Below are 288,358 nucleotides of genomic sequence, written 5' to 3'. Positions count from 1 at the left end.
TAACATTACCTTTGTTACTGTCTACTTTTTTTAACTCACCATTATTTATTTTTCTTAAAGTTTATATATACATATATACATATATACATATTTTAAAGATTTTATTAATTTATTTGACAGAGAGAGAACACAAGCAGGGGGAGTGGGAGAGGGAAAAGCACGCTTCCCACGGAGCAGGGAGCCCGATGTGGGGCTCGATCCCAGGACCCTGGGATCATGATCTGAGCCGAAGGCAGACGTTTAACGACTGAGCCACCCAGGCACCCCTATATATACATATATAAATATATATATATTTAGTAGTCTCTACACCCAACGTGGGGCTCAAACTCACAACCCAGAAATCAAGGGTCATGTGTTCCACTGACTAAGCCAGCCAGAGAACCCAGACACCCTGGTTACTGTGTACTTTTTTGCTGCAACCAATGACAAGTTGAGTATATATTTATTTAATAAATATGTTGATATTTCCTTTACACTTGCAACATGTATCTAAATTTTATACATTTAGATGTACTATACTTGTGGGTTTAAAATTTCTCATTTTGGGTGGCTGGGTGATAGACATTGGGGAGGGCTTGTGTTGTGGCGAGGCTATGTATTGTGTAAGACTGATGAATCACAGACCTGTACCCCTGAAACAAATAATACATTATATGTTAATAATAAAAAATAAATAAATAAATAAAATTTCTCATTTTACCCCCAGGTAACAGCAGCTGATCAAATTGATGATCCATAGCAGTTATGAAAAGCAAAATCTGGGAATATTTTAGAAGACATGAGCAATGGTTTTTACCTTAATGAGGCAAGAAGACACTTAAGAATATTACTAATACGGCCTTTAATGTGTAATGTGAAATGTTGGTGAGTTTTGAGGATAGATTGTCTGTAGATGTTATCCTAATTATTGATTGATTAGCATTAACATTAAGCAAGTTAAAATATATAACTTACCTTCTTTCCCACACTGCTTATGTTTGGCCAGGAAAATGTAATATTTCTAGTGCCCTGAGCATCATAGAACAATCACCAAAAATTCAACTTATCATATTTGTTGGCTTTCACTAAGTTATGCTATGATAACAAACCACCCCAATGCTACAGCATCACTTTGTTGTAACAAATCTCAGTGTCTTGCTACAACTAATCTCTCCTTCATAATACATGTCTATCTTATATGGCTCTGCACCACATATTCTTAATTCCAGGACCTAGGCTAAAAGTGAGTCTCTGTTGAGACATGCCAGACTCTAGATAGAGGGAAAAGAGATGTGATGGCTCTGAATGCTTCTGTGTGACACACAATCCTTTGGCTGAAGCAAGTCTTATGGCCAAGTGTGCTATAGAAGGGGAAGGAAAAATCTTCCTGTAGGATGAGCCCTACAGGAAAGGAGATGAATACATTGACTGAGAGTTCAGTCTACCTCAGGTAGTATCTTAGTATCATCATCACTATCTCCACTACCATGCATGGTCTATGTCATGTGAGATTTTACCTGCATACTCATCCAGAAATCTGTGGAACTGCTTCATTAATGAAGACAACTCCCCACAAGAATGGATAATTTAAAAGTAGCATGTGGAGGGGCGCCTGGGTGGCTCAGTCGTTAAGTGTCTGCCTTCGGCTCAGGTCATGATCCCAGGGTCCTGGGATCGAGTCCCACATCGGGTTCCCTCCTCGGCAGGAAGCCTGCTCTCCCTCTCCCACTCCTGCTGCTTGTGTTCCTGTTCTCGCTATCTCTGTCTCTGTCAAATAAATAAATAAAATCTTTAAAAAAAAAAGTAGCATGTGGATACCCCAACATGTAAAAACATTAACTCATTTTCTTAGCATTTGCCTTTTCATGCAGGTGTACGAATCTCGGGTAAGCAGCCATTAAGGAGGACGATCCATATCCAAATCCACAACTAACATCAGCAACTGGTCTTTACAGAAGGAGAAATAGTACATTTGAACTAGCAGAGCTCCTACTGCTTATGTATTACCTGGCTATGGGTTCAAGAATAAATGAGCTGAATGAGTCAAAATGACTGCCAAATAGCCTAGAGGATGTTCCTGGTCAAATTGACACGAATCTCTCCCAATGGAGAGATATTTATGATGCTAAGGTGTGGATAAACACCTACACCACCTGTCCAAAGTGAGACTATCAGCTTTAGAGAGAATGAACTTGAGGTCACCTTGTTGTTTGAGATTAGTTGGTCACTAGCTGCTATGTAGAACTGATGGGTACCCTTGCTTGACTTTGTTTTGCAAGACACCGAGGCTGCTAGGGATAATGGATGCCCTGTATTTGTCTAATTCCCAGGTTGACACCATGTCTTGGCTTTTCCGATTGGAAGCTATATTGTTTAAAAGGCAGAAAGAAGCACCTTTGAGAAATATTCAGAGATCCTAAGGTGTTGGTGTTTGTTATAAATAGAGCAGAATGTACCTGGTCTTTTATCCAGTTGTACTTTCCTTTTTTAAGTAAACCTCAGAAAGAAAGAAAGAAGAAAAGTTGGTATAAAACCAGTTGTGGTCTAAGATAGGGGTCAAAAAATTTATCAGTGGAAGACCTGATAGTAAATATTTATGGCTTTGGGAGACATCCAGGCTCAGTCCCAGGAATTCAGCTCTGCCACTGGAGTATGAAAACAGTCAGAAAATGCATAAGTGAGAGGATGTGGTTATGTTAAACAAACAAATGAACCAAAAAACCCCCACTTTATTCACAAAAAGAGGCAGCAGGCCAGACTTGACCTGCAGGTTGTAGTTTACCCACTGTTGGTATAAGATAATGTATGGAGGGCCAGCAATAAGATAACTTTTGGAAAACAAAGTTTTAGGCAGTCTCGAACTCTAAAATAGGGAGTAAATGCATGAAAGGAACTCTGAGTCAAGTGAGGATGGTAAGTATGGCTCAGTGCTATAGCCCCATCAAGAACACAGTCCAGGGAATACTCCTAGAAGGGAGAATACCTTTTCCCCACTTCTGTTTTCCATAATGAGAGATTTTCCCCTAACACTAAGGAGGTGGAGCTATTATTTGATTAGCAAACTTAAGAAGATAACTTCGCATGCTTGGCTTGGCTCTGCCCTATCTCTTCTTGAGAGAAAGTTGCTTACAAGGACGAAACATTCTCTGCTGTGTTCTCATGCCTAGACGGTACACCCTCCCCCCCCCATAGGGAGGCTCAATCCTATCCAGGATTACATGGTACTAGGTAAGAAAGTCTGCCTAATCTGAGATTTAATATTGCCAAGCTAACTTGTTGAACACATCTCAAGCCTTGTTTGCTAGTGTGGCCTGCATTATTAAAAAAGATAACAGTTCGGTCTTCTTTGTTTTTCTTCAAACTATTTACAAGCTGAGTAGGGGAGAGTGGCATTCACTGGGCACCACCACTCAGAGGCCTCAACATATAAAACAAAAAATTTTTATTTAATACTCTCATTTGAGAGACAAATGAAATACTGTAAGTCAGGTTGGGGACTACCAAGATAGAGAGATGAACCAGAGGTGGACTGAGTCTTATTGAACCTGTAACCCAACCCTGATCCATCTCAATTCCTAAATGGATTGAGGTGACTAGCTCCTCACCCTCCATACATAGGGAAAATAAAGTCCTCTGTGGTAGAAGAGTATATCACTTTTATATACAATGTCTGACATATAATTAAAAAATAATTATATATAAATATATAAATAAAAAATAATTAAAAATAAATTTTCAAAGAGACAAGACTATCTAATTAATAACCGATAAAAATATAAATAAACAATTGAAGCAGATCAAGAAATAGTCCAGGTATTGTAATTAGCAGACAAGGGCTTTATGAATACTGTGTAAAAGTAAATGGATGAAAAGATGGATAAAATGGGTGAAAAATGGATAAAAATGACTTTCAGTGTAGGATTCATTTTAGATTGAAATCCACAAAAAGAAACATGGACATTTTAGGACTGAAAAATATGACTGAAATTAATAACTTATGAGAAGAATTTAACAGAAGACTGGACATAGCAGAAGACAGAAATAATAAAATAAAAGTAAGATCCGTAGAAAAAAATCCAAACTGAAGCTCAGGTGGAAAAAAACAACAGACCTTGACATAAGAGACTTGTGGGACACAGCAAAAAGTCTCCCAAATATACAACTGGAGTCTCAGATGGAAAGGAGAGAGAGAACAGGGCAGAAGCCATAGTTGAAGAGATAATGCTTGAACATGAAAACATTAATCTACAGGTTCAAGAAGCTTAGAAAACTGCAAGCAGAATAAATACAAAGAACTTCATATTCAGTTGCATTATAACCAGACTACTGAAAACCAAAGACAAAAAGAAAATACCAGTTAGAGTAGAAAAACAAAACAAAACAAAAAAACCATATCTTTAAGAACCTACAATTAGACTGACAGCTGATTTTTCAATGAAAATATGGAATCCATAAAAAAATAATGGAGCCATATCTTCAGAGTGCTAAAAGAAGAAAAAAACCTGACAGCAGACTTCTATACCTAGTGAAAATATCCCTTAGAAATGAAAACAGCATAAAATCATTTTCAAACAAAAATGGGGACTTTGTCACCATCAATTCTGTATTGAATGAAATGTCATAGGAATTTCTTGAAATGGAAGGAAAATTATCACTGAAAGGAGACTAGAACTGCCAGAAGCCCTGAAGGTCACTGAAATGGCTAAATAAAAGAAAATATAGGGGTGCCCAGGTGGCTCAGAGGGTTAAGCATCTGCCTTTGGCTCAGGTCATGATCTCCGAGTCCTGGGATTGAGCCCTACATTGGGCTCCCTGCTCAGAGGGAGTCTGCTTCTCCCTCTTCCTCTGCCTCTCCCCCTGCTCACGCTCTCTCTCTCTCTGTATCTCTCTGTCTCAAGTAAGTAAATAAAATCTTAAAAAAAACAAAAACAAAATATAAAGTGTTGTTGACTGTATAAACCAGTAATAATCCTGTCTTAGGTGTCCTCTGCCATACACAGGAGGACAGTACATGTCCACAATAGCAACAAAGAGCAGGAAAGTAGCACAAGAGTGAAGGTGTCATGAGGTTCTTGCACTGTTCAGAAATGGGAAAAGTACAAATTCAGACTCAACTGTAATAAGTCAAGTCAAGGATGAATGATGTGATCCTCCCTAAAAATTACATAAGAATATCTAACTTAAGGGGCGCCTGGGTGGCTCAGTCAGTTAAGTGGCTGCCTTCGGCTCAGGTCATGATCCTGGAGTCCCGGGATCGAGTCCCGTATTGGGCTCCCTGCTCAGCAGGGAGTCTGCTTCTCCCTCTGACCCTCCCCCTCTCATGCTCTCTCTCTCTCTATCTCATTCTCTCTCTCAAATAAATAAAAATAAAATCTTAAAAAAAAAAAGAATATCTAACTTAAAAGATAATAGAGGAGAAAAATGGAATGTATGATGGAGATGATGAGTGGTTATTTCTGTGGGGAGAGGGGCAAAGTCAGGCTGATGGTATGCTAGGAATATTTTATATTTTGGTCTGAGTGATAGTTATGAAGGATATATTTAAATTATAAATGTATGTATGTTATATATAATATACATCCTTTATTCTACTATACAATATATAATTTAATATATACAATTATATAAATTTTACAATTCATTATAAACATGAACATATATATGAGATAGCCTATTATATTTATATTACATGTAAATATTATAATATGATATGATATTTAAGTATCAATGGAATAAATTCATTGAACTGCACTCTTATGGCTTGTGTATTTTATTATGCCCAAATTAAATCCTAATAAAAATTTTAAAATATGTCAGGAAAATAAGAGAAATCTTGTATCCATGAAACAAGAATAGAATGCTTAAAATGGAACAGATTGGAGAATAAAAATGCGTCTTTGAAAACTATAAGTATGATAGATATAAATATATATAATAGCAAAAAAAAAAAAACAGTAAAAGAGCTGAAAGATTAAGTCTAAGATATCTCCATGAAAGTAGAACAAAAAGAATAGGTCCCACAGGAGAAAAAGGTAACAAAATTAGAAGCTCAATGTGGAAGCTGAATATCTGGCTAACAGGAGTCCCAGAAAGACGAGAGAAAATGGGAAAAAAAGGAAATTACTGAATAAATAGTTCAATGAATTTTCCCAGAACCAAAGAACATGAGTCTCCAAATGAAAACTTCTACTGAGTGTCCCACACAATGAATGGAAAAAGACCAACATCAAAGAACACCATGGTGCAATGTCAGGACATCAGATAGAAGAAAATATCCCAAGAATTTTTAGAAAGAAAAAGAAGGTCACATACAAAAAGTCAGGAATTGGAATGGAATTCAACTCCTCAACAAAACACAGATAGCTATAAGATAAGGAGGCAAAAGAAAACACACGATCCAAGAATCGGGATCCAACACAGGGAGATGCCCTGGGTATTCCCAGGGTGGTGATGATGGAAAGTCCCAATTAATAATCGTGCAGTAGGCCTGGGGGCATGCAGTATACTCCAACTCAGGTGGTCAGAGAACTCCACACCAGGTGTCCTCGCAAAGAAAATGCTACTAATAGAGATTACCTGGGGGAAAATGGCACTGAGTGGGATTTTACAGAGCTGTTATTTTTAGGTGAGAAAACGCTTAATAGCTCCTAAAAATCAAAGCAAATGAAGAAATAAAGCAATCAAGTCCAATATAAAAAGTAATTTTTACAATACAGGCACTGTAATCATTATATACTCTTTTGCTCATCATATATGGTCCTACATGATTTAGTTATAATAGTGAAAATGTTGAATAAGGTACCTAACACAAAAAAGCTAACATTGTCACCTACTATACCAGAGAGTTATTAGATCTAAAATTGTAGGACTCGAAAACTAGCAGTATCTGCATTTATTTTTAAAATGGGAGGTGAACACCAGAATTAGCAGCTAAATAACATTGAGAGCAGGTATCCTGGGAAACAGGAAGTGGGTAGAAAGAGAAGACCACATTTTTTGTAATGAGACTTTTTACACTAACCTTTTCTCTTTTTTTATTTTGAAAATTTTCAAATCTCTATAAAAGTTAAAGAATAGTGCAAGGAATACCCAGATACTCTTAACCTGGATACCACATTAGCTTTATCTCTCCCTTATTTTTTTCTGAACCACTTGAAGTGAGTTGAAAACATCACAATGCTTTCTTCGTAAATACTCCAGCTGGTGTCTCCTGAGAACAAGGACATTCTCTTCCACACTCAGAATATCATCATCATATGCAAGGAAATGAACACCAATCCCCTGTGATCCCCTATGTGGATTGATATACAATCCACAGTCAAATATCCTCAATAGTCCCCCAAATGCTCTTTATATATTTTTTTTCATCAGGATTTAATCAAATTTCGCAGTTTGCATTTGGTTGTTTTATCTCTTTGAAATTTAAATTATAGAATAGTCCCCATCCCCTCAGGTCTTTCTTGTTTTTCTTGACACTGACTTTTTTGAATACAGGATGGGACTCTAGTTGTCTTGTAGAATGGCTCACATGCTAGATGCTTCCTCATGACTGGATTCAGCTTCCTATGGAACTATTCCCATGCACCTGCATTACTGTGGTAAACAAATTCAAATGGAAAAAAAAGGCGATGGTATTTGTTCACATTTATTGAGAAGACGACTCTTTCTCAGGTCACCTTCGGCGGGAGTTTGCTGCCTTCCCTGTGTTAATTGGGTCAGCAGGTGCTTACTAAGTGTTCCCTAACACAAGTCACTCCAGGAAGCAGGTTAAACACCTTTTTCAGAGAGGCATACATTTTCACAGCTTTTCATTTTAAATTTGTTCCCAGTGGGGATTTTTTTCCCCTCATCTCCCCAAGAAATTCCGTGACTGAAAATTCATGTGTCAGTTATCTCAATCGCAAACGGAAGTTGTGTCTGCCCAAATCCCTCAGTAGCTGAATAGATTTGATTCTCCAGTGTGATAAAGCAAGACCCAAAGACAGTGCTGCAGAGACGTGGGTTCCGTGCCCGGATCTGCCATCGACACCTAGGGTGACCTTGAGGAAACCCTTGGCTTCTCTAGGCTCCAGAGTTCTTATCTATAAAAAGAAGGGGGCAGAATGTGTTGATAATGAAAGGTACCTTTCAAAGCATGATTCTGAAGTGAGCAGAGAGTTCAAGGACTGGTAGCCTTGGTGATGGGTCAGTGGATGGCCCTTTTTACACTCCTGCTACTCAACTCGGCCACCCTCTGCACCCAACAAGTTGTCCATGACGGGGAGACGAAAAGGTGGGGGATGGCACAGAGAAGAGCAAATCAAGGGCAATGGTGCAAATTACCAGTGCTAAGGGGGACAGCAGAAAACCCCACTTCCAGGGGAATCTATGTGATGATAAACCGAGAGGCAGAAAAATATTCTGAGAAAAAAGTCTAATGTTAAAAGTAAAAGAAACCTCAAAATATTCTTGTGACAGAGACGTACTCAACAGATACTTAATAAATTTAATGGCAAAGGACTTCAGGACACGCCACCCCAATACGTGCCGCTTTGGTACAATGATTACTTTGAGCTGAAGGCACTAGAAAAAGCAGATGCAGGGCGAGGTTCTCTCTGATCTCCCTCATCTGCCTGAAGACAGCTCCTCCAAAAGGACCTCGGCCATCTTCAATCCCCTCCCGGGAGTGTCTTCAGCAGGGAAGATGGACCCTCATCACAAAAGATGAGACTAGAAGTCGGTTCCACACCCAGACACACTCTGTCCCAAACTGTCAGACCCACCCCCGCATCGAGTCTTCTGAGGGCCTCTTCTGCTTTCCTACAACTATTTGCTCTCCCCCAAGTTGGCTACACCCTTCCCCTTCCCCTATGAAGACATATATAAGCCTTCAAATCTCACCCACTCTGCGGGATTCTCTTTGTTCCCTATGATGCCCCTGAGTGCGTAATATTAAAGATGACTACATTTGCCTACCTTCTCTGCCATTAATGTGCCTGTTGTCTGTTTATTTCATCCACCCAGCTACAGAGCCTAGGAGGGTAGAAGAAAGTTCTTCCTCCCCTCCAAGAGAACCTCCAGGTTCCTGACTCTTGGTGATACCAGGTTACCTTTATGGCTGGTGTTACTTCCTTCAAATTGCTGCAAACGCTTTGTAAATTCTCTCTCAAAACCTGACAGAAGGAAGGCAGGAGAGTGGAGAGCACCCTGGAACAGGCATCAGGTGGCCTGTGTGTTACCACTCCCTCTGCAGTTACTGGATCCTCAACTTGGGCAAATCTCATAGCCCCTCTAGGCTGCCATTTCTCATCTGTGAGAAGGATGGGGCTGGGGGTGGGGGGAGGACAGTGAGTCATCTCTCAAGTTCCTTACTGCTCAAAAACCTCAATGAGCCAGTTCCTGAAATGTTGGTGGAAGCAAGAGATCATATCTTTTGCATCATTGGTACTATGGTCATATTGAATAGCTGGTTGGATACCTACTGAATTGGCGTTTCCCCATCTTCCTTTCTTTAAATGATCTGCTCTTGAATTGCTTATCCTCTTTTAAGTGGGTATTAGGGAAATATCTGATGTTTTCTTCCTTGGCTTACAGCCATGGCCTCTTGTCCCAGAGTTTTCTGAGCCTATGAATAATTACCTGGTATAACTTATAGATACCCTGAAGGTAATGACATAGATTACTCATGATTCAGTTTTGCTTATACTTCCCCGTGCAAAGTTCTCCCTGTCTAAAACACTCTGGAATGAGAACATTACCAACAATACTACTTACTTTAAATGTATACAAAAATTTCTACTGGAGTGTCTTTCATGTTCCTTTTACCAATGATCAGTGCAGTCTTTAGCAAGGAGTGAGGAAAAGTAAGTATCTTCAGTAATGTTGGAAAGACTCCTTAAAACAGACATCTCATTTACTCCTAGACCCTAAAATTTTTCCTAGATCCTCAGAGCCATGAAAGCCTGGAGAAAATAGAAGAGAAAGGAACTCAGACGTATAGCACTTTTTTAGGCAGAGGGTAAAATGCTGAGTCAACTACGTGGTTTCTGGTTCTAGGTCAGACCTACTAGAGGGTGAGGACTGAGGAGAGAGAGATGTATCAAGGCAATGCCCCTAGATTTAAAAAGTCTTAAGAGATACATAATCAATCACAATTGAATGGACCTTTTTTTGGATCCTGATTCAAACAACGTGTTTAAAAAACTATATGATAAGGGGAATGGAGCACCGACTAGATTTTGGTGAAATTTAAAAATTATTTTTAAGATGTTATAATGATACTGAGGTTCACGTTCTTTTTGAAAACTATGTATCTTTTAAAATAATTCCAGCTGGGTGGCTCAGTCGTTAAGCGTCTGCCTTCGGCTCAGGTCATGATCCCAGGGTGCTGGGATCGAGCCCCACATCGGGCTCCCTGCTCCACTGGAAGCCTGCTTCTCCCTCTCCCACTCCCCCTGCTTGTGTTCCCTCTCTCTCTGTGTCTCTCTCTGCCAAATAAATAAATAAAATCTTAAAAAAAAAAAAAAGAAAATGAATAAGTTACATTTAAAAAATTAAAAAAAGTAATTCCAACTGAAGTGATAACTGAAATGATGAGGTCTGGCATTTGCTTCAAAATAATTTGAGTTGGGGGCCTGGGTGGGGTTATAGGTGGAAAAAGATAGGCCAAAAGCTAGTGAGCATTGAAGCTGAGGAATGAGTCTAGGGAGGTCATGCTCTGATTCTTCATTATCTGTTTGAAATTTTCCATAACAATTTTTAAATAACTACCAGGAAAACAGATCTTTTCACAACTGAACAATAAGAGAAGAAAGAGAAGTCGGATTTTGCATGTTCCATTTTACACTAGGCAGCCCCTTGGGTTTTTTGGGTAGAAATAAACTCTTGCATTTTAAGGTAAATGTAAGGAATGGAAATGGGAGAAGGAAGAAGAGAGAGTCCTGATGCTTTATTTTCCCCAATAATGCTAATATCGCTACACATTTTAATAATGTTTTATAGTCTCGAAGTACTTTATATCTCATTTGATCTTGGAAAAAAGCCTGTATGTATATTTGTTGTCATATGTGACATCTGATAAAATATCATCATTGTGTTTCCATGTTTGTTTGGTTTTTTTTAATGATTTACTTCAAACCTCTGAAAATATTCTTACTCTTTTATTAGTCTCTTAGTTGATACTTAAGGATTTATTTCCTGTTTGAGTTTTGCATGGAAGACTCAGCCTGAATGTCTATTTACAATATTAGAATTCTTAAATGCTCCCCTATCGTGATTTGGAGCATTTTTATTTTTCCTCTTAGTTCCTATTTGGGGGAATGTACAGGGGAAATGCCATTCTTATTTCCTTTGAGTCCATCCAGCCGTTTTATTTTGTGTTCCCTTATTTCCCATGCTTCCAGCAGGAGTGTGAAGCCATCAGAAGTGTTCTGTTCTTTTTAATACTTTATCAGCTTTTCCTTTATTAGCCACATTATCCTTTATCTCTTTCCTGTGAAAGCTTTTAAAATACAAATTGATGAAGCCATGTCTTTTGTTATTTAAATATTATACACATCAACATTTACAAGTGTTTTACAAGAAGATTTAAACACAATATCCGACCCTAATTATGATAAACTCACACATTTTAAAAAATACAACTTTCCTTTTTCCTTTTTTTGTGTACCTGGGGTTCCAGGATTCTACCCTCTTAGTGCATGAAACTACCAGAGGCTCTGGTATTAAAAATTCCAAACTGGTCACAGACCTTGACAAGGTCAAGAGCAGTAAACGCCTTATCTTTATAAGGGCAACACATTCTTAAGTTAATACGAAAGACCTAGCCGGCATTGGTCTTTATGCAATCACAGGACCACCATTTAAGGGTGCAATGAATTTATATGCCATACAAAGATTAGCCTTTAAGGGTCTCTAAGCTGAGCACTGGTAAAGAAGGGATCCTTTGGGTGAAGGCTTCCCTGGGCTCCGACAGGAGTCACTCTATGACTCTGCAAGTATTAAATATAGCTACATGAATCACACTACAAAATTCCAGTCCTGAAATCTGGTGTCAGGCATAACAATTTGTTCTCTCCCCTTGCTCATGAATAACAAAGAATCAATTGAAGAAATTTTGGTCTGTATAAAAAATACTCTGATGCTTTTTTCCTCCCTCTAGGAGACACATTCTGTATTTGACATGACATATGCTTCTCAAGTGTTATTTTGTGTTTATTAATCTTTGAACTATATTGTCAGTCCCTGTAACTAGAAAGACATTTCCCCAGAACCCTCCTGACTCATGCTAAGGGTACACAACAGCTGATAAACTCTAGTGACCTCTGAAGAGACAGATGGGCAGTGTGGCTTTCAACACCCACATGGCTTTCTGGACCATGGATGACAGCACAACCCAGGTTAAAATGCTTGGCAAAAATGCTCAGACCTTTTTCGTATGTATCAGGTCAATACTACGGGTTGAATTACCTATTCTATTGCTCTATCAAATCTCTTTATTTTACTTTTCTTTCTCATTTGCTTATGCTTGTATGTATTTCTCTTTTAATTTACAAAATAATCAATGCTCATTGCAAGAGTAACAAGAGCTAACATTTACTGATTGCTTCTAAGGAGCCAGGCACTCTACTAAAAGCCTAAAACTCTTCTTCATTTAATCTTCAAAACTCTATGGGATAGGTAATATTATCACTATTTTACAGATTAAAAAAGTATGGACATACAGGACTCAGAAAGTTTATCACCCATTCATCCTCCTTGAAAAAATTTCCTTCCAGGGAAAAAAACAAGGAATCCAAGAAGGGGAATAAAATCCAAAGTTTGTAAAAATGGTGAGAAAAATAAACAAATAAAATTTATACTTAAATCTTAAGGCTAAGACATTTAAGAAAGAGTTTTTAAAAGACGAAACAGAGTAATGTGAAAAGAACTCTAGTAATAAACTGGAACTAAAATTTCAGATTATTGCTACAAAACATGAGTTGCTTAAGATCTTATCATGTTCCCCCCAAAAAGTTACACTGACTCATTCTAAATGTTTGTATAAAGCATGTTTAAAAGCTTTTATTAAAATTAAGGGCCATCTCCAAAAATTGTCAAGGTCATCAAAAACAAGGAGAGACTGAGAATCAGTCACAGCCAAGAGGATTCTAAGGACAATTGAGGAACAGATAAAGGACATTTGAGAAAAGCTGAAGAAATATGAATAAAGTATAAACTTCATTTAACAAATGTATCAATATTGGATCATTAGTTTTGATAGATGTGCCATATTGAGTATACAGGAACTCTCTGTACTGCCTTTGCCATTTTTCTGTAAATCCAAAATTATTCTAAAATGAAAATTTTATTTAAAAAAAATAAAACCAACCTCATAAAATTATTGTAAGGATTAAATGAGATAATCAAAATAAAAAGACCTGCACAGAGACTAGAATATAGTAAGTATTCAGTAAATACAAATTTTTAATAATGATTTAAAAATTAAGGGCTTTCAATAAAAGAAAAGGAATAGTATGTATACTTTTCCAAACTATGGGAGGAGGAGATTTAAGAAAAAGAAAATTCAATCTATCCAATAAAAAACAGAAAAGTTATAGGGCAAAGAAAGCAATGTAAATAAAAAACATAAAATAAGACATAAGGAATCAGTGACTATATTAAATGTGAATGAGTTAAACTCATTATTAAAAAGTAAGTTTCCACATTCATTAGGATGGCTACTATAAAAAAAAACCAAAAACAAAAGCAGAAAATAACAAGTATTGGCAAATAAAGTGTTCTGCGCCCAGTTCCAATGTGGGGCAGGGTGGGGAGGGGTTCCAAAACAACCACCAACCAATTAACTCAATTCTAATAGTACCTACCTGGAGATAGCATCAGATCCCACAGGTAAAGGGTTCAGTCCCACAAGACTAGCATCCCCTCCTTCAGAAGCCAATCACAAGACCAGGTTGTTACCTGTGCTTCTGAGCTATTGGCCATAGATGAGAGGTTCCAATGACCCTCTCCTTGGGTTCTATTAATTAGCTTGAGTGGCTCACAGGACTCAGAGAAACATTTTACTTACTAGATCACCGGCTTATTATTAAAGGTTATAACTCAGGAACAGCCAGATAGAAGAGATGTATAGGGCAAAGTACCAGGAAAAGGCTCAGAGCTTTCATGCTCTCTCTAAGCATACCATTCTCCCCAAATTTCCAAGTGTTCACCAGCCAGAAGCTCTCCAAACTCAGTCCATTTTGATATTTAACGGAGACTTCATTATTAGGCATGATCAATTAAATCATTGGCCATTGGTGATCAATCAGTTCAACCTCTAGGCCCTCTCCCCTTCCTGAAGGGAGCTAGGGAGGGAGTGGAACTGAAAGTTCCAACCTTCCAATCACATGGTTGGCTGTACTGGCAACCAGCCCCCATTCTTAGGTGGAACCCAAAAGCCACCTCCTTAACATAACAAAAGACCCCTTTACAGAGCAGAAAAGGAAATTCCTTAGGAAATCACTTAGGAAATTCCTGAAAAGGGGTCAAAGACCAAATATAAATCACAATATCACAGTGAAGATACAGAAAATTGAAACACTTGGGCACTGTCATCAGGAATATAAAATGATGCTACAACTATGGAAAACTGTATGGCAGTACCTTAAAAAACTAAAAACAGAATTACCATATGAACCAGCAATTCTACTTCTGGGTATATACCCCAAAGAATTGAAAGCAGCCTCAAAGAGAGATATTTGCACACCCATGTTCACAGCAGCATATTCACAATAGCCAAAAGATGGAAACAATCCAAGTGTTCATTGATAGATGAATAGATAAACAAAATACAGTATATACATACAATGTAATACAATGGTTTATACATACAGAATTAAAAAGAAAGTACATTCTGACACATGTCATGACAAGGGAGAACCTTGAGGATATTATGCTAATTATTATTCAGTTTTTAATTATTAATTATTCAGTGCTAAAATAAATGAGCTATTGAGCGCGAAGAGACATGGAGGATCCCCAAATGCATATTACTAAGTGAAAAGAAATCCAATCTGAAAACGCTATTTATGCTATGATCCAAATATATGACACTCTGGAAAAGGCAAAACCATGGAGGTTTTGTTATGGTTATGGTTATGGTAGGTTATGATGGCCTTGCTGGGTTGAAGGAAACAGGAATTATAATTCAGGAAAGCTGAAGCAAGGGAAGAGCACTGGATAGTGTGCCAGCAAACAAGACAGAAATGAAGTCACCATTTAGGACCACCACTGGAAGCTACAGAGTAAAATTCTTCCATATTCTATTGGTCAAATCCATCCTAGACCCACTGGATTCAAAGGGAAGGATAGATCTCACCTCTTGATGGGAATACTAGCCAGGTCACATTATAGAATATCCTGTGAGAAGGAAGATATTTTTGGAGCTATCTTTGGAAAATACAGTATGTGACATAAATTAGAAATCAATAACAATAGAGAAGATTTGAACAATGCAATTAAAATGATGTAATTAACTTATGTAGATCATTGTATATATATATGACTGTTAAGTACAAAATACCCATCTTCTGAAGTAGTCATGATATCTTTACCAAAAGTGGTAATATGCTGAGCCATAAGGCAAATCTCAAGAAATTTCAGAAGATAATAATTATATAGAGAATGTGTTCTGGCCCTCATGAAATGTATCTTTTTTTTTTTTAAGATTTTTTTAAGTAATCTCTATACCCAACATGGGCTCAAACTCACAACTCTGAGATCAAGAGTTGTATTCTCTACTGACTGAGCCAGCCACCTGCTCCCCTTGTGAAATTTATCTAGAAATTAGTAAAAGATAACCAGAACATCCCTATATGTTGGAAAGTAAGCAACACACTTCTAAATAATTAATAAGCCAAAACAACAAATCACAAAGGATTAGAAAATATTGTAATTTTAAAAATCTGAATCATTTAAATCATGAGCTTAAAAACAGTGTATATCAAAACTTGTGAACCTTCTGCATTGCGCCATGATGTAGTAAGTGGTACCAGTCTAGTCTTCCCACTCTACCATAAAGGGCCAGAAAACTTTAAAATATATATAAACCAAATGCTGTGAGATATCACACAACAGACCGTACTGGACTGTGAGCTCTTAAAAAAAAAAGAAAGAAAGAAAACAAGCTTGTTATGAACCATGGTGCCAAGAGGGGGTTAAAATAGGTTATGATGAGCTTGCTGGGTTGAAGGAAACAGGGATTGTAATTCAGGAAGGCTGAAGCAATTGGGAAGGGCACTGGAGAGGAAGGAGCTATATAGAGAAAGAACTCTTGAGATTTGTGTGAGGGCCTTGTCCAGTCTTTTTTTTTTTTTTTTTTTAAGATTTTATTTATTTATTTGACAGAGAGAGACACAGTGAGAGAGGGAACACAAGCAGGGGGAGTGGGAGAGGGAGAAGCAGGCTTCCCGTGGAGCAGGGAGCCCAATGCGGGGCTCGATCCCAGGACCTGGGATCATGACCTGAGCCGAAGGCAGGCGCTTAACGGCTGAGCCACCCAGGCGCCCCCCTTGTCCAGTCTTTGTTGAGCACCAGACTGGATCCCCCCACTACACAAAGAGTGGCCTTAGAATTGTAATCTGAACCATGCCCAGAGCCCACACAGAGCTGGAGGACACTTCCATCTGGCCATCCAGATTAGAAATATCAGCAACATTCACTGCAGGCTCAAGAGTAGCATTGGGGCTGAACTAGTCCTGGGAGAAACCTAATCTACACAGGTCAAGCAAAGCTTAAAAACAGGCCTTGGATAGTATCAAACTGATAGCTTCAAGTAAACTGCCTGCTGAAACAGTCTTTAAAGGTAAGTCAATCCAGCCGCTCTGTAATACACACAATATCCACCGTTCAATTTAAAATAAGATATGCAAGAAAAATGTGACCTAAGACTGGGAACAAAATCAGTCATTGGAGACTCAGCAATGACAGATATGAGGGAACTAATAGACATTAAAACAGATAATATAACTAAGTTTAAGAATTTAAATGAAAAGAGTATATAATAAGTGAGAAATTTTAAAAAAGAAACTCCTAGAGGTGGAAATGCAACATACAAAATTAAATGTTCACTATCTTGGATTAAAGCAGAATTAGACACTGTAGAAGAAAATAGCAGGAAACTTGAGGACACAGAAACAGAATCCATCCAGCATAAAGTGTATAGAGAAAAAGATTGGGGAAACAGTGAAGTTTTAGGATCTGCAGGGAATATAAAATATAAACCAGTTTAACACACATTTAATTGGAGACCCTGAGAGAGAGGAAAGTAGTAGGCTAAAAATACATTTGAAAAAAATAATGGCTGAAAATTTTTCCAATTTGAAAACTATTAACACATAGATTCAAAAAACTCACTGACCTCCAAACAGAATTCACACACGCGCGCACACACACACACACACACATTGAGCCAAATACATCAAAACCGAATTGCTAAACACAAATGATAGAGGGAATATCTGAAATGCAGTCAGAGGGAGAAAAGACAAAGGACAGAAGGTAATATTATAGTGGACTTCTTGTCAGAAACTAGAAAAACCAGAAGGCACCTGGAAGACAGCTTTAAAGAGTTTGTTTGTTTGTTTGTTTGTTTATTGGGGGGGAGGGAGAGCATGGGACAGGGGACAGAAGGGGGAGGGGCAGAGGGGGGAGGGAGAGGAAGAGGGAAAGAATCCCAAGCAGACTCCTTGCCGAGTGCAGAGCCTGATGCAGGGCTCAATCTCACAACCCTGAAATCCTGACCTGAGATGAAACCAAGAGTCAGAGGCTTAACTGACTGAGCCATCCAGGTGCCCGGGAAGACACCTTTAAAGTGTTTTTTTGTTGTTGTTGTTGTTTGTTTGTTTGTTTTTTTAAAGATTTTATTTATTTGACAGAGAGAGATATAGCGAGAGAGGGAACACAAGCAGCGGGAGTGGGAGAGGGAGAAGCAGGCTTCCCGCGGAGCAGGGAGCCCGATGTGGGGCTCGATCCCAGGACCCTGGGATCATGACCCGAGCAGAAGGCAGACGCTTAACGACTGAGCCATCCAGGCGCCCCCACCTTTAAAGTGTTTTTAAAAAACTGTCAATGTAGAATTCTACATCTGGCAAACATATAACATCAAAAATGAAGGTGAAAGAAAACTTTTTCAGGCAAATAAAAGCTGACCAAACTTGTCACCTACACACCCACACGAAAATTTTTTTTTTTAAGATTTTTTTTATTTATTTATTTGAGAGAGAGAGTGAGAGAGAGAGAGCACTAGAGGGGGAAGCGGGAGAGGGAGAAGCAGACTCCCTGCCAAGCAGGGAGCCCGATGCGGGACTTGATCCAGGGACTCCAGGATCATGACCTGAGCCGAAGGCAGTCGCTTAAGAATTTAAATGAAAAGAGTATATAATAATAATAATGAAAATTGGAATTTACACAAAGGAATAAAAAGCACTGGAAATGGTAAATATGTGGGTATGAATTAAATATGATTTTCCTCTACATTTAAATTTTCATTAAAAGGTACCTGACTGCCCAACTTTTTCATTACCACCCTCCTAAGTTACCTTCTCAGGCACTTTGATCTAATCACCCCATGACAGGGGAGCAACATCACTCCTGATGTATGGTTTAGCACAAAACTAATAACATATTGTGGAGTTAATAATATATGCAGAAGCAAAATGCAGGACACTAAGAGCACAGAGGATAGGAGGGGGAAATGGAAGCTTCTTTCTATAAGATTCTTTCATTATAGGTGAAGTGGCATAGTATCAGTTGAAGGTGGAGGTACTTTGAAGATGTGATGTTGATTGAACAGCTGACTTTCAGTAAAGGAGATTATCCTCCATAATCTGGCCGGGCCTCTCCAATCAGTTACAAGGCCGTAAAAACATATTGGACAGAGGCTTTCTCAAGTAAGAAGAAATTTCACCTGTGGACTGAAGTTGCCAGCCTGCCCTACAGACTTCAGAGTTGTCCAGCCAGAACACACAATGACACACGCCAATTCCTGGATATCCACCGATCTCTGTCTTTCCCTCTCTCTGTCTCTCTCTCTCTAGACACACACACACACACACACACACACACAACTGGTTCTGTTTTCTGCTAGGGCCCTCACTGATGCATTTGGTGAGGGCAAAACGGAGGTCTCACTGTGATGACACATTTTATTAATAAAGTGAGTTTAATGGTATGTTTTCCATTGTGAAGGTAGAAAAAAATAATCCGTCTTGAGTGGAGGAGGTGGATACATTTTTGGTTTTTCTGCCTTCCTCCTAGGGGTAATCAAGAGACAACGAACCTTCTGTTAACTCAAACCCCTTGGAAGTGGGTGGATAAGTTCAAGATGAAAATAGTGACCTTCAGGGGCCACTGGCTGGCTCAGTCGGTGGAGCACGTGACTCTTGATCTCAAGGTCATGAGTTCAAGCCCCACATGGGTGTAGAGATTACTTAAAAATAAATAAAGTTTAAAAAAAAAGAAAAGAGGGATGCCTAGATGGCTCAGTCGGTTAAGCATCTGCCTTCAGGCTCAGGTCATGATCCTCGGGTCCTGGGATCGAGTCCCACATTGGGCTCCTTGGGGAGCCCAATTTTTCGGTAGGGGGTCTGCTTCTCCCTCTGCCTTCCGCTTCCCCTGTTCATGCATTCGCACGCTCTCTCTCTCTCTGACAAAGAAATAAATAAAATCTTTGAAAAGGACAAAAGTAAGCTTCAGTAATCCACTAAAAAGAATGTATACATTATCCAGAAATACATAAAAAGGGTAATATATCATTACCGGGTTTTATCACAGAAATATTTTATCATAGTACATTCATCAGGCATAAGAGTAAAAATAGCTCTGAATTATATTTGGTGGTACTTTAAAATTTTTCATCTACAGTTTTTCATTTACTCTTCATTCAGCTTTGAAATTAAATATAAGCAACAGATAAGAAATATCTTACACTATTATAATTATAAGGAATCCTATGTGATCATGGAATGTTTAGACAAGTATTTCCCAAACTGTTTTGCTTTATAGACCAGTAAAATATACTGACCAAACATTGTTTGTATTGTTTGGAATTTGGTTATTAATTTTTACTTTGCCAGGATGACTTTTTTTTTTTAAGTAGGCTCCACGCCCAGCATGGAGCCTAATGTGGGGCTTGTACTCACAATCCTGAGACCAAAACCTGAGCTGAGATCAGGAATCAGATGCTTAATCAACTGAGCCACCTGGGCACCCCAGGTACATTTTAAAAGTGATAACAATCACTTGTATCTCAGGATTTCATTAAAAAAAAGATATCTTTTAAATTTTAATTCCAGTATAGTTAACATACAGAGTTATATTAGTTTCAGGTGTACGATACAGTGATTCAATGATTTTATACATTATGCAGTGCTCATCAGACAAGTGCACTCCTTAACCCCCATCACCTATTTCACCCCTCCCCCTACCCACCTCCCCTCTGGTAACCAGCAGTTTGTTCTCTGTAGTTAAGAGTCTGTTTCTTCATTTGTCTCTTCTCTTTTTTTTTCCTTTGCTCATTTTTGTTGTTTGTTTCTTAAATTCCACTTATGAGTGAAATCATGTGGTCTTTGCGTATCTCTGATTACTTCACTTAACATTATACTCACTAGCTACATCTATGTCAGTGCAAATGGCAAGATTTCATTCTCTTTTATAGCTGAGTAATATTCCATTATATATCTATATACCACATTTTCCATATCCATTCATCTACTGATGGATATTTGGGCTGCTTCCACAATTTGACCATTGTAAATAATGCTGCAATGAACACAGGGATGCATGAATCCCTTTGAATTAGTGTTTTTGTCTTTTGGGGGTTATTTACCCAGAAGTGCAATTGCTGGATTGTAGGGTAGCTCTATTTTCAGCTTTTTGAGGAAATTCCATAGTGTTTTCCACAGTAGCTACAGCAGTTTGTATTCCCACCAAGGTGCACAAGTTCCTTTTTCTCCATATCCTTGCCAACACTTGTTGTTTCTTGTGTTTTTTATTTTAGTAATTCTGACAGGTATAAGGTGATATCTCATTGTAGTTTTGATTTGCATTTCCCTGATGATGAGTGATGTTGAGCATCTTTTCAAGTGTCTGTTGGCTATTTGTATGTCTTCTTTAGAGAAATGTCTGTTCACGTCTTCTGCCCATTTCTTGACTGGATTTTTGTGGGTTTTTTGGTGTTGAGTTGTATAAGTTCCTTATATATTTTGGATACTAACCCTTTATCAGATATGTCATTTGCAGATATCTTCTCCCATTCAGTAAGTTGCCTTTTAGTTCTGTTGATTGTTTCCTTCTCTGTGCTGAAGCTTATTATTTTAATGAAATCTCAATAGCTTATTCTTGCTTTTATTTCCTTTGTCTCGAGAGACACATTTAGAAAAATGTTGCTATGGCCAGTGTCAGAACATTTCTGCCTGTGCTGTCCTCTAGGATTTTTATGGTTTCAGGTCTCACCTTTAGGTCTTTAATCCATTTTGTGTTTATTTTTATGTATGATTAAAAAAAAAGACATTTTTAAAAAGATTTTATTTATTTATTTCTTTGACAGAGAGAGAGAGAGACAGTGAGAGTGGGAATACAAGCAGAGGGACTGGGAGAGGGAGAAGCAGGCTCCCCACTGAGCAGGGAGCCCAATGCAGGGCTCTACCCCAGGACCCTGGGATCATGACCTGAGCTGAAGGTAGATGCTTAACGACTGAGCCATCCAGGTGTCCCTAAAAAAAGACATTTTTAACTTCAAAACTTTTCACAATAAAAGACTATCCTTTTAATTGTCCTTTATGATAATTTCACTTTGGCGCACTGATTTTTCTCATTTTTTTACTAATGGGTGAAAACTTTGGCACAAATTGATAGTGGTTCACACTGCAGTGTTTGTTTCCTTTGCGTTTGACACTCTCTTCCTACCAATAAGCTGTTTAATTAGCCAGAGGTGGTGCAAGTGCCCACTGAAATGTATTTGTTCCCCCCACAAAGTACCCTCCACCTTTGTAGATAGCCTTCTTGGTCTCCTCCTGCCTTTGTCCATGTTTCTTGAGCCTCACCTTTTCCTAGAGACCCACCTCACATCTTTTATTCTATCTTTCATGATCTTCTTTTCAAGAGATGCATTTCAGAGAGTCTCCACTCACTCACAAGCTGTGACTACTTGTATTCACCTGTCTGTCTCCAACCTTACAGCAGCAATTTGCCCTGTGTTGTCCCCTTTATTATGGATCCAAAAAGAGTTGTTGATTTTTTAGTCTGTTCAGCTTTTTACTTATTAGGATGGAGTGGTGACTTCCAAACTTCTTATATGCAGAACTGGAAACTTTTCTCTTACATTTCTAATATTAGTAATGTGTGTCTTCTCTCTTTTTTTCTTGGTTGGCTTGGCTAGAGGTTGATCATTTTATTAATCTTTTCAAAGAATCAGCTTTTGGTACTGTTGATTCTATTGTTTACTTGTTTTCAATTGCATTGAATTCTGGTCTATTTTTATTATTTCTTTTCTGCTTCCTTTAGGGTGGAAGCTTAGATTACAGATTTTAGATTTTTTATTTCTAATATATAGAGTTCATACTATAAATGTCCTTGCATCCCCCAAATTTTGATAAGTTGCATTTCCATTTTTATTTTGTTTAAAATATTTTAAAATTTCTCTTGGTACTTCCTCTTTAACCCATGTGTTATTTAGAAATGTGTTGTTGTTGTTTTTTATTGATTTCTAGTTTAATTCCATTGTGGCTTGAGAGGACCTTTTGTATGATTTCTATTCTTTTAAATTGGCTGAGGTCTGTTTTATGGCCCAATACATGGTCTATTTTAGTGAATGTTCCATGTGAGTTTGAGAAGAATGTGTATCCTGCTATTGTTAGATGAAGCAGTCTATAGTGGGCTTAGAAACAACCCCAAACACGTGTGGTCAGTTGTAACAAGAGTGCAAAGTCAATTTAATGAGGAAAGAATAGTCTTTTCAACAAATGGTGCAGGGACTCTAGACAGCCACATAGAAAAGAATGACGTTAGAGCCCTGACTCACACCATACATAAAAATTAACTCAAAATGGATCAAAGACCTGACTGTACAAGCTAAATTATAAACATCTAGAAGAAAACAGGAGTAAATCTTCATGACCTTAGATTTGGCAATGAATTCTTAGATATAATACCAAAAACACAAACAACAAAAGGAGAAATTGCACTTCATCAAAATAAAAAGCATTTGTACTTCCAAGAACATTATTAAGAAATTCAAAAGACAATTCAGAATGGGAAAAAATACTTGCAAATCATATATCCAATAGGAGACTTATACATAGAATATGTAAAGAACTCTTAAAACTTAATAATAAGATAAATAACCCAATTTTTTTAAATGGGAAAAGGACTTGAATAGACATTTCTCTAAAGATGTGCAAATGACTGATAAGCACAGGAAAAGAGGCATGACATCACTATTCATTAGGCAAATGCAAATCAAAGCCACAATGAGATACCATTTCACATCATTAGGATGTTTATAATAAAAAAAGGCAGGTAATAACAAGTGTTAGCAAGGATGTAAAGAAATTAGAACCCTCATAATTTACCCATGGGGGAATGTAAAATGCGGCAGGTGGTTTGGAAAACAGTCTGGCAATAATTCAAAAACTTCAACATAGAGTTATCATGTGACCTAGCAACAAAGAGTTACCATATGACCTACCAATTCCCTTCCTAGGTATATGCCCAGCAGAAATGAAAACTATATGTCCACACTGAAACTTGCACATGAATGTTCACAAAAGCACTATTCGTAATAGCTGAAAGGTGAAAACAATCTAAATGTCCATCAAGTGATGGATGAAAAAAGAGGTGATATATCCATACAGTGGAATATTATTCAGCCATAAAAAGGAATAAAATACTGATACAAGCTACAACATGGATGAATCTTGAAAACATGATAAATGAGAAAAACCACATATTGTATGATTCAATTTATATGAAATGTTCAGAATAGGCCAATCCATAGAGACAGAAAACAGATTTGTGACTGCCAGAAGTTGGAAGGAGAGGAGATTGGGAACTTGCTAATGGGTACCAAGTTTTTCTTTGGGGATGATGAAAATGTTCTGGAATTAGATCGTTGCAATAGTTGCACAACTTTGTGAACGTACTCTGAACTTCATTTTATTTATTTTATTTTATTTTATTTTTACTTTAAAAGGATGAATTTTATGGTATATGAGTTATAAAAATAAATTTTTTTAAGATTTTATTTATTTATTTATTTGAGAGAGAGAGAGAGAGAGAAACAGCATGAGAGGGGAGAGGGTCAGAGGGAGAAGCAGGCTCCCCGCCGAGCCGGGAGCCCGACGTGGGACTCGATCCCAGGACTCCGGGACCATGACCCGAGCCGAAGGCAGTCGCTTAACCAACTGAGCCACCCAGGTGCCCTAAAAATAAAATTTTTAACTAAGAAAATATACCTCTGGTAATTCTGTGTGCCTTATGGTGATCCTCACATGTATGGGACAGGAGTATGGAAAAGCAGGTGGTTTCTCTGAACTGTTTATTTGAGTCATATTGTACTTCAACAATCATATTCTGACAAGTGTCTCTCAGAATGTTTTAGGTGGGTGGGAGGAAGGGATTAAAAAGAGCACAAGGGAATTTTTAGGAGTGATGCATAGTTCATTATCTTGATTGTGGTAATGGTTTCGATGGATATATACTTAGGTTAAAACAAATAAAATTTTATACTTTAAATATTTAGAGTTTATTGTCCAACCAGTTATGCCTCAATAATGCTGTGAGGGGAAAAAAAAGAAAGAAGAAATTGTCCACCACAGAGGAGACACTAAACAACCAAGTCCAACAAAATTACTCAGCTTGTTGATATTACAGAGCCTTTGTCACCGGTCATTCCAACAGGTGTGATGAGTGTCTTAGTTAGTTTCAACTGCTATAACAAATTACCATAGGCTGAGTAGCTTAAATAACAAAAATTTACTTCTCACAGTTCTGGAAGCTAGAAGTCCAGGATCAAGGCACTTGTGTATCCAGTGTCTGCTGAAGGCCATCTTCTTGTCAGAACTTCACAGGGTAGAGAGAAAGAGAGAGAGAAAGCCCTCCCGTGTCTTGTCTTTTGAGGGCACTAATCCCATTATAAGGGCTCCAACCTTATCACCTAATTACCTGCCAAAGGCCCCACCTCCAAATATCATTATACTGGGGACTAGTCTTCAACGTATGAATGTTGAGGATACATTCAATCCATAGCAATGGAATCTGAATAAGAGTGCCCCTTGCACATACGGAGTCTATGTGAGTCCAATCCAGCTATTTCGACTTCTAAAGGTCCAACTGCTAGCAACAGAGGCCAATTCCTCCATAAGAGCAGCCAATCTTCTAGGGCAAGTTGTCTGCACTGGGTCCTGTCCACCTGCATGATTCCTTCTCACAGCACAGATTTTATCCTGAATATGATGGGTTCACACTTGCTGCTGACAAGCCCCAGCCTGCACCACTATCTGGGAATACAATGGATCCAATCAGGAACCTACTTTACAGCAAAGGAGGTACAGGGTGGACCCAGGAACGTGGAGTCCAATGATAGAATCACGAACCACACCGTCCAGAAGCAGTTGGCCTGAAAGAAATTGGAATGGTCCTATTGAAGGCACAGCTGATGACCAGATCAGAGGCAACCTTCTGTGAGATGGGTTGAAAATGCAGCAGAGTGGCAACTCTCATGCACGGTTATCTAGAAGGAGTGTCAGTCGCTTTACAGAGCAACTTATAGGAATATATGGTAAAGCTTATGATCCAGCCATTCCACTAATGTGTGTATATCCCAGGAAAATTTTAGATAGGTACAGAATGAGACATGTACAAAAATATTTTTGCAACATTATTTTTAATAATAATATATTGTCAGGAACTTTAAGACCCATTAATAGGAGAATGAGAAGGGACTACTCAGACTGGAATACCATAGTGGTTAAGCTGAATGGACTAGAGCATTATACCAGTATGGGTAAATCTTAAAAACATAAAATTAGGAAGAAAGTAAGTTGTAGGATACTATGATAACGTTTGTTCTAAACTCATGAACATGAAAACCAACGTTATATATTGCAATGTATTTTTATATGCAGTATTGTTATATATGGATCCATACATTGTAGTAATTATACAAAAACATGTATGGGGACAACAATCACCAAATGCAGAATAGTCCTTGCCTCTGGGAAGGAGGCGGATATACTAGACTAGGGAGGGGTACCCGGAAGCCTTTAAATCTAGCTACAATATTTTAATTTAAAAAATAATCTAAAGCAGATATGGCAAAACGTTAGAATTTTTCAAAGCATGCGGTGGCTACGTGGGTGTTTGTTATCACTAAAATTTCTATGTCATTATTTGTTAATAAAGCAATTTTTTCCAAATTGCACATCATTTTGTTTAAGTGGTTTATGAAGTCAGCTGTGTGGTTTATAACAAAACCTTAAACAAAAGACAGAGTGTAATAGAAAAATGTCAGAATATTTAGGTAAAAAGTTAAATATTGTCTTGTATAACTTTCACTTCAGGGTTTACTGCATAGATTTATAAAATGTATTTCTTTTTGAGGGTCCTAGACCAAAATATTCAAAAGCCATTTATTTAATATCTGAAGTTATTGTCCAAACATACTAAATAGGTGACACAAAATTTTTATGTCTGACCTTAAGCAATTTTACTGTGTTAGTCTTAAACAATTAAATTATGTATAACAATATTAAACTTTGTCTGAAGCCAGTAACATCTACAGAAATACAACCCATAGAAGAAATTTTGGTTGAAAAGCCTTCCTATTTTTCTTTAAAATATTTAAATTTCTTTATTAAATATTTAAATAAAAATTTAAATATTTAATATACTTAAATATTTTACATATCTAAATTTCTTTAAAACATTATTTTAAGGTCTGAAATTCACAATTTAACTAAAATTTAGCTTGGCTTGAGGATGAGAAATGATGGGAGGCCTGATCTAGGTTTTACTTCTTATTTATATTACCTTGTCTATAAAAAAAATATTTCACTGTGGAAAAATGATGCCAGCTATTGATTGGTTTATTGATTCAGCTATATTATTTGCCTTATTTTTTTGTGGTGTGAATATTTCATATTAACAAAAAGATTTTTAAATGCCATCCTTGTAATTCTAAAGCTTTAGTTTCATTTAATTCATGAACACCTGAAGATGTAATGAAGGGGGTCGTTAAGTTCTTGAAAGGAGAAATGGTTTTGTTTTTTTAGTCTTGATGCATTTTGATGAAAAAAATGTCCTTACAATGACTTCTTGTTTCCATGAGGTAGAGAGTGGGTCTTTAGTCTTTGCAACCAACAAAGCCACAACTTAGACCACAGAATGCATTGTTTTGAGTACACATGTGTTATCAGAGCAAAAGCCTACCACGGAAAGACCCATCAGGAGTGTAGTGTTGCAAAAGTCCAATCAAAGTAAGCACCACCCTCGATCTGGGAAGCTGTGGATGGAAAAAAGGAGCAAGTGGGACTGATGGAGCAAAGAGACACCACCAATGATAAAGGAAGGGACATTCCGAGGCTAAAAGGGAAGCTGGGGACTTCTGGTCTCAGAAGTGGGCCCCCAAATGTGTCCACAGTGTGAGAGTAATCATAAAATCAAGACAGCAATGGGTCATGCAAGGAGCGGTTGGTCCCCTTGGGTCCTCTGACAGAGAATATACTTTGGTTCCCTTGAAAATGGGTTGGCATGGGGGTGAAATGGACAACACACTTAAAAGGAAAAACTAAATATTTCTCCTCGGATCCACACCCCCCGAAAAGACACTCTTAACCATAATGAATATATAAAGAATCATCAGCCTCTCTTGAATACTCAACAAGCATTCTCCCTCCTCCTCCCTCCTACTCACTCCTCGAAATAAGAAGGTATGCACAGACACAGTGAGCTTTATGGAGACGGTGGAGAATTCTCAACATGCTTTATTTTCTGACACATGTTTTCAACCTATTTGGAAAATGTTTTACTTTGAGCGATGTTTCTTACTCTTAAATTCACCAAATAATTTTTAATAAAATAAAAACTACTAAGTATATCGTGCTCGTTTTGGCAGCACATAGACTAAAATTGGAACGATCCAGAGAAGATTAGCATGGTCTCTGTGCAAGGAGGACATGCAAAACTCCTAAGTATATAGTTAAATGTAGTTTGTTTAAATTTAAAAGAAATCTATAGATCTTAGACTATTTTATTTTGGATGGTATCATCAGAGATGAGTTGAACACAAGATGCTATTTTCATTCAAGGGAATGGGGTCATAAGCACATGGCATGTTTTTATTCACATACTAGCTACTGCTGCATGAGACCCCCCTCCTGCTATGGGGGACTGACTTCAGAGTCTTACTTTTAGATCGCTAATTTAAGAAGCTTCTTCTTACTTTTGAATGTTGATAGTTTCATGTTATTTCAGAGGTATTCCCCTGAAAAAATTTCCATCCTTATTTTTAGAGTTTCTTATTATGGAAAAATTTAAATATATGCAAAAGTAGACAGACTAGTATGATGAACCCAAGTCACCCATATGCAACAATTATCAGCTCAAGGTGAGCCTTGTTTTATCTATGCCCTCACCTACTTCCTGCCCTCCAGTATTGTTTAGAAGCAAATCCTGATGTCATATAATTTCAGGCATAAATATTTCAGTGGAACTCTAAAAGACAAGGATTCTGATTCTTTTGTTTTATTTATTCAATTTATTTATTTAGTAATCTCTATTCCCAATGTGAGGCTCTAACTCATGACTCCAAGATCAAGAGTTGCATGCTCTTCTGACTGAGCCAGCCAGGCACGCTGACAAGGATTCTTTTTCACTTTTTATTTTATTTTATTTTTTAAAGATTTTATTTTTAAGTAATCTCTACCCCCAATGTGGGCTGTGAGCCCACAACCCTGAGATCAAGAGTTGTATGCTCCAACTAAGCCAGCCAGGCACTCCAATGATTCTTTTTTAAAGAAAACAAATCCATAGTTCCATTTTGCACCTAATAATGAATAATAATTTTATAAATTCAAACATAGTCAACAGATTATAGTCAGTGATTCACACCAAATCAGTTTTTGAGGAAAGCTCTCATTTTATACCATAAGGAGGACAAAATGGTCTGCCTTCCTGTCTATAGAAGGAAGGGATTCGAGTTAAAACAAGGATAGAGATAGGCAAAGGGAAATGTGATCGTACCTGGATGATACCTGGATTAGTGAGGGCTCTGACTGCAGGTCAGAGCTGGAATAAACCGTAAAAGGACCCTTATTTCAGTGATACTGGAGCATCTGATGGAACCGAAGTGCAGGAGGTCAGCAGGGGCTCAGAAGTGATCTGAACTGGGAAATGGGATGGAGTCACCCCAGGGGGACCCTCTCTATCATACACCTCTCCTCTCTCTCACCTATATTTCATTCCTCATGTGTGGGGAAAAAGCTATGCTCAAGCCCCTGAATTTTCTCTACTTCTCTGTATAAGAAACCAGCCAACACTGGGATGGGAATATCTTAGTTATAATTGCAAGTTTCCAGAAAAAGGGGCTCTGATTGGGCCAGTTTGGGTTAAGTGTCCAGTCAGCAGTGACTGAGGGGGTGGGTCACATGTCACAAATATGGCTGTCAAAGTTTACCCATGTGGTCTGGTGAGGAGTCAGAATCTTCCAGAGAAAGCTAAGGGCCATTGCTCACGGGCTTTGTTGTTGCCAAGGAAGACTGAGAGCAGAAACATCTCTGGAACTAAGTAGTCAATGGTGGATCACTGTGTGTAGGGTCTCACAGGCAGGGGGGCATTCCTCTCTCCCCACGCAACAGTGGACAGGTGTCCTCACTAGGGAAGGGGTTCCGTTCTGGGCTGGGTTATCAAATTCAGCCAACTCTGTGCTTCTCTCCCTGAAGGTTTTAGAACACAGACTCCCCAGCAAGTTTTTTCTCCAGTAATCCCAAAGTGAGAACCACCCTACAGGCCAGTGAGCAAGCTAGGGTTAGTCTGCCTCCAGCTGGGTCTTGTTCCATGGCTAGGGGGTCGCAAGAGAAAACCTTTTAAAACTAGGGCCCCTGTCCACCACGGGATCTGAAAGCAAGGCTAAGAGGCAGGTAAAGACGAAGGCACAGTATGAGATGTAGAGATGAGACAAAGTTAGAGATCTAGAAAGAATCAAAGACTAAATTCAGCCGAGGTGCTTAAGGCAAGGCCTGACTAGGTATGTTCATCTTCATCTTCTTCGCTGGGCCCTCCTTATTCCTTACTCCTTATTCTTTCTCTTTTTCCTTCCTTCCTTGCTTCCTCCCTCCCTCCTTTCATTCCTTTTTTATACTACTTTCTTGCTCGCTTTCCTTCCCTCTCTCTCCTTCTTTAGTCAGTGTTTCTCCATCTGTGTTTTGAGGACTATTAGCACAAATCACTTCAAAGCCTCCTTCAAGATTCAGACTCTAGCTCTTGTTCCTCGACGTTCAATTTGGCAGCCTTGGGGCCTGGCCTGGGAATCTGCCTTTTTCACAAGTCAGGAGATTTTGATACACACCCAAGTTTGAGGACCACTTGCTCTGAGCAGAAACATTAGGCAAGTTGACCCCAGAATATTCCATTCATTCCTGTGCCTTTAAACAAGATGAATTTTCCTAATATAATTTCCCTACATTTCTGTGGTGATGGAGATGTGTGTAGGCAGCATACCACAGTTGTTAGTGGAGACATTTAAGTCTACACCCTGAATACCTCTCCTCCTGCCCTAGGAGCTGCCCTAACAGCTGCCTGGTTCAAGAAAAGCTCACGAAGCTCTCCTGGGCTCCCAGTCATGCCACCATCGCCCCAGATTAGGGAAGTGGTTTGTTTGCTTCCCTCGATTCAATAATGTATTCACAGTCTTGACCATGGCATTGGTACTGTGAGTTGGCTAACAAAATAATAATTATGTTTACATAGAAACTGTAAATTCTAATTTTTAAATGTCACCAAGCCTGGTTTGATATAACGGTATCTAGATTCGTACGTCAAAGCGCCCTGATTGGGAGAGAGTCTCCCGTGTGGAAAGTATAATAGCTACCATGGGATTACAGTTGAGGCAACCTGGGGGTATAAAGTCATCTTGGGCTGGTCCTGAAAAACCATTTTTTATTTTATTTTTTAAAATTTTTTAAGATTTTATTTATTTTTTTTTTTGAGAGAGAGAGAGAGCAAGAGCAGAGGGAAGAGTCAGAGGGAGAAGCAGACTTCCTGCTGAGCAGGGAGCCCGATGTGGGACTTGATCCCAGGACCCTGGGATCATGACCTGAGCCGAAGGCAGACACTTAACCGACTGAGCCACCCAGGCGTCCCCCATTTCTTATTTTAAAAAACAGCTTTATTCTTAGCCTTTTGGCTAAGATCTAGCATCTGTTCTTATCAGTTCAATATCTGATATGTCCTTTATCCAAGGACAATATATTAAATGGATTTGGGGAGCAGGGAGATGGAATAGAGCTTGCTCCATCCACTCCATGCATTGAGCTGGTATTGCAGTGCCTCCAGGAACAGGGCAACCCCTCAGGGGCTTCAAACTTGCAATGGTGCTGGGGTGCCTGGCTGGCCCAGTTGGTAGAGCATGTGACTCTCCATCTCAAAGTCATGAGTTCGAGCCCCATGTTGGGCATGGAGCCTTCTTAATAAATAATAATAGGGTGGCTGGTTAAGTGTCTGCTCTTGGTTTTGGCTCAGGTAGTGATCTCAGGGTCATGAAATCAAGCACCTCGTCAGGCTCTGCACTCAGTGTGGAGTCTGCTTGAGATTCTCTCTCTCTCTCCCTCTGTCCCTCCTGCTCGTGCTCTCTCTTTTTCTCTCTAAGATAAATAAATAAATCTTTTAAAATGATAATAATTAAAACAATAAATTAAAAACAGCTTTATTGAGATGTAACTTACATACCATAGGGGTGCCTGGCTGGCTCAGTCGGTAGTGCATGAGACTCTTGATCTCGGGGTCGTGGTCATGAGTTGGAGTCCCATGTTGGGCACAGAGTTTGCTTGAAAAAATTCACATACCATAAACTCACCCACTGGGAGAATATAGTAGATGCATTTTAGCGAATCTCTGTATTTACATATATATTATGAATGAATCCAATTTTCCAACACTTCCACCCATCCAAAAGGCTCCCTTCGCCTGTTGGCAGTCACTCCCTGATCCCACCTGCAGCCCCAGGCAACCACTGATCTACCACTGATCTATAGAAATTTTCTATAAATAGACTCATACACTATATAGTGTTGTGTCTGATTACTTTCACTTAGCGAAATGCTTCTGAGGTCCATCCCAGGCTGTTGTGTAGATCAGTAGTTCATTCCTTTTCATTACCAAGTAGTATTCCATTGGGTGGATTATTTTAAGGCCTTAATTTAAAATGTTTTCACATGGTTATAATTGGAACTTCTGTATGACTAGAAACTCCAAACCTAGACAATTTTTTGCTGTCTCTGTGCCATCAGGGGAGAGGAAACCTGCAGATCATTTCAATTCTGGTAGCTGGCAGAGAACACAAGAGGATAGTTTTCGGAATGTTGCTTCAACACTCAACTCGTGTTCTCAGATTTCAACTGATGATACCTATTTTTCAGTGAAAAAACATTGCACGTCTTTTATAGGATGTAATTGTTGAATGCAGGTTTTTTCTGAAACTTGCTAATGTCATTGATCAGGTAAGATTTATAATATGCTTGTGAGCTTAATCACAATTTTGTATGTATTTTACCGTATAGGAAGATCCATGTAAAACTACATGATCTATTGCAAGCATACCAGTCTGTGGCACACCTGTTTTATAATTACCTTAATTCTTGGATTCACAGGAATGGACTGCAGCTCCTAAACGTGATAAAAATGTGATATTCTGTGAATGTGCTCCATGCATCTATTTTGGAGTGCATAGCCTCTGGTTCAAATATCTTTCTGTGTGTATTACTTTGGAAATACTTTCTCAGCTTTGGAGGCATTCTCCAAACACTTTCTGACATAGCCCACATTCCGGGGTATTTGCAGAAGAGCTGCCACTCTCCCCCCACGATCCATTTCCGGCTGCACAGCTGAGTGGCCCAAAGAGGAAAGAGTATCTAGTGGTTTGGAGAATTTAGTTCAGTGGGCCCTGAAGGTCTTTATTTTTAACAGTATGATTAAACAATATTTCTGACAGCACAGGAAATTAGACACATGTTTATGAAGTGCTTTCTTTTCTTTGAAAAGGGCACAATGCCAGGGTATAAAGCAATGATTTATATACTTCCTTTATTAAAAAGAAATTTTAGCAGCAACTATGGGCTAGGTGCGGTTGGAGATGGGAAGCTGAGTAATTCTCATCTTCAAGCATGTACCATCTTAGGAGGAAATACGACCTTGGTGTTATTCTTCAAGTGATCCGTGTTTGCTGATGAACTTTGGAAACCTACATGTTCTTTCTTTGGTTGGGTTTGGCAGAAAAATAGTTTCTGAATTATTCTGGAGGCAGAAATCTTTTGCTCCCTCCAAATACAAGTTTCTTTCCATTCCGAAGAGCATGAGTTAAGTGGATCCAATTGTTTAGTGAAGGTGCATCTGCAGCTTATGAGATCTTTCATCTTAACCTTGATGGTAGGAAACTTCTGTACCGTCATGGAGGGGACACAGCATGTTCCGAAGGAGCTCTGATCCAGGAGCCAGAACAACCTGGATGCTGATTCTGGCTTTGCTGTTAATTAGGAGGGTGATCTTTGGCATCAGTGTTGATTTCCCCAGGGTCTCGGTTGTTTCATTTAGAAAAGGAGGACACTTGTGGCGATAAGTTTTTAGGTTCTTTTCAGCAAGAAAATTCCATGAGGCCTTTTTCACTGAGGAAACAAATCCCTGGCAAGCCCTTGTCTAATAATTACTGTTAGGTAACCCTCCTAAGGGTTTATGACTTTTCTAGTCTTCAGGTGGTACACATTTTTTTTCTTTCCTTGGGTTTATGATGGAGCAAAGGTAACAAACATGTCATTGATATGTATTGAGGTTTTAAACATTAATTTTTGCCTGAGTAGTAATGAGAAAATTAACTTTTGTGTTTCTTTTTTTGGGGGGTTATTGACCCGACCCCCTTTAAAGATTGATTTATTTGAGGGGGAGGAATGGGAGGGGCAGAGGGAGGGAGACTCTTAAACAGACTCCGCACTGAGCGCAGAGCCCCACGAGGGGCTCAATCCCATGGTCCTGAGATCACGACTTGAGCTGAAACCAAGTCAGACGCTTAACTGACTGTGCCACCCAGGTGCCCCTAACTTTTGTGTTTTGTGTATATATATATTATATATATATATATACACACACACACACATACCCTTTCTACCGTGAGAATGAGAAATCAAGTCATTAACATAGGCAAATTAGAAGTGAGACTTTGGAGTTTTAGTGTTATTTCTCCTGTCCTCCTCCAACCTCCAAGACTGATAAACCATGAAGATGGTGACAGAGGTCATATGACATCCACATTGGGTTCTTAAATAAAAGAAGGATAAAATCCCTGTCTTTTTTATGTAAAAAGTAGTATTTGTTCATCTTTTAGGTTTTAATGATTATTTCTCAGATATCTGCAAAAGCTGTGATAAAGTCTTTATGAAGAACAAAGGATGTTCTTCATAACAAAGGACAACAGAACACCAAAAACATAAAAATTGAAGATTCGGTGTTTATCCTGCCTTCTGAATACACGATGTGAAGCAACTGGGCATAGGGAACCCTGGTATGTTTTGATAAAATTCAAATATCAGGTCTTAGAAAGATCTATAAGTCTTTATTTTCATGAAACAAATAATCTGTTCTTCAATTTTAAAAAGGCGTATCAAGAAAATTGACCTCAAAGTTCAGATACAAAGTTTAGGTGTTAAGTCAAATCTCCAATTTCATTAGTCATGGAAAGTATGATGATCATATAATCAGAAAACAGTTCCTTCCTGTCCTCAGCTGAAAATGGAAAATAAAGTGCCTGTGTGTGATACAGGCTTAGAACAAAAGGCCAGGGTTGGGGGGAGGCAGGATCTAGCCCAGACACAGAGAGGCAATGACCAGGAAGGATCTGATAGCACATGGGTGATTTAGATTAAAGATGAATCTAGTAACCAGTGGGCATAGAGTTTTACAAAGCTATATGTAAGCAATATAAAAGTAAGTTTAAAAAAAAAAAAGAGTAAGTTTCAAGCAAATGCTGAAATTAGGTTCTGCTGCAAATGACAGAAAACCCAAAGTAACAGTGGCTTAAACATGATTCAAATATTTTCTCTAAACAGTTGTGTGAAGGGTGCCCCAACCAACAGGAGCCCAGGTTCCTTCTACCTGGTTCCTCACATCCTCACCATGAAGCTTCACCTTATGAGCCAAGACAGCTCTTCAAGCCCCATCTAGGCAGCAAAACGAAAGAAGGGGGAAGAGAACAAGCTCCTCTATTTAATGATACTTCCCAGAAGTATGCTTACATCCTGTTGCCTAGAATTAAGTCACATAGTCACAACTAGATGCATGGGAGTTTGGGATTCTGGTGGAGGTTGGGTTTCTTGATTCTGGATACTTTGTGCTCAGTTAGAAATTGGGGTTCTATTGTTGCAGAAGAGTGCATCTCTGTGCCAGAGACTTTAACCTTACCAGATAGCAGTCTGGCCCTTGCCTTCCATTTCCGATAGGTTGTCAAGCTCCACGGGAGTGTGTAGACTGGGGACTGCCTTGTGACCAAGTCCATGTGATTTAAGGTCGTTTAGGATGGGGTCTTTGGATCATGAGGTAGTAGTTGAAGTTCAAGTGGGGCTTGGGACTGAGATCAGATATATGGGAAACCAGCACAAATACATGATGGAACCCCAACAGAACTCTGGTCCCAGAGCTTGGATGGGTTTCCCTGGATGGCAGCACTCTGTGTATGTTGCCAACTCATTGATGCCAAGGGAGTACGCTGCCCATGACTCCATAGGGAGAGGACAATGGAAGCTCCACTTTGGGTACTTTCCCGGACTCTGCCCTCTGTACTTCTTCCCTTGGCTCATTTTAATCTGTATCCTTTCGTTCTAATTAACTGTAACTATGGGTACAACAGCTTTTAGTGAGTTCTGTGAGACTCTCCGGTGAATGACTGAAACTGAGGATGATTTGGGGAATCCCACAAACTTGTCATTGGTCTCAGAAGTGAGAGTGGTTTGATGCTACTTTCTTAGCACCCCAACCATTCCCTGATAATGGCGCAATGGGGCAAAAGGGCAGGGCTGCTTCTGGCCAGAGGCTCTACACAAGCCAGGCCTTACCTGCCTGGCCTGAAAATAAAGGTTCTAATATCTGAATAAACTTTAATTCAGTCAGGACATGCCAGCACACTGCAATGAAAGATATCTTCTATCGAAGAAGGGGAGACTGTTGGAAGAGAAAAGCAAGCCACCACAAAAGCAAACTTGTCCTTTCAGCCGTCCAAATACCCACACACCTGTCTTCCAACATGTAGTACTGACTCATACCTTTTGCACGAGCAACACCCCCAAAGTTCCATTCAGGCACATCCTTCAGCTCAAAAGGTGGCATCTTGGATGGTGTCCAGAGCTCTTCATCAGTGCAGAGGGGCTCCTTGTGGTCTGGAAACTCATGCACCTAAAGAAAAGTTCTGCTTCAAAATGAGCAATATACAATGGTTCAGTAGGAAAAATAGTTACAGCAAAAACCGCCATTTGGTAAGGGGAGTCATGGAGAACACCCAGCAGTCCTTGGCCCACAGCAGTGATCAAATCCTATGGGAACTGGAATGGCAAGACCCCCCTTCTCTGGTAATAGAGTAAGTTATTTGGTCAGCCCATTTGAATACCTCTGGCTCTGGAACAATTCTTGCCCAATATCTTCCTGTCCCTGCCCTGTAGGAAGACTTCCTTGTCCCTTGTCTTTAAAAGCCCCATCAGAAGTGAGCACTGGAGGGTATTTGCTGCCTGGGAGCTGAACAGATATAGGGTCCCAGGAGTTGCTTTAGGGATTGGTCAGTCACCTGCAATTTGGGGCTAGTTTGCAGTTTCTTTATCAATATGATGAATATCCTCACAAACCTCTGGGTTTCTGATATGCTTGTTTCTGGTCTGTTCCACTTTAGGATGGCCAGATGTAGCAAATCCTAAGAAAACACAGGATTCCCAGTGAAGCCTGAATTTCAGATAACCAGTGAATGATACTTCGAAAGTAAAATATTTGAGACACCCTTACCCTAAAAAATTATTTGCTCTGCTCTCCTACCCACTTCTCTTCAATCTAATGACCACTGCCCTCAGACCATACGAAAGGGTGGGCTTGGTTAAGAAGATAACACTCATACACTGATGTTTGCCTCTGGACTGGCTCTCACCATCTATAGACAGAAAAACTGAGGTAGGAAGCTCTTTGTGAAACCATGAGGCCTCAGTAAAACTGCCTACCCAGGCTGCCTTTGCTTGGAGTGTAGGAGCTTGGGTTTTTTAATTCAGCAAGACTCCAGATTATCAGATTATGAGTCAAATTACATTGTAGACTCCAGACAGAGAGAGCTTCCTTAGCAGAACAAATTTTTCATTCTGTTTCCAGGCTGCCTGGCTTTTTCCCCCAAGCTCACCTCTCTTTTGGACTTTTTAGGAAGTGGCAGGAAGCAGCTGAATGTGCCCCAGATTCTGAAATTTTCCAGCCATTTTTTTCCTAATGCTCTGCCTTGGTCAGCAGGCAGTATGCTTTCTAAAGCAGCAATGGGAACATGCCACCCAATGTCTCATGGCCGTGTACTAAAGGTCATCATTTTTCCTACCTGCCTACTGAGTCTTTGGCATTCAGCTGCTTGATCAGTGTACCATCTTAGGTTTTGTTAGGACTGGAGTTGGCTGCGGGCGTCAGAAGTCACAAAATAATAGTCAGGTATATTAGTTTCTCATGTTACTGTAACAAATTGCCACAAACTTAGTGCCTTAAAACAATGCACATTTATTCTCTTATAGTTTAAGAGGTCCAACATTGGAAATGAGACTTCTGGAACTAAAGTCAAGGATCTGCAAAGCTGGTTGCTTCTGGAGGCTCCAGGGGAGAATCTGTTTCCTTGGCTTTTCTAGTTCCTCCAGGCCACTCATGCTCCTGGTTTATTATGTCCCTTCTTTCTATTTTCAAGGGAATCCTTCCAACCTTTGCTGCTAATGTCTCCTGTCTCTGACATTCCTACCTCCCTCTTACAAGCACCCTTTTATTGACCTGGGGCCAGGCCAGATCATCTCCTCTCTCAATGTTCTCAAATCATCTGCAAAATCCCTTTTGTAAGGTAACATATTCACAGTTTCCAGGGATTAGGATGTGAACATCCCTTTTGGGGGGAGGTAGGGAAGAAGTATTATTCTGTCTACTATAACAAAGAAGAAGTTTATTTTTCTCTCAAATAAATGGAGGTAGTCAGGGTCAGTATGGGGGAGGCAATGATCACGAAGAGCTCAGGCTCCTTCTACCTTATCCTGCTTCCATCCTCAGCAAGCAGCCTCCACCCCATGGTTCAAGAGGACTCCTCAAACTGTAGCCAGCACATCCAAATTCTAACAGGCAGGACAAGCAAGGGGAAAAAGAAGGACTTGCACCCTCTTTTCAAAGATACTTCCTGAGAGTTACACTCTTGCCTTCCATGAACATCCCTTTGTCCAGGACTTGGTCATAAGGCCACACCTAGTGATAAATGTGACTGAGAAATGTAGACATTATTCTGGACAGACCCATGCCCATCTAAAAAATAACGGGGTTTTGGGGCACCTGGTGGCTCAGTCAGTTAAGCATCTGACTCTTGGTTTCAGCTCAGGTCATGATCTCAGGGTCATGAGATTGAGCCCTCTGTCAAGCTCTGTGCTCAGCGGGGAGTCTCCTTGAGATTCTCTCTCTCCCTCTTCTTCTGCCCCTCCCCCTACCTCTCTCTAAAATAAAGAAACAAAATATTTTTTAAAATTGGGGTTTCTACTGTTACAAGGGAAAAAGAAGATATCTTTTGGGGGATATCTAGTAGTCCCTCCAGTGTTCCTGATTAAATTTCTAAGATTGTACGTACATTTTGGGTGGAAAATGAATTTAATTCACATGCAAGTGTGCTAAATTCCAGAAGGCAGATAGTTCTTACCTAACTGCTACTAGTCTCATGCAGATCTTTGGAGTAATGTAGCAAGTTCTCTGTAGAGCAATGAGACCAATGTTCCCAAAGAACAAAAGAAAGAAAGAAAGAAAGAAAGAAAGAAAGAAAGAGAGAGAGAGAGAGAGAGAGAGAGAGAGAAAGGAAGGAAGGGAGGGAGGGAGGGAGGGACGGAGGGAGGGAGGGAGGGAGGGAGGGAGGAAGGGAAAGAAAGAAAAAAAAAAAGGAAAGGGAGAGAAACATTCATATAAACACCTTCCAGGGAAGAAGACCATGAAATGGAAGTTCGATGATTCCAGAAATAAACAAAGAAGTTTTTCCTCCAGAAGTTAAGAGTGTACTGAATGATCTACCGATTACCAGTGAGTGGGTAATTTGAGTTCTTACTGAATGCGTGTGTGGTGGCTGGAGGAGGTGCATCTCAGAGTAGAAGCAAGGCACCAGGGCATGGAGAAGCAGAAATTGGGGATGCTTCCCTGCTCTGACCATAAGTTTCATGAAGGCCACACGGGCACACCTGTTGGGAATGGGATTTGGGTGAGACCCCATTAGGGATCCTGCCCCCTCATCTACAGGTAGAAGCCCTCTTGCTCTCCTAACTCACACCCCTTCAATAATCAAATCACATTGGGACTAGGCCCTGAGATGTCCTCTCTTGGCCCACTTCTTTCTTCCTACATTACTGCCATGATTATTGTCCAGTCACTATTATCTTTTGCTAAGATTTCTACAAATATTTCCTAACTGAGATGTTTAGTGAGATGCTACTCTCCAATACAATTGCAGCCAGAAGGATCTTTCTTGAATGCAAAACTGATCATCTCATGTTATAGGTTGAATTGTGTCTCTGCAAAAAAGTTATGGTAGAGTCCTAACTCCCAGGACCTCAGAATGTGATCTTAGTTGGAGATAGGGTCTTTACAGAGGTGATCAAAGTAAGACAAGGTCTTTAGAGGCCCTACAATAGTGATTCTTCGTGCTGCTGGAATTACTTACTCAACCCTCTCTTCCTTTCTAGGCTGTACGCTACATGGAGGGAAAACATTTTCTGTTGTTCCCCAGTAAGTCCTCAGGATTTAGCATGATATATACTTGGCACCCAGTAAATAGATGTGGGACAACTGATCAAATGAATGAATGATGTATTTTCCATGTAAATTTTGTATTTCTATTTCCATTTTTACCCCAACTTTTATTTTAAAACTTTCAAACATAGAGTTAAGTTGAAAAAATTATAGAGTGAACAGACATCCATCAAACACCTAGATTCTAGAATTAACGCTTGGCTATGTTTGTTTTATCACATGCCTATCCATCCACCAATCTCTCTTATTTGATTATGAGTTTCAAATAATAGATGCCCCCAAGGTCCCTGGCAAACATGCCTGTTCAGTTTAGTAGATATCCCTAAGAGAGAAGACTACAAATACTACTGAAACCTATATCCTTAGTCCTTTGTGCTAATGCCATGATCATGTGGATTTATAACTAGAATTTAAAGGTGGAGTTCTGTAGAATTATCCAGTGTTTCCTTTATTCTAGATCCTTACCTATTTCCAGATTAGGTGTATATTTAAGATTAATATAGAAACTGCCTAGGTAAAGCAAGAAGAGCTCTGTGATGACAGAGAGGCTAAACCAATGGGTCCATAACTGAAAAGGACAGAGGACATCTCATCTGGAGGGTGCAGCCATTGTCCTGCTCAGCCAGGGTCAGAGAGGGTGAATCAAGTTGTGGAACTTCCTTCGGGGGCTGTGGTAGCACCTGATACCTCCTTACCACCCAGCCCACCTGGGATTCCAGGAAAACCCAGTAGTACACTCCTGCAGCTGATAACCGAGACATCATGGGGAGTGCACCACCATCATGTCTAAACCGTAATGAGCCCAATCCCTGACATGCTCCTAGGCATTCATGAGCAATGGCAGGAAACCAAGGCAATTTCCGTGATTTCCTCCCAGACATCATCTTGTTCTACTCTTTTCAGAGCTATTGGCTTTACTCCATAGTACACATTCTGGGGGGTTTGTTTTGCATGAGTTCTGGCTACTTTTAATTTAAAACCTTTTTTTTTTTTTAAGTGGATTTACACTTTAGAGTTTTGGGTGACTCCTGTACACAAACTCTCAAGGCACGATGGCCCCTCGGGCTTTGTGGCAGGAAGTTTACAGGTGGCGCATGCACAGTGTCTCCGTGGGAAATGATACGCCTCCTAACGGCAGATAAATAGAAAGGAAACAACACAACCCAGGAAAAGACCCGCGTGGCACCACATCTTCACTCTACTCAAGCTGAATTATCAGAAGGCTGTGAAAATGAAATGAATGTAAAAGATAAAATATGCGGTTTTAACAAGTGTCCCTTCCCACACTGCCTTTTTAATGCCTAAAGTGCTTATCATGAAGTAGTCATCGATTTGCCTATTGGAGAGAGATTTAAAATGTCTCCCCTATGAATGGTAAGGATCTCCCGTAAGGAAGAACATCCAGAAATGAGTAAATTAATCTTGTATATAATTTAAAACAACTCCGTCTTTGACTTCAGTTAGGAAAGCCAATATGTCCGTGGTTTTGAATTGGTTCCTGACTCTTGCAGTTGGAAGAATCTTGACTCCGCCTTTATGAATAAATTCCTCTTCCCTCTTTTAAAATTTAATGACAAATATATAAATATATACATATATATTTAACATTAATAGTAAAAACTTTAAAGATTTTGTTTATTTTTTTTTAAGTAATCTCTACGCCCAGCGTGGGGCTGGAACTCCCAACCCTGAGATCAAGAGTCTCTTGCTCCACTAACTGAGCCAGCCAGGTGCCCCTTAACTTTAATAGTAAATACTTTAAATTTGATGGTAAATAATTTTGAAATCATGCATATTTGTGAGAAGAGCAAAGAAAAACAAAAGGTACCTATGTCCTAAATACCCCAGTACAGGCACTGTTGATAGTCCAGGGGCATTTGTTTCTCTGCTAGGTTTTCTGTGCTTTTTGTTTAAGTTAGAGACTTACGTTGCATGTGTTTTGTTTACTTGTTTGTTTGCCTGTTTTTCACAGCAGTAATCGTATAGATAAAATTCTGATTCCTTATAAACTTTGATTTTAACACAATCATTTTCTAATGTTAGAATATGATCTTCATAACTATGTGATTTAGTTTTGAAATCAACTTATGGAAGTATAATTTATACTATAATAAAATAAAACACATCTGGGATGCCTGAGTGGCTCAGTCAATTAAGCGTCTGACTCTTGGTTTCAGCTCAGGTCATGATCTCAGGGTTGTGAGTCGAGCTCCACATTTGGACTCCGAGCTCAGCTCAGAGTCTGCTTAAGACTCTCTCCCTTTGCCCCTCCACCCTGTTCTCTCTCTGACTCTCTCTCTCAAATAAATACATAAAATCTTTTAAAAAAATAAATAAGAAAAATAAAACACATCCACTGTGTATATATATATATATACATAAATATACATAAAACATATATATACGTATATATAAATAAAACACATCCACTGTGTTTGTGTGTGTGTATGTATATATATATATAGTTTTAAAACTATATATAGTTTTATGAATTTTAACACGCGGATAACCTGTGTAAGTACCTCCCTAATCAAGACATGGATTTTTCTATCACCTTAAATGTACCCTCCTGACCCTTTGCAGCCAGCACACCACAGCGCGCCCCCCCCCCAGCCATCTCTCAGACATCCACTCATCTGTTGTGCATTACAATTCATTAGTTTTGCCTACTTAGAACCTAAACTAAGTATACACTTTTTTATGGCCACCTTCTTTTGCTCACTGTATCTTTGGGACCCATCCATGCGGTTGTGTGTATCAGTAGCTTGTTCCTTTGTATTGATAAGTAGTGCTTTATTGTACGGACATACTACAATTTGTTTATCCATTCACCACTTGGTGAACATTTGGGTTGTTTCCAGTTTTTCTCGATTATAAATAATGCTTCTATGAACATGCAAGTAGAAGTCTTTGTGTGGACATATGTTTTCATTTTCTTGGGTCAACATTGGGAGTGAACATGCTGAGCCATTTATTAATTAGACTGTCTTATTATGGGTTTTAAGAGGTTTTTTAAATATATTCTTATAACTGTACTTAGTCAGATATGTGTACTGCTAATATCTTCTCCCAATGTGTTGCTTGCCTTTTCGTTTTTTTAGTGGTGTATTTTGAATAGTAGAAGTATGATTTACCGGGCACCTGGGTGGCTCAGTTGGTTAAGCGACTGCCTTCGGCTCAGGTCATGATCCTGGAGTCCCAGGCCGAGTCCCGCATCGGGCTCCCTGCTCAGCTGGGGGTCTGCTTCTCCCTCTGACCCTCTTCCCTCTTGTGCTGTCTCTCATTCTCTCTCTCAAATAAATAAATAAAATCTTTAAAAAAAAAAAAAAGAAGTATGATTTACCATTTTTTTTTTTTTTCACAATTCAGGATTTTTATGTTTAGTCTAAGACTTTTTTTGTCTACCTCAATGTCAGGAAGATTGTTTTCTATGTGTTCTTTCAGAAATTTTACCCTTTTAACATTTAGGTCTATGATCTATTCCAAGTTAATTTTTGTATATGGTGTGAGGTAAGGGTTGAGGTTAATTTTTTTTCAAATCAATTTTTCATCATTTTGCAAATATCTAGTTGTTCCGAAACCATATGTTGAAAAGGTTTCCCTTTCCCCATGAAAATTACCTTGGAATCTTTGTTGAAATTCATATGATTTTGTTGACTACATATGTATGAGTTTATTTCTGGGCTCTCTACTCTATCCCATTGATGTGTTTGTCTATCTTTAAGCCTTGACCATTGTTTCATTTTTATTTTTAATTTTTTTTTGACCATTGTTTTATACTAGGTCTTAAAGTCAGGCAGTATAAATCCTCCAACTTTGTTCTTCTTTTTCAAAATTATATTTGCTATTTTGGTCCTTTGCGTTATCATATAAATTTTTTAATTAGTTTGTCCATTTTTAACAAAAAGCTGCTGGATCGTTGAATGAGATTGCATTGGGTGAAAGAATGGACATCTTAATAATATTGAGTCTTGTACTCCATCAATTTACAACTTATTTTATCTCTTTCAGCATAGCCATGTTTTTAGTGGCAGATAATATCTCACTGAATTGGAGTTATAGTTTACCAAACCATGCCCATTTTGTCAATTAGGTTGTTTCTACTTTTTTATTATTAATAATTTGCTGTGAATATCATGGTGCTTAAAGATTTTTTTTTCAAATTTAAGGTTATTTTCTTGAGATAGATTTACAGCAGTTAAATTACTGGGTCATAGAACAGAAACATTTTACAGGCTTTGGTATACATTACCAATTTTTTTTCTCCTCTGTTCTCTACAGATTTATGGTATCTTTTACCAAATATTAAAATCTCATATACTAACAAATTGGAATCTGTTCTGAGCTACTCTGTCCAATTGATCTTATGCCAAAATGATGCTGTTTTAACTTTTTTAGCTTTACTATGTTTTATGACTAGTAGAGCTCTTTTCCCTACAATTAACTTTTTAGAAAGATATATCAATTCCTTATTTTTTTAAGAAAATTTTTCATTAAATTTCCTCATTAAAAATTACATTGAGAGGAATTAGTTAAGCCTAAAAATTAATTTTTAAGACTGGACATTTTTAAAAAATTAGATTTCCTCTTCAGAAATACTGTACATCTCTCCATTTTTCACATTTTATATTTCTTAATTCAGCCTTATAGTTTTATTCATGTAACTCAAACATATATTGTATTTTATATTTTTATTGCTATTGAACATATAATCCTTATTTTCATTTTATTTTCTAACTGGTTACTGCTCTTACATAAAAATGCCTATTGATTTTTGTATATGTAGCTGTTTTAAAATCTACAGGCACAACACATAAATGGTCAAAATAGTAACAGTCTTAATTTCTTTGTAGATTAACCCAATTTAGCTCTCCAGCAACCATTTCTGCTGAGGGTGGGGGAAAAAAAATCAATGTTACTATTTCGTTGGAACTCAGTTGATAGTGTATTACATTCTCTTTTCACATCCCCATTCTCCTTCTTGCCTTCTCCCTGAAATATTCTATCTAGGATGGGGAGAGGTGTATGGTTCAAAAATGCCACACGTCTTGGCCAGTATCCCAGCTGGAACAGTTTGCAGTCCCATCCCGGCACAGGCAACACCATGCCAGGGGGTTTGTTAGAATAAGTCATTCTGACTCAACCTGCAACTCACTCTTGCAGGGTCTTCTAATCCTCTGCTCTTTCACTCAGGCTCTCTGCCCTTTTCTGTCCTTTTCTATAGCCTGGCCCATTCCCGTCCTCAACTGGGATGGTGACTCCAGATGACAGGCAGCCAGACCCTACCCCAAGATGTACTTCGCTCTGTTCTCTTTTTGTGCCTTTTCCTCTAGATCAGACACATGTCATGTCTTTGGCAAAGTGCTCTTTATCACACATTTTGTGATCCAGGGCATAAATTTGATGGAGGGAAAGTTGGAGGGGCGGTGTCTACTAGGAATTACAGGGCATAAAAAAAATACCTCGGCTAATATTTCAACAATATTGTCTCCTTCTGTTATGGAATTCAAACATACAGAAGAGCACAGAGAATAGTATGATAAAGCTCCATGTCCCCATCACATTCAGCTTCAATAATTATCAACATCTTTCACCTATGGCCCTGCCCAACCACACCTCCTCTCTTCTTTTTTCTTCCCTTCCTCCTGGAGTTAATTTAAAACAAATTCCACATATCATGTCATTTCACTGTGGCCAAATATTTAAATTCTTTTCTAATAATTTTTCAGAGGATTCTTTCTTTGGTATATCCCACAGGCTTTGGTATGAAGCATTCACACTTTCTTATTTTTAGTTGGTTACTGTATTTTTATTTGCTCCTTGACCTAATGTATTTGGGGGAGTTTGTCTAAATTTCTAAATAGCTAAAATTTGGGTGGTTAAAGGATCTGGACTGTACTTAGTTAATTGAATATGAGATTATCTTTGTGGCATAGTATGCAATCAATGCTTATAAATGCATACAGACACTTGAAAAGGTGAATATTTGTGATTCCATTGTATTTAATTGTACCTCTTAATTACTTTGTTAAAACCCTCTATGCCTTTATTGTTTATGCACTCAATCTCTGACAGATTGTGTTGTGTTAAAATCTTCTACTAACTGTCCATTTATCTAAATATTTTTGTTGTATATATAGTTGTTATATATTACAGGTTGAATTGTGTCCCCACCAAATTCATATAGTGAAGTCCTAACCCCCAGTGACTGTAAATGGAAAGAGGGTCTTTACAGAGGTAATCAAGTCAAAACGAGGTAATTGGTGTGAGCCCTACTCCAATAAGACTGTGTCCTTATAAAAAGGGAGCACTTGGAGAGAGATGCCCAGGCAGGGAGAACGTGATGTGAAGATGAAGACACATAAAAGGAAGGCAAAGTGAAGAGTTGCAGAGGAAGACAGCCATCTGCAAGCCATGGAAAGAAGGTGGGAGCAGAACCTTCCCTCGCAGCCCTTGAAAGGAACCGACCCTGCTGACACCTTGTTTTCAGACCTCAGTTTCCAGAACCAAGCAAGAGAGAACAGTGTTCGTTGTTCTCAGCTGCTTATTTGCAGTACTTTGTGATGGCAGCCCCAGTAAGCTAATATGCCATACAACTCTCCTATGGCTCTTACAATGGGTCTTCACTATCAGTTTCTGTAAAATTGCCTTTGCCTCTAAGTTGTACCCCTGCTTGATTTTTACATTTGATTGGCAGTCCTTTGTCCGGTCTTTTCATTAAGACGCTGTGTCCCCTTGCACTAAGCCCAGACATTTGTCATGTGCACATATGAAGCATGGTGTTTGATGATTGCACATGTGAGCTCTGGTCAAAATGGGTGGCTGCCATTTAGTTGCTACATGGCACTGGGAGAGTCCATTAATCCTTCTGTGCCTCAGTTTTTCCCTTTTGTAAGGTGAGGGAGCTGTAATTGTCCTTATAAGGATAGAACAAATTAAAATATTTAAAGAGCTTACAACAGTGCCTGGCCCACAGCAAGTACTTAACATATATGTGAGTCATTATGAATCCTGTCAACTTTATAGTGAAGGTACTGAGATCATTTTACAGAGGCTCAGAGGAGTTAAGTCAGGAAGCTGGTGTGACAGGATTGTTGAAGGTTGGGTTGCCGGCGGGGTGGGGTGGGGGGCAGGCCCTGAGATGGAGATTAATGTGCAGGAAATATATTAGGGGGTACGCTCCAGATGAACAGGTGTGGGGGTGGAGGTGAGGCAAGCAGGATTGGGTTGGGCAGAGGAAGAAGTGTAATTGTGATGCAATCACAGCAAAGGCTCCCCAGCCAATGGGAGCAGAGTGCCATGCTGTGAAGACTCTCAGGCAGCCTGTGGACAGTCCCCCGTGGTGAGAAACTGAGGGCTTCAGCCCATAGCCACGTAAGGGTGCCATCTTGGAAGTGGACCCCAGCCCAATCCAGCCTTCAGATGACTGTGGCCTTGTCTAACATCTTGGCTGTGACCACCTGAGACTTTGAGCCAAAACTACCCGGGGAAGCTGCTCCTGAGTTCCTGACTCACAGACACTATGAGATAAAAAATGTGTGTTGTGTTAAACTACTAATTGTTGAAGGTAATGTTTTACACAGCAATAGATAACTAATATAGGGAGCTGACTTGTCCTTCAGAGTTGTTCCAAACTGGGCTGAGGGGAAGAGGTCTTTATATTCTAAATTGACTGGTCATTAGATGTGGGCTGTCCCCCAAACCTTCCCCCACCCCCACCCCCAGCCCCAAAGGACCATGACTTTGGGCAAAGCAGTTTTCTTCACCTAAGGGCAAGTTGTGAAGAGTGACTGAGCTGACAGCTCTTGAGAGCAAAACTCTCAGCAGCTCAGGAACATGTCCCTCAGTCCTGAAAGGTCTTGGGCAGAGCATCACAGCCTCCACTGAAAGATGTTTAGTGGGATCTCTCCTACTGTCCTGAAATGGGAATTAGGCTCACAGCTGAAATAAGCATAGTGCCCTACCTTTTAGTGAAAGATGCCTACAACTGGAGCCACTTCCCCAGGGATTAATAAAAAGCTGCAGATCAAGCCCTGCTTCCATCAAATACTTCCCCAATCCTCTCCGTTTCATTCTACATAGGGAGGGAGAGGAAAGAATGAAAGAAGGCGGTTGGCCTTGTGAGAGTGCAGTGTTTCTTGTGGGAAGTGATGTAGAGGGGGAGGCTGCAAGGTAATCTCTCCTTGGTATGGGTTGGGCCTACTGGAAGGCAAGGTCTTCCAGTCACTCCTTGCAAATCTGTCTGGTCAGCATTCTTGCGGAGTTATTCCTGTCTGCATTTCAGGAGGGAGCAAGAAGATTGAAGAGAGACAGCAGGGTGGAGAGGAGAGGCCTTGGGGCAGCTTCCAGTCCAGCCCTTTTGTGTGGTAAGGATGTGTATTTCTCATGAGTCACGTGGACCCCGTGGAAGATAGACTGTCTTGAGCTGCCTGCTGAACCCTCACCAAGAGACTGAGTGCACTAGTGGGTGCTGGCAGGGGGGTGATGGAAAAGATCAAGCTGGAGCTCAATCTCCCATGGAAATGTATGGAAGGGAAAAGGCCCACAAGGCCTTCTCATATGTGTCCCCTGAAAGTTTCAAGCAAGGGCCAGTTATCCATACAAGCAGGAACCAATTAAGAGAGAACTTTGGGTGGAGGCCAGTTAAGCGATGCTTGCCTCAACACAGATGCCAGGCCTGAAGAGGATGTTGAAGTGTCCAAGAGCCAGAACCATGACTCGCACCTTCCCACCCCCACTAAGGATCTGGCCTCCCACTGAAGTCATGAGAGTGGCACTTTGACATGGTCTGATTTTTACTAACTGAAATTGACCAGAAAGTTAGGGGTATGGTCTAAGGTGTGGTTAAGGGATGGGAAAGATTAAAAAGAGCAGTGATGGGAGAAAACTGGACTGTTTCGTGTTTGGAAGCCATCACACAGAGAGGGCTCAAAAACTGATTACACTGGTAATTGCTGGAACAAAACCTCTCTGCCCTGCACTAGCATTCCATAAAGACTGTGTACAACCTACAAAGATGAGTAAAACATGGCATACCTGACCTCAAGGAACAAGAAATATTCTGTTGTAAACTAAGTATAAAGCAGGTTTGCTGAGCAAACAAGTCTAGAATGTGGAGCCTTATGTTTCTTTTCCTGCTTCCGTGCATTGTCTACAGAGATTGATATTTTACCAATTGGAAATGATGGGTGAGTCTGGTGGAGAGGGATTCATTTCCTGAATCGCAAGTAGACTAGACTGTGATTAAATCTCTAATGAATTGTTTTAGAATCGCTGAGTTTGGGTTGCAGGAAGACATCCAAGAGAGACTGAAGCCCTGAGGGCAGAGGGGAAGGAGCTGAACCCGGAGACCTGAATGTTGGGAAATCCCACCTTGTATCACCCTTCAAAAGCAATCGTAGCTACAGCATCATCGCTGTCGTCCTGTAAAATGCTTAAATCCTCAAGAGGGGGCCACCGGTGATACTGACTCATGAAATTGTTTTACAGAAAATTTCCAAAGTAATCCTAAAAGTGATGCACTCTAAAAAAACAGACATCAGAACTCAGGAATTTAAAAACAAAAAGCACTTCTTCACCGCACTGCGTTACCAGAATAACGGAATGTTACCTTTCTGCTTATTGGAAAAGTCCTGGTTTAAAACACCTACAGGGAATTTTATTTCAGTCAAAGCAGGGTGTTGCCTAGCGCTTTACTGCTGCAGCCCTGCCTGGAGGCAACTCTCCGCCCAAACCAAGCTAATGTCTCGTGTCTGGTTCAGTCGGCTCTGGCCGGGAATAAAAAGGAGACTTGGCAGGTCCGCCCCGGCTCGGAGGTTCTCCGGCCCACGGGCCGCCGGGACCCAGGGCCTGCGGGCCGCGCATTCCCGCGTCCTGCGCACCGACATGAATATTCAGCGCCGCGTTCCAGGGCGCGCGCTGGGGAAGTACCCACAAGCCCCCGCGGCCCCGGGGCTGCGGGGACCCAGCGCCTTGGCGCGGAGCGGGGCGAGGTCCCCCGGCGCTCCCCGAGACCTTGGCCCCCGGCCCGGCGGCAGAGGCGGAGGCGGGCCCGGCGGGCCGCCCGCCAATCGGCGCCTTGCGGGCCAGGGGCGCGAGTCCGCGGGAAGGGGAGGGGGCGCCGCAGAGCCGAGGACGCTGGTCCTCAGAGCCCCCGGGAGAGGCTGGGGGAGGACCAGAGATGACGAGAGGAAGGAGGCTGGGGCGGGAACACAGTCACAAGCTATGACGGCCTTAATGCCAACTCCACAGCGCAGCCCCTCTGCGCCGCACAGCCTGACGGGAGCCTCACCTTCCCGGCGCAGGAAGGGCCCGCGCCGCGGCGTCGACACCGCCCGCCATCGCGGGGCACGCCGGGAGAGAGCCGTTTTTCCCCTCTCCAGTAAACGAGGGAGAGGAGGGTATTTCCGGTGTTAAGACAGTCTTTGCGGAAAGGGTGGGGCCGGCCTGGTTCCGCCCCTCCCGCGCGGCGGGGGCGGGGCGAAGAGTGACAGCGTCTCGCCTGCGCTAAGGCCCGCCCCTGCACCGGAAAAAGGAAGGCGGGGGAGTCGATCTGGAACGGGGAGCGAGATCTCCTGAAACAACTGCAGGCGGCGAGGGGAAAGGGGCGGGGCCCGGCTCGGAGGGGCGGGGCGACTCGCCTTCCCCTCGGGTCGCGCGCGGCAGGAAGTCGCGCCCTCAGCCGAGGATCGAAATGGGGACCTCCCTGGACATTAAGATTAAGAGAGCGAACAAGGTTTATCACGCCGGGGTAAGTAGGGTGGGCGGGTCTGCAGGCTCGGTCGTCTGCAGGGCCCCGCGCCCTTCTGGGTGTCCCTGGGCCGGGCAGAGCGCTCCGCCAGGTGCGGCCCCGCCGGGTGTGCCCCCCGCGCGGTTCGCAGGCCTTCGGAGGACCCCGGGCGGAGTCCCCGCCACGTCCTCGGGCGTCCGGGCCGAGGGGCCGGCGCCTGAGCTGCAGCGTTAACCGCTGGCCCTTTGAACATCCGCTCGGCCTTGGTCCAGAGCTTGAGCTGTCCGTTGAGGGCGGAGGAGCTTGGTGTCCACATGCCCCGTTCCCTCACTCCCGACGTGACTGCAGAGGTCTTAATGAATGAAAGGCGGAATTCGCCTCGGAAAAAAATAAAAATACGCGCTTCAGGGTCCGGTCAGCTCTAACACCATGCAAAAGTTACTCGTTTTTTTATTCTTTGGATGATGTACGGAGGGCATGGCATATTAAAATGCAAGTACAAAAAAATAAAAATCTTGATGACGGCATTAAGTTTTGTGCTACTCTCCAGTCATTTAACCTCCTCTGGCCTCAGTTTCCTTATTTGCAGAACGCGGATGCAAGGTTCCTGTAGCTCAACCCCACTCTACCTCAGAGTCAGTCACCCTGGGAATTTTAAAGTATGATTGCCCGGGTCCCACTCCCAAAGATACCACTGTTTGTAGTGTGCAGCCCTCGCTGAAATCACAGCTAACTCACGCTGTGGAATAAAAATGAGAGTAGTGGTTGGTCCCATAAATGCAGCGCAGTCTCAAAAGGGATTGAATACCAGGCAGGCAAAGATCAGGAACAGATGCTAAACCCTTTTGAGTGCAACACTAGTGGGGAAACCTGATGTTTACACAGACTCAAGTGGTCACCTCCCAAATTATTAATTTTAGAGGGAAAAAGCTACCTTCCTAATGGAGGAATCAGATCATCACCAGTCTGGCCACGATCAACAGTGAGCATCACCTCACTATCACCACTAAGGATGCTGCTGACCGTATGTTCTGGCGTGATCAGAGAGGGTCTGGCCTGATGCGCTGAAAAGGGAACAACTCTTTTATGTAGTATTCCTACCAAAAAGGTTCAACCTAGATCAGTTCATAGGGAAACAATCAGCATTTCCAAATTGAGGAACACTCTGAAATAATTGGCCTGCATTCTTAAAAAATGTGAATGTCATGAAGAAAAGGGAATTTTTCTAGATTAAAAGAAACTAGAGGGATATGACAACCAAATACAGCACATAATTTTTGATAAATAAGTTTGGGTATGGGCTATATATTAAATAATAGCTTTGTGTTAAATTTCCCTAGTGTGATATTTGGATTTTGGCTCTGCTATGTAGGAGAATACTCCACATACTGAAGTATTCAGGAGTAAAGTATGACAATAACTGAATTTTGAATAGTCCAACCACAGATTGTGTGTGCGTGCATGTGAGGAGAAGAGAGAGAGCAAATAGGGTGAAGTGTTAATTGACAGCTCTAATTGAAAGCTATATGAGTCTACTTTATATTCTTTATATTCTTTTTTAATAACAGTTTTATTGAGATGTAATTCAGATACCATAGAATATACCCATTTAAGGTGTAGAATTCAGTGGTTTTAATATATTCACAGTTGCTCAAATAATCACCACCATCTAATTTTGGAACATTTTGGTCCATCCAAAAGGAAACCTTGTACCAATTAGCAGATATTCCTCGTCCTCCTTACCTTTCAGCCTGTGGCAATCACAGATCTGCTTTCTTTCTCCATGGATTTGCCTATCCTGGAAATTTCATATATGTGGCCTTTTGTGACTGGCTTCTTTTGTTTAGCATAATGTTTTTCAGCATAATGTTCATACCTATAGCGTGTATCAGTTCCTGGTTCCTTTTTATGGCTGAGTAATATTCCATTGTATGGATAGGCCATCTTTTACTTAACCATTCATCTATTGATGGACATTTATTTGGGTTTTCACTTTTTGGCTTTTTTGAATAATGCTACTATGAACATTCTAGTACAAGTTTTTGTGTGAACATATGTTTTCATTTCTCTTGGATATAGGCAGAGGAGTGGAATTGCTGGATGAGATGATACTTTTGTGTTTAACTTTTTTTTTTTTAAGAGAGCCAGCACATGCATGAGCTGGAGGGCAAAGGGAAAGAGAGAATCTTAGGCAGGCTCCATGCCCAGTACGGAGCCCAACGAGGGGCTCTGTCTCATGACCCTGAGATCATGACCTGAGCCAAAATCAACAGTCAGACATTTAACTGAGCCACCCAGGCCCCCTGCTATGTTTAACTTTTTGAAGACCCATCAAACTGTTTTTCAAAGCACCTGCTCTGTTGTACATTCCACCAGCAGTGTGTGAGGGCTCCAGTTTCCTTTCTGCTTTGTATTCTCTGTTTCTTCTTTGTTAAGAGATTAACTTTTCTGTAGTTTGGAAATTCAGAATAAACTGGGGGAGGCAGTGATAGGAGACGATATACATTTTGCTTTAATAATTATTATTTCATCAAAAACTCAACATATTCCATTCAGAGATGTTCCAGCTGAGATGTTTTCTGTGGTTTTAAATAATGGTACAAGTAATGAAAAGTACATTAAGAAAAGGTGCAAGAACTGAAATGGTAAAGTTGACCCAGCCAGAAGTCCTCGTGGTCGGGAGAGCTGAAGGTGCCATTAATGGGAACAGAATCTGCAGTGGCTGGCTTATGGCAGTGTTTCTTAATCTTGTGTCGGGGGACCTTATATGGCATTTATGAAAGAAAAATCAAGGTAATTTCTCCTAAACAGATGGTTGCTATATATCATTTAGAAGCCAAAAAAGAAAATAGACTGAAGTCTAATCAATGAACAAAAGTATGTATTTGGACCTATGTGCCTATGGCTCAGGTATTAGACTCCGTCATCTGTGGTTCGGGATAGGTGGAATAGGTGGCCAGCGCTGTTGTGGCTGCTTCCTAAGCTCCAGGTGGCAGGACCCTTGCTGGCCAGTTGCTTGATGGTCTCAGTGCCTGTGGACGGTGCGTGTAGCAAGCATAGTTTGTGCCATGATTGTGCAAGGGGTGCCTCTCTCATTCTCCCCACTCTTACTGGCTGCAGGTGGAACTAATACAAGTTTTCGATGTTCTCTGTACATCTTAACAGCTGTGGTAAAATTTCCGTTACTAAGGATTAGACTTCTCAGCGGGCACCTGTAATTGTCATAGTTTGTTTGACGTGGCTGCCACCCACGTTAGCCTGATCTTTAGATCATAAGTGAGTGTCGTTCACGCGATGCACGTTTGCCTGTGTAGCCACATAAAGCAGTCTTCTCGCGATGCCGGGGTAGTTCAGTTGGTTAAGTGTCTGACTCTTGATTTCGGCTCAGGTCATGATCTCAGGGTCCTGGGACTGAGTCCCGCATCGGGCTCCCTGCTCAGCGGGGAGCCTGCTTCTCCCTCTTCCTGCCAATCCCCTTGCTTGTGCTCTCTCTTTCTGAAAAATAGATAAATAAAATCTTAAAAAAAAAAAAAAAAAAGGAGTCTTCTCTTGCACTCAGAGGTGCTTGGGAAGCACTGGCATAGAGTTGCTTTAGCCAGGCTGTGTCACTCCATTTTACTAATGAGGAAACTGAGGCCTAAGCGGGGTGTGGAATTTGCCCAAGGCTTCCGAACTCAGACAGCCTGGATTCCAGCTCAGGCCAGTCAGCTTTGTGCTTCCAACAATCTGTGATACCGCCTCCTTAAGAGTGGCCATTTTTGTGCAAATGGAAGAATTTATAATGTAGAAATAGTTATCAATTTCCTAGGAGTGCTTTAAATAGCACTGTAATATTTCCATTTAAAAAACTATGACTTTGGGACGCCTGGGTGGCTCAGTTGGTTAAGCATCTGACTTTGGCTCAGGTCATGATCCCGGGGGGTCCTGGGATTGAGTCCCGCATCGGGGCTCCCTGCTCAGTGGGGAGTCTGCTGCTCCCCCTGCTTGTGTGCTCTCTCTCTCTGACAAATAAATAAATATTTTTTAAAAATTAAAAAATAAAAAACTATGACTTCTATTCAGAAAAGGTACTGATTCTATTACTATGCTTTTCAGTGTTTTAGTTGTCATGAAAGCATTTGAAAATGGCTTTCATTCTGTGGATACCAGAGAACCTAAGTTATACTTGGGTTTAAAATTGGCATTTGGGTTTTTTCCTAGGGAAAAAAAATGCTTATTGACGAAATGATGGACTTTTAAAGAATCACTGTTGAATCATTTTAAAAATATATAAATGTAATACATGCCATGTGAACGACTTAACATTTTACAAAAGGCTAGAAAGTGAAGAGTAAGTTCTTCCTCCTCTTTCCCCCTTTTCTGTCCCTGGAGGTGTCCGCTGACACTTTGGGTACTATTCCAGGCATTTCCTGTGACGAATGGTGTACGTGCACGCGCGCGCACACACACACACGCACAGCCTGTTCTTTCTGCTTAACAGTGTATCTTTATCTTGGACATCTGTCAATCTCATCCTTTTGTAGGTTTTTATTAAATCCAACCAAATTTACTCAGCCAGTTTCTGATGATCTCATGAGGCTTGCAGGTCGTAGAGAGAGACAGGTAAATACATAAACAAAAGGTGATCAAGTGCTCAAATAGGAGCATCTGTGGGATCTAATGAGCACAAAGCAGGGCATCAACATTTTGTAGGGGGAAGATAGGGTCCTCTGGAGCCTCACTGAAGTTGTGATGCTTGCACCTAGTTTTGAAATGTAAGCGCCAGGCCGGAATCTCCCTCCCACCAGAGACCACAGACGCTCCTGTTCGTTCCCAGCAGGAGGAGCAGACCCAGCGGCAGAGTGAACAGTCCGGGCCCAGCAAAAGCTTTTGTTTCCTTTGTTTCCCAGGCTTTTCCAGGCACTTCTAGAATCTCATTTGGCAGCAGTTTTTAAAAGGGATTTCACTTTATCATCTTTCCAGATATTTATTCTTTTCCTTGAATTTATTCGGCTCTTTTCCTGTAGTTGTGTTTTACCTTCCTAAGTTGGCTGTTCAGCTTCTTAAATTGTAGCCTCCTCTTTTTTTTTTTTTAAGATTTTATTTATTTGACAGAGAGAGACACAGTGGGAGAGGGAACACAAGCAGGGGGAGTGGGAGAGGGAGAAACAGGGTTCCCGGCGAGCAGGGAGCCGATGCCGAGCTCGATCCCAGGACTTTGGGATCATGACCTGAGCGGAAGGCAGATACTTAACGACTTGAGCCACCCAGGCGCCCCTGTAGCCTCTTAAAAATGCAGACATTTCCCTCTAAGGACTGCTTTAGCTGCATCCCTACGGTCTTTTGTTTCTAGTGGGTTGGCTGGAGTTTCTGTAAAGCAGACACCCTGTAACCCCACCCAGCTCCTGCCAGAGAGGGGCAAGGCCAGGAGCGCCAGGGAGATGGGAAGAAGTAGAGCCGCTCTGCCCATGTGCTGTCCGAGGTCGCTGCTCCAGAGGACCCTGCTGAGGCCGCCTGGTGCAGCAACCTCACACACTGTGGACATGGGAAGACCCCAAAATAACGCTCTACCTCCCTGTCTCACGAGATGTGACTTGTGGCAATTTTATAATTGTTCTAAAATGTCTTCCAGGGCGCCTGGGTGGCTCAGTTGGTTAAGCGACTGCCTTCGGCTCAGGTCATGATCCTGGAGTCCCGGGATCGAGTCCCGCATCGGGCTCCCTGCTCAGCGGGGAGCCTGCTTCTCCCTCTGACCCTCCCCCCTCTCATGCTCTCTCTCTATCTCATTCTCTCTCTCAAATAAATAAATAAAATCTTTAAAAAAAATGTCTTCCAATTTCCACTATGGTTTTTTGTTTGACACCTGAATTGTTTAGAAGTGTGTGTTTTCATTTCCGTTATAAAAACAACTCTCGGGCGCCTGGGTGGCTCAAGTTAAGCCACTGACTCTTGATTTCAGCTCAGGTCATGATCTCAGGGTCATGGGATTGAGCCCCACATCAGGCTCCCTGCTGAGCAGGGAGTCTGCTTGTCCCTCTCCCTCTGCCCCTCCCCCAGCTTGTCACTCACTCTCTTGTGTGCGCGCTCTCTCTCTCTCAAATAAATAAATCTTAAAAACAACTCTCATAGACTTACAATAATGCTTACATTTAAATTAAAATTTTAGAAAATTCCTTATGAGAAGATTACCTTGAACTGGAATGTGAGGTCACGGTGGAGCAGGGAAATATCGGGTCCAGTGGTCAGGAAAAGACTTAATATCACGGAAAGTTTTCAGTAATTTAGTGGTAACCTGTAATACGTTAGCAACACATTTTATATATTCTTCTGTCATTGCACTGATTAAACTTGTAATTAATATGTTCTTTGAGTCTGCCTAACTAAAATACTGTTTTGTTTATATTTATATACCTAGGCCTATCAGTGCCTGCCCACTCAGTAGGCACTCAAAAACTTTATTAAATGATAGTTGAAGCCTTAAAACATTTAAACAAAATTCATAAAGCTAATAGTTTTATAAATGCATTGATCAGAAAGGGAAAGCTAGGTCTTACAGGTATACTATAGATTTTCCTTTGTAATTACAAATAATATTTTAGGCATAAATTCCAGACAGGTGTTGGTAAGATTCTTATTTTGGCATAGCCCCAGAGCTACACACGAACCCCCCATTACTTGTATTTGCTCTAGGACAATCATTTTTAAGAGAATGATTCAGATAAATAGGGGAATGGGGACTTCCAGATTCCTGTCAGTGTGATTCTCTTCAAATTCAGATATAGAAAATAATAGAAAACTGTCCAAAATGTGTTTCCTGGCGTTTTCACAATTTACACAGTTCAGAGTGACTAGACCTTCCTCAGAGCTTGAAGCATCCTTGCCATTCCTCTGAGAGTCCTTCTCACTGAGTCCAGAAACTTGACTTGTGTTTCCAAAACCCCATGTATGATACAAGATCATCGGGAATATGTGATTTAAAAAAAAAAAAATTCCCTAATTCTGTATTTCTAGTGAATGTTCTGATATCCCATGAGAGCACTTAACTAATATTGTTTTATTTTTTATTTTTTTATTTTTAAGATTTTATTTATTTATTTGAGACAGAGAGCATGAGAGGGAGGAGGGTCAGAGGGAGAAGCAGACTCCCCGCCGAGCAGGGAGCCCGATGCGGGACTCGATCCCGGGACTCCAGGATCATGACCTGAGCCGAAGGCAGTCGCTTAACCAACTGAGCCACCCAGGTGCCCCACTAATATTGTTTTATAATAACATACTAGTATGGCCCTTTCCAACTCACTCACAGACTGCTTTAGTCCCCACTAACACTGAAGAATCCCCCCCTCATTTTATGGTTCAGAAACTAAGGATCAGAGAACTCAGTGACATGCCAAGGGCACTGAGAAGAATAAATCTTCGAAATCACACTTCTGTATGTCTTTTCCAGGTCTTAATTTTTGTCATCTGGAGGATGGTGCTGATACCTAGTCAAAGGTTTTGTTGTGAGATTAAATGAGATAATGTTTTAAGACATTTTATTGTAGGTTCTGACCCTTAGCAGGGGCTCAGATGGTGAGTGTTGGTATCGGTGTGCTTTTCGGTAATGTCTGTTCACTCAGAATTGCTGTGTCTGCCACGATGTGGATCTGGAGGTAGTACACTGTCCAAGTAAGTGCGTATCAGATGCTTCTCAGATTGTCGGATGTCTGTCCATGGTGGACTTGGAGGAAGGAGAGCCAGTGCCCTGGGAACCCTGATAGCGGGTTTGGTCACTGGGAGCCGAGTGTGGTTCGGGTAAGCCTGTATGCTTCTTGCATGGTGCAGGAGAGGTGTTCCTGATCAAAAAGTTTGACTCAACTGCATCATAAAGTATGTTACGTTTTCAGTGGAGCAGAGGAGCTTATTAGTTGAAAGAACCCTGCAGTAAATCTTTTTGTAATGTAAATATGATTCATTTGTTTTTACAGATTCAGAATGTTTTACATTCTAAAATCCTGGCACGTGTACTCATGAAAGTGACACTGTTAAATATTGTGGTTGTGAAAACCATAAATAAGAGCTTTGCTATCCAGTGTAACCAGGTTATGGTGATAAGGAATCTGCACAATGGGCTGGTTACTGTTCCCACAAGAACCTCTAGATTTCCGTTTTGGCTTATTTGGCTTGCATGTAATTTCCTGTTGAAAAATTAAATAGGAGAGCCGCCTGGGTGGCTCAGTCAGTTAAGCATCTGCCTTTAGCTCAGGTCATGATCCCAGGGTCCTGGAATTGAGCCCCACGTGGGGCTCCCTACTCAGTGGGGAGTCTGTTTCCTCCCTCTCCCGCTGCCCCTCCCCCCACTCGTGTTTCCCCCCCCTTAAATAAAATCTTTTTTAAAAATTAAAGAGGAAAAATCCTGTATGTAACAGTTCATTATTATGAAGAAAAGTTGCAAAACCATAATGGTATGGAAAAAAAGCATAACTATTGTGCTTTGTACTATTGGATTCTTGATACATGAATGGTCAGTCCTGGTGAATGCTGTTACAAGTGCTTAGGGTACAAAAATGAGCCAGGAGGGATCCCAAGATAATTTGGGGGAGCTATGAACCTTTTAGGAATCGCTGTCATCTCAACTTTGAGTGGGCCTCTTTCTTGAATAATTGAATGCTCCTGAAAAGGCCTGTCTCCAAAATCATAACCTCACCCTGATGCAATGCAAGAGAGGCATTTTCAGAATTATCCAAGCCTGCTTGAAAACTGGGTGCAGTAAAATGAATCATGTAGTTCTCCGTTTGGTGTTTTTAACAGCGCGTTTTGTGCTGGCCTGAGCATTAGTGAAGCTTGTCTGACCGCTGTGGGCGTGCGGGCTGCTAGACTCTGCAGCAGGGGGACCCTTGACTCCCAGCAGGCTGCTCTGACTCCAGCAGGGTGGTTGGGCTTCCTCTACCTTCCTCTTGATGCTAGTCCCCAGTGTGGACCTCCTGACCCTGAGTTCCCAGTGTGGACCTCCCGACCTTGCAGCATCCTGATCTGCCGGGAGCCAGCCACGCCCTCCCCGCGGGCTCAGCCTGCATCTTTGCCCTGGCCTGCTTCCAGGGGCTGATTGGCCCCCAGCGCTGACCTCCTAGCAGTGCTGTTCGCAGTCCGGAGAGCCAGTGGCACAGGCAGGTTTCGAGGAGATGGCGCCTCTCTTCTCCCCTTGTTCCCCCTCTTGACTCCTTCTCTACTGCTGCCCCAACCTGAGTTGGCAGAGCCCCACTGGTCTGTTCTACGGACTTGAGGTTGTGCTAACCCTCCTCCCGATGGTCCCTGCTCTGCCTCCCTTGGCTCGCTCGCTCCTGGTTCTCCTGCTCTGGTGAACCGGGCGCCACTCACTCCCTCGGCTTTGGGCCGAGCTGACCTGACCCCCTGGCTGTCCCTTCCCCGTGGCCTTGGCCCCCTCCTGCCTCCACTGCTCTTCCTGCACCTCTGCTCACCCTGCTTGTTCTCTGCCCTCTTAGCACAGGCCTGTTTTGGAAAAGTTGTGATTTGAAGTCACTTTTCCATTCGCTTTCCACTTTCGTTTCGGCTACACTTTGGGAGTTTTTAACCCCCTAACTCTGAATATCTCTTCCTCTCACTCAGTGTTCTTTTTAATCAAGTAGTTGTGATACATAAATGGAATTCTTTTAGTAAACAGATCTATGACCTCACCTCCACCCCTGCTTTGTTTTCTTGGCTTCAACTTTTGTTCAGAAAACAGTTACTTGTTAGCCATTGGGCAGGTGGGCTGATCTGTTTCCCCTCCCTGTGAGCAGATGAAGACATGGGAGTTCCAGAATAGCATTAGTAACAAATCAGCAACTGAGAAGTGCCAACAAGATAAGCACAGTGTTCTGAAGCCCAGAAATAAAGCATCTGCATGGAGAGGTTAAGGAGCCGTCAGTTAATACAGCGGCTTGCTTCAGAGCCACCAGGATTCCCACGTGTGGTTGGAGATCCAGGGTGTTGGGCTCTGTGGTGTGTTGGGCGCTGCTGCTCTCCGCCCGTGGGGTTCTGGGGCCTTTCAGATGCTTTCCATACAAACACAAACAGGTAAAGGGCCAACTTTTGTAAAAATACTTTTGTGAAGTGAAGAATGCCTATCAAGTTCAGTTATTGTCTTCTACCTGAACACAAGACTTTCTGGACACATTGATATGGTGAGCAACTCTTAAAAAGACTGTCTTGGTCTTTTATTGTCTACTGAAGAGAAAGTCTACGTTCTCACTGACAGGTAGAAGAACATTCAGGCTCAGAGCAATGTGCCTTTCTCCAGGTGATGGAAAATATATATTACCTCTCATCTCAAAAACTAGAGTGAGTGTTTCCTTATAAACAGCTCAAGAAGATGAACAACATTGTTTAGGATGAAGGTTTAAAAAAAAAAAATTAAAGCGATGAAACTTTTTTTTTTTTTAAGATTTTATTTATTTGTGTGAGAGAGAATGAGAGACAGAGAGCATGAGAGGGAGGAGGGTCAGAGGGAGAAGCAAGCTCCCCGCCGAGCAGGGAGCCCGATGCGGGACTCGATCCCAGGACTCCAGGATCATGACCTGAGCCGAAGGCAGTCGCTTAACCAACTGAGCCACCCAGGCGCCCCGCGATGAAACTTTTTATTAAATGAAATCTTATATAGAATTCTGATATATCAATATAATATCTATTAAAATAGTCTATCTTATAACCATATAAAATCAGAGCTTTTCCATTTGAAGCGATTCCCACCCTGCCTTCCCCGACTCATCCTCAAATCCCAAAGTGGCTGCTGAGGTGTCTGCACAGGCCTGGGGCCCAGTGGCTCAGTTTGAAAAGTATTGGTTGTACGATGTAGTGACCGGCCAGAGCCGACAAGGTTGAAGTTCTTCATACCATCCCATTTTATTTTGTCTTATGCCAAAACTTAAAAGTTCTATTAACTTTCAGATACAATGCAGTGCAGGCAACCAGGCTGACAACATTTTGCTTTTATTCACTGGAGGATTTAAATAGAAAAACATAGCCCCCTACTCCACACAGAACCCACATTATCGGTTCATCTTCTGCCCGATTCCTCCTTGACAACCTGCTCACCTGGGGTTCTTGCGCCAGGAGTCCCAGCAGAAGCTGGTGGGTCTGACCACCCTCACTTTTGTTCTCCTTGTCCTGGGAAGGGCAGTGTGAGATTGTCAGTAGCCTTTGATTCTTACTAGGAACCTGTACCTGATAATGCTTGTCTGACTCCAGATGCTGATGCTCAGAAAGAGCGTGCCTCTGAGAAGCCAAGGGCTTACACCAGCTGTCCTCCTGGCTATTGGATAGGATCCCCTGGTGTGTGACGTTAGCACGTGTGCTTTCTGATGATGGCTGGGTTCCATTCATCCTCACCACCCTGTCCTCTGTGCTGACATTCTTCTCTATGCTTATGGTTTTCTGTCACACACCTGGCATAATGGTAGCCAAATATGGGTCTGCCCTTTGTTTTATCAGAAAAGATCATTTAAGGGGCCTGGGTGGCTCAGTTAAGCGTCTGCCTTAGGCTCAGGTCATGATCCCAGGGTCCTGGGATCGAGTCCCTCGTCGGGCTCCCTGCTCAGCGGGGAGTCTGCTTTTCCCTCTCCCTCTGCCCCTCCCCCCTGCTTATGCTCTCTCTCTCTCTCTCTCTCTCTCTCTCTCAAATAAATAAATAAAATCTTAAAAGAAAAGAAAAGGTCATTTAAGACCATTACTCTAAAACCCAAATCACCATCTTTGGGAAAGGAACAGAAGTCCCATCAAAGAAAAGTAAGGGATAAAAGGGCAGAAATTCCTCTCTTCAATAATAATCAGGGAAAAAACCCCACCTTTTTTTAATTTAAAAAAGCTCTAGTAGTGTTAATTTGATCATACTTTTCAGATTCGTTCTGTAAATTTTAAAAATGTGCATGTTTTCACTTGTTAAGAAAATTCAAGTAATGGGAAGGAGTATCAAATGAGAAGTAACATTCCCCGTCCCCCTCCTTCACTGCTCCATAAACACACCCGAGAATTGGCACTTGACATTCCCAGCCTCCCACAGCGTGGTCCTGGGGTCGCCATGGGCAGGGTGCCCGCCATGGGCATGGCACCCGAGCGCCACTGAGCCACGGGGAGCAGAGGCTGCCGCCGCCGTCCTGGGGAGCACGGTCGGCCCTGCACTCTCTCGGCCCACTCCTGCCTGTCAGCAGCCCTGTGGGCTGTGCTCCACCCACCTCTGGCCCTCTCCTGGGTCCAGGCTCTGCCTTGGACTTGATCTACTGTTCTCTTTCATACGTGAGTTCACTCTGCCCCGGGTGCAGTTTGGTGGCTGTTGGAGCTGTTCATTATGTAAGTGGGCAGGCTATAACTCCCTGTATTCCACGGCCATTACTTTGGCATATAATTAGGGCAGCTCCCAGCCTCCTGTAATCAGAGCTCGCCAAAACTCTTGGTTTATAGTCCCCAGTCTTTACGTTCACTTACGCCAGTAGTTCAAACAAATGTCAGTGCTCCAAACTTTCCATGAGTTTTACGGTTATTGAAATCGAAAATCCAGTAATCTCCTTTAACTCACAGTTTTGCTAACATGTAGTATCCAGCCCCCGAAACCACACAGCGAATGGGACAGGATTCTAATGGAACACTCCTGCACGAAAGACTCCATATTTACTTTTAAAAGTTTTACTTTTTGTGACTAGGACTGGCAGTCTTATTTTGCCCCTTTGAAACTTTTACTCAGGGGCTCAGATTTCTTTTCCAGACTCTCAAGAAAGTTTCAGAACTGGAAATTTCAGAGATATCCACATTGGACAATTCCCGTGAGTTTTGTCAGCCCATTTTACTTAGTATTTACACCTGTACTTACACTGTAGCATACCTAGGAGAAACCTGCTGTCTCGTCTCCCACCAGAGTAGAACAGCATCAGAATGCAGTACTGAAATGTGAGCCCCTGGGGCGCCTGGGGGGCTCAGGCGGTTAAGCATCCGACTCTTGGTTTCAGCTCAGGTCATGATCTCAGGGTTGTGAGATTGAGCCCCCCGTTGGGCTCCATGCTCAGCGCAGAGCCTGCTTGGGATTCTCTCTCTCTCCATCCGCCCCTGTCCCCCCTCGCACTCTCTCTCTCCTCCTCCCCCAAAAATAAAAATAATAAATGAATGAATGAATAGAATGTAAGCCCCTGAGAGCAGGGGCTTTGTCTCTTTTGTCCCCTGCCCTGTCCATAGTACCTGGAACAGTGTTGATATTATTTCTGCTGTTTTGGCAGTATGTGTACGTAAGCCAAACAAAGTTAGTATCTCAGTATTTTGTTACAGTCCTGTTGCTAGTGACCTGATTGATTTTCATAGATTTTTACTTAAATATTAACCACTTTCAGACTGCGACCCCATTGTCAAGAAAGTAGGATGACTGTATTTCCTTCTATACTTGATTATCTCTGTGGCTTTCTTAACTGAGGCCATCACATACAATACATTACTCTCCAGTGTAGAGTTCTTTTGAGACCATAACCACCACCACAATCCAGATGTGGAACAGTTCCGGCCCTCCCCGAAATTCCCTGTGTCCTCTATAGTCCGCTTTTCTTCCCCCACTCCTCGCCCTCCCCCCAGCCACTGGCAAGTTCCAGTCCACTTTCAGTCCCTCTGGTTGCCCATTTCCAGAATATCTTGTAAGTGGCATAAGTGTGATTACATGATAGGTAGCCTTTTGAATCTGGCCTTATCAGGTAGCATAATGCCTTTGAGACTCATTCAAATTGTTGTGCACATCAGTGGTTTGTTCCGTTCCATTGCTGAGTTGTCTTCCCTGGTGTGGATGTACCGCTGTGTTCAGCCATGCGCCCGTTGAAGGACATTCGGGTGATTTGGAATAAAGCTACTAGAAACATTTGCGTACAGATTTTTGTGTGGACATAATCTTTCATTTCACTTGAGTAAAATCTAGGAATAGAATTGTTGAGTAGCATTGTGGGTTTTAATGACAGATTAGAGATGATGCAGTCTCTTCAAAATTTTTATTTCTAGAACTTCAGTGTTTACCACATAATATTGGTCATTACTGACTGTGTGGAGAAATATTTGGTAATCATTTGCTCTCTTTTTCAAACAAGACGGATAACAGTTGTAATACAGAATTGTGGATATGGGAGTACCTAACAAGTTGAAATCTCTCTAATGTTTCTGATTTCTGTTTTCCAACCAAAATGGGTCTCTGAGTGCTACTAAGAAAGACTAGTGTTTTAACAATTGTCTTAGCAATTAATCGTCTGACTTGTTTTGCCTACCCAGCTCACTGATTTACCCTGTGATTTTGTTGTGCATTTGTTTCTCTGTGGGTCAATGAAGGGGCAGCCCACTATTGGTGTACAAGATCTCCAGACCAGATGTAGTGGGAGGATGCCAGGTGGTTCTGGGTACTGCCGCAGCGTTAGGAAGGAGGGATGTGTTTGGGTACTCGAGGACTCTTGAGAACGATGAAGCTCCTCGTGGTGCTGGGACCAACAGAAAGGAAAGATATTGGAGAGAGAAGGGCTGAGGCATTAGGTAAGATAAGAGGCTTTTGCTTCTCTGGCAGTTGTGTTCAAGTTCAAAGCCAGAGATAATCCCCAGAAATTTGACTTTCTAGCACACAGTCTTTAGATCTTTTCCCAAGGCGAGCAGTATGCCCTTGGGTTATCAGAATTTAAAGAGCTTAGATCTTTGTACATTTAGGTCCAGAGGCCACCCATTCTGGGGCTGATCTTACTTTAAAAATTGATTTATTATTAATTATGTTAATAGTTAATCAGTTCACGTGGTTTAAAATTCATGAGTTTCGAGATGGACGCATCTTCCCCTCACCATCCATCAAGGTCCTCTCAATGGGATAACCAAAAGCTATCAATTTCTTGTGATTCCTGCCAAAGATATTTTATACATATATAAGTAAATATGTACAAATGGCAACAATGTTTTTTCACAGTGGTGCAATATACAGCCTTAAAAAAAAAAAGAACATGTATATACTAATGCGAATGATTGTCAGGATATTGCTTAAGGGAAAAACCACCATTTTCCTATTGTTGGAATTTAGGTTATTACAGTCTTGTTATTACAAACAGCACTGCCCTGAATAACCATGTTCGTAAGTCATTTCACCTGTACCAGTATATCTGAGGAAAATTCCTAAAACGGAATTGCTGGGCCCAGGTGTTTGTAAAATGTCTTGGTGTTGCCAGATGTTCTTTATGAGGTCATGGTATTTCAGACTCCCGCCAGAAACATGTGAGAGTACCCATTGCCACTTACCCTAACACAATGCCCTCAAATATTGTGGTCTTGGTAATCTGTTAGGTATGATGGTTTTAATTGTTATTTCTCATATTATTACTGAGATTGGGCATATTTTCATATTTGCCTGTTACACCGAGTTGCATTATTTCCCTAGTTTATCATTTATGTAAGTGATACCAGTCCTAATCACTTTTAGGAAACAAACTTTATTTTGGGTTGTATTTGTAGTAGTATTTATTCAGAGTTTTGAGTCACTTGGATATGATAAAAGTCATCCCGAATGGTTTCTTCTAACATTTTGATTGTTTGCATAAAAACATTGAAGTCTTTGATGCATTGTGAACTTTCCATGTATGAAGGTTTGCAATATGGCTCCCACTTAATGTTTTTTTTCCAGTTCTCTGGCCAGTTTTCTAGTATCATTTAGTGACTATTCCATCTTTTCCTATGGATTTAAAATGCTACTTTTATCATCTGTTAAATTCCCCTACTATCTGGGTCTATTTCTGGTCTCCTCCATTTTGTTCTATTGACCTCTCGGCCTGTACGTGCCCTGTACCACACGTTGTAAATTATCGTGGCGATGTAACATCTCATAGAGCTGGTCTCCTTTCTCTTCTCTTCAACATTCATTGACAATTGTATAAGAATTTTCAAATCCGCTTATCTGGTCTATATCACCATACCACATAGCCCCAGAAAGAATTATTTTCCTTAGTTTTCTGTTGTCTAAACTTATAGACTTAACTTTGGCCAAGTAGACACATCGAAGGTGTTAAAACTTCGTATTCATGGGCCCCTGGGTGGCTCAGTTGGTTAAGCGGCTGCCTTCAGCTCAGGTCATGATCTCAGGGTCCTGGGATTCAAGCCCCACTGGGCTCCCTGCTCAGTGGGAAGCCTGCTTCTCCCCCCCCCCCACCCCCCCGTGCTTTCTCTCCCTCTCTCTCTCTCTCTCTCTCAAATAAATAAATAAAATCTAAAACAAAAAGCACAAAAAGACTTTGTTTTAAAAAACATGGTATGGCTTTCCATTTGTTTTATGCCCCTCAGCTGTGTTTTAAATTTTGTCTTATCAGTGTTTTTGGTCATTTCCTGTTAACTTATGATGTTTTGACTTTTAGTTGCTTTTGAAAATAAAGACTTTTCTTCCAGCCTATTTTCTCATTGGTTGTTTTTTGTACATGATGCCTTATAAATTTCTGCACATTAATTTTGAACCCAACTGTCTTCTGAAATTCTCTTCATGTTGATAGTTTTCAGTGAATTGTTGTGGGTTCTTTCAGGCATACAGTCATATTATCTGCAGATAATGACCATTTTACTTTCTCCTTTTCAATGTTCATACTGTTTCTCTGGTTACATTAACTAGTACTTGCAGTCCATTAATAGTGGTGACAGTGTTCATCCTTATTTTATTCTTGATTTAAATGCAGCATATCTCATTTCCCATCAAGTTTGATGCTGGATTTTGGGAAAGATCGATCTATTTTGTCGTGTTGAGGAAGTATCCTTCTTACTTTACTAAGAATTTTACCAAGAATGGATATTACATTTTAGCAACTGACTTTTCAGCATCTCTAGAGACGACTGTGATTTTTCTTTGGAGAGCTATTAGTATAGTAAGTTGTATTAGTAGTTTTTCTCAATAATTGAGCTATCCATTCATTCGGGACTAAATCCCATGGGATTATGGTGTGATATTCCTTTAAGTTGTTCCTGGATTGTATTTGTTAATATTTTATATAGGACCTTTGGATTGATAGTTATAAGTGAGAAAAATCTAGCTTTCTGTGGGAATGAGTATGTGTATAGATTTTGTCTTTTGGTGTCATTATTTTATTTGCTTTATTTTTTTAAAAGAAGCTCCTTCTTTTTCTATGTTTTGGAGTAGTTTCATATTGGAATTTTCTGTTCTTTCTACATTTGGGGATGATCTCAGAAACTCTCTGGGCCTGGTGCTTTGAGCGGGGGCTTATTTATAAATTCCTCCACTTTTTCTGCAGTGACCAATTTGCTTAGGTTTCAGTTCTCCTTTATAGTTAGTTTGGGTTAATTTTCCTAGAAGAATAACTCACTTTTTTTTTTTTTAAGATTTTATGTATTTATTTTGACAGAGAGAGAGACAGCGAGAGAGGGAACCCAAGCAGGGGGAGTGGGAACGGGAGAAGCAGGCTTCCCGCGGAGCAGGGAGCCCGACGTGGGGCTCGATCCCAGGACCCTGGGATCATGACCTGAGCCGAAGGCAGACGCTTAATGACTGAGCCACCCAGGCGCCCCAGAATAACTCACTTTATCAACTTTTCAGATTGACTCACATGCAATCGAACAACGCATTCTCTTACTATTCTTTTAATTACCTCTGTATCTCTGGTATTTCTTATTTCTTATTTTGGAAATTTGTGTTTGCTTTCCTCTTTTTTTTTTTCTTGATGAGTTGAATAGTTTGCTTTGCTATTAAAAAAAAAAAAAAAGAACCGTTGAACTTATTTACGGGCCAGTTTGGTCAATTTTTGTGCATGAACTATGGACACGAAAAAGAGCGTAGCTCCCCCAGGGCGTGGGGTTCCATGTGTTCCCATTAGTCATACCTTACTGACGCGTCCCGTAGGTCCTTTATACCTTTTCTTCTTCTTGTCCTTTTATCTGTCATGAGCTAAGGGGGCAAATTAACATCTCCCACACCGGATGTGTTTTCCTCAATTTCTGCTGGTGTCCGCTGTAGTTTCTGCTTGGGAGTGTCAATGCCATGTTATTCGATCGCAGGGAGTCGTGCCGTGGGTCTTTGCCGCGAGCCACACTGCTGGGAATTGCACAGTGCCCTTCTTTGTCTCGTCCAGTCCTTCCCGCCCTGAACTCAGCCTTGTTTGATGTGCAGATTATAGCCTGTGATTGATTTCTTCGCTCTTGCTTCAGAGTCCTTTGCTTAGCCTTTCTTCTTCTTGTAGGTGCTTCTCTGTCATACAACAGAAAATTGGGTTTTGCTTTGAGATAGAATCTGAATGTCTGTTTTTAATAGACATTAATTTAGCCCATTTATTAATCTGGCATGTGTTTGGCATGAGTTCTGTCGCTGCTGCTTTAGTGTCACTTGAGGAGATGGTTTTTTAAGTAGCTTTTAAAACGTCCTCTCTCCAGCCTTCTTTTCTTTGCTTTATGTTGTTTATATGATTTTCTAATACTTTGGAGTTTTATTTGTTATAATTGTTACCCTTACAACTTTTTATTGTGCCCTACATCTGCTATGTTTTAGACGTTATTTATTAATCCCCTCTTGTGAGCAATGATGAAATTATTGTATTTCCCCTTCTTTCCTTCCTCCTTTCTTCTCTTCTACCAACTGGTCTTAGTTATTTACAAATATCACCTTTACTGGTATTTATGTTTGTGAGGTTTATTTGTACTCTGTGATTCGATTTGTTTAGGGCAGCACTGTCTAGTAGAACTCTCTGCGGTGATGTATGTGTCCTGTTTATCTGCCCTGTCCACTGTGACAGCCACTGGCCATAAAGTGGTTTTTAAGCACTTGAATATGTGGCTAGTACGACTGAGGAGCTGAACTTAAACTTTATTTAATATTAAGCAATATAAATTTGAGTTTAAATAGCCACATATGGCTAGTGGCTGCCATGCTGGGGAGCATGGGTTGTCTTTTTTTTTTTTAAGTTTATTTATTTATTTAAGTTATCCCTACACCCAGCATGAGGCTCGAATTCATGACCCCAGAATCGAGAATCACACGCTCCTCCGACTGAGCCAGCCAGGTGCCCTGGAGAGCATGGTTTTCATGGAGTGTTTGTAAGCCCCAGCTATGAGAGTCAGGGCAAGCATGGACATTATGCTACCTCCCACGTTCTTGCTCCATTCCTCTCCCGGCTAGTGTTACTTAAGTCACCTCTACCCTGTTGGGCCTTGTATTTTGCATTCTGTTCTCCTACCATCATCATCACGTATCTCCTTGTCTTATTATTAGAGTTAAAGGGATTCAGTCTTCACAAGTGGTTTTTTTTTTTTTTTGACTAGCCAGTGTTTTTTTTTTTTGACTAGCCAGTTTGTTTGTTTTTTTGACTAGCCAGTTTTTTTTGTTTTTTTTTTTTTTTGACTAGCTAGTTTTTCTAGCCATCCCATGGATGCTTGTAGTTCACTATGTAGTAAATTCCTCAAGGAGGATTTTCACGCAGTGCTCCTTGGGGTTTGTTTCTGCACATTTAAAGCTCCTTTATAGTGGAGTGACTGTTTAGGTGGGTATAAAATTCTATGATCATGCTGTGTTTATTGAGCATTGTAATGACCATGGCTGTACCTTCATTTTGAATTGCATCTTGCTATGGAGAAGTCTGGTTTTTCTCCCCTCTTATGAGTGACTTGATCTTTTTGCCTGACTCCTGAAGGATTCTTTCTTTTTGAGATAGAATAATTTTACTAAAATCTGTCCTTTTCTTGTCCCATTCCTGATTCATTTGCCCTTTCAGTATTTTTTTTGTAAGATTTTATTTATTTGAGAGAGAGAGAGAGAACGAGTTGGGGGGAGGGGCAGAGGGAGAGGGAGTAACAGACTCCCTGCTGAACAGGGACCCCCCAGTGTGGGGCTCAATTCTAGGACCTGGAGATCATGACCTGAGCTGAAGGCAGACGCTTAACCAACTGAGCCACCCAGGGGCCTGACCCTTTGAGTATTTTAAAATTATATCAGTGAATATGTGTTCTGTTCCATTCTTTCAGTTTCCTAATTTGGGAACTTCATTATGCACACGTTGGATGTTCCTCACTGTCCCTCGTATTTGTCACTTTTTTGGTGATTCTTTTTAATACTTTATTAAATTTTCATTTAATTTGTTTGCATTTTCTCACTTCTGCCTGCGTGTACTTTTTGCCTCTTTCAGTTTCACCTCCTTTCCTGTGATGTTTTTATTTTTTTCCTTCCACTTCTTTCCTGAGTTTTTCTTCTATTTTTATCTCTTTCTGTGACCTCTTCATTTCATCATCCCTGAGCTCTTACAGCTCTGTTTTCTGTCCATCTTTTATATAAGCAATTTAAAACATTCATGGTGAAATGCATGTTCACAGTTTTCATCTGCTTTATGGTACTGTTTTTTCTGGTGAATGGTCATTTATGAATATTGAGTATTGAGTAATGAATATTCAGTAAGCATTCATCAAGGTCCTCTTCTCACCATCACTCGAACCTGTGGAGTTTATATTTCAGGAGTACAGATAATATATAAGAGATCATTACTTACATATATTTTAGAAGGTGACAAGTGCTCTAGAGCAGAGTTGAGGAATGGGGTAAGTGAGTGTGGGAAGCGGGCAGTTTTAAAGAGGATGATCAGGGAAGCCTTCGCTAAAATGGTGTCGTTTGCACAATGACTTGATGGAGATGAGGGAGTGAATGTTAAAGAAAAAAATGATCCTTGTTAAAGACATCAGGCAGGCTTTTTCAAGGGGAACTGTTGTGGTGGGTGTGGAGACCTCTGCAGTGGGGACTTGCAGTAGGAGAGAGAGCAGACTCAACTCTGAGTACAGCGCAGGCAAGGAGCTGGGGGACCAGGGGGCGTCAGTGGGTGGAAAATTACAGAGAGGAGACATCAGGGACAAAGTCTAAGAGTGGATTCTGGCTAACCAACCTAACAAGATTCTTGCTGAAGGCAGGCCAGGGTGACCGACCTCATATGGGGCACTGGGGGAGGATGAGAAACCTGAGCAAGGATGATCAGATATGGGGGCTGGCTAAAACAATTAGCAGAATTCTTGCTACAGTTGGACCATGCAGAGACAAACATGGAAGTCCAGACATCAAGGCCTGGTTGAAAAACAGCTCTAGGAAGGCTGAGTAGCGTTTGGTCAAGGAGAGAATTTTTGTCATAAGCCACGTGGGTACCTGCAGGAGGAGCATCCAGGGGGAGGGAAGAACACGTGCAAATGCCCTGGGGCGGGAATTTGCAGACACCTAAAGGACTAGCAAGGGGGCCAGGGAGGGAGGAGTGAAATGAAGTGACTGAGGGGGTGGGTTAAGAGATGAGGCCAGACTGGTCAGGGGAGGGGCAGACCCCCCCTTTGTAGGCCATCGAAATGACTTTGGCCTTTCCCCTGAGTGACATGGGGAGCTGCCATAAAGTCCCTTGAAGTAGAAGAGTGACATGATCTGTCTTGTAAGGCTCCATCATCTGCTGCTTGGATTTCTCTCCCGTCCCTCCCTCACTCATGTTTACATTGATTATGTCTCCTTTTTGTAGGCCTTGAACTTATCCCTCGACCAGGCTGGCTGAGGTTTGATGTGTGGGTGTCTTTGTCCTTCACTGCTCTTCCGCTGTGGCCGAAGCAGCGGGGTGGGGGACGGGGGTTCGCAGTGGGAGGGCCTGCATGCCTCCCCCTGCTGCAGAGGCTCCTGCTTCCCACTGCCTGCAGGGACCTCTTGCTGGGGCTGCCTCCTCGGCCCCTTGGGTCCCGAGCAGCTCCGGCCAAGCCTGCAGCCGGGGCCGCTGCCCCTCATGTGTGCCCTCACCCGCCAGAAGCCGAGTCCCACGGCCACGGGGCCTTGTTTCGGCTTTCTCCCGCGGGCCCCTGCTGGCTCCTCGCCTTTTTAGCAGGCCTTCCACCTTGTCTTGGTCCTCACCTGTCTCCTTGCTTCACCGAAAATAGAGGCTGTGGGATTATTTCTTGTTCTTCCGGGCGGCTTCCAGGAGGCTGGCATGGGGATGCCGACTTGACACCATCTTCAAACCCGGGGTCCAGATTATGGGCGTGGTATTTCATTCTGGGGAACCCAAAAGAATAAAGTTGTGTTGTTTGCTAGTGGCCTTTTCCACTTAGAGAAGAACGAGGTCTCTGAACAGAGTTGGGTGTCATTTCTGCCCAGAAGGCCAGTGTGGCTGAAACCAGGGTGCGACCAGTACCTTCTCAGTGCTTGTACCAGCCTGAGCTTTGGTTTGCAGCTCAAGACAGCTGTTCTAGGCCCTTCTCCAGACCTGGCTCCTCCGGGCCAGAGAGTCAAGCTGGTCCGGTCAGGAGTCCCCATCAGCGGAGCCGTGCGGCCGAAGCAGGGTCTGTCACCTCGAGTCTTCTCCACGCGTGCAGGTGGGGGGCCTGCATCGCTCACGTCTGTATTTCTGGGCCTTTCTCAGGCCCGGGGCCCCCTTGATGCCGTGACGACAGCCATGGCCCTTCTAAAAATTAGCACCTGCGCGTGTGATATTTGTGCATCGTTTCTGGGGTTTGCTCCCATCCTTGAGTCTATGAGTGACCCCTGCTAATGATGTTGGGTGACGTATCAGCACCATCCGGAGCCATAGTCTTCCTTTCTCCCTGTTGAGAGTTCTAGACAAAAGTCGGGGGCACGTTCTTGGTGATGTCTTGAGTTTTCCCTTAGTTTTAGTTATTCAAGCTCATTCTGTGCCCCTTTGCCAGAATTAATCAAGCATTGTCTGGGGTGCCTACACTAATAAGGTGTCATATGTCAGTTATCTTTCCATGAAAAACAAACAAAAGAATCGGTTCCTATTACTATGGGCCTTACCTCTTCGTTGAACTGTCTTCTGTTTCTAAAATTCTGTTTCTTAAAAATAATAAAAAAAAAATTTCTGTACCTTGGCTTCTTGGGCTACACTTGGACAAATTCTATACCCCTTTTTTGTTGGTGGGGATTGAACAGACCTGCCAAACTTACCTACAAATATTTCATTAATTTTGTATTTCTACTATATTTTCTTTCTTTTTTTTTTTTTAAGATTTTATTTATTTATTTGAAAAAGTAAGAGAAAGAGAGCAAGGACAAGTGGGGGGTGGAGGGGGCGGGTGGACAGAGGGAGAAGCAGCCTCCCCACTGAGCAGGGAGCCCGATGCAGGACTCAGTCCCAGGACCCCGAGATCATGACCTGAGCCGAAGGCAGACGCTTCACTGACTGAGTTCCCCAGGCGCCCCTCTACTTATTCTTTCTTAATTAAATCAAAGAATGACGGAAGAGTCCCTTGGGTCATGAAATATTTACTGTGCTTCCTTCCAAGGTACTTTACTTCCTTTTTCTCCTTATGCCATAGGGACCAGGGAAGGAAGGGTTGTATTGATGTCACGACTATAATATGCCGATCAGTGGTCAGCCCAGATCCGTTCCCATGAGATTAACTGACAGTGTGATTAGATAGGATCAGAGTGTCCCAAGTGCCGCCATGTCGTGTAAGTGATAAAGTTCATGAAATTGTTTTGGCTCATTTTATTACTTGACACTAGTCAAATCATAAAAATATACCAGTGAATTTAAATTTTTAAAAATTAGAGTTCTATTTAATTTGGGTTGTACAAGAAGTAATAGAATTAATTTTAATTAAATTTAAAAGTTAAATTATTTCAGAGGACTTTTAGTTTAAATTAAACCATGAGAGACTATGGACTGTGAGAAACAGACTGAGGGTTCTAGAGGGGAGAGGGATGAGGGGATGGGTTAGCCTGGTGATGGGTATTAAAGAGGGTACGTCTTCAATGGAGCACTGGGTGTTACATGCAAACAATGAATCATAGAACACTACATCAAAAATAAATAAATAGGAAAAAAATTATTTGCTTATGCACTTTTTATGGGGGAGCAGGAAACAAAAACTCCCCGCTCCCCAAATTCTTCAGACTGTGAGAACTTGGTACAAGTTTTTTCACTGGGTGACTAGAGGAAATAAAAAGATTTAAACACTAATAGGACAGATGGTTTTTAATGCTTTGATCTGCAGGCCCCTTCTTTCTTTTTTTTTTTTTTTGGTTTTGTTGTCAGTAATTTGCTGCCATCATATTACCATTGGACAGCAGTCGTGCTACGTTTCTGAAGGTCATTTCACAAACATGTTGTTTGAATTTATTGTGGATTCTCTTTCCACTCTGGTGGACGCCGTGTCGTCTCCTGAACTTCCTTTTCCACCCCAAACCCCCGTAGCAAATTGAGACCGCCGAGTTCTTTGGTGCCAGGAAGAGACTGCCATCCAGGAGAGAGGATAATGTCCATATTCTGTTACTCCATAATTATCTTCAGATAGATGAATAGATGATCTGTTGTGAAATCTTTCCTAAATGATTTCATGATCCAGGGAAATCTAGGCTCGAATGTCTACAGAGAGAGCCGGGCCATGGAGAGACTGGGGAAGACTTAGCGAAAGTGGTGGGGTGCCCTCACGTGTTCTGTGGACAAGCTCCAGACCCCTCCTCAGTGAGGCTTCCTGGGCCGAGGGAGCACCGGGCCAGTGGTTGTGTTACATTATGCATATGAAAACGTGTAGTCGTTTTAGCATAACTGAGAAAGAACCCAAAGAAAAGGGTTTTATTTTATTGTATTCTTTCTGAAGAGGTCATTATACATACTTGTGTATAATGTGGCCTTGAACCTGCTATTTACCCTTTTTGGAATCAGACATTTGTTGGGATTCTCCCAGCCGGGAGTGCGGACATGTCTGGAAGGCCCTGATGGCCTGAGATCCGCTGCCCCCCCCCCCCCCCCGCCCCAGTGCTCCCCAGAGGTCCAGCCCCGCCCCGCAGCATCCACCCCTTTGGGACGCTGTGCTTGCTCCATCCCAGCATCCAGGTCTCTGGTCTGCACTAAGCGCTCAGTGAATATCTACATCTTTGAACAAATTGCTTGTTAAGGAGACCTGCTTTTGCTAATAAACAAGGTGAATGCAAAGACGTGTTAATTTGACTGGTGGCTGTCTCTGCTCCCCTAGGAAGTGCTCTCGGGCGTGGTGGTCATATCTGGTAAGGATTCGATCCAGCACCAGGGAGTGTCTTTGACAGTGGAAGGAAGTGTGAACCTCCAGCTCAGTGCCAAGAGTGTGGGTGTGTTCGAGGCATTCTATAATTCTGTTAAGGTAAGAACGCTGACGTTGCACATTTTTAGTTCGTTATCCCGATGTGTGTGGTGGTTTTTACTTGTTTTCTGGCTTTATTGTTGTTACCTGTTGATATGTTGCAAGGTATAGCAGTGGTCCTACTTTTTTTAATACTTGCTAATCAAACCGCAAAAATATTCAGATATTTTGACTCTGGATATATCCTGCTATTGCAAGTCTGCCAGTTTTTATTCCTGTAAGATAGGATTAGGAGAACTGTAAGTAGACTAAATTCAGCCTTTAAGGACACCAGAGGTCTTCTGAGAAGTGCCTCTGGCTTCTGGCACTGACCTTCCTAAAACAAAACTGTTATTAGGACTGTGTATGTGGCAGCTCTTGGAGTTGGTACTCAGGTGAGACGCAGGTAGAGCAGTGGCCATTCTTTTTTTTATTATTATTTTTTAAAGATTTTATTTATTTTTTAGAGAGCGAGCGAGCGAGAAACAGCATGAGAGGGGGGAGGGTCAGAGGGAGAAGCAGACCCCCTGCCGAGCAGGGACCCCGATGCGGGACTCGATCCCAGGACCCTGGGATCATGACCTGAGCCGAAGGCAGACGCTTAACCATCTGAGCCACCCAGGAGCCCGAGCAGTGGCCATTCTTTTCCTTTTTGTCATTTTGGGTAGAAGTGTGTGTTCCAGAATATAAACTCTTTTTCTATACTTAGAGTTTCCTTTTCCAGAGGGACATATTAACTGAGTTTTGAGGGGGAAGGAGGTCAGAGGGAAGAAGGGGTCTCATTAACCGCATTCAGATTCAGGGCCTGCCCGTGCTCTTCCGCAATCTCCGTGTTCTCTTCCAGAAGCACTCAGAGGCTCACTTCACAAGTGGTAGATTTTCTGAGTGTTGCTAAACCAAGGCTTCGAATACATGAACTAGTTAAGGGGTGATAGCTGCCTTTGGGCAGGGTCCCGGTGTAACGCGGAGGCGCCCGGGGCTGAGGACAGACCCGCTCCTCCCCACGCGGCAGGCGGTGGGGAGGCTCCCAGGAGGCTGGGGTCTGAGGCGGGCACAGGCTGGTGAGGAGCCCCCGGGTTCAGGTGGCGGCCCTTCTGGCCCAGCGCCTTGACTGTGCACGTCTGCTGCTTCATTCTGAAGGTAGGAGTGCCTGGCAGGAGGGTTGTTAGGACAGCGAACAGAGCTTTTTGGGGAAAGGAGAGGAAATACACCAAACATCCAAGCATCCAGTCCTGTGAACGAACCATAATTGTGCCAGCGACTCGAGCCAGCTGGCTGCTCATCTGCCGACCCAGCACTGTGCTGGCCAGGACACGGGCAGGGTAGCCTCTGAGGGCTCGGGGCTCGTGCCTTTCAGGAGATCGTTAATAGACATGCTAATTGGAAAATGCATCCAGAAGTGCGTGCTGATGGATAGAGTTGCTTTTTCTTTACAGCCTATCCAGATTATCAACAGTACCATTGAAATGGTGAAGCCAGGGAAATTTCCCAGTGGCAAAACAGAAATTCCTTTTGAGTTTCCTTTGCATGTGAAGGGCAACAAAGTTCTGTACGAGACTTATCACGGCGTGTTCGTCAACATTCAGGTGAGAGTTTCCTAATCCCGTGCAGTTCATTTCCTGGCTTTTCCTTTGCAAAACGGCTCCGTCTTTCTTTCACTGACGGCTAATAGGGGACCCAAGAATTTAATACTGTAATTATGCCAGGACCGCCCATGTATATTCTAGTTTGATTTCTCATTTTGCTTTGCGGAACACATTTTAGGGGTGGCCGTTATTTTTGATAGGAACCCCAGAGGACCCCTGTTATGCCTTCTTTTAAAAAATCCCGTTGTTTCTTTTGGGCCCTGTTCCAGCCACACTGACACCGTGAGCGGTGCTGTTAGTGTTTGGTGCACATCTGTGCCCTCGCTCCTCTCTGGCACTCGCACTGATTGTCTGTTTTATACGCATAAATATCTCTTTGTTAGATATCCAAAGGCTACTACTCTAACATAGGCTAGTATTCTTTATTGAACAAACCCTGTAAATGAGGGGAAGTGAATTTATGACTTCCTGTCTACCTCCGCTGGCTCAGGACGCCTTTAGCCACTATTGTCTCCGGCACAGTTTGGAGTCATGACTCAGAGGCAGCGGGCGGGAGAGAGCCTTTCCTTTATTCAGTGGAAAGAAAGGTACTTTTGTGATACCAGCTTTGCAGGGCTCCCCTTGCCGCGTGAGACAAAACCATTTTGTCTTGCGTACGTGCAACAGGGCGGAAGGTTAGGAAGTTTCCTGATTTATTAACTTGTAGCTGATAATTTGGTCTCGGCAAGAGACCCTTCCCCTGCCTAAAACGCACCACTTTATTTATTTATTTTTAATGATTTTATTTTTATTTATTTGACAGAGAGAGACGCAGTGAGAGAGGGAACACAAGCAGGGGGAGTGGGAGAGGGAGAAGCAGGCTTCCGCGGAGCAGGGAGCCCGATGCGGGCCTCGATCCCAGGATCCTGGGATCTTGACCCAAGACGAAGGCAGACGCTCAACAGACTGAGCCACCCAGGCACCCCTAAAATGTACCACTTTAAAAATACAGATCCTCAAAACACTTGTGAGAGTTTCAACTCAAAGTTTGACTGCGTGCGAGTTCTACGAAGTGCCGGAAACATGGGGTGAGCAGAAGCATGGACCATGTGACATGCTGCACTGCAGTCATTGTCTTTCCATCCAGAAAAACTGCATCTAGTCCTTCATTATTGGTGCACCAGTTTCAGGCAACGCGTGCACTAGAGGCTTTGGACAGCACGCAGGAGGTGACAGGAATGACCAGCTTCCTAGGTCGGGAGTACTTTGACCGCAGAAGGCAGTACATGCAAAATGCCTTCTTAGCAAGCCTGACAGTATCTCAAATGTCTCATTCAAACGTCATATTTATTCTCTCCCCAGCATCCACATCGCCTTGCTTTCCCGACACAGTAGCTCTTTAATACTGTTTATTTAATAACATAAGTGTTCGTTCATGAGAAACCGAAGAGACTAACATTCAGGTTTCACTGGTCATACTTCTTGTGCCTTCCTCCTATGTTTATCGTTCTTGTTAAGAGATTAATTTGTTTCAGGGGCGCCTGGGTGGCTCGGTCGTTGGGCGTCTGCCTTCGGCTCAGGTCATAATCCCAGGGTCCTGAGATCGAGCCCCGCATCGGGCTCCCTGCTCCGCGGGAAGCCTGCTTCTCCCTCTCCCACTCCCCCTGCTTGTGTTCCCTCTCTCGCTGTGTCTCTCTCTGTCAAATAAATAAATAAAATCTTTAAAAAAAAAAAAAGATTAATTTGTTTCAAATCAAATTGGAGGGGCGCCTGGCTGGCTCAGTCGGTCGAGCACGCAACTCTTGATCTCGGGGTTGTGAGTTCGAGCCCCACGTTGGGTGTAGAGATTACTTTAAAAAATAAAGTCTTTAAAAAAAATCAAATTGGAAATCTCACTCTTTTCCAAATAATGCCAAGAAGGGCATGCAGATTTACAGTTGACCCTTGAACAACATGGGTTTGAACTGTGTGGATCCCCTTTACCTGGATCTCTTAGAGTGCAAATGTATGTTCTCTTCCTTATGGTTTTCTTTTCTCTAGCTTACTTTATTGGAAGAATACAGTATACGATACATATAACATACAAAATATCTAATGTTACTGGCCAGGCTTCTGGTCAACAATAAGCTCTCAGTAGTTATGTTTTTGGGAAGTCACAAGTTACACATGGATTTTTGACTGTGCGGGGATCGGCGCCCCTCACCCCGCATTGTTCAAGAGTCAATTGTACATAAAAAACTGTATTTGTGTCCTGCATGGCTGTGTGTAAATTGGAAACTCTTTAAAATGCAATTGGAGGGTTAGCAGGTGGTGAATTCTTCAGTACGGTTTATGATCACCCAGACCCAACCTTTATTTTGGTCAACAGATTTTACCCCTTGAGGGTTAACTTCGGAATGCTACAACTTGAATTCTCTACCTCCCCAAATATCTACAGATTTCTAAAAATTAAGAGATTTCTTCTCATCCTAACCTCCAATTTAGAAGAGCTTATCACCTAGATTGAACATTTATTAGAATTTTGCCCTTTTTGTTTCATCTTTGTTGATCTTTCCTGAGTCGTTTCGAAGTTCCAGAATCATGACACTTGTTGGGCTACTTCACTGTCCATCTACAGAAAATAGGGACGCTCTCCTACAGAAACACAGCTGGTGTTTTCACACCTATCAAAATTAGCAAAAATTCTCGAATACCATCTCATTCCCAATTCATATTCAAATTTGTTGTTGCTCCTTTTGAGAAAACATACTTCTTTTTAAAAGATTTTATTTTTAAGTAATCTCTACACCCAGCGTGGGGCTCGAACTCACAACCCTGAGACCAAGAGTCACCTGCTCCACCCACTGAGCCAGCCAGGTGCCCCTTGAAAATATACTTCTCCAGAGAAACTAGGATGGTGGGTTGTTGTTTTTTTTATCTGTTTTTCATTCATTGATTCATTCATTCAGTTTCTAGAGCGGTCTTTTGCTAGCCTCGTTGTTTTATAGCAGAGCAAATGGTGACGGTCTAGGGTCCCACAGGGCGTGGTCCTCCATCGCACCCTCGCTTGCCGTGCTTACCCTGAAGATTCACGGGTGCATTACGTGGGACAGAAAGTGTTGTTAAACCTGGTAACATCCTCTTTCTCAAATTATGTGGGCGCCAAGGCATTTTACATTGGTAATTTGAATTGTGTTGTAGTAGCATAATGAAAACATAGTAAAAACCATGAGACAGAATAAAGGGTTTAAGGTGTAGCGAGTGGTACGTTTCCAGCTTGCAGGGTCTGGATTTCCCTGTCTCTCCTTAGACAGAGGCTTGGTGCTGTTTGGTCCTGTTCTTCCCAGGCATGTTGTGTTTGTTTCTCACCTTTGTGATTAGATCATGCGTACCAGAAGCTATCTGCTTTCCCCCAGTTGCCCTCTGTGCAGATACCTTTTCTTTTAAAAGTGATGTAAATCGTAGGCAAATTTTATTATGTTGGTTCTACTCTTGTGGCCACAGGAGCAAGGTTTTATACTGTACCCCAACATTACAGCAGTACCAACATGTCTGCGAAATTGTAATTCAGAATTAATTTATCCAGATGCTAGTCGTTCTGTCTCAGAGTTAAGCGTATCCTTTCTAGGAGTCTGCTTCACGTCTGTTGACATGCATCCTCCTTCTTTCTGTTGGCCTTGTGTTTACTGACGGTCATAAGATCCAGTCCTGCACCTCCTCCTGGCACCCTGCTCGGTCTGACCTTCCTGACCCCGTCTGACCTCTCCTAGCACCTGGAACCTCCTTAGCAGTTGGGCAAGATCACAATAAAGTAAAAAGATCTAGGGCTTTGCAGCAGGCAGATCTGGGCTTGAGTCACAGCATTGCATAAGAATTCAGAGCCTGGGTTTTGGCAACCGGCAGGTGTAAATTCAAGTCCCACCTCTATGACCCCGAGCAGGCTTCATGACCTCTCCTCCTAGAAGATTAATGAGGTCTTGGTGTGAAGAGCTTCGTTAGCGCAGTGCCTGGCACATAGAATGCTCCCAGTACGTATTTGCCGAATGGCTGAATAAATGAGTTATTGGTGACCGTCCTTGTAATTCACTCAGATGGTACATGTGAAAGAATTAACGTCATTCGCAGAACAGAACGTCAGTGTGTTCCTCTCCTCTCCACCTTTCTCCCCACCCTCACTTAGCAGCTGCCCCAGATTACTGATTATTGCTTTCGTACTCAAAAACATCTCGTGACCAGAAGTTGATGCCTGTTCTCACTCCTTTGCAAGTTGTAGAAATCCAGCTCAAACTGACTTAACTTAAAAACAGGTATCACAGATCGCCGAGCTGGCAGCTCCAGGGGAGCCGGGTGTGGGTCCAGCTCGGCCTTCTGTGCAGACCTCGTTCTCGGGCAGGCTCTTCCCTGGCCGGGGCCAAGCTAAGCTGCCACCTGGCAGGCTCACCATCTCCTGGTTGGCACCCCCGGCAGAGAGAATCCTTCCCAACAGTCCCAGGAGCAGCCCGGCCTGGGAGGGCTGGGGGGAGGTCAGCCCCGCTAAACCCCTGAGACTAAAAATGAGGAAGGGGATGTTCCCACTGGGACAAGGATCCAAGAGACCGGGCAAGCCTGAACAAAATGTTGCCCATGCTAGACAGCGTGTGGGCTGTACAGGAGAAAGACGAAACACATACAGGCTCACACACGTACATAGATGTACTGCAGGTGCACACACGTGTGTGCCCGCCTATACGGACCTGACGGCACCAGGCCTCGCTGAGCTCGTTGGGTTGGGGAGACCAGACTGAAATCTCAGAAGACAGTGTATATGTATATATGGATATATATATATATATATATATATATGAAAAGGTCCTTGCAAACAAGGGATGTTTCTTTTAAAAAAGTGTTTTAATCTCCCAGTGGCACCTTAAATGTCTAGTAACTTCTTATATAATATATATAGGTTGTTCATAATAATGTAGTTTCTTGAGTCAACCATGCATATAGTCCCAGGTACATGAATCTTTTTTTTTTTTTTTAAGATTTTATTTATTTATTTGACAGAGAGAGACAGCGAGAGAGGGAACACAAGCAGGGGGAGTGGGAGAGGGAGAAGCAGGCTTCCCGCTGAGCAGGGAGCCCGATGCGGGGCTCGATCCCAGGACCCTGGCATCATGCCCTGAGCTGAAGGCAGATGCTTAATGACTGAGCCACCCAGGCGCCCCCATACACGAATCATTTTTAACAGTATTTTGAAGTTTTATCTGGATGATTAAAACAACAGCTAACTTTATTCAATATGGGTTATGTGACTTTTTTATAAAAAGATTAGCATTAAGACCATGATCACACTGTAGAATTTTGTTACCAATCAGTGTGTCCCCCCACAGACAGGGGTGTGAAGGAGCAGCCCTGGGTCAGATGCGTAGCTCAGGGGCCAGCTCTGCAGAGGGGCTGGCTCTTCCTGTGGGGGGGGGGGGTACACTGGCAGTGGCTCGTTCAGAAAACTAGCGCGGGGATGGCAGAGAGACCGAACACAGCTAGGTTAAAAGCTAATGTGATGCTATTTGCCTTACCTTGCTGCGTGGAATGCTAGACGCTATCCTGAGGCTCCTGGTCCTTCCTGTGTGCTCTTAAATCCTTACTAGAAAAGAGCCGCTGCTTTACCAAGAGCGGCTTGCTCTCGGCCAGACGCTGTGCTGAGTGCCCAGCACACACCGTTTCCCTTGGCTCGTGCTGCGAGCGGATCTGAACATCCCCATTTTACAGAGCAGGAGGCCGAAGCCCGGACGAGTCGTCTCATCTGTCAGGCTCACACATTAAGACAGATCGCTGGAGCTGAGCTAGCTTTCGCTTCTGAGTGCATGTGTTTTCTGTTCTGCCCGCCCCCCTGCTCTCTCCCTGTGCTACCGCTAAGACCCTTGCCTCTGTTCGAGTGGGTCCAACTGTGGGATGGCTGTGGGACTAGGCTGAGGAATCACCTTAAAGTGTTCTTGGTTTTGGTCTTTTTATAGAAATGCCTTCATTTTGAGCATTGGCTCCCCCTATTATGTATATTAATTTCCAATAACACTGTAATTGGACCGAGTTTCCCTCAAGTACGTTGACTTACTTGTCTCTTTGAATATAATTCCATGATGCAAGCAAATCACGCTAACGTGCCATCTTCTCTGACTCCTCCCTGCAGTATACCCTGCGCTGTGACATGAGGCGGTCTCTGTTGGCCAAGGACTTGACAAAGACCTGCGAGTTCATCGTTCACTCTGCTGTAAGCTGTATTGGGGGGCTCTGTGTTTAATCATAGGAATCTCCTGTAGGGTCTGGTATTTTACCCTATTTCTAAGCTAGTACGTTAACCTGGTGCTGTCATTCCTGCTGGGGAAAGAGACTCCCGGGTGGGAGATGAGGGACCTGTTGCTCCCGGCTGGGTCAGAGCACCGGCATTGGTGTGTGCCTCATCCTGCTGGGCCCAGAATCCCACGGGGCGATGCCGTGGCCCAGACACCGCTGCACCTGAGGGGCTCGGGCCTCAGCCAAGGAGCCCCAGGCTGGGAGCCCACCTCTGCTAGAGCAGTCAGTGAGCAAGTCCTCTTCAGAGAGACACATCCTTGCTCAAGGTCGCGGTGGCAGACACAACCCAGAGCAATGGCCTGGCCCAGACAAGGAAGGGTTAGGCCTTACAGTCTTGGTCTGCCCAGCAAGGACACGCAGGGACACCCAGGGCCAGGGTGGGTTGCCTCTCCCAACACCTTCTGCTCATATTTTGCAGTGACAGAATGTTCTTAAAAATTTCCTTTCACATGTCAGCTTAAGGAACTGGGTCCCCCTCCCCATGGCTGTAGGCAACTCTGTGTGAATTCAAGGCAAGTTCCCTGCAGCCCATCTGCTCTACTCCTTGGTCATCATGCAGAACTAAGCAGTGATGGGCAGTGCCTGCTCTAGGTGTGACACATGGTGACAGATGTCCACTGCACTGGAGTCCCCTGTTTTATCTCCCCGGGCTCTCCAGGTCTGGTATCGGAGCAGCTGCTGGGGCTTGTCCTCCCCTCCCTGGGCTGTGTGCGCACACCTCTGGTTCGGGGCTGGTCCTGCCCCCCTTTCTCGGGGCCGATGGCAGCCTACCTCCCTCCTTGAAGAGCCACCTAGCCTCAGAATGTGGTCCATCTGCCTTTGATTTAATTCTGAGCAGTTTGGGGACAGAAGAGAGCCAGACTGGGGTTCCTGGAGGCGCCCAGGTGAACGGAGCCTGGACGTATGTATGGATCCCATGGGGCTGCAGGCCATGTCAAGGTGCCACCCAGACTGGACAGACACAAGGGCCACTAGCTTTCCTTCGCTCGTGTACCCGGTGCGGCCTACAGCTTCGTTGGCATTGACTCAGCGTCCTGGGGGCCCCACACGGGTCCCACAGTCTTTGCCACAGGCCTTATTAGTAAGTGGGAGCTTCTCCAGAGCTCCGTGGTGAGGCAGTTGGTGTTTGTGGAACATTTGCAATTGCGTTTCTTTTACACTGTTGTGAAATGTCCACAGGTGTCTTTGAGTAATGGCTCAATAAAACGGAAGACTTAGGTCGCCTGTGTATAAGATTGGCAAAATCACTGATGTCCTTTATTTGCATCACTTTTGACTTTTTGGGACTTCCAACATTTATAGTTTTCCTCTTACTAGTAATTACTGCGTTTGTTTCTTTTAGTGATGAACATATAAAATATTAAAATATTAAATATAAAAATATTAAAAATAGTTATCTATTTTTTTGGAAGTGATGTGATTTAGACATTTTCCTTTTTTCTATCAAGGGTCTTCAAACTGAAGCAAAAAAAAAAATTTTTTTTTCATGTGGATTATTCCCTAGAAGAGACATACACCTTTCTATGTCTTCAGCAAAAAGAGCCTCCAACTTTGTGAAGGAGAATGAGCCCAAGTTCAGCTCCCTGCCCACAGCTGGGCTCCAGGCCAGGATGCCCCTCAGCCCCCGACCCAGGGCGCACAGCGCACTCATGACTGCAGAGCCCCTCCCCCCCACCCCCCCGGGGCAGCTCGGAGTGCGCAGCAGGGACAGAAGTCTCGGGGCCTCCTCCCTGCTCCCGGCAGCTTACCAACACATAGCCTCCAAGAAGTCTGTTCTTCTTTGTGAATGATTTCATGAGAAGGCCAAACCATGTGTGAGCTCTAGTTGACAAGTTAAATATTCCTTTAAATGCTGTAAGGAAGAATATGTTCCCTGAAGAGTGTGTTCTCGAACCTGTTAAGAAGAATACGCTTTTGGTAAATGAGTAAACTTGGCGGATCAGCCAGCGCCCTTCCTCCACCGCGGCCCCCTGGCCTGTGGATCCCGGCGCCTGAGTGCACCACGCCAGGCAGGCCCTGGAGACGCTCGGCTGCCCGGGGGGCTTCTGTGGTTTTGTGATGGGGGATGACCATCATTCGTAACTAGGGTAACATTTATAGTTGAGATGAGCGAGTCTTCCCGGTGGATAGCTGAGTGGCTGACCGCATGGTCGGAGCCTGGCGCCCTGTGTTTGAATCTCGGCTCTGCCACTGGAGAAAGCCACGTGAGCTCGCGGTGCCTCGCTGCCCGTGTCTGTGAAGTGGGACCCGTGGCAGGAACAGCAGCCCATAGCGTCATCGTGCTGGTTCAGTGTCAGCTCTTGTTCTAAGAGAGGGGTTTAAGATAAATACCTTCCAAGAATGCTACCATCAGTTCTTAGGTCTAACTTTTAATTTCTGGACCCAAAGGGGCCCCAAGAGTTAAGCAGGGGGTCCCCTCATTTTACAGATGAGGAAACTGAGTCGCAAGGGGTGTTTTAAATTTGACAAAGAACACAACATAGGTTTTTGGCAGAACGGTGCTTTTAGACCCCACACGACCTGCCTCTGAGTACCACGTCTTTCCCGGTTCGCTGTGCTGCCCTTCGTTTCTCTAGAAGGGCAGAGCGGGGTGTGGCCTGTGGAACTCTGGGCTTCAAGCAGCTGACTTGGGTTTTGCCTCCTGTTTCAGCCTCAGAAGGGGAAGTTGACCCCGAGTCCCGTGGACTTCACCATTACACCTGAAACCCTGCAGAACGTCAAAGAGGTACGGCGCTCCTCACCCCTGCTCCCTGCAGACACGCTGTTGCCCAGTTCTTTATTTGGACATCAGGTCGTCGGCAAGACGAAATTTCAGATTATTGTCTCTACCCAGAATAGTCTGGATTTTCAGGGGTTTTTTTGGTTTTGTTTTTTTTTAAAGATTTTATTTATTTATTTTAGACAGAGAGAATGAGAGGCAGAGAGCATGAGAGGGAGGAGGGTCAGAGGGAGAAGCAGACTCCCCGCCGAGCAGGGAGCCCGATGCGGGACTCGATCCCGGGACTCCAGGATCATGACCTGAGCCGAAGGCAGTCGCTTAACCAACTGAGCCACCCAGGCGCCCCTTCAGTTTTGATTTCTTTTTAAACTCAGTAAGTACTGAGAAGAAGAATGCTTCTGAAAAGCTGCTCAGGGAGGCTGTCTGCTTACTGTGCTTTCCCCTCCCTTCTCCCTGGTCTATACCGCGTGGGGCTCAGAGCCCCTCTTCCTGAGCCCCGGCCACCCCCGCCGCCTGTCCTGGGAGCCGCACCCCTTTACTTGGTAGTTGGCCGCCTGCTGTCTTGTCATCGAGGCCGAGGCCCATGGCAGTTCCCCCCTGCTCTCCAGACCCTGTTGATCAGCACATCGGGGAGAAGCAGGGGTGCGGCCTGGGGGGGCCTCTCCGAAAGTCCATTTACTGGAGGGGACGAGTCCCCCGCGGGCCGGTCAGCTTGTTCTCTCACGGGGATTTGAACGTGACGGGTAGCACGCAGGGAGCACGGGCGGTCGCAGGTGTTGCAGCCCTGTGGCCGGGACCTCGCTGCCCTGCTTCCTCCCCAGCCTCGGCTGTTAGTGCCCCGTTAGTGCTCTTAAGTGGGTTTGTGTTTCTTCCTTCCACGAATCTCAATAACACAAAACTCGGTGACAGAACTGGAGTGAGGAAGAGGAGCGGATCAAGTGTGTCTTGTAAAGAGCTCCCGGCTGGACCTTGTTCAGTTTGTTTTGTTCCTTGTATCGTGTCTCTGTGTTACTTTATTGTTTTTCTTTTTCTTTCTTCTTGTCCTTACTCTAATTGATTAAGGTCGTAAGGGTTTTTTTCTGTTATCCTATTGTTGCTTGCTCCTTTTTCCTCTCACATCCTTTTTCTGTTTCCTAATAGTCACCCCCAAATGTTCAGACATAAAGACACTCATGAGTTTAAGTAACAACACCGAGAACAAGAACCTTCTGCCAGAAGGTTTGTAACATTTTTGCATTTTCCTTCCTCCATACCCCTCTCGTTTGTTGAAATGGTCTGAAGTCTAAGTTCCAGTTTATCTGTTTTATTTTTCCCAGTATCAAGGCTTAGAAACTATTTCTAATAGTTGCCCAACGTATCACAGTCATGATTTGGCCGTCACTGAATTACTGGAAGTTTCACCATGGTCATTGCTCACCTCTGCTTCCTCTCACCTTCTTTTCTTTCTTCAGTTTATTTTTTGTGCTGCTGGAGTACATCCTAGAGTCATTCTTTCTGAACAGGTGAGGAGTGAGCTTACATCCTTGAGTGTCTAACAGACCCCTGACTTTGCTCTCGCACTGAACCCTAGTTTGTCTAGGTAGATGGAAGCTTCTGGCTTCAATTTTATTTGCCCTTAGAACTTGGGAGAGGAGCTCCCTGGTTTTCTGGTACCTCGTGATACTGATGATCTGGTCCCCAAATTTGTGTGAGCTCATCTGTTTCTCCTCCCTCTCCCTTCCCCCCAGTCCAGAAAATTCCAGCATCCCCCTATCCTTAGCGTTCTGGAATGTCAAAGCCCTTGGGTGTTTAATTAGTCAGTGCGCCTGCTGTCTTTCCTTCAGCTCAGTGAACTTCTCTCAGGGTTTCTTAGATGTGTCACCGGAGAATCTTGGCGCGGTCTTTCAGCTCACTCGTTTGCTCTTTGGTTGGTATGCTGCCCAACTGTCGACATGTTCACTTTGGCAATAGCATGATTCATCTCCAAGCACAGTTTCTTCTTCAAGATAGCCCTTCTTTTACTGCAGATGCACAGCCCTTCATCTCTGTTTCCTAGGGATGGTTATTCTGTTTGTGGAGTGTGTACCTCTTTCTTGCTCTGATTTCCTCAACTGTTCATTGATTCTTGGTTGTCAGCTTATATTTATAGATGAGGATCAAATAGGTATGGCCTTGTTAACTAGACTCTCTGTCCTTAGCCCAAATGATAGTCTGTCCTTCTGGTTGTAAACGTACACTCTGACAGAGGAGCTTTGCTGCTGGGGAAGAGGCTTTTGACCCCGAGTGCTTTCTTTCAGGGTGTGCGGGTAGCTCGTCTTCTGGGGTGAGGGCCTCGTTGTCCTGCATTGTGGCTGTAAATGGCTGTAAACACTTGCCCTGCCTCACCCAGCCTGCTTTGGAGTGTTCTGGGGGGTGGGGGAAGTCCCCTTGAGGGAAGTGTGGTGACAGCTGGGGCACCTGCTGACCCCAGAGGCCACTCACAGCCCCCCGACTGCCACTTCCCCGGGTGGGCGCTGCCTCTGATCTCAGAGCTGCCCCGGGCCCTGCTGGGGATGCTCATGTGTCCCCGACCTCAGGACGTGGTCCCCTGAGCTCCTGGGAGCCTCCCTGTGAACCTTCATGCACAGAAGCACTTCGCTGGGGTTGTCTCCGTGCGACGTCCTGCATAGGCTTTCTCCGTGTAGTTTACTCTTATTTGTATATGTTAACATCACACTCCTGGGAGGAAAGGGTAAAATGAAGGCTCAGTCAAGATCTTAGGCCGGATGTGGAGAGCTTTTCTTTTTCATCAGTTGCCTAAAAGAATTTTAATGTAGATTGCTACTGCTTTTTATTTTTCTAAACAAATAGCTTCTTTAGTTTTAGTTGTTGTTAAAACTTTGTCTTGAATCAAGGCTTTTCTCGAGCTCTCTGCCTCTGGGCCACGAGGTACCGAGCTCCCTGCTGTCCAGTTCCAGCGCCCACGACGGGTGAACACCAGCCACGGGGACCACTGGCCCTCAAGGTGTGGCCGGTCGGAGCCGAGCTGGGCCATAGATGTGAGGTGCTGACTGGATTTCAGAGAGGAAGAGAATATAAATGTAATTTTTTAATATTGATTACATGTGGAAGTGATATTTAGGATATATTGGTTGATTTTAGCTGTTTCCTTTTACTTTTTAAAATATAGCTACTAGAAAATTTTAAATTACTTCCGTGGCTCACATTGTGGCTGCATTTTGTTTCTGAGACAGTGGTGTTCTAAACTCCAACTTAGCTTTAGCACCTGGGACCAGCGGGGCGACGTGTTCTAGGACAGTTGCTCCCCACAAGAACATCATCGTCTACCCATGAATGGGTTCCTAGGTCTACAGAGGAAAAGTCCAGAAGGTCTTAGTCAAGCGTTGATGGAAATTGTTCTCTTTAAATGAACTTGAGGGGCGCCTGGGTGGCTCAGTCGTTAAGCGTCTACCTTCGGCCCAGGTCATGATCCCAGGGTCCTGGGATCGAGCCCTGCATCGGGCTCCTTGCTCTGCGGAAAGCCGGCTTCTCCCTCTCCCATTCCCCCTGCTTGTGTTCCCTCTCTCATTGTGTCTCTCTCTATCAAATAAATAAATAAAATCTTTTAAAAAATTTAAAAATAAATAAATAAATGTCCTTGAAATAAAAGAAGTGCCTTTGCTTTTCAAAATTGCATAATTGGGAGCATTTTTCAATTGATTCTCTTTTTAAAATGTTTTGGGGCTAGTGTGCGACCGATTCCCTGTAAACACTCCTGGCAACTTCCTCAGGAGTTTTCATGTAGTATCGCTTGGTAAGAAGGAGCGTTCTGGGTCAGATCGAGGCAACCAGGAGGGCCCTGTGGGAGCTAGCTGTTCCAGCCAGCCAGAGTCGGCACCGGGGATCCGCAGACAGTTGTTGAATAATTCAGTCTGTTCGTGAACTTGACAGGAGATATAAGTACCATTGTCCCTCTTTCCCATTTTGGAAAACAGGGTCCCAGCGGGTTTTAAGAATTGCCCAACTTTGTTTTCAGTTTTTATTTGTACCAAGTGACTGAGTCCGGAGTGATTTCCCTCAGCACTTTTCCATTCCCGATGTCTTGTTTTTGTTTTGTTCTAGCGAGCCTTGCTCCCCAAATTTCTCATCAGAGGGCATCTCAACTCCACCAACTGTGTCATCACACAGCCGCTGACAGGGGAGCTGGTGGTTGAGAGCTCGGAGGCCGCCATCAAGAGCATAGAGCTGCAGCTGGTCCGCGTGGAGACCTGTGGTAAGGGCCCGCTGCGGCCGGCGGTTCACGCGCCGCGGTGGAAGCAAAAGTAAGAGCGCGCCCCTCAATTCCAGGAAACGTCTGCCTGGGAAAGTGAGATGTGGACGGGAGGGAACTCCAGGTCCTGTAGAACCAGTGGCAGAAGTGGTCACCGAGGGCCTGTCGACCAGGCTGTTCGGACGTTCCCTGTTCTCTGAGCACACGATGCTTTCTGCCTTGTGCAGGGTGTGCAGAAGGCTATGCCCGAGACGCCACAGAGATCCAGAATATTCAGATCGCTGATGGAGATGTGTGTCGGAGCCTCTCCATCCCCATCTACATGGTGTTCCCCCGGCTGTTCACCTGCCCTACGCTGGAAACCACCAACTTCAAAGTGGGTAAGCGCACCAGCTCCCACGCCCATGGGCCCGCTGGATTCTCCCACGATGGTGGGGCCCACGGAAGGGCCCCCGAGCGCCCCCGAGGCAGACAAACTGGTCTGCTCTCGGCTGGCTCAGCGCAGAGCACTGGGTCCTCCGGTTGCTCAACAGAAGCTCCCTGAGAAGCTGCCATACCCATCCTGAGGCAGCGCCATCCCATCGGTGCGGGCTAGGGCAGGGACAGTGACGCCGCCAGGAGCAAGCCCGCAGGGAGCGTGCAGAGGTCAGGGAGGCTCCTCGGACAGGCCGGCATCCGAGCAGAGACTCAGGTGACAATCCCGTGTGAGCGCCGATCATCGCGAAGGCTTCCGTTCCACCGGCTCAGGATGACGTGGTCATTTTCCATGATTGGTATTTGTGGAGCCCCTAGAGTGCTTTTATTGGCACATAACGGGGTCAGGACATGCGCTTCAGGCGCAAAGGGGCATAGACTCACTGTTGCCAAATACTGACAAGGACAGCGACGTCTGCCGGAAGGCCGCACAGGGGCAGATCTGGCCCAAGCTAAGTTGCCGTGACTGTTCTCAAAAAAGATGTGCATGATTATTATGGAACAGGTAGTCTACGCCCACAGTACAGAGAGAGAGGCGCCGGGGTCTAGAGCGCAGGGTGATGCCCTCGGCTGCCCAGGCGCCCCCAGACCAGCCTGCCTCGCCCTCCCGAAGGCGCTCGCACGGCGACCAGCACGGTGTTCTCAAGGCGGTATTTTACTTCAGAGTCCTTTGATTTCAAGTTAGAAGGGGGAGCTTATCTGTCGATTTCTCCCTTAGCTTTTCTACATAAACTTCAAGAGGACTAACCTTTTTTTTTTCTGCTACGCTCTACCTTAAGCACCTAGATTTCTGCCTGCTGTTTCTGTCAGATTTAGAAAGTGTCCACATAACGGTGCATGCAGCGCCTGTGATTCTTCCATAGAAATCACGCTCTCAGTCCGTCAGCCGGGATGTCAGTAATGCTCCTCATGCCTGATCCTGAGTTCCGTCTGGTTTGAGGCTCGCCACAGGGAGTGTCCGTGGCGGGGGGGGAGGGGGGGTTTGGGGGGCACGATCGTGGAGCGCCGCGGCCTCCCGTGGGCCCAGAGCTGCCGTCCGCGTGGCCAGCCGAGGTTAGGCTCTGAGTCTCAGGCGGGGAGGTGGGAGCGAGCCCCAGGTCCCGAGTTACGAGCAGAATCCGCACGTGCCGCCGTCACCTCTGCCGGTGCTGAGCACACCTTTGGTGCGCAGTCTTGCCCGAGCCCAGCCTCCAGCCTGAACCCACCCAGAGTTGAGGGTGCCCCGGGGAGTGGTTGCTCTGCCATAAGGAAAGCCAGCACCGGCTCCCTAACGTGGGCCTTGCACGCCTGCTGGGCGTCCAGCCACACCACGCTCCCTCCAGGGCAGGACAGCGAGGTGCGCGGGGGAATGGTGGCAGAGAATGGGGACCAGAATCCCAGAGGGCCATTCTAGTGCCGTGACGATTAGCAAAGCGAGCGAAGTAGTGGGCTGGTGCTGCGGGCGCACGGCCTCTGCCATGGCCAATGCTTGGCGGAGGCAGCCAGCCACACGCGGGGACATTGTCCTCAGGACTCCGGCCACCGGGGCCTGCTGTGCGGTGACCCCGAAGCCCCCTCCGCAGGGCTGAGCTGCTTCGGTGCTAGGCCTTCTCCCTTTGGCACGAAGCTCCCTGCTCGCGCACCCCTTCCTCTTGTCAACGAGAGACGATTGTGTAAACAGGGGTCTCAGTAGATGAATCACTACCCAAACAACAGCAATTAAACTGCACGCTGTTTCTGGACAGTTTCTCATTTGGGGCGGGAGACGTGTACCCGGACGGCTAGGCCCGTCGGGGGTTGGCTCTTCCGTTAAGAACTGTCTCAAGTGGAAAAATAAAGCAAACGAGTATGAAAGAACAGAAAGGATTTTAGAAGATTCTAGTAAAGACGGAGGACAAGGGAGGTGTGGTTGGGAAGCAGACCCCTTACTGTCCCAAGGCCGGGAGACACGTTTCCTTAGAGAAGGCGCGCCAGAGGCGGTCAGAGGCCAGTGTCGCTGTCCTCGCCGGTTCTCCCGGAAGCTTGGGGTGATGTATGTGGGACGCGGACATGGACACCCCACGGCACCCAGCGCCCCCCCCCCCTTTCGGAGTCTGTTCCGCCTGTGGTGCCGTTGGCGTGGGGTGGCTGCCGCTGGGGCAGGTGAGCATGACGCCCGTTCTTTCTCTTCTCAGAATTTGAGGTTAACATCGTTGTGCTGCTTCACGCGGACCACCTCCTCACGGAGAACTTTCCGCTGAAGCTCTGCAGGATGTAGCCGGGGAGCAGGGAGCGTGGACAGCGAGAGAGGCCGAGCGGACGTGCCGCAGGGTAGCCGGCGCTCGCGGGAGCTCAAGCCAGCAGCATAGGCTTATTTTCGAGACGATTCTGTATCAGAAATGAATCTGACTGCTCAGATCACATCACTGTTGTTCCTCATTTCCTCGAGGCTTCTTCCAGTGGGCACCTCTGATCAGACCTTGTCTCTAAACTTCATCAGGACTTCGTAACTGTCGTTGGCAAGATCATTTCGCAGAAAGCAAAATTTCCTCGGACTCCTGGCTTAACTGGCCTTTTACGGAGCAGTGAAATGTAGCAGCAGTGGAGCTTGGCTGGGGGGGGACGTCCTGGGGACGAAGGAAACCCGCCCCACCTGGCCAGCGCGGGTGGCTAAGCCTCTGGCGGCAAAGCAGCTTCTCGGGACGGTGACAAGCCGACCGGTTGCTTATGATGTTTGTAGACACCATCCAAGGAGGGCTGCACAACGGCGTCCGCTGGAACCGTCTAGCATTTTTTCCACTCTGTAGTTCTTTTATCCCAGTTTTCCCGATGACTTCAGAACGTTGAGCGTTCCTGGCTGTCGCAGGAGGAAACAGCGTCTGTCTGCACCTGCTGTTGTTGGGTGGGTTCTGAAGGGCAGGAGACAGGTGCCCGGGGCCGGAGCTGAAGACCCTGGGCAGACGCCCTGGACCTGGTGAACTTGGCCTGCCCCCCCGGCGTGAAGCCACTGTGGAGAGCCTGTAGCAACGTATTTCTGCCGTCTGATCCTGTTGGTCCACAATGAATGAGGCCTCAGAAATAAGCTGTGTGCTTTGCACGCCACCCGGCCTTCCCCGACAGTCCCTCCACCCGGGCCGGCCTGAGCAAGGCGGCCCGGCCGATGCCCCCTGTGCCCGGCTGTGCTGCCATCGTCCTGGGACCGCGTCTGACGACGTGTGAGCCTGAGGACAAACAGACCTGACTCAGGCGCTGCTTTATCCCAGGGCTTCACCAGTGAAACCGATAACAGCTTATTCAAGGAGTCATTTCTGATTTGGCTCCCAGAGAATACATTTCTGGTTTATAAATCTCTTTTTATGCTTATATGACATTAACAATTATCTGTCTTTGATAACATGTTCAGAGGATCGGAAAACAAAGAGGCCATACTTTCTGGGACATTTCAAAGGTAGAAATCATTTTTAATGAAAAGAAAAAAAGCTAAATGAGAATTTTGAGCAAAGGTTTGGGATGAATATTGCTATATCACTTCTTTAGTAAACTGCTTGTATGGATATAAATAGGACAAGTGTTCTTCTTAGGGAACAGCTGTTAACTGAAGACCAGCCCGCGCCCTGGCTGCTTTCATTTTCATCTCATTCGATCCTGAGTGGCCCAGACAGGGGCCTCAGGCTGGCCATGTCCTTCCCCTGCTTGGGCAGCACCTCCCTTCGGGGGTTAAGGAGAACAGAGATGTTTGGCTTTCTGGCCGGGGCGGGGGGGGGGGGGCGTCCACTGTTGGAGGCTCGGGGTTGTCAGATTCTCCCATTAGAGCAGGGGGACGGGAGGGGAGGAGAAGGAAGGAGTCTGAACCGCGAATCTGTATCTTGTTTGGGAAATAAATGCCCTGTAGGCAGCCATGCATCCTGGCTGTCCGAGTTCCCGCAGCAATGGGGCCTGGCTCCCATTCTTGGCCACGTTGCAAGTTCCAGAGTAAAGGCAAGAGGTACATCAGAAATCAGATGTAGAAAAGCCGAAGCATTTGTGCCAGAATTCGCCCAGTTGGTGTCCCAAGCCTGCCCGCTCCGGTATCTGCTGGGAAATGGAGCCCCGGCGTCCCTTCTGCCTCCATCAGCGGCATCTCTAAGTCCCAAGACCGAGTTTGAATTGTTCTCTTAAAACTTCGGGGGATAGGATTACCTCCGCTCACTGGCAGGGATTTGGGCTGCGGCAGATTGCTACAGTCTGGGATCCCACGATCCCCTTCAGATTCCCCCTTCTTCTGAAATAAGGCTGTGCTTCCATGAACCCACGGCCCCCTGGCTAGGGACCGACTTCCGACTCCTTGGCTGCTGGGTGTGGTCCTGTGACAAGGACAGGAGCCCCTTTGCGCGGCTGGACCAGGAACAGGCCTGTGTCCCAGCCCAGCCCATGCTGGAGCTCGATGCTGTTGGGGATGGCAGAGAAGCGGGACACCCCATCCACCCCCCGCAAATGTGTAAGCAGAACAGCTCACCTCCCCGCCCTGGGTTGTCACAGGAGAGAGAAAGGAGGGGACTTGTCTTCAGGCTGCCGGATTGCTAGGGGTCTTGGCAGCCCAGCCCCCACCCCAGGGCTCATGGCCAGAAGGCCCAGAGTTCCCATACCAGGGCCTAGTGCCTCGCAGAGCCCGAGGTACACATGCGTGTAGAACAAAGAACTACTCCTCCCGTCTTCATGACCATCCTCTGAGCCGAGAAAGGACTTGGAGAGACTCAGGGGTCCAGAACCTTGCTGGAGCCAGCTGGTCAAGTGCCAGGGCGGGCGTAGGCCCAGTACTCCCTGCAGCCGCCACTGGCCCCCATCCAGTGGCCACAGGACCCAACTGGACCCAGCCCTACCCAGAAGAACTTCCCTGACCTGAGTGGAAGGAAAATGGGCAGGTTTTCACTGGTACTAGTCAGGCAACTAAAAAAAACTAAGTTCTTGGTTTTCCTAGAGACAAGTATCCATACTGAGAGTAAGTCCTGGAAGACAACTGTGGTGCATCCCTTCTCCATCCTTCGTTTTGGGAGAAGAGCTGCAGTGGGTTCTCAGGGTGTCTTTCGGGGGAGGGGGGCATGCGCTGCCTGCTCCGGGGAGCTCAGCTCCAGTGGTTCCAAGGTGCTGGCGTGTTCGGAGATACCAGCTACAGCTTTGGGTCCAGTGAGAGTAAGAGCTCCACGAGCATTCGTGCTTGTTTGGGATCGGGCCCTCTTCTAAGTGCGCGTATCATGTGACTGTGTGGGACTCCTAGGAGGAGGGAATGGCTACCCGCATTACTGCCGAAGGGATTGTCACTGATGGAAGGCACCTGTCTGCGTTTCCACACACCTTCCCGAGTCCAGGGGAGCTCGTTCAATGTGGTCCAGTTTTCCCAGCACCAAAGCCCAGGCCACTCTTGCCCCACTTCATTTGGGCTTCACTTTGCCTGGTCGGCGACATGCTTTTCTGCTTGTTTCCTCCTGTTTCCCCATCACACGTTGGCCATGCCACCATAGCTGTTGAGGGCAGCCAAGGGCTCTGCTACCGCTGTTCACAGTGATTGCCTCAGCTTTGATGAGGTGAATCAAAGGAAGATGAAATCATGAGACAGGAAATCGTTTGCAGCTGGATGCAGCTTAGGAATAAGGTGAGTGTTTAAAGGCCCAGGAGTCCAAGGTAAATCACATTCTAATCCTGATTTCCTTTATGGAAAGTGAAAATATCAGGGAATGTTCTAGACCAACTCAGACCACTATAATGTCCTTTAGTAATGACCTCACAATGGCCTTCTGAGGGGGTTTTGTTATCCCCACTTCATAGCTAAGCAAGCTGAGGTACAGAGAAGCTGTGCCCAAGCCACATCACTCTGCTGATTCCCTGGGCGATATCCCCCCAAACAGCCCCAACCTCCCCTCCCAAGAGAGAATTAGAGTAGATAGCCATTGCCCAAGGTGCACATGATCTTGTTCACGGAGCCGCCGTTCATTCTTCGTGAACCACTGCTGTCAGAGGTACTCTTCATAATTCCCACTGATTGTCCACAAGGTCAGAACATTTTATGTGAAGAAATCTCTCCATGGTAAGGCTCATCCAAGCTAACGGATGTTGGGGCTCAGGATGGAGAGGTGAAAAATCACAAAGAACAACTGCTTGGGGAAATACTCTGTGAAGGGAAGGCCAGTTTTGAGTATAAATTCTGTAACCCCAAGTGGTCAAAACTAGACACGTGAGTAGAAAAAAAGTTACTCATGTGGGTCTAAGAAGTGGAGGTGAGAATGAGCCTCCTGGGTCAGTGTCTTCTCCCCTGTGACCACCAAAGGCTATTCATATTCAAGACTTTCGGAGTGGCTGAAATATTGAGAGAATGACTTTACGAAGAAACCTAAGGGCACCCAGTTTGTAGACGCAAAGTTGATCCAACTACTATTTACATAAAATGCAGTCAAATGATGGAGTAAAGGCAAACAGGAATGAAAACTCAGTGAGGAGCCCTGATACCCTCCAGTACTTTCCTGTGAATGTTGCTGGTAAAATGGGAACACCTTGCAGCCCTGTCCGGGTGGACAGGATCCTAAGTGTTGTGAGGTTTTTCATAGCCAAACCCAGCCAGTCCGTCTGAAACCTTGCATGTAACATACAAGCAATACTCTGGGGGTTGTAAGTACTTAGGAGACTACAAGGACATAATTTGCACCTGGGTCTGTAAAACTCTTGTCAGATTTGGAGGAGCACCTGCTTGACCAAGACCAAGGGAGCAGAAGACACCAAAATGTTTGGTTTGCCTATGATCAGCATCCACTGTCACTTCCTCCAGTGACGGCTCTGTTCAGTTCCCTCGACAACGTCTCGCAGGGGCGGGAAGCTGGAGTTCCCTGAGGCAGGGTTTGTTCAGTGAGGGCCCCACGAGGTGGGATGTAGTCACCTCCTTTCTTGGGGGTTGCCATCTGGGGGACAAGGACTGGAGCTTCTAAACCGTCACCTCTGGGTCTTAAGTGATGGAATGGGACCAGCTTCCTGTTTCAGATGAGCAGCCACTGATTAGGCCACCCGAAGGAGGCTGGGCCAACAGCCTAGACCTATCTGCTTCCTGATGTACTGAAAAAAGGATGCGCTCAGACTTAGTTGTGGAAAGGTGGTAGAAAAAAACAAATCAAGTATTCATTTTGGTTTTAAAATAGTTTTCAGTATCGGGGCGCCTGGGTGGCTCAGTTGGTTAAGTGACTGCCTTCAGCTCAGGTCATGATCCTGGAGTCACTGGATTGAGTCCCGCATCGGGCTCCCTGCTAGGCAGGGAGTCTGCTTCTCCTTCTGACCCTCCCCCCTCTCATGTGCTCTCTCTTATTCTCTCTCTCTCAAATAAATAAATAAAATCTTTAAAAAAAAAAGTTTTCAATATCAATCTGTATTAAAACCCAAATTTAAAACCCAGTACACAAAAACAGATAACATTTAAGAGATGAGCATTTACTTCCTAAAGTATTTACCACTGTCTTCCTTTATATCTTACAGAAAATGCATATATTTTTTAATCCATGGAAAATTTGCAAAAATCAGTTATACATTCTTCCAAAAAAGAAAATCTCAATAAAATTTTAACAAGTAGAAACTGCCGAAGCCACATAGTCTACCATATTGCAATAAAAATTAATACCAAAGGGAAAATCAAATTCAGTATAACCACTTGTAAATTTTTAAAAAGATTTTATTTATTCATGAGAGAGAGAGAGGCAGACGCAGAGGGAGAAGCAGCCTCCCCGCAGATCAGGGAGCCTGATGTGGGACTCGATCCCAGGACTCCAGGATCATGACCTGAGCCAAAGGCAGACGCTTAACCAACTGAGCCACCCAGGTGCCCCACCACTTGTAAATTTTATAACATTCTTCGAAAAGGAAACCAAAACTTCATTTGCAGACCTTTTAAAATGTAATGAAAATGAATATATACTATATGGCAAAGAGCTTTGCACTGTGGCCAGTGTTGCAATCAGAGGATAATTCATAGCCTTACGTGTTTTTATTATATTGGAGAGAATGAAAACTAATGAGTTAGGCACCCAAATGTCTAGAAAAGCAAGAACAAAAAAAAGAATGACAACTTAAAATCAGTAATTAACTGATATGGAAGCAAAACTATTGGAAAATTTATAAATAAGTCCATGAGTTTGTACTTTGAAAAGACTGATTCAATTGACACATCTTTAATAGAACAAACTAAACACAAAGAGAGAAAAAGAAATATGTAACACTAGGAACAACTTCACATAAAAAGCCTGATAAGTTATATTACAGTATGTACCTCCCCTGCTAATAAATTTGTGAACTTCAATAAAATGCAAAGTGAGTCCAGAAAATATAGGCTACCTGAATAAAATAATAGCCTTGGGAAGAAACTGAAAAAAACTGGCAAAGAAATGGCACTACAAAGTTGCTGGGCTGAGATGGTTGTATAGCGGGTTTCTTTCTTTCTTTTCTTTTCTTTTTTTTTTTTAAGATTTTATTTATTTACTTGACAGACAGCGAGAGAGGGGACACAAGCAGGGGGAGTGGGAGAGGGCGAAGCAGGCTCCCCGCTGAGCAGGGAGCCCAACACGGAGCTCCATCCCAGGACCCTGGGATCATGACCTGAGCCGAAGGCAGACGCTTAACAACGGAGCCACCCAGGCGCCCTGTATAGCGGGTTTCTATCACAGCTTCAAAGACTTAACTAAAGTTGAAAACCTCCCAGTGTATCTTATGAAGCCAGGGTAGCCCTAGTATCAAAATCTGACCTATCAGGTGGAATTTGGTTCAGCTGTGAGTGAGGGAGACCCACGGTTGGAGGGACTGAAACAAGACTCACGTAAATGTCCACAGGTAGGTAGCCCAGAGCTGACACATCAGCACAGAGCCATGATGTCCTCAGTGATCCGGACTACTTTTGGCTCATGGTGCCACCTTGTCTTCACGGTGGAAGACAGTAACAGCTAGTTCAGCCATTACATCTGTATTCCAGAAAGCAGGATGGAGGAAGGGGGGAGGGTGAGAAAAGGCAAAGGCCAGGTGCCACCTCTATTAAGGATGGTTTCTAGAACTGCCATATGACACTTCTGCCTATATCTTATAATCAAAAACTTGTATGGCCACAAATAGCTGCACAGAAACAAGAAACACATTATTCTGTGTGGTCATGTGCCTAACTGAAAAATATCAGAAGTTTTACAGGAAGGGAAAACTGAACATTGACAAAGCAGGAAAAAACCCACAAATCTATATCACTTATCAATACAAGTTGATTTCTAAGTGTATTAAAAAACCAATATATCATGACCAGAAAGGGGGGGGGCAGTTTGGGGGATTGTGTTTCAGGTATGAAAAGGAAGTTCAGCACTAGGAAGTCTATTAACTAACATCACATTAGTGGGTTGAAGGAAACCATCTTGATGGATGCCACAGGGTATATATTTTAACTTTTTATTTTGGAAATTTCCAACATATACAAAAGGAGAGAATCAGATTATGTCATATCCAAAAGATATGTATTATTTTTGTTAATAAAATTGACCCATTCACACTACAATTTCACGGTTTTTAGTATACTCACAGAATTGTGGAACCATCCCCATAATCTAAATTTAGAACATTTCTTCACCCTAAATAGAAACCTTGAACCTATCAGCAGTCAGTCACTTGCTGTCTCAGCCCTGAGAAACCAGTAATTTACTTTCTGTCTCCATACGTTTGCCTATTCTGGACATTTCATATAAATAGAGTCATAGGGTACCTGGGTGGCTCAGTTGTTACGCGTCTGCCTTCGGCTCAGGTCATGGTCCCAGGGTCCTGGGATCGAGCCCCGCATCGGGCTCCCTGCTCCGCGGGAAGCCTGCTTCTCCCTCTCCCACTCTCCCTTCTTGTGTTCCCTCTCTCACTGTGTCTCTCATATAAATAAATAAAATCTTTAAAAATAAATAAATAAGTAGAGTCATATTATGTGGCCTTTTGTGACTGACTTCTTTGACTTCACATAACGTAGTTGAGGTTCATCCGCGTTGCAACGTGGATCAGCAGCTCATTACTTTTTATTGCCAAATAACATTCCATTGCATAGCTATACCAAATTGTGTTTGTTCGTCGGTTGACAGGCATTTGAACTGTTTTTCCACTTTCTGGCAATTAAGAAAAATGCTGCTATGAACACTGATATACATACAAGCCTTTGTGTGTACATATGTTTTTACTCTTCTTCGATGATCTAGGGATAGAAGTTCAGGGTTATATGACTCTGTTTAATCTTTTGAGGAGCTGCCAGTCTCTTTTCCAAAGCAGCTGCACCATCTTAACTTTCCCCCCAGTAATCCATCAGGGTTCCGATTTCTCCGAATCCTCACAAACTTACTATGGTCCATCTGCTTTATTGCAGTCATCCCAGTGGTGTGAAGTGGTATCTCCTTATCATGCTGGTTTTCATTTCTCTAAAGACAAATGATACTGAGCATCTTTTCATGTGCTTATTGGCCATTTTGTACGTCATCTTTGGAGAAATGTCTATTCAGATCTTTTGCCCATTTTTAATTGGATTATTTTTCTTGCTATTATTGAGTCATGAGAGTTCTTTGTACATTCTGTTTACAAATCCCTTTTCAGATACATGGTTTGCAAGCATTTTCCCCATTCTGTGGGTTGTCTTTTCACCATCTTAATACATAATTTGCAGCATAAAAGTTTTAAAATTTGATGTAGTCCTGTTTGTTTTTTCTTCTCTAGCTTAAGCTTTTGGTGTCATATCTAAGGACTTACTGCCTGATCCAAAGGCCATGAAGATTTACTCCAATGGCTTTTTTTCCCAAGACACTTATAGTTTTAGCTGTTAGATTTATGTCTCTGAACAATTTTCAGTTAATTTTTTGTATGGTGTGAAGTAGAGATCTAACCTCATTCTTCTACATCTGGATATCCGTTGTCCCAGAACCATTTGTCAAAAACACTATTTTCCCCCATTGAATTGTCTTGGTACCCTGGTAAAAAAATCAATTGACCATAAATGTATGGGTTTCTGGATCCTGGATTCTTTTCCATTAATCTGTATGTCTATTCTTATGTCAGTACCATGCCGTTTTGGGTTACTATAGCTTTGTAGTAAGTCTTGAAATTGTGAAGTGTTAGTCCTGTAACTTTTATTTTCATTTTTAAAATTATTTGGGGTCTTTTGCATTTCCAAATGAATTTGAGGATCAGCTTGTCAATTTCTGCAAAAAAGTTACCTAGGATTTTGATAAGAATTACATTGACTCTGTAGATCAATTTTGGGAGTATTATCATTGTAGTAATATTAAGTTTTCCAATCCATGAACATGAGATGTCTTTCCACTGATTTAGACCCCATTTAACTTCTTTCAAAAATGTTTTATACTTTCCTTTGTACAAGTCTTCCTTTTCTTTTGTTAAATTTATTTCTAAGTATTTTATTATTTTTAAAGATTTATTTATTTTAGAGAGAGTGTGAGTGTGGGGAGGGGCAAAGGGAGAGGGCGAAAGAGGGAAGCAGACTCCCTGCTGAGTGGGAAGCCTGACATGGGACTTGATCTCGCCACCCTGAGATCATGATCTGAGCTGAAATCAAGAGTCAGACACTCAACCAAATGAGCTACCCAGGTTCTTCAATACTTCATTATTTTTGATGCTATTGTAAATGGAATTTTCTTAATATCAGGTTGTTTATTACTAGTGTATAGAATACAATTGATTTCTATATATTGTTTTGTACCCAGCAATCTTGCTGACATTTACTAAAAGGTTAATTAGTAAAATAGGCTAATTAAATACTAATAGGGGTTTTTTTGTAGATTCCTTAGGATTTTCTATATACAAGATCATGACATCTGCAAATAGAGTTAGTTTTACTTTTTCCTTTCTAATTTTGTCTTTTATTTCTTTTTTCTTACCTAATTGCCTTGGCTAGATCCTCTAGTACAATGTTGAATACATATAATGAGAGCAGACATCCTTGTCTTGTTTCTGATCTTGGGAGAAATTTTGCAGTCTTTCACCATTAAGTATGATGTTAAATGTGGGGTTTTCATAGATGCTCTCATGGGGTTGAGGAAGTTCCCTTATAAACCTAGTTTGTTGAGTATTTTTATTATGCAAGGGTGTTGTATTTTTTCAGATGCCTTTTATGCATCTATTGAAATGATCGTGTGGGTTTTGCTCTCTATTCTATTGATACAATATATTACATTAATTGATTTTCAGATATTAAGTCAGCCTTGCGACAAGTCTCTCTTGTCAGTGGGGTACAATCCTTTTCATATGTTGCTGGATTTGGTTTGAGAGTATTCTGTTGAGGATTTTTGTGTCCATATTCATATATTCAAAAAACCAATTGTTCAAGGCATCTATTTTGATTTTTTAAAACGTATTAAGCTGGGGGCACCTGGGTGGCTCAGTTGGTTAAGCGACTGCCTTCGGCTCAGGTCATGATCCTGGAGTCCCGGGATCGAGTCCCACATCGGGCTCCCTGCTCAGCAGGGGGTCTGCTTCTCCCTCTGCCCTCTTCCCTCTTGTGCTCTCTGTCTCTCATTGTCTCTCTCTCAAATAAATAAATAAAATCTTTTAAAAAAATAAATAAAATTAAAAAAACGTATTAAGCTGGAGAGGCGCCTGGGTCACTCAGTTGTTAAGTGTCTGCCTTTGGCTCAGGTCATGATCCCAGGGTCCTGGGATTGAGCACTGCATCGGGCTCCCTGCTCCACAGGAAGCCTGCTTCTCCCTCTCCCACTCCCCCACTTGTGTTCCCTCTCTCGCTGTCTCTCTCTCTGTCCAATAAATAAATTTTTAAAATCTTAAAAAAAATAAAATAAAAACTTATTAAACTGGGGAAATACAGAGTTCTAAAAATGTGATAAAATGGATTTATAAAGATGAATCGGAAATACTCTGCATAACAAAGTTTTAGGGATATCTTGTTAATTTTTAGAGCAAGAGGGTATCTGCTTTCCAAGTAATTATTCAAATTTTCTGTTGAAGTTTTGGCCAATGCAGTAAGATAAAAAAAAGAGGGGCTCACTAGATAGACTAGGAAGCCTCTTAGTGATGGTTATATGTGCTTATAACAAAACAAACCCTTTGAATCTGGATTGAACTGATTGGACCAGGTACTTGAACTAGGATAGCGTAGGAGGGCAGTTGCAGGTGACATAGTGATAAGTCAGTCCAAGAGCCCTTCCGTAGGTTCATGCTTAGGGAAAGGGATATAGACTACATTTGCACAACACAGGAGACCAAGGGGACTAAGGGAGTGGGCACAGAAGATAGAAATCCCTAGATTTCCTTAGATCCAAATAGCTTTTGCCTTCCTGTCTGAATGTATCCTTACAAATTACTTTGTTTTCCACTTGAGCTAATCTGAGTGAGTTTCTGTTCCTTGTACTAGGTATGAACATTGCAAAGGAAGACATAAAGTTATCATTATTAGCAGATATTTTTTTTTAAAGATTTTATTTATTTTTTTGACAGAGACACAGAGAGAGAGGGAACACAAGCAGGGGGAGTGGGAGAGGGAGAAGCAGGCTCTCCGCTGAGCGGGGAGCCCGATGCAGGGCTCAATCCCAGGACCCTGGGATTATGACCTGAGCCGAAGGCAGACGCTTAACGACTGAGCCACCCAGGCGCCCCTATTAGCAGATATTATTAAAAAACCTAGAAATCCCAGAAAATCAACTGAATTAAAAAAGATTATAATTGTAAAGGCAATTCACCAAGATAGCCCATTACAAATATACATATACACAATATACAATAGTATTACATATATACAAAAATAGCTTTCCAAAAAACAGAGGTAAACACTGATAAAATTTTATCAATGTTTCCATTCACAATAGCAACAAACTATAAAATACAAAGAATAATTTTAACAAAACATTAATAAGGCACATGTAAGACCTTTTTAAAGAAATCTATATAACATTTAGGAATACTTCTTAAAATTATAGCATATAGAAAGACTCAACTGTAAAGATATCAGTTACCAAATTAATTTTAAAATCTTAATATTTAACCTTATTCTAATACAATCTTTTTTTTAATATTTTATTTATTTATTTGTCAGAGAGAGAGAGAGCACAAGCAGGGGGAGCGGCAGAGGGAGAAGCAGGCTCCCCACTGAGCAAGGAGCCCGATGAGGGACTTGATCCCAGGACCCCGGGACCATGACCCGAGCCTAAGGCAGACACTTAACCGACTGAGCCACCCAGGCCTTCCATTATTCTAATATAAATCTTAATGTAGTATTTTCTTTGGATCTTAAGTTCATATGGAAGAATAAGTATGTTAGAATATTCAATAACTTTAAAAATGAAGGAAAAAATAAAAGGTAATACTAAACCAGATTTAAATAGTATTAAAAAATACAAAAATTGTATCAGCATGGTAGTTGTTTCAAAAGAGACAGGTTGGGGCGCCTGGGTGGCTCAGATGGTGAAGCGTCTGCCTTCGGCTCAGGTCATGATCTCAGGGTCCTGGGATCGAGCCCCGCATCGGGCTCCCGGCTCAGCGGGGAGCCTGCTTCTCCCTCTGACCCTCTGTCTCTCCCCTTCTCATGCTCTCCATCCCTTTGTCTCAAATGAATAAATAAAATCTTTATAAATAAATAAATAAATAAATGTAAAAAGAGAGACAGGTCAATTTAACAAATACAAAAGCCATAATTGGACTCAGGTGTATAAATAATTTAGTAGATGGGATAAACAAGGGACACTAAGTAAAAATGTCACTTCAAATCAATTGCAGAAGAATTGAAAATATTATCTTGTGTTAAAAATTATATTGCCAATAATCACCTCAAAAGGAAGTAAATTCCAAAGGTATAAAAATATAAAATAATGACCTAATACTACCAAAAGATACAGTAAGTGAAAAATCCACACATGAAACTACTATCACACTGTATGTTAACTCACTGGAATTTAAATAAAAACTTTAAAAAAAGAAGATATAGATAAAATATAACTTTTATATGGTGGAACTTTTACAATATGACAGCAAGGACAAAAGTCATCAGGAAAAATATTGATGGTAAAAACCTTCCGTACAAAAAAAAAAAAACACCTTCCGTACATAAAAATTTTCTGTAAGTTAAAAGAGAAAAGACAGATTAGGAAAAATATGACATAATGATTTGAAAGGTATTAATATCATTAACATATAGGAATACTCTTACAGATCAGTAAGAAAAATATGAACACCCCAAAAGAAAATACGTCAAGATATGAATAGACAATTCACCAAAGAAGAGCTCGTAGCCAATAAACTCATGAAAAGAAAGGGTCAGCCTTGTTAATTTCTTCATTTATGCAACATATCTATTAAGCAATACTATTTATCAGCCATTGTTTTAAGATACCTAGTGAAAGGGGTAAAAAGCATGGTGTCTATGAAAGTTAAATGTTCATAAGTTCTCTGTTTTAAGAGAAATGTGGGAACAAAATTATATAAGACCTTTGATTCAGAAATGTATGAAATCAGATATGTGAGAATCTTTTCATTTAAAGAAAAATGGTAATGCCAATCACATGGCCTAATAATCCTTTGCTTGTTCACGCTCTATGTTACAACTTTCTGTTCTGTCCTCACAATAGAAACTAAGGATACAAAATATTTATGACTCAGGGAGATAAACAAAGAACTTGTTGTCCATGAATCAGGTTGAAACAAGCAAGGAACACTAAATAAGCCTAAAACCTGGCTTGGCTCCATCATAACTAAATTTTCTGTGATGTGCCTTTTGGCTAAGCAGTATTACAAAATAATAAATAATCTTTAAACACCTGCCATGTATTCTTTAACCTCTTGGCTTAAATCAATTGCTTGATATAAGAAAACATGTTTTTTTCAAATTTTAAATTTTTAAAAATGTAAATAAGGTAGTATTCATTTATGAATTATATGTTTGTTATTTTCTTTTTTTTTTTTTAGATTTTATTTATTAGAGACAGAAAGAGCATGAGCGGGGGGAGAGGCAGAGGGAGAGGGAGAAGCAGGCTTCCCACTGAGCAGGGAGCCCGATGCAGGACTCGATCCCAGGTCCCCGGGATCATGACCTGAGCTGAAGGCAGACGCTTAACCTACTGAGCCACCCAGGTGCCCAGCAGACAAGGAATTTAAAACAGTTATTTAAAATATGCTGAAGGGGGCGCCTGGGTGGCTTCAGTTGGTTAAACGACTGCCTTCGGCTCAGGTCATGATCCTGGAGTCCCGGGATCGAGTCCCGCATCGGGCTCCCTGCTCGGCAGGGAGTCTGCTTCTCCCTCTGACCCTCCCCCCTCTCATGCTCTCTCTCTCTCATTCTCTCTCTTTCAAATAAATAAATAAATAAAATAAAATCTTTAAAATATGCTGAAGGAATTATGAGAAAACAAAACATGATGAGGAAAGAAATTGAAGACATAAAAAAGATTCAAATGGAGGTGCCTGGGTGGCTCAGTTGGTGAAGCGTCCACCTTCAGCTCAGGTCATGATCCTGGGGTCCTGGGATTGAGGCCCACGTCGGGCTCCCTGCTCAGTGGGGAGCCTGCTTCTCCCTCTCCCTCTGCATCTCCCCCTGCGCTTGCTCTCTCTCTCTCTCTCTGTCAAATAAATAAATAAAATCTTTAAAAAAAAAAATCAGGGCGCCTGGGTGGCTCAGTTGGTTAAGCAACTGCCTTCGGCTCAGGTCATGATCCTGGAATCCCTGGATCGAGTCCCGCATCGGGCTCCCTGCTCGGCAGGGAGTCTGCTTCTCCCTCTGACCCTCCTCCCTCTCATGCTCTCTCTCTCTATCTCATTCTCTCTCTTTCAAATAAATAAATAGAATCTTTAAAAAAAAAGAAAATCAAATGGGAAACACCTACCTGTTTACTAGAAAGGATGCTGCCTGATTTGTGGATCATTGAATAAAGTCAATTACATCTTCAGAAAAAAAGAAAAAGGAAGAAACAAAGAAGAGAGGGAAAGGAAATGAAGAAGGCCCCTCATGACCTGTGGGATAATGTCAAGTGGTCTATCCTACTTATCACTGAAGTCCTGGAAAAAATGTTGACTGGGAGCAGAAAAATATCTGCATGAATAATGACTGAAAAATTCCCAAGTGTGATGAAAATTGAAATAGTTAAATAGATTTTGTTACATCAATATTGATATAATGCGAGGCACCTGGGTGGCTCAGTTGGTTAGGCGTCTGCCTTCAGCTCGGGTCATGATCCCAGCGTCCTGGGATCGAGCCCCACATCGGGCTCCCTGCTCTGAGGAGAGCCTGCTTCTCCCTCTGCCTCTACCTCTCTCTGTCTCTCATGAATAAATAAATAAGATCTTTTAAAAATATATTGATATAATGCTAGAGAGTTGTTAAATTGGATAAAGTAGATTTGTATGTACTTATATATGGAAAAGTCATATATATTATAAAGTGAGAAAAGCAAGGTATACAGTAGTAGGTATAGAATCATCCCATTTGTGTAACTTTGAAAAGGGCACACATTATCTTCTATGAAATGGATATGGAAGTATCCACAATAAACTTCTGGAAGTGGATTCCCTGGGACAAGGGATCAGGGTAGAGGGACAAAAGAACAGCTTCTTATTTATTTTTAGTTGTCTTACTTTCTGTAGTATTTGAATGTTTCTCATATCCAGGTAATTTTTTATTTTTAAAACAAACTCAATTAAAAAATTTAAAATATATGATGTATTCTCATGCACTGCTGGTGGGACTGTAAATTGGTATATATGTACATACGTATACACACAAATACATATGTGACACAGATTAAAAAAAACAAAAAGAATCTACAAAAAAAGTTTAAGATTTTATTTATTTGACAGAAAAAGAGATAGCAAGAGAGAGCACAAGAAGGGTGGGGGGGAGGGAGAAGCTGGTTTCCCGCTGAGCAGGAGCTTGATCCTTCTGAGCCAAAGGCAAACTGTTACCGGACTGAGCTAGCCAGGCACCCCCCCAAATTTTTTTAAGGTAAAGAAAGTACACTGTGATAATTTCCTCATTACAGAGGAAATTAAATCTTTGCCAACATACACAGTTCTTCCTGGGATGTATATAAACCGGAAACACGAGGAAATGGAGTAGGGGCGCCTGGGTGGCTCAGTCGGGTAAGCTTCCAACTCTTGGGTTTGGCTCAGGTCATGATCTCAGGGTAATGGAATTGAGCCCTGTATTGGGCTCCGTGCTCAGCATGGAGTCTGCTTGTCCCTCTCCCTCTGCTCCTCCCCACACTCTGTCTCTAACAATAATTAGTTTAAAAAAAAAAAAAATGGAGTAAAGGCTCCGAGAGTACTTAAAAAACAAAGAGCTAGAAAAATGAGTGAGACCCAAGAAGAGATTATTCACCCCCGAGAGCCCTTGGGGGGACTCAAGGATAGCCCTCCAGTGCCTAGGCCCAGGCCATTACCCCTAAATCGGCAGCCGCTGGTCCAGCCCACACCAGGCAGGAGAGCCTGTGTCCACACGAAGCCTCCCAGGCTAGCAGGGAGGATGGGTAAGGAGGGCTGTCTCTTCTGCTTTGCTTGAAAGTTTCAGAGGGTAGGAGAGGAGACTCCCTCGTGTCTGACTTGTCTAGAATAAGAATCGCTGACACTTACTGAGTGCTTACCATGTTGGTGCCTCATATTAGCTCTTAGTTCTCACAAGCCTGTGAAGAGAGTACTCTTACGCCCCCTTCTTATAGATGAGGAAACAGGCATGGAGAAATCAGTGTAATTTGCCCAAGGTTACCCACCGGGGCGGGGCGGGGGGGTGTTGGAGCTCATAGTCTCAGCCACTGCTCCCCAGTTAGGGGCTTGACTACAGGGCCGGAGGTAACCGGGCCCCCTTCCAAGGGGCAGCTCTTCCCAGGCCTGCTTGGCATATGATTAACTCCGTTGCCCAATTGGCCAACACCTGCAATACCTTACCCCCAGGTGCCCTGGTCTTCCACCTTGACTGCATGTTGGAAGTACCCAGGTGGGGCTCTTAAAAGCCCAGAGGCCACCATCTGACTACTTATTCCAGTTACTGAGAAGAAAGGCCAAATTGTGGCCCCCGTGAGCAGCCAGCAGGAGGGCTGCGGCCTGGGCCAGAGCCTCACTCACTGAGGACCGGGCTTTCTGAGAGCTCTATGACCTCACCCTTTTCGAGGGGAACAGCTTCTCCTACCCTACCCCAGGCCCACCTCACCCTGCAGAATTTGAACGGCTTCTTGGAGTTTCCCGGGGCCTGAAATGGAGCAGGTATGCAACACATGTTTGTTGAATAAGGAGAATGAAAAACAGGGCCTGGAGAAAAGCTGATGAGATCACCAACCTGTGGTTAGTACCGCTGAATTGGCCTTTGTTTTGAAAAACGGAAGAGGTTAAGACCTAAATTAGCTCAACCCATATTTAGTTAGTAATTGCATGTAAATCCCCAGGCCTGCCCCTGAAGCAAATAGAAAGATAAATCTTTCATCTGTAAAATATGGACAGTAACTCCTACTGGGAAGGATTCAAACACTTGGCACAGCGCCTGGCCCATAAAAAGAGCCGGGTAAATGTGGCCATTATTATTCCCTTGACATGTGCAATGAGGAGGCAGGTACGAAGAGAGCGACTTCATCAGCATCATGCGTTGCTCACTGGCTGTGGGGCAGGCACCATGCGGGGGACTCCCTGGCCGAGCAGCCAGCCCCTGTCTTCACGGCCCGGGACCTCACTCCGGGGTAAGACAGACTAGAAACCAGAGGTTGGGGCCTGAGAATTTCCGAATTTGTGTTTGTAATCCTAAAAATAAAATATTTTGTCCTACCAGTTACTACATTTATAGTCACAAGCAGTGTACTTTTATTTTTACTGCCACTGAGAAAAATGTAAAAGCCTCAAATATACTTTCCTACGCGGTGCCTAGCAAGAGACTAAGTGGGTCTGCTGTATAATTCCCTGGATCTTCAGAGGAACCCGCTAACTGCTCCACCCAATCCTAAGAGCTCTAGAGGGAAGCTGTCAAAGGAGGAAACTCATGAGATGTTGGAAGTAATGGATGTAATTAGATTAAGACCAGGCAATGGATTTCAAGACGAGAGGATGAAAGGAGGTCCTGATATTTTAAAGTAAATATTTAGGTATGAAAAACTGGCATTTAAAAAGTCATTTTACAGGGCGCCTGGGTGGCTCAGTTGGTTAAGCGACTGCCTTCGGCTCAGGTCATGATCCTGGAGTCCCGGGATCGAGTCCCGCATCGGGCTCCCTGCTCGGCGGGGAGCCTGCTTCTCCCTCTGACCCTCCCCCCTCTCATGTGCTTGCTCTCTCTCATTCTCTATCTCTCAAATAAATAAATAAAATCTTTTAAAAAAATAAAATAAAAAATAAAGTCATTTTACATATTAGGAGAGAATTTTCTGGGAAGAGCTTTACCTTTTAAAATAATCTGAAGGCATCATCAAGTTTTCTATAATCAGAGAACTTTGGTGTGTCTTTCATATAAAAAAGTGAATAAAGCAAATTATCTGTTCCTTTTATCCATCCCTGCAATTGATACCACTTTTAGTTTCTATTCTGCTTCTAGATGGAGGGAGATTTAAAATTTAAATCTGGGCCCCTTCTCTGCTACAGGGACTCAAAATACAAATAACCAATAGTAGGAATGAAGAAGAACCTAGATGTTCTTTAGATACTCAAAGGACAATAAAGAAATATTAAAAAAAAAACAAACCTTATGCCAACAAATTCAATCTAGATGAACTGGAAAAATACCTTGAAAGACACAAATTACTACAATTGACAAAAAGAATTGGAAAATTGGAATGGTCCTATATATATTAAATACATTCTCTATAAAAAAAAAAAACTTCCACAGACAAAATTCCAAATTATCCAATATCTAACAGAGAAATAGTACCCATATTACACAAACTCTTTCAGAAGACAGAACACTCTGCAATTCATTTTATGAGGTCAACCCTGACACCACATCCTGACGAAGACATTCCAGCTGGAGATTAGCAGACTGTTAATACCTCATGAACATAGAGGTAAAAATCTTCAGGGTATTATCCAATATAATGCAGCAATATAGAAATAGGTACAACATGAATCAATAGGGTTTATCAGATGTGATTCACCACATTAACAGAATAGAAAAGAAAAATCATGTGATCACTAATAAAAATGGACAAAATTCAACATCTATTAATGATTTTTTAAACTCTCAACAAACTAGGAATATGAAGGAAACTTCCTTAACTGGATAAAGGGCATCTATGGAAAATCCATAGCTAACATCATACTTAATGATGAAAAACTAGATTCTTTCCCCTTAAAACTGGGAACAAATGAGAATGTCTTATACTGGAGGTCCTAGCCAATGCAGTTAAGTCAAAAAAACCAAAAGGTATAAGATTGGAAGGGAAAGAGTAAAATTGCCTCTATTTGCAGACACAGTTGTCTACACAGAAGGTCTAAGGAATAAAAAAATACTATGAGAATTAATAAGAACATTCATCAAGGTTGCAGGATACAAGGTCAATATACAGAAATTATTTTTCTGTGTGCCAGCAAAAAACACTTGGAAAATGAAGTTTAAAAATAGCATTTCCAGTGGTATCAAAATATGCAGCATACTTAGGAATATATCTTATTAAAGATACAAAAGACCAGGGCGCCTGGGTGGCTCAGTTGGTTAAGCGACTGCCTTCGGCTCAGGTCATGATCCTGGAGTCCCGGGATCGAGTCCCGCATCGGGCTCCCTGCTCGGCAGGGAGCCTGCTTCTCCCTCTCCCGCTCCCCCCTCTTGTGCTCTCTCTCTCTCTCACTCTCTCTCTCAAATAAATAAATAAAACCTTAAAAAAAAAAAAGATACAAAAGACCAGCATGAAAACTATAAAACATTGATGAGAGAAATTTTAAATGATCTAAATAAATGGAGAGATAGATCATGTTTACAAGTTGGAATAATCAACGTTGTTAAGGTGTTCATTCTCCTAAAATTGATCTGTAGATTCAATGCAATCCCAAAACACCCAGTAGGCTTTATATATAAAATGATAACCTACTTCTAAATTGTATTTGGAAATGCAAAAGACCTAGAATAGCCGCAGTTATTTTGAAAAAAGAAAATTCTGATGCTGGATTATATTAATTTGCTCAGGCTGTCATGACAAAATACCACAGACTGGCTGGCTTAAACAACAGAGATTTATTTTCTCAGATTTCTGGAAGCTGGAAGTCCCAGATCCCCGATTACGGAGTCAGCGGGTTTGGTTTCTCCTGAGGCCTCTCTCCTTGGCTTGCTAACAGCCGCCTTCTCACTATGTCCTCACGTCTTTACTCTGTGTGTGCATCCCTGCTGGTCTCTTCCTTTTCTCATAAGGACACAGCAATTTTGGGCGGGGGGGGGGAGGTAGTTAGGGCTCCACCCTTATGACCTCCTTTAACCTTAGTTATCTCCTTAAAGGCTCTATTTCCAAATAAAGTCACATTAGGAGTTAAGGCTTCAACATGTGAATTTTGGGGAGACACAATTCAGTCTACAACATGGATCTCACCCCTAAAGAGTCTTAGTTGTGCTAGGGGTCCTGGTTATAGGATGTTTAAATGCTTCCAGGGATTCTAATGAGTAGCCATGGCTGAGAACCACTAAGTGAGGACTAAGGTCTCAACCCATGGAGGGGCTGAAGTCACAGAGGCTCTCCTGCACCTTGTGAACTCTGACTGATGGATGACATCAATTAGACACCCAGAAGGAGACTCTGTGATTAAGTGTCTGCTAGGAAAGAGTTCTATTTCAGACACGTTTCCCACCTTGTGTGGTCCTGGGATCAGCCATGTAACAAATTCAGCCCAATGTCAGGCCCAGAGTGATGCTCATTAAATAGAAGTCATTGGCCGGGCACTGAATTTCACATTAGCTCCACTCGAAGATCCAGACTCTTCCCACTATACCTTAGTGACTTCCAGGCTGTGAGGAAGCCTAGCAGTAAACGAGAGGGGAGAGCAATACTATTCTCATATTATGTAGTCAGGAGCCCCAGTGTTTGGATGTTAGTGGGTTTTATTCATTTTACAGCTACTGTGTTTGTATGCTATTTTGGGGGGTGTGCTAACCCAGTGCCATTTAGTGACAATCTAGCCACCTTTTGCTACTTCCACTGCATGAACAGATGAAGATTTGTCAGTGAGAACCAGCGAGAACCATGGAGCACCCTACAGCCAATCTAACATATAGGAAAGCCTTAGAAACAAACACAGTCCATTTCTCCTCTAGTTGCTTCCTCAGGATTAAGGGGACTATTTTTAGGATTGGTGTGGTGACAACTGGCAAGAGGCATGGAAGGGGTTTCCAGCATTTGCATCTATTTCATCTGAGCTTCAGACTCAGCTCTTGTGCTGTCCCCTTTATCTTTGATATCAGGGCAGTGACTTGCAAGGTCTTGCCTCCTGCCCCCTCATTGCAGCTCTGTCCCAGTCTGGCTCTGCCTCCTCCACCCAACAAACTTTGGGCTGCTCCCTCCACAGGCTCCAGCACTGCCCACAGTTCCTGTCCTGGAGTCCTAAGGCAGGGAGGGAGAAGGACACTGAGAGGCCAATGAGAAAGTCAGCAAGAAGAAAGGAAACCAGCCAGCCACCAAGCACCAAGGCCAGCTCTCCAAGCCATGGGTTCCCCACCTTCCCTCTTTCTTCACCCTCCCCAGCTCAGGACTCTGAGGCTGCTCACACCAGAGATGGGCATGCCATTTTCACAGGGCTAGGTCCCCGGCTGCAGATGCTTCTTGAGACAGAGAAGGCCTACCTCTTACAAAGTGTGGCATGGGGGAAAAGTGTTAGGATATAAGAGTTTGACATTAGAACTTAAAACAAATCTAAAATCCTTTGACCACTTGAGAAAAAAATTGCAGAAACACATAAGCAACTATTCTCTTTTTCCTTTGAAGTAAGAACATAAACTTACTTCATTCACTTATTCATTATGTTTCTATGATAACTTCTTACCATCTTCTAAATAAGATGCCCTTTTAGGTGCTGTGAGGAATAGAAGTGTAACCCAGGTGTCAGCAGGAGTTCTCAGATCTCCGAGTCAGAAAAGGTGAAGTTGAATCCTCTCTTCTTTGCCCTATCCTGTGAAAGTCTAAATTTCCCTTAAATATACCAGCAAGTTCCAGGAGGCTTCTGTTCTTTCAATGAGCTCATTCTCCAAGTTTCTGCTGCTCTGTTCCACACCTCATGGAGTCATGAAACTCTTCTTCAATATGTACTTTCCACAAAAGTTCAACTGACACAGAATCTATAATAGATTTCATGAAGAAGTGGGAGGGTTGAGAAGGAGGCACTTATATTACAAAAATGCAAACAACTTCAAATGGTGTATTAGACACCCTGTTTTTGAAATACCCTCCAGGACTTTCAGGTCTGGTCAGAACTGAAGAACAGGTATTGGACTCATTCTCTCACAATAAAATAAAACTGAACAAATGTAAAGCAACTGCTTTCAGACATTGGATAAAAGCCATTAGAGGACCACAGTCCCTGAGGAAAGTGAAACATTGAGTACCACATTCATCCTGGCTTTCTGCTTGGGGACACTTTGCTTAGCATCCTGTTCATTTAGTTGAGATCCTCGAAAGAGTAGTCCTCATTGCTCCAGGGCAAGGCCACTCTAAGCGTTTCCTCACAATGTATATTAGTAAAACTTGGAAGGTTAAGATCTATCAACAAATTAGCTGCCTTTCAGAATAAAATTACCCATTACTTAAGGGAAGACAACCAAATACAGACTCTCAAAAAAGGAGCATCCACAATATCTAACATATAATCCAAGGGAGTTAGTGTTTAATGAGTACAGAGTTTAAGTTTGAGAAGATGAAAAAGTTCTGGAGAAGGATGGTGGTGATGGTTGCACAACAATGTCGATGCTACTGAACTGTACAGTTAAAAACAGTTAAAATGATAAATTTTACATTATGTGTATTTTATCACAATATTTAAAAATACCCTCTAAGACTACTGCTTCCAGAAAGAATAAGGACAAGATGTACCATCTTGCTTGAAACACTAAAACACCAGAAAACAAACAAACAAACAATGATATGCAAATAGTGGGCATCAGGCAGCACAGGACAGTAGTCCTTCAGAAAGGGAAAACAAAAAGGTCCTACAATGTCTCCAATTTACTGTCTGGACAGAGTTTCCAGACTACAGCATTGGGAGGGGAAACCCTAATGGAGGCCAGTAGTTTCCCTGAATTGAGAAAATGGAGCTAGGAGTCAAAAGAGGCCAAAGCAATCAGAGTTGAGAAGGCAGAGTACTAGAGAGAAGAGAATCATGTAGAGAAAGGGTCCCAGAGATTTGCAGAGGGTCCCCTTGAGTCTTCAGCTGATTACTGATCAACACATTGTATATGATGACACCAAGAGAGACTGGAAAAAGAATCACCCAAAAGGACCAGAGGGAGGGGAGCCTAGCTGGCTCAGTAAGTGGAGCATGTGACTCGATCTCACACATTGGGTGTAGAGATTACTTAAAAATAAAATATTTTTTAAAAAGGACCAGAGGGAATAATCCCTACACTTTACTCAGGACCAGTAATATTCCAAGTATCTAGAATACAAAGGTTTATAATTTACAAGGTATCAGATAGAATACCCAAAAGGTATTATTTCAGTAATGGAGGGGGGGAAAAGCCCCAGTTAAAATCTACTTGAGTTTCAACTAACAAAGTTTAAAAAAAACAATAAAAGTATCAAACTTTTTCCAAGTAGCTTAATTGTACTGCAGAACAAAGTTCAAGAATATTTGTAGAAAAATATCTGCCACATAAGATAAAAATTACACTGTCTAGCATTCAATTAAAAATTACCAGGCATGCAAAGAAGCAGAGAAATATGATCCATAATAATGAGAAAAATCAATCAACAAAAACAGAAAAAAAGAGGGAGATAGATGATAGAATTAGTAGACAAGGACATTAAAACAGTCCTTATAACCATAAACTATATGTTTGAGAAGGTAGAGGGAATGTTTAAGCATGTTAAATAGAGACATAGAAATATTGAAAAGATCTAAAATGAACTTCTAGACTTGAAAATCACAATGTCTGAGATGAAAAATTACACTTGGTGGGTTTAATAACAGATCAGAAACTGTAGGGACAAAAATCAGTGAATTTAAGAATACAATAAGACTACCCAAAATGAAGCATAGAGAGGGTGGAAAATGAAAAAAAAAAGTGAATAGAATCATTGAGCTGTAAGATAACTTCAAGTAGCCTAACATATTTGTAATTGGACACCACAGGAAAAGTAGAAGGACAAGAAAAAGATTTGAATAAATAACAGAATTTTCCAAGTTTGATGAAACTCATAGGCCCACAAGCCCAAGAAATTCAATGAATTCAAAGAATCATGAATAAAGTACATCAAGGCATACCATAATCAAATTGCTCAAAACCATTGATAAGGAGAAAAATCTTGAAAAGAAATCAGAGAAAAAAGGCACATTACATACAGAGAAACAAAGATAAGAATGACATGAGACTTCATATTGGAAACAATATGAGCCCAAAGACAATGGAACAAATAGACAGCATTGAAAGTAAAAAGCTATCAACCTGGATTTCTACGGTTATCAAAAATATCTTTCACAAAAAAGTAAAATAGTTTTTCAGACACTGAAAAGGTGAATGAATTCATCACCAGGAGACCAGATCCACAAGAAATTTTAAAGGAGGTCCTCCAGGCAGAAAAAAAGTAATAGATGGAAGATGGAAATCTGTATCTATACAGAGAAAGAAAGAGTACTAGAAATACTACATATATTGATAAATATGAAAGCAAGCTTTCCCCTCTATTAAGAAATCACCTTAATAGATCATTGTTAAATTTTAAAAGTTCTCACCACAAAAGAAGAAAAAGGAAGGAAGGAAGGAAGGAAGGAAGGAAGGAAGGAAGGAAGGAAGGAAGGAAGGAAGGAAGGAAAGAAGGGAGGGAGGAAGGAAGGAGAGAAGGGAGGGAGGGAGGGAAAAAATTGTAAGTACATGAGGTGATGGGTGTGTTAACTAAACTTATTTTGGTAATCACTTTATAATATATACATATATCAAATCATTACACTGTACACCTTAAACTTACACACTGTCATAAGTTGGTTATATCTCAGTAAAACTGGGGGCAAGAGGTCATTGAGATGCACATCATTAGCCATTAGGAAAATATAAATTAAAACCACAATGAGATATCATTTCAGACTCATTAGGATGACCATAATAAAGAAGATGGGCAATAGCAAGTGCTGATGAGGATGTGGAGAAGTTGGAACATTCATATACTGCTGGTGGGAATGCCAAATGGTGCAGCCACCATTTAAGAAAATATCTGGCAATTCCTCAAAAAGTTAAATATATACTGTATGACTGAGGGATTCCACTGCTAGGTACATGCCCAAGAGAAATGAAAATATATGTCCACACAAAAACTTGAACATTTATTCCAGCATTATTCATGAAAGTCAAGAAGTGGAAACAGGCAAAATTTCATCAACTGAAGAATGAATCAATAAAATGAGGTATATTCATACAAGGGAATGTCCTTCAGCAATAAAAAGGAACAAAGTTCTGGTGCATGCTACAAAATAGATGAACTCTGAACACTAAGTGAAAGAAGGCAGTCATAAAGGACCACATATTGTATGATTCCATTCATACCAAATGTCCAGAATAGACAAATCTATAGAGACAAAAAGTAGATTAGTGAATATCAAGGATTTAGGAGGATAGATAAATGAGGGTGACTACTAAAATATATGAAGTTTATTTGGGGGATGATGAAAATACTCTAAAATTGATTATGGTGATTGTTGCACAACTCTGCATATACTAAAAACCATGGAATTATACACATTTAATGGGTAAATTGTATAGCATGTGAATTATATCTCAATAAAGTTGCCATTAAAAAGATAACCATTTGAAACAAAAATAATTGCAATATACTATAGGGTTTAAAATGTATGGCAATAATAACACAAAGGCCAAGAGGAGAAAATGAAAGAATACTGTTGTAAGATTCTTTTTTTTTTTTAAGATTTTATTTTTTAGTCAGAGAGAGAAACAATACCAGCAGGGGAATGGCAGGCAGAGCAGGCAGAGGGAGAAGCAGGTTCCCCGCTGAGCAAGGAGCTTGATGTGGGACTCGATCCCAGGACCCTAGGATCATGACCTGAGCCAAAGGCAGTCGCTCAACCGACTGAGCCACCCAGGCGCCCCTGTTGTAAGATTCTTATACTATAAGTAAACTGGCATAATATTACTTGAAGGAAGTTAAAGGTGTAAATTATAAACAAATCAACCACTAAAATTTAAAAAAGAGATAGCTAATAAACCAAAACCAAAATTTTTAAACACAGTTTCTCAAAAAAGATGGCAAAAAAGGAAAATAGAAATGAGAAGATACTGCAAATAAAAAACTAACAGCAATATGGTAGATTTACACTAAAGTATACCAGCCATTACATTAAATGTAAATATCCACACACCCCAAATAAAGGCTTAGCTTGTCAGGTGAGTTAAAAATGTAATAGCTGCTTATAAGAAACCTAGTTTCAGGGCGCCTGGGTGGCAAAGTTAAATGTCCAACTATTGATTTCTGCTCAGGATCGTGGGATTGAGCCAGCATTGAGCTCTGCACTCAGCATGGAGTCTGCTTCACATTCTCTCTCCTTCTGCCCCTCCACCACATGTTCTCTCTCTTTTTTTCTCTCTCTCAAATAAATAAATCTTAAAAAAGAAAGAAAGAAAGAAAGAAACCTGGTTTTGAATATAAAGACACAAATAAGTTAAAAGTAAAGGGATGGGAAAAGATATACTTTTCCAACACTAACCAAAAGAAAGCTGGAGTAGCTATATCAGATGATGTAGATTTCAGATCAAAGAATATTACTGGAGATAAAAACTGGTCATTTCATAGTGATAAGAGTCAATTCATCAAGAGGACATATACTAAATATTTATGCACCTAATAACACAGTTTCAAAATACACATAGTAAAATCTGTTGGAACTCTAAGAAGAGACAAGGCCACCATTATAGTCAGAAGTTTCACCCTGTAATTGGGAGAATGAATTGACAGAAAATCAGAAAGTATATAAAAGGCTTGAAAAATACTACCAACCAATTTCATTTGTTGATTGACCCTTCACCTACCAACAGCAGAATACACATTATTTTTAAGTGCTCATGGAACATTTGCCATGACAGACCATATTGTGGGCCATAAAAAACTTAATATTTTAGGGGTGCCTGGGTGGCTCAGTTGGTTAAACATCTGACTCTTGGTTTTGGCTCAGGTCATGATCTCAGGGTCCTGGGTTCAAGACTTGCATCTGGCTCTGAGCTCAGCGGGGAGTCTGCTTGAGGAGAGAGATCTCTCCATCTCCCTGTGCCCCTCCCCTCATCTCTCTCAGATAAAGAAATCTTTTTAAAAACTCTTAATATTTTAAAAGGATTCAAATCATACAAAGTTTATTTCTGACTCTTGGAATTAAATTAGAAATCAATAACAGAAAGATATCTTTAAAAAACCCAAATATGGGCGCCTGGGTGGCTCAGTCGTTAAGTGTCTGCCTTCGGCTCAGGTCATGATCCCAGGGTCCTGGGATCGAGTCCCACATCGGGCTCCCTGCTCGGCAAGAAGCCTGCTTCTCCCTCTCCCACTCCCCCTGCTTGTGTTCTTGCTCTCCCTATCTCTCTCTCTGTCAAATAAATAAATAAAATCTTAAAAAAAAAATATTTGGAAACTAAATAATATATTTTTTAATAACCCATAGGTAAAAGAGAAAATCAAAATCAAAATGAAAAAAATACTTTGAACTGGATCAAAATGAAAACACAACATTACATTAGAGGGCTTAATGATGAATTCTACCAGACACTTATGAAAGAAATAGTACCAGGTCTACACAAAGTCGTTCAGAAAATCAAAGAGAGAGTACTTCTGAACTCATTATATGAGGCCAAATATTATCCCATTATCACAGCTAGGGAAAGACATTACAAAAAAAGGTATTATATACTAATATTCCTCATAGACATAGATGCAAAAATTCTAAAACAAGTCAGAAAATTTAATTCAACAATAATACAAAAAGGATGGCCAAATGAGATTTATCCCAGGAAAATAAGATTGACTTAACATTTGAAAACCAATAAATATAATTTACCATATTAACAGGCTAAAAAGCAAAAACAATATAATCATCCAAACTGATGCAGAAAAAACACTGGACAAATCCAACATTGATTTCTTTAATTAATTTTGAATTGAAGTATAACTGACATACAATATCCTATTAATTTCAGGTGTACATCATAGTGATTAAATATTTTAATACCTTACAAATGATCCCTATGATAAACCTAGTTACCATCTCTCACTATACAAAGTTGTTACAACATTATTGACCATATTCCTTATGCTTACATTACATCCTCATGACTTATTTTTTAACTGGAAGATTTTACCTCTTAATCTCCTTCACGAATTTTGCCTACCCTCCAACCCCTCACCCCTGTGGTAACCAAAGGTTTGTTTCCTATATCTATGAGTCTGTTTCTGTTTTGTTTTGTTCATTTGTTTTTTCAGATTCCATATGTAAGTGAAATCATATAGTATTTGTCTTTCTCTGTCTTACTTACTTCACTTAGCATAATACCCTCTAGGTCCATTCCTGTGTCAAAATGCAAGGTTTCATTCTTCTTTATGGCTGAGTATATTCCACTGTGTACATATATATACCACATCTTCTTTATTCATTCATCCGTTAATGGACACTTAGGTTGCTTCCGTATCTTGGCTATTATAAATAATGCTGCAAAGAACATAGGGGTGTATATATCTCTTCAAATTGGTGTTTTCATTTTCTTCGGATAAATACCCAGAAGTGGAACTGCTGGGTCATATGGTAATCCTATTTTTAATTTTTTGAGGAACCTCCATACTGTTTTCCATAGTGGCTGCACCAATTTACATTCCCACCAACAGTTTAAGTGTATGAAGGTCCCCTTTTCTCCACATTCTCCAACACTTATTTTTTGTCTTTTTGATAATAGCCAATCTGACAGGTATGAGGTGATATCTCATTTTGGCTATGGCTCCCTTTGATTTGCATTTGCCTAGTAATTAGTGATGATTATCTTTTTATGTGCCTGTTGGCCATCTGTATGTATTCTTGGGGGAAAAATGTCTATTCAAAACTGTCTGCCCATTTTTAAATCTTTTTTAGCATTAAGTTGTGTAAATTCATTATATATTTTGGATATTAATCCCTTATCAGATGTATGATTTGCAAATATCTTCTCCCATTCAGTAGGTTGCCTTTTCATTTTGTTGGTGGTTTCCTTGGTTGTGTAAAAGCTTTTTAGTTTGATATAATTCCATTTGTTTATTTTAGTTTTTGTTTCTCTTGCCTGAGGAGACTGGTCTGAAAAAATGTTGCTAAGATTGACATCAATTACTGCCTATGTTTTTTTCTAGAAGTTTTATGGGTTTATGTAAGTCTTTAATTGATTTTCCATTTATTTTTGTATATAGTGCAAGATAGTGGCCCAGTTTTCCCAACACCATTTATTGTAGAAATTGTCTTTTCCTAATCGTATATTCTTGCTTCCTTTGTCATAAACTGAGCATATATGTAAAGTTTTTTTTTTTTTCTGGGCTCTCTATTCTATTCCATTAATCTATGTGTCTGTTTTTGTGCCAGCACCATACTGTTTTGATTACTATAGCTTTATTGTATAGTTTGAAGTCAAGGAGCATAACAGCTCCAGCTTCTTTCTCCTTCTCAAGATTTTTTCGGCTATTCAGGGTCTTTTAAGATTCCATACAAATTTTAGGATTCTTTGTTCTACTTCTCTGAAAAGATTGCACTGAATCTGTAGATTGCTTTGGATAGTATGGATATTAATATTAATAATATCAATCCTTCTGATCTATAAGCACAGTATATCTTTCCATTTATTTATGTCATCTTTAATTTCTTTCATTAGTATCTTATCGTTTTCAGAGTACAAGTCTTTCACCTCCTTGGTTATATTTATTCCTAGGTATTTTATTCTTTTTCATGCAATTGTAAAGGGGATTGTTTTCTTAAATTATCTTTCTATTAGCTCGTTATTAGTGTACAGAAATGCAGCCAACTTCTGTATGCTAATTTTGTATCCTCTGATTTTACTGAATTCATTTATTAGTTCTAGTAGTTTTTTGGTAAAGTCTTTAGGGTTTTCTATATACAGTATTATGTCATCTGCAAATAGTGAGTTTTACTTTTTCCTTCCAATTTGGATGCCTTTTATTTCTTTTTCTTGCCTAATTGCTTTGGCTAGGATTTCCAATACTCTATTGAATACAAGTGGCAAGAGCAGGCAACCTTGTCTTGTTCCTGATCTTAGAGGAAAAGCTTTCAGATTTCCCCACTGAGTATGATGTTGGCTATGCATTTGTCATATACCTTCATTAGGTTGAGGTACATTCCTTCTATATTCATTTTATTCAATTTTTATCATAAATGGATGTTGAATTTTGTCAAATGCTTTTTCTGCAGCTATTGAGATAATCATATGATTTTGATCTTTCATTTTGTTAATTTGGTGTATCACATTGGTTGATTTACAGATATTGGACCATCCTTGCATGCCTGGAATAAATCCCATTTAATCATGGTGCATAATCCTTTTAATGTATTGTTGAGTTTTGTTTACTAATATTTTGTTGAGGATTTTTGCATCTATCTTCATCAGGGATATTGGCCTGTAATTTTCTTTTTGTGTGGTGTGTTTGTCTGACTCTAGTATTTCTGATTTAAAAAAAAAAAAACCAACTTCAGCAAACTAAGAATATAAATGAACTTCCTCAATCTAATCAAGGGCATCTCCGAAAAAACTACAGTTAGCATTATAACTAGTGGTAAAATACTGTGTACTTTCAGCGTAAAAAGAGGAATAGGTAAGGCTGCCTGCTTTCACCACTTCTATTCAGTATTGTACTTTACTGCATTGTTTACAGTCCAATAAGACAAAACATAAAAGAAATCCAGGGTAGAAGGGAAGAATTAAAACAGTCTTTATTCTCTAATGATATACTTATCTATGAAAATGCTTCAGTCTATAAAAAAGCTACTAGAATAAGTGGGTTTAGCAAGTTTGCACAATGTAAAATAAATATACAAATATCACTTGCATTTCAATATCTTAGTTATAAACGATCAGAAATTGACATTAAAATAAAAGTCATTACCAACAGCATCAGAAATAGAAAATACTTGCATAAACTTGACATAATATGTGCAAGATCTCTACTCTGAAAACTGCAAAACATTCCTGATAGAAATTAAAGAAGACATGAATAAATAGATGTACCATGTTCATGGAGTGGAAAATTCAATATTGTAAAGATGTCAAGTCTCTCAGTATTGATATAGGGGTTTAATGCAATCCATATCGAAATCCAAGCAGGCTATTTTTGTAGAAACTAACAAATTGATCCTAAAAAGAGCTGTAAACCAGCTAAGAGAAAAACATGCACTGAGGACGGTATGGGTTCAATCCAAGATACCAATAAAGGTAATTCTAGGATGGAAGCTGGACAAGAGCCTGAGAAAATAGGCTAAAGGCACATGATGGAAGAAGAGAGGACCAAAGAAAGAGGGAAAGAGAGGCAACCAAAATTTTCAGAAAAAAAGAAAAAGAGCCTGGCCTATTTAGAAGTCAGTGGGCTACAAGAAAAACAGAGTGGGTTCCTACCCACAGATAAGATGAAAATAGAATGGGAAGATATCGGGGATTCAGTGAAATTCTCTTCCCAACAACATGAGTGACACAAGAGTTGTAGCACTGTAACCATGGAGAAAGCCATGTAACCATGGGACACCATTTGTGTGGCCTCATGAAGTAGCACGTAGGGGACCTCCACTGCAGCTGTGGTGTAGGTGCATGCAGCAAGTGAAATGGGAATTCCAAGGATTTTGTAGTTTACATGGTTGGAGGTTTTGTTGGGGTGTGGGAAGCTGTTTTGGCTGAAGGGGAAGTGGCCAGCCCATGAATGGCTTGAGCAGAGTCCTGGCCTAGGAGATACAAATCCTGACTCAGACATTTCCAGCCTTGTGATCCTGGTGAAGTTATTTAACCCTTTAGATTTGTTTCTGCTTCTGGAAAATGGGGATAAAAGTGATCTCTACTTTGTAGGGTACTTTGAGAAATTAAAGGCTGTGATGTTTGTGGTCAGTGCAATAGCCAGAACATTTTACTACACTTGAGAAATGGTCATTTGTAAAAGGAATGTTGGGAGACAGTGAAAGGCAGAGCCTGTGTTGGGGGGATTGTGAGGAAGGGGAGATGGAGGTTGGGGGCATCGGACTTGGAGGCCACCACAGCCAGTTTGGGGCATGTGGTTCTTATCCTGTGGCTGCAGTGGTTTTAAAAAATGTTTATTGAGCAGCTACCATGTGCAAGGCACACTCATTTAATCCTGGTTGTATGCATGTGAAACCAAGGTTCTAAGAGGTTAAATAATTTCTCAAGGCCACAGTACTAAAGGCATTCAGGGAGCGGGGCATGGCACGATGAAAGGGGAGGTCTGGGTGTCTTAGCTGACAGTGGGAGCACTGGAAGGGAGCTGGTGGCTGCAGGTCAGGGGCTGGTTTGGGTTACAGGTGTGAGAAGTGAGAATGAGGCTGATGGCCTGGGGTGGGGGCTCAGGCCCAGGATATGTGAGCCTGCTGGTACACCTGCAGCCCTGCTGGGCAGGTCCACTGAAGGTCTGTGGGGCCTGATTGGGTCCAGAATCTCAAGTGACTAGGGGAGAACGGGAGTGCGGCAGGGGTGTCGAGGGTGGAAGCAGACATTGTTAGGAGCCTGATAAAATACAGTTCAAATTGCATCGGAAATGCCTGCTGCCTGCCCCAGGGCCAGTCCCTTGTTAGTCCAAGGCTGCACTTAGGACTGGTATTTAATGAGGGCCCGTTGGCAAGCTCTATCACCTGCCAAATGTTGAAATACCTCCACATCAGTGCTCTCAAGCCCAAGCCCCAACTCCAACCCCTGCTCCCCAGTGCCCTATCTCTGCCCTGGGGACCTCCTGCCCCTGCACAATCCACCAGAACAAGACCTTCTTGCTCTCCTTAAACACTCAGCAGGTCCTCCCTTGGCCGGCTTTGTTCTTGTTTTAGTTCTGTCCGCACTGTCCGGCCCTTCTCCCTCATCTCCATCTGTCCTTTGCCTGGCTCCTCGGGGTTCCACTCAAATGGTCCCTTCTCTGGCCCCTCTAAATTTGTGACCCCTAGCCTCCCATACACACCACCTCATCCCTTTCCTGGCTCTATTTTTCTCTGGTCTACCATATATACTTACTATCATAGTTAATGCCAGTCTCCCCTACTGGAACGTTGAAGACTTGACGACAGGCCTCTCTGTTCCCTGTAGTATCTCCTGCGCTCAGAACAATGCCTGCACATGCGAGACATTCAATGAGGGTTTGATGAATGACCGCATGAACCAACGAATAGTGGATGTGCTGTGGTTCGGCAGCTCATCAGTGACCACGGCCGTGGGGCTTACTCCCAGAAGGCACAGCCCGGATGCCCTGAAACTCCTTGGGAGAAGGTGGACAGGCAGACAAGGTCCTTGTCCTCCAGGAGAGGTCCCTAGTGGGACAGGGAAGGGGGAAGGGAGGAGATGTAGGCTCAGCAGTCTCACAAAGGCCCAGGACACAGGGCTTGATGGCCATGTCTCCCACAGGGAAGGCTTGCAGCAAGGGCTGTGCCCCGGCTTTCAAAAGTCTTGGCCAGTTTAGAGGTTGTGGTAGTTTTTTTTTTTTTTTTAAGATTTTATTTATTTATTTGAGACAGAGAGAATGAGAGGGAGGAGGGTCAGAGGGAGAAGCAGACTCCCTGCCGAGCAGGGAGCCCGATGCGGGACTCGATCCCGGGACTCCAGGATCATGACCTGAGCCGAAGGCAGTTGCTTAACCGACTGAGCCACCCAGGCGCCCGAGGTTGTGGTAGTTTTGAAACTGGAAGCAAAAGCAGTGTGGCCTCCGATGAGGCCCCAGTCAAAGCTGGAGCTCTGCTGGTGCAGCGTCTGGCTGCACAACGTCCAGCTGTTCAGTTGCTTTCTTTTTTCGGAGGCTGTTGGCTCACCCCGCTGGAATGGGGTGGCACTTCGGGACATGAAGCTTGGAGCTGGTGGCAGGTTTCTTGGAACTGGGAGCAGGGAGATCTAAATTAGGACCTTTATATCACACCAAATAAATAGAAGCTGAAGCAGAGGGCTGAAGGAATTAGGCAAAATGCCTGTATACATAACTTCTTGAAAAATGGAGGGGGGAAAAGTTAGAAAACAGAACGGTGTTTATTCACTCAAGTCCCAAGGTATCTGCCGAAAACAATGACACCTCTGTCTGCCACGAACGCACATGTCAGAAAGAGCCAGGCTTTCTCTTTGAGGCGTCCTGCCACAGAAGCCTGGGTAATGAACGCCGAGCGCTTTGTGGTCCAGGCTCTGGTGGAAGATTGAGGGCTGGCCCAATTTCAAGCCGCCTCCTGCCTCCAGGGAGGTAAGAGGAGCCGCCCGCGGCCGGGGGTCGTCCGCATGGTTGCTTCTCGTCTGGCACCCCTGAAGCCCACCTGCTGTGGATTTACCGGTAAGCTCCTGGGGACGGATGGAGGTGAGGGACAAGGGCCGGGCAGTGCGGACAGGGCCTTGTTTCTCTCTGCAGAGGGGGGCCCGCCGCAGGGCCAGGTGTGACGGGGAACAGTGGCCCTGGGAGGCGCTGCGAAGGGTAAGAGGCGACTCCACCACACACAGTGGCCCGTCTCTGGGCCCGCGTGCCCCAGGCACTGTGGCGAGCAGTCTTCTTCCCAGGACGGCAGTGGACGGGGAGGAGCCCAGGGCGGGGCCCAGGACGGGCAGACAGAAGGCACCTTGGCAGTGAGAATGAGGACCTCGCCAAACGGGCGGCGGCAAGGAACCCGCTCAGCAGAAATCGTCCCAAAGGGCTTATGCATTGAAGTCCCCTAATCACCGTGTCAAATGCGAACTGAGAAGGGCATAAAGGACACCTTCAGCGCCCGTAGGCCAACTGTTTCTCCTACAGACAAAACTCCCGCCCCCCACCCCCAGCTTCTCCAGGGGTGGAGGGCAGTAGGAAGCCCCGATACGGAGCATTTGCCCATTTCCACGGTGTAAATACTCCAGCATTGAACAGAGTTGGGACGAGATGCATAGAATCCCACTACACAGTATTTCCACCATACAGATTCTACATACATCAGTAACCCCAAAAGCATAAACTATAGCAATCCTTTGCTTTTTATATAACCGGTAAGTTCACACATTCAATCTTCAATAGTTGTGCAGAACAGCCAGCTCACAAAATCCCTGAAAACTAACGACGGGCTCTTGCTACCTGGGCCGGCGGAAACCAAAGCCAGCGTCCCAGACCTCCCCCCAGGCCAAGGAAGATGGCAAAGCCGGTCCTTGCAGAGAGGATGGTCTTGCTTGCCGGTACCCGGCAACTCCAAGACAATTTGCACTACCTTCCCAGCAAGGTGTGCTCTTGGCTTTTTTTCTCTCAATTCAGCAGCGGTTACAAGTTTGGCATCGGGCTCATATTCTCTACGACCTTCCTGAAGAACCGCTGGCTGGCTGTGGTCATAGCTGGGCGGTGGCGGGAGGCAGCAACCCAAGCAGGGAGCACCTGTTCTGGGGGGAGGGGGTGTAGGTCAGCCCCAGGCCTCTGGTGGGAATTTAGTCTGTCGTGGGGGCCATGTGCACAGGTGTGTGACGAGCCTTTCTAGGAGCTCTGCCCAGAGACCATAGCAATCACTCTGCCTCCTGGGCTCAGGTTTATTATTTCGTTGTTGCTTTTCTCGTGCTCCTGTTTAGTTCTATTGAAAATAACTACAGAAAAGTGCACACATTTTTAAATATACCGCTGCATGAATTTTCCAAATGATCTATTCGGGGAAGCGTCACTCAGCTGAAGAGACCCATTTCCAGAGGTGGACACCCTCGTGCCCCTTCCCCGTCAGCAGCCTCGCCTCAGAGGTAACCGTGACTCTGACCTCCCCTGCTTTGCTTTCTTGTTCTTGAAATTCACATATATGGAATTCTATTCTGGCTGCTTTTGCTCAGTATTCTGTTTGTGCGGGTCAGTGGTGTTGTGTTTAGTGGTAGTTCCTTCCTTTAGTTTCTGAGATGTAATCCATCACATACATGTACCGCAATTTGTCCATTTGGGGTTGTTTCTAGTTTGAGGCTATTAGGAACAAAGCTCATATAAAATTACTTGTACTATTGCGTGCATTTCTGTTAAATGTATGTGAGGGAGTGGGATTGTGTCAAAGGGTACCAGAGCGTTAGCTTTAGTAAATACTGTTATCGTGGGCGCACCAATTTACACTCCCAACTGCGGTGTACGAGAGTTCCAGTCACTCCTCATCTTCACTAACACTTGGTCGTGTCAGTCCTCTTTATTTTACCCATCCTGCAGGTATCTAGCAGGATCTCATTCTGGTTTTTACATTTCCCTGATGATGGGTATTGAATAAATTTGGCTATTAAAATGCTTATTAACTATCTGGATATTTGTGAAGTGGCCAAATTATTTGCTCATTTCTAAATATATTGTCTTTTTATTGATATGCAACACTTACATGTTCTGGGTCCTTTGTTGGATTTCTTTTTCCACTTCCTGGCTTGATTTCTCTCTCAAGGGTAATCTGAGAATGAGTTAATTGTAATGACATTCAATTTCTCTTATTTCTACCCTTACGGAGTTTTTTGTGTCCTAATAAATCTTTGCCTATTCCAAGGCCAGTAAGATTGTCTGTTTTCTTCAGAAGCTTTATTATTTTACTTTCCATACTTAGGACCATGATCCATTTGGAGTTCATGTTTACGTATGGTGTGAGGTCAAGGTTCACTTTTTTCCATATGTACATCCAAAATTACTTTTTCTTATTATTGATGGTTGTCTCATTAGGATTTTGCAGTTCCCAAATGTTAATTCTTGCATTTTTGCTAAATATTTTCTTTTTTTTCCCCTTTTCTTTCACTTTTTAGAGAGTGTGCACACGTGTGTGAGCAGGGGGAGGGGCCGTCAAAGGGAGAGGGAGAATCTTAAGCTGTCTCCACGCCCAGTGTGGAGCCTGTTGGGGGCTCGATCTCATGACCCTGAGATCATGACCTGAGCTGAAATCAAGAGTCAGACACTTAGGGCGCCTGGGTGGCTCAGATGGTTAAGCGTCTGCCTTCGGCTCAGGTCATGATCCCAGGGTCCTGGGATCGAGCCCCACGTCTGGCTCCTGGCTCGGTGGGGAGCCTGCTTCTCCCTCTCCTCTGCCTCTCCCCCTGCTCATGCTGTGTCTCAAATGAATAAAATCTTTAAAAAAAATCTAGCCTAGTGCCCTAGCACATAGTATGTGCTCAATCCACATTCATTTTCACTGGTTTCCAGGCCTTGCCCATCCCTTCCTTCCCAGGAAAGCACTTAAGGTATATGGCCACATGAAGGCAGACAGCCCCTCTCAGATCCTTGGCAGAGTGAAGAGGAGAAAATAAAAAAGGGATTAGACATGGCTGATGATCAACTGTTTTTACAATTGTTCTTTTAATATAGTTCGATTAAAGTTTAGAACACCTAAATGTACTTCCTGTTTCTTTCACGAAGGACCATACTGGAGATGTTTTTGGTCCTCGTTCTGACAGACTTTACTGTCTGCTTCTTATCGGTCTCATCACTGCGTACCTCTTGTGGCAGGAGGACTTCCCACCTTTGCTACCGTCTCTTCTGCCAGCATCTTTTAATCTGTGTCTTCAGCGAGGGTCAACAGACTTAAACAGTTTCGTTGCTTCAGCGCCGTGGTGTCAGCCCTGCCCACATGCCTCCACTATAGTCTTAGGAATTACCTTAAAAATGTAGTAACCTTGTGCGTTGCTAGGGCACGATTTCAATTTTCTATTCAATTTCCCATTATTTTAGCGTAGATTAAGCTGCTCTGCAGAGAAAATAATTTAAACTCTTAGGAATAGTCATTGTTTTTAAGTTATATGTTATTTTGAATTAAATGCTATCAGATTAAAAACACAGACTGATAATACTCGCTTTCTTCAATCATCTCTTAGTGCTCACCAGAAGATTCTCCAAAAGAGAAACCCTACTGCTTGGCCTCAGTTGTCCACGAATCCACAAGCGCCTCAAAGGAAAATGGATACTGAGGAATGTAATTTGATTACCTTCAACATTCTTATATGTGTTCACATAAAATATCTTACATTAGCTAGAACAGTAAGCTATCATCTGTGTATAAACTTTCTATTCACAAATTAAATAGCCAATCACGTGAACTTGAGTTTAGCAACCTTTATTTAGGCACAGAGGCATGTTTTGATCCAGGCTCTAAAATTTTCTAAGATCCTTGGTTACGCTCTTTGGATGTATCATGGCTCTTCTTTTCCAAATGAAGATAATGTATGTGTCCTGAATTTTCTAGTAGAATCCTTTTTAAAAAATACTTGAGAAAAATGGACAAGCATGACAGTAAACTGGTATTTTAGAACGCTCTTTATTTTGAAACTTACACCGGACATGTATAAGGCATGTTCACAATGTTTGTTTGATGTACAAAACACATTTTCTCACTCTCCAGTTGCTCTTCTTTTCCTTTATACCTGCTGCTACAAACTGGTCCCTACATATCTTCCTATCTACAGTTCTCAGTTATTGTGAACATGTAGACAATGTTTCAGGGACCTGCAAGGAGAATCTGCCTCAAAATACAGAGTGAGCATCTATGGACTAAGTCACTAAGACATCAAAACTCACAAGGAACCAAGGCTGAGGAAGATGACCAAATTAGCTCACGAACTTGGGACTGTGAGCTTCCAGGGGAACAAAGAACACAAAGAAAAACATTTTTTTGATGTCTGAGAGAAATGGAATGTGTCCAGAATTCATGTTTCTATATTTACGACTGTCTACAAGTCACTAAAGAGATCTAATATTTTAACAGATTCTAATGCAGTTAAAGTTTTGTTCTCACACCACAGTACAAGAGTGCATGCATTACTTCACACAGATGTCAAACACGGAACAAGTGAAACAGGGGCACCTCAGGATTGTCTAATTACACAAGTGCCTCTTTCTTTGGTGGGATAAGGGAGGGAAATGACGGTGACTGTTTCCCTATGGCACCTACTATGTGTTAGACAGAGATACCCAAACATTTGTCATCTAACTCATGAAGAAGGACAAATGGGGCTGGTAAGAGTAAGATATTCAAAGAACAAGCTCCAAATGTAGCATGGGGGTGATGAATATTTAGCCTCAATTTTCAGGGCAAAAAAAAGTCTTGGCTGATACTAATAAGAAAGTATTTGTAATTGATTTTCAAAAATCAGATTATATCTTTTAGGTGATGAAAAATAAGCTCTTTTATAAAGAGCCATTTATTCTACTGGGGGGAATAAAACAATGAAATGAAAAAGCAAAATCACATGGTGTTTCATGAAAAGGAGATTTAAATCTTTTGGTTTAAATCAGCCAGTATGTTACCACTTACTACACATTATTAAAATGTGTTTGCTTAAGCCCATTTAAATGCAGAATCTTTGAGGAAAAATGTAGGCATGTTATGAGGAATATTGACTTGTAAAAATTTTAACCTGGGGCACTTTAATAGGTCAGAATACTTTAAATTCAAGTACTGCTTTGAGGTGCTCGTAACACTTCCCAAAAGAAGCCTTCCATCTCAGAGAGCACCTCTGTAAGAAGCCCCAACAATTTAGGAATGTGGCTACACATAATTTTATTAGCCACTATTTGCTATTATCGAAGTGTTTAATAAGAGCAGGGAAATTACTATCAACTGTATTAAAGATTTCCATTTATTAGCACTGTGACACACAGTGCAAAGAATCTCAAATGTTTGCTTTTTATACCAGAAGTAATATATTGTTGTTCTTCCAATTCAACAAACCAGTAAATTACTCTTCAGTGAACTGTGACTACCTAGAAAAGCAGGCTGACCTCTTCCAGAAGGTGCCGGCTGTTCTTCTTACAGGAGATCCTGATCAAGGCAGGCTGGGCAAGTGCTCTGCCCTTTCAGCCACTGCTTAAAGCACTGAAAATGAGAAAACGAAATCAGTGTCTTCAGGAACACGTGGGGCCTCAGCTCTCCTGTGCTCCAACAGACATGGCTAAGTTCACCTCCAAGTCTGGTGGCGCCTGGAGCTGCCCAACACTCAGGAACACTGAAGCCTACTCAAGCGAGGAGTGTGCCCCGAGCCCTAGGAACCTATCATTTGCCTCAGAATCTGACCCATGGACTCTGGGCCTCTGACCTATCTCAGGGGGATGGCCTTGCCCCTCCACTTTCCCTACACTCCGGCTTCATTCTTGGCATTTCATTCCAGGCATCGGCATTTTCTTGGTCCTGGGACTCACCCAATTTTTAACTGATCCTCTCTCTGCCTGGTCTTGATTCTTGTACATCCCACCAGCCTCCACACCACAGCCTTGACTGGAACCTGTCTACCATCGTGGTCCCAAGTTGCTGTGGCTGCCTGTTGCTGCTGAGAGCTGTGTGTGTGTGTTAAGTCTGAGAGCCCAGGCACAACACCCTATACCTGCAGGAGACAGGCCATGCAAGAGACTGCAAGCTGTCTTGACTCCTCCTACTAAGTGTATTGTATCTATCCCTTTTTCCAAGGGATTAATAAACTGACATGGCAGAGACCTGATCTATTCCAACCAGAAGGAGGGATACAGAATGAATGCCCACAGCACCCAAAATATTTACCCAAAGATCTTGGAAGGGTACAAGCCAGAATCTCCCAGGATCAGGCACAATGGGCCCAGTTAGGTTTAGCTTTTCTCCTCTAAAGTGTTAAACTTACTTCATATACTGCACTAAATTGACAAAATGCTGCACTGTGCATCCATTCAGCCATGTGTGTAAGAAATTACCTTTTAAGAAACAAATACTGTTTTGAATTTCAGCACCAACATATTTGAGGGAGCCGACTAGGACTGCTCTCCTCCACCCATGATGTGATGATGGAAAGGACAGTGCGCAAAACTGCACACCCTAGACCCCAGGAGGCCTCTCCCCCTTTCCACAGCAGCAATCTTTGGAAAGGGAGACAATGAACACCGGCACAAGGAGGCTTATACAGAAAATGCTTTGAAAACTCAAGTACTGACACCTATGAAAAAAAGTCCCTTTTTGGGGCACCTGGGTGGCTCAGTCGTTAAGTGTCTGCCTTCGGGTCCTGGGATCGAGCCCCGCATCGGGCTCCTTGCTCAGCGGGGAGTCTGCTTCTCCCTCTCTCTGCTGCTACCCCCGCCTGTGCTCTCTCTCTCTGACAAATAAATAAATAAAATCTATAAAAAAGGGGGGGCGCCTGGGTGGCTCAGTTGTTAAGTGTCTGCCTTCTGCTCAGGTCATGATCTCAGGGTCCTGGGCTCGAGCCCTGCATCGGGCTCCTTGCTCAGCGGGAAGCCTGCTTCTCCTTCTCCCGCTCCCCCTGCTTGTGTTCCCTCTCTCGCTGTGCCTCTCTCTGTCAAATAAATAAAATCTTAAAAGAAAAGGCCCCTTTTTATTTTCAAAATACTTAATAGTCAAAATTCATGATATGAGGATGGCTGAAGAGAATTCTTACCCCTTTGTGAAACCTGTGCCCACATTTTAGCACACGCACATTTTTGGATTTGAATACCTCACGGCATAGTTCACAGGAAGCTGCACCCGATGCCTGTGGAAACAAACGTATCCCCGTAATGAAGAATAGCTAAATTCCTTTTTACTACACAAGCTCTTCCTACAAGTGGCCTTTATACACTTGCGTCATTAAGGTGGCAAATTACTCCCAATTATAGCTAAGCAGGCTGAGGGAACGACTTAGTTTTTAACAGCATTTCTTAAGAAAAATTACAAACATACAAAATAAAAAAATATACCTTTAAAGTTCTAATTTTCTCACAGAAAAAAATGTTTTATATGGCTAATAAGTTCCCAGGAAATTATTATAAATTTCTAATTATCCCACCCCACACCCAAACTACGGTATGAATATTATAAATTAATCATTCATCTATTTATCTAACAGCTGGGGACAGAAACATAAATTATGACACATCCACACTATGGACTATTACGGGGTTAACTGAAATCATGATGGAAGTCCACAATCCCTGACACACAAAGCTGGTGACGACAATCCTCTGAATAAAAAGGTTACAAAGGTTACAGGTTACAAAACAGTACATATCATATAGCCACATAATTGATTTTTTTGAAATAAAGATAACGGGTGGAGAGAGAGATACCTTGTAAAGAGCCTGGAAAGATATAGAATGTGAACAGCAGTTACTTTCAGTTAAGAGATTTAACTTTTTTCTTTGCTATTTTCTAAAGTTTCTATGAATGTGGATTACGTGTGCAAATCAAAACAAAACAAACTGATGGCTCATTCAGCAAACATCCGTGGTCAGGGATTGTGCGGGGCGCGAGGGCACAGAGCTGAATGGGAGAGTTTCTGGCTCGGGCAGCACACAGTCTGGTGAGCACAGACAGCATTTTCTGTGAAAGCAGAGTTGGAGTGCCACCCAGGACACCATGCACAAGCTCCCCCCACAAATCACAGCACCTACCCACGCTGCACCATTATTTTCCACTCCTCCTCCCCTCCAAACTCTGAGCACCCTGAAGGCAAGGAAGGAGCCCTGTTCATCTATATCCTTAGCAAATGGCAAAGAACCTGGCCCCAGAATGATTCTCCATCAACTGTCAGGCGAGTGAATGAGAGCAGCCCTGGCCATGGGATTAAGGTCAGGGATGCAGATGGGGACAGTGCCTAAAGGCTCTGAAGACCCTGAACTGCTGAATGGGGTTTTCTTTCTCTCCCCTAGCATTGATGGGGTAGATACAGTAGAATGAGGGGCTCTAGCTCCACTCTGCGGCCCGATGGGAGGGTCAGGGAGCAATGGAAGTGTCAGTCCCAGGGAAGGGCAGATTAAGACCTCTGTAAAGCTCAGAGCTAGGTTTGGCTTGAAAAACCCAGTTAACTTGATTTATTTTTATTAGCATGAAAAGATGGGCACATACATTTCTAAGTGAAAAAAAAAAGACACAAAAAGTACTTATAGTTTTGACTAAATTCATATATACACACACATACAAAAGAGGTTAGAAAAACACATACCAATATCATAATACTGGTTACCTTAGGGGGTGGGTTTTGGGGTTCTTTAAAGGCTTTTTATTTGTATTTCCTACCATGAACACATACTGCTTTTGTAATTTGAAAAGATAAAGCAAACTACTTTTAATTTTTAAAAAAACTACCTGTAATTATCAAACTAAGTCCCAGTTTGAATACATATTTTTCTTGTAAGTCAGCTTTTACAACTTTATCATCATCAACAACAACCATGAAGCAGAAAGTAATCTCTCTCCTGAAGGTGACTGCATTCTATGTGTGTGTTGGGGGGGGGGGGTGGCAGGTGTCGGTGAGGATGCTCTGAGAATTCAGCCTGGTTGGAGGACCACCCAGCACCTGGCCAGCCAGTCAGCAGCCTGGGGAGAGGGAGGCACTCCAGCCAGGTCTTGCAGGAAAGCTCTGCGTGCTCATAAACTCTCTCATTGGAGTTAGATGCTCTGGGAAATGAGTATATATGGTTTGGAAAATAGCCAAAGAACAGTGGAAAATGAAAATGTACAGGAGGAATACAAACATTAAGTTCACACAAAGATTCACTGCGTAGTTCAAGTCAGCAAACAAGTACTCTGTGCAATCATGCATCGCTGACTCCACTATGGGGCCAGAAACTCTTCTAATTTTCATTTCATCTAAACTCTGATACCAGGGTGCCTGGGTGGCTCAGTCGGTTAAGCATCTGCCTTTGGCTCAGGTCATGATCGAGTCCTGCACTGGACTCCCTGCTAAGCGGGGAGTCTGCTTCTCCCCCTCACTCTGCTCCTCCCCCAGCCTTGTGCTTGCTCGCTCTCTCTCTCAAATAAATAAATAAAACCTTTAAAAAAATAAACTCTGATATCACAGTTGGACAAAAGGGAAGAACATGCTTTATACCAGAACTCAATCCGGAGCCCACAGCCCTGAATGGCCTCTTTCAACCACGTTTGGTTCCTACTACACAGTCCCTAGCATCGGCTGGCTCCATGTGGTGAGGATTAGGGAATTACATGCTACACACCCAGATCAAATGAGGAATGCTGGCAAGCTGCATGAATCATCTGTGCCTCAGTTTCTTCATTATAAAATAAAGACAATTACAGTACCTTATCAATTGAGATCATAGATACCACAGTATTTTATAAAAAGATCTATGTAAACGTAACATTCTTATTGTCCAAAAGAACAAAAAACATTTTAAATCCGTATATCAAATTAAGGCAAGTTTAGCCCATAAGATCAAGGTTCCAGTGTCCCCCCAACCCCCTCCAGGCACTCAAGGGGAGGGAGAGGGGAAGCAACCAGACTTGCGTGAATACAGAGCTTGACTCTGGTCATTCTATTCTAGCACTTCATCCAGACAACAGCCTGAACAAGCAGATATGATATTAGCTCACAGTGTTACTAAGTGACAGAACCAAGTCTGGGATTCCAAAGCCCATGGTGGCATGGAATAAAATGATTCAAAAATCATTTTCCCCAACTATTCAAATTATCACACTTACTATAAAAAATTAACTTGTATTTGACTGCCAGTAGGCCCAGTTCCCAAAATGTGGCCAGAGCTCTCCTGGTCTCTCTAGTGCAGGGGCTTCTCCCAACAGGGACCCATAGGTACCCACAAAAGCAGAGATGTTCTAATGGAACACTTAAGTACATCTAAATTTGGTCTCTAATATTCTTTAAAAATTTATTTATTTGAGAAAGAGAGAGTGCACACGAGTAAGGGAGGGGAGAGGGAGAGAGAGAATCTCAAGCAGACTCCCCGCTGAGAGCAGAGCCTGTCAAGGGGCTTGATGTCACCACCCTGAGATCATGACCTGAGCCGAAATCAAGAGTCCATGCTTAAGTGACTAAACCACCCAAGGACCTCTAATTTTTTTTTTTTTTTAAAGATTTTATTTATTTATTTGAGAGAGAGAGAATGAGAGACAGAGAGCATGAGAGGGAGGAGGGTCAGAGGGAGAAGCAGACTCCCCGCTGAGCAGGGAGCCCGATGTGGGACTCGATCCCGGGACTCCAGGATCATGACCTGAGCTGAAGGCAGTCGCTTAACCAACTGAGCCACCCAGGCGCCTCTCTAATTTTTTTTTTTAAAGTAGGCTCCATGCCCAACATGGGGCTCAAACTCACAACCCCAAGATCAAGAGTTGCACACTCTACCAACTGAGCCAGCCAGGGGCCCCTGGTTTCTAATTTTAAGATCAAACAAATTAGGTCTAGAAATGAAAAGAATGGGGCTAAATCATGGATTAACTATTTTGTCTCCTTCTTGTTCTTCATTAAAAAAACAAAACTGAGGGGCGCCTGGGTGGCTCAGTCGTTAAGCGTCTGCCTTCGGCTCAGGTCATGATTCCAGGGTCCTGGGATCGAGCCCCGCATCGGGCTCCCTGCTCGGCGGGAAGCCTGCTTCTCCCTCTCCCACTCCCCCTGCTTGTGTTCCCTCTCTCGCTGTCTCTCTCTGTCAAATAAATAAATAAAATCTTTAAAAAAACCCAAAAAACCAAAAAAACCAAAACTGACTCCATTGTCACACATAACACTCACAGGGATATCTTCTGTCTTCTGTCCCTTGGTTTTGGGCGATGGTCCAGCAATTATGGAGGGTGGGCCCTGGGAGGCCCTGGTCACAGAAGCAGCAGAGCTGGGCTCAGACAACTTCTTGTCTTTTCCTGAATTTGAATTTGGCTAGAGAGATAATGTGGGCAGGGAGAGAAGCAAGTTTAGTAACCCAAATCTTCTGTCTTTACTGAAGTGCTCTCCATATTTTGGTTGGATACATTTTTTTTTTTTGCTTTTTATAATTCTTATATTTTATAAATAAAGTGGACCATATTATTGTATTATTGTATCTGGATGAAACACTGACCTTTTTCTTTTTCTGTTCATCTAGAATGTGTTCTGTCACTCTTTGGACAATTTCATCAATACTCAATCCTGAGAGCGAGTTCTTATTCTTGTTTCGCACTTTTTTAATAAAACCAGCAAGCTCGGTGCTAAAAAGAGGAAGTGGAGATAAATGACAAGAGAAAGTCAAAGTTTTCTACTGTGGAGAAATATTATGTGCTAATATTAACCCAACAGCTATAAGAAACAAACCCAATACATACAAACAAAACTAAACAATAGCAACTGTAGATAAAGGCAAGAGAATCACTCTTTCCAAGTAGTTATAAAAATTCCAATACTATTTCTAAATATGTATTTTACTAGAATTTCAAAGTAACAGAACAGTTTACCTGCTAGATCCATTTGGGATATCCGTATCTACTTTGAAACCAGATTTCGTATAGGCTGGATGTACTGCAGCTTTATGCTAAATCACTGATTGATCAGATAACATTGGTTCTGACTTGAAATCAGTAAAACCTCTTTTTACCTAAGGGGAAACTAGATTTGTTGACTGCCTCCCTTAAAAAAACCCTGACAACAAGGTTTTCAAAGCCTGAATGTTTCACAAGTACCAGTGGATGGAATTAAACCATTAATCAACAGGAACTTGATATATGAAGCACTAACACCTCAAATGTTTTCATTTTCAGAAAAGTAGGATGCATTTCTATTCAGTTGTTTAAACTCTCCCAAATTTAGTCAGGATTGCAAACCATTTTATTTGTAAGGTACTTTTGGTAATTATAATGAGCATTTTTACAATTGGCATGGGAACTGCTACTGAGGGAACTTACAAGTTTCTCAAACTTAGGCTAACTACGCCCACAGACATACACTTATTCTCAATGAGGCAGTCCTCCACAACAGATGCAAAACATTAAATCTGGCCAATCATAATTTAACCACTACTTTGTTTCAAAAGTGTAATTTCAAAACTTATAGTATCGTATCAAAGACAGAAATAACATGGGACAGAGTACAGAGGGTCATTCTGGGATGTGACTTCCTCTCTTCCTAGCTGTATCCCTGAGGAATGCCTTCACCGCTTCTCTCCTTGGCTGAGACAGGGAGCACCTCTGATCCCTCATACCAACCTGCAGATCGAGGTCAGAGGCTGCCATGCAAATGCTCGCCGGCTTAGATAAAGCAGCGCTCCCCACCGTCACAGGACCCTCTGTTAACACACCCACAGTCCTGACTCACTATCAAATCACACCTGGTCATTCCAACTTCACACCTCTAACAAATCAGAGGTGCTATTTAGCAAGGTGTAAGTTCTTGCCACCCTTCTTGCTAGCTGGTATTTCTCCCCCCAAATGATACGAAACAAATGTTTTGCAGTTTTGTTTTTCATTTAGGGATTGCATACTAGGACTGGAGCATGTTACTGATCTCATCAATATCTCAGCAAATTGCCCTGGGTTCTGATGAGTGTAGAGTAACCAGGAGTCAGTGTTTTCAATCTAGAAACACACATCAAAAAGTTGGTTTGAAAATGCTCACCTCTATGTTTACAAAAAAAGAAAAAAAGGTAGCACCTGTCTTTTCTGAGTAAAACAACTATGGAGTAGTTTCCACTTCAGCCCCTAACTGGCCATAATGTTATCTGATCAGGAAACCTCAGTTCAATAAAGTATTTAACAGAGTCACAGACATTTTATATCCCTACCTGTTGTAACATGGGAATACCACTGACAGGTGCTCGATAATACTATTAAACGGCTTTTTTGGAGACTGGCTTGAGCGGGTAGCACGTCCTGGAAGAATAGGTGGTTTCTGATCAGCCACAAGGCTTTGTTTTGGCGGAGTTTCCTGGCCCGTGATCTTACACTCTGGCAGCTGGGTGACTTCAGGCTGACAGGAGAGCGATCCTGTTAACGGTGGAGAGGAAGCCCCCACTGGGCCATCATTGGCAGAGACCAGACTTGAATCCTTAGCAACTGCTGTTTGGTTTCCAGTCCCATGACTTGTAGAAGTGGAGGTTCCATGATCTTCATGACCTGAAGACTCTGGAAGTACCATAGGAGGAATCTGGGAAGAATATACCATAGTCCTTGGATCACTAAGAGAAACATCTGTGGATAAAGACTGACGATTAAGCAGACTATAATAAAACCTGGGTGCTCAAGTGCACAGGAAACTTGAATACAATAAATTAAAGTTTTGTTTTTAAAAAACCGCTGATCACCTTCACTTTAAAATGAGCTCTCCTGGGCTCCACACTGCTGGCCTCCCTCCCACCTCTCCGCAGCCCCTTCCCAGGCTCTCCCTACAGTTCTTAATGCTTGTCTGTGCCTTAATGTGGACGCTCCTTAGGATGCCTCTGGGCGGCGGGGGTGGAGATTCACGTTCTTCCCCAGGACATTTCACGTTCCTTCATGACTCAGTAACTGTGTGCTTGGTACTGATAATGTCCACTTTTTAAAAGATTCTAGTCTTGAATGTTCTCCTGAGATCCCAAACTGCAAATCCAAACTTCCTCTTAGGCAAATCCAAGGCCACTTAAACTCGTGTCTTCAAAATCAGGCTCGGCTCAGTCTCCGACCCTGCTCTTCCTTGGGTGTCCACCTCACGGATAGAAAACCAGATTTGTCTTGACTCCCCAAAATAAGCACACCGTGCCCCCCATCTCACAAGCAGTACAGTTATTTCCACTGTTCATCCTAAATACCTCTCAAATCTGCTCTCTCCCTCCAGCCCGACTCCCACTCTCTAATCCGGGACACAGCTGCTGACAGTGAGCCCCTCTCCCAGTTCTCCATACCGTGGGCCAGCTGATGGCATCTCCTTACTTGAAACCTATATTGGCTTCTTAGTGACCTCAGGAAAAGTCAAACTGCTGAACACACCTTACAGAATAAGTAAGGCTCCCTTGGTTCTGGCCCCTGGGTATTTTTATGATTTTTCTCACCAAAGCCCCCCTCTATCATACTGAACTTCTTTTATATCCATGAAAGAAGTATTCTCTGTTTTTCTAGCCTCCAAATATGCTGTTTCTTGCATTTGAAATACTCTGACCCTCCAAATATCACACTGTCCACCCCTTCTCAAACACACACCCATGTCTTCCTTTTGCCTGGTAATTCCTATTCCAGATCTCTGACTCACTGAGACCTCCAACAGGGAATCTTCTGCTGAGGCCTAGACCTCTAGGTTAGGTTAACCCCTCCTAATATATGCTGCTATAGCATTTTATGCTCCTATGAAAAACCGTGGCACACTTTACTTATAATTATGGGCTTAATAACTCTCTTTTCCCAAACTCATATGCCCTTTGAGGGAATAGACCATATCTAATCTTGATCACCACTAAATACCCAATGAATGAATGGGGGAGAAATAACACACAAAGCTAATGGCCTTTAGGGATACTTATTACTTAAGTTCCTGGAACCCTAAGAGTTCCCAAGGCTTAGATATTAAAATTCTTTTGTGTATTTATAAAATTACATAAGCTACAACTAAAAATTAATAGCAAATATTCTACTGAGATCTCACATTTTTTTTCCCTTCCATGTCTACCATAAGAACTTAGAAACACACTCTCTCTCCAAAAGAAAAAAAAAGAAAAAAAAAAGAGGGGGTGCCTGGGTGGCGCAGTCAGTTGAGCATCTGACTCTTGGTTTCAGCTCAGGTTGTGATCTCAGGGTTGTGAGACAGAGCCCTGCCTCAGGCTCTGCATTCAGCATGGAGTCTGCTTGTGACTCTCCCTCTGTCCCTCCCCACCACACTCTCTCTCAAATACATGAATCTTTTTTTTTTTTTTTTAAAGATTTTATTTATTTATTTGACAGAGACACAGCGAGAGAGGGAACACAAGCAGGGGGAGTGGGAGAGGGAGAAGCAGGCTCCCTGCTGAGCAGGGAGCCCGATGTGGGACTCGATCCCAGGACCCTGGGATCATGACCTGAGCCGAAGGCAGTCGCTCAATTGACTGAGCCACCCAGGTGCCCCACAAATACATAAATCTTAAAAAAAAATAAAGAACTTAGAAACATTATAAATGATAAGTGATCTTTAATTCTACATCAAACTCTACTTCTTACTCAGTTCAATGGAGAGAAAAATGTGTTTCTATGGAGAGAAGAAAATGGATCCCAATAGAGTATTTTACTCAGTTCAAGGTGGCCAAACTTTTAAATTTTTTTTTTTAAAGATTTTATTTATTCATTTGAGACACAGAGATAGAGAGAGAGAGAGCATGAGCAGGGAGAGAGGCAGAGGGAGAAGGAGAAGCAGGCTCCCCACTGAGCCAGGAGCCCAATGTGGGGCTCGATCCCAGAACCCCGGGATCATAACCTGAACCGAAGGCAGATGCTTCACCATCCGAGCCACCCATGCGCCCCCTTTTTAATGTTTTAAAAACATTTTTTGGCAGGTGAAACCACAATAAGCTTGTATGCTTAGTATGCAAAGTACTGGCTAGAGAGAGACTTTCAAGATCAGGCTCCTGAGTGTAGTCACCTATGGTAAGGAGACTGAATGTACATGACAGAAGGGTTACAGGGTGGGGCACAAATGTGGGCAGCCTTGACTGGGCTTTTAGGGAGAGGCAGAAGGTGGAGAGTGAGGTTGGTGCTCCAGGCTGGGGAACATCCCAGATAAAGGTCTGGCAGTGGCAGGAAGGTGCAAATCAGGACCTAAGGAAAATAGGCTCCTTATAGCAGACTATTTCACAACCAGAAGTTTTTAATGTTGTGCCAAAATATTCTGAAACCTACCTCTAATCAACTCTTGAATAGAGCCCTTCTTTAAATTCTTACAGTCTGATCTCCTTTGGTCTGAATTCTTTTCAATTTGGTATCGGCTGAGCATCTGCTCTGTGTCCAAATAAGAAATATGTACCCCAGAATACAATAAAGGGATACTAGGTGGAGCCATATTTTAAAGTCCACCATATAGAACTAATCTTTTACTTTACTGTGCTGCATATTTTAAAACACAAAGCGATGTTTGGCAAACACTATTATTCAAAAGATTCAGCAAATACCTCAAACTAGCAATAAAATATGACAGATCAGACCAACAAAACCTTTGTATGTCTCAGATATAGCACTTTTTAGTCTGTATTTGATGAAAAAACAAATCTTAATTTTGGTCTTATGCCTGCAAGTATCTAGGAATAAGACTATATCTTAGGTGGTATTTGTAGAGAGAGCTGGTCTAAATCACAGGCAACTGATCCTCTTGGATTATTCGTTCACACGTAGAAAACACACACACCAGCATCCAGAAAAGAAAGCAATGTACCAGCCCTGTGTTTACTTCAGTCCCATCCTCAAGACACTGATGCAGAAAGACTCATCCAGTTATATAAGAATGTTTATTATTAAGCTTAAAGGGCTAACCAGTAGCACCAATAATAAAACATTAAGGTAACTTATTAATCCATCTCATCCCCACTCCTAGAATACAAACAAAAATCTACTCTGGCCAAATAAGAAAGAAACTATGGTTTACTATTGTTTTCTTTTCTTCACACACACAAAAAGAAAAAAGAAAGAAAAAAAGAAGGTGTGACAGACTTACTGTGCTACAGATGGGAAATGAAAGCTCAGGAATCTGCACTTTAGGAAGTTCACTGAGCCGAGAGCCATTTTTAACTGCCTGTATTTGTTCTTCATACTGAGACTGTAGGGAGAAGGAAAAGTGTTAAGTTCTTCTAATAAATTCTCATAAAGAATCACAACTGTCAATTCTTACTATATATTTACAAATGGTTGACAGTCTTTCAGGAATATAACAGAGATGCAAAGTATCAGAACAATTATTTCTTTAAAAAAGTTCAAAATAAGACCTCATTAATAGGAATGCTCTACAGCCTTATCAAATATAACTTCTCTAATTTTCTCAATTACAGGCAGAGTTTAAGACAGCTAATTAAAAAAACAGCATTATTTTCAGGAAAAACTCTTAATAATTACAACAAAAAATATATATTACCTTTAACAGCTCAACAAAAAGTTTCAGTGACATTCATTTCTCCTGAGAACTATAATCATATCGGTTTTGATAGAATTACAAAATATTTTATGACTTACCTTTGCTTTCACGATTTCTTTTCTAACCTTAGAAAGAAACGATTCCCATGAATGTACATCTGACTCCATATCAGGGTAAGCTGCAGAATCACTGAAAAAGAAAAACATGGAACTGCTTAATGTCTACTTCAGATATGTTTTTAAAAGTTAAAAACACTACAGTGCAAATGAAAACAAATATAAGATATATATGTATATATATTAAAGATTTTATTTATTTGACAGGGACAGAGTGAGAGAGAAAGAGCACAAGCAGGGGGAGTGGCAGGCAGAGGGAGAGGGAGAAGTAGGCTCCCGGCTGAGCAAGGAGTCCAACATGGGGCTCAATCCCAGAACCCCGGGATCACGAAATGAGCTGAAGGCTGATGCTTAACTAATTTAGCCACCCAGGGGCCCCAGAAAGATATATTTAACATGATCACACACACAAAACTATTTTTTTAAAAGATTTATTTATTTCAGAGACTGCGCAAGAGTGCTCACGTGTTGGGGGAGGGGCAGAGGGAGAGAATCTTCAAGCAGACTCCCCACTGAGCGTGGAGCCCGACAGGGGACTCAATCTCATAACCCTGAGATCATGACCTGAGCAGAAATCAAGAGTCAGATGCTTAACAGACTGAGCCACCCAGGCGCCCCCCACACAAAACTATTTTTAAAGAATTACGTATCTTACAGACTCACCAATAGAAACACTTTAGGAAATCTTTATTGATTAACCAAACTTCCCAAGCTGGTGGGCAGAGAGTAAATATTCTCCTAAATTTTAATTTCTTGTCCTAACTTTGAAGATTTGACCATTTTTCATTTAACATCTTTGTGTTTAACAACAAAGGCTGTTTTTACATTAAAAAAAATAAAAAGGCAACATGGAACACTTAAACGTTCCAATAAAAAACCTCATCCTCACCTTATGGTAAAATAAAGAGTGGGGCCTAACAGACTGTGATAAGTTTATACCTCAGCACCTTTACTGAAAGTGACAAACAAGCTTTCCACTCCTAACTGGGAAGATCAATAACATTATCAATCCGTGACTGTGTCAGTTCTCATTACATATCTTAAAGAAAAACCAGAACATTCCTTTTATGTCTTTTCTCTTTCGCTATCCTTTGGTGGAATGAAATTAGCACAGAATCCCTAAGAAAGAAGCTATGTGTACTATGAGGCTTAATGAGGAAGTCGACACTATCAGACGAAAGGTCTGAGAGCTCTGTTTCCCAGAGATGCCATAACGTGTGGCCCATGGCAAGATGAAACACCAGCCTTTCGGCACCACTGCTTCCACTTCAGCTGTACCAGTCTTGTAATTCGAATCAGCATATTAGTTTTCTCTCATTAGAAAGGTTTTCTCATGTGAAAAAAAACTAAATCTTGAAAAACCAAGAAATAAAAACTCCCTTAAAACCTTTTCCATGACCCCACAGAGGGTCAATACTGAGGGTTTGAAGTGTTAAAGCAAAAAGCATTGGGAAGGATGAAAACTGACTGTGGAATATGATAAAAAGACCAGATGAAAAGTAATACCTTGTGTGAAAATCCACACAGAAAATGCTGAGGCTAGACTGAAGAAGACCCTCTAAAATTCCCAGGTAAACCTTATTCCAAAAACGACGTCAAACAAAAACAAGAAAGATGATGGAGAGTTAAAAAAATTACCATAGGTGAATATCTTTTGAAGTGACATTCCATTCTTAGTCTACCACTAAGACTGTTAAGTGACTGTTCTTATACAGAAGGTAATTTTTAAAAAAGCTTGAAAATGTGATCTTCATTCCAGAAATTTATTGCATGGAAATGAATAATAATATGCATAAAAATTTAGCTACAAGGAAACTCACTGAAGTGCAGCTTTTATTAACAGAATGTGCAAATAACCCGACTACACCAACACAGTGTTAAACGTTTAATAAATCACGACACATTTGTATGCTGGAACACTATTCAACTTTGCAAAATTAGGTTAGAGAGATGTAATTATTGATATGAAAGGAAGTTTCCTATGTATTACTTAGTGAAAAAAAAAACCCATAAATTTTCTTTTTTTCAAATACTTACTGATTTATTCCAAAATACTAACTAGTTACACATCAATTTAGAATTATGGATAATCTTTACCAGTTTTGTTTGTACGTTTTGATTTTTCTATCATTTAACATGTATCAACTGTACAACTATTAAAAATAAAATGGTCTTGGGAAACCTGGCTGGCTCAGTCAGTTAAGCATGCAACTCTTGATTTCGGCTCAGGTCTTGATCCCAGGGTCGTGAGTTCAAGCTCCTTGGGCTCCATGCTAGGCATGGAGCCTACTTAAAAAAAAAAAAAAAAAGGTCCTGTCTAATATAAACATTTTTTTTCTCAAATCAGCTCTAACTTGGATTTACTAAATGACATGCCAGAAAGAACATCTGTGATGCCACACAGTACCTGCTCAGGAGCTTCAGGTTTTTAAGATACCCTTCTGCCTGTGAGTCCATGATCTGTAATTTGTACACATCCATGTCCTTCCAGTTTTCAAGCACAGATACCTAACATTAGATTAGAGAATGTTTAAGTATTTTAAGATGATGAAACTGAAACTATTTTAGGTTGTTAAAACTTAAACATTTCGAACTACTTTCAAGTTTCTCCTTAAGTGACCAATGATGACAGAATCATTAGAACGTGATAACGCTGTAATTTCACACAAGTGAACATGAATTAAATAAAACTTTTGGATTTGAAAATAGAATAACATAATGACAGTAAAATTATTTTACCTTAAATGATACATTTCTCAGATATGGAACTTTCCACATGGCTTACCGCTTAAGCCACGTACAAGCACGGAGCCAGGTTACCCACATGTGTGCACCTGATGTGCATTATCTGTGGTCCTGTTCCTGGTGAGCAGAGGGGCCAGGGGCCTGCAGAATAACCCCAAGGCTGCACCCTCTCAAATTTAAAGGCCTCAGAGAAGTTGTTTTCAGTACGAACTTCAAAAGCCTCTAGGGCAGGTTCTTAAAACTTTAGACTCTTTAACTTCCCAATAAGCCTACTGGCCATTTTCATTAAGTCATTATGGAAATATAGAACTGCTTTGTTTTAATGCAGGTGTCAGTCCCGGACCCACCAGGCAGATGGGCTGGTCAAATGGTGGTAAATGGGACCTGAACAAGCTTATGAATATAGATGTGGGCACAGGACCCAAAAATATATGTACTTTGGCTTTTTCCCCCCCCTTCCTTTCCTTAGAAGCTGCTGCACAGTCAATATTTAATCAACAGTCCGTCTGTGGACTACATAAGCTAACCCTTTTTTTAAAAATTTCCCAGAATAATCACAGATATATATACACCAACCAAGAACATTTCTTCTCAATTGGAAAAACAAAGACAACCATGTTTTGGGAACTAAATAAAATACAGCCAGAGGTTATGATTTTGAATTTTGTCTCAGTAGTGTCTCAAATAGTATACCGACATTGGTATATATTCTTCGGGGGGAAGAAGAGAGCATATTCTTTCTTCTTTTTGAGAGTGTATTAATAAATGGAATATTTTCAAGTTCTTCTAGTACTGGCAAGTATGTTTTATGGTTGGCTACTTCATGGCATATCACTTGATTACATATGATGAAGCCATTCTAAGTGCAGAGCATGGAAAATGACTGAATTAAAATAATAAGTGAAGCAGATTGCAAAATTTGGCGTACACTATGAGTACAGATACATAACACAACGTGAGCTTAAGGGCAAAAAAACATTAAAAAGTGATAGGCAAGGAAAAAGTAGCTATTTCCGGGAGCAGGATGATGGGTAAGAGGACGTCCCCCAGACTCCACACCTTTTGGCAATGCTGTTGTGCCTCATATGTAATTAACACAAAGCAAACGTATGTGTTTTTTGTTTTTTTTTAAAGATTTATTTATTTATTTATTTGAGAGAGAGAGAGCAGGAGAGGGGGGAGGGTCAGAGGGAGAAGCGGGCTCCCTGCTGATCCCAGGACTCCAGGATCATGACCTGAGCCGAAGGCAGTCGCTTAACCAACTGAGCCACCCAGGCGCCCAAAGCAAATGTATGTTGCCGTATCTGTCAGGTGCCAAGTGTCTTAGGCTCACCTCTGCAGCCACAGCTCTTTGAAGACTCTCTTGATAATTCTCCTTCCCTTTCTTTATACATTCTTCTACTTTCATTTTCTCATTTGTAAATGTATTACTGCAAATATTGAGAAAAAAACTTCTTGGGAAAAAAAAAAACCAGTGAGATAGACAAAGGCCTAGCTCTGAATCACGCCACAGAAAGACTTACATAACATCCTCTAAGGTACCTTCCTGTCTAGTATTTGACTATTTAATACACAGACTCATATGTCCTTTTTGCGCTTCACAAATGATCAAAGGAACATATAAAATAAAATTGAGTGTTTGGTGGAAATGCTGAGACTCTGGTTCATCATTTTTACGAGGGTAGGTGGAATACAATCTGGCTATATTGATAAACTTTATAGAACATCCCTCATCGTTTCAGTCAGAAATTCTATTTTGACACACATTACAAGGAAATAACCCAAAGGAAAACAGTGATCTGTACCAAGTTATTCATGGCAATATGTTTATGAATCATGATGTGAATGGAAATGTGTACGTGAAACAATATTCAACGAGAAATGCAGAACACAATTGCTAAACTGCTGGATACATTTGCTACCGGTATGTAAACACATTATTTCCATTAATAAAGGTTAAAAGGAAACTTTTCATAAGTTCATAATAAAAATCTTCAATAAACTTATAATTATAGAGCCATAAACTATCATAGTAAAGTTAAAATTGTTATTTTAAGTAACACAAAAGTTTTAAAAACACACTTTTAGTTTCAGAATTCAAAAGAAAAGAGTAATCAACAATAATAAATTCAGGATTTTTATACTGACTGTGAAACAAAGTAGTAGGAACATCATAAAATAAAAATACTCAAAGGATAAACTTATTTAAATATTTAAAGAATAAAATAAAAACATAAATAAAGAACAGACACATAATTATTTTAAAAAAACAGACAAGCCACAACAACAGACTTAGAAGCCTAGTGTGCTGGCGCCTCTGGTATTAAAGGAATAATAAGGCAGTAAAAACAAATGTAAGCTTAATTTGCCTGATTTCAAGGGACTGATCCAGAAGTAATTCATGTTCCTTATCTTTTTCATCATTTTTCTGGGCATATCTATGAAAGAAAACCACCAAATTTTAATCAGTTTTCAAATATTTTTAAAGACACGATCCCTCACAGTAAATTCTACCCATATCACGCAAACATTTTTTGAATTCTTTGTAAATTTCTACATTTTGATTTCATTTCTATATCTTCTAAATAGGCCAAAGAATCTGGGTCGTTTTTCTTTCACGCCTGGAGGGCAGAAATCTTTCCTTCACCCTAGGTCATATGCTTGCAGTGCAGACCACCCTATCTCAGTTCACTGCAAGAAGTGCGCCCCCCCTCCCCCTCCCGCCGTGGCTCAATGTGACGCAGAAGAGTGCAGGTGTTGTCGATCATCATCAATATAACCAGCGGCTCTCATTCAAAATGAAAACAGCCTTCTAGTCTTTAAAACAGAACTTAGAGCCCAGTTAACACACACATCCAGTCTGATAACCCTGCAAAACAAAGTGTGTAAATCTTTGATTTTAAAGCAAAACCCTGCAAAAGATGGACTCTGCCTCTTTCATTCTCTCCCATACAACTTTTTGTCATCTCTACTTGCTAAAAATTCCAACATTTCCATTAAGAACCTAAATGTTTAAATGCCATTTTCACTTCTTTTGTAAAATACGTCCTCCTCTAAGTACTCAATACTGGACAGCAATCATTTCTCATATCTTTTATACTTCTCTAAGAGATCCAAAAGGCTTTAAGATTTTACTTTAAAATCTAAATATAAAAATTTAGATTTAAATCATTTATCTGGGAAGTGTAAAAAACAATACACATAGAGAAGTCTGTAGCTTATCTTTAAAATGGGACAGAAAAAAAGCAAAAAAAAAATTAATAAAGTGGAAAAAAATCAATAAAAACTTTATTCCTCAACAGAAAGTTAATTTTTATGCTAGTACAGAAAATTTTTTTATCATAATAGCCTCATTTATTTTATCTAGTTTTGACAGTAAACTTGAACTGAGCATACAAAAATATATATTAAATATATATAAATATTCCTGTATTTTTGAGTAACTTAACTACTGGTATGCTCAAATATTAAGAGGCACAGCAGTCCCCCTTTCTCCAAGGAGTGACAGGTTCCAAGACCGACCCATGGCCTGTACCAAACCGGTTTCTTCCTACACATACACACCTATGATAATGTTCAAGTTGTGAATCAGGCACAGTAAAAGATTAACAACAATAACTACTAATAAATTAGAACAGTGGTTATGTGAATGTGGTCTCACTCTCAAAATTCTTACAGAGCATGCACTGCACTCGCCCTTCTTGTGATGACAGGAGATGATGAAATGCCTGCGTGGTGACACGAGGTGAGGTGGGTGACACAGTGTTAGGCTACTGCCGACCCCCTGACAACATGTCAGAAGGGGGATCACCTGAGCTTCTGGACTGTGGGTGACCGCAGGTAACTGAAACCACAGGAAGTGAAAACTACGGGGAGGTGGGGAGGATACTGTAAAGAGCTTCATCATTTCCATAAATGTGTTCTGACGGAACTACTCTACTTTGAGCATTCTCAAAACGACATGCCATAGGCAGTGTTGTATATGTCATCATTCTTTTAAGGACTACCTAAAAGCTGCCCAAATGTCATGCTAGCAAGACTCATAATAACAGCCGTCTGATCATATGGCACGGCAAGTGGAAAAAGCACAGATGTCCTGAACGGTGAGTGTGGTAGTGCGGCCCCAGTGAACCATGCCTCCCATTCTTCTTGCCCTTAAATCTAAAGGAGACCTGCCACTTGCTTTAAACAACAGAATGCGGTGGAAGTGATGCTCTGACAGTTCCGGGCCCAGACCTTCAGAAGACATGGCAGCTTCCACTCCTGTGCCCTTGAAGCCCTTTGGTACCCCAGAAGGAGCCTACCACGCTGGAGACCAAATGCCACGTGGAGAGACCATACAGATCAAAGTCACATGGAAAGGGAGCAACCCTGAACCTACAGGGAGGGAAAAGGCCAGGACAGCCCAGGACAGCCCAGCTGCACCTAGCCCCCAGCCAACTCCCAGCCACATGAGGAACCACGGGCAAGACCAGCCTAATAGCCCAGTGGAACTCAGCCCAAGTTCCAAGATCAGGATCAAATAAAATGGCTGTTAATTTAAGCCACCAAGTTTGGGTGCTTTGTTACACGGTGGCAGGTAACAATTAAGCTGAGGAATCATATGACCTATCAATTTTTAGGGAAGAGAGGGGTTAGGAATGGATCACAGAGAATCTCAAAACAAACGTGGCCCATCTGACAACTGTATTACCTGTATGTATTTATTACCAAATGCTTCATACCACAAGACCAAATTTTAATAATTTAAAGATTCAAGATGAAAGTAATGATAAATAATCACCACAGAATCCTAGTGCAGGGAAGAAACTTAGATCTAGACCAAGCCCCTCACTTTACAGAAAAGGAAAAAATGGGTCAAAGGTAATGTTCACAGTAAGGGGTGGTGTCCAACTAGAAGGAAGTCAGTTCTTTGCTGATTCAGAGTCCCACTTTATCTGTCAACAGGGTAGGTTTAGGAAAAGTTTCAGGTAAGATAATTCTCTACTGAATGTTCTCTAGAGATGAAAACAATATTTAAGTTTGTTCTTCACCTGACATAGTCGGAAACTGAGTATCAAAAATGTTAACACCACCCGCCCCCCAAAAAGCAATAAAAATCATTGCCTTTCAGTTGTTACTTACGACTCGCTGGCATTTAAAACCTTTCTCATTTTCTTTGTTAGTGCTTTCAGACTTTCTTGGATTTCTTTTTTCTCGTGTTGCCATTTTTTTATTTCCTTTTCCAAATCTTCAAGGAACCAATCTAATTCTGTCTTTGAGATCTAAAAACATGTTTAGAAAGTTCTTAAATAAATAGGAAGATTTACTTAAAAAAAAAAAAAAAGAGTCCCAAAGACCAGAACGGTGGTGGTGTTAGCTTAATCGATGACTCCAGTTTAGCAGAACACACACAGCCCTGGGCCTCACCAACTCTCACTGATCAGGCTGGGCGGCAGGGGAGGCTGTCAAATAAAAAGGCACAGAGGCATGACAGACTCTCTGGTACTGGAAAAGGGTTTCTCAAAATCAGTGATTTCCGACTTCTGTCTTTAAAGATGAGATGCCAGGAGCATCTGGGTGGCTTAGTCGGTTAAGCATCTGACTCTTGGTTTCGGCTCAGGTCTGATCTGAGGGTCATGAGATCAAGCCCTGAGTCAGGCTCCATGCTCAGCGGGGAATCTGCTTGAGATTCTCTCTCCTTGTCCCTCTGCTCCTACTCCCTGCTCTCTCTCTCTCAAATAAATAAATAAATCTTTAAAAAAAAAAAAGATGAGATGCCATGTGGAGAGCGGATTCCAAGTAGTGGGAATGGCAAGGGAGAAGGTTAAAGATAACAGCATGTCTGAACAAAAGCAAGAGGCACTATGTGGCTGGGATACAAGGTGGACATATGGAAGGCAGGGCAGGGAGAATGGTACCCCAAGATGCTTTGGGTTCAAATTACAAAAGGTCTTGTAAGCCATGCTAAGGAGGGTGGATTTGGTCCTGTAGGACACGGGGAGCCAGTGAAGACTCAAGCAGGGCAGTGAGATGATGAGATTCTGGTTTTGGAAAAATAGCTCTGAAAGACACAGAGATGGATTAGGATTGGTTGAAGGCATGTGAAAGCGTTAGACCAAAACTGGCCTTCACATTTTCTTGACTGTGACCCAAAATAACAAATATATTTTAATAACGATCCATAGCATGTGTACATAATATACGTATGTATGTATGTACACACACACAACTGAAAGAGAATTGCCTTTACTTTTTGAGATGCTTTCTGATATTTCTACTCTATTCAATTATTAAAAACAATTCCAGTCACCATCATTAAACTGATTTCATAGCTCAATATGAACTGTAACCCTTAATTAAAAACTCTAGGTAGAAGAAGGTAAAATCTTTTTAAAAAAAGATATTTATTTATTTGAAAGAGAGCATGAGTGTGGGGAGGAGGAGAGGGAGAAAAAGAATCTTAAGGAGACTCAGTGCTGATCACGGAGACCAGACATGAGCTCGATCCCATGACCCCGAGATCATGACCTGAGTCGAAATCATTAACTGGACGCCTAACTGACTGAGCCACCCAGGTCCCCGAAGGTAAAATCTCTTAAAATCTCACTGCAGTAGCCCAAGGGAGAGACAATACGGACGACGGTGGTAACATTAGGGATGATAAAGAGAAATAAAGGAAACTTTAGAGAAGAGGACGGAGAAGAGACCATGTGTCTAAGTAGGATATAAAACAAAGCAGAAGTTTACAGAATTAAAGATAGGTTTCTACTTTCAATGAATAGCTAAAAATCCCATTAACAAAAAAGGAGAGCACAGAAGATGTACTAGGCTAGGACATGAAAACAGATGTTAACCTAGCTCCGGATGTCTAAATAAATGAATAAACAATAAAATATGTGAGAACTCCATAATTTTGACCCTGCAGTCATTTTGATGGGACAGAGCAGAAATTTACAAGTGTTTGACAGAGACTAGATATCAAAGGAATAAAAATACTGAATTCAAACAGCTTTCAAAAAAACCGGAGAGGAACGTGCTTTTTTTTGTTTGTTTATAGTTTCACATTTATTGATTTACTATTATTAATTATGGTGATTATCATATTTAAACAGACATCTTTGCATATTTGTCCAGTTTTCTCTAGTATAATTCCTAGATGATAGCTGGGTTAAATCTTTTTTTTTTTTTTAATTTTATTATGTTATGTTAGTCACCATACAATACATCATTAGTTTTTGATGTAGTGATCCACGATCCATTGTTTTCGTATAACACCCAGTGCTCCATGCAGTACGTGCCCTCCTTAATACCCATCACTGGGCTAACCCATCCCCCCAACCACTCCCCTCTAAAACCCTCAGTTTGTTTCTCAGAGTCCATAGTCTCTCATGGTTCATCTCTCCCTCCGATTTCCCCCCTTCAATTTTCCCTTCCTTCTCCTAATGTCCTCCATGCTATTCCTTATGTTCCACAAATAAGTGAAACCATATGATAATGACTTTCTCTGCTTGACTTATTTCACTTAGCATAATCTCCTCCAGTCCCATCCATGTTGATGCAAAAGCTGGGTATTCATCCTTTCTGATGGCTGAGTAATATTCCGTTGTCTATATGGAGCACATCTTCTTTATCCATTCATCTGTTGAAAGGCATCTCAGCTCTTTCCACAGTTTGGCTACTGCGGATATTGCTGCTATGAACATTGGGGTGCATATGGCCCTTCTTTTCACTACATCTGTGTCTTTGGGGTAAGTACCCAGGAGTGCAATTGCTGGGCATGCTTCTAAGTCATGTTTCTCTACACAACAGGCACCTGGATTCTACCACAGATTAGCACATGATCAAGTCAGGTGTGCTTTGCTCCTCAAAACAGACTTTCTCAATATGGGCAACTCCCACTCTTCCAAAAGTCCGCTGAACACCTGGTTGGTTGTAACTTAGAATGCATTTCCCCATGAAAAGCCGTGTTAGAAATGTCAGTTAAACGTCCACCAGTTCCTTCCAGGAAGCTCCTGGTTACAATGGTAAACCGGATACAAGGAGGGCTATAGAGTTAACAGGGCAAGTCCCCAGACCATCAAGAGTCTATCTGACTGTATAAGACACAGTCTTTCTTTCCCTGGGTGCTGGGGAAAGAGATGTGGTGCAAGGGAAGGCAAAGAGGAAAGTTCAGCATTTCCTCTGAAACCTGCTTGAAAAGATTCATGTCTGTCTGCAGTGGCTTCCCTCTTCTTTTTGGCATTCATTTCGTCCTCCAAGGACCCTTCTCCTGCAACACCCTCAAAGTTTCACCTGATCCCTCATTTAAGCACCCCTGACCCAGGGCATGCCCACCTTCCAAGCGCATACTTTAAACGTCTTTCCTCTCCTTCATGTCTCTCAGCATTCAGAGCACCTGACTGCAGTAAGGGATTCTGAAGAACCCCCTCAGCTTGCCTAGAAGTGTTCACATTTCACTCTTCAGCCACAGTGATTCTCTCATCTAGAGGTAGTCTGCACACATCTGGCAAGTCCAATAGTTTGTTTGCTTTTTAGAATATAAATGTGGTGCTTCTGGCCTGGTCCCAGGGGCCTTTGGGTCGAGATACCCACCAGAATTTCAGGCAGTGTGACAAACAGAATTGTGAAAACCTGTATTCTGAAGCAGGGGTAGTTACCCTTCCCCAGATGATTATATAAAACACCACGTGAGACCCAGCCTTCCTTGTTAGCTTTCTTATGAAGATGCTGCTTTCTGAAACTTCTTCTGAACCTATACATTCTCTCCAAGTTTTATGTCATTTTTCAAAGTGTCATCCATTCAGTGCTGGCAGAGGTATACGTGGGACACGTGCTTGTAAATACACGTCATTTGTAAGTAGGATGTCATTTCTAATAACATGCGAATCAGGGAATAGAGCAATATTTACAAGAAACAAGTTTAAATTTTAATATTTTCCAGTTTGAAATTCTAATAATACCAACAACTGCTGAGAATGTGACCAGGTTACTGAGGGTATAGGTTCAGATACAGAACTGGGGGCCTCCTCCCTTGAAGAGGACGGTGTACCTGAAGCCAACCTGCACAGACTCTGGGAAGTGATGGTCTTCTGGTCAAAGACAACACCGACTGAGAGGAAGGACATTTCTCCCTCTTGAGCTTTAGACGCCAAGGTTTGTGATGTTCCTGGGTGACAGATTTGCTAACAGTCCAGGTCCTTAAAGACTTCCAAGTCCTACCACAGGGGTAGGGTTGGTTTCATTGGCTTTGAGATGCATAGGCCAACTGTTTTTAGGCAGAAGTTCAATGACGTTTCAATGACATTCCTTCTAGCTTGGGGACAGTTTTACTCACATTTTCCTTGCTGCTACACCGTGAGTCACTGAATCATTACTGTCATTGAGGTGACCACCATGTCTACTCTACTTGCAAAATCCTGTATTGCACCTGGTTCACTTCTACTACCATGACCAATGTCCATATGCAAACCCTGCTGCTGGTCACCAAGCGAACCTTGTCTCTCACCTATCCTGTGCTTCCATTCTGAGCCAATGATTTCGCTTCAGATTTAGCCCCTTGGCCAGGAGATGATGTGTAACCACAAGGTTATACTGGGGCATAAGAACCTACTTGGCAACAAGTACCAAAAGGAGTTCAGTATCAAAAGGCACAAAATATTACACACACACACACAGCTCAGCCACAGAAGATGCTACGTAAGTTCATCTGCTGTTTGAACTAACCACCCTTTAATGACACAGCTGCCTCACAATGCTAACTAGGTCAGCTGTCAGAGCCTGTCTCTGACTACATGAAAGAGAAGGATCTGAATCCTTTCCTTTGAAAACACTAGAATAAAAGAAAAAACAAACTATACACAACTGTATCTTCTATATGCACAGCTTACTGACATAAACAGTTTCTGATGGCTTTTTTTCTCAATTAGAAAACATTTGGTTTCCATACCTCTTTTTCTTAAACCTCAACTTTGTTCCAAAATAAACAACTGAGGTACCTTTGATTGTATATGTGTGTGTATTATATGCATCTATAATATACATATAGTTTAAAAAGACAAAAGAGGGGCACCTGGGTGGCTCAGTTGGTTAAGCATCTGCCTTCGGCTCAGGTCATGATCCCAGGGTCCTGGGATGGAGCCCTGTGTCGGGCTCCCTGCTCAGCAGGCAGTCTGCTTCTCCCTCTACCCCTCCCCGCTGCTGGTGATCTCTCTCTCTCAAATAAATAAATAAAATCTTTAAAAAAAAAAAAAAAGAAAGATTGCGAAGTAGGTAAAGAAAACAGAATAAAAAGATAAAAATGGTAATACAGAACTAGAAGTGAGAGCAATATAAAAATGAATGGCATGGGGAGGCTGGATGGCTCAGTCAGATGGGCAGCCGACTCTTGGTTTCAGCTCAGGTCATTATCTTGGGTTTGTGGAACTGAGCCCCGCGTCCGGCTCCGTGCTAAGTGCAGCGTCTGCTGAAGATTCTCTTTCCCTTCCCCATGCCCTCTTCACCACTTGCCTGTGTGCATGCACTCTCCCTCTCTTTAAAATAAATAAAGATCTTTAAAAAAAAAATGAGTGGCATAAGGCCCTAACCATTCTTTCGAAATAGCTTAAAACTTTTCTGGTAATCAAGGTCAGAGGAAATACAGTGAGCTATATCCACAAAATAAAAACAAATCTGCTGCACAAAGGAGCCCAGGTAGTGAAAGCAGAGAGAAATGACTTCTTAGGGTCTCATAAAGAGGATGCTGCATAAAAGTCCCGGAAGACCAGCACAGAGCTTGGCTTATTCTTTTTTTTTTTTAAATTCTTTATTTAAATTCAATTTAGTTAACATATACTGTATTATTAGTTTCAGAGGTAGAATTTATTCATCAGTTGCATACAACACCCAGTGCTCACTCCATCATGTGCCCTCCTTAATGCCCATCACCCAGTTACCCCATCCCCCCCCCCCCCAGCAACCCTCAGTTTGTCCTCTATAGTTAAGAGTCTCTTACGGTTTGTCTCCCTCTCTGATTTCATTTATTTTATTTTTCCTTCCCTTCCCCTTTGTTCATCTGTTTTGTTAGGGTCCACATATGAGATCATATGGTATTTGTCTTTCTCTGACTTATTTCACTTAGCATAATACCCTCTAGCTCTATCCATGTTGTTGCAAATGGCAAGATTTCTTTCTTTTTAATGGCTGAGGAATATTCCATCACACACACACACACACACACACACACAACACACACCATCTTCTTTATCCATTCATTTGTCAATGGACATCTAGGCTCTTTTTGTTTGGCAATTAGCATTGTTTGGCTATTGTGGATGGATATTGCTGCTATAAATACTGGAGTGCATGTGCCCCTTTGAATTACTACATTTGTATCCTTTGGATAAATACCTAGTAGTGCAATTGCTGGGTCGTAGAGTAGCTCCATTTTTAACTTTCTGAAGAACCTCTGTTCTGTTTTTCCAAAGTGGCTTCACCAGATTGCATTCCCACCAACAGTGGTTTCCCTTTTTATGAATCCTTGCCAACATCTGTTGTTTCCTGAGTTGTTAATTTTAGCCATTCTGACCGGTGTGAGGTGGTATCTCATTGTGGTTTTGATTTGTACTTCCCTGATGCCTAGTGATGTTGAGCATTTTTTCATGTGTCTGTTGGCCATTGGTATGTCTTCTTTATAGAGGAGCATCCAATAAATTTTGTCAAATGAAATATTGGATAGTATCCTCAACAACATACTAGCAAAAAATCAAGCAACAATCTTCACAGAATGTGCAGGCCTAATGTCCTCTGATGTAGGTGGACACAGAATATGGTGACCCCACATATGTGAGCAAGCACAGCCAAGAACAGAGCCCCAGCTGACCCAAAGGTGAAACAGTCCAGCCAAGCCCAAATGGGATAAACTAAACCACAGACTCACAAACTTGATGTTTACTGTTCTATGTCACTGAGGTTTTGTAGGGGGTTGTTACTCAGCATTATTATATGCCAGCAATTAACTGATACCCCTATCCTCCTCATGAAGTGCTGAGAAATATTTTTCAACTGGTTGTGGAACTGCCATTCTCTTAAGGGAGGACAAAAGCAAGGGATCTAGAGCCTGACACTCACTCACTGTTCTGCCACTTAGTACTGATATGACTTCAAGCAAGTGCATTAGCTGCTCCTGCCTCCATTTCCTTAACAGTAAAATGGAGACAATAGTAGTGTACTATGCTGGAGATTAAATAATTCATGTAAGAAATTTACAATTGAGTATGGCACATAATGAGCTCCATAAATGTTAGATTAAAAAAGGCTGAACTTGGCAAAGATTGTGACTGAATAGGAGAACCCCACCGCTACACAGATGTGGGCTGAGAAATTTTTGGCAGGCAGGGCCCAAGATTCTGTTTTAATATAAAAATAGGACAAAGTTCCAAAATTCTTCTCCATAAATTATTCTAGGCCAAAATTATTTTGACTGTGTTTTAGGAGCCAAAGTCAACTTAAATACCCATCTCAGCTATAAGAAAATCTCATTAAAGCACCTTGAGAACACATGTCCTAGGGGAGATGAGAAGTGATTGCTTAATGGGTACAGGGTTTCTTTTTGGTGCTATGAAATGGTTCTGGAACAAGGCAGTAGTAATGGTCATACAACATTGTGAGTCTATTGAAGGCCACTGAATTATAGACTTTTTAATGGTTAAAATGGTGAATTTTATCTTAATAAACCAAAAAGAACATACATCCTTGAGCAATACTGCAATCAGTTACAACCTGCCAGTTACAAGTTGGAGGTACATTAAAAACAACAGGACACTCTGGCTTTAGATAGGTATTCTCCTCTGACAGAACAGATAACTGGGGGCGCCTGAGTGGCTCAGTCGTTAAGCGTCTGCCTTCGGCTCTGGTCATGATCCCAGGGTCCTGGGATCGAGCCCCGCATCAGGCTCCCTGCTCGGCGGGGAGTCTGCTTCTCCCTCTCCCACTCCCCCTGCTTGTGTTCCCTCTCTCGCTGTGTCTCTCTCTGTCAAATAAATAAATAAAATCTTTAAAAAAAAAAAAAGAACAGATAACTGGCTTAATTGTCTATTAAGGCCATTCCTAGCCCATAATAATGAAACCCCATTAGCTATATAAAATAGCTAGCTCAGATTTTTATTGATGCTTTTATGTGCTAAGCACTCTTTAACTGCTTTGTAAACAGTTTTTCTCAGGAGGGGTACGAGTGTCATTTTAAGTGGGACAATTCTTCCTTCTACTATACTTAGTATCTCTGGATAACCCCACCCACCCTTGTCCAACCATCGCTGTGAGTCCTCACAAACATATGAAGTAGAGATTATATTACTAATGAGGAAACTGAGGGTAGAAGAGATTGAGTAAACTAAGGCCACAAAGGTATTGGATGGTAGTGCTGGAGTTCAACCTAGGCAGCCTGACCAAGGCCTGGGCTTGCCTATCTCTTCTCTACAGTATGAAAGGGTACTGTATCTAATACATTCATTATGTAGTATCAAGCTATTTTCAAGCAAAAGTATTAGCTGATAACCTCAGGGACTAGAGAGCAAAGGCCAGGGAAAGATCAATAAAAGCCAAAAATTTCTTTTTATGTTTATAAGATTCCTCCACAAGCTAATTATGAACATAATCATGATTAAAAAGAAATGGCCACAGCTACATCTCATCTGCTCCTGTGTGGACAACCACCTAAAAACTCAGATGAGCAACTTATCGTGATAGGAAATGGGTCTACAATTTATATGGGAAGTCTAACAACCCAACAGGTCTGAAATTTGGGGACTAAATAATGGCTATTTTAAGAAACAGACTGACTACAATCTTAAGAACCACCACCTAAAAGCAGACCCAGAGCCTCAGTGAAGGTAAAAAAAAAAAAAAAAAAAGTGCATCAGAAGGCCAGTCCCAGTCAGAGCTGTGGCTCCCTAGCAGCCCCCCTCCCTGGGTGCCTGATTAACTGCGAATTTCCTGATCAAGTGTACAAAGATGCCTTGATAAACTGCACAAATACAGGACCCAGTCAGACCAGCAGTTTATAAAGCTGGACAAGCCTCTGCCAGAGAGAAAGAAACCTCACTCATCAGATGCCCACTTTCAGTGGCAGTCTGAAAATCTGCTCTCCTCACTTAATGGGGTGGCCATAGGCATTCTTATATGGGTTTAGTAAAACTGAATTTTACTGAGGCAGTAGAAAGTTTATAAAAATATTTTATTTTATTAAGCCCTCCAGGCAGCTTATTCAAATTAGCGTTCTATGAGTCACCGTGCAGAGTTTTATTTTTGCTCATTTTCTCCTCTCCCAATTAGGAAAATCTCATTCAACCAGGCAACTGACCAGAAGAAAGTCTGGTTCCTTCTAATTCCTCTCATCCTTCAAATCTCCCCAGTCCCATCCCAAGTGAAAACAGGTTATAACAGGAATGCTATAACTATTATAATAGAAATGTAGTAACAGTTAACCTTTACAAACTGACCCTTTTCTGCCGGGTGTACTTAAATCTCAATAAATGTTATTTCCTGATGAAGGTCCCACCTAAGCAAATTTTCTTCTATTTAATATGGTACCCCAGCTACTGATCCAGACTTCTGGAACAAATTCTTCCTTTTTTTCGTTTTTAACTTAAGTGTAGTTGACATGCAATGTTGTATTAGTTTCAGGTATACAAGACAGTGAATCAACAATCCTGTATGTTAGACAATGCTTTACCAGAGTAAGTGTAAATCCTTCCTTCCTTAAATTAACATCCCTTTGTTACATCTGTACAGAAGACCTCAGTTTTAAAAAAGAAACACGCTATGATTCCCTTACATCTATAATTCCATTTCCCTACCAATTCAATCTGGCCTTGCCACTCATTAGTATTACTCCAATAGCCAGTTACATGTAACTGTAATCCATCTTAGTTAACGGAGCTCAAGATCAATAGACTCAGACAAGATGGTCTAAGTGATTTTACAGATCTAATATGCCTAAAGCTCCATGTGTTATTCTCACACTTCCTTAACAGTAAGATGAAGACAGTAGTAGGAATAGTAGTAACAGTGGGAGGCAATACTTACAGAGCCCCTATTATCCACCAGGCAGTTTTAAGTACTTTACAAGTATTAATCTAATCCCAAGAAATGGGAGCTATTATCACGCAAATTTTCCAAATAAGAAACTAAAGCACAAAGAAGTTAGCTAACTTGCCCCGGATGAGAACTAGTATGGGACTCAGCTTACATCTGAACCTAGTCGGTCTGACCCCAAGACTCACACTATGAACCACTAATGCTATACTGCCTCTCGATATAAACGAGGATTAACGCGAAATTTAGTCACCAGAAAACAGGTTTAGTTAATGAAACAAACTGAACTATAAATAAATGAAAACCCAGATTCACAGCCCTTTTCTTAAATGGCAACATGTAGAGGTTCTAAAACTGCAAAAACACTGCCACTTTAATATGTCATAGAGAAATTTAAATAGGCATTATTAAGAAAAAAATCCTTTGTTCAGCCAACAATGCTCCTGATCATGCCACATGCTACCACAGAGAAGTTTCAGAGAGGATTACCTTGTTTTCTTCTAAGTTCCTTTTCAACTTTTCTTCCAGGTCCCTGGTCTCTTCTGAGCCCTCGAGTTTTCTCTGCTCGTAATTTTCGCATGCCTCCTTAAGCTGCTCTTGTAAAACCTGGTACTCCTTCTCAATCTGTAAAATATCTCCCTAAAGGTAAATTATAAAATTATCTATTAAAAATAGTTTAAAATGCCTATTTCTGGTCTCGTTCTGAACAGCCTCTTAAAATAAACAGAGGAGAATAAAAGGCAGATGAAAATTTACAAGGGAAACGTCATGATAATTCATTCTGACTCACCTGTTGTGCCTCAAAAGGATCATATGGCTCAGTATTGACTTCTTGATGTCTTATATTCCAAGACACCTTTGGGGCAAAACAAACACTTAAATTTATCTCAATTGCTCTAGTAAAATAAATCCATCATGTAATGACATTCTTAAGGCATGCCCACCAATTTTTTCAAGGTTTTTTTTTTACAATTTTAATAATGTTGTATGCTTTCTACAAATACTTGTATTAGGAAAGAGCTATCATATAGAATTAGTAAAAATAAAAATGACTGGTTCGTTATTCTTAAGTTTTTTTTTTTTTAAGATTTTATTTGAGAGAGAGACAGTGAGAGAGAGTGCGAGAGAGAGTGAGAGAGAGAGCAAGAGAGAGAGCACAAGTGAGAGAGCACGAGCAGGGGGAGGAGCACGGGGAGAAGGAGGCTCCCTGCTGAGCAGGGAGCCCAACGCGGGGCTCCATCCCAGGACTCTGGGATCATGACCTGAGCAGAAGGCAGACGCTTAACCAACTGAGCCACCCAGGTGCCCCTTAAAATGTTCTTTCAAAGCTTTCTTAGAAGACAGAAAATATAATGAGGAGGGGGATAATCCAACAAGGAGTTAATGAATTCAAATCCTATAGAGTGAACTATGGGAGAACATCAATTTATTCTATGCTTGTTAGGAACTTTTATTCGCATCTCTCATTTCTCTCCACCTGTTATTTTGTTTTGTTTTTAACTCTCCCATTCCTCCCCTATTTTGGTAGGAGAAACTGGTCACACATATAGCCCAGACTCTGCTTTTTTGGGCTGCCTGTGCAAAAAGCACTTTTCCCTTCATTCTCCATACAGTAAGTCTTGTGGGGCAAGCACCCCAAGATGGGAGGCTTCCTGGGTCCAGCACTTCTATAACTGGGTGGGTGAGCTGGTGCTTCAATGTTGGCCTTCAATGCTAGGACATCCAAGTACTACAGAAACAAACCACATCATCCTTATGGCACCATTATTAATTAATTATTAAGGTGATGTTTTGGCTCCATCAGCTGATTCCTCTATCTTATTTCTCAACTGGTACAAAACTTGGCTAGGGAAGAAGTGTATTATTTACTAGACCCAAAAATTCTTTCTGGATTACCTATCATGCCCTACAAAAGAGTTCATATTTTTATTTTTTTATTATTTTATTTTTTTTTTTTTTAAGATTTTATTTATTTATTTGAGACAGAGAGAATGAGAGACAGAGATCATGAGAGGGAGGAGGGTCAGAGGGAGAAGCAGACTCCCCGCCGAGCAGGGAGCCTGATGCGGGACTCGATCCTGGGACTCCAGGATCATGACCTGAGCCGAAGGCAGTCGCTTAACCAACTGAGCCACCCAGGCGCCCAAAGGGTTCATATTTTTAAAAACATTTCCAGGCAAAAGATTTCATAACCATTATAAAGTCAATTATTTAAAATAATTTTAGTAAATATAATGGCAATGAGAGATGAGAAGGAAAATTTCACTTCAGTATTAAGATGACTTTTTTCTATTTAAGTCTTACCTGTATGGCAACCACTTGTGTATGTGGAATATTTGTTATTTCATCGGTATTTCCTGGATTTACTTCCCACTTGCTGGCAGAATTTCCACAGTGACCATCATGTCTGTTCGACTCACTAAGGGCTGTATCAGCACCGTCTGTGCTGCACTGAGTCTTTACTGATACTTCCAGAGAGTCCTGAAGGATCTGTGTTTTCGGGACAGTCTGGTTACCAGGGGCATTCTCAGCATTCAAACGATGACCCTCAAAATACACAGCAGCACTTGCACCGGGTCCGTCACTGGCTGTAACGGATGGTACCACCGGCACTGATCTTTGCAGCTGATACTCAGAAGAAACGCTGGCCAGAGATGTATAAATGTTAGTGTCCTGGGGCAAACTCGGTAACACATTTATATATGTTGCTGGTGTCTGGGTAATGTCAAACCCCTGAAAGGGGAGGTATGTACAGTATCCTGTGACCAAATGGGGTTGAGTCCAGGAGGTTGGTTTCACATCCTCAGAAGCTGGTTTGGGAGAATTAGAGGACACTCCCCTGTGACCTGTATCCTCGGATACTGGTTTGGGAGGATCAGAAGAGACCTCTTTGGGTTTCTCATTCTCAGAAACTGATCTAGAAGAATTATCAGACACTGGTTTTGGCTTCACAGACTCACAGGTTGGTTTGGGAGAATTCACAGCTATAGGTTTGGGCTTCACATCCTCAGAAGCTGCTGCTGAAGATAAATCAGACACTGGTTTGGATTTTACATCTGGTTTAAATTCCCTAGCGGATGGATTCAGTGGTAGTTTAACTCGTAAATACTCCCCTGTTTTTGAAATTTCTTCCACTTTTGTCTTAATGTTTTTCTTCTTTCTCTTCTTCTTGAGCCGCAATGCAACTTTCTTCAATGCAATACAGTTGTCAATCACAACAAAACGAGGACATCCCAGGAGAAAAGATTTCAAACCTCCAGCTTTTTCTAGTATCTGTCGAGTTTCTTCTGGGAAGAATTCATATTCTTCAGAGAACATTTTATTACTCATGTCCAACGGACCATGCTCCTCCAACAACTGAGAGAAATAACTTGGAAAAAAAATTATGTTTACATGTGATAAGGAAGTACTTATACATGTTCATTTGAAAAAAATATATTCCCCCAAATTCTCCCAAAGCAAAATACTATTTCAATTCCAACTGATCTCAACAGCTCCCCAACACATGATATTCATATTAAATCTGACAAAAGCTAACTGCAATGAATGATACTCTAAAAGCAAAATTTTGTTTACCCCTTGGAAAATAATCGTTAAAATTTTTTTTTTAAAAGACAGAAAGGGATTAAAAAGTTATTTTATAAATTTCAATTACATAATTACATAATCTATTTTAAAAGTAATGAAAAGAAAATTTACTATACAAGAATATCAGTAACAAGAATGTCAAATGAGAAGACATCAAATTTCACTAAAATCCTATGGAATTTGCCTCTAGTAATCTTAACATTTTTCTGTTTAAGAATAGGCAATGATTTAGAGGTACTGAAATTAATCCCGTCTGATCAATAAACCAATACATTACAGGATCAGACACAGAGTGATAGGGCGATCCCTTAATCTACTTCCAATTCTGGACTGGGGCTCCCTCCAGTTCTGGGGCTATTTTTTTTCCCATTCTTGTGTCAGCCTCAAAGAGCCTTACTCTTCTATTTGAATTTGGTATACAGTCTGTAACAGTGGCATTAACTAGCAAGAAAGACACGTAACACACACTACCAAAAAGATTTGCTTTTTCAAGAGCAAAAATCTCCAAACGGACTTTCTTAGTAAATTAACACTAACCAGAAAGACAATTTATTTAGGGGAAGGTAAAAATAACACTTCTTTGAAGCAAAAGAAACCTCTTTATGTACAGATGCTGCTAGAGATAAAGGCATACGACTATTTTTGCAAATGATTATCCTCTATTCAAAGTAACTGATACTCTGAAGGCTGAAGACGAAATGCCACTACTTTTCATCAGCAATGCTGCTCTAAATACTTAGTGTTTTTTGATGACTACTTTCCTCTTAGAATAATCTCTACAACTGAAACTCCCCAATACATATTGTTTTTGCAAGGTGACAGGTTAGATTTGTTTTCACTTTAAGAGTCCCATCAAACTTCATTTTTATTTTTTTAAGATTTTATTTATTTATTTTAAAAAGAGAGAGAGAGCGCACGCACATGCAAGAGTGCACTCGAGGGGAGAGGCAGAGGGAGAGGGAGAGAAATCCTCAAGGAGACTCTCCGAGGATACGGGGCTCAATCTCAGGACTCTGAGATCATGACCCAAGCCGAAATCAAGAGTTGGCTGCTTAACCAACTGAGCCACGCAGGTGCCCCTCAAACTTCATTTTTAATGAGAAATCTCTAAAAGCAGAAGGGTTTGAAGGAGAGTAAGGTAAAAAAAAAAATCACTGTAGTCTCAGAAACAGTAACTCTTGTTGAGGATTTTGGCTGATTGATGTAACTTCGGCTCTACCATCTCTCTGAAGAGAGATACCCTTCCATTTGGTGTTTCGCTGCCATTAAGCAACAGCAGAATAATTCATGAATGGTGTATGTGTATTTACTTTTTGCTCTCCATGATGAATATTAAAGAGAATCACTGAAAAACAAAGCTTTCCCACCTGGATTAAAACACTTAAATCCAAAATGGGATAACTAAAAAACAGAGTCCACATTCAAGGAAATCACAGTTTATAAATTTTAAAACCTATGTTTTACACATCTATCTACATTTTAAAAGCCTGAAAGGATATACACCAAAAATTAACTGTGGTTAAATCTGGGTGATAGAATTATTCATAATTTTTATTTTTCCTTTATTTAAAAAAATTCCATAGTAATTTATATTATTAATTTTACAATCAGAAAAAAATTTTTTCAAAGAATTAGAGCCTCCACATTTTTTCCACTGACTAAGTAGCAATGAATTTTTCAAACACTGAAGCAGAACAAAATTTAACACGGGTCCCTAGCCCAAAGGGACCAAACCTTTATAACCATATTGTGAGTAAAATTTTTATAGTCACTATTATTTGAAATGCAACACAAAATGAACTTTAACTCTATTTATACATCTTTTCTAGCCTTGAAAAATCATCTCTGTAAGATAAACAGTGGATCCAAAATAGCATAAATATGAATTCTTAATAATCCAGTGTTTTACAGGGGTTAGAATCCATCCATCAATGCACACTCAACAGTGGTATTGATGTGGCTATTTAGCAGACATGAATGAAAGAGGTCAAAGCTCTAATGAAAGATGCTAGATAAGAACTGAAATGGTGAGGCTGACTCAGCTTCTGTCAAGTTACACAAGATGCATCTCCCCTCTCATCATCGCCTCCTCTCGTTCAAAGTCTCAGACTCTGCACTTCAGGACCAGAGGCAAAAACAAGGCACCCTGCACATGACAGGAGTTTAAAAAAAAAAAAAAAAAAGGCTACTTATGTCAGAGATATTAACAGTTCTTATGTTATGTATGTATGTACATATATCTTCATAATTGGATGATGACTGTTAGTGTCTGAAATGGTCATGGCTGGCCATCCCCACCCCAGTCTTGTAGCTGTGGTCCTTTGAAAAAGTCACTGTTTTGTACAAGTTCATGATTCTTATTTCAGAGTAATTTTATTTGCAATACACTGTGACCCGACCTATGATCAATTTAGCTCTCCTCCTACCTGCAAGCTGCATGAAAGCTGCAATCTTCCACAGGCCTTAACCGCAAGTGGTTAATAAATGCTGGCTGACTGACTAACACCACTAATGAGGTGTTAGGAAAAGCTAAATGCAGACTACTACCCACTGAAATTTAATTTGCTTCAAATATCTAAAATCATAAAATACTAGAACTAGAAGGGCATTAGGTCAATTAAACTCCAGTCTAATCACCTACTTCATGGTGAAATACTTAAGATAAAGTTAATAGCAGTTATCCCAATATTCTTGATTCCTTGTCTAGTAATTTTTCTACTCTACACTCTTGTCATAAAGAAAATTGAGTGGTTTCATTTTTCTTTCTTTTATCCACTGGCCACTAAAATAAATCTTTTTTTTTCTTTTCAAAGTTTTTGTTTATTTATTCATTTAAGTAATTTCTACACGCAGTATGGGGCTTGAACTCACAACCCCGAGATCAAGAGTCACACGCTCCTCTGATTGAACCAGCCAGGAGCCCCCAAAAGAAATCATTCTTAAGGCCATCATCACATGTCTACTTTTGAAAATTCAAAGAAACAACTGTTTCTGAGGTGAAACTTCCTGCAACTTCATGACTTTAAGTTCTATCTCAAAATACAACTCAGCCTATTTTTTTTCCTCATGAAGTTGTTTAATTTCCTCCCACTTATAATAGTAATAAATTCTTTAAGAAGCAAGGTCCTCAAAACAACACAGTTCAGCTTCAGTTTTGGATGCCTGAAGCAAAGCCTACCATATTTTATGAAATACTAGTGTAGTTTTATAGCTGTTTCCATATGGTCATCCAGGAAAGTTCTCTGGAAATATGATTTGCTCAGCATTTCAACTCTAAAGAAAAACCATGAAGAGGGACCTATGAGCATAACTAGACTGAATAGGAATAATGCAACTGGGGAAAACAGAAGGAATGACTAAATTATGGATGTGTGACAGGTTTTCTGCGAGAATAGTTAGCTTCTAAATTAATTTTTTACTGCAGGTCTTAGCCCTCAATTTCTCTTCTTAAGGAAGGTAGCAATACCTTAATAATACCAAGCTCAAAACGGTTAACTGCTTCCTAGATTTTCCTGAACTCTTTACTCCATTATTTTATCCACCCCACTCAGACTTATTAACTTGTCACTGGATTTATGAGATGCTAAACATCTGCATCCATCAACAAAGGAACAGTAAGATCAAATAATCATCAAATAATCAATAACTACTCTTTGTCAAATGTGTAACTCCACCCTTATCCATGAGAGAGACATTCCAAGACTGCTAGGGATGCCTGGAACCACAGATAGTACAGAACTCTATATATACTGTTTTGTTCCTATGCATACATACCTATGATAAAGTTTAAGTTATAAATTAGGTGCAATAAGAAATTAATAGCAGTAACTAATAATAAAATAGAACAGTTACAATATACTGTAATGAAAGTTATGTGAATGTGGTCTCTCCCTCAAAATATCTTATTGCACTGCACTTGCTCTTCTTGTGATGATGGGAGATGATAAAATGCCTACACGATGAGATGAAGTGAGGTGAGAGACGTAGGCACTGTGAGGTAATGTTAGGCTACTAATGACCTTTTGACAATATGTCAGAAGGAGGACCATCGGCTTCTAGACCACGATTGACGCAGGTAAGTGAAACCTGGGAAAGCAAAACTAAGGATAAAGGAAGAGTACTGTATGCCTTGGAATTCATGATAAAAGATTATGGCTGGGCGGGGGGCGCCTGGATGGCTCAGTCCGTTAGGTGTCCAACTCTTGGTTTCAGCTCAGGTCATGACCTCACGGGTCATGAGATTGAACCCAGCGTCCGGTTCCATGCTCAGCTTGAAGATTCTCTCCCTCAGCCCCTCCCCCTACCCATGCACATGTGTGTGTATGTCTCTTTCTCTCTCTCTCAAATAAATATATCTTTTTAAAAAAAAGATTATGGCTGGAAACTTTATAGGTCCTGTCAGCATACACCAGGTCAGTTTTAGAAATAGAAAATATCGGGCGCCTGGGTGGCTCAGTTGGTTAAGCGACTGCCTTCGGCTTAGGTCATGATCCCGGAGTCCTGGGATCGAGTCCCACGTCGGGCTCCCTGCTCAGTAGGGAGTCTGCCTCTCTCTCTGACCCTCCCCCCTCTTATGCTCTCTATCTCATTCTCTCTCTCAAATAAATAAATAAAATCTTAAAAAAAAAAAAAAGAAATAGAAAATATCTGTATTAAGCAGCTCAAACTGACAAAACCACTAATAATCATAAATCATTAGGATTCTAAATTTAATAGTTAAAAACACTCAGTTAACTCTGTGTTAATACCTGACAAAAGCTGTAAAAATACTTTTCTTCCCCAGGTTTGTGAGCCAATGAATGATTCCTTTAATAAGCACAATCGACACAAACAACTTGCGATCTTTAACTGGCAGCATCAGTATAAAATAATACTTGCAGGCGTGTTAAACTACTTACTCATACAGAGTTGAACACTTTTGTTTTGGGTTAATGTCCCACAGCTTCTTATTACGGACAACATATTCACTACCGTGCTGCTCATAGATAGCTTCAAATTCTTCTACATCTTGCCGAAGGTGGTCAGGTACCACAAATGGGCCTGCAGAATTTGAATTGCGTCTGCTGATAAAAAACAATTTTGTGAATCATACACTTGTGAGGTGACCCAGATAATATTTAAATTGAAATAAATGTAAAGACAGTAACATATTACTCAGCTTTACAATGCAAAAAAACACTACCAGAGAATTAAATGTAGAAAAGTTACCCTTCCACAATTATACATCTTCGCCTGACCACTGAGTAAGCACTTTTAATTAAGTACCTACCCTTGCTCCCAAGAGCAAATTTTTTGAAACTCCTGGTTTTAAAAGTATCAATGTTACATTAATTGTAACTTGTTAAAGAGAAAAATGAAGGATTTTATTATAAAAAGATTTTTTTTTTCTAAAATATAAGATTCTAGCATTTGTAAAAAGATGTGGTAGTTTCAGTGTGAGTTCTAAAACCAGATTCCTGGGTTATATTCCTTGGCTCTGCTATTTACAAGCTTCAGGTTCTTGGGCACATCACTCAACTATACTGTGCATGAGTAGCCTCCTTATCTGTAAAATGGACATAATAACGGTACTTACCTCTTAGAATGGAAGACTGGATTCAATGAGTTTATAGATGTAAAGCTAATGGAGTAGCACGTGGTACCATAAGTGTTAGCTAAGTATAGGCTATTACTATTTTAACTTAAAATAATTCTTCCACTTAAAGAATCCATGAAAATGACTGTGGGAAAGCAGCTGTTATGAAAACTCCTTTAAGAAATGTGAAAAAAAAAATTGTAGGCTTCTAGTCCATCAAGGAATATGACATAAAAAGGTCACTGCTACTCACTACTTTTACTTCTTCTTATGTCTGTTTCCTGAAAACTCAGTTTCAACAACCAGACACAACTGAAAATTGCTCACATCTAAGGTTAAACCGCAACATCAGGGGCGCCTGGGTGGCTCAGATGGTTAAGCATCTGCCTTCGGCTCAGGTCATGATCCCAGGGTCCTGGGATTGAGCCCTGCGTCAGGCTCCCTGCTCAGCAGAGTCTGCTTCTCCCTCTCCCTCTGCCTCTCCCCCTGCTTGTGCTCTCTCTCTCAAATGAATAAATAAAATCTTAAAAAAAACAAAAACAAAAACAAACACAACATCATATACAGCTTCCGAAACGTCTTCCTCAATCCTACTATAGCAAACATTCTAGTGATTATCATAGGTCATTCTTTTCACTGAACATTTTAAGGACTATTTTCTAGGATTTTCCCAAGTATCTTGCACATAGTAAGCTCCCAAACTGATCTAATAAATGTCATTAGCCCAGTGATCTTAACGTAGTTTGTATGAATTCTTAATGCAGACAAGCCATGCTATAAATTCAACCAAGATGGATCACACCAGCTTGTCATAACAGATGCACATCTTTAGACAGTGAAGTTAGGGAAATAAAACACAAGTTTAATTTACGTTAAATTAACACCACTTGCTGAGTTAATACACTTGAGTTAAAAGGAAGCAAAAAGTTTTAATTGTACTTACTTATGGTCTTCACCTGAAGTGACAGTCTCATTATTTGTTGTTACTGAAGCTGTTCCAGACCCCACTAACATAGGCTATTTAAAAGACAGAAAAATGAAAATGATTTTCCACCTTAAGATTCCATGAAAAAATTAGCATTAAAACTGATGAACGCTTATATAAATACGCATGCAAACTGCCAATATATGACTCATCTAAATTTTTCTTGTGTATAGGAACACATAGTAATAAAAGTTCAACAGCCATAAATATGCCCAAATTGACATTTAGGTAGCTTTCAATGCTCCAAAAAAATTTTAAATGTCAAAGATAAAAAGACAAATTTTAGTGGAACTTACAAACAGCTGCTCTCATGCTCCTCCTCCTCTAATATTTGTTCCCTGTCTCAACTCCTGCCCTCCTGAGCCCCCACATATATGACAGCCAAGGAGAACCCACCGTAAGATAAACAGGACCCTATTTATCTCATTGGATCGGAGCAAATTTTAGATTAAATCTTAAAAAAAAAAAGAAGTCTTTCTCTACAAAATGCTTCAAAATATCCCCCCAAATTGGTTAATTCTAATTTATATATTCAATTACTTTATACAAGAATTGATACAGAAAAATGTACCTTTGAATCTTTTGGCTTCTTTTTCTTGCCTTTATTTTTCATCTTAGCAGAATTAAACTGGAAAAATGGAGGGGAAAAAACAATGAAAACTCAAATAACAGAATTACGAAGCTCAAAATAAAAATATCATACTTGTTTTAGCCACAAGTTGAATATATGTAACAAAAATAACAAAAATGCTCAACAAATGTAACATTTAGTATGTTAGCCCTAGTGTTATGATTTATAACAGAAAATAAGAGAAAGCTCAATTTTGACTATGTTATAACTAAAATTGCTCCAACATTTTAAACTCATTTGTAAGAAGGTTTATGTTATTTCAAGCAATTAATCAGTCTTTTAGAGTAATTCCAGTTATATGCTACCAGCGTTCTAATGACATTCCTTTTACTAAGCTAAACTAGACACTCTACACCTGGCCAAACTCTGGGGTCACAGTGGACTTAAAAGACATTTAACTTCCCATGGGTGTGTTATCTGTGTTTCCGTATTTAGCTGGGCAGTATTTAACAGCAGAGTAAGACAAAATTTCAAGTACAGATGACCTGATCCTAAAAATTAGTAAATAAGCATCTTTCTGTCTGAGAACTGCCACAACCTACTAAGAAAAACTCTGGGATTATTTTAACCTAAACTCAGTTTGGAGCCCATTCAAAACAAAGTCTCTCTATTTTCCTTACAGAGCAAAACATTAAAATTTCAATCATTACAGATAACTTTTCATTTTTATGCCAGGAGATGACTCAACAACTCCTTCCCTATTTCTGAGATTAACATTTATTAGTTGCAAAACTTGATGGACACTGCCTAATTTAAGCCTCCAAGTTTGCTGTCACTCTAATTCTAAGAGGAAGATTGGTATTAACTGTCTAATAAATCAGCATAAATCAGCCAGAATTCCTCCAGACTTGGTTCTAGAATGCCACTGTGATGTAAATAAACACTGGCCTGGGTACTCCTCTCTTCCTTTGGCTAACACAGATTAGCACACTACAGTTAAAGTGATCAAGTAACTTACCGGCACATCGCCACTGTCTTGTTTCCTTAATACAGTACAGCGGCTGTCTGTAGGAAAATACCAACGATTTGTGAGAAAATGAAAATTTTGCACTGCCAAACAACACATTAAGCCTTAAAGAGAACCACCCCAGATACTACTATCATCCACTATGTTCTACTCCTTATTTAACTTTGACACAAATTATTTTAAGAAACCAAGAGCAAAAAGGCCAAATAAATGGAAACCAATCACAAAGAACCACAAAATGTGAATCCAATTCAGCATGATTTGAGTGTTTTCTGGGGGTCAAACTCTATGCTAGGTGCCAGGAATACAGAAATGCAGAGAATAGTCCCTGCCACAGATAAGCTGTGTTCTAAACTTGTATTGTGCAAAATACACTAACAGGTAAATACTTGTAACCCAGTGTGCTAAGTGCCTCAACAAAGACAATGGAAACAAAACTGATGGAATAATAAAGTTTTCAAGGATAAAGGCCCAAGGAGAGGTCAGGGAGGACTTGGAGGTGGGGAGGCAATATTAAAGTGAGACTTGAAATAAACAAGCAAAGGAGTAAGACATGGTCGGAGGAAATGTCTGAGCAAAGACACAAGGCAGGAAAGCACAAGGAAGGTTTGCGCACTTTCAAGAAATGAGATGTATATACAGAGGGCAGATGGGGAGAGTGATGATAAACCCAGACAGATGATGTGAATTTAATATGTAGGCAAAATGAAGTGTTTAACAAAATCGTTACAGAATCAGATGTCCTAGAAGAGTCACTAGTGGCAATGTAAGAGGAAGATCTGGATGGGAAGGTCTAGAGGCACAGAGACCAGTTTGGAGGCTACCAGGATGGTCTAATCACGGAGAGATTACTAAGGCTCTGACGTAGGGAAGTGGAGATGGACAGGAAAGGACAGATCAAAGATAAAGCTTACTGGACCAGTGACAAACTAAACATGGGGTAATAGGAAAAAGGAAGAACTGAGACTAATTTCAGGGTTTCCTGCTTAGATACAAGATATACAACAATGTTACTAAGAATGATTTAGGAAAAACAGATCTCTAGGGATATAATAAGTGGGTTCAGCCACACTGCTCTTAAGGGGTCTGTTAGCTGTCTACAAAGAAATACAGGAAAAGAGTGTACAGAGTTCAGGAGAGAGGCTGGAACTCCAAATTATCATATGCTACTAGCATATGATATTTGAATTGGTGACATTATTGAATACTTTTATTTACGAGACTGGTGGATTCTGAAAAGTTTTAAGAAATATGATCATCCCTTTAAATGAAAAGAGATAAAACTGAAAATATCTGGGATAAGAGTGAGAAGCAGAGCTATTAGAGGGGAAACTCTGTTGGGATGGCTGGTCATTTGGCTGGTGGCTTCAGACTATGACTAAAAGCAGAGGAACAGTCAGCCAGATGGACTGCATGGTTGGGGTACAAAAAAATGCACACTAAGAGGGTGTCCTTTTTAGTTATTTTGTTGTGTGATCCAAGCATCAGGTTTTATAAGCTCAGTTGCCGGATAGCATTGTATTACCAGCAGCAGCAAACCGATGGCAATAAGTTCAGGCTATCAAGTAGCATGTTGCCTCCAGTCACGAAGCTGTGTCTTGGAAAAATAAAGCCACCTTAGATTTGAAAGTGCTCCTTCCTAAGAACCACAACAAAAGCAGGCTTCTTAGTTCCTTTTACATATGAACTTTGTAATGTGTGATACTTTTGTACAAGGCCAGACCTTTTAATGTGCCCTTTAAAAAAAAGCATGAAATTTAAAAGTCTAACTCCTGACAGTCCGTAAAGCAGGTGCTGAGGAATGCTGAGGGCAAGGGGGGGAGGGGTATCATAAGACACACACTAAGTACCAAAGAGAAGAAGTTAAAATCAGTTTAGAATCTAAGAATGTTAGAATTCTGAAGCAAAATGGGACCACACAGACCATTGGCCCCAAATCCTGTAACTTCAATGATGAAGAAACTAAGATCCAAGAGAAGCTAAGGAATTAACTGCTAGTCACCCTCTTCTGCCAAACTGGGACTCCATGCTGCTACCCAAACAGGTGACCCAACTCCTCTCAACCCCATATCTCTAAGTCTGAGGTCCACCAATCCGACTACATCCATGTTCACAGCTCAGACTCTAGCCCTGCACCAAGGCTCCATCTTCCCCAGGAAGAACCCAAGTGCTTGATCCTCCATTTGAACCGCCAGCACTCTTTCTGGTCCTCTCTTACTGAGCTTATGTCCATATTAGTTATTTGTATGTTCATCTTATTCCCTTTTCCACAATATAAGGTCCTTGAGGGCAGGGACTAGCGTAAGCATTTCTGAGTTCCTGGCTAACACCCAGCTCGGGCAGGGGCCTTAAAGCAGTAGTAAAAACTAATGAACTGAATTAGGGCAGAAGCTGGGCCACAGCCTACTTTTCCCGATTCCCCAGTCTAAGTTTTCCCACCCCAATCTAAGTTTTCCCACTACAACAGCTGTGCTATTTCTAGATTCTGCAAATATCACCTCCTCTGCAGGGCGATGTTTTCTTGAAGGTTACAATTTAAACCATTTACTGATAAATTCTGTCCATTTAATATGCAACCTTTGCCATGATACTGTCAATGTATCTAAGATGAGGACAGTATGGTGTGCAATTAGTGTAACACACCCATCTGAGCACCCCTACAACACTTAGCTCAACAGAGTAAAAACATTTTATGACATCAAAACGAAACAAAAAGCACTCTTCTTAATCACTTACTTGCCCAAATAAGCAGGTGTACCATAATAATTCTCACTATTTTGCCAAGTATTAAATAAGCTAGGTTCTTCACAGATTTGTTTTCCCCCCTCAGCCCAGATATAATATAAATTGAAACTCAGCTCACACACCCATTATGTCAAAGAACTCATCTAGAGCATTATGCAGTGCGGGGAACTTGTCTCTGTGCTCTTCTAGCAGCCATATTAAACACCGCGCTTCCTTCAGTGATGTTGGCTCACAGAAGTAATCAAGTTGCTTTCCTTCTATAGAGGCTAGTTTATGACCATATTTCTCATTCCAGAGAAAAGTCATGATGCTAAAATCAAGCTCCTTAAGAGACGCTCCATAACGAGAAAAAAAAGGTCCTGTGGCATCTAAACCTATAAAAAAAACAAAACCCAAATCAGAAAAAGGGAAAATCATATACCATAAAATCACATTCAATTTTACATCTCTGAAAGCAGTTCGGTTATAGTTTGCCGACATTTTCAGTGAAAACACATATCTGATTACAAACTTGTTTTGAGCTATTTTGCATTTTAGGAATACCACTTAATGATATGCTAATTACAATAGTTCTTATCTATTAGTTGAATAAGGTGGGCCAAAGGCTTCTTACATAATAGCTCATATATGATAAGCTTCTATGGTCATTTTTATTAGACTTTGGCAATGAAAACAAGGCATTAAATTCCTGTAAAAATATAACAACTCTTCTACTAATTCAAAAAGATTTTCATTCTAATCAGTACAAACCAGCAAGATTTTAGTGCTTTTCTACATATATTCCATAGTAACAAGAATATGCAAATGCTTCCCAAGAGCCTTTACAACAGGAAAGGGGTAAACAAACCCCCCAACACCTCCATTAATGACTCCTTTCCCTCAGGATGGTCACTATTCCCACTTTTATTCCACCTTCTAAAAAATCAGAAAAAGAAATGGCTGCAACTTCACAGCACTGTTCTGAAGGGATGGTGAGCCCCTACCCTTACTAACACAGCTACCAAAGGCAAAGACTAGTTCTGGTCCATCTTCCCACCCACATCCAATACAGCACAATCGCCTCTTATGTCAGCCATAGTTTCTCAGTCAGCACATGAAGCAGACTGCTGAGTCAAAATTACCCTGGATGGCTGTTTCCTCCAGATGAAACAGTTACCTTGCAGAGGTCCTGCTGCATGAAAAATGTGCTCATTGAAGGGAAGGCAAGAGGTCAATTCTAGTATTAAAACTTTACTCTCCCCCACACCCCACATATAAACTGACCTCTCATGTTAAATATGCATATGATATGACCCTACAGTATAGACTTTTTGTTGAGAAGGAAGTAAAATTCCAGGAATGGGAAATTACTGGCCTCTAATAAATAAATATGAGCTGTACATCAGGCATATAGTATAATCTTACTAATTAACATGCTTGAAGTCATTTTAGAACTTTTTAAAAATAAAAACCGCAACTTTAAATAGTACCTATATACTTATTAAAATGCCTTTAATCTTCAGAATAAATGTGAATTATATCAAAAGGACACATTAACATTTCCATCAGTGAGCTATAACACTCAAATGCTACAGTACACTAAAAGAACAGTGGCCGGCACTCTTGCCCACATAAGCATAACCAGAAAGCTTCCTTCTCCTGAATCTATCTTCCAAAGCAGATTAAAGTTAAAAATAACATTATAATTTACTTATTTGATTGTTAATAGATGCAAATGACAACCTTATCACCGAAGAGTGATTTTCTGGGACCAGAAACCCATGCAGACCTATGCTCAAAGCAGCAACACTTAGCTATCAACTATGCTGAGCTTCCTGCCATCTTCCTTTGTTTCTATGGACAGAAATTTATCAATATATTCTCTGAAACTCTAGAATTCTAAGAGCTCCATGTCCCTAAAAATTCCAACAGGTGGGGGTGACTTGCAGAGGTGTGGCAGTCTCACCCTTTGGACTGCTCCGCTGTAGCTCCCACTGGCCTTGTATCCAACAGCTGCCAATTGAATCATCCGCTATCTGAGGCCAGTTACCACCACAGTCACCGAGATAAACAGTGCCCTGGTACGTACCCAGAGAAATCTCAATCTAGTATTAGACCATAACTCTATCTGCAGCTGCTTTCTGCAGTCCCTGCATGGCCTTGGGCAAAGACCCTCCTTGGGGGGAGGGCAGGGTCTTCTTCCACCAAATTAGGAAAATCAGGAACAGTAGCAGAGTTTTATAATCATGAGATTCAACCTCAGCGTATTTTTCTCATAATCCTTAGATACAGATTTGCCTTCAGTGATCCTAAGCAATTAGTTCCATCCATTCTTCCTCTAAATTTTCCAAGGAATCTGACTACAGAATTGCACAATCCCGGAGGGCACTCAGACAGCCACCTCCAGGGGGCGCTATTGACCCATGACCTGCCTAGGATTCACTTCGTTTACACATTTACAAATAGTTTAGCAAAATACAGGACTGGATTTTCTGACTAAACTTTCTTGTGTTTACACCTTTTGAAAGTGTACTGTAACCTATCTATAAAATAACCTAAATTGTGAGTTGGGAGGAAATAGTACTTTTAACCATACAAATCTGTAGTCCTACATTTTAAAAAATCATAAATGATGACAGAAAAACGAAAAGGGATCAGAGGCCGATGTCCACCCTTCCTACTAAGCCGCAGCTCTAGAGCTCAGTGGCATACCGAAGCTGTTAAGTTTCTGGATCCAGGCGGCTAATTTTGGCTCCACTTCTTTAAGCTCGCTCAAAACATGCAGAAATATCCTGGTCTTTACTCTATTCTTTTCTTGAATCAAGTGACGAATGACATAGTCCACTGCTTCATTTAGAAAATTTCTGCTAGAAAAACAGGTTGTGTAGTCTTCTGTGCTTAAAACCTTCCAAGAAAGCAATTCTTTGAGAAGCTTGGAAGTGTTCAGAATACCAGATTTTATCTTGTCAGCATACTGCTTTATGCACTGCAGAATTCTGTCATCAAGGAACTGGCAACTCTGAACATTGTCTACAGTTTCTAAGGACAAATAAAAGTGGTTAGCTAAAGTGAGCAACGGACCCATTTGCAAAGATATAAACTGAGAAAGAAATAATAGAACATTACATAATAATATAAAATATGGTTCAGATGGATTCTTAATGTTTTAAATAAACTCAAAAATTTTAAATTTGGAATATACTTAACAATACCTTTCAAAAGATATGAAAGTTCACATTAAATCAAATATATCAAAAATATCTTATCTCCTTCACTCTATACCACTCATGTAACATCTAAAAACTTAGTTCCTCTAAAATGAAGTTCAACAATCCTAACCCAGCCTCATCACTACCCCTAAACTTTATTTTTTTTTAAAGATTTTATTTATTTATTTAAGAGGGAGAGAATAAGAGAGACAGCATTAGAGGGGGGAGGGTCAGAGGGAGAAGCAGACTCCCTGCTGAGCAGGGAGCCTGATGTGGGACTCGATCCTGGGACTCCAGGATCATGACCTGAGCCGAAGGCAGTTGCTTAACCAACTGAGTCACCCAGGCGCCCCACTACCTATACTTTATATTCAGTAACTATGTTTAATCATTAAGAACGCAAAGGGTTTTTTTCTCTGGAGTTGAAAGGATCATTTAGTTATGAATTCAATTAATATTTGCTAGTTATTGTTATGTTACTCATCTTATTGTTGGATCCTAAACCACAGGATCCCATGGAGTTAATTCCAAGCTGGAAAATCACTCAGAAGTTCATCTTCCCAACCCAGGCATCTCCCTAATGGATGGCCATTTAGCATCTTGAAGCATCCAAAGTTAAAACACAAACATTTACCGGAGACTTCTATAGTAGGAAAGATAATTTTAATTGATTTGTGAAACATTAACGGAATACTAAATAAAAAATAAAAACAACAAGAGGAAGTATTTCATTTTGGGAACAGTCATCACAGTAGAAAATGAGAAAGAATAACTTCCTTCAACTGAAAACTGAAAGTAGTCCCGGGGATGTAATGTACAGCATGGTGACTACAGTTAATACTACTATATTGTGGGGTGCCTGGGTGGTTCAGTTGGTTGGCTAAGTGTCCAACTCTTGATCACAGCTCAGGTCTTGATCTCAGGGTCATGAGTTCAAGCCCTGCACTGAGCTCCACGCTGGGTGTGGAGTCTACTTAAAAAAAAAATAATAATAATAAGGGGCGCCTGGTGGCTCAGTCACTGGGCGTCTGCCTTCAGCTCAGGTCATGATCCCAGGGTCCTGGGACTGAGCCCCGCATTGGGCTCCCTGCTCGGCGGGAAGCCTGCTTCTCCCTCTCCCACCCCCCTGCTTGTGTTCCCTCTCTCGCTATGTCTCTCTCTGTCAAATAAATAAAATCTTAAAAAAAAAATAACAATACTGTATTGTGTATTTGAAAGTAGCTAGAAGAGTGGATCTTGAAAGTTCTTGTCATGAGAAACCAAATTCTGTAACTATGTATTGGGATGGATGTTAACTGGATTTACTGTGGTGATCATTTTGCAATATAAATGAATATACATCATGTTGTACACCTGAAACTCATATAATGTCCTTCATTCCTCAATAAAAAAAAAAACCCTTATTAATTAAGAAAAAAACCTGAAAGTAAATATGTTCACAGGAACAGTATAATCACATTCCCATGATGATCAGGGAATAATAACAAGAGAAACGTAAAACAGAAGGCTGGGTTAGGTAATCTCTACAGTATCTTTTATGAACTGCTTCTTTATTTGAACTCAGCATTATTTCAGATAATTAGTAGCTAATTCATGTTCAATGTTTTAGAACCTAAATCTGCACAGTGGAGTTTATAGAACACTATCAAACATACAATATGCATGTCAGCTATTATTTCCACCTTCACTTCGGTGATGAGGAAACTGACACAGACCTTGCCTCAAGTTAGGGTACCGCTATCCCTGTGTATGTACTGCTTCCAAATTCAGTGCTCTTTATGCCAAACTCTCCCCATCTCAGAGCAACACAAGAAAATGATGGTACTAAGATATGAATTGAAATTTAGATTTCAATAAGATGGATATTTATGCTTATGCTTTTAAGAAAGAAGATATTACTCTCATCATGCCTTAGACTTCAGCATACCTTTCTGCTCTTCAGTTTTGGGTGGATTACTTTCCCTTAAGTCCTCTTCCATTCTTTCTTGTGCTAATTTTTTTGCTTCCTTTTTTTGGATCTTTCTCTTCAATTTTTTGTCTTCTTTCAGTCTTAGCTTCTCTAGGCTGATAAGCATTTACAATTAGTGATAATCTACCTTTGTTATAAACTCAATTGACTATCTGCCTATTACAGAAACCATTCTCCAAGTAGTAAGCTAGAAGTTTCCTTTTTAATTCAGAACTTGGCCTGCATCTTCCCTTTAATATCAAAAACCGTTGACACATGTTCAATTAAAATTAGGGTACTTACTTCATGAAAGCAAGAACTCAATGACTGAGTAACTTTTAATTAAGGGTGGCATGCACACATTGCACAAATGTTTTCATGTATATAAGTTACTGCTTAGGGTAAATAAAAATGGTATAAATTACCCTGCAAGATAGTACATATGTACACTCATTTCAAAGAAAGATCCTACAGTAAAATACTATTTTCACATCCCAATAATGGCCCACAACACTGGAATTTGGTTGGTATGGTTTACAATGAATTCTCTTCAACAAATAATTCTGTTCATCTTTTCTTTTTTCTTGGTCACAAATGATGAAAAAAATCCCTTCTTGGAATAGAGGACAAGAAGCAGGACCAAAAAGAAGAAGAAGAAAAAAAGGACTGGAATTATTTGATCTAAACAATATATACAGAAGTGAATATTTTTGACAGTATATTGAGTTTTTCAGGGTGAGAAACAGTCATTGGTTCAAAAATGTTTGCTGAAGAGAGATAAAATTAAAGTTTAAACAACGGAGAGCTAGGTATGTAAATTTAATCTAAATGCCAAAGCTATTAATCAAACATGTCATTTCACAGCCTCAAATGTCATAATTTTACTTAAAAATTCAACCACCAAATAATGCTTCTTATTCAAGCTTTTAGTATTTAACCATAGGCTAGTTCTCTTTAAGTTTTAAATATCCATAAAATTCATTTAAACACCACTTATTTGGATATGTGTATACAGCCAATTTAAAAAATAGCATAATTTAGAAATCTGCATTTAACAGAATTATATTCTAATAGACATCATTAAACTACTAATTAATTGTTAAAAATCTTACCTAGAACATTTCTGTTTCAGAATAGGTCTTGGAGGAACCTTTTCTTTTATGACCTTGTGTTCAAACTTTAAATAAAACAAAGACATCCAAAATTTGTCTCATACTCCCAAGACGTAAAGCACAAAACCACAAGTAACAAGCAGTTCAGAAGCACACACAGTCAATAATCAATTTGATAGAGAACAGGGATGATGTTCTGACCCAAACAAAAGCCCAGAAAATTTTAGCAAAACAATTTACTGGAAAGAGGAACAAAAGAGTAGACACACTTTAGGAAGCTCAAAAAAAAAAAAAAAATTTAAGAGTAAGCAGATCAAATAAACTACAAATACCATTAGAATAACCCACTCCTAACACTCCCATATAGTGAAGTGAAAGGTAATCCTTCAAAACACTCTTCCCCCTTCCTAAGAACTCCACCCTTGTTAATACCTGTAAGTTTACTGGGGATTAAGAAAACAAGATTATCGGGCGCCTGGGTGGCTCAGTTGGTTAAGGACTGCCTTCAGCTCAGGTCATGATCCCAGGGTCCTGGGATCGAGCCCCGCATCGGGCTCCCTGCCCAGCGGGGAGCCTGCTTCTCCCTCTCCCACTCCCCCTGCTTGTGTTCCCTCTCTCGCTGTGTCTCTGTCAAATAAATAAAATTAAATCTTAAAAAAAAAAAAAAAGAAAAAAGAAAAGAAAGATTATCGAAAAGAATAAACACAGTAAAACTAAAATGTAAAAAGTCTCCTCTTTTAGGAAATGAAAGAATGTGAGAATCCTTCATTGCAAAGATACATTCTGACATCCTAATATTTCCTATATTTTCTTAAAGAACATTTCTCCTGGAAAACACAAGATCTAAATTGTACAACTTCCCAAATTTAAATATTTTAAAAGTTATAAACATTTTGGTTAACAATCTGGTAATATTTCCCCTCTATTAGATACTTACTTCACATTTAACTTGACCACCACTGCTGAAAATGATAATCTTAGAAATGATTCCTTCACAGTCAGGGGTAAGACAAATTCCTTGTAGAAAATCCTATTTGATTAAAGAAACAAGTGCTATATCTTAGAATAAATCTATATATGTATACCATTTTAACCATTAGGAATAGTCAAGATATGTCTAAAACCTCCTTTAGGGAGGCAATGGAAGTCCCTGCTCCTTGTCTTCTGACTTTCAGAGCCTCCCTTGTAGAAGGATTATACTTCCAGCTGTAGGGCTGACCACGTGACTTGCTTTGGTCAATGCAGAGTGAGCTGACATAATGTACATATGTCCACGCAAAAGCTTTAAGAAACACTGAATAGACTGGCCATTGCTCTTTACTCTCTGCCACGGGAAAATGTTCCGGTCACTCTTCAACCTCAATTCAGAAACAAAGAACACAGCTACACAGACAAGAGCTGCTGGCCCACAGCCGCAGAACTCTAGGACAATAAACGTAAGCAAGAGATGAACTTTTCTTATTATAAATCAAGATACTTGGGTTGTGTATTACTTCCGTATATCCTAGTGCAAGGTGACTGATTTACAGGGAGTGTTTTAACTCACGGGAATGGTTAAGAGCACTAAGGGTGCATGTGTAACTAGAGAAACTGAGTTAATGTCAGACAAAGATATAGCAAAATTGACTCAATGGCAACAATTATTTGGTTATATCATTGTATCTTTAGTTAACTATGTGAAAATGCATAAAATGTGAGAATTTATTTCTACCAAACTTGAATAATTCCTCTTGCTAATAAATACCTAGCACAAGCACCTTACTCTTTTCTCCAACAAGAATAGGGGCTTACATGAGTTTTCTTAACTAATGATGTGCTACATGCTAGCTAATTGAACATAATAATGAAAATAAATTAATTAATTAAAAAAGGAAATGGTTTTCTTTTTTTTTTAAAGTCCATAGCTTATAGGAATCAGAAACGAATGCAAATAAGATTACAAAATTGTGCCTTCTCTCAAGATTATCTAGCTAATGGTAATTAACATTATTATCTTTCTAAATTAAGAAAAACCACAATGAGAAGTGGCAGTACTAAGTTTGGAGAAAATAAAACATTTGAGACCCTAATTCTACATCAGAACATTAACATCAGACATTTAAACTTTTATTTTTGATAAGATTCCTAATATAAAAACTGGTTAAACAATTTATTAAAGGCCTCTATGGTTATTGCCCTTATGCCAGTATAAAATAAAAAGAAAAACTGACTTTCTACTTTATCATTTAAAACTTTTTAGTTATGTTTAGAATGCACAGAGAGGAACTTATATTCACTAAAAACTTTTCCTGAAGATTCTCAGGGAAAAAAATCAACATAAATTACGCACACTACAAAATCCAGACTATGTGAACTTACCTTGTCAATTTTATCATTAAAAGTTGTTGTTTTCAACTTCTTCCAACAGTTCATGTGAAATTCTATTTTACAGTATTGGCAGCAGCTGATTCGTATAAAACCCTAGGGGTTTAAAACAGTGTTTAAATACACATTTAAATATGTCTACACATACACACTCTTCTTTCACAGTCACAACACACATATTAAGATAAAGGGAGAGCTGTCTGCATTAACCAGGCAAATATAACTAAACATCACATTCTCTCCCGGGGAAGTACAATGCTTCTATACCCCTGAACGCCTAGTCTAGAGCAGAGAACTTGACTGACATACTCATTTCCATAGCGTACAGACGTATTATCCTTTACAGTATCAAATATTTCATAAACATTCATCTGATCTACTAACCAGGGAGAATAGGCAGTAACTATCTTCTTGAATAAACTAAGGCCCAGGAACTCAATTAAGGGCCAGACCTGGTTACAGACTTAGGTCTCCAGGAGATAATTCAGTGGTCACAACAGCCTTTAGATTCCTGGACTCAAATTTTACAAGAAATTAAAATTGCAACCGGTCCGAAGTAATAATCTCATTTTCTTTCCTGTGCTCCTTTGAAATAGGCAAGTTATATGAACAGTGGCTAGAAAGGGGAAATAGAATTAGCCAGCCTGCCTTCTTAGGTGACTACCCCTGCACTCAGTGTTTACTTAGTGGCTCTGGGTTCCCAAATGAGATGATGCAGACCTATAGAAGTCCAGGGCATAGGGTAGACAAGAGGACATAAAACTGCCGACAGCAGAGAACTTGAGTACCTCCAGTTACAGAATTTGTTCTGAATCCATTTTAAGGCACAATTCTACAAGTTACTGTCCTACTGTACATTCATTATGTACAGTATGTACATTATGCCTATACCTTGAAGTCTGGATCAGTTATATATATCTGGATTTTGGAATATCCACGGCACTTCTGATAGCAACAAATGGCATCTGGCACTGGAGGGAACCTGCATTCTTCAATAAATTTCTCTAACAGCATCTAAAACAAAAATAAACAAAAATAATATCACAACACTAATTTGTCAATAAAAATGCTTATGATTTCAATAACCTCTTGCCATCAAAATACTTTCAGCATAGGAATGAATGACAAAATGTTTTTTAGCGAAGAATAAACTACATATAACTTCTAAAGTTTTTCTTTTTAAAGATTTTCTTTATTTGAAAGAGAGACATAGACAGACAGCACAAGCCAGGAGGAGAGGGAGAAGCAGGCTCCCCACTGAGCAGGGAGCCAAACCTGGGGCTCGATCCCAGGACCCTGGGATCATGACCTGAGCCAAAGGCAGATGCTCAACCGACTGAGCCACCCAGGCGCCCCTTAGTTTTTCTTTTTCAGAAGGATGTTGATACACGGGGCACCTGGGTGGTTCAGCTGGTTAAGCGCCTGACTCTTGATTTGGGCTCAGGTCATGATCTCAGGGTTGTGAGATTCTCTCTCTCTCGCATGCACTCGTGTTCTCTCCCTCAAAAAAAAGGCTGATAGACATATCCAGAGATAAAGTTGGAAAAAAAGATTGAACAGGAAGTTTCAGAATTTCAGAGTCAGAATCAAAACTTTATCCCATGTTATTATCATCAAGCCTCATTTGACAAGGTATAGCTCTTAGAAATGTCCTTTAGGCACTCAGGGGAGTTAGATGAGGTAGAAAAACCCTTAGGAATCTACCCTTCTCCTCCTTCCCAGTGTCACTTCACCTGGGATCCTACCATCCTGATTCATCTTGTGCATTCCCTGAAGAATTATCCCACTGCCACTGAAGCCCCCAAGACCCTTGTGCCATGCTTCCAGGGCCGGCTTTTTGTTCTCAAGAGCTCCTCTGTCTCCACCCCAATCTACTATAAAGAGAACATCAGTGATATTTTTTTTTAAACAGTTTTGTTGAGATATAATTCACGTATCACACAATCTACACATTTAAAATGTATATAGTTCAGTGGCTTTCAGTATATTCACAGTGTTGTACAACCACTGCCTCAGTCTAAATTTAAACAGTTTTATCACCCAACAAAAAACTCCATCCCCATTAGCAGTCCCTCCGCATTTTCTCCCAATCCCCAACCCCCTGAAACCACTAATCTACTTTGTCTCTAAATACAGATTTGCCTATTCTGGAATTTTTGGATAAATACAATCACACATGTGGCCTTTTGTGTCTGGCTTCTTTTACTTAGCATGTTTTCAAGGTTCATCCATGCTGTAGTACTTACCAGTACATTATTCTTCATGGGCAAATAATATTCAGTTGTATGGATATGCCACTGTATGGTTTTATGAATGGCTTGTGAATGGTTTTATTTAACAACTCATCAGCTGATGGACACATGAGCTGTTCCCACTTTTTACTATTATGAATAGTGTTGCTATAAACATATCACGTACACATTTTTGTGAGAACATGTTTTCCTTTCTCTGTATAAGTTTAGGAATGAAGCTGCTGGGTCATATGGTAACTCTTATCTTTACTCTATTGGGGAGCTGCCAGACCATTTTACATGTCTACCAGCAACATATAGGGGTTCTGATACAGAGACATATCCAGAGATATGTATCAACACTTTCGATTGTCTGCCTTCTTGAGTACAGCCATCCTAGTGTGTGAAGTTGTATCTCATTATGGTTTGAATTTGCATTTCTCTGATAGCTGATGCTGTTGAACATCTTTCACAGGTTTATTGGATATTTGTAGAAATTCTTGGCAGATAGGTTTATTCAGATCCTTTGGTTACTTTTTCATTTATTTTTTATTTCTTTAATTCCAGTATAATGGCTACTTTTAATCAAATTCTTTTTATTATTGAGTTTTAAGCTTTTAAAAGCTTTAGCCAAAAGCAAGTTCTGTATACACGCCAGGGTTTCCCACAAGCAAAGGCCTACTCTAGTCAATCCACACATAATTTAGTCTTTCCAGAACTAGCAAAGCATCCTAGGTCTCTGGATACAAGACCAAATTTATATTTTCCAAGTCCTCAAGTGCCATCTTAATAATTATAGTCACTATGATGAAACAACAATGCTATACCTTTCTCTAAGTACAAGCAGTAAATCATACTACTTAATAATGAATGCTCTGAAATCAGAATGCCTAGATGCAAGTCCCACCTCCACTACTTCCTAGCTGTTTAACCTTGAGATCATTACTTAATGTCCCTAACTTAATCTTCCTCTTCAGTAGAATGAGAATAATCATAGTACTCATCTTGTAGAGTTGCTGTAAAGATTAAAGGTATGATAAATGGAAGCTGTGTGACTGGCACACAGGAAATATTTAACAAATGTTAGTGATTCTCACTAGTCTTTAAAGGGAAACACATGTGGGGATGCTGAGGACAGAGTGCCCCTACCTCTTTGTCTTCTGATACCCGAGTCAGTCAGTGCAGATGGGCTTTTCTAATTAGTAAGAAGGTCTCTGAAGAAATAAATGGTTACCTTTATTTTCCCCGGCTGAGTCTCTTCAATAATCACATTACTTGTGGGCCAAGTTAACACTCCAGGAAGACGACAAATCAAGGTTCTTGCTTTCTCAAAATGATTGAGAGCTTCTAGAAATCTAAAGTCATAATTATGAAGAAAGAAGGTATTAAAGCTGTGATAAGAATTTTCATTCCCGGGGCACCTGGGTGGCTCAGTTGGTTAAGCGACTGCCTTCAGCTCAGGTCATGATCTGGGAGTCCTTGGATCGAGTCCCGCATCGGGCTCCCTGCTCGGCAGGGAGTCTGCTTCTCCCTCTGACCCTCCCCCTCTCATGTACTCGCTCTCTCTCATTCTCTCTCTCTCAAATAAATAAAATCTTTAAAAAAAAAAAAAAAGAATTTTCATTCCCCACAATAAAAGTTACAGAAATTTCAAGTTTACTAAGAGGAGTACATTTGATAAATCGCTGTTCAGAAATATTCAATGGAACCTCTATGTTCTTTAAAAAAAGAACAAAGTCATGTTGAATCACTATGTTGTACACCTGAAATTAATATAACACTGTATATTAAAAGAATTAAAATAAAAACTAAAAAAAAAGAAGGCATTATTCATTGTTTGCTATAAAAGTAATATAAACAATAAATCTGCCTGGACACTGGCTTTATTATGGTAGGTGCATACTAGTCCTTTTAAAGTTGTAACTTATTGGGATGCCTGGATGGCTCAGTTGGTTAAGCATCTGCCTTTGGCTCAGGTCATGATCCCAGGGTCCTGGGATAGAGTCCTACATCAGGCTCTCTGCTCGGTGGACAGCCTGCTTCTCCCTCTCCCTCTGCCACTTCCCTCTGCTTGTGCTTGCACTCTCTCTGTCAAATAAATAAATAAAATCTTTTAAAAAAAAGTTTCCAACAATTAAAACAGAAAATTGAATAATTTGGTTGTTTCATTTTTGTTTCATTTACTAAGCTAATTAGATTCCTACAGAGAAATGACAACCCCTCACTTGAACTAATTAATCATAAATATATTTTTTTAAAACTCAACTCTATTAGGACATCTATTAGTAAAAACCACTCTTCTGAAAAAAATCTAGAGAGATCATGTATGCTGGACATATTTCTTCAACCATAAAGCAGTAAAGTATTTTAAAAGAATAAATGGGTAGGGGTGCCTGGGTGGCTCAGTCGGTTAAGCGTCTGCCTTCGGCTCAGGTCATGATCTCAGGGTCCTGGGATCGGGCCCCACGTCGGGCTCCCTGCTCTGCAGGAGGCCTGTTTCTCCCTCTCCCACTCCCCCTGCTTGTGTTCCCTCTCTAGCTGTGTCTCTCTCTGTCAAATAAATAAATAAATAAATCTTAAAAAAAAAAAAAAAGAATAAATGGGTATGTAAATTGTTTTAACTACATGAAATGTTTTAGTTCTGATTCATGTTTTTAAAAAATGTCAATAGATTCCCACAGTCCATTCAACAAAAGAATATTAATACACTGGATTATAAAGTTAACCAAGTCTTTATTATTCTCTTCAGACTAGAGAAGAAAGGTTTCTTGCTTTCTCCAATCTTGAAATGATTTTCCAATTTAAGAACTTTTTTTGCCTATGGGTAAGAAAAATTCACCTGCAGAAAAGCTAGACCACCATCAACCATAAAATGACAGATAAGAGCAGGACTTTACCAGAAACTGCACATTACAACAGCAAAAACCAACATATCAGACACTGAACCCCACACCATATTATTTTGAAATTAAAATGTAAACGCTTTTCAAAATGGCAAAGACAGGGGCGCCTGGGGGGCTCAGTTGTTAAGCATCTGCCTTCGGCTCAGGTCATGATCTCAGGGTCCTGGGATCGAGCCCCACACTGGGCTCCCTGCTCGGCGGGAAGCCTGCTTCTCCCTCTCCCACTCCCCCTGCTTGTGTTCCCTCTCTCGCTGTGCCTCTCTCTGTCAAATAAATAAATTTTAAAAATCTTAAAAAAAAAAAAAAAGGCAAAGACTTTTTCATTTACCATAGTTCCCATGATGTTACACATTTATGATATATTCCTAGATCTTATGAATAATTACATGTGACTACTGCATTAAAAACGTGTATCTTAAATAAGTTATGCCAAGCTTTGAAATTAATTTCATTTGCTGTTCCTATACAGATGATTGCTAAATCCTCACTATCCCTCCCTCTACTTGATTCTTAATATAATTCAGCCTGGTCACACAGTAACTTCTGGAAGTAAAAGAACTTTCTTTAATCTCTAAAAAATCTATAAAGGAAGTTCTAGGCACATTCCAAGACTGGGCTCCCAAGAGTCCCAAAGGTCTGATAAAATTTCCCTTGGGAGCACCTGGCTGGTTGTCAGAAAAGCATGCAACTCTTGATCTCAGGGTTGTGAGTCTGAGCCCCAGGTTGGGTGTAGAGATTATTTAAAAATAAAAATCTTAAGAAAAATTTCCCTAAAAGGACAGATGAAAATTCAAGATTAAAAGCTATGAATGATATTCAATCAGTCAATAATTATTTATTTATAAAGTAATCTAACACACCTACCAATATATTGGGTGTGAAATGCAGGAACAGGGGGCGCCTGGGTGGCTCAGTTGGTTAAGCGACTGCCTTCGGCTCAGGTCATGATCCTGGAGTCCTGGGATCGAGTCCCGCATCCGGCTCCCTGCTCGGCAGGGAGTCTGCTTCTCCCTCTGACCCTCCCCCTCTCATGCTCTCTCTATCTCATTCTCTCTGTCTCAAATAAATAAATAAAATCTTAAAAAAAAAAAAATGCAGGAACAGGGAGATTTTTGGTTTTCTTTTTGTTATTGTTGTTTCAGTTTTTTTTTTTATTTTTTTTGTTGTTGTTGTTTCACAGTTAATGGTAGTTTTATTATGCCAAATATATGGAACGCTTCACAAATTTGTGTATCGTCATTGCACAGGGGCCATGCTAATCTTCTCTGTATTATTCCGATTTTAGTCTATGTGCTGTCCAAGCAAGCAGTAAACAGGGGAGTTTTTTTTAAAGCTCAATGCATAATCCTAACCCCAAAGGGTCATACAGCAATTTGGGAAGATAAGACATGAAATGCTTGCAGAACAACTACATACTAAACTTTGAGTAGGGATTCCAACTATAGAAAAAGTTCTGAGAAGAGATTTTTATTCCTAACTCATGATGTCTTTGAACAGATATCTATCTCATATTAAAACCACTTCATACAGGTTTTTGAGTGGAAACAGATATTTTGGTAACCAAGAAATTATACAATCAGACTTGTAAAGCATTAATTTATATCAATTCGGTCACCATTTATAAGTGACATATACTAACAGAAAAAATACAAAATCCTTTGTGTCAAATCATTTTGTTCCTGACTTTCTTATGAGATTGAAAATAAGGAAGCACTAGGAGCTGAACTGATTGGCCATATTTTTTTTTTTTTAAAGATTTTATTTATTTATTTGACAGAGAGAGACAGTGAGAGAGGGAACACAAGCAGGGGGAGTGAGAGAGAGGGAGATGCAGGCTTCCCGACGAGCAGGGAACCCAATGCGGGACTCGATCCCAGGACCTCGGGATCATGACCTGAGCTGAAGGCAGACGCTTAATGACTGAGCCACCCAGGCGTCCCTGATTGGCCATATTTTAATAATTAATGATATAGAAATGCTGGTCCTCCAAGCAAACATGATGATAATAGTTTGCCACAGAGAAGATAACAATATAATTCCAGAAAAGGGACCTCCACTACAACATTAGACTTCAACTGAGTTATCCAACCTGAGTGTAAAAGAACATAGTTTCTACTAACCTGTTCTTCTTCAAATATACTTTTCCAATTCCACAGTAGGCCAAGCAATCAAGTCCCTCATTGGGGTAGTGTTCAATCATCCTCTTAAACTGGTTTTCAGCTTCAGATAATTCCTTCAGTAGCAATAAAAACAATGATCACTTAAACTGCAAAACAAACACTGGAACAGATTTTATCTGAAGGTCGATATTTTGTGTAATATTTGTGTAATATTACAAAAAACTGTATATCCAAAAATTTCTATGGCAAAATTAAACCTTCTGCATTTTATTTTCTTAGCAAATATACAAATTTTGACCATAGGATATACAGAGACACAACCAAAGTGATTTGGCTTGAGAATGAAAAATTGGTGTGGAACACATCAGACAACACATGAGCACTTACTAATACACAGAGAGGGCCTGGTATATGCTAATACTAAAAGGTGTGAATTCGTAGTAAAAACACTGACTAGGGGCGCCTGGGTGGCTCAGATGGTTAAGCGTCTGCCTTCGGCTCAGGTCATGATCCCAGAGTCCTGGGATCGAGTCCCGCATCGGGCTCCCTGCTCCTTGGGAGCCTGCTTCTCCCTCTGCTTCTCTCTCTCTCTCTCTCTGTCTCTCATGAATAAATCAATAAAATCTTAAAAAAAAAAAACACTGACTAAATGCAAGCACACCATGACATATATCCTTGCAAGTGCTGCTCCCTTGGGATATAGGCACTCCAATAATGTTACCCACAACGTTTTGTGGCATAAGAAAGATAAATGCTGTTTTAAAAATAGTGCTTTAGCAAAAGCTTTACAGAACTTAGAGTACATTCTTTTGAATATTCTCAATAGTAGAAACTTCTGCGCTTAGAATGAATTGTTTTGGAAAAAACCCAGAAGAAACAGTTCAAGGTAACCCTGGTAACCCCATTGTGGGTGAAAAAGGAAATGTCACTACAAAATGGGAGTTTATAAGAAGCTTTGAGGCCAGTTCCAAAGGAGGCATTCCAAAAATGTTTTAAGCAAGAGCTGTACTGGAGCAAACATACTGCTTACTTCGGGGGCTACTCTGAATGATGACATTCTTTTAAATGTCCAAGTTCTATCATACCTGGTTTTTTTTAAATCAGTCTCACTAATTCAAAGTAAATCACAAACGTAGTGAACTATTTCTTCAATTCTGATAAAGCAAAACATGATATTTATTATCACTCTGCCAAGAACAGAAGAATTGAGATCATGAAGTCCTGTCTCCAACAATCTATTAGAAAACAGAATTAGGCCTTAATGGAACACGTTCATCTGTCACCTCACGAACAAGGAAAGAGGCATGTAACAAGTAAAATGAACCTCGGATACTGTAAACCACTTTGAGAGTGGAACCTAAAAGATGATTAACCTTATTAGGTAGCAGTTAGGGTTAAGCCTTCATTTAGCCAAGGAAGCTTGGAGGCCAAGTTGGCAGAAAGGATATATTACACCTGAGGTAATTCTAGAGCAATTTTAACTTTTATTGAAAACTGAAAACCACAGAAAGCAAATTATAGCTCACACCTGAACAATGCAGGGGTTAGGGGTGCCCCATGCAATGGAAAATACAGGTATAACCTTTGATTCCCCCAAAACTTTACAACTAATAGCCTACTTGACTAGAATCCTTATCAATAATATAAAGAGCAGATTAACACATATTTTGTATATATATTATATACTGTAACCTTATAATAAAGCAAGAGAAAAGAAAAAAATCATAAGGAAGAGAAAATACATTCACAGTACTGTATTCTTTTTAAATCCATGTGTAAGTGAACCCATGCAATTCAAACCGGTGTTTTCAAGGGTCAACTGTATAATGCTGTGCAGTGCAGATAGGCACACCTTCCAAGAGAGCACTGAAGGACCATGAGTAATGGAAACCACGTGTGTTCACACCTATATGCTGACTGTATGTGGTTACGGGAAGTCTGCACTCTAGAAGATAATAAAATACCCAAAACCACCACCCAGAACTAAGAGATCTTAACACAAAGTTGAACTCTCCTTTCCTAATCTTCCCAGGCCCTTCCTTCCTTCCATCACTAAATGCAAGCATTATCTTAAACTAGGCTAGCCTGTGATTTTTTTAACCTTTACAAGAGGCAGAGATAGTCATAAAGAATATATGCTATTGTTCTGTATGTTTTCCAAATTGTACGTAAGTGGTTATCACAATGTTTGTTATGTTCTCCAACTTGTCTTTTTCACTCAACATGTTCTCTTAAATCTGTGATGATACAGATTTACTTTTTATAACAAGTAAAAAAAATTCCGGGCTCCTGGGTGGCTCAGTCATTAAGCGTCTGCCTTCAGCTCAGGTCGTGATCTCAGGGTCCTGGGATCGAGTCCCACACTGGGCTCCCTGCTCAGCGGGAAGCCTGCTTCTCCCTCTCCCACTCCCCCTGCTTGTGTTCCTATCTTTCTTTCTGTCAAATAAACAAGTAAAATCTTAAAAAAAAAATTCCTACTGGTTGTCTGGCATAGCTTTTTTATAATTGGATCACATTTTCTTTTTAATAAAAACAACACAAATTAAACAGGTATTTCAGAAGAAATTATCAGAAAGAAATAAGCCAAAGAGTCAAAACTATTTTTTACCATCTTCTAAAATTAATGGCATATTTTAACTGTTTATCATCTCTGTTACAAATCTTACCTCAGGCTGTCCTATTCCAAGGAGAGAAATAGCAAGTCCATAGACTACTAAGACATAGTTAATCATGGCCAGGTTCAATTGCTGTCAATAGAAATGCTCCAGTTAAAAATCTGAACATAATTTTGCCCAACTTGCATCATACCCACCTGTTAGCCACAACAGGAAAAAAAATGTAATGAAATCTCTCTAATTATGATTGGGACAAAGGCCAAACAGAATTAGAAAATATATTTTATAAAGATAATGCAGTTATACTAAAATCAAGTATTTAAAACACAGAACCATTGTCTCAGAGTTCCTTGAAGGGGTGGTTCATAGCAAGTTAGAATAACCAAGTCGTCACGTTCTTTTGCATATAAGTGGGTACTAGTGACAGATTAAGACATTTGCTTACAATCCTGGATAAACTATGGACCTAGCTAATTCTTTCTGGATGAAAAGATGTGACTAAAGCCAAGTCCAAAACCTCGATTTAGTACTTTTGTAGAAGCAGCCAAGCGTTCTAATGAACACCAAGTAGGGAGCAAGGAGAGAGCCAGATACTGAGTGCAACCATGAAGACTGAATCAGAGTGTCACCTGCTTCTCACAGCCTGGGGCAGATTCAGCTAATCTCAGGTAGGCCTAAGGTACATTAATACCATGATGTTAAAGCCTTGGTTCTCCTCTACAAGCACCTGAAATGCACCTGCACTGATACACAAACTGTAAGACGGCACTTTTACCTTTATTTTTTGAGGATCTAAACCGTTGAGCAGCTCCGTGAAGGCCTGTGCAGCGCTTCGGCAGCGCTGCTCCACCAGAGCCGTGTAACCATCCTGGATCAGGCTCCTCAGCATCTTCATTATGTTAGCAAAATCCTGCAGAAGAAGAAATGCTATTAAGTAATCCAGAGCTACGTGTGTTTAGCCAAAAACTTAAGATGCAAAGTTCATCATAGGGCAGTTATATTTTATAACTGATCACAAAATACGTAAATAAATACCCAAAGCTGCCCTTTATGTGTCATACTCCCTTCTCTACACAGCGTTTTTCCAGATCCCGCTTCACCATCTTCTTTCCAACATTCCTACTGCTACTCATGACAAGAAAGGGTAGTTCATTTTATGCTACAGGGTTGGTTCTATGCCTTGCTCACTTTTCCAGATGGAAAAGATAGCATTTAGAAGTTTTAACAGCACAAACAGCACAGAGGACACCAGCCACCATTTAAATAACTGTATGGCTGACTAGAATTAAGTTAAGAACAAGCAATCAATTTACTGATCACTAACAGATTTTAACATCTACCCTCGTGCTCTGGAACAAACCTTAATTCTCAGCAAGAAAGGATATTTCAATCTTTGGCTCTACTTCTGCCCAACATGTACTTGAATAAAACTCAATAAAATTATCAGGGAAGATATTACAGGTTAAATGTAAAGGGAAGAGCATAAGAAATAAAAGACAAAAACAAAAGTGCTATAATATACCTTGAATAAAGTGAGAAAAAAACTTTATCTTTGGATATATATGCGAACTTGCACTACAATCTGAATTCAAGTTTAGTTTCATGGCAATAGCCATCAGCCACAAAAGTTCCATAAAAACTAGACAGACTACAGATTAAACCTAGATTTCCTCACTCCTTGCCATACATGTGTACACCATTCAGGAAAGCAGAAAATGCAAATATGCGTGTGATATTCCTCACTATTCCTAACAGTAAAGATCCAAAAGGAGGCCCCGTTGCACAAAGCACAGAGGGAAAAGCAGTTTGGTCACAATTAACAAAAGCTGTTTACTGGTTTTCATCCAATGAATCAAAGTTTAGGAGAACTTTCCCCCAGAATACACACAGAAAAGGGCAGCTCTCCCATAAACTTGGTATTTACTATAGTATTTAAAAAGCTCAAAGATAGCTCCTATTTATGTTAAGACATGAATTTTAAAAGTTATAGATGATGTGCTATCCCCACAAATAATAGTTATTAACCTTGAATGAACTGATTCCATTTTAATCTCTTTCACATTCTAGAAAAGAGAGACATATAACCTCATGTTTTCATTAAAAATTATTTCTCTCAGGGACGCCTGGGTGGCTCAGTCAGTTGGGCATCCAACTCTTGGTTTCCGCCCAGGTCGTGATCTCATGGGTCATGAGATTGAGCCTCATGTCGGACTCCGCATTCAGCATGGAGTCTGCTTGGGACTCTCTCTCCCTCTCCCTCTGCCCCTCCCCCCACTCACGGGCACACGCTTGCTCTCTAAAATAAATAAAAATAAATCTTAAAAAAAAATTATTTTTCTCAGTACAATACAAAAAACTACCGTGGGGTTACTAAAAGCTCCATAAAGTAGGCTGGGTTGCAGTGCCATATACCCAATCTCTCTCAGACTTCAGCACAGACAGGGGCCTAACCAAAAGTGTGTTGAATGAACAAGGGAAGGCTCAAAAATAACTATCATACTTATTTAAATCACCTCTGATCTTCCCAGGTTGTCTTTTCTATTCAAGTCCTTCACAGTTTTGAGAGTCAGTAAAATCCATGTAAAAAGACCTAATTTTAAAATCTCCAAATGTCAGAAATTCTAAAGATGCTTTTATGCAACTGATTAGAAATCTGTTTTCATAAACTGCTTGAAACATGCTTCATTCCTCCAGTCCTCTGTAAGGTATTTGTCATATATACCTAAAATAGTTAACTGAATTTTAAAATGACCTCCATATTAAAACAAATATTCTATTCCATATGCTAATACACATTTTTAGGAATGAAATTTAAATCCAATATTCTATTTTAGAAGAAATAAAACTGTGTTTACATAAAGGATTGTCAAAGCAGACTCCTATGAATCATGTTTACCCAAAAAAAGACAATCTTTTATTTACTACTACATAGTCTACAAGTGTTCAATGACTAGAATAGTGACCAGCCATGGTTCTGTAAATTCTGGATTTCATCGAGGTTTCTATTTCTTCTTGAATCAGCTTTTGTAAGTTGGATTTTTCTAGGAATTTGTCCATTTCATCTATACACATTTTCAAACTTCTTGGTATGATGTCATTCATAATAGTATTTTTATGTATTTGTAATATTCAAGGATCTACAGTAATGCATCCTTGTTCATTCTTGAAATTGTCTTATAATGTTTTCTTTTCTTTCTTTCTTAATCAGTTGCAACACCAGTGTGTAAATTTTATTTATACTGGCAAAGAATCAACTGTTAGCTCTGTGGATTCTTCCTTGTATGTTTGTTTCCAATTCATTATTTTCTACTTTGATCTCTATTAATTCCTTCCTTCTACTTTCTTTGGGTTTATTTGTTTTTCTTTTTTTCTAGCTCCTGGGATAAATACTTAATTAATTTTAAAAGTTTTTGTTCTTTTAATACATACATTTAGCTTGATAAACTTCCTTCAAAGTAATCCTTTAGCTGTATCCCTTGCATTTTTTAGAAGACTTTTTCTTTTTAGGTTTACAACAAAACTGAGAAAGAGGTACAGAAATTTCCATATACCCTTTGCCTCCTCCCATGTATACTCCACTATCAATATCACTCATCAGAATGGTATAGTTTACGTATCTATATTTTTTATTGAAGTATAGTTAACATACAATGCTATACTAATTTCAGGTATACAACATAGTGATTCAACAATGCTAAACATGCAGTGCTCACCACAATAAGTGTAGTTACCATCTGTCATCAGCCAGAGTTATTACAATATTATTGACTATATTCTCTATGCTGCACTTTTCACCTCATGGTTACTTATTTCATAACTGGAAGTTTGAACTTTTTTTTTTAATTTTTTTTTTTTTTTAAGATTTTATTTATTTGATAGAGAGAGAGACAGCCAGAGAGGGAACACAAGCAGAGGGAGCTGGAGGGAGAAGCAGGCTTCCCGCTGAGCAGGGAGCCTGAAATGGGGCTCAAGCCCAGGACCCTGGTGTCATGACCTGAGCTGAAGGCAGACACTTAATGACTGAGCCACCCAGGCACCCCAAAGTTTGAACTTCTTAATCCCCTTCATGTATTTCACCCATTCCCCCTTCATCCTCTCCCTCTCCCTCCACACTGGCAACCACCAGTGTGTTCTCTGTATTTATGAGACTTTGTTTTTGTGTTTGTTCATTTGTTTTGTTTTTCAGATTCCAAATATAAGTGAAATCACATGGTATTTGTCTTTCTCTAACTTATTTCACTTAGTGAAATACTCCCTAGGTCCATCCATGTTGTCAAGAATGGCAATATTTTATTCTTTTTTATGGCTGAGTAATACTCTATTGCATATGTGTGTGTGTGTGTGTACGTACATCTTCTTTAACCCAAAATAGTATATTTCTTACCAAAGATGAACGATATGGATATATCCTAATCACCCAATGTCTATAGTTTAACATAGGGTATACTCTTGGTGCCATACATTCTACGGGTCTGGATAAATGTATAAGAACATATATCTACCATTATAATAATATACAAAGAATTTTCACTGCCCTAAAAATCCTCTGTGCTCTGCCTATTCATTTTTCCCCCCTTAATGTATACTTTTTAATTAACTTCATAAATACCACAGAAAGAATTTTATATACAAAGTTATCTGATTACTGTTAAATCATTCAAAGAACAGAAAGTTTGCTCTTTAACAGCTTTAAGGTAGGTGTAATAAAACTGCACGTGCTTGAACCTTTTAAATTAATTTAAATCTTCTTACAATACTTATCTATTTTTTTAAATTTTTAAGTAACCTGTACACCCAACGTGAGTCTCAAACTCATAACCCAGAGATCAAGAGTCGCAAGTTCTACCAAGTGAGCCAGCCAAGTGCCCCTTAAAGTATTTATCTTAAAAGTTAAAACTCTGGAAAGCAAAGAATCCCAAATCTTTAAATCTTTGGGAAGCAAACAATTCTGCAGTATCAAGCATTAGTTCAATTTCTGTTTAAAGTGATTCTCAAGTTAATATCTAAATTAGTGATAGTCTGGTTTCTTAGCAGTCATATATAAAATCATATGTCCATAACTTAAATTATAAAAAATAAATCTTAGAGGTGTACATGATTAGACTTATATGAAAAATGTTTTGTTCAAAGACTTTGCTTTTTTCATTAGAAATAAGCCTTTTCCTTTACCTGGTGTGCAGCTCTGGAAGATTTAGAAAACTGTTTTTCCAAGATGTTCTTCAAATCTACTGGTAAACTCCCTTGTGAACTAGAACTAATAGAGAAAAGTGTTGAGTTATTTTAAAATAAAATAGTCTTGCTTATATAAAGAATATATTTACTGAAGGCCATTTTTTAAAAACTGAAGTAGAGTTGACATACAAACATTAGTTTTAGGCATACAGCACAGTTATTCCACAATACTATACATTACACAAAGCTCATCATAGTAAGTGTAGTCACCACCTGTCACCAATCAACATTACAGTATTACTGACTATATTCCCTATGCCGTACTTTTCATCTCCATGTGAAGGTCATTTTAAACATTGAATAAATGGAGTCACAAGTTCCTACATTGAAATATTACCAAGAAGCTGATTCTCCCCAAATTAATCTCTAAATACAATGAAATCTCAATAAAATCCCTATAAAGTTAGAGATGGAGGGGGACCAGATGAATTGATTATAAAGATGGTATGGAAGAACAACTTGAAGAAAAAAAAAGAAACTGCGGGGATTTGCACTGATCATCAAAAGTTATTATAAATGTAGTCATAACAACATAGCCTTGAAACAAGAAATGTGCCCAATAAACATTGCAAAGATGCTCTATCTCATATGAAAATCTAATAATAAGAGAACTGTTTCAGAAAGTCTGACTCCCAGTGCTAGTGAGGGTAAGGAAGATTCAGGTACCCTAGGTGGTATTTTCTGACACCAAGTAGTTGTCATTTTCCACATCAATTCTCCAACACCAAGTGTCCAACAACTCAATTCCATTTTGACACCAACTCTGGAGTTAACACAGACCCCACAGGTTAAAGGCTCAGTCCCACAAGACTGACCCCACTTCAGACATAATGCCCTTACTGCTACTGTCAGCCACAATGAGGTGCTTAGGCTACCCACACTACTGCCTGATGGACTACAAACTCAGAGGTTCCTGTGACCCTCCCTCAGGCTCAACAACTCCCTAGAATGACTCACCGAACTCAGGAAAGTGCTCTACTTATCATTACTAGACTATAAAGGATATAATTCCTAAGAGCCCAATGGAAGAGATGCACAGGAAGGTATAGAGGAGGGGAATGCTGCAAAGCTTTCATGCTACCCCAGATCGCACCACCTTCCCAGCATCTCCACGTATTTAGCAACCCAGAAGCTCCCCTGCTCCAGCAGTTTAGAGGTTTCTTCTATCAAGGTTTCATTACATAAGCATGAATAATCATTACTAGTCATTGGTGACTGAACTCAATTTCCAGCCCCCTTCCCCTTCTTGGAGATCAGGGGGTGGGGCTGAGAGTTCCAACCCTCCAATCACATGTTTGGTCTTTCTGGTGGCCAACCACCTCAATCCTGAGGTGGGGGACCAGCCTTGAGTCATCTCATTAGTATAGGTAAGGCAGAAAGAAGCTCATTATGAAGAACAAAAGATACTCTTATCACTCTGAAAGTTCCAAGGGTTTTAAGTGCTCTATGCCAAGAACTGAGGACAAAGACCAAAAATATATATATATAATATATAAATATATAAATATATATTATTTTATAATTATATATAAATATATGAAATATATAATAATTTATATAAATATATAAATATATAATATATATTTTTTTATTATACCACACTCTCCCACAGCTCAGTAAAAGTGTGAACAGTGCTCATTTTCTGGCAGGACAACGTGAGAGTATCTAGCAAAGTTAAAATTACACATCCTCTTTGACAGAGCAATTCCATTCTAGAAATTTCTTCTTCAAATATACATCTATACTATGAAATATCCTGTAGCCATGAAAATGAAGGATGTCGATCTCCATGATCTGATATGTGAAAATATGCAGATACAGACAGATAAAAGATAAAGATAAAAGCAAGCTATAGGCCAGAATGGTCCCAACAACAATGAAAATGATAGTAGTAACAACAATGATAGTTCAAGCGTACTGAGCATTTACCACGTTGCAGGGCTCTGTTTCATGTAGTTATCCCACTTAATCATTAAATAACCTCATGAAGTAGACATAATCAAATAAGAAGACCTCAATTTGAAAACAAAAACAAAGCACCGGAACATAAATTTTTCTTTAGCAGAACAGTTTAAAATTATAACTATGCGTTCAAAGAATGACCCTGCATGTTTTTGGCTTCTTTTGAGGGTTAACAGGGGGAGGGGAAGACTCAGGATTTTTCTACGGAATAAGAGAACAACATAGTATCTGAGCCCTTGCTTTAAATTTAATTTTTTGTAGCAGCATCAAAAAACAGTCATTTTTAAGATGGGGCTTTACCAATATCTCTTAGTGCTCTGATCTTAAAACCCTTCTCCTTGAAGCACCTGTCCAGGCATCAGCCTTACGTGAATAAAAGAAAGCTGACAGCTGGTCTAACTGTGGCAGAATTGGTTTTGCAGGGTCTCCAGCATCACCTTCACTGACCTCATGAACTTCCATATTCATTGTAAGATTTACAATTTCACTTTGCAATCAGTATATATCTCTGTAGGCAATGGAGAGGTTAATTATAAAGACAGGTGGCACGAGGTCCTACTGTTAATTTTGGTGTGAGGGGGTGTTTGACAGAACTAACTTTATAAGTGGTTGCTTCATTAATGAACACTTTCCTTTAATGAGAACTACTCAGAAGGGCCCCTAAATACACACATACTCATGCCTGCTTCCAGGTGGCCAAGAACTTGTTAACACAGAGTTCCTAAAGGAAGCCACCAAAGAAGCAATTGTGTGAAAGGTGAAATAAGGTGAGCGGGGAGAAGACGTAATTCTCGCTTTATATTTCTCTGAATATTTTTTCTTTGTATGAGCATGTACTTTGGGATTTTTAAGAATTAACACTGATACATCTCATATTCCATGCTTTCCAGACATCTATTAACACCCAGGATTAATAATCCTTTAGCTAAAAATGATACTCTCCTAAAGATATGCCTTTGATATTTAAAAGGGCTTTTAGTACTCATCATAACTACTCCTTGAGACTTTTCCCCCCTTTTACTTTTTTCTTAAGAGGAGGCTATAAGGGGGGGAAAACCATACAGATAAAAAACATACCTGAACTTCTCCAATTCATTGTTTCGAGATTTTTGTTTTCCTTTATATTTTGGAGGCTGACCTGTGAATACAAAGTATTTGTTCCTGAAATCTGTTCATAAAAATCAACAAGCCTGAAAGCAAATCAATTAAAATATGTAAATTGGAATAAGCAGCAAAGGAAGCAATATTTTATGTGAGTGTAAGTACAAACAGATGAAAAAACAGCTACAATGATGTCTGTCTATGTATGCTATAAAAGTATTGTGAACATTAATTACAATGATATTATTTAGGCCTAAAGTAGATACAGAGAGATATAGGCCTAGTTCCCGTTCTTAGGTTGTTTATAATCAGATGGGAAGAAAAGACAGTCACCAGTAATTACACAACAACCATCTTTAAAAAGAAGAGAAGACTGCATGTTGCTACTGACATATAAATTCCATATTAACTGCTCTTATAACTCAGAGGTGGAAATCACTTAAGGTCGAGTGGCCAGGAAAAGCCTTAGTGGGGGTGCAGCATTTGTATTTAGTTTTAAGAAAAAAGTAGGATTTGGGGCACCTGGGAGGCTCAGTCAGTTAAGCATCAGACTTTGGCTCAGGTCATGATTTCAGGGTTCTGGGATGGAGCCCCACAGTGGGCTTCATGCTCAGCGAGGAGTCTGCTTGTCCCTTTCCCTCTGCCCCTTCCCCCACTCATACTCGCTCTCTCTCAAATAAATAAATAAAAATCTTAAGAGAAAAAGAAAGAAACAAACAGACAAACAAGTAGGATTTGGATAGGATGGGCCAAACCCAAGAATGACATTCACTTTAAGAAACACTAAGTAAACCTGTGTGATCTGGTGAGTTGGGTAAGAAGAGAATGTTAGAAAGGGGCAGCGAAGGCCAGCTGGAGTGAGTGCTCATGAGTCCTTTGCTTCCGACACTCCAGCTCTGTGAGCCCAGCCTTTGTCCCACTGGCAAGAGCAGGGACTACTGCGTACTTTGCAGTGGGAGGGCCATGCACAAAGTTATGTAGAAAAAAGCACAGCAAACAGGGACAGGGTCTTTTTGATGGAAGCTTTGTGAAGAGACAGCAGAGGCAAGTCAGAACCTCTGTATTAAGGAGGGGATCAGAGCCAAGCTGGTTTGGATGGCCTCAGAAAACAAAAGAGGCTTCCAGAAAGGCAGAAGAGTTCTAATTTGATTCCTGCTGTCTGATTTCAGGCAAAACTACACAGCCCTAACCCTGGGACCTCAATTTCTTTGACTGAATACAGATGCTAAAGTGTGGATGGTATTTAAAGTATTTACTTAAATGTGCTATCTGATAATAACAGCCTAAGAAATATCAATAAATTAAAAGGTGTTTTCCAAAAGAAAAGTTTTATCTTCAGAGATTTTTCATGTGCTATTAGACTTATTACATCAAGTAAGACAATCACCTGAGTCTCCCTCTTCATAATTTTCCAATGTGCTAATCAAATGGGAATGGCCAGTGGTAAATAGCTGGATTTGTGGCACTGAAGCCTAAGAAAAGACAGAACTGTGGGAAGCAAAAGACAGAAATGGCTGCCAGAAGCAGAAACACCGAAAAGAAAACAAACAAGCCAGGGGCGCCTGGGTGGCTCAGTCGTTAAGCATCTGCCTTCGGCTCAGGTCATGATCCCAGGGTCCTGGGATTGAGCCCCGCATCAGGTTCCCTGCTCCGTGGGAAGCCTGCTTCTCCCTCTCCCACTCCCCTGCTTGTGTTCCCTCTCTCGCTATGTCTCTCTCTGTCAAATAATTAAAAAAAAAACTTTAAAAAAAAAGAAAAGAAAACAAACAAGCCAACAAACAAGAAAAAGGAAAAGAGATCACTAACAAGATCATGAATCAGGTCAGCAATCTCACCCCAATAACCTCTGAAAGCTTCAAACAAAAAATTTGTATCCAACAGCGACCTTGAGTCATCAAGAAAATCTGTATTTTTCAAAAGTCTGTTTCAGAAGTCCGGGAAGCATATAATCTACTTTAGAATGATTTTCAACAAAATCTGGTCATGTAAAGGGAGACTGAGAAATAAATGGAACATGAATGTTCGCTTCTCTGGACCCTTCATTTCCAAATGATGCCAAGTAAATGAAGTCCCGCTGTATGTCCGTGTATCTACTAGATGCAGAAACAGACGTATGCACTAAGCATGTACTAGTTAAACTAGTATCAGCCTAAAGCATCCATTCTCAACATCACCCCCAACAGGGTGAAAGTTAGTTATTAGGAGATTAAAAAAAAAAAATCTAACTTTCTAAATATATAAAGCACAGATGTACATACAGGACATAAACAGTTAAACAGTATCTGTAGTAGGAGGGTAAACAGGAAAAAAATACATCTAAAAAGTCTCCTGGGTCAGGGAGCTTTAATGAAATTAAAGTTGAAAAACACTGGCCTCACAGAAATTAGGTAGCAGACCAAAAAGAGTTTCATCCTCCCTTTCTATTCCATTTACTTGAATTTCCAAAATTAAATTTATTTAATATGGAAAGACTGAGCACTGATTTCAAGTAAGTATTCAATGTTTTCCTAACACAGAAGCATTATAAAGTAAAAGGAGAGTAACAGCACATGTATGCAAGGCTCGTGCAAATGTTGGGGCTGGAGTTTTAGGAATGCTATATTAATTCAGGAAAAACTTATGTAAGGAAAAAACTTACCTGATGGTGGTAGAAATTCAGGATGACAGTCACAATCATCTACCTTCAAAGCTTCATCTACCACCTACCCATGAAAACAAAATTCATGAGATTTTCAAAAAAATAAGGCCATAAAGAATTCAATTAACTAAATAATAAAAAAAGAGTAGAACAGAATTTAACCAAGTGCCTAAAATAACCAGCTGGTAATTAGGCCTAAATGAATAAACACACAAAATGATAACTAGTGATAAGAGATTCTAATAAGACAAATTCTCTAATGGTAATTCTACTTCCAACACTTGGCATGATGCCTGACAGGTCTATTGTTCAATAAGTGTACTGAATAAATATTATTGCATCTTTCCTTAAGCTCCTCTCCCTAACTGAATACAGCCTCTGAGATTTTCACTAACAATAAAAGGACTACACAGTGAGTTGGAAAAGCTCCCTTAAATGCCTACTAGCCACATACTCCAAAATACCATTTCCTTTTTTCCCTCGCAAATTCTGGAAAGAAATATTAACGTGGACTTGGTGATAACTGCCGAGTTTTTAGTATATTACTGTTCAGAGGAAAACTCAGATTCAGGTCATTTAGGATACCCATCACAGAGCCAGGCTAAAAGGCCTAGAGGTGCCCTCAGAAACCATGAGGCCTGGGTGCTGGTGAGCACAGCAGGGAGTCAAGGCTAGGGACCACTGCTGCAGAAATGCCTTGGGCAGAGATGGGGAGGGCGTGCCTCCCTCCACACAAGTTGGGTGGGCAGCCTCGTGTGGTGCCAGGCAGCCAAGCTGATTGCAAAAGGAAGGAAAAGAAAAATCCGAAGCACTGTAAGGAGTGGGATGACGTGGTCCCCAGACCCCGCTGTCACTCATTCCCAAGTAGCTGTTTGACTGACAGATACGTAAAGCAGGAAAAGCATACAAAAAGAATTATCCAAGTAGTGAAATGAAATTTAGAAAAAAAAATTTTGAAAACACACCAATGTGATTTCAAAAAAAACTATGTGATATTGAAATATTCTCTTCATGTAGTTGAAGGAGGTAGCTGGGATATTTATTAAAAAGAGAGAATCATTCTTTTCATATCAGAGGCAAAAAGGGATTCATATCACCAAAATATTTAATTTCCATTATCACCGGAATACTACTGTAAAAACATGAGACTATCCATACTTGAAATCATTTAATTTTAGTTTTTAACTGAACCTACCTTTAGATTCTGATTACCACCGTTTGCCATTTCGTGGTTAGTTTTTCTGCAATCTTTTTCGGTTTCCACAAAGTTAAGTGAAGTACTAAACGCAGGTGCTGATAAACTGGGTATATAGGCCCTGAAGGGGAATAAGAGAAAAATAATTTTATTTCTGTTGATTAGCATGCATTTTTAAAAAATTATCCTTCAAATAAATAGGTTCCAGCAAATACCACCTTTTTTCCTTGAAAGCAGGGTAATACTGTTTTAAAAAGGATCTACCTCTGAGATTGGGCTTTAAACAAATATTGCTTTAAATTTCATAGTAAAAACTCGGGGCGCCTGGGTGGCTCAGATGGTTAAGCGTCTGCCTTCGGCTCAGGTCATGATCTCAGGGTCCTGGGATCGAGTCCCGCATCAGGCTCCCTGCTCCTTGGGAGCCTGCTTCTCCCTCTGCCTCTCTCTCTCTCTCTCTGTCTGTCTGTCATGAATAAATAAATAAAATCTTTAAAAAAAAAAAAAAATTTCATAGTAAAAACTCAAAATAGATTAAAAACAGTTCAATGTATTCTGGTTTCTAATATTAAAATAAGTTAAAATAAATTCTCCCTGATTTGAATTTAACAGCTTCAATATCTTAGGCATCTAAAGCATGTGGGGGAAAAAATCTATTTTAATTGCCAAGCAATAAATGTAGAACCCTGGCTGCTGTTTGTTTTCTTGTGAGTGTATCGAATCTGTCATCTATTTCTGACAGAAAGTGTCCTAGTCTTTGAAAAGATACTGGGAGGCTGGCGGCAGATGCTTCCAAGACAGAGGCTAAGGGTTAAAGGTACAGACTGTGTCCCTGCTCTCTGCTGCCAGGACCCTCATTGCAAAAACTGCACCCAAGCACAGTGACATCCACTTAACATTTCACCCACCTTTTCCCATAGGCTTAGGCTACTGATCTCCCATAAATACACATACAAATGGCTCAGTAAAACAGTCCAGAAAACAAATCTGACAATTCACAGGTCACCTGATCTTAGACCCAAACCCCTCTTCCTTCCCTCCCCAACTTTACTGTGGTTGCTATTAGCTACAAAGCATCAGATACAGTGATTCTTAAACTTACAGGGAAAAGCCATCCCAAGTAACAGCTACTGATCTGATTGGCATTAACTCACCTGCTTTCATAGAAGGCTTTAATTGGATTTCTAGTTGGTGTTCGACCTATAAAAATCAATCACACATGCAAGGTAATCAGTGGATTGGCAACACATACTTTGAAGAGATTTTCAAATACCCTTTAAGCTGACAGTAAGAACATCAAATTTACAGAAATGAAAAATAAACCTAAATTATTTTATATTTTCAGATGTTTTGAGTTTTAGGATGGCTTCAGCAAAATGTTACACAGCCTTATTTGACATCCCATTGCATGTGATCATTGACTAGATGCAGCAGTATATAAATCTGAATCAGAGACGGTACCTGTCTTCAAGGAGCTCACAATCTTATAATCATGTTATGTTGGATAATAACATCTCAGCTTCCTGAGACACTAAATACCCAAAGAAGAAAAAACAGGAAAGACCTATATGCTGAAAGTATAGAGTAAGGGAATTTCAGGCATTGGAGAAAGCAAAATACTTAGGAGAAAAAACAAGAGAATGAAAATCTAGAATTCCTACCCCACACAGCTGATTTCTGATATATGTATATGTACCCACATACAGATGTATGCAAAAATGTTCAGCATGCTATAGAATGAGCCACACACTTGGTGCAAAAACATCAAACAACTCTACTGAAGGGTCTTTTCTTTAAGAAATAACCATAATGGAGGAAAAAATTTTAAATAATTTTGTTTCCAAAGTCTTCACTTTATCCAAAATCTCAAGGTGGCATATTTTACTACAGAAGAATAAATAATAATTTGTTGTTTCAAATAAAAAATACAAATCATTTATAATTACCTAGTGGAATATAACACTAATGTACTTCTACATAGACAGAAATGGAAAACTTCAGTGACTTGACCAAGATAATGTAACAAAATAAGCACAAATCACCTGAGAGTTGATTTATGGTCCTCCATTAATCCAAGAAACCCACCTTCAAAAGTTTTAAAGGGAATTCGACTGTAACCAAAGAATCTTAGGTGAAATACCTTGCAGGTCTTCTATTTGTTTTTGTAACTTTACATGCTGCTGAATTAGATCCTTGATTCCCTCAGGGTCATTTTTACAGAGTTTTTGAGCTTTTATGTTTGCTTGTAGGGCCCAGTCATATTCCCCCAGCATAGAAAGAGCAGCACAATAACGATAATGACCCTGTTCCAAAAGATAAATTTAATTTTTTTCTCAAAAATATGCTTAAGTTAAAGAAAATAGATAAGGAAAAATATTTTGCTTGAAAACTGATTACTTAAAATGTTAGATTAGGATCCTATCAATGAAAAATTTTTTAAAATGTTAATACCTCTCAGGAAATAAAATTACCTAAATGAGCTAAAGTGAAGTTATGAATGAATAGTATTTATAATAATTTTAACTAGAGATCAGTATTTTTGCTTAAGAGATTTTTGTACCCCAAAGAAAATAATTCAACCTTTATTATATTTTACAAGTAAAGAATGAAATATATTATTTTGTGCCAAATAAAGTAACACAAACCATTCATTATAAATAATTTTTTTCAAAATATTTTAAGGCAGTAATAATCTCTAAGTCATTACATTCCCTACACTTTGGAAATCAAACAAATTTTAGAGCTGGAAGGAACAATCAGCTTACACAGTCGTTTTCCAACCCCTCTGAAAAGCATGGTCACAGATAGGGGGTGCATCTAGGCTAGATCTTCCATTCGGCTTGCTCTTAATCAGTTTTTAATTATTTTATTTCTAAGTGTAGTTCTTGGCTTTAAGAAAAGGTCTGAAAACCACTGATTTACTCAATTCCAATGATCAGGGTTTTTGTTTTGTTTGCTACAGAACCACAGTCCTGGCTGGCCCCATTTATGCATTTTGGGAAATCTTCTATCTCAAGGATGAACATTTTAATCTAGAAAGCTAATATTACCAAGCCTGGGGCTAACTCAATCACCCCCTCTTCTAGCTACTCACAAACTGATCTCCCATTGTAGGCACAGTATCTCCACTTGAGAATTGACTTACCCATGAGAGAGGCTAGAAATTGGCCTAATGTCACACTTATTTAGAGGCAAACCAAAGAATCCTGACCTTATGATTCCAGGTCCAGAGCTTTTTCCTCTTTACTACAGATTTTACAAAGAACATTCTCATTCTATGAGAAACTACTAAATCAGAAATAAGTGACCTTTTTAAGAAAGATGAGCTTTTCACTAAAAAAGGGCCAGAAACAACCACAGGAAACTTTATTTATGCAGGTTTGATACACATATAATCCTGCTCTCGTGCACCAACCCAATCTGTGAGTTCTGAAGCATTTTTTTAAGCCAGACTATTTAGACTCAGATCAAAGATCCCAATGCAGACTGCATTTGTTTAAACTTTGCTTTTCCTCAAAAGGCATATGAAGACAGATCTCTCAGATATGCTACAAGACCAACATCCCATCACCCAGGACTATTCCAACTTCAAAATTAAGGTAACTACATAAAAAAAACCCAAAAAACACACAGCATAAGATATATGAAAGATTATAAACCATACCTGCTAAATTTGTAGAAAACACTTTTTCTTTCTCTTCCCCATCCCGCCCCCCAATCTCCCACCTTCCTCATCTTTTGCTGGGTCCTTTTCCCTAAACTCTATAAAACCTAGCATAAAGTCTATCGGTTGAAAAATGAATTTATTCAGATCTCATTGCTGAGGTTATCTGAATGAAGCTTAAATTAAAAGGTATCTCAGAGAGTTTTCTGAACCCAATCACAATACAAGGTTTTGCTTTCCTTTGACATTACCTCATTCTCTATCACATATATAGAAATTCTCTGTTGTCCGTCTGCCTAGCATCCCCTCCTTTTGGTGCCATTATGTGCCTACTCCACATAGCAATGGCAGGACTGGGACTAGTGCTCCATCTCAAAAATGACTGGGGAGAAGCGTATGACCCAGGAGACTGACCAATCAAAATGCACCATTTTCCAGGTCATAGGATCAATCCACTGGTGAACACATGGCTCAATCAGGACCAGTTTGAGGCATCCTTAGGTGTACTGTATAGATACTAAAAGAAATTCTCTTGCCACTAGAATTAGCAGTTATTAAGGATAACAGTTTGGGGTTCCCACTACATGGTAAAAATCTTTTTCAAAATGAAGCCAAGAGAGCCCATACTCTCACTACCACTTGGGTCAAGATGGAGTTAACAGGGATTTGGATTTACACTCTTGCCTAAAAGAAACAAACAAGGACAAAATATATGAAACAAAGGTTTGCAAGACATTGAGTGACTATCAGGCAACAAAAGAGAGTGACCCTGGAGAAACACAAGCCCTGAATGGAATTTTCAGCTTACTGAATGGAATTCTAAGCCATGGCACAGGGAGAAGGAACACAGGCAGGGATTGCAGTTCTGGAGACAAGACAAGAGACCAGGAGAGCCAAGGCAGCTCAAGTTCACAGGGCAGAGGACCAGAGAGGAGACTGCTCAATAGAGAACTCCAGAGATCCTCACACAGTCCCAAGTTGAGTCTTGAGGTGAGTACTAATCAGTACATGCATGTGGGACAACTACCCAAAACCCAAACCAGGGAAAGAACCACTAGAAAGACTAATAAGGAAACAACAGTCAGCACTCACACAGGGCCAGGAATAATTCCTGTTTCCACCAGCCAGAGTGGAAAACATCATAATTGATGGAGTAACAGGCAGAGTATTCAGAAGCATTTTGCTTCAGCTGTGAATAAAAAGATAGCCGTTGACCAAATACCACTATGGTCCCACCTATCAAAGCTTAAAACAAGACTCCAAAGAATTACATTGTTTCCAAGTAACTTTACTGCATCCCAAAAGGAAGCTCAAAAATATTTACATACACAAAAATATCAGTAACAATGTCTTGTATCCAATAAAAAATTACTAGGTATGCAAAGAAGGAAAATATGATCTATAAGGAAGAGAAAAATGAGTCAATTGAAAATGCTCAGAAATGACACATGACAGAATTAGTAGACAAGAATATTAGGACAGTTATTATAAACATATTCCATATATTCAAGAAGTTAAAAGAAAGACTGAAGACTGAACATATTAAGATGTGAAATACATAAAGAATACTCAAATTGAAATACTAAAGATGGAAGTTATAGCATTTAAGGTGAAACAATACATCAGTTGAAAATTGGGGCAGATTAGACATTGCAGAAGAAAAAATCAGTGAACTCAATATAGCAATAGAACCCACCTAAAAAGAAAGAATGAAAAGGGAGAAAAGAGACTGAAAATAAAGCTAACAAACAGGGAAGAAAAACTGAGAAATGGGAAGAAAAATGTGTATAGATCTGGATCCAGCCATGCCTGAAGGATTATAATTCCTAGACTTTTTCAATTACATGAGCCAACTACTTAGGCCAAATCTGAGTTAGGTTTTGTCACTCACAAACAAAAGAGTCCTAATACACCCCTCAATATTAAAAGGTTCTTATGGACATCTGTGAGGCTACTGGTTTGTATGCTATATAACAATATCAAAAGGCAATGAATGCACAGAGAAATGTCAACAAATGTCTACTGATAATACCATAAAAATTCCCACTCTTTGGGATACAATGACATACCCTCTCTTAAGCCTGAAAGCACGTGTAGGGCAGTTGGCATTGTACCAGTCTTCTCTATCTGGAAAGAAGGGAGAATAATGAGGGTGGCCCACCCTCACAGAAATCTACAGAGAACTTTCTTATGCAGGCTTATATCCTAGAGGCATGACTCAACAGGCTTAGGCTCATAGTTAATCTCAAGTAGAAGTACAGAATGCAACTTGCACAGTTCACCTTTGCTTCTGAAGTTTAAGCTACCTTTTAACGAGCACTTCTTTCCAGTAAAATAAAATGAAAAAATAACCTAGATGTAGTTACCACATTTTTTAAATACTAGGGTTTGTGTTTTGCATCTATACAAATATTTCTGCAATCATCACAAAACATCCCTATTTAAATAAAGTGGGTGCCTGGGTGGCTCAGTCGTTAAGCATCTGCCTTCGGCTCAGGTCATGATCTCAGGGTCCTGGGATCGAGCCCCGCATCTGGTTCCCTGCTCAGCGGGAAGCCTGCTTCTCCCTCTCCCACTCTGCCTGCTTGTGTTCCCTCTCTCGCTGTCTCTCTCTGTCAAATAAATAAATAAAATCTTTAAAAAAATAAATAAAGTGAATGAACCCACATAAATATAGTCAACAAATATTTGACGAAGATAACAAAGGTAATAAATACAATGAAGTAAAGACAACCTTTGCAACAGTGATGCTGGGGCATCTACATGCAAAAAAAAAAAAAATGAATCTAGACCTTATATTCTCCATAAAAATTAACTAAAAATGAATCACAGACCTAAATGTAAAATGCAAAAATGGTAATGACTTTTTAGATACCATACCAAAGGCATGATCCATGAAAGAAATAACTGATAAGCTGGACTTCAAAATTAAAAACTTCTGCCCTCTGAAAGTTGCTGTCAAGAAAATGAGAAGACAAGCTACAGTCAAGGAGAAAATATTTAGCAGACACATCTGATAAGGTCTTAACAGACACCTCATCAAGGAAGGTATACAGTGGCAAATGAGCATATGAAAAGATGCTCCACATCATATGTCATTAGGGAAATGCAAGTTAAAACGAAATACTACTATACACCTATTAGGAAGGCCAAAATTCAGGACACATGCCATTAAAACAACACTACAATGACCACAAGGGACAATACCAAAGGCCAAGAAGGATATGGAACAACAGGAACTCTCACTTGTGGCTGGTGGGAATGCAAAACGGTATAGCCACTTTGGAAAACAGTTTGGCATTTCCTTAAAAAACTACACATATTCTTGTTGCTCAAGCTCATGTCATAATTCCAGGGTCCTGGGATTGAGCTCTGTGCCAAGCTCCCCCTGCTCAGTGGGGCGTCTGCTTCTCCCTCTCCCCCCTGCTCATGCTCTCTCGCTACCTCTATCCTATCTCTGCCTCTCTCTCTCAAATAAATAAAATCTTAAAAAAAACAAAACTAGGGGCGCCTGGGTGGCTCAGATGGTTAAGCGTCTGCCTTCGGCTCAGGTCATGATCCCAGCGTCCTGGGATCGAGTCCCGCATCGGGCTCCCTGCTTCTTGGGAGCCTGCTTCTCCCTCTGCCTCTCTCTCAATCTGTCTCTCATGAATAAATAAATAAAATCTTTAAAAGAAAAAAAAACAAAACAAAACTAGGGGCACCTGGGTGGGCATCTGCCTTCAGCTCAGGTCATGATCCCAGAATCCCAGGATTGAGCCCCACATCAGGCTCCCTGCTCAGTGGGGAGTGTGCTTCTCCTTCTCCCTCTGCCCCTCCCCCAGCTCCTCTCTCTCTCTCTCTGTCTCTCTCTCTCTCTGTCTCTCTCAAATAAATTAAAAACAAAAACTAAACATATTCTTGTCATATGATCCAGCAATCCTACTCCTTGGTAATTACCCAAAAGAGTTGAAAACATGTCAACACAAAACCCTGTACATAGGTATTCATATCAGCTTTATTCAAAATGGCCAAAAGTTGAAAGCAACAAAAATGTCCTTCAGTAGGGGCTCCTGGGTGGCTCAGTTAAGCATCTGCCTTCAGCTCAGGTCATGATCCAGGGATCTTGGGATCGAGCCCCATGCCAGGCTCCCTGCTCAGCGGGGAGCCTGCTTCTCTCTCTCCCCTCTGCTGGTGCTCTCTCTCGCTATCTTTCTCTCAAATAAATAAATAAAATCTTAAAAAAAAAAAAGTGTCCTTCAGTAGGTGAATGGATAAATCAACTGGCGCATCCAGACAATGTAATATTATTCAGCATGAAAAAGAAATCATCAAGGCATGAAAAGACATGGCGGAAAGTTAAATGCATATTATTAAGTGAAAGAGAAGGCTATCTGAGAAGGCTATATACTATATGATTCAAACTCTGACATCCTGGAAAAGGTAAAACTGATGGAGATAGTAAAAAGATCAGTGGTTGCAGGGGTTTGGATAGGCAGATCAGAGGATTTGGGGGAACAGTGAAAATATTCTGTATAAATCATAATGATGGATAAATGTCATTACACGTTTGTCCAAACCCACAGAATGCGTAACACTTAGGGAATGAATCCTAAGATAAACTATGGACCTTGGATGATTATAACGTGTCTGTGTAGGTTCATCAATTTTCAAATTACACCACTCAGCTGGGGGATACTGATAACAGGGGAGTCTATGCATGTGTGGGGGTTTATGGGAGGTTACCTTCCTCTTAATTTTGCTGTGAACCTAAATCTGCTCTAAAAAAATTGTTTTTTAGAAAGTGAAAATTTTCTGTTCAATAAATCAAGCCAGGAATAAACATTCTACACGAAGTCCTCAATGCAATTCAGAATATTTTAGTATTCTTTTTTTTTTTCTAAATTGATAATAGAAAATTCAAAGGTAACTCTAGAACACTAACTTCAGGGTCTGGGTTTCAGTATTAAGAATTCTATCAGGGCGCCTGGGTGGCTCAGTCGTTAAGCATCTGCCTTCGGCTCAGGTCATGATCCCAGGGTCCTGGGATCGAGCCCCACATCGGGCTCCCTGCTCAGCGGGAAGCCTGCTTCTCCCTCTCCCACTCCCCCTGCTTGTGTTCCCTCTCTCTCTGTGTCTCTCTCTCTCAAATAAATAAACAGAATCTTTAAAAAAAATAAAAAATAAAAATAAAAAGAATTCTATCATCCACAGAATAAGTATTTATGGAGCAAATGACAAATGCTAGGTTCAGTGATCAACAAAGATTCTGTATCAAGCACAACAAATTGATCACTCTCAAACAGAAGCACATCCAATGCTGGATTCTAAATCCAGTTTTGTCTTTTACTTGCAAAAGTCACTTTACTTTTCTGGGACTCAATCTCTTCATCTGTAAATCGAGGCATTTAAAAACGGACTCCAAAATCTGGATGCAGGAGTCCACCTGGGGAATTTCACAATCCCCAGTCTCCTCAGCCACATGAATCATAATTTGGGGGGGGGGGCTCTAAAATTCTATGAGTAATACTCACTTTGATTTAAAAACAAATTACATAAAGCCAGGAATGAAGTCTGAAACATGTATCTTTCTATGTCTTATTTGAAGCTCTACTTTAAAAAAAAGTCGGGTATTTTTGTGATTTAGGAAAATACAGTGATTAATATCACAAACACCCAGAATTAATTGCTAACATTTTGCTGTATTTGTTTTAGATTCTTTTTTACTAGAAGAAATAAAACCATACAAATATGGCTGAAATCTTCTTTGTACCCTCTCTAATCTTTCCTTCTCTAACTGCCCAGAAACAAACATTACCCTGAGTTTGATAGGTATCTTTCTGGCCTATAATATGCTTTCACTGATTTTTTTCATTCAACGCTATTTTTTAAATCTATAAATGCTGATAAACCAGTTAACTTATTCCAACTGCAATCTAGTAATCGGTTCGTTCATTCACCAAATCAACAAATATTTACTAGTAAGTGCTTGTTATGTGCCAAGCAGCTTGTCAGGCAGGCCAGATTCAATAGTGAACCAACCAAACAAAAAGATCCGTCCTCATGGATCTCACATTGTATGGGAGGACACACAATAATAATACATACAGTATGTTCAATAATGTTAAATGCCAAGAGGAAAAAAGTGAGCAAGGAAAGAGGGTAGCAAATGTCTAGACAGGGGTAGCCTTGGCATTTTAGTAATGTGGCCAAGAAGTTTTCACTGAGAAGACTTCCAGTAAAACATGAAAGGAAGTAAGGGAGCTAGCTCAGGCTCTGGGAAAAGGCATTCTAATTCTAGGCAGAGAGAAGAAAAAGCACAAACTGGGAGTGGGCCTGGCATATATAAGGAACAGCTGAGGAGGCCAACAGGTCAACACAGAGTGAACAAGGGAGAGAACGGTAGGAGTGAGGTCAGAGACATAATGGGTGTTTAGGGAAGAGGGAAAGATCAGATCAGAGGCACAACTCTGATCAAGTGAAAATACCATATCCATCCCTGTTTTATCAGTGGATATGCAGGTATCTGCAGTTCTATGCTGTTAAAACAGCATTGCCATGGCCACTTTGCATATCTCACCATGGGTACATATTGCAAGAACGTCTGTGGGGTACACACACTTAGAATCCAATAATTACGGCATATACACATCATAGCGCTCTCCAGGTTGGTTGCAACCAATTCTCACCCACTGGTTTATGGAAGGTTCCTGTTAGTACACACATTCACCAATACCTGAGACTACTGGTCTCTAATTTTTGCCAATCTAAAGGACCTAAACGATATCACATTGCTTTACTTACTTACTTATGTACATGTAGGTCTGTTTGGAAGCTCTCTATTCTGCTCTCTTGGTTTTGTTTTTCTATGTATAATTTTAAGTGCTAGGAAATAGAACATAGTTTATTTCTACTGCCCATTCAGATTTCTCTTCTATGAAATGCTTGTTTATTCACTTGCCCATTTTCTACTGGGTTTATTTATTATAGCTCTTTGCATATTCTGGATATAAATCCTATCAGTTATATATGTTATCTATATGACAAATTATCTCCTCCCAGATTATGATTTCATTCATGGTGTCTTTTGACAGACAGAAGTTTTTCAGTTGGATATAGTCAAATTTATGCGCTCCCCCACACTGATTTGTGCACTATATGTTATTTAACAAATCCTTTTGCACCTCAAGGTTGTAAAGACAGTCTCCTATAATTCTTCTAAGTTTTAAGTTTCACTTTTCATAGTAAGGTCTTTAACCCATCCAAAATATGCAGATGCTGACATCTCAGTCACTAAGGTACCCTCCAGCTCCTCAACAATTCTACGTGCTACTTGTCCTGCTCAGAAACGCATGTTCTCTCACTGCTGTGTTAAGTCTCCTTTCTGATTATGGAACTGAAGATTCCCCTCTCACATTCTTGAGCTTGGCATAATTTTATCCAGCATTTTTACATATAAATTTACATCCTGTACACAGATTTTTCACAAAGTTATATGGCATTACCTACCCAATGTAAAGATAAAAGCAACCTACCTTTGTCCAATTGCTCTTCAGGATAATGGCTCTCTTTCCATCACCAAGTGCATTTCTAAAAAGAAAAACAAGAAATATTCTTTTTTTTTCATAAAGGCATTATGAATTGTTTATCTATTTGTACTTCTTGAATTTTCCAGAAATAACCTAGTTAAAAATAACTTTTTAATTTTTAAAAATCCATATATGTCCATTATAGGAAATTTGGAAAATACAGAAAAGTAAAACAAAAGGAAAAAGTCACCCAGAGTTACAATCACAACTACCCAGGAATAACTACTTTTCAAATTTCTGGAGTATTTCCTCCACATATCTTATCTACGTCTCACTTGTTGTTACCTACATAGTTTTTCTGCACTATTTTTGCATGTCAGCAAGACTTCTGATCTCCAAAAAGATAACTCCCAGATCTTGCACACATCAGCTAAACTGCAGTGGACAGAGCAAAGAAGTTGAGACACAGATGGGAGTTAAGTTCAATACAATCACTAACTCTCCTCGGGACTGTTTAGGAAGTTATTAACCTCTCAGGCCCGCTTTCCCATATGTAAAATGAGGATGATAATTCTAATTAGTTTAAGCCAGCCATGGCAATATCACTTTCCTTTCTACTAACTGGTTTGGGGGTAGTCATATGACCTAGTGCTGGCCAATGAGAGCTAAGAGGACTCATCACTCTTAAAAAAAGATTACAAGGAAGAACAAAACTAGGTAACTTACACTACCAGAGAGCAGTACCTACTAAAAGACTATATATAGTTAAAAAAAAAAATAAAGTCTATCCAAAGATAGATGACCTGACCAACAGATTTGGATAAACAAATCAGAAACAGATGCTTACATACAGTCACCTGATCTATATGACAAAATGCAGTGCATGGAGAAAACATATTCTCAAGAAAGAGTGATGAATCAATTAGACATTCATACCCATCTTGAATCCTACCTCACTAAATGCAAAGTTAATCAAGCTTTTAAAAGAAACACAGAACATTCTGGTAATGTTAGAGAAGGCAAAGATTATAAACAGAACCCCAAAAGTGCTTATCATAAAGGAAAAAACTGATGAACGGTACTGTTATAGTTAGCATCATCCATTTGTAAAAAAAAAAAAAAAAAACCACAAAAGTGAAAAGGCAAGCCACAGAATGTGAGAAGCTATTTGTAATGCATGTATTTGACCAGTGACTCAAATCCAAAAAAAAATTTTTTTAAACCTAATGAATAGGACATTCAACTCAAAAGAAAAAAAATAGCAAAAGATCCAAACAGGCACTTCACAAAAGAGAATATCCAAGTGGTCAATAAGCATACGAAAAGATGCTCAACCTAAATATCCTTAATCGACTTAAGGAAATCCAAATTAAAATCACAGCACTGTATCACTACATACCCATCAGAATGTCTAAATGAAATGACAAAAAATAAGTGTTAGTGAGGACATGGAACTGAAACTCTCATATGCTGCTGGCAGGAGTGTAAAACAATATAACCATATAGGAAATTATGTATGAAAGTTGAATATAAGCATACCTTCATCCCAGCAACTCCACTCCTTAATTAGATTCTCAAAAGAAATGAATACATATGTTCACAATGATACTATCTGTAAAAGCCAAATACTAGAAACTACCCAAATGTCCATCAACATTAGAATGGATAAAATGTGGTATATTCATGCAATAGATGAAAACTGTACAACTCCATGCAACAATATGGATCTTGAAAACAATGCTGAATGCTAAACATAAAAGAGCACATACCATGACTGTTTACATTGCACAAAAACAGGCAAAACTAATCCATTGCGTTGGAAAATGGGATAATAGTTAAACTGGGGAAGAAGCTGGGTAGACTAGGAGGAGGAACAAGGGGGACCTTCAGGGGTACTGGGGTTGTGATCTGGGTACCAATAACATGTGTAAGGTTTCTGAAAATTCAACCTATAAACTTATGAATTGTACACTTTGCAGTATGTGTATTTTTTTTGAAGATTACAAGAGTCATTCTTTTGCTGGAGGCTGTAATGTCCAGTTTAATATCTGAATTACAGTAGCCAGAGGAGGCAGCCTGAGGTCCAAGTCACACAGAGGCACCAGAAAAATCCTAGGTCTTTGATGACATTGTTGAGGCACTAAATATACAACCCTAGAGCCACCTTCTTCTGGACTTCTCTTCACCATTTAATCAGGGTTTTCTGTTATTGGCAACCAAACACATCCTAATACAATGGCACACCTCGTCTCCCCACTGCTTCCCTCCGCGAATACTTTTAACAACTGCCTATACTGTTTCCATTTCCTCTCATCTCAACCCACTCCAACCCAGGATCCACAAGCTTCCCATACACAGCTCTCCCTATGGTAACTAAAAGATGTCCATATTGCTCAGTCTAAATTGCATTTGGCTTCTCAGCAGCAACAGGCACTACTAGTCACTCTTTCTCTTCCTTCCATGATGTCACACCTCTAGTTTTCCTCCTACCTCTCTGGGTTAAGTCTTCCACGCGGGTTCATCTTCCCTTAAATGGCCACTATTTATGTCCCTCAAGGCTCAGTCCTAGTTTTCCGCTTGCTCTACACAGTGGGTCTCAACCTTGGCTACACATGAGTACCATCTGGGGGGCTGCTAGAAGCCTAATGCCCAATTAATTAAATCAAAATCTCTGAGTTGGGGGTATTTCTTCCAAGGTCAATTCCAGGGTGCAGTAAAAGTTGAGAACCGCCTCCCCAAGCAATCTCATCCACATTTGCAACTTCAAATCATCTAGGTTAACTATCCCAAATATGCGTCTCTTGTTCAAATATCTCCTTGGAGTCCCAGACCCACATAATTCATTGCCAATGTGAAATTCCAACTGGGATCCTTCAAGGACACTTCAACTCAGGATGTCCAGGAGTGAAGTCAAGTTCTACTTCCTACAAATGTATCTTTTCCAGTGATCCCAGTGTTAGGGAGTGAGCCTATAATCCATGAAGTGGCTGAAGGCAGAGAGTTCATAATTCCAAACACCAAACCACAAACAACCTCCGTCCATTTTACCTCCAAAATATCTCAAATCCTTCCACTTCTCCATTTCCACTACCATTACCCTGCTCTAAGCTACCATCCCTCTGGCCTAGAGTACTGCAACAGCCTCCTAACCCAATTCATGCTACATCTCCTCCAAACCCATCCTCCTCACTACAACCAGATTGATCTTTCTAAGGTACTAATCATGCCATCTCACCTCAATTTAAAATCCTTTACTTACTTCTCGATGCTCTTCAAGGCCACAGTTATGTAGCCTACAAGACCCTCCTTGATCTAGTCCCTGACTACCACTCACTCCCCTCCTTCTCTGTATTCAGGCCACCCAGCACACTATTAATTCCATGAATGCAAGATCCTCCCTTCCACTGCTGGCCCACTGTCTAGAATACAGCTGTGTCTGGTTTTGCTCATTTCTGACATAGCTAGAAGCAGAACTCCAATCATACTTACTGAATCAATGTTAAATGTTATTAATTAACATACAATACGATAACCACTACGATAACTGTAGTTACAATCAATACATTATAAATACCATACATATTAGTGTGTGAATACACTATATAAATACAAATATAATATAAATATAAATAAAAACACTAACATATTTTCACATTTACTAGCATATGACCACATCCTCCTACTAAAACAAAATGGGCATAATAAATAACATGGTGTGATTGCTCATCCAACCTAGTGCAGCAGAGGTGTACATACTCTGGAGAGCAGGTATGACTTTAGCAACAGTGGTACATCTGCACAATACATTTATGAAAATAGGAAAACTCAAGAGATGCAAATGGTTACTCCTGAAGACTATGTGACAAAATGGTGAGAGTACTGAACAGAGGGCAAGAAAAAATATTCTAGCCTAGATGCTCCAACGGAACACATGTTACTTGGGGAAGTATTATTTCTCCAGCCCTCTCACCTATTTCTTCATATATGATATGGCACATTTTGCCCTAAAATATGTTAGGAGTGAATACATAATTTCTTCCTCCTCCAGCTTCCATGTGGATTTGCTAGATTAATCATTTTTGAGCTCTCTCCTTTCCCACCCCTAACTTTTCCCGAGGATGAATAATGGTGGGGAGGGGCACTAATCATTTGTGGTTTAGCCTCTTCTTTTTCTCACTCTTTGGAATCTTACACTGAACACCATCATAATACCAGATTCCCTTTTCCTCCAAGCTTAAAGTTCACAAAGGTCCCTGTTACCAGTTCTTTCTGTGACCACGGGTGAATTAACAAGTCAGTTGGCTATCAGACTGCTCAGATAAGGCCCTACTCTCCAAACACTGTGTCATCACCAGAGGCAAGACTAGATCACCATTTGCCTTGTCTTCCATTTCTATTTCTTAACTGATTCTGGACTTGGAAAGAAAAGAAGATGCTATTTACTGACTCTCTCAAATCACAGTATATATAAGAACTTCACAATACATAAAAGGGTTATCACTTTTTTCCTTCCCTATTGTAAATCATCACTTTTAGGGCCTGACCAGACCAACAAAGAAATAATGCTACTCCCCAAATTCCTAGATCTTACAATGAAGCAACAAAAGCAGAATTCAGATGTAATGGTCAGTTACTGCCAAATATGCAGTGACTGATAACCATCAAATGAATAAACATATACATTTAAATCAAAAGTTAGTGTCTGGAATTAAAATTACATAAGCTCTGGGGCGCCTGGGCAGTTCAGCAGCTGCCTTTGGCTCAGGTCATGATCCTAGGATCCTGGGATGGAGCCCCCCATCGGGCTCCCTGCTCAGCAGGGAGCCTGCTTCTCCTCTCCCTCTGCCTGCCGCTCTGCCTACTTGTGCGCTATCAAATAAATTTAAAAAATAAAATCTTAAAAAAAAACTACATAAGCTCTTTCTCCAAGTAAAAGCAATCAGGAATTTACCTACAGATATACTTGCACCTGAGTGTAGAACGTAAGTAAAAAGATAATCATTACAAAGCTGTAATTTTTTTAAACTGGAAATAATTTATATTCTAATACAAACTAACCAAAGCAGGAGTAATCCATTGAGCAAAAGACTATGGAGCCGTCAATCAGAGAAAGACATGTATCATATGACCTCACTGATACGAGGCATTCTTAATCTCAGGAAACAAACCGAGGGTTGCTGGAGTGGTGGGGGGTGGGAGGGATGGGGTGGCTGGGTGATAGACATTGGGGAGGGTATGTGCTATGGTGAGCACTGTGAATTATGTAAGACTGATGAATCACAGACCTGTACCCCTGAAGCAAATAATAAATTATATGTTAAAAAAAAAAGAAGAAGATAGTAGGAAGGGAAAAATGAAGAGGGGGAATCAGAGGGGGAGAGGAACCATGAGAGACTATGGACTCTGAGAAACAAACTGAGGATTCTAGAGGGGAGGGGGGTGGGGGGATGGGTTAGCCTGGTGATGGGTACTAAAGAGGGCACATACTGAATGGAGCACTGGGTGTTATACGCAAACAATGAATCATGGAACACTACATCAAAAACTAATGAGGTAATGTATGGTGATTAACATAACTTAATAAAAAAAAAAAGCTAAAAAAAGAAAAAAAAAAAGACTATGGAGCCATGAACATAAATAAGGGTATATCTCTATATACACTAATATGCAACAAGCTCCAAGATTTAAGTATTTTTTTTAAAAGAAAGCAAGAAAAAACAAGAAAGAAAAAATAAAAATAAATAAATAAATAAAAGAAAGCAAGAAGTATATTATGTATAGTATGCTTCCACCCATGTTAAAAAAAAATATATATATATACACACACACACACACACCCATACATATATATACACATTACATTGAATCAAATGAAACTGCCTACATTCTGAATTACAAAAATGGTAACTCCATTTGGTTCAACATACTAAGTGTTCATACAGGCATAAGATATTATGGAAATACATAGAACACTCACACTGAAGCTCCTCCCACACACTAGGATTTTTTTTTAAAGTAGGTTCCACGCCCAACATGGGGCTCAACTCATGACCTCAAGATCAAGAGTCCCAAATGCTCTACTGACTGAGCCAGCCAGGCGCTCCCCACACTAGAGTTTTTGAAATTCTCACAGGAACATACAATTGCCTTGATTTATACCTCTGGCCTCAGAGAAATTCAGAAAAACACAAAACGAAACAAAAAACCAGAAGTCATTTAAAGTCTATCTACCTGCTATTAATCACAAGTTGGATTTAACAGAGGAGAATATATTATGATGGGTAAACACTGAAGGTCAAAGTAAATGCCAAGTTTAAAATTCCATAATTTTCCAAAGTAAATTAAAAAAAAATCCAAGGCTAAGCTTTCCCTTTTTCCAATTACATTTCCCCTTACACAGTTTATCACATCCCATCAAAGAATTCAAATTGCCACATTTGAGTACCAGAAAAAAGAATGAAACAGTAAAGAGGCACAGTCTGATGATATATTCACATAAGTGCTGTAACTACAGAAGCCATAGATACGCGTAATTACTTTTTTTAGATTCTCTTTGAAAAATATCTGATTACATTCAATTAAAACTATCACTCTAAAATTCCCTATAACTGCCAAATTGTATTTGTGAAGTGAACTTCTGGAAGACCTGAATAAAGTGTATCCTAAGGCCACGACGGGCATTTGGGATACACTGCACACAGTCCTGAGCCTAAAGGATTCAGCAGAAGCTGTGGCAGGAAGTAGCGTATTTCCACACAGCCCCCCAATCCCATTCCACAGATTTCCCAAGGGGGACATCCGCAGACCTGGAGGTGCACACGTCTGAGGAATGTTAAAAGTTCAGATGGGCTCTTGGCCTCACATACATTCACCCAAAGGTGGTACAAACTTGACTACCTGGCATTACCACCACCAGCACATGGACCATTTCTTAATGAAGCACTTTCCCCACACATACCTCACCTCAGGCTCCCCACCATTAGTCTTAAAACACTTACACTTCTCTTCTTTCGAGATTACTTTCACTTATTTTATCCTTGATGTTTCAGTGAACACTGCTTTTGTTTTTTTTTATCTTATGTGCATTTTTAATTTTACTGTATCACTTTTTATCACATATTTCAAGTATACATAAAAGTACAGAGAATAACATTAATATAGTCGACACCCATGTACCAGCAACATTTTGCCGTATTTACTTCAGATCTTTTGCAGAACTCTGTTATAGTCCACAACCGCTGTGTACCACTTTCTCATCTCCAATCCTTTTCCCTCCTTCCCTCCCCAGAGATAGCCACTCCACTGATGTTTAACATGCCCATGCATTTGTAAACATTTTTAATACATACTATGTATTAACTATGTTTGTCATTCTACATATTTTGACATTATATAAACCGCATTATACCATACAAATCATTCTGCAACTTGCTTTTTCACTCAACATTGTCATCATTTTAACTGCTGCATAAAATTCCATTGTATGAATATACCATCATTTATTTATCCATTCCCCCACGGATGGACATTTAAGTCGTTTCCATTTCTTTACTCTTACAAACAATGCTATTGTGAAGGCTTGTACGTATCTTCTTGGGTACACATTTGAGTTTGGAGGATAGGAGCCTAGAAGTGGGCTGCAGAGTATGCACATCTTCACCTTGCCAAATTGCTGTCCAAAGTGATTGCACCAATTTACACTTTCTCCAGCCGAGTATGCAAGTTTCCTTTGTTCCACATCCTCTCACACACTTGGAATTATGAGGTTTTTAAAATGTTTGCCAATCTGATGGACATGAAAAAGAGACTCAAAGTTTGTAATCTGCATGTCCTATAAGGATACTCATGTTTATTGACTATTTGAACCATTTATTTTTTAATCCTCTTTTCAGCTTTCACATTGCCCTTTCCATCGGGATTAAGAGTAGATTAAGAGTAGAAACTCTGCATCCAGGCTGCCTGGGTTCAAATTCTGGCTCCATCACACCCACCTAGTTTCTGAGGATACTTTGCTTGACCTCCCATTCCTGTTTCCTCATCTGTAAAGAGATAGCAGCACCCACCATGCAGGGTTGTTGAGGGGTTTTTGAGCTTGTATGCATAAAGTGCTCAGAACAGTGCCACTGAGGTTGGATGCTTTACCCCCAGGTGTCCCACAGCTGCTCAGCCAGATTCCCATGACAGATCTACCAAACCTCAGATGTGAGAGCTTCAAAACATCTCAATCATGGTAACTCAGCTAAAGGGCATGGGTCCTTCTGTTTCAATGCACAAGCGAATCACTGGCAACATGTTCCTTTCTGAAGTCACATTATCTACTCACTTGGTCAGGAGTGAGATGTACTGTAAACTCAGAAAACATTATCCCTACATTACTGAATAAGTCATATAAACAACGTGCAAGAAGGTGGGAAACACCACCAAAACTGTGTGGCACAATGTTTCTGACATTACATTGGCATTCAATACATATCGGTGATTGCCTGAGAAGGAAATGTTGCTGACCTGCCTCTAGTGAAAACTTCGATGGGTGCTGAACCACAAGCTAGACTATCAGGAAGTAGGTAGAAGGATTGATGCACAACCCTGCTCTTGACCTTTTCCTCGCCAGGCTACCTGGCTTCTGTATTTCTACTTTGATGCACCTCCTTTGCAGCGTAGTTTTAAGAGGATCCTCCTTGAGTGTCTAGCATTCAACACTCATGAAAGCGGGCAGAAACCCCCCGGCTTGCCTCTCCGCTCTCAGAGCTCCCCTATGCAGAGTGGATGACCTTTCGCCCAATCAAGGTTTCGATTTTCACAAGAGGCTAGCCAAGTTGGCAACCTATTCATCTTGAAAGCACATAGATTCACCATCAAACAGCATAGGATATCTGCAATTCTGGACCTAGCCAGACGCAATAACCTAAGGACATTTGCAGCTCATCTCTTGTCAGAACCAGTTGAGGACAGTGGTATTGATGGAAGACTGTGTCCAGCCCATCCATTCCTCTAGTCTAGATAGCCTCGCTTTATCCACGGCTTAAGCCATCTAAAAGCTGCATAACGTTAATACAGCGGTATTCTCCGAGGTGGTTGGATTACTGGTGATTTTTATTTTCTTCTTTTTAAACTCTTGTATTTTCCAAATTTTCTACCATGAGAATGTGTTCTGTTTATAATAAAAGAAAAACAAATGTTATTTTTAAAAGCTACATACTTGGAATATACTCTCTTCCCCACTCCCACCCTCCCACATCCCAATAATAAGCACTTTAACTAAAAACCACTAGTATCAGACTCTCCGCTTTGATCAGAAAACTCCTCAAAAAAATTTATTTGTGAAACCCAAACTGCACTTTCAGGGAGTTTTCTGCTTTGAACAGGAATGTGGCTGAGGTTCTTCTCTTCTCCATCACCCCGTCCATGTTACTTGTAAGCCATATAAGAAATTTCTTCCAGAACTAAACATCAGGAAAACTGTTTCACCTGAGCAACTTCTATCCTCTTTCTTCATGGACAGTGAGAATCATGTAACTTGTCAGGCTTTCTCCTTTTATTTTGGGCAACAGAAAGGTCAAATACAAATATGAATTGTAACTAATAACTGTGCAGGACCTTATCCCTATAGAGCTTTATTCTGAGGATCCCCAGCTCTAAATTGGTTTTTAGTTTGTTTGGTTGTGTTTTTAATAGTCTTCTACCGAGCAGATTTATTCCTGAAGCCACGCTAAGCCCTTCTTACAGCAAGGCAGGACATAATTAAATGTAACAGCATACCCTGCTCAATATCAATGCTTGTAATTTATATCCCAAAAATTTTAAACTGAGGGACAACAAAATCATGGTGCAGTGTCAACAATCTTTTTCAACTAATAAAAACTCAATGCAACGTAAGAAACGAAGAATTAATTATGGAAGAAATTAAAAGAATTAATTATGATTTCACTCTGATGGTTAAACCATTAAATTTCTTTTTTCTTTCACTTACAAATGAGATTTACTTTATTTTTTTATATCAAGATATAGAACACAGCAAAAATTCTTCCAGAATTATACGATTAAGAGAGCAAAAGGAAATAACACAGGTATTATAAACAAAGACTTCAACATCATCAGGTAAGATCTGTGTTCAAATCTTGACATCACTACTTGTGAGTAAGTACAAGTCCGCCCAAATGTAAGTGCGGAGAATAACGTTACCTAGTAAGTGTGTTGTGAGAATCAAGGAACCACGTACAGTACTGGAAACAGCACATAACATGTTGTCCACTCAATCAGAACAGCTGCTGCTGTCGTTGTTATGTATAAAGCCTACACAGCCCCTTTAACCATTTAGCTACATCCGACAAAAAACTACTAAAGGATTTTCTTATATACCTGCAAAACACAAATATTTCTCAAAAACAGGTATTTAGCATAACAGCTCAGTGACTGGGGTACTCTAACCAACTTACCTAAACTGTCCAGTGCGAAGAAAACAAAGAGCTCGGTTACCATAAAGAAGATGATTTTCAGGTCTTTAAAAGAAATAATGTATAGTCAGTAAAGTACATTACATACAAAACAAAAAAAAGCACAGAGAAAACATAAGGCATGAAAAATTTTTCAAAAACTTTACATCTGTGTGGCAGAGCAGAAAGAATATAGGATTTGGAGACCTAACTGTCTAAGTCCTAGTTCCTTTACTTCCTACCAGAGTAACTTTGTTCAAATCAATCTACACTTCCCTGTATTCAAAATGTTCTACTTTTTCTGCCTAGCTCATAGGGATGTTGTGAGGATCAAATGAGACATATTAAAAAGCTAGCAAATCACAAGTATGGTGTAGGTATAAAGGACAGAATTATACTTATGTAAGTCAGGCGCCTGGGTGGCTCAGTTGGTTAAGCGACTGCCTTCGGCTCAGGTCATGATCCCGGAGTCCCGGGATCGAGTCCCGCATTGGGCTCCCTGCTCAGCGGGGAGTCTGCTTCTCCCTCTAACCCTACCCCCTCTTGCGCTCTCTCTCTCACTCTCTCTCTAATAAATAAATTAAAAAAAAAAAAATCTTAAAAAAAAAAACTTATGTAAGTCAGAACTATACCACTTTGACAAAGAACTCTGACAAAGAAAGTCTGTAAATTTCAACAATTTAAATAGCTTCATTTCAAATTTTGTCTTTTCTAGTTTAATCTGTTTCCTTCCTCAGAACAGAGCAGCAGCCTTCCAGATGTGGTGTGCTACCTTGATTCACTCATTCCCCATGGAGATAGGCAAGGTAGGAAAGAGAGTCGCTGTCTACAGTACATCCTCCAAAGACTGCTACAATATTAGATGGCCCAGCTAAAATACCAGTAGGAACCAAGTATGAGGCACACATGTAGGAATGCTACAAAATTCTAGCAGCTGAGCAAACAGAAGATCAGGTGGAGAGAACACACACACTCTTTCAACAATTCCAACTATTATACTTTAAAAGTTCCCTCTTAGAAAGCAAAAATTCCTGAATGGGTAAACATCTTAAGTATTAGTAAATAGCCCTTTTTGATTAGCTAATAATTTGGAAGGTATCAGCTGAAGGCAAAATAAGAACAAGAAAAAACAGGTGGACTTATATGGGAAAGCTTGAGAGAAAATGGGGCAGGGTAGAAGCAATATTCACAATTCTGCCTGACTTGCTTGAATTCTACTACTCAGTTATGTTCACCTACCCAGGCCATCCCTAACACTTCTAATGCCTAAGGGTGAGAAAATCTATTCTACATAGCAAGTTGAAGATACTCTCTCCAATTCCTCGCCTTGCTTTTATCTCTCCTGACTAGCGTTTCAACTTGATCTGCCACACACAGTAAGGATCTCATTGTTCTATTTTGCTCTTACCTATATTCAATGGCTCTGGTGTAATAGATAATAGCTATATCAAATCTTTCTTTTGAAAACTCTTCATTTCCTTTCATTTTCATTAGCTCTCCTTGCTGAGAAACCAAGGTGAAAGAAGACCCATCAATTAAAAGCAAAGACAATCAAGAACGCCAATATCTAGGAAAAATGGTTCTGGGCTTTTATCTCTGATAACAGAAATAAGCTAGGAGATTATTTATGTAGAAAATGAGAACCCAATATCTAATATTTTGGTATATTTATTTTAAAAAATCTATTTCTGATGACTCAAAGCTAACTTCGTTAAAGGAATATTAAAAAATAAACAAAACCACCACATTATGAGTAACAACTAACAATTTATCCCCTTGTGTATAGTATTTGGCAGGCCCACTTTTAAAAATACCTTATTGAGCCTGTCATATAGCAGGGAAAAAAACAGATGCAAGGTAAAATTTTAAGTTAGAAGATATGATATTATTCAATAATCCTGAGTGCTTAAAAAAATATATATATATATATAAATTGGTAGCATAGAGTCAATGTTGACTAGATTAACAAAAATGAGGCAGCAAAATTAGCAAGAATGAAATAAAAGATGCTACAGATAAAATGGAAACTGTTCACTTCAAATTTTCAAAATAAACAGATTAAAATAAACTGGATCCTATAAATGGCTTTAGTAAGTGAATTAAATAGAACACTAAATATTTTCCTAAATCCCTCTTTAAAAATTTAGTTAAAATCATATTTCCCAGGGCGCCTAGCTGGCTCTGTTGGTAGAGAATGTGACTCTTGATCTCAGGGCTGTAAGTCTGAGCCCCGCCTTTGTGAGTAGAGATTAACTCAAAAATAAAATCTTTAAAAAAAAAAATTTCCTTTGAGTGAATTCTATGGCATATGAATTACATCTCAATAAAGCTGTTATTATATAAAAGAAAATTATATTTCTTCAACTAATTAAAAACCTTAGTTTAAAAAAATCAAATTTCAAATTTCAATTAACTCTTTTAAAATACATATATTTAAATGTTTATTATTCAATATTCTATAAATTTACTTTAATAATAAATATATTTGAAATACATATGTAAATTAAAAAATTCTGATCAAGATGTTGTTTTCCTCTTCCAAAAAGCCATTCCAATCAAAATTTATTAAAATTTTCCCTCAAACGTGTTACTAAATTTTACAATAGTTCCTGTGTGCTGACAGACAGCAGTTTTATTGAACTTTCTTTGAATGTTAATAAAAGTTCTAACAGATAAATTTTAAAATATACTTACAAGTAAATATTTATTCTCACCTCTATACATTCCGCACAATTTTGAGTTTTAAATTCTTCAAGCAAATTGCAGTTTTCTGTTACCACTTTAGTTATGTGATACTTGTCTAAATTTTATTTTTAGGAGAGAGTGAGAGAACATTTGTTTAAAAAAAGCAAACTGGTATTGTTAAAGTTCTAAAACTTAGGTTACGTAGGTCAGTCCATAAGGTCAACTAATTATTATACTTTCTAATATTTCTAATAACATGTTTCTTAGAATCTTTTACACGTATCAAATTATACAAATTAAAGTGAACAACTGATAAAATGTTTTAGAACACATTAGATTCACTGCTTGTGAATCTAACCTATTTTAGTTCTACCATTAAAAAAAGGACTTATTACATTAATTCTAACTGTAGTTAAAACAAATCCTCAGTCATAATATTCCAAATAGGCCTCATAATTACTCAAGTTAGTTCAACAAACATTACTGAGAGCCTATGATGTACCTGGCACAATGTTCAACAAAAATGTCTAAAAACAAAAACTTGGAAAACTCTCTAAAATATACTTAATGTAACAAAGAATTTTAAATATCTTATTTCAACATTTTGATTCTCATGAATGAAACGTTAAAATGTTATTTGAAATACTATGCTTTTAAAAATTTAATAAACTAATTAAAATGCAGTAGGTAATAACCAAAATTTATGTTAAAAGTTTATCAGACCTCATTTTCTGTATTTTTAGCTGTTTATAGATTTAAATGTTAATAATTTTATCCCAACAAAACTATAGTTAAGCCTCTAGCCAAACACATACATTTCCAAGATGAAAAAAGTATCTAAAATCTAAATTTAAGGAAGAATTTCAGCAGTTCACCAAATAAGGTAATTAATAAGGGACAGAGTAAGATTACAGGATAAAAACCTGGGCTTTGAAATCAGGGAGACTTGACTTCTCATCTAGGTTCTACTACTCAGTAGACTGCAGAAATATCACTTAACCTCCCAAAACCTTAGTTTGCTTATTTCTAAAATAGGGACAACAGCAGCTACCTTGTAACAGCTACCTTGTAGCTTCTTTACAGAGCTACTATAAAGAAGAGAACAGAGAGAAAGAGAGAGTATGTCAGAACCAAGCCCACATGGGTGCCCAATACATGATATTGGTCCTCTACTTCTACCATAAAATCTACCCTATAATTACAGGCCTCCAGAACAGTGAGGAGAACCACCTCTATTGATATAATACAGTCCAGTATGTAATATCAGAAAAACCTGTCTCTGTGTTTAAGCTTAATTTCTCTCTACCACTTAGATCAACAGTATAAAATCTGACCTCTTCTCAAGTGGTGATGGCAAATTACTAGTCATCAACTAAAGAGCATAATATTTCCTGCTTCAAGATCCCTACAGCTGTACTATTAAAAAAACACTGCTAACATTCAAATGCTTTAGAGAAACATTTCACAAAGTTAAAATATAGAAGGCAGTTTCATTATACGAAAGAATAACAGAGTCATCAGGAAAATGAAAATTATAACCTTAGCTCTGTTACTTATTTCTCTTTTGAAGAAGAATACATGAGGCCCCAGTTGTGGATTCTTTTTTTGGGTATTATATATATATATAACTTACAGCATTCACTTGGTAGGATTTTTAGAAGTGTGACGTCATAGAAATTATTAAGACGGGAAATATAGAATAAAGCTAACTATGAGATTATAGTTCTCTTATTTAGGCTTTTCTCTTCTTTACAATAGAAAAAGATTTTTTTAAGAGAAAACATTTTTTAAAATCCTAAGATAAATAAGAAATCACATAACCACACCATTCAATTTTCCTAAATAATGCCTTTAAAAACTGAGTCAAGTAACAATTTAATGCATTTATACTTACATTCAGTAAAGAAAATACTTAACATAGGCCAACAATTGTCAACTGCTCCTAATTTAGGTAGAATTGTTACATCACCTGTGTATTTCACCCAATTCAAAGCTTCCTCCATTGCCAAGATTTTCTGTATCAAAAAGATGAAGAATGTGCTTTGGGTATGAATTTTAATTGTACATGTGGTACCATAAATTTAACATAGAGTATTTCAGACTCTTAATAAAAACTTAACACAATGTTGCATTTTCATTACTCATGCAACTACAATAGCTGGATCCCAACATTTAAGTTAACAGATACCACGGACTCACATGTGTTACATCTTCAAGTAACCTCAGGCTACCCTCACAGACCAAGATGCTGCTTCAATCACTACAGGCCTGGAAGTTGGCGTTTACAACCTGGCCAGCGGCTGCCCTGGGTGGCAGGAGGGTGCAATAATCCAAGGTGAATGAGGGGTCTCAGATCGCATCTAAACTAGGACTGCCATCCTTACCACAGGGTTAAAGGGACAGATTAAGGTTCCTGAAAGGAACTGTGTATTTTAAATGGTCTATGGCAAACAGAAGAGTAAGGAGATACACAGGAGGAGAGTGCAGCTGTGCAAATAAGCACTCACTGCAAAGATCTTCATGAAGAGTCAGGAGCTCACAGGAATGTTATTCGTACTTCTAGTCTGAAATGACTTCAGAAGTTAAGTAGAAGAGTTATCGATGCTCATGTCAGGCTTAAGGGAAACAAGTAGATGTTTATTTTACCAGTAGCATTAAAAATTGGCTTGTAATTTCATCTGGAGATTATCTAATAATTACGTATCAAAAATGTCCATTACAGAGACCTAATAATTTAATTTGAGAGAATATATGCCAGATAAATAATCTAAAAAAGAAAAAAAGAATCAATGTGTAAAAGCAGCCCAGGGGTGCCTGGGTGGCTCAGTCATTAAGTGTCTGCCTTCGGCTCAGGTCATGATCCCAGGGTCCTGGGATTGAGCCCCACGTCAGGCTCGCTCCTCGGCGGGAAGCCTGCTTCTCCCTCTCCCACTCCCCCTGCTTGTGTTCCCTCTCTTGCTGTCTCTCTCTGTGTCAAAAAAATAAATAGGGCGCCTGGGTGGCTCAGTTGGTTAAGGAACTGCCTTCGGCTCAGGTCATGATCCTGGAGTCCCAGGATCAAGTCCCGCATCGGGCTCCCTGCTCAGCGAGGAGCCTGCTTCTCCCTCTGACCCTCCCCCCTCTCATGTACTCTCTCTCATTCTCGCTCTCTCAAATAAATAAATAAATCTTTAAAAAATAAATAAATAAATAAAATCTTAAAAAAAAAAAAGGGGCAGCCCAAAATTATACTACATATATGGGGGGGAGGGAAGGATGCAAACCCCCAAAATAAGGAGACTGCTTAAGCAAAATACAGAAATCAGTACTAGCAACTACTACATGTAAAACACTAACTTGTGAACTCAATTCATGGAGCAATGAGCAGTGAGACAACTGCCATTTATCAGCAGTGGTTGTGCTTGCTTCCTGTGTTTAACACTTACATTTTCTATTTTATAACCAATTCTCAGTAAGCCTCCGATAAAGAATGAATCGTTCTGCAAAACAAAACAACAAAACATGAACCATCTTCAATCAGTTACACTTGAATTTTCCAGTGGACAAAAAAAAATCCTACATTTCAGAAATACTGCTATGTGTACACAGAGTCCACTTCCCACAAGTACTTTCATGCCCAATTTACCTCCTAAGAACCCTAAAACAAGAATTCAGAAGTAGTCTTACATTGGCTTCTAATAATAAAATGGCTTAGTGTAACTTTTAGATGTATGGACTTTAAAGTTCATTACATCAAGATTTTTTTATGAAACTACATTGACTGATATAAGGAATAGCAAAGGAGGGGCGCCTGGCTGGCTCAGCTGGTTAAGCGTCTGCCTTTGGCTCAGGTCAGGATCTCAGGGTCCGAGGGGACCGAGACCCGCGTCAGGCTCCCTGCTCAGTGGGGAGTCTGCTTCTCCCTCTGCCTCTCACTCACTCTTTCTCTCAAATAAATAAATAAAATCTTAAAAAAAAAAAAAAAGGAATAGCAGAGGCTCATCAGCAGGAAATAAACACTTGGCTCCATAACTCCATAACCAACTGAAATAGGAAATGATCAAATGGCTTTCAAGGGAAAGAACCTTCAGTATAACACAGGGCACTGCCTCAAATACTATATAATAGAAGTTTACCCCAAAGATCAAGGATTTGTTGTGGTGCTGCTGCCAGTGGCATGATTTCACAAGAAAGAACCCGTCACTTTCAGTGACAAAAGTTCCTATGAACCAGGAGCTTTCTTTCATCTGTGACAAATTCCATTTTCTATCCTTTAATGATGAGGAATGTCCTGGATCTCATCATTCATGTCAGAACCAGAAGACCACCATCTACCTAATCTCTCAAATACATAGCACAAACTCACAGGTAGTAGAACAATCTCAGGTTCAATCAAACTGAAACCATTACCTGTTAACTACCATAAATGAGTAACATGGGTCTGACACCATATAAATTATATTCTTTAGATACAGGGGGCCAAATACACATTCTACCACTTACCACGACTTTCTTTGCCAAATCCACAATATCTTCCATCAATTCCAGATGTTGTAATTTCTTCAAACTTATCTCAGAAGCATGAGAATTGCTTAAATACAAATTCATTTTTAAAAAAATTAGGTTCTCATATATAAAAATTCATTGAGCTTTACGCTTTACTGTATGTTACACCCAATTTAAACTACTTGAAAAAAATTAAATTCTCTTACTTCACTTTAGGTAACTGTAAGTTGTTAAGTGGACAAAATACCTTTTTCTCTCTTCTGTACTACAATGCTGCTATTTATAAACAAGCATATTAATTTTCCTTCAGTTTCAAATCTACCATCTAATGCTCCTCAGAGGTTCACCATCATAATGTCACTAATCATGTCACCATGATTAGTCATTCTTATCCAAATCCAAAGCATTAACTTTTTCCATCTTATTACGTAAGAGTGAAGTTGAACAGTATATACAAGAATAAGACATAAGCCTTCCCCTGTACTTGACATTCCTCAATAATGGGCAACATGCTTATCATCACTGTTTACACAAAATGAATGACGTGTAGTAACTTACGCGGCCTCCACACAGGGGTGCAACCGTGATATTATAGAACTGTGCTGACGTTGAAACAGAAGTGGCCAGAAGATGTATATTTTAATGGCATCACAGTAATCTTGCAGGACAGAAACTGGTTTACTACACCACATATTGCAGATGTCAAATTCTTTATTAAAAAAAGTTTTAAATTAATATTTTATGCCTCATTTTGGAATAAATCAACACTGTTAATAGAGAAATAGCTACAGTGGATATGGAAAGGTAAGAAAGAAGGGGATGAGCAAAACAGATGAAGGGGACTAAGAAGTAAAACTTCCACTTATAAAATAAACAAATCACGGGGATGTAAAGTTCAGACAGCATAGGGAATATAGTCAGTAACATGGTAATAACTTCGTATGGCAACATATAATAACTACACTTATCATGGTAAGCACTTCGTAATGTATATAAATGTCCAATCACTATGCTGTACACCTGATACTAATATTGCATGTCAACTATACTTCAATTAAAAATACATTAATCAAAAAGTAAAAAAAATGAAAGATATGTAGGACTGCTTTGTTGATGTGAATGGATGAACCTCCCACAACAGTCTCTCAACAAATTAAAATACCAATGTACTCACCTAAGTTTCTCTCACTTTGAGTAAAATCTTTATACTGCATACCCTAAACAGAAAAAAATTCTTTTGATTTGTATCTGGTGAAATGCAAAAATATAGTTTTCAATTTTTAATGTAAGGATTATCAGTACTAAACTAACAAATTTTTCAGTACACATTTACTTATACATTTTGATTACAATATCTTCGGCCAGTGAGTCCTTTAGGCTTTTTTTTTTAAAGTGTTTCCCCCAAGTCTGTGTCTACGGCTATCTCTTGAGAGTATTCTAATCTCCAGTCAGAAAACCATCTTCCCCTATCAGTATTGAACGTTCTTGTTGTTGAGGCACTGTTTACTTTCTCTTCTGAAATCGCATTTGAAACTCCCTGTAAAAACTTTACCCCACAGGGACGCCTGGGTGGCTCAGTTGGTTAAGCGACTGCCTTCGGCTCAGGTCATGATCCTGGAGTTCCGGGATCAAGTCCCGCATCAGGCTCCCTGCTCGGCAGGGAGTCTGCTTCTCCCTCTGACCCTCCCCCCTCTCTTGCTCTCTCTCTATCTCATTCTCTCTCAAATAAACAAATAAAAAATCTTTGGGAAAAAAAAAAACAACACTTTACCCCGCAAAAACATCTTTACTCCCATAGCTCTAAATTAAAAACCTTTAAAATGTAGACATTAAGTCCTCAGAATAAGAAAAGATCTGTAACTATGAATGGTGATGGATGTAGTTTTTTTTTTTAAAGATTTTATTTATTTATTTGGAGAGAGAGAGAGAGTTAGCAAGAGCAGGAACACAAGCAGGGGGCAGTGGGAGAGGGAGAAGCAGGCTCTCTGTTGAGCAGGCAGCCTGATGCAGGGCTCGATCCCAGGACCCTGGAATCATGACCTGAGCTGAAGGCAGACGCGTAACGACTGAGCCACCCAGGCGCCCCGATGGATGTAGTTTTAACTATACTTACTGTGGTGATAATTTCACAACATTTACACATTTCAAGTCATTATGTTGTACACCAGAAACTAATACAATGTCATATGTCAATTATATCTTAATAAAATAATAAACCTTTAAGACGACACAATGTTAAAACAAAAAAGCAACAAATCTTACCACCCCATCGCAGTAAAGTTGTGTCACACGAACATAATCATTGGACATAAATTCAGGAGCAAAGACACAATCATCCACATAAGGGCAATCTTCTAACAAGGCATCATCTGCTACAGTGAAATCTCCCAGGGCAAAATCGTCCATGCTGTACCATCCTAAGGAAACAACACAAACCCAAATCAGTAATTAAATCATTTGAGATAATATGAGAAGCAGTTTTCCTGGCTTCTATGGTATATTAGAAAAATCCTTCGAACTTAGGCTTCCCCAAAATAATCAGTAAGAACACTGAGTCTGGAAGAGTCTTATCCTCAGTCTGCTGCTATTCTTTCCCCAACTCTCTTCAAATACCAGTTTAATCTTTTTTTTCTTAAGCTCACATAGTCACCATCTACTCTGAACTTATCTGTTACATGTCTCCTTCAGATGGAAGATAATTTAGGGCATCTTAGTCACTTTTGTATGTGCCCAGCACATGGTAAAGCCCTCCAATAATTGTTTGCTGAATGAACAAAAGACATCTTTCCACTGCTGCCCTTTTACCCCATCTGCTTTTACTGAATCCTGTGAAACAATGCCATTTCACCACACACAAACTCCGCCATATTCTCAACCTCCTGGCCAGAAGTAAATCCTGACCCCACTGAGAAAATGGTTTCTTATTGGCTGCTTATATTTCCCTATCCATCCATCCGTGTGTGTTCCTGTCTTGGGCAAAGGGGCTGAGCTGGAGTGGTACAGGGCAAGCTTGTCAATCCCCTAACTCCCCACAGCCGCACCCAGACTTCCATCCTCCTAACAATCACTGCATCTGGCGCCCTCACAACTACCACAACACACAGCACTGCTAGATTGCAAATGTGGGCAAAAAGCCTCAAATTACTAACAGCCTCCTATTATCAAACATATTATCTATGTTTTAAAAAGAATTATTTCAATGGGGGAAAAAGAAAATTAGGGCTGGAGTTTCAGACTAAGGCTTTTTTCTGGAAGAAAGTTTAATAATAAAAATTTATCACCATCAGAGAATAGCCACAAAACATAAACATCACTAAAAAATGCAGCACAGTAGTCCTTCTAACTCTTGCCCAAGTGATGGCCTTCTTTCATATCATTATCACCACCACTATTAACACCACTTCTTAGACTTTTCCACTTCACTATTGCCCGGCTATTGTTAGTACAAACCAAGTTTCTTTTTTCCTAAGCAAGACCACCCTCGGTCCTCGAAATACAAATCTGTTTAATTCTTATTATGTCCAATTGGCCGTACAAAAACCTCATAGTATGAGAAGTGAAGAACAATAACAATCCTCCTAGCTAACTATTCATACTATTTGTCACACATCATACCGAGCATTTTTACACGCATTATCTCGTTCATCCTCTCGGCAATTCTCAGGTCCAATCATCACCTGCAGTGTATAGATGGGAAGCATTCTGAATAAAATTAAGTAATTTGCTCAAAGTCACCAAGCTAGGAAGGATTCAAACGCAGATCCTCTGATTCCATAGTCTCTCCTCTCACTCTATTTCACTATATCTACCTTTCCTTGTCATTGCTACCTACTTAGCTCTTGCTTGTCCTGTTTAAGAACACTGGCTGTTAGTTCACAGTGTTCCCAGCTCTCCTCCAAACTCTCACCACCCCAGCCACATCAAGGCCCTTCAAGACCCCAGCCTTGCTGTTGACCTCCTTGATTAAAATGATCTTCACCACCCAACACCTAGACTCTTCCTTCCCAGGCTACAGCTCAGATCACAGTGCAGGTCTAAACCAGTTTTTAAATCTTAACTCTGATTAGCTCCTTTGACCACAACCAAGAGTCATACTGCTCTTGAGTCCTCCATCACCTACCACAGAAATCTTCATCCTCATCACAATTCTTCCTCCCTTCTCTCCCATTTCCTCCATTCCAATTCACTTTCAGCTTTCTGCAACTGGGTTTCTACTTCTGCCATTCAAGGGAAACTGCTCCCAATAAGGTCATTAGTGACCTTCTACAATAGGTTGGTTATCTATCATGTCTGGAACGTGACCTGTTCTGGATGAACAGAGTTTAGGGAATTTAACTCCAAGAGTGAAAAAACAGACTAGGACCCAAAGTATGGAATGTAAGATGGGACACATGCTATCTTGGAAATAGACACACTTTTAAACTCATTTGCCTTACAAACATTTTTCGTATGTATACACAGAAAAAGCCAAAAACTCTCTGTCATAGCCCACACATCACCATCACGGCATTGATTACAATCCAGTTAATGTGCTCATACCCAGCAGACCCAGCCACTATGACATCATGCTGGTCATTGGCAGCCTGGCAAACCTCACTGATAGCACACCCTACACCAACTACACTGTAATTAGACACTGGTGTGATTTTTATTTTCTATTTTGTTTTAACCAGAGAGGTGACTGGCACAGGGGTTAATTAAGAGCATGGACTCTGAAATCAGATTGCCTAGGATTGAATCCTGGCTCCCCCATTTCCTGAGTATATGATCTTGGGCAAGTTACTTTACCTCTCTGTACTTCAGTTCCTCATGTATCAAATGCAATAGCAATACTAACTACCTGATTAACCAGTTAACACATTTGTAGTGCTTAGAATAGTACATGGCATATAGAAAATGCTATAAATATCACCTACCATTAACATTAGTATTAGGTGAGTATTTTTAAAAATCCACTGTTTGGATGCTTCCAGCTAAATGGTCTACCTTAATTGCTAAGTCCAAAGAGCACTTTTCAGCTTACAACTTACTTGACGCTGTTGACCACTTCCTCCTCCTCAGAACTCTTCATTTGGACTCCAAAGACCATCTTCTCCTGGTTCTCCTCCTATTCTTCTGGCTGCTTTTCCTCAGTCTCCATGGGCTCTTCTTCTCCATTCCCCACCACCCAAATGTCAACTCTTTTCTTTTCAGGCTTACTCTCTCCTTGGTGACCTTATCCACCACACCCATGGCTTAAAGCAGAACTTTCTGAACTGCCATTATTTGCACAGCTTCACCATGATTTTTGCCATTTCCACATATCACATGTATTTTTATTTACTTAGTATTCCTCTTTTATTGGGCTCACTTGGCCTATGGGATAATATCCATGACATCACAGGTTTGATGCACAACTTTTATCTTTCATACACATTAAATTCTTAACTATTAAAAAATCTATGTGCCACTTTAAATATCTCATACTGCACTGTAGCAAACAATCTCTGAAACACCCAAATGCTGAAAAGTCTTTAATTTCTGCAGGCTGCACTGCATCTCTATAGTTATTGGATCAACTGTTACTGGATCTTAAACAAGATGTCCCACAAGCCTATCAAATTCATTAAGTTCAAAAATGAACTTCTCTTTTTCCTCAAAAACAAACAAATGAAACCAAGGTCCTTCCTCTTTCTGTATGTTATCAGTCAATTGCTCTACATGCCACCTAGTTAACCAAACCAGCAATCTGGGGGTCAATCTAGACTTCCCAGTCTCTTTCAACATTCCTATCCAACTGACCACAAAGTCCTATCCTTTCTATCCACCTAAGAAATCTAAAATTAGCACCCACACACCTCTTCATGCCAGCAACACTGCTGTAATTGTCACTTCATCTTTTCTCCTCTGAACTAACTTAACAAGCAGCCTCCTAGCTGGTCACTTGCCCTCAACCTTGGCATTCTCTAAAACTCTGATCGTAACATTTCAGTGCTTAAAATCATTCAATAGCTTCCCTTCACCTTCAGAATAAAGTACAAACCCCCTACCATAGCATGGAAGGCCTTTTGTAATCCTGGTCCTGCTTTTATTTCCAGTCACTCCACAACATACAACTTAGAAGCCATTCATTCTCAACTGCTTCTGATTCATAAACAAACCTTATTCTGCAGCCACCTAATGCCTACCAGCCCTTAATACTCCATTCTAGGAAGCATTCCTTGATCTGCTCAATACTACCAATTTTCTTTCTGCACCTCTTCTCTGTAAGACCACAGCACCCTGTCCATATCTTTTTGACAGCAGTTCTCACACTGGTCATCACGGATTTATTTTTGTAGGCCCAGAGGGTACACTGTGCCCTACTCATCTTGATTCCCTAACTATTTCTCAAATTTTTTATTCACACTACCCAAGTACAAAACCTTGTGAAATCCACTTGCCACCTATACTACTGTTACTCAGTATTTTTTCCTTGAGAATAATTCAACTTCTAACTTAGATGTAAACTTGTTTTAATAGAAAATTTGATACCACAAGAAATCTTATATTTGGTAGGACGGGTTTTATTTTTCTAATACAAACTCAAGTAAACATATTGCTAAAATTAAACATTAATGTAAAGGACTTCTAATCCCATCAGTTACAATGAAATAATGGGGGACTCTCACTGAAAAACAAAGTAGATCCTAGATTTTAAAAATTTTTTAAATTTTGCTGAGCTCATAGAAATAGGGAACATTTAAAGCCACCCTTTCCCCCCGAAAGGAATAAACCTCTAGCTAAAAACTAAAGCTGACAGTCAAGAGCTACAAGTAATGATGCCAAGAGTAATAAGGGACACTAAGCCCTGGGCCAGAAGCAAAGTGAGGAAACTGAGCCATGTAAACTCCCTGACTCCCAATGGAAGCGGATACAAATCCTATCAGATTTGTAGCACCCCCAAATCAAACTCTCAAGATCCCACAGGGAAAGATCAATCAAATAGGAGTTCATAACCAAAGATCATCAAGCAAAGGAGGTGACAACCCACCATGAGGCAGAGACAACAGAAAGAACAAGTCATAAATTTAGATCCCTAAAGACATCAGACACTGGGACTACCAGATACAGTCTACAGAATACCCATGGATTCAGAAAAACAAGCAAGCAACATGAGACTATAAAAGAAAAGATTTGGTGTGTCTAAAAAAAGAAGTGGAACTTTGAGAAATAAGAAATATGACTGTTAAAAGTAAAAGGAAAAAAATGGATGCACTTAAGAGAAGATTAAGCACAGATAAAGAGAAACTGATGAACTACAAGATGTGCCTGATAAAAATTACCCAGCATTGTAAATTCTGGTAAAGAAACAAGAAAATGAAAACTTTGAAAGATGAAAAGTAATTGACCTGGAAACAGTTCAATACACATACATTCAATTAAATTTCCAGAAGGAGAAGATAAAAGATAATATTATAAGGCTCAAAATCATCTAGACCTCATGAAAGACAAAATTCAGAATCAAGAAACACGTGTATCCAAAAGAGAATAAATAAAAAGTAATCTCCATCAGACTTAGAAGGGAAATGACATAGCACCAAAGACAGAAAATCCAGTGCAACCAAAAGAAAAAGTATTTTCTTCAAAGTAGTGAAAATAAAACTGGCAGAAGGCTTTGCATGTAGAAGATTTTTACCATGTGGACAGAAAATAATCTATCAACTAGAACTATATACCCATCGGAACTATCTCTCAAGAACAAGGATAAAATGAAAATAATTATATTTTTAAATTTTTTTATAAGATTTTATTTGTTTGAGAACACGCGCACACACACAGCAAAAGGCAGGGGCAGAGGAAGAGAGAGCAGACTCCCCACTAAGCATGGAGCCCAATGTGGGGCTTGATCCCAGGATCTGAAGCGCCCTCAGGCACTTAACCAACTGAATCACCCAGGCACCCCTGAAAATAACTCTAGATAAAAACTGAGCTGACTACTAAGAGACTTGAACTAACTTCTAAAAAAATATCAATTAAAAGACATAAACTGTCTGACTAGATTAAAAGAAAAATCCAGGAATATATTCTTTATAACAGACATCTAAAATTTAAGGACATAAAAAAAGTGACAGTAAAATAAAGGAAAAGGATATTCCAGGTAAATTACCACCAAAAAAAAGGTGGGATAGATTAAATAGATACTAACAAAGAAAGCAAAATTAGGCACAGAGAGGATGAAAGCATAATAGAAAAGGTTCAATCCACAAGGAAAATAATGTTAAACTTTCATATATCTAATCAAAGTCTCAAAATACATTAAAAAAAAGTTGTTAGAACTACAGAAAGTCAGTTAGAAGGTGGTAGTGGGAAATTGCAACACATCTCTCTCAATTAAGACAGGTGAAACAAAAATTAATAAAGACAGCCTGAACAATACAATTTACAAGCTTGAGCTAACAGATACATAACAATTAGAAAATACATACTTGTCACAAGTACACACTGAAAAGTTATAATTCACGATGTACAAGGCCCTAAGTCTAGGGAAAATATATTTTTTTAAGATTTTATTTTTTTATTTATTCATCATTTGAGAGAGCGAGAATGAGAGAGAGAGAGCGCACATGAGAGGGGGGAGGGTCAGAGGAAGAAGCAGACTCCCCGCCGAGCAGGGAGCCCGACGTGGGAAAATATTTTTTAAAAGATAAAATACACACTACATTCTCTGATGACACAATTTAGAAGTGAATAACAGAAAGAAAAAATGTTAATGTAGCTACTTTTGAAAATTAAACATATTTCAAAGAAAAATTTAAAACATGTAAGTCAAAGAAGAAATCAAAATGAAAATTTAAAAAGTACTTAGATTTGAAAGTTAATGAAAACACAATAAACTAAACAATGTTAGATAAACTGAAAGTAAATTTTGAACAAGTTTACAGCCTAACATACTTACACTAGGAAATAACAATGGCTGAAAATTAATAAGTTAAGCATGCAATTTAAGTTAGAAAAATGACATATGGCTAAGTCCAAAGACAGAATAAGTAAGTAAATTTAAAAAAAAAATCAATGAACTAAAACACAAAAATGTAATAGAAAGAATTAGGTCAAAAATTAATCGCTTGCCAAGATTAGTAAAATAGACAAACTTTTGGCAAGATTAATCAAGAAGAAAAAGAAGCCACATACAAATAATGTTCAAAATGAGGAAGGGAACATTAACTACAGATAAAACAAATTAAAAAGGGAATTAAGAAAATACCATGAACTTGACACCAATCAACCTAAAATTTTTGTTGAAAAAAAAATTTCTTAAACTTACCAAAATCAATGAAAAGAAAAAGAAAAATCTGAAATGCTATTACTACTCAACTGCTAATCACTACTAAATTATTAACAATTTATAATCCATCTACAAAGAAAACATTAGGTCCAAATGATCATAGAGGTAAATTACGCCAAACTTTTAAGAAACAAATCATTCCAACCCAAACTGCCCAGGGAACAGGAAAAAAAAAAGCTATTCTCTAATTTGTATAAGGCCAGTGTAACCTTAATGCCAAAATCAGACAAGATAGTCAATAAAGAAAAATGATGGGTGATTTCACTCACAAACAGATACAAAAATCCTAAATAAAATATTAGCAAACTCAATCCAGTAGTTTACAAAAATACAATTTACTAAGATCAATTTGGGTTTATCTCAGTGAAGAATACAAAAGAGAATTAAGAATTTTAAAATATATAAATTGAAATGTATTACATTTAACAGATTAAAAAAGAAAAACCACAAAATATTTTTTAAGTTTTTCTGTCCCATGCAGAAAAGCATGTGCCAAAATTACAAAGACTTCCCTAACTTAATAAAGAGAATCTATAAAAACTTAAAACAAAGATTTTTAATGGGGAAACATTCCCTTTAAAATCAGGAATGAAACATGTATGCCCACTATAATCACTTCTAAAGAACAACCATAATCACTTCCATTGAACACAGATGTAAAAGTATACCAGCATATCAAGACCAGAAAAAAAAAACTGAAAGGGAAAATAATTGAAAGAACCAAGTGTCAGTGTTTGCAATGATATAATTATTCACACAGAGAATTACAGAAACTATATTAGAAATAATAAGAGTTTATCAAGTGATGACTAAAGGTTAATATAAAAAATCCATTAAATTTCTATTTGCTAACAATAAAGTCAGAAAATAGAATCTTAAAAAATAATACCATTTATAAAAGGAACAAAACTACTAGAAACATCAGAATCAATCTTTTAAAAGTGTTAGATCTGTATGGAGAAAATTACAAAACTACATTAAAAGACATTGAAAACCTAAATAAATGGAAATACATACCATGTTCTTAGACAGGAAGGCTCAAAATCTTAAAGATTTCAATTCTCCCTCAAAGTGATTCAATAATTCCAATTAATTCCCAGAGAATTTTTCACGTCACTTGACAAGTTGATTCTTAAAACAAGAACAAAGGTCCAAGAACAGCTGAGACTCAAGACCCCTTGACCCAAATAACAAGATTTCTGGTAAAGCCATAGGATTAATAATTATGACAGTGTGGTATAACACAGAGATAGTCAAGCAGACAAGTGGCACAGAAAGGGGAGTCAGAAACAAACCCATGCTGGTGAACAGAGGGCCAATTCCTTGCATGGTAGTAGGCCAGCTGTAGCCACATGGAGGAAAAAAATGAATGTGGATCACTGTCTCACACTGTACACAAAAATCAATACTAGATGAATTATGAATTTAAATGTGAAAGACATCATTTTAAAATTTCTAAAAAGAAACCCAAGAGAATGTCTTTGTAATTCCAAGACCAGGTAAAGCTTCCAATTAGATTACATTAAAATTAAGAACTTCTGTTCACCAAAACACACCATAAAGAGTAAAAAGACAAGCCATGAACTGGAAGAAGATATTTACAACGCATATAATCAACAAAGGATCAGTGTTACCAGTTTATTAGTTTTAAAAGACAACCCAAGAGAAAAATGGGTAAAAGATATGACCAGGTAATTCACAAAAGGGAAAACAGTTCATAAACATATGAAAAGATGCTCAAACTCATTAACAAAGAAATGCAAATTAAAATCACAAAGACACATCACTTCATACCCATTTGATTGACAAATATTAAGAAATCTGATGATAATAAGTGTTGGAGTAGCTACAGATCAACTATAACTCTTATACACTGCTTATCAAAGTATATAAAAATTGACAAAACTGCTGGCCAAAGTACCAGGTGGTACAACCACTTCGGAAAACAATTTGGTAAAGTTGAACATTCACACCCCATAATCCAGCAATTTGACTTCTAGCAAATAGCTTACCACAGTAGTATTCCAACCATTTTTTACTCACAAACCACTAAAAATTGTTTGAAATCATTTTCACACTAAGATGACATCTAAAAGTGTTCAGCCCAAGTTTAAATAATTGCAAATGATGAATTCTTGTGACTTAAAAATAAAACTGACATATCATTGGTTTAAACTGTTATAATTATTACAGCATAGCATTTATCAAAAATAACTACATACACTGATAATTAAACATAAAATGTGAAATTGTTATTGCAAATGCAGCTCTTGAGATGGGAAGTACCTGGATTAGAAAAGGCTTTCTCTAACACTATACATACATTATATATATATATACTGGATTTTAAATTATCTGTGTTCCATGGAGTTTTTCTGCTTGAGACAATGCCTTAGTAATATTCCATGTGGGCAAGTGGTATGCCTTCCTTATCTAAGGTAGAAGTGCTACTAGGAAAGGTAAGGTAGAAAGCAGAACCAACAGGAGGCCTCTCTCACAGGCCTCAGGCATTACCAATTTTAAGAGTACACATGGAATTTAATGATCTAGAAAGTGATTCATTAATATCACTCCTGCCCAAGTACTCCCTAGAAATATCTTCATTACTCCCCTGGGGGTCATAAACCCCAGCATGAAAATTAGAGAAATTCTTGCAACTGCGTACCAGAAGATATGTACAAGAATCTTTGTAATAGCAAAACCTAGAAACAGCCAAATGTCCATCAAAGAATGCATACACTGTGTTATATTCACCTGTGGAATATTACACAGCAGTGAAAATTAATGACTTACATCTATACTCAGTATCAGTGACTCTTAGAAACAACATTGAGTGAAATAAGCAAGTCTCAGAAAACTGTATCCAGAATTCCTTTTTTTTAAACTCAAAAACAAAGAAACCATACAATACATTGTTGAGGGATATACACATATCTGACAAAATTGTTTTTAAAAAGCAAAAAATGACACAGACAATTCAGGATAGTCACTCTGGAGATGAGCACATACAATATTGGTCATTTTGATTCTTGGATTGAGTGGTGTATTGATTGGTGTTCATTGTATTGTTTTGCTTCACAACCTGCATATATATTACATAGATTTTATTTTTTATTATTTTATTGTTACATGTATTTTGATTGTATCAAGTATTACATTAAAGAGGAAAAAAGATTTTTCAAAACCATTCATTATATTTTAAAAAGTAATTAAATCACCTCAACTGCCACTAAAGAGGTACATAAAACATACCACGGAAATTACTATCTTTACATCAACCATAGGTGCAAAATAAATTTTTACTTGAATTTATCTTATGAAGACCACGTGAGATAAAGACTGAGCCAGTTAGCTGTGAGAGATGAACCCATCTGACACAGAGCAGAAGCCAAGGTGGCTACAAGCAAATTTAGCCATAAGCTAAAGTTACAAGGAAGCTGGTCAGTAAAGAGAAGGCAAAAAAGTAAAGGTCTAGTAACAAAGTATTAGCAACGATGTGAGGAAATGGGTGTCCTCACTCAATACCAGTGAGAGTGAAAATTAGTACAACCACTTTGAGAGCTTCTGTGATATTTAGTTAAGCTGAAGATGCACATATCCTAATATCCAGCAACTCTACTACTAGGTATATTTCCTAGAGAAACTTCCAAATGTGTGCACAAGCAGACAAGTACAAAGATGTTTATTGCAGGATTGTTTTGAGTCAAAAAACCAGAAACAACTTCAAAGTCCATCGATTGGGAAATGGATAAATTATGGTATATTCATACAATTGGATTCTATACCAGCAATTAAAATGAATGAACCAAAGATAACACAATTAACCAATTCATTTGTATATAAATCTCAAAATGTGATACTGATCAAAAAAATGCAAGTTGCAAAAAGACACGTATCATTTAAAACCATTAAGATTTAAAACACATACCACCACACATTGTCTATGGATTCACTGTGAACCAACTATAAAATATGCAAGGGAATGATATACACAAATCTGAACACAGTGGCTACCTCTAGGGAAGGAGGGACAGGAGCTCGGAGCGCCTCCAACATCTGCAATTTTATTTCTCAAAATAAAAAAGGATCTGAAGTAAATTTGGCAAAATAATTACATTTGTAAATCTGAGTCATGGGTTGGTGAGATTCCCCGTGTATTTTATATGTGAAATATTTCAGAAATTAAAAAGGAAAAGGGAAATTAGGCAAAGGTAAGAAAATTGAACAAATGAACAGAAAGACACACCGAAACACAGCCTTTGAGCGCAGAGCATGAACCTTTGAGCAAGAAGCAGCGTAGGAGGTGGATCTTTAATCGGTTTGAAGTCTCCTTCCCTGTGTATCCTTGTAATAAATCCCATTTCCCTTAGGATAAAACGCAAATTTCTTGTAATAAAAAATGTCCTAACTAGAGCTGTAACTATGAGAAAACTGCTGCCAAGGGAGAAGTAAAAATCTGCACGATGTCTACCTTGAGTCCCCTCGCCAGGATGTTGGGCAGAATCAAGAGATAATTTATGTGGACGCCATAAAACACTATATGAACCGTAGTGGCACGTAGCTGAGCCCAGGCACAGCCAACTCCTGCCCAGTTGGCGTGTGTGCGTATTTTGGAAGGAGTCCGCAATCGAAGGGCTTTGGGCGTATTCGGCGCTTCTGGAAAAGGCACTCCGCACTGGTACCAGCCAAAATTCACCTACGCCTTGGCTCAATTTTTGGCCCTTGGCTCCCCGCTCATTGTGTCCCCAGAATAGGCTGGCTCGACAGGCCACACCTGACGTCGTCAACACTACGGAGCAGCTGTCCAGACCAGCCTCCGTCTCTCCCTTCCCACTCGCGTCGGGGGAGGGAGGAAGCTCCCGCGAGGAGGGAGCGGGGAGCGCTGCGTTGATTTTCCCACCCCGGCCCCCTCCTGGGAGGGAAGCCACCCCCGGACTCGACTGCCACTCTCACGAAAACAGGCGGCGCAGACTTAAGGCACACAAAACAGAGAACGGGGCGCGCACGAACGCTCGCGAACGAAAACGCGCACAAGGGAGATCATACACTCGACAAGACCCAGGCGCCGCACGCGCGCAGGGACACGCGAGGACGCACACCGGGCCGGGAGATGATCCAGGATGGGGTCACGACTGCAGAAGGCGCGGCCACGCGAGCGGGGGACGCGCGCCCCCCGGAGGGGGACGGTGACAAAGGGGGGCCGCCCACGCCGTCGCCAAGAACGGGCGCGACACAAAGAAGCCGGGAGTGGAAACACAGGCGCGTGCCCGCCCGCCCGGACCGAGGGACCCCTCGCGTCTCAGGGGTGTCACCCTCCAGACGCGAGTGCGCGGGCAGCAGGGGGATGCGCACACAAAGGGGCTACTCCCACCCTCGCACAGATGGCCGGAGGCGCCCAAGGGGGCTGAAGGGGCCCGTTAGATAAAGGTGACACACCCACTGGGGGCAACAAAGGCGGCCACACCCCCAGCGCACCGGCACCCCGACCCACGCAGACACACCGGGGGCACCACAGCGAGCGACGCGGGGCGACGCGCACACACCACACTCACCACACACCCACGGAGGGGGTGTGGAGGGCCCCTCTCCCCGGGCATCTCGGCTGCAGCGCGATAAGGTGACACATCCGGGAGCCCCGCCGCGCGCCAGATGTGCACTCACCGGGGCCCGCCGCCCGCGAGCCTCGGACGCGGGGCGCCGCCGACGCCGCCGCCTCGGGCGCTCCACGTCAGCCAGCGGGCGGGCGGGAGCGGGCGGCGGCGCAGGCGACAAGCGCGTCACGTGGGCAACGCACAGGCGCAGTCGTGCAACCCCGCCCTCTTCCGCGGCGGCGAGCAGAGCGATCCGGCCGTCCCCGGCGCTCGCGCGCTCCGGGCCGGCAAGGGTCGCGGTGCGCCTGCGCGTGGGCGGGAGGGGTGGGGGGGGCGCCTTAGCGACCCGGCCTTTCCTTTAGGTTTTCCCTTTCTCGCCCCCGCGGAGGCTTTCCGGAAGGGGCTTGCGCGGGGATCTGGCGCTGAAGTGGCCGAGCTGTCGGGGGGGGCCTGAGTGGGCGCTTCGAGGACCCAAGGTCAAGGGCCTCCCCCACCCCCCAACCCTTGAATAGGAACCAAGCTCCCGCGAGAGGGCAGGGCCCGGTCCCGGGCGCCGTGGCCCAGACCTGGGGAGGCGCGCGTTCCCCGAGCGCGGCCCTGCCAAGCCCTTTCCGCAGGGAGGCGAATCCTGCAGGGTGGGAGCGGCGTCCGTACTTTCCCTGCTCTCCCCTCCCCTCCGCTGCAGGGTGCGCGCGCTTTGGCGGGTGCGCTTGTGTGCGCGCGCACGCGAGGTCTGGGGCTCGTGCGCGCGTGCAAGCGGTGTGTGTTGGAGGTGTGTGCGCAGGCTGGCGGTGTGCATTGGTTTAGGCTAGGAAAAAAACTGCAAAGGCTGTGCCCATAGCAAAGCGATGAGGCTACAACAGACCAGTGATGAGGGGAGTAGATCACTGACGATGATTGTGTTTCTTTCCCACAGATTGTCTAAAGCCACAGGGAAAATGGTGGAAAATTCACCGTCGCCATTGCCAGAAAGAGCGATTTATGGCTTTGTTCTTTTCTTAAGCTCCCAATTTGGCTTCAGTAAGTACTTTCCTGATGGATGGCCAGGGCCTCTTTTCTGGTGTTCAAGGACAAGGATATTACTGCATTTGTTCTTAGAATGTGCACATATGAGCTGTGATTGTTTCTACTTACGCCTCTTTTTAGGAAAACCTGAAGGGAACTTGTGTTTGGTATTTCATATGCCCGACACTAGTGTAAATAATCTCAACAAATACTTATACAGCACCAGACAGGATTGCAAAGTGAATAAAACCTGGTCCCTGTGGTCATAGTCTTCTGTACAAGACGGACATGGGAATCTACAATTAACTGTGAAAAGAGCCATGAGAACCCAGTAGAGAAACATGAAATCAGACAGGGAAACAGGGTTAGCTTTCTCCCTGATAATAAGAAGGAAGGCAATAAGAAGGAAGATGTGGGAAGGTTTTGAATGAAAGGTTTAGAGTGAGTAAGTTGGTGCAGGTGCAGCCTGTAGGAGCCAGGAAGCCAAGAGAATTAGGCTGGAGAAGTCATGTGCACTTTAGAGTCTTAGATCTGGCTTAGTTCCTGGAAGATCCTGTTTTCCAGATAAGGAAACTGATGCTCACTGAGACACTCCTGTGCCCAGGGTCACACAGCAGGCCCCACATCTCTCCTCTAAAGGATGTCAGAATTATAAGGAATACAACAGGGAAAAAATTGGGTGCCCCCATCCAACTTTTCGGAATTTTGTGGAAACCAGGGAAGTGAGGGAGTGGTGGTTTCTCTGAACCCTGACTGCATTGGTACAGCCAACCATGCTGTTGGCGAGGGTCGTGTATGGAGTAAAGAGGTTGTGACTTGAGTTCAAATCCTGACTCCTCCGGGGACTAGCTCTGTCACCTGGCACCATTTGTCCACGCTCTTGAACCTTCAGGTTCTTCATCTGTAAAAGGGTGGTGATGATGTTTATTGAATGCTTATTATGTGCAAGACAGTCCTGTGAGGTAGGTATTGTTATTACTGTTCTCATTTTACAGATGACGATCCTGAGGCATGGGGTTTTAGGAATGTGCCCAGGATCACCCAGCCAGAAACTGATAGAGCTGGAATTTGAACCCAGACACTGGGTTGACTTCACTGTGCTGCCTTTTAGAGCTGTTGTGGGGATTAATTGCTTGATTCATGCAAAGTGCTTAAAACAATACAAAAGATTGATAAGTACTCAATAAATGTGGGCTGCTACTTCATTGTCACCATTGTTTAAATCCCTGTTCTGTAGGGTATTTGAAAGATTAGAAACTATACGAATAAATAAAGGCATTGACTTTAAGACTTAAATCCAGTAACACCCACTGTTTTTAACCTTTTGAGGAACCACCATACTGTTTTCCAGAGTGGCTGCGCCAGTTTGCATTCCCACCAACAGTGCAAGAGGGCTCCCCTTTCTCCATGTCCTCGCCAACACCTGTTGTATCTTGTGTGGTTAATTTTAGCCATTCTGACAGGTGGGAGGTGGTATTTCATTATAGTTTTGATTTGCATTTCCCCGATGATGAGTGATGTTGAGCATCTTTTCACATGTCTATTGGCCATCTGTAGTCTTCTTTGGAAAAATGTCTTCTGCCCATTTTTTAAATTGGGTTATTTGTTGTTCAGGTGTTGAGTTGTATCAGTTCTTTTTATGTTTTCAATACTAACCCTTTACCAGATATGTCATTTGCAAATGTCTTCTCCCATTCAGTAGGTTGCCTTTTAGTTTTAGTTGTTTTTTTTTTTTAAGATTTTATTTATTTGCAGAGAGAGACCTAGCGAGAGCAGGAACACAAGCACGGGGAGTGGGAGAGGGAGAAGCAGGCTTCCTGCGGAGCAGGGAACCTGATGCGGGGCTCGATCCCAGGACTCTGGGATAATGACCTGAGCCGAAGGCAGATGCTTAACGACTGAGCCACCCAGGTGCCCCTGCCTTTTAGTTTTGTTGATTGTTTCCTTCACTGTGCAGAAGCTTTTTATTTTGGTGATGTCCAATACTTTATTTCTGCTTTTGTTTCTTTGGCCTCCAGAGACATATCTAGTAAGAAGTAGTTATGGCCCACAACCAAAAGTTAATGCTACAAATTTTTGAGTGCTTACCACATGCCAGGCACTGTTACAGGCAAAGGAGGAGCAAAATATTCAAAAATTTCCTGCTCTCAGAGGGATTTCATTCTAGTAGGAGGAGATAGCCAATGAACAAATTAAATAAGTAATACATATATGATAACATGTACCATGGGGAAAAATTAAGAAAGGAGGATAAGGAACGGGAGGAGGTTGCTGTTTTAAAGACAGCAGTCTGGAAGTGCCTCACTGAGAGATGAGATTTAACCACAGACATGAAGAGTGCAAGTTAGCCATGGAGCAATCTGGGGAAAGGGCCTGCCAGACAGAGAATGGACAGTACAGAAGCGTTTAGAAGAGCATGCCTGTGGATTCAAGGGACAGGTGGAGGTCAGTAGGGTTGAAGTCTGAGAAGGTGAGGCAAAAAGTAATAGGATAGAGGTCAGAGACCATATCCGGCAGTTATGATAAAACTAGGTGGTGGGTGCAAGAGGGTTACAGGATTCTCTCTACGTTTAAATATTTACTGAATTAAAAACAAGGCAGTTTTCTTAGTCTGCTCAGGCCTCTGTAACAAAATGCCGTAGACTGGGAGGCTTAAACAATAGACATTTCTCATAGTTCTGGAAGCTGGGAAGTGTAAGATCAAAGAAACCAGGCCAGCATGGTTGGGTTCTTGGTGAAGACCTTCCTGGTTTGCAGACAACCACCTTCTTGCTGTGTCTTTACATAGTAGAGAGAGAGTAAAAGGAAGCTCTGGTCTCTGACTTTCCTTATACGGGCACTAATCCCATCATGCGGCCCCACCCTCATGACCTTCTCTAAACCTAACTACCTCCCAAAGGCCCTACCTCCAAATACCACCACACTGGGGATTCGAGCTTCAACATATGAATTTGGGGCACATGCAAACATTCGGTCCATAACAGTAATTACGGATTTTGATGAAAGTTTTGAAGGAAATAGAGGGAAGTGATAGGGAGTAAGGAGAGTGTGGTGGGTGGGACACAGTTGGAGTATCAAGTGATGGGGAATGCCTCATTTAAGAAGGTGATATTTGAGCTAAGACATGATGGAAGAGAAGGAGTCATCCACTGAAAGAGTCAAAGGAAGAACATTCTGGGCAGACAGCACTCACTGTAAGTGCAGTGGCCCTGAGACACTGGAGCTAGAGCATAGTGCACCAGGACTAGAAGTTGGAGAGGTGGGCAGAACATTTAAGTCCTTGCAAGTCCTGGTAAGGAGTTTGGATTTTATTCTAAAGGTATTTAATTTATTCTAAGGGTTTGGGCAAGTCAAGTGACCTGGTCAAATTTATATTTTTGGAAGATCACTCATTGCTGTGTGGAAAAGGACTGCTCAGGTCAAATTTATATTTTTGGAAGATCACTCATTGCTGTGTGGAAAAGGACTGCTTGAAAAAAAAATTTTTTTGACAGAGCAGGGGAGGCGCAGAGGGAGAGAATCTCCAGCAGGCTCCACACCCAGCAAGGAGCCAATCCCACCACCCTGAGATCATGATCTGAGCCTAAGTCAAGAGTCAGATGCTTAACCCGCTGAGCCCCCCAGGCACCCCAAGGCTTGAAATTTCTAGACACCCTCTCTAAAAACCTGGGAGCTGTTCTTCACTTAACAGTCTTTCTCCTCCTAACTCATTCCTCCGCTCCTGCCACTGAATCTGGCGGGCTTCTTACTGCCTCTGCCAGAGATGCGTCCTGCACACAACCATCCCAGCTCTCTTTGGATCACGGCAGGGAACACCATTTTCTCCTATTTACTTCCTTCCTCCTTCGTAGGCCCCAACTATGTATCTTTCTAATCTGGCTAATCCCCTGACTCCTCCGCTCAAGACCTCTGGTTGGGGTAGGAATGGTTATTTCTCTTTGTAGTTTGCTGTGTCTTTAAAGTTAAAAACAAACAAAATACCCAGTTCTCCCCATTGCCTGGAGCATAAAGTCCAGGTTCCTTGTACAACATATTTCATGATCTGGGACCTGTTTGCATTTCCAGCTTTATTTCTCAGCACTCACAGCCTCACGCTTTATGCCCCATTCACTCTAAACGGCTTAAAGTTACCCCCAGATACATCACATCCCTCCTCACTTGTGTGTTTTTACTAATGCTCTTGCTGCTGCCTGAAACCATAGTATGAGCACACTGGGTTCACATTCCAGCCCAGTAACTTTTAGTGTAAGATCCCAAGCAAGTTACTTAAATTCCCTATGCCTTGATTTTTTTCAAATCTGTGGATCAGGGATAATAATAGCATACATCCCAAAGGGTTTGGAAAGGGTCGAATAAGCTAATGCATGGGAAGTTCCTGCCACTACATTTGACTCATTTCTGTCTCGTACACTAGTTTGTGAGAATAGGGTCTGTGTCTTTTATTTCTGTATAGCCTTGACTTTTACATAGTGCCTGGCATATAGTAGATGTTCAATAAATGCTCATTCATTGAATTAATTAAAGTCAATCACTTCCATTTATGAATTCGTATTATGTTTTCCCGCTCTTTGTATTTCATTCATCTTAAAAACTATCACAAGCTGCAAGCCTGTCCCATGCCACCTTTTCTCTCTACCATCTAGTCACACCAGATCCCTTACCAGATCCCTCGCGCTCTCTCTGTGGATCATGGCAGCGAACACCATTTTCTCTTATTTCCTTCCTTCCTTATCTGCAGGCCCCAGACATACACATTTTTAATCTGGCTAATCCCCTACTGATTATTTAGGTCCCAGTTTAGTCACTTCCTCCAGGAAATCTTTCCTGACCATTAACATCACCTCTATCAGCACTAGAGTGGGCTAAGATCCTTCTTGTGTGTTCCTGTGTCACCTCTTATTACACATTCGCACTTATCACAGTGTAATGAAAATATCAGTTTATTCTATTCCCCTCCCCTAGATTTTAAGCTTGGGAAGGCCAGAGACCATGTCTTTTGGGTTCGCCACTGTTTCTCATGCTCCTGATGTAGAATATGAATCCTTCAACATCACTGATACAGATAGTTTGAAATTTGTCTGTGCCCCTTACCTTGGGCAGAGGATGTAACATTTCAAAGATTTCATTTACTACTCTGTAAAAATGGCATACATATCATAAGATTGTTTTAAGGATTAAATTAAATAATGCATGTGAAATGCTTTGAAGTGTGCTTAGCCCACAGTGAGTGCTTGGAGGTTAGCTGTTGTTTTTACAAATTAACAATAAAGGGTTCCACAAAGACTGGGCTTGAGGGAAATAAGATTGTATTCTGGGAGATGAGGCAGAAGCCCGTCATGAGGCGGATCAGAACAAGGGTAGATAAATTCACCTTTAAACAACCAGTGTCTATAATCATTTCAACCCTGTGGGAATGAAGTATTGAATAGCTACTATGTATAAAGCAAATTGCTAGGTGCTGTAAGGATCCCAACAATTGCTAAGATGTGATTTCTCCCCTTAAATTGCTTAAAATACAGTATGAGAGTTAAGACGTGTTTTAGAAAAAAGACTAACGGGGGAAACGGAGTTGTTTAATGGGCATAGAGTTTTAGATTTGCGAGATGGTAAAGTTCTAGAGATCATTTCACAGCAATGCAAATAGACTACTTTAAGTGTCATAAATATTATAAGAATGATAGAAATAAGGAGCTAGGAGACTGAAAGGAAAGAAAACTCAATTCTGAGGTGATCAGAGAATCTTCAAAGAGCTTTTTGGTTTTTGTTTGTTGTTTAATATTTATTTTAGAGAGGGAGCGAGAGAGCGCACATGAGCAGGAGGGTCAGAGGGAGAGGGATAGGGAAAAAGAGAATCTTAAGTAGACTCTGTGGTGGGCACAGAACCTGATAGGGGCTCCATCCCACAACCCTGAGATCATGATCTGAGCCTAAATCAAGAATTGGACGCTTAACTGACTGAGCCACCAGGCGTACCAGGTGTTTTATCTGAACCTTGATAAACTAGATGCATGCCTAAATGACTTCTCTTTTTTCTTGTTTCTGTTCCTCTCTGCAGTCCTGTATCTAGTGTGGGCATTTATTCCTGAATCTTGGCTAAACTCCTTAGGATTAACCTATTGGCCCCAAAAGTAAGTTTAATGTTTTTCTTAAATAAAAATGTATTAATACTGTTTTTAAGGATCATAGTTTTTCCTTAAGACTACCCAAATTGTAAATATTTATCCTTTTAAGATCCATAAATAGCCATAATGAAATTTAAAGCTTTTCAGAGATTATTAATACACCTCTAATTCAAGATGGCAGGATGAACACACATCATTGTCTCTATTTCCTCCTAACATCTTGCTAAGATAACACTATACAAGAAAAATGTGGGGTTTTCTTGTTTTTTTTTAAAGATTTTTTATTTATTTATTTGACAGAGAGAGACACAGCGAGAGAGGGAACAGAAGCAGGGGGAGTGGGAGAGGGAGAAGCAGGCTTCCAGCTGAGCAGGGAGCCCGATGCGGGGCTCGATCCCAGGACCCTGGGATCATGACCTGAGCCAAAGGCAGATGGTTAACGACTGAGCCACCCAGGCGCCCCAAGAAAAATGTTTAAGGTGTAAACCCACAGGAACAAATAATGGGATAGCAGATAAGAAGTATCAAAAGAATTCAAGGAAATGGATTGCAGACAGGTGAGAGGTAACTGACTTAGTTTCCACTTTTTCCATGGTGCTACGGTAGGGAACGATGCAGGATTGCAGCTTTTCATTACAGGCCTTGTAGAACGATTTGGCTCTTTTATATACATGTATTATTTTAATAAAAAAATCAGATTTAAAAAGCATGTTAACTCGGTGAAGGACTCTTGAGAATGATGACTTTATAGCAGTTTAATATTTTCTTTAATATTTTCTTCTACAGATACTGGGCAGTTGCATTGCCCGTCTACTTCCTCATTACTGTAGTAATTGGTTATGTACTCTTATTTGGAATAAACATGATGAGTACCTCTCCACTCAACTCCATTCATACAATCACAGGTAAATGTATATCAAAGGGAAGTGCTGGGGGAGGGAGGAGCAAGGTATTAGCTGTTTTATCAAGAAAAGCAACTAAGAATAGGCTGTAGTAGGTGACACATGTCAGCACAAGAAAAAGAACCTAGGAGAAATAAATACAAAGTTATACCAGAGGATATGTTTATGTGGCAGAAATAAATTCTGATGAATATGCTATTTATGGCACCAGTCATCAGGTATATTTTCCCATAAAGACCACAAGTATATAATATGTTCCTTAGCAACTGTGCCTGAGAAAACCATATTTTACCCTAAACAGGCAGTGTTGATCAAACAATGGCAAATAGGTCCATGCAGACCTTGTTCAGTAGAGGGATTTGAGAGTGTGCATGTTCCTCAGGATCCTTGTATACACCTGACCCCAATTATGTAGTTAGAAGAGCCACGGCATGTTTTTGTAGTTTTTTTTTTAATTCCCCTAAGTCTAAAAATTAAAATAAATTCCTGACCTTGCTTAGATTCTCGGAGGTGAAGGGGTTTTTTAAGTTGCTTGGTATGATTTTTAACTTTTGAAAGCCTTTTTTCATGAGCTTATACAATGTCTTTTGAAAACCAGTTCTAGTATTTTTATATTTCTTTCTTTTTTTTTTTTTAAAGATTTTATTTATTTATTAGAGAGAATGAGATAGAGAGCATGAGAGGGGGGAGGGTCAGAGAGAGAAGCAGACTCCCCGCTGATCAGGAAGCCCGACGCGGGACTCGATCCCGGGACTCCAGGATCATGACCTGAGCCGAAGGCAGTTGCTCAACCAACTGAGCCACCCAGGCGCCCCTTTATATTTCTTTCTGATAAGCTACTGTATTCCCTGTCTTCTTGCCTAAAATTACAGCAGATAGATAATTTGTGCAATGAGGGGACATTGTTAAGTTTGCATGAATGATTGTACCAAGTGATTTAATAGTTTGGGGTGTCGGATTAAATATATTTTCTAAGCCTTCATATAATTCTGTCCCTATGAGAAATGTGCAGATGGGACTTTAATCATCATTGTAGAGTTGAATGAATGAAATATTTCTTATCCTAGAGATGCAGAAAATACCTTCCTGATTTTTATTCGAATTGGGACAGTTCTTCTAAAGAGAGAATTTAAGTAGTCTTTTAATTTAAGAAGTCTTTTAATTATGTTAAACACGGTATTTGTCATTATGCCAATATTAGCCTAGTAAACTATGCAGTGGATCTCCGTAAACCACAGAAATGGTAAAAGAGGGGCTCCTGGGTGGCTCAGTTGGTTAAATGTCTGCCTTCAGCTCCGGTCATGATCCCAGGGTACTGGGATCGAGCCCCGCATCAGTCTCCCTGCTCCGCGGGAAGCCTGCTTCTCCCTCTCTCACTCCCCCTGCTTGTGTTCCCTCTCTCACTGTGTCTCTCTCTGTCAAATAAATAAATAAAATATTTAAAAAAAGAAATGGTAGAAGAAATTGCTTGGGTAAACAGAGCTTTTTGTCCTCTTCTTACAGATAACTATGCTAAAAATCAACAGCAGAAGAAATACCAAGAAGAGGCCATCCCAGCATTAAGAGATATTCCTATTAGTGAAGTAAACCAAATGTTCTTCCTGGCAACTAAATAACTTTATGCCAAAAACTAAATTGTATGTAGACTAACACTGAGCATTTACTATAATTTTTTATATAATAATTTTGACCATAATTATTTTGACTCTCTCGTACCCAGTATTGAAATGTAAACAAAGTAAGTTGATTCTTTTAGATTAAGTTATATTAATATTATAAAAGTTCTTGAGTATTAGTTATTAACAGAATAAATAAAATACTGCATTACCAGATAGCAGACAAAAATAAGTATCAGTAAAAACAAGAAGTCCCTCCAGAGAAGCATTCATGTTATGATTTTTAAATGGCAGATATGTCCTTCCTGCTGTTTTTTTCTTAGAGGCCCAGAATTCAAACTCTTAGATTTGGGAGAGGGGTACATTGAATTTGTGTGTTCTTGCATCATATTTGTGTCTAAGAAAGAAACATTTGTTGAGTACTTACTACATACCAGGTATTTTTCTAGATATAGCAATGATAAGATTCTTTCTGAAAGAGCCTACATTTCAGAAGCAGATTGAGACAGACTAAGCAAATAAGCAAATATTATTTGACGAGTGCTATGCAGAGAATTAAGATAGTATAATGTTCTAGAAAGTAAAGGGATGACTATTTTAGCTTGGGTGGTCCGGGAAGGCTGTTCAGAGAGAGGCAGTTGAGGTGGAAATGTGATTAGCAAAAGCCAGGAGCCCATCCGAAGGATTGGGAATGTTGGAGAGCTTGCTGGTAAGAAGCAGCGGGGGGCAGAGACCTCCAGGTGGGAAGGAGCTCAGTGTGGACAGAAGCCCAGCAGGGGGCCTCGAGCACACTGCCCCGGGGAGTGTGGTCTCAGGGGAGCCTGGAGAGGCCCAGCACCATCGCACTGCTGCAGGGGGCTTTGTAAGCCAGCTTGGGAAGTCTGGAATTAAGTATCAGTGTGATGAGTTGGAGGCCCTTTAGATTCTGAGCTAGAGGGAGGCTTTGAGGAAAGGCATGACCTGGCCCAGTGCATGTCTTGAAAAAGTTGCTCAGGCTGGTGGATAGAGGATGGATTCAGGAGGGAGAGTTGGGGGTGGGGCAGGAGTATGGATGTGAGGGGGGCCGCTCTAAGTGGTGGCAGTGGTGCTGGGGATGAGCGGGTCGCTCTGCAGCCTTTGTCGGAGACACAGCTGACGGACAGGGTGTGTGGATCTGGTTGTGCGGAGTGGGCGGCTGCTGAGAGAAGTTGTGATCGTGGGGCATTCCTGGGGTCTCTGGATCGATGAGCCTTGTAGATAGTTATGCTTTTTACTGAATCAGACAGTATTTGGGGAAATTGAGGGGGTTGGAGGATTCAGTATATGAATTCGTTTGAGTGACTCCTCCTTGTTAATATCTAGTTGTGTCCATGTGAGATTGAGAAGCTTGGATAGAAATAAGTTTTAAAAACCATACGGGGTGCCTGCATGGCTCAGTTGTTAAGTGTCTGCCTTCGGCTCAGGTCATGATCCCGGGGTCCTGGGATCGAGCCCCGCATTGGGCTCCCTGCTCAGCGGGAAGCCTGCATCTCCCTGTCTGCCTGCAGCTTCCCCTGCCTGTGCTCTCTCTCTCTGTCAAATAAATAAATAAAAAATCTTTAAAAACAAAAAACAAAACAAAAACAGACCATATGTAACTTAGCAAGAGTGTACTAACAGTTGGCCAGTGGGACCAAATCTCAACTCCTCAAGCATTCGAGGCCTTCTAACTTTTGACACCCAAAGTCTCTGTACAGGAATGGAGCCACACATTTTTGTGCAAATTTAACTATACCTCCTGTAAAAAGAAGAAAAAGAAACTATTAATTTTAAATAGTTGAGAAAACCAGGGCTTCCATTTTTCATAACCATATCCCTGCCTTGTAAGCATAAGACAGGTGACATGAATCTGCTATTTCTAGTCTGTCGTTTGTCCCAGCTCCTGTATTTCTAGGGTAAGAGCATGTCTCCACACTTCAGTTTGAGAGGACCAGTTGGCTCCATCCAGGGTAGAACGGTAAATAAACAAAAAATATCTGTTTATACAGTGGAAAACTGGGGCACCTGGGAGGCTCAGTCATTAAGTGTCTGCCTTCGGCTCAGGTAATGAACCCAGGGTCCTGGGATCGAGCCCTGCATCGGGCTCCCTGCTCGGCGGGAAGCCTGCTTCTCCCTCTCCCACTCCCCCTGCTTGTGTTCCCTCTCGCTGTGTCTCTCTCTGTCAAATAAGTAAATAAAATCTTTAAAAAATAAATATATGGTGGAAAACCACACAGCCATGCAAACAAGAACAAATCACTGCTCTACCTAACTACATGAATGAATATCACACACACGCTGGGGAAAAAAACAGACATTAAAGAATATATAGTGTATAATACCATTTATATGAAACTCAAAATCAGGAAAAACGAACCTTTGGTGATAACTATACAATAGGAGTATTAACCAGGAGAGGCATGAGGGAACCCGTTGGGAGGTTAAAAATGCCCTGCATCTTGATCTGGGTTATAGTTACCTGGCTATAACAGAAGCATACTGTTAATATCATTTAACTTGTGCTTTTTAAAATTGAATCATAGTTGACATACTATCTTAATTTCAGGTGTACAAGGTAGCCGTTTGATATTTTTATACATTACCAAATGCTCACCACAATGGGACTAGTTACCATCTGTCACCATATAAAGTGATTGCAGTGTTATTGCCTATATTCCCTATGCTGGACATTACATCTCTGTGGCTTATTTTGTAAGAAGTTTGTACCTCCTAATCCCCTTTAGATGTTCCACACATCCCCCCACCCAAGATCTGTTCCCTTGATATAACATCAATAAAAAGGTAAAGATGCCTAAGCCCCATCCCTAGAAATTTTAATTCATTGGTCTGGAGTGGGGCCCAAGGAGGGGTAGCTTTTAATGACTCCTGGACACTGAACAACTTGCAGCCAGGACTGAGAACTGCCTGCCTTAATCCATTGGCTTTAACAACCTGTGGTCAACCCGGAGGGGCAGTTTCTTTGGAAGAATGGGTCCTTATCAGAGCAGTCCTTTCACCTTTGTGAGACTCCTTCCCAGATCAGCATCGTCCCTTTGTATTCCCCTCAGGCCAATGATAGGCCTAAAAAGATTTTGAAATGGGTCAGAAAAAGGCCCTTAATTACTCCAGTACCCCACCTCACCTCAGGCCTCCTATTAGCTTTTCATTCTGTTTCCCAACCACAGTGTCCCTACCGCTCGTAAGAGATTATGTCAGTGTTTCTCAGATTATGGGCTGCAATTCTTCCCAGGGTCTTGGTCAGTTTAATGTAGCGATTCGCACCATTTTTTAAAATCTCAGGACCCCCTTACACTCATAAAGAGTGTTCCCAAAGAGCTTTCATATATGTGGATTATACTTAGAAATTAAAATAGGAATTTTAGGGGCGCCTGGGTGGCTCAGTTGGTTAAGCGACTGCCTTCGGCTCAGGTCATGATCCTGGAGTCCCGGGATCGAGCCCCGCATCGGGCTCCCTGCTCAGCGGGGGGTCTGCTTCTCCCTCTGACCCTCTTCCCTCTCGTGCTCTCTGTTTCTCATTCTCTTTCTCTCAAATAAATAAATAAAATCTTTAAAAAAAGAAATAGGAATTTTAAAAACATCTTTATAAATACTAAACCCATTATACTTTATATATTAAATAACATTTTATGAAAAATAACTCTATTTTCTAAAACAAATTTAGCGGTGAGACCAGTAGAATTGTTTTACATTTTTGCAAACCTCTTTAAATGTCTGGGTTACTGGAAGACAGCTGGGTTCTCCTATCTGCTTCTGTATTCAGTCCGCACGTCTGGAGAACCACTGCACCCTTGTGAGAGAATGAGAGCGGAAAAGAGAAGCAGCATCTTAATGGTTTTATGAAATTGGTTTTGATCTTACAGACCCCCTGAAACAGGGTCTCCAGGCCACACTTTGAGAACCACCGCTTAGTGGGCCTCAGCTGGAGTGTGTGTGTGCGTGTGAGAGAGAACTAGCATGGGATGCGGTATTGCACTTGGTAAGGATAAGTATCTTGATTGAACACCTCTCGTGGCCACTGCAGATCTTTCCCATTCGACCCCTTACTCCAGCCCCTGATGCCCTTTTGATCAGGGCCACAGAGGTGCCACTCAACAGGGCACCCTGGCGCGGGGTGGGGGGGCGGGGGGGTCAACACCCAAAGGACACCGTGGAGCTCACTGTGGGGCAGGCATCCATCCCCCAACAAAGCCCGTGTGAGCCGAATTCCTTCAGCTTCGGAGCAGGTCTTGGGAGACTGAGCTGCGGTCACCATGGCGACGGTGGCCGCGGTCCCGCGTGTCTGTGTTGGCTCTTCTCAGTTTTGCTCCCTTGCTGCCCACTCCTTCCTAATGTCACTTTCCGAATAAACTGCCTACACACCAAGCCTTTGTCGCAGGCTCTGCTTTCATGGGAACCCCAGCTGAGAGGTTTTTATTTTGTAAAAATTGTGCTTCAGTTACAGGGCTGGGATGTGTAATGCATTTCCCTGCTGCATGTTCTAATTCAAGAAAAATGTTGGAAAGACACTGCGTTTTACAACAAGCCCAACTAATAGCATAAAATACCCCCCAAATGTCAGTAGTATAAAGTTTCCAATTTTGCCAAAACCCCCTCCAGTAATTAGATTCTCAACAAGAATTTCATTATGGAAGTCCAAATATGAAATCACCTAAATGAAAAGCCAAGAGAATTCAAATCCAAAATTCTTCCCTCCCTAATATCTTGACCTCCCCTGTTTGAGCAGGATCTCAGTCAGGAGCCTGGGTTTTCTCCAGAAGCTGAAGCCTAAGTTCTCATTAGAACAGGTGTCACTCCTTAAGCAAACTGATCCAACCCCAAATTTCTTCTATAGCCCACTTTTTCAAGGAGTCAGTGGGACAACCAGTATATTACCAGCCCCAGGCCCACAGAACTTAGAAAACCCAAGTAAACCCAGTGCTACCACAGTTGTCCCAGACTCAGTACGGTGGACAATGCAGATGCCCCCACCTAGCCTGTCACTGCGGTGGGGACTGGATGGGATATGGGGAAGGGGAGGCAAGAAGGAAGGGGTTCTTGATTTGTCTTCCCGAGGTACAGGTCAGGCTGTGGCTGTTGTCAAGATCTCCTCGTTCAGAGAAAACTCAGTTGGCTTAACTGTGGTACTCTACTACTTCAGAATGGGCAAAAATTGACTTATCCCTAGGGGCGCCTGGGTGACTCCGTTGGTTAAGCATCCGACTCTTGATTTCGGCTCAGGTCATGATCTCAGGGTTGTGAGATGGAGCCCTGCAATGGGCTCTACTGGGCATGGAGCCTGCTTAAGATTCTCCCCCTCCCCCCAGCCCCGTCCCCTGCTCGCTGACTCTCTCTCAAAAGAAATTTACTTACCCCACCTTTTCTAATCAGTCTAGGCATAACCACTGTTCATTTTTCAAAAAACAGCACTTTGAGATAGCCACCAAATCAGAATGGAGCCACATAGACAGAGGCAGTGGATGTCTCAATGGTCACCTGTGTGGACTTCCGACCAAGGACCAAATGTTCTCTCCCCCTCCACTCCTCAGCACCATGTAAGACCCAAGGTGCCAGGAATACAATGGAAATCTCAGGAACCCAAGGAGCCATGGAGTTCGAAATGATGGTATTACAGAAAATAAGTTATAATTCTTGAGCAGATGCATTTGTGGACCAAGATTTATATCTTTCACATGGTCCAGGAGAAAAACTCTCTTTCTCCGATAATTCAATACCTGTCTCAGGCTATTTCGGTAAATCCAGAGTTCAAGCTCTGCTTGTATGGGTCACACTCACAGAGGGCCATATGGCCAGGCCTGGATGACGCCAGCCAAAGCCTCCCAGTGACTCAAATGTCACACTCCAGTCACGCCATAGTTGCCCAGGCTGGCCCACTTGTGTTATAAAGCCTGTTTACATGGCCCCTGAGTATTAGAAGCAGCTGTGAGGCAGCCTGCACCAGCTGCTGGGGCTTCTTCAAGAGGCCCCCTCCTGCCCTCTGACACTGGTTTCCAGGACCCCCCCCCTTCTATGACTATTCTCAATGAACCATGGGTGGGCATGCTCTGGGATGAGCACAGCCACTCCTCACCACTATCCCATGAAGGACAAGCATCAGGGAGGAATTAAAATACAGAGTCCACTTTATTACTGGTGAAGCCAGATGTTCAAGTGCTGCGTAAAAATGAAGCCCCAAACCAAGGTTTCTTCCTTAAATCTGATCAGAGGAAGGCTGGGCCTGCAAATCTAGACTTGGTACAGCCATCTGCTTGCACTAGAAGGCGTGGTGGGCTGCCACCTGGGTGGTCCCGGCAGATGGCAGACAACCCACGGGTTACCATTTCTCACCGTCCCATAAGTCACACCCCTCCCCACGGTTGTTAGGGAGTGTGGGATAGAGTGCAAGAGTGTGGTCCCTAAACCTTCCCCAGGAAGACATGACTGTTTTAGTCACTGAGGCAGAAATACGAGGACAAAGACCATGGTTTCCCTACACTGGCCACTTAAGTCATCTCCTGTTTTCTCCTGTTATAAACAATCAACAGAAATCTTTGTGAATAAGCTTTGTGAAGTTGTGTCCTTGGGCTAGGTTCCTGACATTGGGATTGTTACAGGGTCAAAGGGCTTGAACATTTTTAAGACACTTAATATGTGGGGCGCCTGGGTGGCTCAGTCGTTAAGCGTCTGCCTTCAGCTCAGGTCATGATCCCAGGGTCCTGGGATCGAGTCCCGCATCGGGCTCCCTGCTCGGCGGGAAGCCTGCTTCTCCCTCTCCCACTCCCCCTGCTTGTGTTCCTGCTCTCGCTGTCTCTCTCTGTCAAATAAATAAAATCTTAAAAAAAAAAAAAAAGACACTTAATATGTAATGTCACACTGATCTTCAAAAAGGTTGTATCTATTAACACACTCCCTACAGTTCACTAACATTATACTGATGTGACGGTTAATTTTATGTGTCAGCTTGACTGGGCTAAGGGATGCCCAGACAACTGGTAAAACATTATTTCTGAATGCGTCTATGAGGGTGTTTCCAGAAGAGATTAGCATTTGAATCAGACTAGGTAAAGAAGATCTGCCCTGTCCAGTGTGGGTGGACATCCAATCCTTTGAGAGCCCGGAATAGAACGAAAAAGTGGCGGAAGGGTGAATGCTCTCGCTCTTCTTGAGCTGGGACATCTGTCTTCTGTCCTTGGACATCAGAGCTCCTGGTTCTCAGGCCTTTGGATTTGGACTGAATTATACAACGTGCTTTGTTGGCTCTCCAGCTTACCACGGACGGCAGATGGTGGTGTATCGCAGGCCCCATAATCACAAAAGCCAACCCGCATGATAAATCTCTTCTTCTGTATCTATGTGTATGCTCTTGGTTCTATTTCTCTGGAGAGCCATGACTAACACAGCTGGGTATGAAGTGCTCCTCACTTCTGGAGTGTATGAAATGTCACCATGTTCCATTTTTCCAAATCTTACTAAACATGTTGTGATTTCCCACTGTCCACTGTTGACAGGAATTTCAGAATCATTCATTGGATGGGGGGGAGACTTCCTCACCCTCCCTTGGGCTGTTTACACTTATGCTAGCCAAGCACAGGAGAGAACATCCTGGCGTTTAATCCGTCATGTTTGTTGTCTCTGCCCCTGTGTCTTTTCCAGGCCCATTATCCCACCTCCTCCCTTGCCCTGCTCAGAGACCACGTCGGGCTCCTGAGGCTCGTACTCAGTGTCCACAGACCACCCGCTGACCTCCCCTATTCAATGCTCCCTCTCTGGGTGCTGCACGTTAACTCCCAGACCCCTATCCCTCTGTCCCTCTGTCCCTGTCTCGGGACATCCATTCATCTGTCAATGGACATCTTGGCTCTTTCCACAGTTTGGCTATTGTGGAAATTACTGCTATAAACATCATGGTGCACTTACCCCTTCGGATCCCTACATTTGTATCTTTGGGGTAAATACCCAGTAGTGCAATTGCTGGGTCATAGGGTAGCTCTATTTTCAACTTTTTGAGGAACCTCCATACAGTTTTCCAGAGTGGCTGCACCAGCTTGCATTCCCACCAACAGTGTAGGAGGGTTCCCCTTTCTCCACATCTCCACCAACATCTGTCTTTTCCTGACTTGTTAATTTTAGCCATTCTGACTGGTGTGAGGTGATATCTCATTGAGGTTTTGTTTTGGATTTCCCTGATGCCGAGTGATGTTGAGCACTTTTTCATGAGTCTGTTGGCCATTTGGATGTCTTCTTTGCAGAAATGTCTGTTCATGTCTTCTGATTGATAAACCCCTGGCCAGACTTAATCGAAAAGAAAAAAGAAAGGACCCAAATATATAAAATCATGAATGAAAGAGGAGAGATCACAACCAACACTAAGAAATACAAACAATTATAGGATCCAGAATTCTTGTTCCTTGGTAATTATCCAAAGGAGTTGACGACTTCGGTCTACAAAGACCTATACATGGATGTTTATAGCAGCTTTATTTATAATCACCAACACTTGGAAGCAACCAAGATGTCCTTCAGGAGGGGAATGGATTAGTAAGCTGGGCTACATCCAGACAATGGAATATTATTCAGCATTAAAAAGAAGTGAGCAGGGGTGCCTGGCTGGCTCAGTTGGTTAAGCGACTGCCTTCAGCTCAGGTCATGATCCTGGAGTCCCGGGATCGAGTCCCACATCGGGCTCCTTGCTCAGCAGGGAGTCTGCTTCTCCCTCTGACCCTCTTCCCTCTCATGCTCTCTATCTCTCATTCTCTCTCTCTCAATTAAATAAATAAAATCTTTAAAAAAAAAAAAAAAAAAAGAAGTGAGCCATCAAGCCATGCAAACAGACAGAGGAAACTTCAATGCATATTGATAAGTGAAAGAAGCCAACCTGAAAAAGCTACATACTTTATGATTCCTAATATGCGGCACTGTGGGAAAGGCAAATCTATGGAGACAGTAAAAAGATCAGTGGCTGCCAGGGGTTAGCGGAGTGGGGAGAGATGGAGAGGTGGAGCACAGAGGATTTTTAGGGTGCTAAAAAATACCCTGTAAGATACTAAATGATGGATACATGTCATTACACATTTTGTAAAACCCATAAAATGTACAACACCAAGAGTGAACTCTAATGTAAACTATAGACTTGGGGAGATTATGATGTTTCAATGTGGATTCATCAATTGTAACAAATATACCGTTCTGGAGGGGCTTGTGGATACTGGGAAAATCTGTGCATGTGTGGGAGCAGGAGGTAGGTGGGAAATCTCTGTTTTGCTGTGAACTCAAAAGTTCTCTAAAAAAATGAAGTTTTAAAAGAAAGCACTGTGTGGACACCAGAAGCACAAGAAACAAAAGTAAAACCAGACAAATTAGACCAAAATCAAACTTCCGTGCATCAAAGGACACATTCCACAGAATGAAACGCAATCTAAGTATGAAACAAAATATCTACAAATTATATGCCTGATAATATATAAATGACTACAACCCAACAACAAAAAGACTCCAAGTAACCCAGTTAAAGGATAGGCAAAGGATTTGAACAGACATTTCTCCAAAGATGATATACAAATGGCAATAAGCACATGAAAAGATGCTGATATCACTGAACATAAAGAAAATGCAAATCCAAACAACAATGAGGTATCACCTCGAACTCAATAGGATGGCGACTATCAAGACGAAACAAAACACAACAAACCCCAGAGAATAATGAATGTTGGAGATGATGTGGTAAAATTGGAAGCCCTGGACAAGGTTGGTGGGAATGTAAAATGGTGAAGCGTCTGTGGGAAACTGTCTGTCAGATCTTCAAAAAATTAAACAGAGTTACCATAGGATCTAGCAATTCTACTTTTAAATAAGTACTTAAATGAACTGAACACAGGAACGCAAATAGATGTGTGTCCACGTGTGTTTATGGCAGCACTATTCACAATAGGCAAGAGATAGAAGCAACCATGGATGGATGAATGAATGGATAAACAAAATGTGGTCTATCCATATAATGGAATGTTATTCAGCCTAAAAAGGAAGGAAGTGCTGACATATGATTGAGTGGATGAACCTTGATGACATGGTGCCGAATGAAATAAGCCTGTCACAAAAGGACAAATACTGATTCCACGCAAATGAGGTACTAGAATAATCAAATCATAGAGACAGAAAGTAGAGTGGTGGTTGCCAGGGGTGAGGGGAGGGGGTTAGAGTGAGGAGTTGCTGTTTAATTGGTACAGTTTTAGTTTTACAAGTTGAAAAATTTCTGGAGATTGGTTGCACAACAGTGTGAATATACTTAACACTACTGAATTGTACATTTAGAAATGGTTAAGATGGTGAATTTTATGTTCAGCATTTTTTACCCCTTAAAAGTCAGACCAAGGGCAAAAATAAAAACTAAAGAGCATTGGCCTGGTTGACTGGCAATTCTCTGATGGAAGGGTATGAGGCAAAGAGATGTCACAAGCGATTGTCCTACTAACTCCAAACAGAGACACTAAGATGTGTGCCCCAGAAGTCAGGAAGTCAGTGAGGTAGGACAAAGGTTTCACAACAAGTGGAAAGAGTTGGCAGTGAGAATATCACTAGCAAAGAATTTCTGACTAGCAGCCTTCGTCTGTCGCCTGGCTTTCACGGAACTCCAAAAAGACTGTGCATAGTTGAAGTTTGACTTGGCTCTTCCATAACTGTTGCCTTGCTCTTTGTAGTAAATCTAGTCGGAATTCTTTTCTAACCTAATAAGGGCAAGTTAGTTTCTGGACCGAATGTAGCCCTCAGAATACAGAAGGGCCTTGTTCTGGAAAAATTCATTTCTAGACCAGTGGAGTGAAAGTTTGAACTGATTTGTAATTTGAAAACAATCCTAGAAATGGTCTTTAAGTTATCGGTTCTTATTATACAGATCTTAGGAAAGTATCAATGTTCTGAAAGTTCTCAACACCAGCTTCATTCACAGCCAGTGGCTGCTTTTAATAGATAGAATTTTCTGTGGTTCAGTCAAAGAGATTAGAAAAAGAATTCCAGACCTGAGACTCTTCCTTCCTTCCAGGATTCTGGTCAATGTAGTATATACACAAAGGGTGCTTTCCAAATGGAGACCAAAATATTATATTAAGGGCTAGACAAGTGCCTGGAGCCCACTCAAATGTGTGGCTTCTGGGAAACTTTGATGGGGACACAGGTTTAACCTGTGCTTAGAGTAGGGGTTTTGGGGGAGACTGGAAAATGGCTCCCTAAGAGACATCTGTGTCCTGATTTCTGGAACCTGTGAATGGGACCTTATATGGCAGAAAAACGTCCTTGCAGATGCCATTAAATTAAGGATCCTGAGACAGGCAGATTCGCCTGGATTATCCAGGAAGGTCCTAAATGCCATCACATGCATTCTCTGTAAGAAGGAGGTAGAGCAAGGTTGGACGAGTCACAGAGGAGAAGGTGACCTGAAGACAGGGCCGAGAGAGAGATTCAAAGATGCTGGCCTTGTAATTGCAGTGATGTGGCCACAAGTCAGGGAATGCTGACGGCCGCCAGAGGGCAGAAGAAGCTAGGAACAGACTGTCCCCTAAAACCCCTGGCGCACAGCCCTGCTGACAGCTTGATTATGGCCCAGTGGATCCTGATTTCAGACTTCTGGCCTCCAGAACTGAGAGAATAATTTCAGTTGTTTTGAGCCATCCAGTTTGAAACAAAAATGAATACATTTGTAACTGTTAAAACTAAATAAGGTCCCTATGCTGTGTGGATCCATCCTTGGCATTCTGGTGCACACGCCTGGATACAGGCATTCCCAGGAGGTTAGCTTCAAGGAGACAGGAGCGAGGGCAACGGGCAAACAGAAGGCCTCCTCTGCATGAGGAGGAGAAGAACCCTGCCTTTGAGGCACCGTGACTCTGCCCACTAGTGAATACGGCTCTATGAACTCCATATTTCCACTCCAGCTCCCTTGGGGAGGGAAGAGCCAGTAGAGCAGAAAAGTAACAAGGGACTGAAATTGTTGCTTACAAAACAACCCATCCCTGCCCCACCGCCTCCCATGTACACATTACGGGGAAAGGGAACTTGGGCCACAAGTGGTGCTCCTTCTCCGCCTCCACCCCCCATTTCCGCAGCTGAGCTCATCTCCCCTTTTCCCTCTCTACCCCCTCAACTTACTCAGCCATCCATGCCCCATTTCAGTGCATGGCATCATGCCATGTCCTATACACACCAGGAAAAGTGGACCACACTTGATGCCCCCTTTTCCATCATACCCCCATATCCAACTGGAAATTTAAGCCTTTTTATCCTCCACTAAAAATCCTTGGGAAAGAATCTCCTTTTTCCATTATTTTGTCCTCTTTTGCAGGAGACTCACAATACCCAAATCTGATCCATTATTGCCCCCATGGAACCCCTTTAGTGGCTTCCTGTTATGTTTAGCATAAAGTTCTAGCTTGTTACAGTTTAAACTTGCTTTCTTTTGAGATTCCCCACTCCTCTTAATTTTACTCTGCCCTTCACTCTAAACTGTAGACTATGGCCACAAAGATGCTGTATGTCCCGACCACAGAAGTAGTTTCATGGCTCTGAGTCTAGTGTCCTTTCTGCTGTGTGATCTTCCCTGGCTCCCCACCAGAACTGGGAGAACAAAGCCCAGCCCTTTGATGGTGTTTCTCTCTGACCCGGGAAGAGGAAACCTGATCAGAGGGCTCCTGGGAGGACAAGTCATCCTGGACATTGCCGATCAGCATCTTTGTCATTTCCAGCAAGAGTCTCAGAATCAATATACTTGTTCCAAAAGTTTTCAGATCACCTCCTAAACTGAGCTGATTCCCATCCTTGGTATTCTTCTAGAATGTATACATTCACTTCTTGTTTAAGGAAACTTGGTTTACTTTTTTCTTTAATAAGTTTAGAAGATGCCAATCTTTGCACTTAATGATTTTTTTGTGGTAAATTAAGGGAAACAACTCTAACTCTACTCCATATCTAGACTACTACCTCCTTCTGATCCTTCTGCTTCTTTCTTTCAGTGTGTGAGCTTCTGCAGGGCAGCCTTCTCAGCCCCACCCAAGCGTGTCACTCAGTGCTTCCTTCTCTGCTGGAGTGTGTACAGTTGTGCAAAGACTGCCTGATGGTGTAGTAGATCTCTTAGAAAATAGTGTATTCTCATGTCAAAACAGGTCTTATGATATGCAGCTGTTGATTAAGTATCACAACTTTGAATTGTTTGAGCATTTGCCCAGAAGTGACTGAGCAGCCTGGAAGAGTCAAGATTATTTTGTCTCTGCTACCAGAAGAAATGGGGGCTCATGAATATGTTGAGTTCAGCTGTGGAGGAATATATGCTGCATCTCTGCACAGGTAAATTTTAACCTTGGGCAGAAGACCTGTCCCCTTGAGAGCAATTGGTTCCCCCACCTAAACAGACAACATTTTTGCTTCAGGTCAAGCTCCTGGCCTGGGTCTAAACTATTACTTCTTGGAAAGCAAGTTTGGTTTTACCCAAAGGAAAAGTCTATTTTGTGTGGTGGGATCTATAGTCCATTCCATGTATGCCCCATGGAAGAAAGTCCTCTGTATCCTGCTTTTCCTGCTGTTGGTTGGTTGGCACTTATCACCTGCTATCTCTAGGTCAGGGGTGCCCTCCAGTCACAGCAGCTCCTGTTAATGGATAATATAGGAACATTTGCACACTATATGCCAATATGGTGGCCATTTTAATGGATAAACCAATAGAACTGAAAATTTAAGTCTTCTCTGCACTTTGTACAGGACTTACCACTTTATGCATGCTCTGTAAATGTAGGAGAAGAGATGATGATAATGAAAAAGTCCTGGAGAGTCATAGTTATAAGTTCTGAACAGGTCTGCTCCAGCAAAAGGGTCTGCTCAAGCTTTCTTAGCCTGTCTCCTATTTAGGATCATGCTGTGCAAACAGACACTTAATCAGATGGAAGAGAAGACTGCTTGCCCTCTTTACAAGGTGGAGGGGGCTGCAGCCACCGTAAATAACATCAACTGAATGTCTGCAGTGACCTCACTTCTAACAGAGAAGTCCTGGAGATCTTTCGGTCCAGCTTCATGAAACTGAGACAGCTAGCCTGGTAACTCTGAGAAAAACTGCCATGTGCTTTGGGTGCACCTTTTGGGCTCTGTCCATCCTGGGTCCTGCCTAAGGGAATGAAACAACCTTCCTCTGCCCGACCAGAACTCTCAAATAGTACCTTGATTTGCTTGTGGCAATTCACTGGAATTGTAGTCACATGCCCTGTCCATTCCAACATAGTTCTTCCTCCAGCTAAGACCAATAGCTGTGGGAAGGAATAGCAGCTGAGGGCCACTCCCTTTTGAAACATTTTCCATCCACTCGCAAACCCCCTACATCTGTGCCTTGATCACACTCCTGGAACCTGGTTTTCCTTGTGGCAATTAAGTCCATTGATCTCCTGATTCTATTTTCAATGTCCTCCTCTGCCCCAACACCTAGGATAGTGCTTCCATCCATGCAAACAATGGTTATCTACCAAAGTCCTCGTTTCCTACTCATTTATGCTCAGAAATATGACTCATGGAAGGAGCACAAAACTAATTGGGAAAAAAATGGAAAAAATCCAATTAGGCATGAGAAAATAAAGGAGTGAAGCCATGTAAGCTAATAAGAGAAAAAACAGCTATGATGATGAGACTGAATTGAAAGCATAGATAGAGTGGGGGGGCGACACACCCAGGAAGTGATCAAAAAAGGCAAGGAACTTAGGTGGAGTTTAACATGAACATGAGTCATTAACAAATGGAGCAACTGGTTTTGTTTTGTGAGATGAAAGTTCCAACCAGTTTAGTCCACCAATTGATTTTGTTTTGTTTCGGTTTTCCTCCCCATAGAATTACTTGGTTGTTAGATTCCTCTTTCCTCATTAAATTGCCTGATTTAATTTAAAGATATAATGAATCCCTCTTAAACACAGATGGGGCAGAGCAGAGAATTGTCCTGGAAACATGACGGAATTTTCACAGGTTGGGTGGCAGATGGACTGTCATCAGCGTAAACAGAGAGGAGAAGGTTAACAAGGAACATCTGGTTCATCTGTAACTCCAGTTCATCCGTAAACTGATGAACCAGAGTGTTCCCTGGAATGAAAGACTCCTTATCCTGGGATTACACCTTTCTGTGAGAATTAAGCTACCCATTGAGTCTGATTACACAAGAAACAGAAAATAAAGAAACAGAGAGTAGACAGAGAAGGAGAATCCAGGGAACCAAGTCTTCCCAGCCTGATGGCCAACTCCTGCTTCCAATAGCTGCTTCCTTCTGCAGACGTGTTTTGCCACTGGTCTCCCCAGTGCCATCTTGGGTCCCTCGGTAGCCTGATGTGGAGGTCATACAGGGTCCCTCCCAAGGCCAGGAAAGGCCAACATTTACTGAGGAACTTTACATACAGCCTACAAATCCTTATACATGAGGAAACAGAAGGTGACAGAAGTTCAGTCATTTCCCCAAGTTCTGCTCAGTGGTGGAGTTGTGCTTTGAGGTCATCTGAAGCCCAAGCCTACACTGCTTCCACTGAGCCATGCTGTCTCGTTCACAAGATAACATGTTTTTCCCCCCAAACCTTATTCAGACTGTGTAGTTGCATTAGGAAAACAAGCCTACCAAATAATGCAGGGTCACATTGTACTAAGACGTCCTTTGGCTTGTACTTTGAGAGAGAACTCAGGTTTGCTGACTTTTCCCTGGATCATTTTCTGAGTTTTAAGGCAAACATCTTGAAGGGTATTTCATGTAGACCCTATGTCTCCTTCAAAAGTCATTCCACAACCTTTGTTGAGTACCTACTAAGACCAGTTTCCATGTGAAGTATCTGGAGATGATAAGACCACATCCCCGCCTATCGGATGTTCAAGATCAAGTGAAGGAGACAGTCATGGGCAGTGAGCTATATATAACCTGATGCATGCAGTGGTATAGGCTGAGCACCAGAGCTGAGAAAGAGCCTCATACCTTCAACAACTATTTACTGGGTGCCTACTATGCCTCTCTATTTCTCTCTCCTCTCTGTCTTGTGCATGCCTAAGCATGTTATTTCCAAGAATTGGATATGGGGGTACAGTGGGTACCTGCTGTCTTTTCCTGTCCCCCTTTTCCCATTGTTTTGCTGGCACCACACCATTTTTTCTTCTAGGGAACTGTTCTTTCTCCACTCCCTATCCATGTGACTCTAAGTGTGGCTTGACCCACTTCCTGATGTGGAGACACAAGCATGTTCCATATTCCTGTCCAGAGATAGATTTGGGAATGGGTGTGTGATCCAAATCAGACTAGATCAGAGTTATCCCAGGACATTCATTGGACCTGTGGAGAAAGAACACTCTCTGCTGTGGTTGCTAAGCAGGTGGGGTGCATACCCGAATATGCAGGCTCCCCAGCAGAGAGCCTCATCTAGAATGAAGCTGACCTAGAGCAAAGACAAAAGAAAGGCTGAGATGGACTGGACCTGGGTGGTCATCTTGCATTCTGGGCCCAGCCATGTGTGGGCAGATGTGTGGACTTGCAGATGTGTGATCCCCCAAACCTCCAGCACAATTTTCACACCAGCTCATCAGGAAGAGTTGAGTAGCTGTTAATCACATGATACTCTCTGACTTTCATCTGCTGTTGTTCTTGGTAAATAACATCTTTGGGAAGCCCATTGGAGGAAGGGTGTCTGGCAGGGTAGGATCCAGGTGTGCTTGGGTTCCTGGTCATAATCTCAATCATGATACTGTCAAACGTCATCAATACTCTCAGCAGAGGCCATGCAATCATTTCCCCACTTGTATTCAGATAGGATTTAAGTCCTCTAAGAGCTTTTGTCAACAACATCAATGGTTATTTGTAGGGTCATGTCATTGCCTTTCTTATCCATGAAACTGTTAACGAACTGTGGCTACAAAACCTGAAAAAGGTGTGAAATGGAAACACCCAAACCTCTGTCTCCCATGATGTTTATATACAACCAATTACTTGCGATCATCACAAAGGACTTTAACTTGAAATAAACCACCCTTTCCTTTATTCCTTAAAAAGTATGGTGACAGATGTGACAGGCTTGTGGTGAACACAGCATAACATATGGAGAAGTTGAATCACTATGGTGTCCACCTGAAACTAATGCAACATTATGTCAACTCTACTCAAATAAAAAAACCTTTTTTTTTTTTTTTTAAAGTACAGATACCAGGGTGCCTGGGTGGCTCAGTCAATTGAGTATCTGACTCTTGGTTTTGACTTAGGTCATGATCTCAGGTTTGTGAGATCGAGCCCCCTGTTGGGATCTGCACTCAGTGGGGAGTCTGCTTGAGATTCTCTCCCGCTCCCTCTGCCCCTCACCCTGTTCATGCTCTCTCTCTCTTAAATAAATAAATAAATAAATCTTAAAAAAAAAATAAAGTACAGATACTATAGTCAGGCCTTTCTACTTATATAAAGTGCTAGTTGAACACCACCCAGCTATTAAAATGACCAAATCAAACCCAAACTAACAGTCACATATCTGGCAAGAATGTGGAGCAACAGGAACTCTCGGTCATTGCTAGTGGTAATGCGAAATCCACTTTGGATTTTGGTTTGGCAGTTCTTACAAAGTTAAATACAGACCTACCATATGATCAAGTAATCACACTTGGGGGTTGAAAACATGTTCACACCCAAACCGGCACATTGAATGTTGATAGCAGTTCTATTCACAATTTCCCAAACTGGTAGCAACCAAAATGTCCTTCAAGATGTGGTTGGATAGCTGTGGGTCATCCATACAATTGAATATTATTCAGAAGCCACAGACATGGAGAAAACTTAATGCATATTGCTAAGTGGAAACGCCAGTTTGGAAATGTTACATAGTGAATGAGTCCAACTATATGACACTCTGGATAAGGCAAAAGTATAAAAACTATAAAAAGATCAATGACTGCTGGAGGTTTGAGGGTGAGGGACAGGGAGGGAGGAGTAGGTTGTGCACAGATTTTCATGGCTTTAGTGAAACTATTATTTATGACAGTGTGACCATGCATTTGTGGACAACTACAACGGTAAAACACCAAGTGTGAACCATAGTATAAAGTAGAAACTTTAATCAACTGTAACAAATGTACCACACTAATACAATGTATTAATTAATACTAGGGGATACTATAAAGGGAGGATTTTTATGGGAACTCTCTGTACTCTCTACTCAGTGTTTTGTTCTGTAAATCTAAAACTGTTTTAAAAATGAGGAATTAACTTTAAAAATGTTATTGATAACTCAAACAATTTATTCAATAATTCAGAATGTTGATGAAAGTCTTGCAATAAAATGCAAAACAATAATTTAGGTGTGTGATGTGATTTGAAATATTAAATTTTATAACAAGTAATAAGCAATCAGATTAAAAGCTTTATAAATAGATTAGTATTTCCAAATACACATGCAGTTAAATTTGCTGAAAAATGTTTCCCAATTTCTAGTCTCTTATGCAGCTCTAAACACAATTGCAGAGAATTGTGTCAATCAGAAATTAACTTTGAATATTGAAAAGAACAAAAATGTTATGGCACAGCTAACATTTTAGTGTGAAAATCTGTATGTACATGGCAAAAATCAATGCATGCATTGATAAACACATATTTTGTAAGTAAAAAATAAAATAAAATAAAGCATTAGTTAAGGAAATAAGCTTATTAACTCTCTACTCCATTCACATAGCATACAAAATATTAAACATTGTACAAAAGAAACTTAAACACCCATCTAAACGTTCAAACCACCCATCAAACGTTCGACCATGCTTTGGTGCTCCTGGCTACAAAATGTCATTTAAAATAAAAATGACAATACATATGGAAACATATTTCTTTCTTTCTTTTTTTTTTTTTTTTTTACCATTAACTTGTTTTAATGTTTCTTCACAAATGGTGAAAAATACTAAAGTACAGACAAGGAATAATCATAATGTTGTGGCCAACATTATAAATATGGAATTATAAATTTAAACATTTTCTGGTTTAAAAAATAAATCTGGTAGTCAATGAAGCTCTGCGGGGTCTCCGCGTCTAGTAGGGCCAGTCTCTGCGTTCCTGACGGTGCTCGCCTTTATCCATTTTTCCAGGTCCTCCGCACCTGCCTCTTCTTCCTCCCATCTGTTCCATCAAAGGTCCAGGGGGCCCACCAGGGCCGCCCCGTCTTCCTCCACCAAAGCCACCTCGGTCCATGCCCCGGCCACCACGGAAGCCCCCTCTGTCTCCACCACGGCCACCTCTGAACATACCACCGGGACCACTGCGGTCCATGAGGCCGCCTCTTCCGCCCTGCATGCCACCAGGGCCGCCTCTGCCACGGTCACCACCCGGGGGTGGAAAGGGTGGTGGAAGGAAGCCTTCAGGCTTTGGGGCCTTACACTGGTTGCATTCTGTTCTCCAGGCGAAGTTCTGGTTTCCACACCCCGGATTGGGGCACTGCCAGTCTCCAGCTCGGTGCTGGACATTTCCTTCTCCGGATGGGTTCCCTCGGGAACCCCGAGGCCCTCTTGGGGGAAAGCCACCTCTGTCTCCTCCACGGCCTCCCATACGACCCATGGGGCCCCCAGGACCTCCTGGGCCCCCTGGACCTCCACGAAGTGGCGGCGGCATCCCTCTGCCCTCACGGGGAGGCATACCACCCCACATGCTGTTCATCGGAGGCTTCTTCCGAGCAAGAGAAACCTTAAGTTTGCTCCCTTGAAAATCTTTCCCATCAAACCACTCCACAGCAGCCTTGGCAGTTGGTGGGTCTTCATAGGACACTGGAGCATCACCTTTGGGCTTTCCTGTTTCCTTGTCCAAGTAGATATGGATCATGGGTTGTCCGGTTCTCTTGTTCATCGTAACAACTCCACACTGCTTAAAGAAGTCTGCCAGATCATCTAGAGTCACATTGTCATTTAAGCCTTGCACGTAAATTGCACTGTTGTCAGAGTCTTCATCTGGATCTACAGGTGGGCCTAGATCAAGATCTGGTCCTTCGTCCATGGGTCCACCAGGCTTACTGAAGCCACCTCGCTCTCCAGCGCCCATTCCACCGCGTCCTCCTCCCCGCCCACCTCTGCTCATGCCTCCACGATCCAATCCCCCTCTTCCCCTGCCCCGGTTATCAGGGCCACTCATGCTCCGGTTTTCTCCTGGTCCGGAAAATCCTCCAGACTGCTGCCCATAGCTGCTTTGTTGACCATAGCTACTCTGCTGTCCATAGCTGCTCGGCTGCCCATAGGGGTTCTGCTGAGAGTCACTGCTCTGATCATAACTGGTCGGCTGTGTAGAGGAGTAGCTGGTAGGAGGATAAGATGGTGGTGCTGTGACTGGCTGCATGGGGTAGCTCCCAGGTACCTGGGGTAACTGTAGTTGCTCTGTCCCTATCCTAGGCTGGGCTGGTTGTGACCCCCTGTGCTAGATTGAGGTTGACTAGTCTCAGCGGGTTTGTTACCATCCTGCGGTCTTGCAGGTGCGGTGGCTGCTGGCGGCTGCCCATAGGCTGGGTAAGCAGGCTGAGGGCCATAAGCAGACTGAGCTGCACAGGAGGCCTGGGTGGTAGTGGCCGTAGCCGTGGTCGTTCCGTGAGCACCAGTGCTGTCCCCCTGGACAGGCTGACTGTATGCCTGGGGGGCAGCTGGAGCAGTATAACCAGCGGGAGGCTGTCCATGAGAAGCTGCAGAGGCGGTCTGCCCATAGGTCGCAGTGGTCTGAGCCTGCTGTAGCTGACATCAGTGGGCTGTCCATAGGTGCCGTAACTTTGCTGCCCATATGCCTGGGTGGTCTGTGCGTATCCTTGAGTGGGCTGGGCGGTGTGTGCACTGTATCCCTGCTGGGCTGCCGCTTGGCTGTAGGTACTGTAATCCGTGGATGCCATTTTCTCTCCTTCCTTCTCGTTCTCTCTGGAAACATATTCCTAGTAAGATTTTTCAGTTGTGATGGCATAAATCCTCCTGCTGTAAATTATACCACACTTTGCCTGCAGGTGTAAAGAAATCATCACTGCCCTGGAAATGACTCTAGATTTAATTTTTGTATTTCTATGTGAACTCCTGAGGGGGACATATATTTCTTCAAGAATGAGAACATTTCCCTGTGCAAGCTCTCCCTTCCCCAGGCTCTGTGCAATATTCTGTGCCCCATGGCAGGAATAATGCTTAACCATTAGCATCGTAAACCGCTTAAAGGACAAGGTGTGGGTGATTTGAAAGCTATAGCAAGTGGAACTGAGCAAATTAGGCCTGTCCCTGTTGTTTCATCTTTATTTATTAATGGCAATAATTCTGTCCTAATCTTTTGTACAGCACTTTATCCATTATGTGGCGTGTAAAGCTCTTTAAATGATTTTCGTTGATGTCTTCCTTCTTCTGCACAGGCGAAAGGTTCAGATGGCTCTAATTCCTTAGTGTGAGGCCATGAGATCAGCAGATTCTTGTGGTTCCTGATGTTAAGGGGTCTGTAGAGACTCATCCTCTCCTCCCCAAAACAAGAACTTATAACTGATGAAGTAAGCCATAAACAGATCAAAGCAGACAAAAGTAATGTCATTTTAAAGTTTTCAGGCATTGGGGATGGTGACCTTAATTTTGTTGAAAGTATGAGCATGATTCAAGACAAAACATGCCAGTCAGAAGAAGTGGGGCCAGTCACCCCTGTAAGCCATGAAAAGTCAAGTCAGTAGAGGATATGGGCACTGCTCATCCAAGCTCTGCGGCCTGGGGAGGAACCAGCGGGGTTTCCAGTTGTCTGGTCCCACTGCCCTAGCCATAGCTTTTGAGGGGATGGATAAAAGGGAGGAGAGCTGATGGACTCATTGGTAAGACCATTTCTACTAAGCATTTCTCTCCTCCCCTCCCTGGCCCATTGCCATGGTCACCTAGCAACCTTCTGATTATGAGGTGGCTTTTCATGTGCATGTTCTAACTATAGGAAGAAATGGTTTGGCCATATACATTTTGAATTTTAGTATTCTTCTGATATAATTTCTTACTTTTAAAACAATTTTATTGTGGTAAATATACACATATTATTTACAACTTTAACCGCTTCTATGTGTAACAGTTCAGTGGCATTAGGCATAGTCACAGTGTTGAGTTACTATCACTAACTACTATCCATTTCTAGAACTTTCTTATCAGCTCAAACAGAAACTCGGTCCCCATTAAATACCAACTTCCCATTTCCTCTCCTCTTAGCCCCTGACAAGGACTACTCTTTGTTTCTCTGAATTTACCTATTCTAGATACCCCAAATAAGTGGAAAATGAGTATTTGTCCCTTTATCTGTCTTCTTTCATTTGGCATAATGTTTTCACCCGTGTTGTAGTGTGCATCAGAGTTTTATTCCTTTTTTTAAAAAGGTTTTTAAAGATTAATTAATTAATCTTTAAAAAAAGACTATTTATTTGACACAGAGAGCGAGAACACAAGCAGGAGTGGCAGGCAGAGGAAGAGGGAGAAGCAGGCTCCCCACTGAGCAGGGAGCCCCACATAGGGCTTGATCCCAGGACCCCAGGATCATGACCTGAGCTGAAGGCAGACGCTTAACTGACTGAACCACCCAGGCACCCCTAAATTAATCTATTTGAGAGAGAGAGAGAGAGAGGGAGGAGCAGAGGGAGAGGGAAAAGCAGATTCCCCCTGAGCAGGGAGCGCAACGCAGGGCTCATTCCCAGGACCCCGAGGTCATGACCTAAGCCAAAGGCAGATGTTTAACCAACTGAGCCACCCAGGTGCCCCTAGAGTTTTATTCCTTTTTAGGGATGAATTATATTCTATTGTAGCTATACTACGTTTTGTTTACTCATTAATCTGTTGATGGGCATTTGGGTTGTTTCTACCTGGTGAATAATGCTGCTGTGAACAGGGGTGAACATGTATTTGAGTCCCTGGTTTCTATTTGTTTGGGTGTATACTTACAAGTGGAATTGCTAGATCACATGGTAATTTCATATTTAACTTTTGAGAAACTGACAAAATGTCCTCCATAGTGGCTGTGCCATTTTGCATTCCTACCAATAATGCAGAAGGATACCAATTTCTACATATCTACACCAACACTTGTTCTTTCCTTTTCTTTTTTTTGGGGGGAGGGCAATAGCCATTCTAATGCATGTGAAGTGGCATCTGATTCTGGTTTTGACTTGTATTTCATGAATGATTCCTGATCGTGAGCATCTTTTCATGTGCTTATTGGCCATTTGTGTATCCTTTTTGGGGAAATGTCTACTCAAGCCCTTTGCCCACTTTTTGAAATTGGGTCAAATGATGTAATTTCATAATGTAAATTTGTGTAAGTTCTTCTTTGGTTATCTAATTCCTGGGCAACCTGGTGTCGGGAGAGACTGTGTTGGTCATGTTGATGCCAGAAGCTGGGCATAGCAGTTATTTCTATTATGAATTAAAATTTCCTTGTGCTTTATACTACAGTTTTCTGAGCCTGGCTAATGTGACTTCATGCCTAGGACATGGCTTTGCTCTTGAGGTGCTGGCAAATCAAGATTCCGAATGTGTGAGGCAGAGGTCTAAACCCAGATCATTGTTTATTCACCACTGTGATGAAAACACCCCCTGAGGTTTTGGGGAGAGAGCTATTGGCTCTCCTTGTTTTCTGGGTTTATCTAAAAGCTGCACTATCTAGTATAGTATCCACTAGCCACATGTGGCTTTAAAACTAGCCTTTAAAATTAAATTGAAATTAATTAAAATTAGATAAAATGAAAAAGTCATTCCTATAGTCTCACCAGCCATCTTTCAACCACTTGGTAGCCACACATGGCCAGTGTCTACTGTATTGAACAATACTGATATGGAATTTCCCCCATCATCTCAGAAAGTGCTATTGCACGATGATGATTTAGGAATTCACGCATTTAAAAATGAGCATTGGAAACGGATAAGTAAAACAATCATAATAATAAAAAATGACTGGAGCAGTAAGGAAAATGTTAGAACAGAATTGAAATAGATAGTATAACTACTAGGAAAGAGTCCACTAGTATTCTCTGTTATAGAATCATTTGTAAAAATGAGCTTAATTACCAGCAATGTCCGCAATAGCCAAACTGTGGAAAGAGCCAAGATGTCCATCGACAGATGAATGGATAAAGAAGATGTGGTATATATACACAATGGAATATTATGCAGCCATCAAAAGGAATGAGATCTTGCCATTTGCAACGATGTGGATGGAACTGGAGGGTATTATGCTGAGCGAAATAAGTCAATCAGAGAAAGACATGTATCATATGACCTCACTGATATGAGGAATTCTTTTTTTTTAATTTTTTTTATTTTATTTTACTTTTTTTATTCTTATGTTAATCCCCATACATTACATCATTAGTTTTAGATGAAGTGTTCCATGATTCATTGTTTATGCATAACACCCAGTGCTCCATGCAGAATGTGCCCTCCTCAATACCCACCACCAGGCTAACCCATCCTCCCACCCCCCTCCCCTCTAGAACCCTGTTTGTTTTTCAGAGTCCATTGTCTCTCATGGTTCGTCTACCCCTCCGATTTCCCCTGCTTCATTCTTCCCCTCCCACTACCTTCTTCTTCTTTTTTTTTTTTCTTAACATATATTGCATTATTTGTTTCAGAGGTACAGATCTGAGATTCAACAGTCTTGCACAATTCACAGCGCTTACCAGAGCACATACCCTCCCCAGTGTCTATCACCCAGTCACCCCATCCCTCCCACCCACCCCCCACTCCAGCAACCCTCAGTTTGTTTCCTACAATTAAGAATTCCTCATATCAGTGAGATCATATGATACATGTCTTTCTCTGTTTGACTTATTTCACTCAACATAATACCCTCCAGTTCCATCCACGTCGTTGCAAATGGCAAGATCTCATTCCTTTTGATGGCTGCATAATATTCCATTGCATGATATGAGGAATTCTTAATCTCAGGAAACAAACTGAGGGTTGCTGGAGTGGAGGGGGGTGGGAGGGATAAGGGTGGCTGGGTGATGGACATTGGGGAGGGTATGTGCTATGGTGAGCGCTGTGAATTGTGCAAGACTGTTGAATCACAGATCTGTACCTCTGAAACAAATAATGCAATATATCTTGAGAAAAAAAAAAGAAGAAGATCGCAGGAGGGGAAGAATGAAGGGGGGGAAATCGGAGGGGGAGACGAACCATGAGAGACGATGGACTCTGAGAAACAAACTGAGGGTTCTAGAGGGGAGGGTGGTGGGAGGATGGGTTAGCCTGGTGATGGGTATTGAGGAGGGCACGTTCTGCATGGAGCACTGGGTGTTATGCACAAACAATGAATCATGGAACGCTACATCTAAAACTAATGATGTAATGTATGGTGATTAACATAACAATAAAAAATTTTAAAAATGAGCTTAATTACTAGTGTCATTGGCATCGGGTCAATGTGAGCACTGAGTAAAGATTAACAGCCTAGCACGTAGTAAGCATCATATAAGCATGTGACGAGCACAGAAATGCACTGTTCAGATCTCTTGGTCGCAGGAGTGCAGTTGAATGGGTTATGCACACTGAGGCCAAGCTTCTTGTGGACCACCGCCAGCCAATAGCAGAGTGTGGCAGGGTGTTAGTGCCCCAGGGGGCTTTGACTTGCGGACTCCCCAGTGGTCTGGTCCAAACCTTTTGGAACTGCGATGCACTCCAAAACTCTTCCTTATCCAATCCATCCGCCTTCCTTCTCTCTTTCCACAGGTGTCAAACCTACAGCATGGTCTGAAGGCTGTCCCATCTCCATCTCCTCCTATTCTTTCCCCCAAGACACCTTTTGCATGTCTAATCTTGTCTTAGCATTGGCTATGCGGCAGACCCGAACTGAAGAAAATGCCTGCTTCTGTGAGCATTACTTTCTAGGGGACATATCTTCATCTTTTGCCACATGAAGCTTTCAAGCATCCTTCTTACATTAAAATGCCCACATCAGCTGAGCAAGCACTGTTTCTTCCATTTCTTTGGAGACCTTCACAGTGGGAAGCTCTTCTGAGCTCCCAGCTCTGACAGCACAGGCTGGTCGCACATCTTTCTGGGGTCCTCCAGAGGCGACTCTAATTTGGAGCTCTTGGAAGGGATGTTGTCTTCTGTGTTACATTCAGGTCTCTGAGACACATTCAAAATCCAGATATTGCCCATCAGTTTTGCTGTTGGGCATAGGTTACCTACTTTCAATTGCTTTATGCAAGAACACTCTATACCTTTAAGCCATCAGTTTCATGGAAAAAGCTGGAGATGCTACTTTTCCCCTAGCTTCAGAACCTTCCATTAACCTTACTGTCTTCTTTCCCAGCTTGGTCAAAACCCAAAATGGAGCCCTTCTGAGCACTGCACCTGAGCTCCCGTTTTGGATTTGTTGCCCAATCAATGCTCAGGCCTTTCCTTCTGTAGAATTTTACCTCTTCGGGTGTTCCCTTTCATCTTCCAGGGCCATGTCTATCCAGAGTGTTGCCATTATTTTCCTGCGCAATGCCCAACATACATACCAGGGTTTCCCATGACCTGAAACAACCTACAGGTTCTGCAAGGTAAACAGGCATTTGTAGCAGATCCTGGTGCCCCACCAATAGCCCCTTGGGTCCTACCACTGTAGCAGCCTGGCTTCCAACTGCCAACATCTGCATCTTTGCCAGAGGGTTTCTTCTTGCCCCTAAGCTCTCTGTCTACGTGTGCTGTAGGCCAGACAGCCTGAGGAGGAGTTCATGCTTCAGTTTCTTCACTGCAGGAACCCTGCTGGTGACTTGCTCAATGACACC

At 41.0% G+C, this 288,358-nt stretch overlaps 4 protein-coding genes and 3 non-coding genes across 20 annotated transcripts; 4 read left to right on the top strand and 3 right to left on the bottom strand.

The window, feature by feature from the left end:
- The first annotated feature begins 28,095 nt into the window (after window positions 1-28,095).
- On the top strand, window positions 28,096-28,203 carry LOC118000445. Its single transcript, XR_004676462.1, has one exon. It is a non-coding gene; the product is annotated as a U6 spliceosomal RNA (small nuclear RNA).
- A 3,176-nt stretch (window positions 28,204-31,379) lies between these two features.
- Window positions 31,380-31,564, top strand: LOC118000442. Its single transcript, XR_004676460.1, has one exon. It is a non-coding gene; the product is annotated as a U2 spliceosomal RNA (small nuclear RNA).
- A 19,285-nt stretch (window positions 31,565-50,849) lies between these two features.
- Window positions 50,850-94,825, top strand: VPS26C (VPS26 endosomal protein sorting factor C). Its single transcript, XM_034990138.1, has 8 exons — window positions 50,850-50,989; window positions 75,890-76,033; window positions 77,449-77,598; window positions 83,723-83,803; window positions 86,537-86,611; window positions 90,686-90,836; window positions 91,061-91,213; window positions 93,461-94,825. Exons 1-8 carry the CDS (start codon window positions 50,933-50,935, stop codon window positions 93,541-93,543), a joined length of 894 nt encoding a protein of 297 aa, XP_034846029.1. The 5' UTR covers window positions 50,850-50,932; the 3' UTR covers window positions 93,544-94,825.
- Window positions 94,826-131,809: 36,984 nt separating this feature from the next.
- Window positions 131,810-252,136, bottom strand: TTC3 (tetratricopeptide repeat domain 3). 13 transcript variants are annotated; one of them, XM_034990123.1, is made up of 46 exons: window positions 252,046-252,136; window positions 239,340-239,494; window positions 238,252-238,294; window positions 237,636-237,786; window positions 237,075-237,162; window positions 236,018-236,071; window positions 234,487-234,607; window positions 232,622-232,707; window positions 231,316-231,410; window positions 229,911-229,973; window positions 219,481-219,535; window positions 210,443-210,605; window positions 209,457-209,502; window positions 208,306-208,426; window positions 207,111-207,174; window positions 204,449-204,509; window positions 201,347-201,431; window positions 196,953-197,087; window positions 196,229-196,309; window positions 193,563-193,675; window positions 189,774-189,894; window positions 187,200-187,322; window positions 186,303-186,404; window positions 184,882-184,974; window positions 183,945-184,009; window positions 182,812-182,948; window positions 180,388-180,714; window positions 177,819-178,070; window positions 174,943-174,989; window positions 173,925-173,981; window positions 173,312-173,385; window positions 171,692-171,856; window positions 165,510-166,575; window positions 163,996-164,061; window positions 163,695-163,844; window positions 153,279-153,418; window positions 150,524-150,592; window positions 149,488-149,584; window positions 147,817-147,917; window positions 145,392-145,482; window positions 144,880-144,981; window positions 141,020-141,381; window positions 139,328-139,454; window positions 139,006-139,146; window positions 134,926-135,018; window positions 131,810-133,385 (listed from the first exon to the last, which is right to left on the bottom strand). In XM_034990123.1, exons 2-46 carry the CDS (start codon window positions 239,481-239,483, stop codon window positions 133,320-133,322), a joined length of 6,003 nt encoding a protein of 2,000 aa, XP_034846014.1. In that variant the 5' UTR covers window positions 239,484-239,494; window positions 252,046-252,136; the 3' UTR covers window positions 131,810-133,319. The 13 variants fall into 13 exon arrangements, 12 of the variants coding, with proteins under 12 accessions (XP_034846014.1, XP_034846018.1, XP_034846019.1 ...); XM_034990127.1 differs by having other exon boundaries at window positions 171,692-171,853; XM_034990128.1 differs by having other exon boundaries at window positions 234,562-234,607.
- Window positions 192,645-192,747, bottom strand: LOC118000443. Its single transcript, XR_004676461.1, has one exon. It is a non-coding gene; the product is annotated as a U6 spliceosomal RNA (small nuclear RNA).
- A 178-nt stretch (window positions 252,137-252,314) lies between the features above and the next one.
- PIGP (phosphatidylinositol glycan anchor biosynthesis class P) lies at window positions 252,315-261,688 on the top strand. Of its 2 annotated transcripts, none has more exons than XM_034990136.1 (5): window positions 252,315-252,451; window positions 252,892-252,995; window positions 259,036-259,108; window positions 259,889-260,007; window positions 261,508-261,688. In XM_034990136.1, exons 2-5 carry the CDS (start codon window positions 252,914-252,916, stop codon window positions 261,618-261,620), a joined length of 387 nt encoding a protein of 128 aa, XP_034846027.1. In that variant the 5' UTR covers window positions 252,315-252,451; window positions 252,892-252,913; the 3' UTR covers window positions 261,621-261,688. The 2 variants fall into 2 exon arrangements, with proteins under 2 accessions (XP_034846027.1, XP_034846028.1); XM_034990137.1 differs by lacking the exon at window positions 252,315-252,451 and adding an exon at window positions 252,669-252,747.
- An 18,965-nt stretch (window positions 261,689-280,653) lies between these two features.
- LOC118000440 (RNA-binding protein EWS-like) lies at window positions 280,654-282,504 on the bottom strand. Its single transcript, XM_034990145.1, is given in 3 exon segments — window positions 280,654-281,912; window positions 282,080-282,325; window positions 282,328-282,504. Coding segments are annotated over 3 exon segments (1,659 nt in total). The 5' UTR covers window positions 282,482-282,504.
- Window positions 282,505-288,358: the final 5,854 nt, after the last annotated feature.

This window comes from Mirounga leonina, unplaced genomic scaffold (genome assembly GCF_011800145.1).
Source record: "Mirounga leonina isolate KUSES-001 unplaced genomic scaffold, KU_Mleo_1.0 Mir_496, whole genome shotgun sequence".
Lineage (NCBI taxonomy): Eukaryota > Metazoa > Chordata > Mammalia > Carnivora > Phocidae > Mirounga > Mirounga leonina.
This window is presented reverse-complemented; position numbering and strand designations above follow the sequence as displayed.

Bases quoted from the DNA above. Each gene is read 5' to 3' on its own strand.
- VPS26C (XM_034990138.1), top strand. From the start codon at position 50,933: ATGGGGACCTCCCTGGACATTAAGATTAAGAGAGCGAACAAGGTTTAT. The intron at 77,599-83,722 runs GTGAGAGTTTCC...TCCTCCCTGCAG, and splicing joins GCGTGTTCGTCAACATTCAG to TATACCCTGCGCTGTGACAT. The intron at 83,804-86,536 runs GTAAGCTGTATT...CTCCTGTTTCAG, and splicing joins AGTTCATCGTTCACTCTGCT to CCTCAGAAGGGGAAGTTGAC.
- TTC3 (XM_034990123.1), bottom strand. From the start codon at position 239,483: ATGGACGATTTTGCCCTGGGAGATTTCACTGTAGCAGATGATGCCTTG. The intron at 208,427-209,456 runs GTGAGTTAATGC...ATTCCCCTTCAG, and splicing joins AAAGCCTTCTATGAAAGCAG to GGCCTATATACCCAGTTTAT. The intron at 144,982-145,391 runs GTAAGTCATAAA...TTCTCCCTACAG, and splicing joins AAGAAATCGTGAAAGCAAAG to TCTCAGTATGAAGAACAAAT.
- PIGP (XM_034990136.1), top strand. From the start codon at position 252,914: ATGGTGGAAAATTCACCGTCGCCATTGCCAGAAAGAGCGATTTATGGC. The intron at 259,109-259,888 runs GTAAGTTTAATG...TTTCTTCTACAG, and splicing joins TTAACCTATTGGCCCCAAAA to ATACTGGGCAGTTGCATTGC. The intron at 260,008-261,507 runs GTAAATGTATAT...CTCTTCTTACAG, and splicing joins CTCCATTCATACAATCACAG to ATAACTATGCTAAAAATCAA.